At 44.5% G+C, this 288,358-nt stretch overlaps 2 protein-coding genes and 1 non-coding gene across 4 annotated transcripts; all 3 read left to right on the top strand.

Moving 5' to 3' along the window:
• Positions 1-94,183: 94,183 nt before the first annotated feature.
• LOC120049904 (pleckstrin homology domain-containing family A member 5-like) lies at positions 94,184-231,007 on the top strand. Its single transcript, XM_038996398.1, has 27 exons — positions 94,184-94,275; positions 94,387-94,463; positions 95,262-95,319; positions 178,865-178,948; positions 185,995-186,204; positions 189,049-189,187; positions 192,487-192,591; positions 197,194-197,266; positions 198,992-199,092; positions 200,493-200,608; positions 201,946-203,013; positions 214,435-214,610; positions 214,931-215,268; positions 215,494-215,577; positions 220,818-220,883; positions 221,123-221,203; positions 223,189-223,338; positions 223,513-223,614; positions 223,715-223,867; positions 225,017-225,161; positions 225,404-225,537; positions 225,808-226,008; positions 226,191-226,784; positions 227,751-227,902; positions 228,102-228,271; positions 229,211-229,333; positions 229,655-231,007. The coding sequence occupies exons 1-26, from the start codon at positions 94,184-94,186 to the stop codon at positions 229,291-229,293; spliced, it is 4,752 nt and encodes a 1,583-aa protein (XP_038852326.1). The 3' UTR covers positions 229,294-229,333; positions 229,655-231,007.
• Positions 231,008-231,336: 329 nt separating this feature from the next.
• LOC120049345 (zinc finger protein AEBP2-like) lies at positions 231,337-249,728 on the top strand. 2 transcript variants are annotated; one of them, XM_038995595.1, is made up of 8 exons: positions 231,337-231,564; positions 235,816-236,032; positions 236,559-236,666; positions 240,198-240,384; positions 240,860-240,984; positions 246,352-246,419; positions 248,227-248,340; positions 249,416-249,728. In XM_038995595.1, exons 1-8 carry the CDS (start codon positions 231,497-231,499, stop codon positions 249,426-249,428), a joined length of 900 nt encoding a protein of 299 aa, XP_038851523.1. In that variant the 5' UTR covers positions 231,337-231,496; the 3' UTR covers positions 249,429-249,728. The 2 variants fall into 2 exon arrangements, with proteins under 2 accessions (XP_038851523.1, XP_038851524.1); XM_038995596.1 differs by lacking the exon at positions 231,337-231,564 and adding an exon at positions 232,412-232,935.
• A 1,314-nt stretch (positions 249,729-251,042) lies between these two features.
• On the top strand, positions 251,043-251,169 carry LOC120050184. The gene has a single exon (XR_005477185.1).
• Positions 251,170-288,358: the final 37,189 nt, after the last annotated feature.

Raw genomic sequence — 288,358 nt, 5'->3', positions numbered from 1 at the left:
CCAGCCAATACCAAGAAGGAATATGTTTGTGTCTGTCCGTACATGCATATGTGCGTGTGTGTGTGTGCGTGCAGTTGGTGTGCATATGTGTGTTGTGTGGACTGATTAGAGTGCATTCGATAGAGCACACTATCCACATACATCCATGTGTGTGCGCACGTGCGTGTGTTTACTAGGGATTGAAGATAACTGGGCAGTGGAGATAACAAGGCTGATTAAGATGCGTAATCATTTAATTTCCATGTTTGTCTCCCAAGGCAACGTGTAGATGTCTTTATAGACGCCTAATCTCTAGAGATGAATAAAACATGGCATCTTAGAAGGTGTGAATCTGGTGTAATGTGAGTAATGGGCTACGAGTGTAGCTGTGGGCTGTATTGTCCCGGGTGGCAGTTGATGAGACACCACAGGAAACCACTGAGGCAGAACGTTCAACACTCTTCAAGACCCCTGGGTGAGAACAGAATATGGTGAAGCTAACCTGATGTTCCTAATTAGTTGCGAAAGCAATGCTATTTCTCAATGTTTAGAGGCAACTTCCACCTGAGATTAAGACCAGCCCACACAGTGTTCTCCAGTCCAAGGCCTTGTGTTGCTGCTAATTTGCATGCCCCTGAACTCCTGCCTTGACTTCCCTTTACCCTGCAATCCCTCTCCTACCCCCTCATGTACTGCTTTATATCTCTCCTTATCCGCCCTCCTATATCCCTTTCTCTCTCTCCCTGCTCTGTAAAGTAACATGTTGGATCAATGGGGCTTTTAGCCTGGGAGGCTGGAGAAGAAACGGTCCTGTTTTGCATGAGCCCATCTGTGAGAAGTGGAATAGGGCAGTTTAGCCCCTTCACAGGCCATAACACCCCCCCTCCACTCCTCTTCCATTTCTCCTAGCTTACTTTGGGGCCAGTCCCATGAAGCAGACTGGCAATTTACACCTCCCTGTTCATCTCCATCCCTCTCTCTATCCCTGTAACACATCTCCCTCCCTTCCTCCAGCCTCTATCTACAGTACACACACACACACACACACACACACACACACACACACACACACACACACACACACACACACACACACACACACACACACACACACACACACACACACACACACACACACACACACACACCACACACACACACCGATCCTGCCTCTGTTATTTGCATACAGCTTCGCCATGAGGTGAGAGTCAAACACTTCCTCAAACGGCCACGCCAGTATTTCAGCTTCACATTACACTGCTATACAGTCATATCTGAACTGACCAACGGTGGATGACTTGGGTGTTACAGGCATAGAATTAGAATGACTATGATTATAGAGCTATAGCTAGAGAGACGTAGAGTGCGTTTGTAATGTTCTTTGGCCATCTACTCTGATTTCAGAGCACTCTCGTCTGAGTGTGATAGAGTGCAGAATAACTGATGAATTTACGAACGCTCAACACCCGTTGAATATGGCCGGTGTCAGTAAATGTCGGCATGAAAGCTTAAATTGTTGCCAGCAGCACAGCACTGGATAACATGAAAACAGCCTAACCAGCTCTGCTAGGGAGAGTAAAATGGTCAGAGTGAGGTGTTCTCTCATTTGTGTCTGGAAGTAGCTAGCCAACGTTAGCCAGGTGCTTGGGTGCTTGACTGCCGTTGTGAGGTCAGAATGCTTGGATCAACCCTACTCCTCGGCCAGAGCGTCCGAGGCGAAACGCGAAACGCTCTGAACTTATGAAAGGACAATATGAGAACGCTCTGAATTTACGAACGCACGCGAATGCACTCTGAGCGCACTCCAGATTGAATTTTACGAACACACCCATAGATGATAACCTTGGTGTTCCCGTGTGTTGTCGTTCAATGCTAAAAAAGTAGTGTGCTTGAATACTAATGTAGGCTGATGAGGAAAACATTCCCACAGAAGGGTGAGTGAATGACAGCCCGAGAGGGAATATGTGTTGGGAATGTTGAATCACCTAAAAGACACTTTAACCTGTTCCCAATGGATTGTGAATTCCTTCGTGAATTCCTTGTCAACTCCTATACACACACGTTGTGCAGATCCATAACACCACGCACGCACGCACACGGACACACACCCCACACACACACTACTACTGCTAAGCCATTACTCCCTAATCAATCCGGTGGTATAGAGCATCTGGCTCTAACATGATTCATATCAGACAGAGCAGGCTGAACAGCTGCTGAGGAAAGCAGAGAACGAGAGAGAGAAACATTGCTAATCATTCTCACTGTAATTGGCTTTTCCTAATGGTGTTGTTGGTGGAAATATTTACAGCAGAAAAACACACTGCTGCAGTTTTAAATCAGCACTGATACACGTTAGCATGGATGTGTTTGTGTGGTTTGTATCAAATTAAATAAAATTGTATTTGTCACATGCGCCGAATACAACAGGTGTAGACCTTACAGTGAAATGTTCACTTACAATCCTTTAACCAACAATGCAGTTTTAAGAAAAATAAGTGAGTAATAACAAATAGTTAAAGAGCAGCAGTAAAATAACAGTAGCGAGGCTATATACAGTGCCTTGTAAAAGTATTCACCACCCTTGGCATTTTTCCTATTTTGTTGCATTACAACATGTCATTTAAATTGATTTTTATTTGGATTTCATGTAATGGACATACACAAATAGTCAAAATTGGTGAAGTGAAATTTAAAAAATAACTTGTTTCAAAAAATGTGAAAACACAAAAAACGGAAAAGTGCTATGAAGCCCCTAAATAAGATCTGGTGCAACCAATTACCTTCAGAAGTCACATAATTAGTTAAATAAAGTGTCACATGATCTGTCACGGGATCTCAGTATATATACACCTGATCTGAAAGGCCCCAGAGTCTGCAACACCACTAAGCAAGGGGCACCACCAAGCAAGCGGCACTATGAAGACCAAGGAGCTCTCCAAGCAGGTCAAGGACAAAGTTGTGGAGAAGTACAGACCAGGGTTGGGTTAAGAAAAAATATCAGAAACTTTGAACTTCGCAAAGAGCACCATTAAACCCATTATAAAAAAATTGAAAGAATATGGCACCACAACAAACCTGCCAAGAGAGGGCCGCCCACCAAAACTCACGGACCAGGCAAGGAGGGCATTCATCAGAGGCAACAAAGAGACCAAAGATAACCCTGAAGGAGCTGCAAAGCTGTCCATAGGACCACCTTAAGCCTTACACTCCACAGAGCTGGGGTTTATGGAAGAGTGGCCAGAAAAAAGGCATTGCTTAAAGAAAAAAATAAGCCAACACGTTTGGTGTTCGCCAAAAGGCATGTGGGAGACTCCCCAAACATATGGAAGAAGGCACTCTGGTCAGATGAGACTAAAATTTAGCTTTTTGGCCATCAAGGAAAATGCTACGTCTGGCGCAAACAGAACACCTCTCATCACCCCAAGCATCATGCTGTGGGTATGTTTTTCATCGGCAGGGACTGGGAAACTGGTCAGAATTGAAGGAATGATGGATGGCACTAAATACAGGGAAATTCTTGAGGGAAACCTGTTTCAGTCTTCCAGAGATTTGAGACTGGGACAGAGGTTCACCTTCTAGCAGGACAATGACCCTAAGCATACTGCTAAAGCAACACTCGAGTGGTTTAAGGGGAAACATTTAAATGTCTTGGAATGGCCTAGTCAAAGCCCAGACCTCAATCCAATTGAGAATCTGTGGTATGACCTAAAGATTGCTGTACACCAGCGGAACCCATCCAACTTGAAGGAGCTGGAGCAGTTTTGCCTGGAAGAATGGGCAAAAATCCCAGTGGTTAGATGTGCTAAGCTTATAGAGACATACCCCAAGAGACTTGCAGCTGTAATTGCTCTACAAAGTATTGACTTGGGGGGGGGGGGGGGGGGGGGGGTGAATAGTTATGCAATATTTTGCATCTTCAAAGTGGTAGGCATGTTGTGTAAATCAAATGATACAAACCCCCCAAAAATCCATTTTAATTCCAGGTTGTAAGCCAACAAAATAGAAAAAATGCCAAGGGGGGTGAATACTTTCGCAAGCCACTGTACAAGGGGTACCGGTACAGATTCAATGTGCAGGGGCAACGGTTAGTCAAGGTAATTGAGGTAATATGTACATGTAGGTACTAGAGTGGCTATGCATATGGTGCTGAAGAAGTAAACAAGTCTTGTTCTTTGTATCCAAGGAAACCGGTGTGGGTGTGTATGTGCTTGTGTGTGTTTGTACTGTATGACAGGCCATGTCAAATAGATCTGTCCATCACCACACATTGGTATGTTTGCTGTCCGCCTTTTGTTTGTGTTAAACACACAGTCTCGAAGAATGTACGCTCTCTGGTCGCACTCAAATAACCCCACTCTTTTCTTTGCATGACAAGATGGTGGAACTTCTGTAAGCCAAGCAGTAACGTTTCCACATCGAGGGGCGTGTGTGTGTCTCGGGAGAGACTTTGCGGTCACAGTAGTCACGTGTGGTCATGTAGACATGACAGACAGTGCCTCTAAGTGTCTAGACACCAAATATCAGGAACCTCTTTCTACAGAACTCCAGTCTTGACCCATTCCCGAGTGTGGGGGAGTTGCTTGTGCTTTGGCATAGGATACTTCATTTTAGAGTATGTTGTCATGAGCTTCAGGACAAATTACAAATGACACCCTATATTAAGTGCATGTCACGCCCTGACTTTAGTTATATTTGCTTTCTTTATTATTTGGTTAGGTCAGGGTGTGACAAGGGGTGGTTTGTTTAGTTTTTGTATTGTCTAGGGTTTTTGTCTTGTCTAGGGTTTTTTTGTTATCTATGGGGATTTGGTATTGTCTAGGGGTTGTAGGTTTATGGTGGCCTGAGTGGGTACCCAATCAGAGACAGCTGTTTATCGTTGTCTCTGATTGGGGAGCCTATTTAGGTTGCCATTTTCCATGTTGGTTTGGTGGGTAGTTGTCCATGTTTAGTTGCCTGTGAGCACTACGTTGGCGTCACGTTTAGTTTGTTAGTTAAGTGTTCTTCGTTGAATTAAAAGATGTATTCCAATCGCGCTGCACCTTGGTCCACTCCTTTAAACGGCCGTGACAGAACTACCCACCAAAAAAGGACCAAGCAGCGTGGAGGAGAGGACTGGACATGGGAGGACATCCTGGACGGCAAGGGATCCTACACATGGGAGGAGATCCTGGCTGGAAGGGATCGCCTCCCATGGGAACAGGTGGAGGCAGCCAGGAGAGCGGCAGCAGCTGGAAAGGGGAACCAGCAGTACGAGGGAACACGGCTGGCAAGGAAGCCTGAGAGGCAGCCCCCCCCCCCAAAAAAATGGGGGGGAACACGGGGAGTGTGGCAGAGTCAGGTTGGAGACCTGAGCCAACTCCCCGTGCTTACCGTGGCGAGCATGGGACTGGTCAGGCCCCGTGCTATGGGGTGATGCTCACGGTGTCGAGGCGGGGCATTCACAGGCCGGTGTGCTCGGTGCCAGCGTCATGCATTTGCCGGGTGGAAGCTGGCATCCAGCCAGAACGGGTGGGGCCAGCTCTGCGCTCGAGACCGCCGGTACGCCCTCACGGCCCAGTGTATCCGGTGCCTCGGCCAAGGACAAGGCCTCCTGCATGTCTCCCCATCCTGGTGAGTCCGGTGCCTTCTCCCAGAGCCAGGCCTCCTGTGTGTCTCTCTATTCCAGTGATGATCCATGGCAAGAAGCCTCCAGTGATGATCCATGGCACGAGGCCTCCAGCGACGCCCTTCAGTCTGGAGCCTCCAGCGACGCCCTCCTGTCTGGAGCTGCCGGAGTCTCCCTCCTGTCCGGAGCTGCCGGAGTCTCCCTCCTGTCCGGGGCCCGCTTCACGTTTAGTTTGTTAGTTAAGTTTTGTTCGTTGAATTAAAAGATGTATTCCAATCGCGCTGCACCTTGGTCCACTCCTTTAAACGGCCGTGACAGTGCACTACTTTTGGCAGCCACATAGGCTCAGTCAAAAGTAGTGTACTACATTTGGGCGACACTGAGTGACATTTAAGACGGAGTCGGAGACTCAACGTGGAGGTGATCTGTACAGATAAGCACTGCTTCTGGGCTCAACACCAGCCATATCCCCTCTCCTGTCTCTCCATAGAGAGATCCTGTTGTCAACAACATAACACTGCCTGTCAGTGTCATCACCTCTTAACCACAATGCAACAATACATGTCACTTCCCATTGCGCATGACAACAAGCTTTTGACTGCCAAGGGGTTGTGCAGGACTGGGACTACTGATCTGCTGTTACCGACTGATGATTCTTTTCATGTAGAGCTGAGAGACTTTAACCTGTATTACCAGGGAACAAACACAAGCACTCAAGGAGGATAAGAGAATGATCCCTTTTTCTTTGACTGATGAAGCAGCAACAATAGCGCTGGATTTAGTGTACTGTGAGGAATATATTGCCACAAATTCAGGTGGTAGCCCCTACTGGGACTTGAACCCAGGTCCAGCTACTATCAAGCCAACACCTTAACCATTACACCAAGAGGTCCAAACTTCTTGATAATGGCTCTAGCTTTAGACTTTACCGTGAAATGCTTGGTTACGAGCCCTTCCCAACGACGCAGAGTAAAATAAATAATAATAATAATAGTAACACATGAGGAATACACAAGAATGGAGCTTTACACCAGGGAGTACCAGATCAATGTGCAGAGGTACAAGGTATTTGAGGTAGATATGTACATTTAGGCAGGGTAAAGTGACTAGGCATCCGGATAGATAATAATAAGAGTGAAAAGAGAGTGTGGTTTTACACTACAAATGTAGTGTAAAAGTGTGTGTACATGTGTGTAATGTGTATGCATGTGTTGTGTGTTTGTGTTGTGTCAGTATGCGTGTTTGGGGTATGTTTTGTACACTACTGCTACTCTGTTATTTATCTATGCAAAGTCACTTCACCCCTACCTACATGTACAAATTACCTCTAACCTGTACCCCCGCACACTGACTCGGTACCGTTACCCCTTGTATATAGCCTCGTTATTGTTATGTTATTTTGTTACTTTTATTTTTTACTTTTGTTTATTTGGTCAATATTTTCTTAACTCTTCTTGAACTGCACTGTTGGTTAAGGGCTTGTAAGTAACCATTCACAGTAAGGTCTACACTTGTTGTATTCGGCACGTGACAAATACAGTTTGATTTATTTTGAATTGATTCATTAAAAATTATCCGTAATCATGGTAGCATCCACATTAATGTAGAAGTGTTTAAAATGATATTAATCATATTATTTACAAACATTTTTTTTCTTCTAATATATGTACGTATATGTCACGCCCTGATCTGTTTCACCTGTCCTTGTTATTGTCTCCACCCCCTCCAGGTGTCGCTTATTTTCCCCAGTGTATTTATCCCTGTGTTTCCAGTCTCTCTGTGCCAGTTCATCTGGTATGTTTAGTCAAGTCAACCAGTGTGTTTTTCCCCGTACTCCTTTTGCTATTCTCCTTTTTCTAGTCCTCCCAGTTTTGACCCTGGCCTGTTTCTGGACTCTGTACCTGCCTGCCTGACAATTCTGCCTGCATTGACCACGAGCCTGTCTGCCACTCTGTACCTCCTGGACTCTGATCTGGTTTTGACCTTTTCGCCTGTCCACGACCATTCTCTTGCCTACCCCTTTGGATTATTAAACATTGTAAGACTCCAACCATCTGCCTCCTGTGTCTGCATCTGGGTCTCGCCTTGTGCCTTGATAGTATATTTTTTACACCAAATACAAACATAAACATACAAACAAAAACTTACAGACGCACTTAAACAACAACTACTTCTCTCCTGGCCAGACCCGCATGCTGACACCCCCATCCCTAGTGTCTGCATTATTGTTTGCCACTTGACCTTAAATTGTACCAATTTGTTTTTCTCAGTCGCCCATGCAATTTCAATATTTCAATAATAAATATTTTCATTGTGCTAATGATTGCAGATTAGTTTATTTCCATGTTTTCAACATACGTTTGAATTTTAATATACATGGATTGTGTATGTGTGCCATTCAGAGGGTGAATGGGCAAGACAAAATATTTAAGTGCCTTTAAAAAAAAATGTTACCTATATTTAACCAGCCAACTTGACACAACTGTGGGAAGCATTGGAGTCAACATGGGCCAGCATCCCTGTGGAACTCTTTCAATTCCTTGTAGAGTCCATGCCCTCTCGAAATGAGGCTGTACTGAGGTCAAAAGAGGGGGGTGCAAATAAAAATGTAGGTGTTCTTAATGTTTTGTCGTAGTGGGCTTTCTTGTCTGCACTTATTGATGAAGCCTGTGACGCAGCGAGTGGTGCAGCGGTCTAAGGCACTGCATCTCAGTGCTAGAGGTGTCACTACATACACCCTGGTTCGAATCCAGGCTGTATCACAACCGGCCGTGATTGGGAGTCCCATAGGGTGGTGCACAATTGGCCCAGCGTCGTCCGGGTTTGGTCGGTGTAGGGCGTCATTGTAAATAAGAATTTGCTCTTAACTGACTTGCCTAGTTAAATAACAAATAGTTACGGATGAGAACTTTCTTAGTAGATAAAAGGGTCTGCAGTTTACCATGAGGTATTCTATATCGGGTGAGCAAAAGCTCCAGACGTTCTTCACACCAGAAGAAACACACTCTTCCTTCTTCCAAAGCCCCCGTCTGATCCTGGCGCTGTATGGCGAATTCACCTAGTACTACGTGCATAGCATCATCATCCAGCCACATTTCAGTAAGACATATCATATTTCAGCTTATCAAGTCTCTCTGATAGGAGACTCTCGAATTAAGCTCATCGATCTTATTCCCGAGTGACTGGACATTTGCAAATTAATAGGGTCCGGTATGAAAAGTGGAACAGCTGAGTCGGAGTTAAAGTCGTATTTGGAAGTCAAAATCAAGGTTAGTAACCTTCTGATGCCCAGAAGTGTTTGGCGGTCATATGGGATAATAGTATGAACTTTCTGGGCAGGAAAATAAAAAATGAACACGATAAAAGTCACTATATAGCTATATAAGTTGCGTTGGAACTCGTAAGATGTCACCCTTCTCTGTTGGCGCCATCTTGATTTTCACAAGCTTCCTTACTGCCACTCCATACTATTGACATCAAGTTCCTTAGCTTGACTAGCTAGCTTCACTCCATACCATTGACATCAAGTTCCATTCCTCACCTAGTTAGCTTCACTCATTGACATTATAGATGTGACGATAGTTGTGTCTATATACTGTAGGTATTGGTTGAATTCAAATCTGTTAAATTCAAATCTCCCTACTATCATATCTAAGCCAATATGACACCAATCTCGATGAAAATGAGCAAATCAACTTGAATGAAGATAAACAATACACTCCCGCCCCTCGTCATGAGCTGTCCGTCCGTCACCGAGAACCACATTCTGGATTTTTCTAACAGGGTCGTTCGCAATTGAGTTTTAAGAGTATTTCTTGTGGCTACCTAGCTCAAATTCTAGACGTTAGATTAAAACCAGACTTGAACGTCCATAAAGTGCACATTTCTGTCCATTAAGAAACAATGATGTGCTACCTTTTTGTAGCATTTCTGACAATGACTGTTTGAGAAGATTTGAATCCTAAGCAACCTGCCTACACATAATTTGAAGTACAATAGCAACATAGCTACTGTAGTAGGTCAAAGCTATGTGATGGAAAACCTTGGTAGAGCATGGGTAGAATAGGCAGTGTGGTACTTGTGAATTTCAAACCAAACCAATGCCTATGCTCACTTAAAAATATTTGTATTTAGCTTCACTCCATATCATCAACTAACTATAGGCTCAGTGCTTATTAGCCTGCTTAGCCCTGGCCTGTTTCCTCAGCAGTGTTATACAATAATGGTTCCTACAGGAAATATCCTGTCACCACAAATATTAATTAAATTGGGGGAAGATTAATGGAGTTGCGCGCCCATTATGACCCCTTATGTAAATAGAGAAATTACATAGACTAATTTTGCAGTGGTACTGAGTGGTACAAATGCCCTACACACGCTCCCTATTCTCTCCTCTTGTTAAGAGCTAATTTCCCCCTTTAACTAAAGCCTCTCTACACACCATGGCTAATCATAGCTCTCTCTTTTGTTATCATGCGTGAGATTCAAAGTGAAATTGGAGGGCAATTGACTGTCCGCGGTGGTCAAAGAGATGTTCTTAATCTTAACATGTTTTTGCCCACTGTCCAGGGACATTAAGAATGATTGTATTAAGACTTGGAGGGGAAACGCTATTGGAGTCAAGGATATTATTCAGCTCTGGGATTCTTCTTTGTTTGACATTTTCCTTTTATATTTTGTATGTACATGTACACTATATATACAAAAGTATGTGGACACCCCTTCAAATGAGTGGATTCGGCTTTTTCAGCCACACCCGTTGATGACAGGTGTATAAAATTGAGCACAAAGCCATGCAATCTCCATAGACAAACATTAGCAGTAGACTGGCCTTACAGGAGAGGCCAGTGACTTTCAACGTGGCACCGTCATAGGATGCCACCTTACCAACAAGTCAGTTCGTCAAATTTCTGCCCTGCTAGAGCTGCCCCTGTCAGCTGTAAGTGCTGCTATTGTGAAGTGGAAACGTCTAGGAGCAACAATGGCTCAGCCGCGAAGTGGTAGGCCACACAAGCTCACATGACGGGACAGCCGAGTGCTGAAAAAATCGTCTGTCCTCGGTTGCAACTCTCACTACCGAGTTCCAAACTGCCTCTGGAAGCAACATCAGCACAATAGCTGTTCGTCTGGAGCTTCATGAAATGGGTTCCCATGGCCAAGCAGCCGCACACAAGCCTAAGATCACCATGCGCAATTCAAAGCGTCAGCTCAAGCTGTGCAAAGCTTGCCGCCATTGGACTCTGGAACAGTGGAAAAATGTTCTCTGGAGTGGTGAATCACGCTTCACCATCTGGCAGTCCAACGGACGTATCTGGTTTTGGCGAATGCCAGGAGAACGCTACCTGCCTCAATGCATTGTGCCAATTTAGTTCCAGTTATGGGAAATCTTAATTCTACAGAATTCTAGATGATTCTGTGTTTCCAACTTTGTGGCAACAGTTTGGGGAAGGCCTTTTCCTGTTTCAGCAGGAACAAAGCGAGGTCCATACAGAAATGGTTTGTCGAGATCGGTGTGGAAGAACTTGACTGGCCTGCATAGAGCCCTGACCTCAACCCCATCGAACACCTTTGGGATGAATTGGAACACCGACTACGAGCCAGGCCTAATCGAACCAACATCCGTGCCCGACCTCACTAATGCACTTGTGGCTGAATGGTAGCAAGTCTCCACAGCAATGTTCCAACATCTAGTGGAAAGCCTTCCCAGAAGAGTGGAAGCTGTGGTACCAGCAAAGGCGGGACAAAATCTATATAAATGCCCATGATTTTGGAATAAGATGTTCGACGAGCAGGTGTCCACATATTTTTGGTCATGTAGTGTATGTATTTGGTGAGTTATTACTCTTGACAGGTTGTAGTTCGATGGATTGACTCATAAAGAGGAGGCAGGTTCTAGCCTGTGTCATAGTGTGGCGGCTCCGTTTTCCGATGGTTTGCATGCCATGTACCCAGACCTCACAGACCTGTTACAGACCGGTTCCCTCACACAGCTCCAACTATCTGGAGGGAGAACCTCTGGGATTAAAGCTGTTCCCCTGGGAAAGCTGTGTGTGTGTGTGTGTGTGTGTGTGTGTGTGTGTGTGTGTGTGTGTGTGTGTGTGTGTGTGTGTGTGTGTGTGTGTGTGTGTGTGTGTGTGTGTGTGTGTGTGTGTGTGTGTGTGTGGTGTGGTGTGGTGTGTAGTGTGTGTGTGCGTGCAGTGGTGGAAAAAGTACTCAATTCTCATACTTTATTAAAAGTAAAGATACCTTAATAGATAATGACTCAAGTAAAAGTGAAAGTCACCCAGTAAAATACTACTTGAATAAAAGTCTAAAAGTATTTGGTTTTAAATATACACAAATGTCAAAAGTAAATGTAGTTGCTAAAATATAGTTAAGTATCAAAAGTAAAGTACAAATAATTAAAAATTCCTTAAACTTAAGCAAACCAGACGGCACAATGAAATTTGTTTGTTTTATTCACAAGGTCACGCTCCAACCCTCAGACATAATTTACAAAGCATTTGTGTTTAGTGAGTCCGACAGATCAGAGGTAGTAGGGATGACCAGGGATGTTCTCTTGATAAGTGTGCGAATTGGAGCATTTTCTGTCCTGCTAAAATGTAATAAGTACTTTTGGGTGTCAAGGAAAATGTATGGAGTAAAAATTACATAATTTTCATTATGAATGTAGTGAAGTAAAAATAAAAGTAGTCAAAAATATAAATAGTCATTAAAGATACCCCAAAAAACAACTTAAGTAGTACTTTAAAGTATTTTTACTTAAGTACTTTATACCACTGTGTGTGTGTGTGTGTCTCTGGCTTCTCTGTGCTTCTGGGCCTCATAAGGTGAGGTGCTGGTGTGTGAGCAGGCCAGAAAGGAGCTGTCCTTTACACCCCACAGGGTAGAACCACCCTTTCATCTGCAATAGTTTGAAGCTTTTGCTATGACCTGAATTCTACCTGCAAGATGAAAGCTTGTTCATCAATACATCAATGCTTTCTGCATGTTCACAGTATATGATGTAGTTCTATACACATGCTGAAAGACTGCCTGTCTCACACAGCAACACACACAGAAAGATGGTTATATAACTACAGTGGAATTAGTTGTCCAGACATCCCTAAAGAAGACCTGTTCTCCTCTCCCCTCCCTCTCCTTTCCCCACTCTGTCTCTTCTCTGTCTGTGGTCTAGAGTGTAGTGTGTGTGTGTGTGTGTGTGTGTGTGTGTGTGTGTGTGTGTGTGTGTGTGTGTGTGTGTGTGTGTGTGTGTGTGTGTGTGTGTGTGTGTGTGTGTGTGTGTGTGTGTGTGTGTGTGTGTGTGTGTGTGTGTGGACTCCAGACCACTGCTTTAAATACAGACTCCAGCTTCCAGCTCAGCCAGGTCCTCAATCATCTCGTCATTTACAGATGTGTAAAACACATTTAATTCCAGAAGAAAAACGATTATTTCTCCCCCAGAGTATAATAACTGGGAAGCGATTAACTTTTTGTCCCAGCTAGAGGGAAGACATTAGAGAAGCTAAAATAGAAAATTAACCTAGTTGTCTGATTCTGCTATGTAATAAAAATCATATAGCGTTGCTGGTTTATTTTTGACATATTAATTTACCACTCCACCATTTAGTCATAATCTGTAGCTTTGCACAATCTCTCTCTCTCTCTCTCTCTCTCTCTCTCTCTCTCTCTCTCTCTCTCTCTCTCTCTCTCTCTCTCTCTCTCTCTCTCTCTCTCTCTCTCTCTCTCTCTCTCTCTCTCTCTCTCTCTCTCTCTCTCTCTCAACATCTTCCTCATGCTACATTGCATAGCAAAGACAGCGCTTCCTTGCTTTCTGTGGATCAAAACTGTTCTCCCACATAGAAATCCTCTGTCTCTCATGCATTTCAAAGCTCTATATGTAAGTCCCATGGAGATGGGGAAAGGGACAGAATCCTATTACCCGTACGATTGCCATACCATTTAAATTCATGACACGCACCCCATTCACAACCATGACTTTAACATTCAGTGGACGTTTGCCTCCAGCCTTTTAAGTGCTCTTTGATCTGCAGGATACAGCCAAGGCTTGTGTCAATAGAGAGAAAAATACTATAAAAGCTGAACGGACACACCTAAATACACGTAGACCTTCACAAACACACACACCATCACACAAACACACAGACCATCACACAAACACACACACCATCACACAAACACACACACCATCCCACAAACACACACACCATCCCACAAACACACACGTCGACATGCCAGTGTTGTCAGCATCTGGTTGCCATTCCAAGCCTGTGTGATGTGTCGAAATGTCATTGGCTGCTACCATGGAGGGCATTGAGTCAGCGAGCATTAGGTGTCATACGGGTTAGTACTTTCACATCCTTGCAGATGAAGGAGAGGAGACGAGGAGAAGAAACCACTTAAGAGTATTGTGATGCACCCGAGCTCACGGTGGGGGCCACATAGAGAAATGACCCCAGTGTTGTCTTGTCTACATGATGGGCACTTACCTTGAAAGTATGAAGAAAGCAGTAATGGTCACTTTCACCAGAGAAATTACTAATTTTCTGAGTACAGAGAGGTGACACACTCCTGCTGAGTGCTTTTAACCATCATCTGCTGTTTACTAAGGATCTGAAGAGGAAACCAGCCTAGGCCTCCATACCACTATTTACTTGGAACCAGTCAGTCCATCACACACTTTCCTTTTGGAAAGCTGTCTGAGCCTTCTGGGTTTCCTACAAAGCCACGCTGCACTGAGTCATAAATAATAAATCACTCTAGAGCCAAAGTTACGCTTCAAGAGAGAACCTGTGGTAGTGGTGCCACCGTTAACTACTGACGCGTTCCCACTCTGGCAAGACCAGGAGGACCAACGATGACGGCTCAATAATGAATGCTTCTCATTTAGTTGTTTTTCTTCTTGTCCTGTTACAATTGACTTATGAAAGCTCTCTAATAACACAATGAGTGAGTTAGGAAGATGGTCCCATGAGGTCAGCACAGATGCTCAGTGGATGGACAAACCGCCTGCTCTCTTCACACTACTCCTGACTGAGGAGGGAAGTGAGGGAGTCACAGAGTCTGCATCCCAAATGGCACACTAGTGGCTTTATAGTGCACTACTTTTAACCAGGGCCTACATATAGGCAATAGGGGTACCACTACCAGCCAACCATCAATGATGCTCGATTTGTAAGTAGAAAGTAAAGTGCTTGTGCTTTGACAACGGAGTGGGCAGAGTAAGCATGGTTATGTTGGATTATAGAGGTATAAGAGGGTGGGTGTAATTGACCTCTTAGAAGGGAAAGGAAAGGGGGATACCTAGTCAGTTGTACAACTGAATGCATTCAACTGAAATGTGTCTTCTGCATTTAACCCAACCCCTCTGAATCAGGGAGGTGTGAGGGGGGCTGCCTTAAAGGGACACTTTACCTGGTGGCTCTGTCAGTGAAGAGGGACATTTGTTTGCCAAAGCCTTTGACATCTAAGTATAATAAGAGTACAGTCAACTCCCGACAAACTCAATGGCGTGTCGCTGCTTTGAAGGTGTACACCAAACTGGAGAACGCAGCTATACAGAGATCTATTTCAGTGCAATGCACTTTACTGCACTTATCAGATGTCATCACTCTGCACTAAACTGTAAAATGAGAAGTCCCTTGGTAGTCTGACCATGCCAATTCTCCTCTTATAAAATGGTACATGTACATTCCCCCTGGTCTCCAGATACTGCAGATCCCCTCCATAAAATCATAAAATGATCAAGTTGCCCTTTTCACTGCAGTGGTCTCTTACATCATCTACGAGAGTTCCTCAGCTGTAAATAATTTATCTCATTGAAATACCAGTGTTCCATTTGCCCAAAGTTTGAGATGTTGTAAAACTCCTGTGAATACTTTGATGAATCAACGAGCAGGACCCGTAGGGAAATATAACATGTAAATGTACGACCTAGCCCTCTGATCTTAGATGACCAAAGAGATTCTGCCTCCCCAAACTGATCATTATGGCTACTGTATCCTACTAGACACTTTGTAAATGTCCCCTGCTTGTTCAATAATACATCAGCTAATATAAATGTATGACACTGGATTTCTACACACTATGATGGCAGGACTCCCCCGAGGTTAAGCTTGTCCTGAACACACATTATTTAGGTGTTATCTCACCTTGGACAGAAATTTAATAAGAAAATGATAAATCAGAGGATTTCAATCAATCGTCTCTGATGGAGAAAAAAATTGAGTTCACTGCCAAGGTGCATTTATAGGCTGACCGATCATCTGAGCTGGTCCCATGGTTACAAAGGTGTGGCCAATGTATACAATGCAATTAGAGTGACAAATCGAATGTAGAGGGGGTCAGCGTTCAGTGTGTGTGTGTGTGTGTGTGTGTGTGTGTGTGTGTGTGTGTGTGTGTGTGTGTGTGTGTGTGTGTGTGTGTGTGTGTGTGTGTGTGTGTGTGTGTGTGTGTGTGTGTGTGCGTGCGTGCGTGCGTGCGTGCATCTGTAACTTTAATAATATACATTTATTACATCCAATTTTTTATTATTAAAGTGGCTAGAGATTGAGTCAGTATGTTGGCAGCAGCATCTCTATGTTAGTCACGGCTGTTTAACAGTCTGATAGCCTTGAGATAGAAGCTGTTTTTCAGTCTCTCGGTCCCAGCTTTGATGCACCTGTACTGACCTCGCCTTCTGGATAATAGTGGGGTGAACAGGCAGTGGCTCGGGTGGTTGTTGTCCTTGATGATCTTTTTGGCCTTCCTGTAATATCGGGTGCTGTAGGTGTCCTGGAAGGCAGGTAGTTAGCCCCCGGTGATGCGTTGTGCAGACCTCACTACCCTCTGGAGAGCCTTACGGTTGTGGGCGGTGCAGTTGCCGTACCAGGCGGTGATACAGCCCGACAGGATGCTCTCAATTGTGCATCTGTAAATTTGTGAGTGTTTTCGGTGACAAGCCAAATTTCTTCAGCCTCCTGAGGTTGAAGAGGTGCTGTTGCACCTTCTTCACCACACTGTCTGTGTGGGTGGACCATTTCAGTTTGTCCGTGATGTGTACGCCGAGGAACTTAAAACTTTCCACCTTCTCCACTACTATCCCGTCGATGTGGATAGGGGGATGCTCCCTCTGCTGTTTCATGAAGTCCACAATCATCTTCTTTGTTTTGTTGACATTGAGTGTGAGGTTATTTTCCTGACACCACACTCCCAGGGCCCTCACCTCCTCCCTGTAGGCCGTCTCGTCATTGTTGGTAATCAGGCCTACCACTGTAGTGTCGTCTGCAAACTTGATGATTGAGTTGGAGGCGTGCATGGCCACGCAGTCATGGGTGAACAGGGAGTACAGGAGAGGGCTGAGCACGCACCCTTGTGGGGCCCCAATGTTGAGGATCAGTGGGGTGGAGGTGTTTTTTCCTACCCTCACTACCCTCACCTGCCCGTCAGAAAGTCCAGGACCCAGTTGCACAGTGCGGGGTTCAGACCCAGGATCTCGAGCTTAATGACGAGTTTGGAGGGTACTATGGTGTTAAATGCTGAGCTGTAATCAATGAACAGCATTCTTACATAGTTATTCCTCTTGTCCAGATGGGTTAGGGCAGTGTGATTGCGATTGCATCATCTGTGGACCTATTGGGGCGGTAAGCAAATTGGAGTGGGTCTAGGGTGTCAGGTAGGGTGGAGGTGATATGATCCTTGACTAGTCTCTCAAAGCACTTCATGATGATGGAAGTGAGTGCTACGGGGCGATAGTTGTTTAGCTCAGTTACCTTAGCTTTCTTGGGAACAGGAACAATGCTGGCCCTCTTGAAACATGTGGGAACAGCAGACTGGGATAGGGATTGATTGAATATGTCCGTAAACACACCAGCCAGCTGGTCTGTGCATGCTCTGAGGACGTGGCTAGGGATGCTGTCTGGGCAGCCTTGCGTGGGTTAACACGTTTAAATGTTTTACTCACGTTGGCCGCGGTGAAGGAGAGCCCGCAGGTTTTGGTAGTGGACTGTGTCAGTGGCCCTGTATTGTCCTCAAAGCGAGCAAAGAAGTTGTTTAATTTGTCTGGGAGCAAGATGTCGGTGTCTGCGATGGGGCTGCTTTTCTTTTTGTAATCCGTGATTGACTGTAAACCCTGCCACATATGTCTCGTGTCTGAGCCGTTGAATTGCGACTCTACTTTGTCTCTATACTGACGCTTAGCTTGTTTGATTGCCTTGCGGAGGGAATAGCTACACTGTTTGTATTCGGTCATGTTTCCGGTCGCCTTGCCATGATTGAAAGTAGTGGTTCGCACTTTCAGTTTTGCGCAAAAGCTGCCATCAATCCACGGTTTCTGGTTGGGGAAGGTTTTAATAGTCACCATGGTTACAACATCACCGATGCACTTGCTAATAAACTCGCTCAGCTAATCAGCATATACATCAATGTTGTTGTCTGAGGCTATCCGGAACATATCCCAGTCCACGTGATCGAAGCAATCTTGAAGTGTGGAATCCGAATGGTCGGACCAGCATTGAACAGACCTGAGCACGGGCGTTTCCTGTTTTAGTTTCTGTCTATAGGCTGGGAGCAACAAAATGGAGTCAAGGTCAGATTTGCCAAAAGGGGGGTGAGGGAAGGCTTTGTATGCGTTGCGGAAGTTAGAGTGGCAATGATCCAGAATACTGCCAGCCCGGGACACGCATTCGATATGCTGATACAATTTAGGGAGCCTTGTTTTCAGATTAGCTTTGTTAAAATCCCCAGCTACAATAAATGCAGCCTCAGGATATATGGTTTCCAGTTTACATCCCTGTGCCTTCTTCTCCCATCGCCTCAATGCCATGGATAAGAACTACGATGTGGGGAATCATGAGCTTCTTGTGGTGAAGATGGCGTTGGAGGAATGGAGGCACTGGCTGGAGGGGGCTGAACATCCGTTCATCGTGTGGACCAACCACAAGAACCTGGAGTATCTCCGCACTGCCAAGTGCCTTAATTCCAGGCAAGCTAGATGGGCCCTGCTGTTCACACGGTTCAACTTGTGAACCGTGTGTGAGTCCAATGAAGTTCTTTCAGGGCCTTCGAGGTGTCTGCTTGGGGGGGATATACACGGCTGTGATTATAATCGAAGAGAATTCTCTTGTAGATAATGCGATCGGCATTTGATTGTAAGGAATTCTAGGTCAGGTGAACAAAAGGACTTGAGTTCCTGTGTGTTGTTATGTTCACACCATGACTCGTTAATCATAAGGCATACACCCCCGCCCTTCTTCTTACCAGAGAGATGTTTGTTTCTGTTGGCGCGATGCATGAAGAAACCGGGTGGCTGTACCGACGCTGATAACATATCCCGAGTGAGCCATGTTTCCGTGAAACAGAGAATGTTACGATCTCTGATGTCTCTCTGGAAGGCAACCATTGCTCGAATTTCGTCTACCTTGTTGTCAAGAGACTGGACATTGGTGAGTAGTATACTCGGGAGCGGTGAGCGATGTGCCCGTCTCCGGAGCCTGACCAGAAGACCGCTCCGTCTGCCCCTTCTGCGGTGCAGTTGTTTTGGGTCAGCCTACTGGGATCTGATCCATTATCCTGGGTGGTGGTCCAAACAGAGGATCCGCTTCGGGAAAGTCGTATTCCTGGTCGTAATGTTGGTAAGTTAACGTTGCTCTTATATCCAATAGTTCTTCCCGGCTGTATGTAATAAGACTTAAGATTTACTGGGGTAACAATGTAAGAAATAATACATAAAAAAACTAAATACTGCATAGTTTCCTAAGAACGCGAAGTAAGGCGACCATCTCTGTCAGGCGCCATCTTCAAAGATTTGAATATGGCCGCAAGTCAATGGTTATACCTGTTGATAATTGTTTGTTCTGTCATATCTATTCTGCTCTCAAGAATGAAACTTTTAATTGCATTCAGTACCAACTCTAATATTCTTGTCTATTCACTTACGATTATATAACACACACACACTCCCTGAAGGCAAAGTGTTGGCTTTAAAGACTGTGCATTGATCTAGTTTCACATTTCAAGTTGTATGAGTGCTATGTACGGGATACACATGGTATACACCATCCAACAAAATGCTTACTTGCAGGTTCCTTCTATACAAATCAACAACAATAAGAAATAAGAAAAGATGAGAATAAGAACATAAAGTAAATAGCAGTAGAATAGAATAAAGATTTTAGCATAGGTATAATACAGGAAGGCACAATTTATAATACAATATCTACCAAGTCTTACCATGCCCACACCAGTAGAAATACACTTTGTGGAGCTGAAAGACGATGGCCAGAGCTTACCCACGATGTTGCACAACGATTTAAGTCAATAAATAAATGTTTTAGTCAAGGTATGATATTCATGTGTTTGAGCTTAAAGTGACAAATCTGAACTGCCCACTCTTTTCAGCCTATGTTTCTTTTCATGGCTTTATTTGAATGTTACCACCCACCAGCATGACATTGCTTAATAATCAGAAACAGCTGCAAAGTTATTCCACTTTGTGACTGAGATGAGCCAAACAGCCTTGTGTCCACTTGGTCGCCTGAGCCATGAAGCAAACAAGGATAGGGCTTTGCCGTATTTAGCAATCATATTAGTAGCAGCAGCTGTGATGTGTACTGTATGTAGCATGTATGTACGTTTGTGTGTGTGTGTCTATGTGTGGATGAGTGTACAGTATATCTATGTTTAGCACATTTCAGGTAAGAACCAGACGCAGACAACGTCGAAGTAACAGTAACAGTTTATTAATCGAACAGGGGCAGGCAAAAGGCACCTCAGGGGCAGGCAGAGGTTAGTAATCCAGATAGGTGGGGCGAAGGTACAGGACGGCAGGCAGGCTCAGGGTCAGGGCAGGCAAAGGTCAGTAATCCAGATAGGTGGGGCAAAGGTACAGGACGGCAGGCAGGCTCAGGGTCAGGGCAGGCAGAATGGTCAACGCCGGGAAAACTAGGAAACAGGAACAATGGGGAGACAGAAGCAGAGGGAAAAACGCTGGTAGGCTTGACGAAACAAAAAGAACTGGCAAAAGACAAAGAGAGAACACAGGTATAAATACACAGGGGATCATGGGGAAGATGAACGACACCTGGAGGGAGGTGGAGACAGGAGACAAAGGACTGTGAGACATGGATTTAACTCTGGACACATCAAAGGTAGGATGTACAGTTGAAGTCGGAGGTTTACATACACCTTAGCCAAAAACATTTAAACTCAGTTTTTCACAATTCCTGACATTTAATCCTAGTAAAAATTCCCTGTCTTAGGTCAGTTAGGATCACCATTTTATTTTAAGAATGTGAAATGTCAGAATAATATTAGAGAGAAGGATTTATTTCAGCTTTTATTTCTATCATCACATTCCCAGTGGGTCAGAAGTTTACATACACTTAATTCGTATTTGGTGGCATTGCCTTTAAATTGTTTAACTTGGGAAAAATGTTTCAGGTAGCCTTCCACAAACTTCCCACAATAAGTTGGGTGAATTTTGGCCCATTCTTCCTGACAGAGCTGGTGTAACTGAGTCAGGTTTGTAGGCCTCCTTGCTCGCACATGTTTTTTCAGTTCTGCCCACAAATGTTCTATAGGATTGAGGTCAGGACTTTGTGATGGCCACTCCAATACCTTGACTTTGTTGTTCTTAAGCCATTTTGCCACAACTTTGGAAGCATGCTTGGGGTCATTGTCCATTTGGAATATCCATTTGCGACCAAGCTTTAACTTCCTGTATGATGTCTTGAGATGTTGCGTCAATATATCCACATAATTTTCATTCCTCATGATGCCATTTATTTTGTGAAGTGCACCCTCCTGTAGCAAAGCACCCCCACAACATGATGCTGCCACCACTGTGCTTCACTGTTGGGATGGTGTTCTTTGGCTTGCAAGCCTCCCCCTTTTTCCTCCAAACATAACGATGGTCATTATGGCCAAACAGTTCTATTTTTGTTTCATCAGACCAGAGGACATTTATCTTAGTCTGGATTTTTTATGTCGGTTTTGGAGCAGTGGCTTCTTCTTTGCTGAGCGGCCTTTCAGGTTATGTCGATATAGGACTTGTTCTACTGTGGATATAGATACTTTTGTACCTGCTTCCTCCAGCATCTTCACAATGTCCTTTGCTGTTGTTCTGGGATTGAGTTGCACTTTTCGCACCAAAGTATGTTCATCTCTAGGAGACAGAACATGTCTCGTTCCTGAGTGGTATGATGGCGGTGTGGTCCAATGGTGTTTATACTTGCATACTATTGTTTGTACAGATGAGCGTGGTACCTTCAGGCGTTTGGAAATTGCTCCCAAGGATGAACCAGACTTGTGGAGGTCTAAAAAAAAAATCTGAGGTCTTGGCTGCTTTCTTTAGATTTTATCATGATGTCAAGCAAAGAGGCACTGAGTTTGAAGGCAGGCCTTGAAATACATCCACAGGTACACCTCCAATTAACTCAAATGATGTCAACTAGACTATCAGAAGCTTCTAAAGCCATGACATAATTTTCTGTAATTTTCCAAGCTGTTTAAAGGCCCAGTCAACTTAGTGTATGTAAACTTCTGACCCACTGGAATTGTGATACAGTGAATTATCAGTGAAATAATCTGTCTGTAAACAATTGTTGGAAAAATTACTTGTGTCATGCACAAAGTTGATGTCCTAACCAACTTGCCAAAACTATAGTTTGTTAACAAGAAATTTGTGGAGTGGTTGATAAACGAGTTTTAAAGACTCCAACCTAAGTGTACACTACCGGTCAAAAGTTTTAGAACACCTACTCATTCAAGGGTTTTGCTTTATTTTTTACCCCTTTGTACATTGTAGAAGTCCAGGGAGATGTGAGACCAAGGATGGTGAGGGACAGGCAGAGGTTGGAGGAGACCAGCCAGAGCATGCCGAGGAGTTTTGTTCTGTGCACAAACCGTGCAAGCAGCGATGAATGCGGACACGTCAGGGACAATGATATGCCACCAAAAGCGTTGCCGCACAAAGCCAGGGTCCGACAGGAGCCCGGGTGGCAGGCAAGCCTGGAGTAGGACCGCGGAGCGGACGGCGTCAGGAACGAACATCCGGTTATCAGGGCCCCCCCGGGGTTCGGCTGGGAATGCTGCGCCTCACAGACCTGCTTCTCTATTCCCCAGCTGAGTGCCATCACCAGGCACAAAGTGGAAAGGATGGTCTTGGGTTCCGAGGTAGTAGTCGTGGGGCTATAGCGGCATGACAGCGCATCCGGCTTGACATTCTTGGATCCTGGCCAGTACGAGAGGGAAAAGTTGAACCGTGTGAACAGCAGGGCCCATCTAGCTTGCCTGGAATTAAGGCACTTGGCAGTGCGGAGATACTCCAGGTTCTTGTGGTTGGTCCACACGATGAACGGATGTTCAGCCCCCTCCAGCCAGTGCCTCCATTCCTCCAACGCCATCTTCACCACAAGAAGCTTATGATTCCCCACATCGTAGTTCTTATCCATGGCATTGAGGCGATGGGAGAAGAAGGCACAGGGATGTAGCTTGAGGTCCAGGGCAGAACGCTGGGACAGGACAGCCCCCACCCCGACATCCGAAGCATCGGCCTCAACCATGAACTGACGGGATGGGGTCAGGATGAACCAAGATGGGAGCTGTGGTGAGGTAGGTCCCGTAACGCTCGGTCAGCAGCTGGAGACCACGTGAACGGAGCCTTGGGCGAGGTGAGTGCTGACAGGGGGGAAGCCAGGGTGCTGTAACCCCGGATAAAGCGGTGATAGAAGTTGGCGAACCCCAGGAAACTTTGCAGCTGCACCCTAGAAGTAGGCTGTGGCCAATCTACCACCGCTCTCACCTTCCCGGGATCCATGAGTGTGATAAGGTATGCTATCTTAGAGCAGTCTTAGGGGAAGGAGAAGGGCTGAAGCTCAAAAATTAGGGCACACTGAGCTAGAAACGCCCGACAATGGTCCCGGCTCTCCATTGGGGGAGGTAAGCGGGACTCCAGGGAAGGAGGAGCGACAGGTGAGGCAGCGCTGCTAACAGCCGAGTTACTGAGGGGTGTGAGGTTACCGGCTGCCTCCCAGCCAATCCGCAGAATTGCTCCAGCAAGATGTCCAACGCCCGGTCATGGCGTTCGGCCAAGGTGTGGACCCCCTCCATAAGGCCATGAAGAAACTCCTCATGCCTACCAATGGTGGCTCCTTGGGAGGAGATGGCGTTGCGCAACTGGTCAGAGTCTGCTGGGTCAGTCATGTTCAGTTCATACTATCACGTTTCAGGTAAGACCCAGATGCAGACAACGTCGAAGTAACAACAGTTTATTAATCAAACAGGGGCAGGCAAAAGGCAGGTTAAGGGCAGGCAGAGGTCAGTAATCCAGATAGGTGGGGCAAAGGTACAGGACGGCAGGCAGGCAGAATGTTCAATAATCCAGAAAGGTGGGGCAAAGGTACAGGACGGCAGGCAGGCTCAGGGTCAGGGCAGGAAGAATGGTCAATACCGGGAAAACTAGGAAACAGGAACAATCGAGAGACAGTAGCAGAGGGAACAACGCTGGTAGGCTTGATGAAACAAAAAGAACTGGCAACAGACAGAGAACACAGGTATAAATACACAGGGGATAATGGGGAAGATGGGCGACACCTGGAGGGGGGTGGAGACAATCACAAAGACAGATTAAACAGATCAGGGTGTGACAATGTTGGTGTGTGCGCAAGTGAGTGCATGTGTGCTAAGGTGTGGAGAGTCGGTGCAGGTGGTCAGTCCAGTTTTAGTGTTCAGCAGTCTGATGGCTTGTAGATAGAACATTTTCTGAGCCTGTTGGTATCATACCTCATGCTCCGATACCGTCTGCCCGATGGTAAGGGAGTGAACAGCTTGTGGCTGGGGTGTGTGTGAGGTCCTTGATGATGCTGCAGACATTCCTCAGGCACTGTGTCCTGGATGAGTGGGAGAACTGTCCCAGTGATGTACTAGGCAGTCTTCAATACCCACTGGAAGGCCATGCGGTCATGGACGGAGCAATTATTATACCAGGCCGTGATGCAACCGGTTAGGACACTCTCGATGGTGCAGTGGTAGTATTTGGAGAGGACCCGGGATGAAGTGGCAAATTTCTTCAGCCGCCTTTGGAAGTAGAGATGCTATTGCACCCTCTTGGCAAGAGTGGCGGTGTTGTTGGTCCATGTCAAATCCTCGGTGATGTGAGCACCGAGGAACTTAAAACTGCTGACTCTTTCTATAGCAGTCCTGTTGATGTGGATCGGAGCATGTTCTCTCCTCTTCTTCCTGAAGTCAACAATCAACTCCTTTGTTTTGCTGACTTTGAGGGTGAGGTTGTTGTCCTGGGACGACAATGCCAGTTCACTTACCTCCTCCCTATAGGCTGTTGTCATCAAAATGTGTTGAAGTTACCTCCGAGTACAGTTTGGTTGTTTTACACCAAATGGTTGAGGTTAGAATTTGGAGATGCTAATCTGATCCTAGATCTGTTAATATCATCAGCCATGTGTTTTTCCACCAGCAGACAATCTGTGGTTTTGAGGGAGACATGGTCACACTGTTTAACTCAACATCAGCTGTAGGCTACCATCTAGTAAAGACATACACTCCCCTCCCCCAACCCCCCCCCACACACCACACACACACACACACACACACACACACACACACACACACACACACACACACACACACACACACACACACACACACACACACACACACACACACACACACACACAGCCATTATACAACGTCATCATTAAAATACATGTCTACAGCATTATGTGAGCTCATCGTTCAAATAGTATTCACTGTATGTCATGAAGAGTGTACAGTCAACACTCTGTGTAAGCTCTCTGTCTGTCACTCTGATTACAACTCTCTCCAGCTGATCACTCTCTCAGCTCTAGCACTCCATCTCTCCATGTTAATCTAATGTTGTCCCTGTGAACTGCCTGTCTGTATGGGCTCTCCAGAGGGTGGTGCGGTCTGCCAAACGTATTACCGGAGGCACGCTGCCTGCCCTCCAGGACATCTACAGCACCCGGTGTCACAGGAAGGCCAAGAAGATCATCAAGGACCTCAGCCACCCGAGCCACGGCCTGTTCACCTCGCTACCATCCAGAAGGCGAGGTCAGTGCAGGTGTATCAAAGCTGGGACCGAGAGACTGAAGAACAGCTTCTATCTCAAGGCCATCAGACTGTTAAATATGTACATAGACATGGAACACTGGTCACTTTAATAATGGTTAGATACAGTTTTACCCATTTCATATGTACACTACCATTCAAAAGTTTGGGATCACTTAGAAATGTCCTTGTTTTTGAAAGAAAAGCACATTTTTTGTCCATTAAAATAACATCAAATTGATCAGAAATACAGTGTAGACATTGGTAATGTTGTAAATTACTATTTTAGCTGGAAACGGCTGATTTGTTATGTAGTATCTACATAGGTGTACAGAGGCCCATTATCAGCAACCATCACTCCTGTGGTCCAATGGCACGTTGTGTTAGTTAATCCAAGTTTATCATTTTAAAAGGCTAATTGATCATTAGAAAACCCTTTTGCAATTATGTTAGCACAGCTGGAAACTTGTGCTGATTAAAGAAGCAATAAAACTGGCCTTCTTTACACTAGTTGAGTATCTGGAGCATCAGCATTTGTGGGTTCGATTACAGGCTCAAAATGGCCAGAAACAAAGACCTTTCTTCTGAAACTCGTCAGTCTATTCTTATTCTGAGAAATGAAGGCTATTCCATGTGAGAAATTGCCAAGAAACTGAAGATCTCATACAACACTGTGTGCTACTCCCTTCACAGAACAGCGCAAACTCGCTCTAACCAGAATAGAAAGAGGAGTGGGATTGCTATCTAGAACCTAAAAGGGTTCTTTAGCTGTTCCCATAAGAGAACCCTTTGAAGAACCCTTTTTGGTTCCCCTTTCTACTGAGGGTTCTACATGGAAAACAAGAGGGTTCTACCTGGAACCAAAACTGGTTCTACCTGGAACCAAAAAGGGTTATCCTATGGGGACAGCTGAAGAAACCTTTTGGAACCCTTTTTTCTAAGAGTGTAGTTCACTACTATTGACCAGAGTCCTATGGAACCTGGTCAGAGGTAGCACTCTATATAATGAATAGGGTGCCATTCGGCACCAGCCCCTGTCTGAGTGAACTCATTATTAATGTAGCCTTGAACCGGCTCAGTCTGTGTGAACTCACTTTTTTGTCTTTGTGAAGGCCCTATATTCAATTACGCCTTTCAGTACTAAGAGGACTATTAGGAGCCAGATGAAACGCATGGTGAGGTGAAGAATCTATACGACACTAAAGGTTCACATAGTCTTACCACTGGAATACTTAATCTGTAGTTGAGAGCTACAGGTGTTGGATAGTCTGGCAGCCAGACCTGTTTCTCTCTGCTTTCTGTGTGTGTGTGTGTGTGTGTGTGTGTGTGTGTGTGTGTGTGTGTGTGTGTGTGTGTGTGTGTGTGTGTGTGTGTGTGTGTGTGTGTGTGTGTGTGTGTGTGTGTGTGTGTGTAATCAAATAAAATAGTATCTGTCACATGCTTTGTAATCAACAGGTGTAGACTAACAGTGAAATGATTGCAGGCCCTTCCCAACATTGCAGAAAGAAAAATAGAAAAATAATAGAAAGATAATAATACAAGGAATAAATAGACAATGCCTAACGGTAACTATTTAGCAGTCTTATTGCTTGGGGGTAGAAGCTGTTCAGGGTCCTATTGGTTCCAGACTTGGTGCATCGGTCCTGCTCCTCTGGCTGCTCCGGACAGGAGGGAGACTCTGGCTGCTCCGGACAGGAGGGAGACTCTGGCTGCTCCGGACAGGAGGGAGACTCTGGCTGCTCCGGACAGGAGGGAGACTGGCTGCTCCGGACAGGAGGGAGACTCTGGCTGCTCCGGACAGGAGGGAGACTCTGGCTGCTCCGGACAGGAGGGAGACTCTGGCTGCTCCGGACTGAAGCCCGTCGCTGGAGGCTCCGGACTAGAGGGCGTCGCTGGAGGCTCCGGACTAGAGGGCGTCGCTGGAGGCTCCGGACTAGAGGGCGTCGCTGGAGGCTCCGGACTAGAGGGCGTCGCTGGAGGCTCCGGACTAGAGGGCGTCGCTGGAGGCTCCGGACTAGAGGGCGTCGCTGGAGGCTCCGGACTAGAGGGCGACGCTGGAGGCTCCGGACTAGAGGGCGACACTGGAGGCTCCGGACTAGAGGGCGATGCTGGAGGCTCCGGACTAGAGGGCATCGCTGGAGGCTCCGGACTGAAGGGCATCGCTGGAGGCCTTGTGCCATAACTCCTCACTGGAGGCTTCGTGCCATGGATCATCACTGGAGGCTTCGTGCCATGGATCATCACTGGAGGCTTCTTACCATGGATCATCACTGGAGGCTTTGTGCCATGGATCATCACTGGAGGCTTTGTGCCATGGATCATCACTGGAGGCTTTGTGCCATGGATCATCACTGGAGGCTTCGTGCCATGGATCATCACTGGAGGCTTCTTACCATGGATCATCACTGGAGGCTTCGTGCCATGGATCATCACTGGAGGCTTCGTGCCATGGATCATCACTGGAGGCTTTGTGCCATGGATCACCACTGGAGGCTTCGTGCCATGGATCACCACTGGAGGCTTCGTGCCATGGATCATCACTGGAGGTTTCGTGCCATGGATTATCACTGGAGGCTTGGCTCTGGGAGAAGGCACAGGACTCACCAGGCTGGGGAGACATGCAGGAGGGTTAGGGCTTAGCACAGGCACAGGACTCACCAGACTGGGGAGACATGCAGGAGGCCTTGTCCTTGGCCGAGGCACCGGATACACTGGGCCGTGGAGGCGCACTAGAGGTCTCGAGCAAAGAGCCTGCACAACCCGTCCGGGCTGGATGGTGACTTTGGCCCTGCACGTGCGGGGCGCAGGCACAGGACGCACTGGGCTGTGCAGACGCACTGGAGACACAGTGCGCAGAGCCGGCGCAGGATATCCTTGGCCGTAGAGATGTACTGGAGGTCTGTAGAGCAAGGCTGGCACACTCCGTCCTGGCTCGATGCCCACTCTAGCCCGGCCGATGCGAGGAGCTGCGATGTAGCGCACCGGGCTATGAACACGTATTGGAGACACCGTGCGCTCCACCGCATAACACGGTGCCTGACCAGTAAGACGCTTGCCACGGTAAGCACGGGGAGTTGGCTCAGGTCTCCTACCTGACTCCGCCAATCTCCTCGTGTGCCCCCCCAAAACAATTTCTGGGGCTGCCTCTCGTGCACATTTCCTCGAGCCAACTCCTCGTAGCGTCGCCGCTCCGCTTTAGCTGCCTCCAGCTCCTCTTTAGGACGGCGATACTCTCCCGGCTGTGCCCAGGGTCCCTTGCCGTCCAAGATTTCCTCCCATGTCCAGGAGTCCATTCCACCACGCTGCTTGGTCCTTTGGTGGTGGGTAGTTCTGTCACGATCTTCTTCGTCTGATGATGAGGAATAAGAATCATCGGACCAACACGCAGCGTGGTAAGTGTTCATTGTAATTTAATTAAATAAACTGAACACTGAATGACAAAAACAACAAAGAGAGTGAACAACACGAAACAGTCCTGTAAGGTGAAAAAACACAAAACAGAAAACAACTACCCACAAACACAGGTGGGAAAAGGATACCTAAGTATGGTTCTCAATCAGAGACAATGATAGACAGCTGCCTCTGATTGAGAACCACACCCGGCCAAACACATAGAACTAGACAACATAGAACACAACATAGAATGCCCACCCCAACTCACGCCCTGACCAACCAACAGAGAGACATAAAAAGGATCTCTAAGGTCAGGGCGTGACAAGTTGGTTGTAATTTTGGGTAGAGCAGACCTTTCCATGTCTGTGTTAGCTGCATGTGTGACATAACTCACGCCAGTCCTATTTATGATTTCATCCATTAAAATTAAACCTTTTTTAAACATTTCTTCGAAAAATACGTTTTTTTTATCAATTAGTATATTTGAGTTTAACCACAATATTTGTTGTATTATTTGTTCTGTCTTTTCAGGTTGATTAAACTGAAATTGCAACCAACTTTCTAAGGCTTATTTAAAAAATAACTATATTTTGGAGATTATTTCCTTTTCAAACAACGAAAAGTGAGCAGGTGTAATCTGAATAAAGGGAAAAAGGCCATTCTTGAGCGTGTGTGTTTGGTCGTGTGTGTGTGTGTGTGTGTGTGTGTGGTCGTGTGTGTGTGTGAGAAGCTGCAGACTCTAATGATAGGTTGTGTTATCAATCGGAGCAGTACCCAATAACTAATAAGCACCTGACCTGTGAAGCATGACTAATTACAATGTGGCAGCATCCCTCAGCGGAGACGCCTATGGGTGTGTGTGTGTGTGTATAGAGAGATAGAGTGGAGAGGAAAGAGAAGAGAAGAGAAGAGAAGAGAAGAGAAGAGAAGAGAAGAGAAGAGAAGAGAAGAGAAGAGAAGAGAAGAGAAGAGAAGAGAAGAGAAGAGAAGAGAAGAGAAGAGAAGAGAAAGAGAAAGAGAAAGAGAGAGAGAGAGAGAGAGAGAGAGAGGTGTATGGCCTAATTGGTGCACTAGCTCTACTTAATCATGAATGAAACATTGACGCTGCAGTGCAGAGATCTTAATCAGCCCCCATGACCCCATGACCCCACACACTTCCTATATCTCTCTCTCCCCCCTCTCTCTCTCTCGCTCTCTCTTATCTCCCTCCTCTCTCTACCCCACAATCTCACTCTCTCTCCTCTCTCCCTACCCCCTATCTCAAGGCCGAATCTCCTCCCATGCTATAATAGCAGCCTTGAAGAGTCCCACCTACTGTATACAGTAGCCTCCCACTGAGTGTCACTACAGGTTAGCAGCATGCCTGGGCATCACAGCATTACAGACGTGGCATGCTAACCAAGCAGCAGTTGGGGAATGTTAATCACTGTGTGGGTGGGTGGGTTGGTGCTCAGTGAAGAAATTAACTTTGTTAATCACGGACGATCTGGTTGGTTACCCTCAGGTTCAATGGGCAAGTCATGTTTAACCACAGTGAACTGAAGTTCAATTCAAAAAGCTTCTTTAATATTCAATTACTGTACGTTAAATTATGAGGCTGTTCTCGACACAGTAACCTGCTACGTAGCTCTATATAGCTTTCTCCTCTTCAGATGACTGTGAGAGTGTTGCAGTGACTGGACACAGGCCAGGACCCATCTCTCTATGTCTCTCTTATCCAGCAGCTCTGCAGGCCCAGTAAACCCTCCCTTACTTTCTTTCTTTCTCCTTTTTAATGGTGAGCACTTCAGGCATCAGTCAAGTGCTGGAGAGAATGACCATTTGCGGTCACTTGTGTGCATGAACGTGCGTGTCTGTGTGTGTGTGTGTGTGTGTGTGTGTGTGTGTGTGTGTGTGTGTGTGTGTGTGTGTGTGTGTGTGTGTGTGTGTGTGTGTGTGTGTGTGTGTGTGTGTGTGTGTGTTGAGCAGTTCTGACAGCCCAGAAAAGACAGTGTGTGTAATGGACTCACAGTCTGAGAATTGACTATGGTCAAGGCTCTTCAGAGCCAGGTCAGTGATTTGATTCTTAGAACGTCTGTCAGTTGAGAAGAGGAGAGGAGATGAGATTGTCCTTCTTTGAGGGACTGAAGGGGATGTGAAAGTCACAGTCTCCCTAGAAAACAGAAGAGGAGAGAGAGCAGTCACATATAGGAGTATTTAACAGTCCTCACACACCATCTACTATGCAGCATTAAGGCTGGGGGGTAGAGAGAAGCCCTAGGGGATGCCTGTCTCTTATTCTACCTGTGTGACTGAGGTAACACATTAGTATTGTGCAGTGGAGCAGGCGGCTTGGTTAAAGTGAGGGAAAGCCCACTGAGTTAGTCCTTGAGGCAGTGTTTGGAGGACATCTCAGCTCCTTCAGAATCTCATGATACAGTTTGAGGACTATAGAGTCGGCAGAGTTCAGTGGCATCAATAGGGTATGACTAGGTTACAGATGGCTGTGTGTGTGTTTGTGCATGTGTATGAGCATATGTTTGTGTGTGTGTTTGTGTTTGTGTATTTGAGCTTTTATGTTGACATGCCTACCTGCGTTTGTTTCAAGACGTGAAATGGCGCTGTACTGGATGGCCGCCGTTTTGCCAGCTCCGACCCAACTTTGCTATTTTATGATTATTTTGTAGTTAAAGTAAAAATTATCTTCACAACATGTATCCACTATTATTTCTTACAACCTAAAATAACTTTTGAACATCAGATCGGCAGTTACTTACCCCAATTCCGGCTTCAACATCTGGGCTCTCTCTGTAATTCCGACGCAATTTCCGGGTTCCCCAAGAGGAAAAGCCGGCGTTACAGATGCAAAGGTGTGTGTGTGTGTGGGGGTCCTGTTGAGATTAAGGTGAAGGGAAAACTGGCCACCTATTCACTCCATATACTGGCCAATGTACAGTCACTTGATAATAAGTTGGATGACCTCTGATTGCGGATTTGCTACCAACGGGACTCTCGAATCAGCAATATTCTTCGCTTTTCTGAAACATGGCTCTCTCCCCAATGGCTATCAAACTCAATAGATTCTTCATGCACCGGACGGACAGGACAGTGGAGTCTGGGAAATCGAGGGGGGGAGGCGTTTGCCTCTACATCAACACCAACTGGTGTTCTATCTCCAGCGCGGCGGAAGTGTCGACCCACTGTTTACCTGTCTTGGAATACCTGATGGTCAAATGCCGACCGTTCTACCTCCCAAGGGAGTTTTCAGCTGTTATTGTGACTGTTGCTTACATTCCACCCCAGGACAAGAAAAATAATAAGCTGGCACTTAACACTGTACAAGGATATAAACAAGCAAGAAAATCTACATCCATAGGCTGGTTGCCGGCGATTTTAATTCTGCGTCACTAAGACACGTGATGACCAACGTTCATCAGCACGTCTCCAACGTCTCTAGCGTTGATAAAATACTAGACCACTGTTATTCTACCCAAAAGCAAGCGTACAAGGCACTCCCTCATCTGCCATTCAGCAAATCAGATCATGACTCCATACTCCTGCTTCCCCCTGCTTCCGTCCTCCTGATTATGCTACAGGACTACTTTGCTAGCGCTGATTGGATAATGTTTCGAGGCTCCGCCGATAACATTGACGAGCTAACCTCCTCCGTCACCGGCTTCATTGGAAAATGCATCGGCGATGTTATCCGCACGGTGAGGGTTCGCTGCTTCCCCAATTAAAAGCCCTGGATTAACACCGAAGTTGGCGCTAAACTAAAGGACAGGACTACCGCACACAGAGCTATCGTAGACAACCCTGAGGCTACTGCCGAGGACAGGAATAAGTACAAGAAGTCCCCCTTTGACCTCCACAGAGTCATCAAACAAGCAAGAGGACAAGACAGGAATAAAGTGGAATCATATCACACAGGCTCTGATGTATGCTACATGTGGCAGGAGCTACAGTCTAGGATTACAAAGGGAGACCCAACCGTGATCTGCCCAATGATGATCCTCTACCAGATGAACTCAATGCATTTTTATGCACGCTTTGACAACAACAACATCGTGCCAGGTGTGAGGGCCATCACCAACCCAGAGGATGGAGTGATCTCGCTCTCCGAGGCCGTGAGGAAGGTCTTAAGAAGGTTTTTAATCAGGTCAACACCCGCAAGGCCGCGGGGCCCGACAGTATTCCAGGGCGCATTCTCAGAACAGTTGGCAGGCAAATTCATAGTCATTTTCAACCTCTCCTTGTCCCACTCTGTAATCCCCACATGTTTTAAGATGACCACCATCATTCCTGTCCCCAAGAACTCTAAGGCTTCATGCCACAATGACTACCGCCGTTTAGCAATCACTTCTGTAATCATGAAGTAATTTGAGAGGCTGGTTATGGCACACATTAACTCCACCATCCCTGACACCCTAGATATACTCCAATTTGCATACCCGCCCCAACAGATCCATAGATGACGCAATCTCAATTGCTCTCCACACTGCACTCACCCACCTACAGTTGAAGTCGGAAGTTTACATACACCTTAGCCAAATACATTTAAACTCCGTTTTACACAATTCCTGACATTTAATCCTAGAGAGAATGATTTATTTCAGCTTTTATTTCTTTCATCACATTCCCAGTGGGTCAGAAGTTTACATACACTCAATGAGTATTTGGTAGCATTGCCTTTAAATTGCTTAACTTGGGTCAAACGTTTCGGGTAGCCTTCCACAAGCTTCCCACAATAAGTTGGGTGAATTTTGGCCCATTCCTCCTGACAGAGCTGGTGTAACTGAGTCAGGTTTGTAGGCCTCCGTGCTCGCACACACTTTTTCAGTTCTGCCCACAGATTTTCTATAGCATTGAGGTCAGGGCTTTGTGATGGCCACTCCAATACCTTGACTTTGTTGTTCTTAAGCCATTTTGCCACAACTTTGGATGTATGCTTGGGGTCATTGTTCATTTGGAAGACCCATTTGCGACCAAGCTTTAACTTCCTGATTGATGTCTTGAGATGTTGCTTCAATTTATCCACATCATTTTCCCCCCTCATGATTTTCCCCCTTTGTGAAGTGCACCAGTCCCCCCTTCAGCAAAGCACCCCCACAACATGATGTTGCCACCCCGTGCTTCACGATTGGGAGGGTGTTCTTCAGCTTGCAAGGCTCCCCCTTTTTCCTCCAAACATAACGATGGTCATTATGGCCAAAAAGTTATATTTTTGTTTCATCAGACCAGAGGACATTTCTCCAAAAAGTATGAACTTTGTCCCCATGTGCAGTTGCAAACCGTAGTCTGGCTTTTTTATGGCGGTTTTGGAGCAGTGGCTTCTTCCTTGCTGAGCGGCCTTTCAGGTTATGTTGATATAGGACTTGTTTTAATGTGGATATAGATAATTTTATACCTGTTTCCTCCAGCATCTTCACAATGTCCTTTGCTGTTGTTCTGGAATTGATTTGCACTTTTCGCACCAAAGTATGTTCATCTCTAGGAGACAGAACGTGTCTCGTTCCTGAGCAGTTTGACGGCTGCGTGGTCCCATGGTGTTTAAACTTGCATACTATTGTTTGTACAGATGAACGTGGTACCTTCAGGCATTTGGAAATTGCTCCAATTTTTTTCTGGGGTTTTGGCTGATTTCTTTAGATTTTCCCTTGATGTCAAGCAAAGAGGAGTTTGAAGGCAGGCCTTGAAATACATCCACAGATACACCTCCAATTGACTCAAATGATGTCAATTAGCCTATCAGAAGCTTGTAAAGCCATGACATCATTTTCTGGAATTTTCCTGTCACGCCCTGACCTTCAAGATCCTTTTTATGTCTCTATTTTTGGTTTGGTCAGGGTGTGAGTTGGGGTGGGTATTCTATGTTCTATGTTTTGTAGTTCTATGTTTTGGCCGGGTAGAGTTCTCAATCAGGGACAGCTGTCTATCGTTGTCTCTGATTGAGAACCATACTTAGGCTGCCCTTTTTCCCACCTGTGTTTGTGGGAGGTTGACTTTGTTTAGGGCACATAGCCTTTGAGCTTCACGGTTTGGTTTTGTAGTGTTTATTGTTTTGTTCGGCGTCATTTTGAGTTAATAAAGAAAATGTACGCTGCACGCTGCACCTTGGTCCTCATCTTTCAACAGCCGTGACATTTCCAAGCTTTTTGTGTTATGCTGGTGAATGAGGACCCAAAAGCGACTTAATAGAAACCGAGTCTTTATTCCAGTCTTTAACAAACAATGATACTCCTGGATATTATCTTAGGTAAATCCAAAACAGGAAACTGAAATCCTCTCGTCAGTAGAGAGGAACGACTGGAGACGCGACCACAGACTGCAGGTCGCTTCAGGAAGGCACAGGCCGTAGCTGACATAGACACCTGCTCACACGCAGCATCTGAAGAAGGCAAAAACACGACAGGGCGGAACAAGGACACAGAACAGCAAACATCAAACAAGAATCCGACAAGGACAGAAGCGGAAAACAGAGGGAGAAATAGGGACTCTAATCAGAGGGCAAAATAGGGGACAGGTGTGAAAGAGTAAATGAGGTAGTTAGGAGAATGAGAAACAGCTGGGAGCAGGAACGGAACGATAGAGAGAGAGAGCGAGAGAGGGAGAGAGGGAGGGGGAGAGAGAGGGATAGAAAGAGGGAAAGAACCTAATAAGACCAGCAGAGGGAAGCACAGGGACAAGACATGATGATCAAAGACAAAACATGACATTTTGAAGGCACAGTCAACTTAGTGTATGTAAACTTCTGACCCACTGGAATTGTGATACAGTGAATTATAAGTGAAATTATTATAAGTCTGTAAACAATTGTTGGAAAAATGACTTGTATCATGCACAAAGTAGATGTCCTAACCGACTTGCCAAAACTATAGTTTGTTAACAAGAAATTTGTGGAGTGGTTGAAAAACGAGTTTTAATGACTCCAACCTAAATGTGTGTAAAGGCAACATCACCTCTGCCACACTGACCCTCAACACATGGGTGTGTGCTTGGTCCGCTCCTGTACTCCCTGTTCACCCACGACTGCTTGGCCATGCACGACTCCAACACCATCATCAAGTTTGCTTACACCACGACAGTTGTAGGCCTGATCACCGGCGGCGATGAGTCAGCCTACAGGGAGGAGGTCCGTGACCTGGCAGTGTGGTACCAGAACAACAAACTCTCCCTCAACATCAGTAAGACCAAGGAGCTGATCGTGGACTACAGGAAACAGGGGGGCGAGCACATCCGCATCCACGCCGATCGGGCTGCAGTGGAGCAGGCCGAGAGCTGTGTCCAAATCACTAAAGACTTCAAATGGTCCAAACACACGTGCACAGTCGTGAAGAATGCACGACAGTGCCTCTTCCCCCTCAGGACGTTGAAAATGTTTGGCATGGGCCCTCAATTCCTCAAAATGTTCTACAGCTGTACCATTGAGAGCACCTTGACTGGCTGGTATGGCAATAGCACTGCCTTCGATTGCATGGGGCTACGGAGGGTAGGGCAGACAGCCCAGTACATCACTTGGGCCGAGCTACCTGCCATCCAGGACATCTATATCAGGCGGTGTGGAAGGAAGACCCTGAACATTTTAAAGACCCCAACCAGCCAAGCCATAGACTATTCTCTCTGCTTTCGTACGGCAAGTGTTACCGGTGCACAAAGTCTGACACCAACAGGCTCTTGAGCAGCTTCTACCACAAGCAATATCTAACAAAATAGCTATACAGACTATCTGAGTTAACTGTGTATCTTTATTGACCTTTTATTTATATTTTTGCACTGTCTCTATGCACACTCACAGGGCCCTACACACACACACACACACACACACACACACACACACACACACACACACACACACACACACACACACACACACACACACACACACACACACACACACACACACACACACACACTCCATCATCTGATTACTCACACACACACATACTCACACCCACTCACATACAAGCTGCTACTCTGTTTATCTTATATCCTGTTGCCTAGTAACCTTACCTCTACACATATCTGCCTCTATCTCTCCAGTATTTCTGTACATTGTATATATGATATTGGAACTTACCCTGTGTATAGTATGCTTACTTACTTATTGTGTTCTTCATATTTCTTGTTATTTCTTGTGCGTTTTTTCTAGTGTTACATTGTTATTGATTATTGCATTGTTGGGTTTTGACATTTCATTGTACTTGTGCATGTGACATTAAAACACGTGAAACTTGACTTGTGTGTGCATAGTGAATAAGAGGAAAGTGAAGAGCAAGAGAGAAGTGAACATGTTCACAGAGGCCGCTGCTACTGAACAGAACATGTGTGTTTTTGAACCTGTATGACCGAGATCTTTGAGTTGACTCACGGACTTCTCCATTCCCCTTGAAGAGAAGGCCTGAGCTGAACCGAGCTGCACTCAACTGAATGGAGGTCACCTCCAACTCACAAATTCACTCACAGACCACTTTCATTTTCTACTGAAATCCCTACAACATAACACAGACAGAATCTCTGCCCCAGAAAGCTATTTTCACAATGGAAGGATATTTCAGAGATCCGTGACGTACCTACACACACAAAGCTTCTTTGTTATCGCATCTCCTCCCCAATCCATTTATCTATCCCTCTCTTTCCTCCCTCTCTTTCCTCCCTCTCTTTCCTCCCTCTCCCCCTCGCAAAGGCAAAACTATAAATACATCAAGCTTGTTGCCAGAGGCTTCAGTAGGGGGGTCAAAACCTGAACTACTCTGTTTGCAAATATTGGAGGGGTCGACGTAGACTGCAACCTGCAACCAGTGTATTTTATAAAGACCAAGTCAAATTCACATGATATACTACCTAAATCCACGTTTGACAAGGAGCACTTATATGTAAAACCAGTCATTTGACCATGGGGTAACCAGTAATGATGATGGTCTACTTTAGTCATAACCTCTTCCTACCCGTGGTAAGTCTCAGGGGATGTTGTGTGGTGCTAGGTACTCTCCCTTCTCCTCAGGGCAACATTCCATTTCCGCCCTGCTTTGGATTCCTGTGATTGACTGTAGATCTGACAGACGGCAAACGACCACCCAGACACATTCTTTAGTTTACAACCACCCCTTACTCACCTCAAACCAACATCGTCATTCTCAGTGTACGTCATCATATCATGGATCATAACTCCATGGTCCCTAGACACAGCTATAAGGTGGGGTTGCTGTTTTACTCCCAATGGTCATAATATGGGAATTTATGAGACACATATCTAAGTTTATATCTTACAAATAGTACATTCAATATCCAGATGTGGCCTATGCAGGAATCTAACCCACAACTTTTTTTCCCAACCGCGTGAGAACTGCTCTGGCACCTGTTATAGCGAACTAATAAACACAGGTTTATTTCAAATGGTATACAACCCCCTGTATCTTTTAACAACCGCACTGAAGCAATTATGGAGAGCTGAGTATTAGGCTGCTTAGTGGAGGCAGTTTCAGACAGGAATAAAACAGGTCTGAAATATAAACAGCACGTCAACAACAATTAACCATAGCCTCTAATGTACAACATACCCTGTGTATGTGGCGGGCCTTACGATGGGAAAGAAATCCATATTTCACACAACACATTTTGGCACTTCCAATCTATAACTCCAACCCTGATTGCTTTTTCATAGTAAATCCTCATTAAGACCTCCAGACAGTTTCTGAGTACATAGGCTAGACCGAGGTTTGTACAACTTTATACTAAGGTTTCTACTGAGTTTCCCATAACTGTCTCCCTGCTTCATTTAGGCTAACCTGTTGGTGTCTTCTTAACTATTTCTCATTGTCATAACAGTCAAGTACTTAGACTACCCTACAGTAGATTGAGTTTTTTAAAATGATTATCCATGTGTTGTCCTGTGACTGTTACCTTTACCTTTTGGAGTCCTGAGGTGATTCATGGGGCCCACATCTCTCTACAAGTATACTGTAGTCAGGGTCACTCTCTGTGGCACAGATACACTTATTTTTATTTTTAAGTGTCCTTTTATTAACTGTACTTTGTTCTTTGTTTTTCCATACACGTGTACAGATGACGTAATAACTGATGCCAATAATGCATAGATAATGTCACGTATTATAGACGACAGCAAAGGAAATACTCTACCATGCATGACTATGGTTGTTTTTAGTGTCTCAAAACTCGATTTGAGGGTGTTTTTTAAATCTCTATTTTGTATTGTCTATTATTTATCATTGTGCAGTGACACTTTAATAAATGTAACTCTAACTCTACACACACCCAATCATAGAACTGCCAAGTGAATGTTGTGATGAGAAGCAGCCTGATAACATCTATGGGCCCATTAAAGCTACAATCTGGGATGGAACACATTCCCCAATCTGAGATTTCACCTTTAAAGACTGTCTTCTGGCTGAATAACTGAGACCTTCTAAAGGGCTGAAGCTTTAAGGCAAATCTACAATCGGTGTTATCGCTGTAGAAACCAAGTCCTGATTCCTAAGCTGGGTCTGGGTCTGGGTCTGGGAGATAGCTGTTCACGCCTGTTTAAATGTCATGGCCGATAAGGAAGGATTATCAGCTTGTGTAGTTAGAGCTATAGCTACAGAACATTGGGATGCTACAGTAGAGCAGTAAGACACTCATTAAGCAGTCTGTGTCCGCGATGCATATCTGTGTTGAAACTAATGGATCGATACAATATACGCTGAATGGATGGATGGTTGTATCTTGGCGAGTCTGACTGAGTTTCTGGCCCAAGAATTTGTTTTTGACTTTGAGTTCCAAAAAACAGAAATATACACAAAACCAAGACAACCATTGATCTGAAACGTATTGCATTCCATGTACTGAATCCAAGTAAAATCCAAAGCTTGCATACTGCATTGCATGGTTTGACCTTGATTTGCAAATATACCTTGATTTGAACAAGTCACCCGGTGTTCCTTCAATATCTTCAGGTAGAGGAGGATAGAAGCAGCAATGGGTGTCTGCATGTAAAGGAGTATAAATTCCCAATCGGTCAGATACCTGTATGGAAAAACAATATGGCAGTACTAAATATATTTGCCCTGCTCTTTACGTATATTCAATTCCTTCAGATCTACATAAGATCTCCACAGCTGCCTAGGGAGTATGGGCTAAGGGTCTATTCCCGAATTGATAGCAGTCTCTGTGTAACGTTCGTCTTGTGGTGCATGAACGGACCAAGGCGCAGCAGGTGAGGAATACATACTAATTTATTTAACAGAAAGACGAAAACACTGACAACACTAGAACAAACTACAAAACAATAAACGAAGGCAACAGACCTGAAACCAACGAACTTACATATAGACGAAGAACGCACGAACAGGAACAGACTACCTAAAACGAACGAACAAACGAAACAGTCCCATGTGGTAAACACAGACACAGGAACAATCACCCACAAACAAACAGTGAGAACAACCTACCTTAATATGGCTCTCAATCAGAGGAAACGACACACACCTGCCTCTAATTGAGAACCATACCAGGCCACACATTAACCCAACATAGAAAACACATAACATAGACTACCCACCCCAACTCACGCCCTGACCAACTAAACACATACAAAACAACAGAAAACAGGTCAGGAACGTGACACTCTGGGCCCCGAGGGGTCAACAAATACAAGGTGTTTGCTCACAAACATACGTATCCACTGTGCAACTCATTTACAGTACAGGATAGGTCAATACTATTGGCTGGAATATAACGCTGTGAGTCCATTCACGTCAGTGATAAGTCTCTACAAAAACAAACAAACAATCCCCCCCTGTTTGATATTCTGGCCTGCTCACGCACACAGATGGCAAATCACTTGTTAGCATGAGAATGGAGATGATGATGCACACACCCACATTCAAATGCTCTGAGGCGCGCGGACACACACACTGCCAAATAAGACTGGATATTAAAAATATTCATTCTGCCAGTTTAGACACCTAATTGGGGTGCTTTAGACGAGCAAAACAACTCAATCAATTGATTAAGCAGACTTAGCAATACCACGCACGCACGCACGCACGCACGCACGCACGCACGCACGCACACACACACACACACACACACACACAAACACACACACCACAACTGGTGTGTGATTGTAGTGCAGTCGAAGCCTTAATAATAATAACAATAATTTATTACATTTTCATCTAATTTTATTGTAGAATCTCAAGCAAAAAACCAAAGAAGCAATATATCATGACAGGTCAACCAATAGAGGCCATGTACAGTATTTAAAAGCTGCATCCTCTGAAGACGGGGTCAGTTCATGACTTGAGCGAAGGGAGCTGGACAGAGGATGCTATAGATGATGGTGATGGAGTCTGCAGGTGATCTTGTAGAGGGAAAGTCAGGGGACCAGCCAGGCACTTATAGCTACAGGACTTCTCCTCTTCCTCTCTGTGTAACACCCACATGGCTGACGCCTCAGCAGCTCTGGGCGCCAGAAAGCTCACCACACGCAGTTCAGAATAGTAGCCAGTCCTCCTCGCTACGAGCTCTCTGCCTCAGCATTGCTGTATTCCTCTGTCTCCCATTCCTCTCACGCTTCAGGCCAGTCCTGAAATGATGTTCTCAAAGGATCTGGAATTGGCGACGAGGTGAAACCAAAAAGATGGTACGGTATCCAGATGCATTTTTCAAACAAAAGCTAGTTAGCCAAGCCAAAAGGTGTTCACCTGTCAGTCAATCTGCAAATCTGTGCTTCAGAAACGGCAGATATATGCAACAAAAACTCAGTGTTATCAAAATCAAAAGAGCGGATTAAGAAACAACAATCAAAACCACCTAAAAATAACTAACTACTGTATGGTCAAATGTACAGCAGCTCCATGCTTAGGCTGCTACTAGGGTGTCATGGTAACTAGAGAAACGGCAGGATCCTAATGCTTCAGCATTATCCACACTTCCTTTCTTTTCAATTTCCTCCGGGAATTATAACTACACAACAGGAAAGACTTCTCAAGTGAAAAAGGAAGAACTCAAATTATTCAATCAAGGAGGATTTTTCTTTCGCGACGGCAATTCAGATTGAAAGCTATTTCCTGTCTGCAGAGAGGCTCCTTGCAGTGATATTTGTATATAATGGACAGAGGAATACTAAGCAGCAGAGTGCCAGCAGCATTGTTAAAGACTGTAGTTAGGGAAATGAAGCCTCCGTAGCCTCGTAGAGAAACTCAGGCATTCCAGACGAGCGTGACTCCCTGACACGCTGTTTCAAAAGGCCTGCGTGAGACGCATAGTGCTAGGAATTCAACGGTAGTAAATGGAGAGTGGGAGAGAGAGAGGTCCAGTTGTCGGTTTGATGCAGGCTGCATCTCTTTCTCAGGTCCCTGACTGGACAGAAAGGTCAGTGAAGACAAACACACACATGTACAAACACATACACGCCACAGCAGAGCTGGATCTCTGAAGTGACGAACGCACAAACACATACACACTGCAGCAGAAGACCAGCCTGTGTATTCTCTCCTTGGACACAAGGTCACTGCATTCACGTGTTGTTGTTTTGTTTTGTGTTTCTGTTGAATGAAAATGAGATTCAGACCCAGAATAGAACTACAGGGTGACAGGACAAATGACTATGTCTATGAAAGACAAAGAGAGGGACAGAGAGAGAGAGAGAGAGAGAGAGAGAGAGAGAGAGAGAGAGAGAGAGAGAGAGAGAGAGAGAGAGAGAGAGAGAGAGAGAGAGAATATGCCCTTCCCCTTCATATATAAATAGCAGTCTGGAGGAGGCTGCCTACAGTACTTGTCTGTTCACATAAATTAAATCAGCAACGTCCTTATCCCCGGTTCCCTGCTCAAACTTTCTGTACACACAGTCAGAGACGCTCAGCCTACCACGAAGCACTGCTCCACACTTAATGCAAACAAAACTTGTTCACTCAGTTGTGTCTATCCCTCCCCATGCATTTTAAGTGGAGTTGTCTTTCACTGGGTGGCCGCTGTCGTCAACACTCCATTACGGCTCCGGTAGGTGTAGAGTTTCCTGCCAACCTGTTGTTTTGCCAAGTACTGAGGGGACATTACAACTCTACCTGCCTGTCACCGCAGCTACTTTCCTTTTAATTACACGTGTCAGCAGCAGGACCTGCTAGCTCTTACAGAGGTCACATGTCCCCTCTATGATCACATTATTTTTATTTGTTTTCTCTTCCAGAGCAAGTCAGGGGTATTTTCAGTTCAATATTCCTGTCCATTTAGGAAGCCCTGCGGACCATATTTAATCAGGCAATAACGAGAATATGAGAATGTGCAGTGATTAGAAAACCCAATTAGTTGTGAGGGCAGGGGGTAAATGAATGTTCCTGCAGGATGCCTGTCTCTTGAGGACAGACTGGGGCAGCGTCCGTAGGGCTCTGGTCAAAAGTAATGAACTATATAGGGAATAGGGTGGCATTTGGGACGCACCTAGCAATTAAAAAGAGGGGATGATAGATAGTGTGCCACTGAAATCCCCACATGCTACAGGAACACATCAGCTAATGCATAAAAATGTACCCTTTAATCTGTATGTTTGATGTCATCATTTTCCACGTAGGACTCAAATTCAATTCCTTTCATGTGATTTGTATCTTTGCTCGCCAGTTATAGATGTCTCCTGGTGATATCTACAGAGCAAGAGTGTTCCCCATCCATTGCATTGAAAAGGATTATGAGGGCACAACGAGAGAGGGAGAGAGACATTAGAGGATTAATGTCATTTGATAACAGTCATCAAAAGGTCAAAAGGTGTCTTAATTGTCCTGATGTTTACGCGACAGTAAAAACATATGGCTTCAGTACATCAAAGAAACAAAAGCAACAACACAATGGTTCTCCAGAGGGATGGCAGCCTAACACTTGTGTCGTACAGTAATCCAAGAGATCCTCCTCAAGGGGAGAGAGAGAGGGGAGGGAGAAAGAGAAAGAGTGTATCTCATTTAGCCCACCCCAGCCTGGGTAATAGATACGCCACACAGAGAGCATAGACACACACACACACACACACTCATGCACAGAGAGAGAGAGAGAGAGAGAGAGAGAGAGACAGAGCAATATGAGGAAAGAGAGAGAGAAAGGAGGAAAGAGAAAGCAAAAGAGAGAGCGAGAGAGAGAGAGAGATAATGATAGAGAAATTAGAAAAAGATTAAGTGATTGAGAGATGGAGATGGGGAGAGGTGATTTTAGCATCTTGGCGTGCAAACGCAAAAAGAATTGGGGGATGCATGCCAGCAAAACCACTACACAACACAACACTAACTAATACATGAATTGCACTATAAAGGTGTCAAACGGTGCCCACAAACTGTTAGGACCTACATAAAGCTGTCCCAACAGCAGAGCTTTCTTTTCAGAACCATGGAGTGAATCCTTACCACCGCTACACCTGGCTATCAGAGGAGCCTTGTCTGGCAGCGAAACAGTTCATTCAGCCTTGTTTACTGACTTTTTTTTAAAACATAGCTGATATGGCTGACTTGTTTAAACAAATGTGGTTTCTACTGACAAACTATGGCATAAGGGAACGATGAGTGGACAAGAGAAAATCTGTCATTAGCGAGCTAAGATGTACGTCGTAAATATAACTATTTGTTCAGCCCTTTTGAAATGTACAGCGACAGCATTCAGAACATAGGCCATTCTACATTATTCTCCCTGTACACCAAGTCAGAACCGTAGGATAAATAAAGGGAGCATATAAGCAAACAATTAAAGCAAACAATTAAATACCTTACAATATTCGATGATGACATTTCTCTAAAACAGGCTATAGGCTACATGTGCACCACCAAGTCAGAACAGTAGGCTAAGTTAAGAGGGGGAAAGGGACCAAATTATTAGAGTGAGGGGCATGGACCACTAACAGCTTATGACATAACATACACTTATTATTACCACAGATGAGACAGTATAAATATGAAGCATCCGGTTGGCATTTCCACTCACTACCAAATATGGTAGATAGAGGAAGCCCTAAGGCCAGCAGTGGGAGACGATGGAATGAGATGGATTTTGGCCAACATTCTGATAATTTACTCATCGATGAAACATTTGATTTCAACACAGTTTTCTGTTCCCAAAACTACAATCTGTTACGAATAGAGTGGACTAAGTTTTGAGTTATTGCACACGCGCACTTCCCAGAGTAGTCGTTCCCCAACGGAAATATGCAAATGTGCTAAAATGCACCAATAGGTTCTCGCTAGCTCGTGCTTGGCTCTGCCCACCTCCTTGCTTGTTCTGTCCACTGTGGCTCATTTGTTCCCATTTGAAATGACAGGCTGTGGTCTTTTCTTGGTTTAGTTATAAAAATCTTTGGTATTACTTTCTTAGATACAGTATACATATCTCCCTGGCATATTACATAATCTATGCAGCAGCATACAAGACATTTTTGGACTCACCTTGTTGTGCTCATTTGAACAAGAAGGTGGCCCAGCGGTCCTTCTTATGGGCAAATTTTGTCATGAAACTTTGTCATCAATGTCTGGCATTCTATGGATTTATGGTGCTTTCAAGACAACTGGAAACTCGGCAAAAAACAAGGTTGAAGCTCTAGAAAGACGCCCGAGTTCCCAACTTGGAATTCCGAGTTGGATGACGGTTCAAACAAATTTTCTCCGCCCTTGTTTTTTTTGAGTCCCCTGTTGTCTTGAATCCACTGAAGTCTGAGATTTCCCAGTTCCGAGTTTCCAGTTGTTTTGAAAGTCGCAGAAGTCATGCTGATTGACAGCATGGCCAATGTATTCAACCTTTTCTGGCCCATGGGGTTGCATGTGAATGTTTATCCTTTTAAGCTTGGTAAATATATCCTTAAACTCAGACTTGGACCACACACCCTCTCCACTGAATAGCAGGCTAGTGATTGCTTTGCAACGCTTGCAGTTAGCCACGGATTCCTTCCAAACGACTCATTGTTGAATTTGTGATTTCCAACTTGTGTAATGTTTATGTCCAATGCTCTTCATATGACAAGGATTGAAAAGGATTTGCCAGTAGATTGTCGCCTTGATTCATGATGATGACTGCTTGTCTAGCTTGTTAGCGAAGATTTTGAAAGTATGATGTTGACATGATCAGTCCAATCAAAGCTACGGTAGATATAAGGTGATTTGACGTCATTTTATCTGTGGTCAATGACCTTGAGCCTTCTTGGATGGGCACTTCTAATGTAAATCTATGGCAGCACCCAATGGGCTTGAATTTTCGAGCTCTGCCCCACTTGCCCTGAATGACAGGTCACCACCGGAGATGGGGAGAGAGAGTTTGTTTGTGTGAGAGAGAGAGAGACAGGAAGAGAGAGAAGGAGCGAGAGAGAGAAGGAGCGAGAGGGGGAGAGGAACAGGGTGAGGAGAGAAGAACAGAGGAACAGAGGGCGGCAGAGCCTTTTGAACTCTTCACCTCAGATCGAGGATGTTTATCTGTCTCTAGCAGCAGAGGTGATATTAGCATTTCTGAACCATCTTCAAAGCTCTTCCACTGCTCTGCTGCTGCTCCGCGGGAACCGCCACAGGTGTGTGGGTGCTAGCAAAGAGAGCGTGTGTGTGGGCATGTGGGCATGGGGCCAGACGCGGGAGTGAGACGTGACCCCAGGGGGACAGTTTGTAGAGAAAGAGAAAGAGAGAGCGAGTCAGAAAGAAAGAAAGGGAGAAAAAGAAAGAGAAACAGCAGACAGCCAGGCATGATAAGTCTCTCTCTCTACACACTCCAAGGCCCTCTGTTCTCCGCCAGTTCTGTCCCTTGGCGCAAATAAATATATTAGCCACTGACCTCTTTCACTGTGCTGTGTATCTGAACACAGCATATATATTAGCCACTGACCTCTTTCACTGTGCTGTGCTCCTGACCTGATCTCGACCTTTGTGCTTTAGCAATGTGACTGATAACGCTCCTAATGTAACTTATTTTCTCCAGGCTGTGCGTATTGTCTCTAACCTTACTCATACAGAAGATGGTCAGGCTGAGAGCAGGGTTGTTGCTCCATGGCTGAGCCTGGCGCTGGTATTCTGCTCTAATCCAATCAATGCATTGACATTTCCGATATGACCCGGCCCAGTGGAGTCTAAACCAATCAGGATGCACTGGTCACCAACTGTGAGGGCGTTGTGAGAAGACGGGGTCAGACGGAGAGCGTGGATTTGTTTTTCTCCCTTTCAAAACTCAAAGCTGAACAGTCAGAGTACTTAATCTCTCTGATTGCTTCATAGAATTAGCCCTGTGAAGCATTGTTTGTTTTCATATAACTATTAGCCTGAAGTTCTAATACACAGTGGGATATGGGAGGGCAGACTAATGTTTGTGAGAATATACTGGATAGTGGCCCAGCTTCTTTTGTGCCCTGTAGTTTTTGTTTTTCTGTGTTGGAAAGAGAGCGAAAGTCTCCTGTGGGAACACTGCAGCACTGGCAGCTAGAACAGTAGCTCATATTGAGCTGTTGCAGAGTGTGAGTGTGTGTGTGTGTGTGTGTGTGTGTGTGTGTGTGTGTGTGTGTGTGTGTGTGTGTGTGTGTGTGTGTGTGTGTGTGTGTGTGTGTGTGTGTGTGTGTGTGTGTGTGTGTGTGTGTGTGTGTGTGTGTGCGTGTGCGTCACCCTATGCAGTAATGCCTACCTGCTCTGCTAGCCAGTCCCAGTTCAAGAATGACCTGAGCATTGCAGCAGTCAGGTTCTGCCTTACTGCACTCTCAATTATTTAATATCATGCCTTAAGCCTTGTGTCGATACATGCTAGTGTGTGTATGTTTATTTGAATTTTTTATTTTATTTCACCTTTTAGTTAGTTGAGAACAAGTTCTCATTTGCAACGGCGACCTGGCCAAGATAAAGCATAGCAATTCGACACATACAACAACACAGAGTTACACATGGAATAAACAAAATATACAGTCAATAATACAGTAGAAGAATAAGTCTATATACAATGTGAGCAAAGGAGGTGAGATAAGGGAGGTAAAGGCAAAAAAGGCCATGGTGGCGAGGTAAATACAATATAGCAAGTAAAACACTGGAATGGTAGATTTGCAGTGGAAGAATGTGCAAAGTAGAAATATAAATAATGGGGTGCAAAGGAGCAAAATAAATAAATAAATACAGTAGGGGAAGAGGTAGTTGTTTGGGCTAAATTATAGATGGGGTATGTACAGGTGCAGTAATCTGTGAGCTGCTCTGACAGCTGGTGCTTAAAGCTAATGAGGGAGATAAGTGTTTCCAGCTTCAGAGATTTTTGCAGTTCGTTCCAGTCATTGGCAGCAGAGAACTGGAAGGAGAGATGACCAAAGGAGGAATTGGCTTTGGGGGTGACCAGTGTGATATACCTGCTGGAGAGCGTGCTACCTACGAGTGGGTTCTGCTATGGTGACCAGTGAGCTGAGATAAGGCGGTGCTTTACCTAGCGGAGACTTGTAGATAACCTGTAGCCAGTGGGTTTGGTGACGAGTAAGAAGTGAGGGCCAACCAACGAGAGCGTACAGGTCGCAATGGTGGGTAGTGTATTGGGCTTTGGTGACAAAACGGATGGCACTGTGATAGACTGCATCCAGTTTGTTGAGTAGAGTGTTGGAGGCTATTTTATAGATGATATCACCGAAGTCGAGGATCGGTAGGATGGTCAGTTTTACGAGGGTATGTTTGGCAGCATGAGTGAAGGATGCTTTGTTGCGATATAGGAAGCCGATTCTAGATTTAATTTTGGATTGGAGATGCTTAATAATGTGAGTCTGGAAGGAGAGTTTACAGTCTAGCCAGACACCTATTTGTAGTTGTCCACGTATTCTAAGTCAGAGCCGTCCAGAGTAGTGATGCTGGACGGGCAAGCAGGTGCGGGCAGTGATCGGTTGAATAGCATGCATTTCGTTTTACTTGCGTTTAAGAGCAGTTGGAGGCCACGGAAGGAGAGTTGTATGGCATTGAAGCTCGTCTGGAGGTTAGTTAACACAGTGTCCAAAGAGGGGCCAGAAGTATACAGAATGGTGTCGTCTGCATAGAGGTGTATCAGAGAATCACCAGCAGCAAGAGCAACATCATTGACGTATACAGAGTAGAGAGTGGATTGAACCCTGTGGCACCCCCATAGAGACTACCAGAGGTCCGGACAACAGGCCCTCTGATTTGACACACTGAACTCTATCAGAGAAGTAGTTGGTAAATAGTTGGTGTGTCGATACATGTTTGTTAATGATGCTGTGGCATGTGAAAGCAGCAGCCTGTTATGGTGCCACACAGCTAGCTGAAGGATCATGGAGGTAAGACAAATAGCGAATAGCTACTGTATGAGATACACTCAATGCAAACACTGGTTCCCTCTATACAAACAAGACGCACAGTAACAGCCCCCAAGCTGAGGTTGTTTCCCACCAACACTATGGAGGGGACCTGTCACTGAAATTAGAAGGGAAAGTTTCAGTGCCGTCTAGTTTTCTGGGTCAGAGTGAAGGGAAAACATTACAATATATTACATATACAATATTACAATATATTTCTTGTTCTATCCCCTCAAGAAAAATGGGAGATACATGCATGTATGGAGTAAGTCGGGATATGTGTATGTGCGTGCATGTGTGCGCGTGTGTGTGTGTGTGTGTAGTGTGTGTGCCACACATTCAAACAATAGCATCGTTCTCCAAACACATAACTCCACAGCCCCTATCTGGAGCTCTCTCTCGTTAGTAACGCGGACAATCATGCCCTAATGATACGGCAAGAACCCAAATAGAAACCATGGGAACAAGGCATATTTCAACCCAATTAAGCACCAGCAAATACAATTGTCACGCAATCAGGCTGTAACAGAGAGAGAGCCTGTGTTTACTATTGACCTAATATGTGGAGAGATGGAGACGATGATGCAACCAACCACACAACCACTTTGCTTCTCTTCTCTGAGAGCTGCAGATTTCCCTGGCTGACACCCACACGGCGCTTGAAGTAAAGATACTGTCGAAATATAAACAGGATTTTTTTTATTCGAGGTTTAACTACCCACAGAAAAAGGTGTGAGTACCACAGACCTGACAAAAAGCCCCGTTCCTTCCTCACATTGTCCAACGCTGTGTTGTTTATCCGTGAATAAATGTCACACTTTGTGTCACGCTTCTCTCTGACTATTGCCCTTCCTATGAAGTCTGCTTCTCTCATTCAAACCACAATAATCAGCCTGTCGGTCTGTTCTCCAGGGGAGAGCGGCCGAAACCTTCTCACTGAAGCGCTGCAGTTCAAGGCCGACCGCGGTACTGCAGGCTGTTGTATCCAGAAAGCAGGATTACTCAATATAGTCAATAGGAAAATGGCAATGTTCCTGGTCAATATTTGTGTGAAAAATAAAGAAAATTGAAGACAATCATGGAACCAATAATTGCTTCTATTACACCAGATGTATGTCCTGATGATTTTAAAAGCAGAAGAAGTTGTAAGGATAATTTAGTTGCCACTGGCAGCCTGCGGTATCCTGGTCGACCTTCAACTTGAGATACTCAATGAGAGGGGGCAGTCGTTCTCCCCTGGTCGCAGCCTGCATTGTCTTCCTGGAGTAACTCAAACTGTGCATGTTATGTCTTGAGAATCCCCCCCCCCCATTGAGACACCATTTTAGTTAGCTAAAACCGACTTCCTGATCTTCTAATGCGCCAATGGGACTTTACATAGGAATGAATGATGTGACGTCATCGATGGCTTTGTCCATTTGTATATACTGCCTATGGCTGAGGCACACATGACCTCATAGAGCCATAGTGGCTCCACGCACCAGCAGTCAAACCCATAATTGTACGGGGAAGTTTACGATTCTAAAACCCAAAAACATCCAAACTGGCAATATTCAAATGATTACACATAACCTTCTTATGGTGGTCTGTGTTTGGTTTGTTGAACGGTATGAGTACAGCCACTCATCCTTGGCTGAAAGATACAGTACGACGGTGAACAAAACATTTTTGCGGAGGCTGATTACTTGAAGTGCTACTGCATCTAGTCTATTGTGTTTAAATGTTATGGAGAGCGAGCGAGAGAGAGAGAGAGAGAATGAGAGAAAGAGATAGAGAGAGAGAGAGCTGTCAGAGGTTAGGTAGTGTGGGGGAGTTAAACTGTGGCTGTGCTGCTACAGGGCCTGTCGTCTGGGTTTGTTTCCTACACTAATCACTGTGTGGGTACACACACACACACGCATGTGCATACACTCGCGCACACACATCTGTGGAGAGCAGATCGGTCATCGCGTGCTCACCCTCCTCTGCACTACTATTACTGTAGTGTGAGGTTCAGGTCGTTCTGGACAGAAACAAGAGGGTATGGTTTTAACCTCAGACATACTGACACACACACATTCCAATGAGTAGTTTGGTTCTGCTCCTCTCTCATGAATGATGCTGTCCTAGCTAAACCGAGGACAGTCAGGAAACACAACCAGAGAACATAGAAATGGAGCAGCAGGTGGGAGTAGACTACCAAAAGCATTGTGGAATTAGCTAGCTGATGCTGAAGCTATTTTGTGTGTAAATTCAGAATATCGGTACTGTATTAAAGGTCTTCAAGTCCCGAGGGTCAAAACATTGTCTATAAAGCACATGGGTGCAAAGATTGCAGTGTGCTATGTATTCCTTACCTTTTACAGGTTATGTAATCACTTGAATAGAGTCTTTGGCAGCAGTACATACACACACTTACACAATCCAACCGATTAATGGACTGCTGAATGTATATTTTTTTCTCTTGCTTTGTCTACTCTTCCAATATTATGTCTATCTCTGATAAGCTACCCAGGAAAGGGCTGAAAATAGCCCATATTAATATATGTAGCCTTAGAAATAAGGTTCATGAAATCAATAACTTGCTAACATCAGATACCACTCATATACACAGTATACAAATGATATCTGATGTTAGTAAGCTATTGATTTCATGAACCTTATTTCTAAGGCTACATATATTAATATGGGCTATTTTCAGCCCTTTCCTTTCCTATTAGTATCCATTTCTGAGACTCACTTAGATAATATAGCAGTAGCAATACATTTTTACGTTTGACATTTTTGTCATTTAGCAGACACTCTTATCCAGAGCAACTTACAGGAGCAATTAGGGCTAAGTGCCTTAGCTCAAGGGCACATTGACATATTTTTCACCTAGTTGGCTTGTGGATTCAACCCAGCATCCTTTTGATTACTGGCCCAATGCTCTTAACCACTAGGCTACCTGCCACAATACGAGTGGAGGACAGAGGAGCCTCTTAAAGAAGAAGTTACAGGTCTGTGAGAGCCAGAAATCTTGCTTGTTTGTAGGTGACCAAATACTTATTTTCCACCATAATTTGCAAATAAATTCATGAAAAATCCTACAATGTGATTTTCTGGATTTTTTTTCTCATTTTGTCTGTCATAGTTGAAGTGTACCTATGATGAAAATTACAGGCCTCTCTCATCTTTTTAAGTGGGAGAACTTGCACAATTGGTGGCTGACTAAATACTTTTTTGCCCCACTGTATGTACTGACATGTATGTGTAACTGATAGATGCACACATACACTACATGTTCATGTTTATTAATGTATGTAAATTGCAAAGTATTTTGTCTGTAATGTCTTTTTTTGTTATGTGTCGGACCCCAGTAAGACTAGCTGTCACCCTTGTCGTCGGCTAATGGGGATCCTAATAAATCAAAACCACCCCCAGGAGCCTGGCCTTTCTACCCTCCGCCCAGATCGAGACATGACCCGGCGTAATTGTTCCTCTCTAATTAAATCAAATGAACACAGCTCTTTCCTAGTTATCAGCATGTAGTTTTATCCACACTCACTACAATGGATAATCACTGTATGCTACAGGTACTAAGACGTAGGGTACAGCTCTATTATAGCCCTCTTTACACGACGGACAGACATACTTTTAGTGGTTCTCAAACCTCTCCCAGGGACCCCTATACGCTTCACAATTTTGTTGTATCCCTGAATTAGCTCACCTGATTCACCTAATGAATGGCTTGAAACTTAGTTGACAAGTTGAATCAGGTATGCTACCTCTGGAATAGATCAAATGCATGGAACGGCTGGGGGTCCCCGAGGAGAGGTTTGAAAAGCATTGCAAAGAGGAAGCATAAGGAATGAGGATCAATTGCTTTTACCTAGACAGACAGACAGACAGAGACACACACAGACAGACAGACTTTCAATTATTTCCACAGCACATCATACAAGCAGGATGAAGGTAACATCACTCAGACAAGAAGAACCAGACCTGATGCGCCTCTTAGTCTGTACCAGTTTAGATTCCCCAACGCTGTCTGGACGTCTAACAGAGATCCACAGCCTTTGTCTGTCTAAACTCTAGGTGAGGCCTGGGAATTTATACATCAGAGATTTGGACGGTTTGCTGTGATCGATGGATCTCTAATGGTGGAGCTGCGTGATTAATCATCAGGCTCATTACCGCATTGCCAGCCAGAAATCACAAGCTAACCATGCCAGAAGTAAAACGAAACTCTTATTTTGTGTGTGTGTGTGTGTGTGTGTGTGTGTGTGTGTGTGTGTGTGTGTGTGTGTGTGTGTGTGTGTGTGTGTGTGTGTGTGTGTGTGTGTGTGTGTGTGTGTGTGTGTGTGTGTGTGTGTGTGGTGTGTGTGTGTGTGTGTGTGTGTGTGCGTGTGAGATCGATCGTTTTCCACAAAGCCTTTGAAAAGAGATGCAAAGAGAGATGGCCCATGATTGGCCTTTGTGATGTGACGCTTTCCTTATTTGGGACAGGAGCCAACTGCAATCGTCTCAGTTGGGAATGAAGGCTTTTTAGCTTGTTGAAGGTCAGATGATAAGAGGTTGATTGAAAGTGCTAAATGCCGCTCTTTTAGGAGAGTCAAGACACACCATTCAAGTCATCCGTAATGTTATGTTTGCTTTACCAGCCACAGGTCAATCCTACTCTTTGTCATTTTGGCAACACATAATTGTGTGTCTGTGTGTGCGTGTGAGCGTGCGTGCCTGCGTAACGGCGTGCGTGTCTGCCATGGCCATTTCGGATACAAAATGGATGGTCAAATATAAAACTCCCTGTCATCGTAGAGTTGGCACCGCGTGAGATGATAATGTTATTCTGTTATTGATCACAGCAGAGATCCATTAGGCTCTCCCTCTAAGAGAAACAAAGTAGGGTGGAGAATGTGTGTGAATCCCAAATGGCACCCTACTCCCTATATAGTGCTGGGCACTGGTCAAAAGTAGTGCACTGTGTCGGGAATAGGGTGCCATTTGGGACGCATCCTGTGTCTGATACGATGCAATGTGGCGTCTTTATCGAGCTGTTGCTCTGTAGACAACTGATTAAGTATCCTATTTGGAGGGCCACAGACAAAACGCTTTACCCCTGGTAGTTATCAAAGGTGGTGTACATCAAGAGTAAATGGACCCGAGTAAAAACACTTGATCTCTAGAGCTGTAATAGAAGTCTGATAGTTTTGTTGAGGAATCTAGTGTCTATAGTTCGGACTTTGGTTTGCCCAATTAAGTTATCCAATATGTCTGGGGATAGGGACCTGATCTTTTAAAAGCTTCTGTGGCCTTGAAGAGAACATTACAGCAACTTTATTTTAGAAAAGGACTATTGTGGGGAATCAGTTAGTAAAGCAGAGGTTCACTTCACTCTAATTTCCTCACACACTCCCATTTCCTCGTAAGAAACCTTTCCTAACAGCTGACTTTGAGAGTTCCTAAGCTGTTGAAATAAACCATTCTGGCTCCATTTCTTATGACATATAATTTTTTCATAAGACTCTCATCAACTCCTGTGTTGGAGCAGAATGGCTCTGGGTGGAAGTGTGATGAATAGTCAAACAGGATGTTGAATGGGATGAATATTTGCAATATTTAGACTTCCTATAGAGCTGTGTATGAGGCAAGTGCAGCTGTGACGCATGCACACACACACACACACACACACACACACACACACACACACACACACACACACACACACACACACACACACACACACACACACACACACAAACATGCCCCCCCCCCCGCCCCAACCCACACACACACACACACACACACACACACACTGTTACGTCCGTTGTTGGAATGAGACCAAGGTGCAGCGTGGTAGGCGTTCATTTTTCTTTATTAAAAATGATACCGAAAAACAACAAAATACAAAAACGAACGTAAAGCTATATGCAGTGCAGTAAGCAACTACACACAAATAAAATCCCACAACTGAAGGTAGGAAAAAGGGCTGCCTAAGTATGATCCCCAATCAGAGACAACGATAAACAGCTGCCTCTGATTGGGAACCATACTAGGCCAACAAAGAAATAGAAACATAGATTTGCCCACCCAAGTCACACCCTGACCTAACCAAATAGAGAATAAAAAAGGTTCTCTAAGGTCAGGGTGTGACACACACACACACACACACACACACACACACCACACACACACACCACACACACACACACACACACACACACACACACACACACACACACACACACACACACACACACACACACACACACACACACACACACACACACACACACACCACACACACACTTGTAACAGGTAACCAGCAGGTTAACACGTTCAAGATGACATTTTAATTCCATCTGACTCTTAATATAAATACAATAGCTTAGATAATCTACACTCTTTCAATGAATACATTATGTTTAATTGGCTCCTATAGCCATGCCATGTGGTGGGTTAATAAATGTGACTGTTTGATTGCAGAGCAGAGGCTCCACTGCAAACAATGCCATGTGCTCAGAGTTAATGAGGTATGAAATCAAAACCATTTGAGCATGATTGTACCATTCAACCGAACCTGGCCATGCTTTATACTAAGTAACAATGTTCCTCACTGTGATCTTATTAAACTGGCCTATGGATGCCTTATATGAAACTATGCATAGATCTGGAATGAAACAAGCTGTCTGTGAGTGGGAGTGGGAGTGGGAGGAGAGAGAGAGGCGAGGAGGAGGGTGAGGAGACAGGGAAAGGTCATGTTGAGCGGAGCCTGCCAGGAACATCTAGGCCTATACTCCACAGGAAGAAACACATACATCTTGGAAGCAAATATTCGTCATTTGTTTACATGATGTTGGAGATCACTAAGGGAAATTCCAACCTGTCTCCAGCACATCATGTTGCTATGCACACTTCTTTCAAAATGTATTAAGAACCTGAAAATAACATAAGCATGTGATGTGATATGCCATGGTAGAGAGCCCTGTGGCAATGTAATATGCTGTATGTTATTTCCATCACCCCAATGATGGGATGAAACCTATGCCGACTGGTGTACTCAGTGAGGTATCTCACATCATCACTAAAGCCATCCATCTCAGCAGTGAGTGGTGTGGAACCTGCAGTGTTTCACTCAGATGGGGCTAAAGGATAGGTTCTTTCATGCTGTGCTGCTCTGTCTATAAATACATTCACTCAACCTCCTTGAGAAGGAAGGAGCACTCACTTTGCAGGTGCTGCCTCTCCTCTTCATACAGCTCCGAATACTGTTGACCAGGGCCCATAGCGCTGTGGTCAAACGCAGTGCACTATATAGGGAAGAGGGTGCCATTTGGGACACAACCCTTGTGTGGGTGCCAAGATAGTCACAGAATCTGGAGCAAATACAGTTTAAATTCGCGAAGGGGAGCACTGCGTTAGAAAAACCTAACCAAACCATACTCCTGCCACGGTGGGGTGTAAAAATAGCATTGTGCAAGTAAGTGATTCAGAAATGCGGTATGACATGATTCACAACAATGTATCATGTCACACTCCAATACGCAATGTAAAGGCTTATGTCTTCTTGACATTAACCATCTTGACTCACGTTTCTTCTACCAAACAGCAGAGTGAGTTTTGTTGTGGGGCATAGCTAGCTTTCACAACTCTAATATCCCCTCCAGGCATTTGCAAAATCGAAATGTTTCATTGCTCATAAAATATAAGCCTCTGCCGTCCCCATCATGGTATTTTTAACCAAGGCTAAAAATAATGAAAAATAAAAATTACTATAGTATATGATTGTATAAATACTATAGTATACATTTACTGTAGTGTTGCAGAGATGACAGTAGTGTTTTTGCGGACTGTAGTACAGTATATACAGTACTATAGTAATTACTGTAGTGTTTTTGCGGACTGTAGTACATTGTAGTATTTACTGTAGTATTTTTGCAGACATTACCTTAGTATTTACTAAAGCGTTTATGTTTTATCTTTGACATACAGTGCCTTTGGAAAGTATTCAGACCCCTTAACTTTTTCCACATTTTGTTACATTACAGCCTTATTCTAAAATGGATTAAATTGTTAAATTGTTTTTCCCCCACATCAATCTACACACAATACCCCATAATGACAAAGCAAACACAGCTTTTTAGAAATTTTTGCAAATGTATAAAAAATGTAAAACGGAAATATCATATTTCCGTACATAGTATTCAGACCATTTACTCAGTACTTTGTTGAAGCACCTTTGGCAAAGATTAAAGCCTCGAGTCTTCTTGGGTATGAAACTACAATCTTGGCACACCTGTATTTGGGGAGTTTCTCCCATTCTTCTCTGCAGATCCTCTCAAGCTCTGTCAGGTTGGATGGGAAGTGTCGCTGCACAGCTATTTTCAGGTCTCTCCAGAGTTGTTCGATCGGGTTCAAGTCCAGGCTCTGGTTGGACCACTCAAGTACATTTAGAGACTTGATCCGAAGCCACTCCTGCAGTCTTGAAGCCAGTCTTGGCTGTGTGCTTAGGGTCGCTGTCCTGTTGGAAGGTGAACCTTTGCCCCAGTCTGAGGTCCTGAGCGCTCTGGAGCAGGTTTTCACCAAGGATCTCTGTACTTTGCTCCGTTCATCTTGAAAAAGGGGGGGTCTGAATACTTTCCGAATGCACTGTAGCAGTGGGGGCTTTCAGAAATACTGAAAGGGCAAATTTTCCATAACCTGTACAATAGGTAGGTAGGACTGAGTTCTGAACAGATCGTTCAGAGCTTATGCTATTTTCTATAACCTGTAGAGAACACAAAATATGATCTACATTTCGCATGTAGGTTTCTCACTTATGGGTGGCAAAAATTGGGATATGGGGGAGGGGAATGGGCAGGGTAAGTGCAAATTAAATACTGTAGTATATACTATAGTGTATACTGTAGTGTTTTTGCGGCCTGTAGTATATTGTATTATTTACTATAGTATTCTACACTATACTACAACTTTTTATATTAAGTACTACACATTGAGGGATACTACAGTTTGTAGTATACTATTCTACAATATAATACAGTTACCTACATAATTCTATAGTAAGTTCTGTACTTTCTGTAGTAAATTGTCATATTTTTTTATGTGGGGGGAGTTGAACGCATCAGTCAAAACCAATTCATCTCAGACTGCTGTAACACTCTCCAAGTGCTGCTCTAGGTGGAATTATGATGAACCTACAGCATCTTGGTCATGAGGATTGAGTCTGTCATGTACACAAAGTCCAAACTGTTCCTGCCAACCCTCTTGTCATGTGCCTGTATGGCCTAGTGAAGAGTGTTCTCAACCATTATATAAAGATTGCTGCATAAACTCATACCTTCTGTCTTTTTTATGCTTCTGCTTTTATTGCATAATAAACAAACTACTTTTTCTGAGCCTTTTCCAATCTACAGCTTTGGGGTAGAAAGGCAGAGTGTTGAATTGTCTTTATTCATGCAGAATCCCATAGAAACACATATAAAGTGAAATACTTAAGCATTGATAAATCATGTGAGTAGAGCATTACAAGTGTTACGTACACTCTGGGACCATGGTCTACCTTAAGTGCACACCATCATTCACCAACGCTGGTCGTTCAGAGATAATCACCAATGATTTCCTTGATTAGTTGAATTAGGTGTTAGTGCAGGGTTGGAACAAAACCTGCACACCTTGTAGGTCTCCAGGACCACAGGCTGGTGACCACTGCTCTACTGTATCCTAGCACCAGGATACTGTTACAGAGCAGTGAAGGAAGTTATGTGACTGCTACATAGTTGGCAGACCAATGACACCAAAAGCGTAATATAAAATGCCTTGGCACTAGAAGCACACGTTGGGATGCTTCGACAGCTGTTGACCCTATGAAAATATATTAACTTGTTACTGTGCGGCACAGCTATGAAATAACATTACGATGTGTGTATGTTCATTAGATTTGAATTACCGCGTGTGTGAATGCATGTGTGCGTGCATGAGTGTGCGTGCGTGCGTGCGTGTGTGTGTGTGTGTACAGTATGCAAAAGCCCAGTCCCCGGCCAAGTCCCTCCTTGGCCTGAACAGAATGAGAGAGGGTAATCAAATTAGACCTCTATTTAATCCTCTCGCCCCCTTCCCTGTCCCTCCACTAACCCTATGAGGATAATTAGCGTTAGCTTGCTAAACCTACAACTTGCTGGAGATGTGTTACTCTGCTCGATGGAGGCGAGAGAGGAGGAGAGGGATAGAGAAGAGAAAAGGAGGAGTAAACAAGATAAATGACAAATGAAAGAGACAGAGATAGAGCGAGAGCGAGAGCGAGACAGAGACAGAGACAGAAAGACCAAAGTGAGAGAGAGAAATAGAGCGAGAGGGAGGGTTGTGAGAGGGTTCTGAAAAGGCTGACGACCGTGAGTCTGCTACCTCAGGGCTAAGGCTGCCAGCCATCACGTCTGGCGGTGAGCTATTTGTTTATTTGCTTTTCTTTGTTTGTTTCTGTTTGTTTTCCCAGATCCAATTGTACAGAGCGGGAGGGGGGCAGAGAGCGGGGGAGAGAACGAGGAAGAAAGAGAGATAGAGAGAGTTGGTTGCATGGGCTCAGGGACGATATCATTCACCTGAAAGATCGGGCACAAACATCCAAACAGCCTCAGCCTCTGCATGACTTCAGCTCACCAGGAGGAGCCATCTTCTGGCTGGCTGAAAGCAGATAAATAGATCAATAAAGAAATAAAAAACCATGCAACCAAAACCAGACAAAATACGCTTTACTTCAACCTTTCTGAAAATGATTTGTTTTCTTTTTTGATAGGGCACAGAATCCCTATCAAGTTCTCACCCTCCTGCTCTCTGGGCAGTGGGCATTGATCGTTGGCATAGCATGCGGTGCAGAGTCATCCAAAGATGGCAAGGGGCCTCTACTCTGTATGGGTGAGAGGGCCCTGGCCTCGCACATTCTTTTCCTTTCCTGGCTCTACTTCTGATTCGGTCCCTTTGTTGCCCCTGAGTGCCTCGATTACCTCCACTGTGTTCAGTCAGCGGGTGTTGAGTTATCGGAGCTGTTTCGTTTGCTCTACTGGTTCACAGCCCTGATAGCCTACGTCCCAAATCACAGTCTATTCCCTTTATAGTGCACTAGGGCTCTGGTCAAAAGTAGTCCACTATATAGGGAATCAGGTGCCATTTAGGACGCACCCAGTCTGCAGTCTCAGATGGATAGAGATGAAGCCTGCCAGCTGGGGACTTCCTGTTCATGCAGGCCATCTCCCGCTGAGCTCAAAGCCCAACTAGAGGTCCGTGGCCGGCGCAGAGTGCTGACAGACCCGACCCTGGGACGGCACTGCCCTGGAGCTTCACGCTGAGTAGGAGGTGTGGCGATCAGAGGGGGTCCTGTGGTTCAACATTAAATAGGCATGCCAGAAAGGACACCCCAGGAATATCATCAGAACTTTAGCATTCACATTATGAGCTATTCATTCCTAATCAATGCAAGGGTTAGGATCCTGGTTGAGGTGGCTAAGTTTAGGGTTGGTGGTTAAACAGTTCTATTCTACAGTTCTATTCAGTCCTTTCTACAATGGGCATAGTGCCAATGTTAGTACCAATGTACATTATGTGCTCTCTATCCAGATTAGTGATGACCATCCAGGGTCCTACTGGACCCCATGCGGAGAGGAGAGGGACACTGTGGGAGTGTGACAGACTGGATTTGTGATTTCCTGAAGCCTCACACCAGCTTGCTATACTGAGTCAGTATGGACAGTCTGCTATACTGACTTGGCATCTGGCAGCTCTACTCTTCAGCTGTGATGGTAAAGAGAGTGACAACATCCACACTGATAGCCGGGATGACATTATCTCTGATTGATGATCACAATTGTGCCTTTTGATTGAGCCATGTTTTTTTGGGGCAGCTTTGACATGGCAATGAAGCATTAAAGGGATACTTTGGTATTTTGGCCCTTTTGGCCCTTATTTATTTTCCCAGAGTCAGATGAACTTGTAGATATCATTTTTATATCTCGAAGTGCAGTTTGAAGGAAATTGCTAACTAGCGCTAGCACAATTGCTCGGTAGAGTTAACATAATGACTGGCATGCTAGCAGATACCCATAGCTAGCATGCTAGCAGATACCCATAGACTTCCAGTCATTGCGCTAATGCTAGTTAGCATTGGCTCGCAAAACTACCTCTAACTTCCTTCATAATGGACAGAGACATAAAAATGGTATCCATTTGGCATCATTGCCAAAATCCTGAAGTATCCCTTTAACCACTGGAAATTAATAGCTAAACTTTAATAGGCCATTCCAATGCTGAAAATTGTATTACAGTTCTATTTCTTCCCTCCGTCTTAACTTCAACCTTTGACCCCTGACTTCTCTCCTCCCTCTCTCCATCCTTCAATCCCTGGTAGAGCAGGACAATGAGTGGGTGTCAAGATGAAACAATAGTTAGTATTACTCCTAGTACAAAAGACAGGTCTTAATGAAGAGAAAAGGAAACTGAGGCTGATTTAGACCGAAAGAGCGGGCGAGAGATAGAGAGACAACGAAGAGAGAGAGATAGATGAGTTATGTCATCACCTCAGGAGTTGGCCATGTATTCTGAATCCTGATTCTGTCCTGTAAACACACGCAGTAGAGATTTCCCTATGGACATGCAGTAAAACTGTCTCCAACTCCTACGAGGCTATTCATTAGATACAGTATATAAGACACAATAAACAAAAAAATATTCCATATCGTCATAATATCTATTATTTGAATGTTTCTTCCGCATTCCGTTCATTCAGCTGCGTCTCTACAGACGCGACAACCGAACAGTGCTCTCTCTCCGTGCACCAAATGAATGCATTCAACATCTTCAAAGCATTTACTTTTTATGTTTAATACCTCGCCTTTTCACAGACGAGATCTAATTACGTTAATGGCTCGAGTGTACCTTCTTATTTAAGAGAAAAAACGAATGTCTAGCAGTTTCTCTACCGGTAACAAGAGTAATCACAGTCGTGTCACAAAAGTGGAAAATACGACCTAGGGAACCAGACAGAGAGATAGGGAAAGAGAGAGAGGCATTGCATTGAAGCTGTTCTGTGCCCTGCCAGACACACAAACGGGATTTTAGAGGGGAAGTGTGAAGGACTACACCATGCCGTGTGTCTGCGTGCATGTGCATGCCCGCGTGCTTGCTTGTGTGGCACGCATGTATATGTGTGTGCTGAAATAAATAGCAGCAAATGCCAAACACATCTCTGGTGAAATAAAGTGCAAATGCAGCCTCTCTCTCAGCTCTCTCATTACATTTCATGTCAGGTAATGGATCAGTGCTATTGATTCCTAATAACATGTAGGCTATCAGACATAAGTTATATAGTACCAGTCAAACGTTTGGACACACCTACTCTTTTAAGGGTTTTTCTTTATTTGTACTATTTTCTACATTGTACAATAATAGTGAAGACATCCAAACTATGAAACAACACATATGGAATCATGTAGTAACCAAAAAAGTGTTTTATAGTTTAGATTCTTCAAAGTAGCCACCCTTTTACTTGATGACAGCTCTGCACAATATTGGCATTCTCTCAACCAGCTTCACTTGGAATGCTTTACCAACAGTGTTGAATGAATTCCCATATATGCTGAGCACTTATTGGCTGCTTTTTCTTCACTCTGCTGTCCAACTCATCCCAAACCATCTCAATTTGTTAAGCGGAGCGACACAGGGGAACCCATTGCTCTTAAATTGCTCTTAAATACAAGTAAAACTAAATGCATGCTCTTCAACCGATCGCTGCCTGCACCTGCCCGCCTGTCCAACATCACTACTCTAGACGGCTTTGACTTAGAATATGTGGACAACTACAAATACCTAGGTGTCTGGTTAGACTGTAAACTCTCCTTCCAGACTCACATCAAACATCTCCAATCCAAAGTTAAATCTAGAATTGGCTTCCTATTCCACAACAAAGCATCCTTCACTCATGCTGCCAAACATACCCTTGTAAAACTGACCATCCTACCAATCCTCGACTTCGGTGATGTCATTTACAAAATAGCCTCCAATACCCTACTCAATAAATTGGATGCAGTCTATCACAGTGCCATCCGTTTTGTCACCAAAGCCCCTTACACTACCCACCACTGCGACCTGTACACTCTCGTTGGCTGGCCCTCGCTTCATACTCGTCGCCAAACCCACTGGCTCCAGGTCATCTACAAGACCCTGCTAGGTAAAGTCCCCCCTTATCTCAGCTCGCTGGTCACCATAGCAGCACCTACCTGTAGCACGCGCTCCAGCAGGTATATCTCTCTGGTCACCCCCAAAACCAATTCTTCCTTTGGCCGCCTCTCCTTCCAGTTCTCTGCTGCCAATGACTGGAACGAACTACAAAAATCTCTGAAATTGGAAACACTTATCTCCCTCACTAGCTTTAAGCACCAGCTGTCAGAGCAGCTCATAGATTACTGCACCTGTACATAGCCCATCTATAATTTAGCCCAAACAACTACCTCTTTACCTACTGTATTCATTTATTTATTTTTGCTCCTTTGCACCCCATTATTTCTATCTCTACTTTGCACTTTCTTCCACTGCAAACCAACCATTCCAGTGTTTTTTTTACTTGCTATATTGTATTTACTTCGCCACCATGGCCTTTTTATATTTTTATTTATTTTTATATATATTTTGTTTGCCTTCACCTCCCTTATCTCACCTCACTTGCTCACATTGTATATAGACTTATTTTTTCACTGTATTATTGACTGTATGTTTGTTCTACTCCATGTGTAACTATGTGTTGTTGTATGTATCGAACTGCTTTGCTTTATCTTGGCCAGGTCGCAATTGTAAATGAGAACGTGTTCTCAATTTGCCTACCTGGTTAAATAAAGGTGAAATAAATAAATAAAAGAGCAGACTCAGATGAGGAAACAGGGATGAATTAACCAAAATATGTATTGTACACAGGGAGATATGGAGTGCAGATCCGGGGAAGCTCGGATGAGTTGCAGAAAAAACAGATGTGGAGATTGAGGTTGGAGTTAGCTGAGTAGAACAGGGTAAACAGGTCCTAAAGGGAATCCAAGGCAGTGGTGGTGAGTAAAATTCAGCGCAAGGTAGTTGGGTGGTGAGATGTGGAATGGGAGACAGGAGCCAGAGACCGAGCGGTAAACTGCAATGAGAGGATAAACGGTGTCAGGCAGGGAAACAGGCACAGCAGAGTAACAGGATCTTGAATTATCATAAATGGCTAGAATCAGGAACTGACTGAGCAGAGATTACAATCTGGCAGAGTGGAAGTGGCAGGACTGAGTATTTGTAGAGGCCTTGATTATGGAACGAGTTGCAGCTGGTAGGGATCTGCTCTGACTCCAGCACATCTGTCTCCAACCACACAATCACACAGAGAGGGAGTGGGAGAGAGAGAGAGAGAGTGTACAGGGGGAGTAACTGCAGGTCAAGAAGACACCGGATGAACACCAGAGGGCATAGAAGGAGCAGATGTGACACAATTGGGTTGAGGTCAGGTGATTGTGGAGGGCAAGTCATCTGATGCAAAACCACATCACCCTCCTTCTTGGTCTAATAACCCTTACACAGCCCGGAGGTGTGTTGGGTCATTGTCCTGTTGAAAAACAAATGATAGTCCCACTAAGCGCAAACCAGATGGGATGGCATATCACTGCAGAATGCTGTGTTAGCCATGCTGGTTAAGTGTGCCTTGAATTCTAAATAAATCACTGACAGTGTCACCAGCAAAGCACCCCCGCACCATCACACCTCCTCCTCCATGCTTCAAGGTGGGAACCACACATGCAGAGAGCATCCATTCACCTACTCTGCGTCTCACAAAGACACAACGGTTGGAACCAAAAATCTCAAATTTGGACAGATCAGACCAAAGGACAGATTTCCTCCGGTCTAATGTCCATTGCTTGTGTTTCTTGGCCCAAGCAAGTCTCTTCTTATTGGTGTCCTTTAGTAGTGGTTTCTTTGCAGCAACTCGACCATGAAGGCCTGATTCACGCAGTCTCCTTTGAACATTTGAAGTTTCACATGTCTGTTACTTGAACTCTGTGAAGCATTTATTTGGGCTGCAATTTCTGAGGCTGGTAACTCTAATGAACTTATCCTCTGCAGCAGAGGTAACTCTGGATCTTCCTTTCCTGTGGCGGTTCTCATGAGAGCCAGTTTCATCATAGCGCTTGATGTATTCGGCTCATGCGACAAATACAATTTGATTTGATTTGCGACTGCACTTGAAGAAACTTTCAAAGTTCTTTAAATTTTCCAGATTGACTGACCTTCAAGTCTTAAAGTAATGATGGACTGTCGTTTCTTGGTCTTTTACAAAATAGGGCTATCTTCTGTATCCCACCCCTACCTTGTCACAACACAACTGATTGGCTCATACGCATTAAGAAGGAAAGAAATTCCACAAATTAACTTTTAACAAGGCACACCTGTTAATTGAAATGCATTCCCGGTGACTACCTCATGAAGCTGGTTGAGAGAATGCCAAGAGTGTGCAAAGCTGTCATCAAGGCAAAGGGTGGCTACTTTGAAGTATCTCAAATTTGATTTGTTTAACACTTTTTTGGTTACTACATGATTCCATATGTGTTATTTCATAGTTTTGATGTCTTTTCTATTATTCTACAATGTAGAAAATAGTAAAAAATAAAGAAAAACCCTTGAATGCGTAGGTATGTCCAAACCTTTGACTGGTACTGTATGTATGCACATGTTTGATAACAACATGTCTGTAGCTGATTAGATGGGATTGATTGTGTGTAACTTCCTGTTAAACTGTGTCCTTGGTGTGTGATGCGTGTTTGTGGAGAATACCTCCGGGTGCTGCATAATGGAATGACCTGTTGTGTCTGAGTGAGTGACAGCTCCCTCTCTGTCTGTCTCCCTCCCTCCGTCCGTACGTCCCTCTCTCTCGCTCTCTCTCTCGGTCTCTCTCTCTCTTCTCATCGACATGAAACATGGACCAGCAGATCTCCTTCATTTATTCAGACAGAGAGAAGGATAAAGACAGGGAAGGATAGAAAGAGAAAAAGGAAGGGAGCAAGGTTCCTGGGAGATTGAGTTGACAAGAGATTGAGACACAATCCTATGTGTGTGTGTGTGTGTGTGTGTGTGTGTGTGTGTGTGTGTGTGTGTGTGTGTGTGTGTGTGTGTGTGTGTGTGTGTGTGTGTGTGTGTGTGTGTGTGTGTGTGTGTGTGAGATAGAGAGAGAGAGAGAAAGAGACAGACAGACAGACAGAGAGAGAGAGAGAGAGAGAGAGAGAGAGAGAGAGAGAGAGAGAGAGAGAGAGAGAGAGAGAGAGAGAGAGAGAGAAAGAGAGAAAAAGAGAGACAGAAAGAGAGAGAGACAGAGAGGGAGAGAGCGAGAGAGAGAGAGATAGACTTTTGACTTTTTGTCTTTCTTTAATCATACATCCTCATTTCATTAAAACCTCACCACTACATACTCACCTTGCCCTCTACCCCATGATACAAAACAACACCACACATCACAATAACCAAAAAACCCACCACTTCTACAACCGTATATCTAACCCATCTTGCCCAGCTGTACAGACACACCATATCTACTGAAACACCTCCACACTTTTTATAAATTTATAGAACTAAAATTCCATCCTAAGGCGCGCAGAGACCATCCCATTAAATAATAGCAAAGGGTATGTTATCCCCCCACCTTTGATCCTGTTCCTCCTTGGTAGCCAAATTTCCAACTTTGCCTGAGCAAACAGCAAATTCAACAAAAAACATTTGGCCTTTTCCTTATTTGAATACCTGTACCCCATTATAAACATCCTGGCAGTAAACTCCACCCCCAACCTCTCACACAGACATTCCAACAAAGACATTAATGGCAATTTCCTGGCCATGATGCCATGATGCACAGTTTCACTCATAACACAGAAAGGACACCCTTGCCCGACTCCCGATTCAACCCGTGCCAACCAGCTGTTAGTGGTCAGGGCTCCATGTAGAACCCTCCACTGGAGGTCCCGTGACCTCTTTTTTGTAGTTTGTAGAGCCCTCTCCATCTAAAACCCACCATACTCTCTGCCCCACATACCCCCTGCCACTGATGTGCCTTCACTCCTGTTAGGCTCCTAATGTTCCTCACCTTAATGCAGAGGTTAAAGAGGGCTTTACCTCCCACCCCCTCAAACTCCCCCAGGCTCGGAGTGTTAAAATTGAATAAGTCCTCCAGACACCCTTGCCAGTCGCCAATCTCTGCCGTCACCTGCAATGGCGGAACCCCCCCCCCCCCCCCCTTACAGGCTCAGAGAGTGCCTCCTGGACCTGCCCCACGAATCTCTCCAGCAGCCTAAGAGATGTTAGTCCTGTTTGTTGTGCCAGGACTTCCGGGGTTTCCACCCCTCCTCCCCCAGCAGCCGCAGGTTACCCAGCCTTAGTAAACCTCTGCCATCAGTCGCATCTGCAGGGTGGCCGACTGAACCGATCTCAAAAGGATGGCTGGGTTGTGGAAGATCGGCTCCTCCCACACTCACAGCCCAGGCTCCACACCCCTTCTCGTGTGGGTCTTAGCAGCTGCCAGGCCCTCAGCACTGCAGAGTAAAAATCAGAGAGACCTGCTCTACTCAGCCTCTCCAGCCTCATGAGGAACAGCTGCCGGTCCAAACCTAATACGCCAGCTCTCCTCAGCAGCGCGCATGCTGGTTCCCTCCAGCTGACATCAGTAGAGTACAGCAGTCTCTGCGCCGCCTTTAGTCGGAATGCAGCCACCCTGCTCTCCAGTTCAACAAGGCCCTGTCCTCCTTTGAGTACGGACATATACAACACTACCACCCTCAGCCAGTGATGACCCGACCAGAAAAATTCCACCAGCCACCTGCAAGCAGAACGGCGGGGGGTGTTGAAGACAGCCAGTTTATGCCACAGGGAAGATTCTGCCAGGTTGTTGATTATCAGCACCCTCCCTCTATACGACACATGGGACAGGAGCCACCTCCACTTGGCCAGTATTGACACTACTGCCTGTGACAGCCTCTCCCAGTTCTTCCTGACCCACCTCTCCGAGCCCAGGTACACCCCCAAAATGTTAAGCCCTTTACAACCCACTGCAAACCATCTGGAAGCAGATCCCTCCATGTCCCACATAACAGAGCTTTGCTCTTGCCCCAGTTCACCTTAGCTGACGAAGCTCCCTCGTACACCTTCAGACTATTCTCTAGTGCATGCATATCCTGCCCATCCCTGACCATCACAGAAACGTAATCTGCATACGCTGACACTGCTATGCCTATCAACACACCCATGCCTGTCCAGCACACTCCCTGCAGTCTCCTGCGTAGCAGGCCCAAAAAAGGTTCAATGGCTAGTGTATATAACTTCCCCGATAGAGGGCATCCTTGTCTAATGCCCCGCCTCACCCAGACTGGCCTACTGAGCCCCCCTCCCTACTTGACCATACATGACGCCACAGCATACAACATCTTCACACAGGCCAAAAACCTTTCACCAAACCGAAACACATACATCACATTAAACAGATACTCATGGTCCACTCTATCAAAATCCTTCTCTTGGTCTAAAGAGACAAGTCCAAAGTTCACATTAGAAACTCTCGACAAGTCCAACATGTCCCTGATTAAGCACAAGTTGTTTGGGATTGAGCGTCCTGGTACACAATATGTCTGTTCCTTGTGTACAATAGAGTCCAGATAAGACTTCAGTCTGTTAGCGAGGACCTTGTCAAATATCTTGACGTCCACACAGCAATGCCACAGGCCTCCAGTTCTTAAGTTCACACAAGTCCCCTTTCTTGGGCAGGAGAGTCAGAGCCACCCGACCATAGCTCATCGGCAACTCTCCTACCCCGACGCACTCACGCAACATGCAAAGTAAGTCCAGTCCAATTATTCCCCAGAAGTTTTTATAAAACTCCATTGGGAGTCCATCGACCGCTGGTGCACGGCCGGGGGACATCTGAGTTCAAATTAAATCAAATTGTATTGGTCACATACACGTGTTTAGCAGATGTTATTGCGGATGTAGCAAAATGCTTGTGTTTCAAGCTACAATGGTGTAGTAATATCTAACAAGTAATATCTAACAATTTCACAACAATACACACAATAAACACAAATCTAAAGTAAAGGAATGGAATTAAGAATATATAAATATTTGGACAAGCAATGTCAGAGCGGCATAGACTAAGATAGAGTAAAATAGAATATAATACAGTATATACATATGAGATCAGTAATGTAAAATACGTTAACATTATTAAAGTGACTAATGTTCCGTTATTAAAGTGGACAGTGATTTCAAGTCTATCTATATAGGGCAGCAGCCTCTAATGTGCTAGTGATGGTTATTTTACAGTCTGATGGCCTTGAGATAGAATGCACCTGTACTGACCGCGCCTTCTGGATGATAGCGGGGTGAACAGGCAGTGGCTTGGGTGGTTGTTAACCTTGATGATCTTTTTGGCCTTCCTTTGACATCGGGTGCTGTAGGTGTCCTGGAGGGCAGGTAGTTTGCCCCCGGTGATGCGTTGGGCAGACCGCACCACCCTCTGGAAAGCCCTGCAGTTGTGGGTGGTGCAGTTGCCATACCAGGCAGAGATACAGCCCAACAGAATGCTCTCAATTGTGCATCTGTAAAAGTTTGTGAGGGTTTCAGGTGACAAGCCAAATTTCTTCAGCCTCCTGAGGTTGAACAGGTGCTGTTGTGTCTTCTTCACCACACTATCTGTGTGGGTGGACCATTTCAGTTTATCATTGATGTGTACACCGAGGAACTTGAAGATTTCCACCTTCTCCACTGTGGTCCTGTCGATGTGGATAGGGGTGCTCCCTCTGCTGTTTCCTGAAGTCCACGATCAGCTCCTTTGTTTTGTTGACATTGGGTGAGAGGTTATTTTCCTAGCACCACACTCCCAGGGCCCTCACCTCCTCCCTGTAGGGGGTCTCGTCATTGTTGGTAATCAGGCCTACTTTTGTGTCGTCTGCAAACTTGATGATTGAGTTGGAGGCGTGCGTGGCCACGCAGTCATTGGTGAACAGGGAGTACAGGAGAGGGCTGAGAACGCACCCTTGTGGGGCCCCAGTGTTGAGGATCAGTGAAGTGGAGGTGTTGTTTCCTACCTTCACCACCTGGGGTCAACCCGTCAGGAAGTCCAGGACCCAGTTGCACAGGGCGGGGTTCAGACCCAGGACCTGAAGCTTAATGATGAGCTCGGAGGGTACTATGGTGTTGAATGCTGTGCTATAGTCAATGAACAGCATTCTTTCATAGGTATTCCTCTTGTCCAGATGGGATACGGCAGTGTGCAGTGCAATGGCGATTGGCGATTGCATCGTCTGTGGATCTATTGGGGCGGTAAGCAAATTTAAGTGGGTATAGGGTGACAGGTAAGGTGGAGGTGATATGATCCTTGACTAGTCTCTCAAAGCACTTCATGATGACAAAAGTGAGTGCTACGGGGCGATAGTCATTTAGCTCAGTTACCTTTGCTTTCTTGGGTACAGGAACAATGGCAGACATCTTGAAGCATGTGGGGACAGCAGGCTGGGATGGGGAGAGATTGAATATGTCCGTAAACACTCCAGCCAGCTGGTCTGCGCATGCTCTGAGTACGCGGCTAGGGATGCCATCTGGGCCGGCAGCCTTGCGAGGGTTAACACGCTTAAATGTCTTACATCGGCCACGGAGAAGGAGAGTCCACAGTCCTTGGTAGTGGGCCACGTCGGTGGCAATGTGTTATCCTCAAAGCGGGCGAAGAAGGAGTTTAGCTTGTCCGGAAGCATGACATTGGTGTCCGCGACGTGTCTGGTTTTCCCTTTGTAGTCCTTGATTGTCTGTAGACCCTCCCTAATACGTCTCGTGTCTGAGCTGTTGAATTACGACTCCACTTTGTCTCTGTACTGACGTTTTGTCTGTTTGATTGCCTTACGGAGGGAAGAACTACACTGCTTGTATTCAGCCATCTTCCCAGTCACCTTTCCATGGTTAAATGCAATGGTTACGGCCTCTACCAGTTCATGGGATAACAAGGGAATGTCCATTTCATCCCTCTGTGCCAGAGAGAGCTTAGGGATTTCTGCGAACAAAACCAGAACACACACAGGATCACAACATTCTGCCCTATACAACTCAGTATAAAACTCCACAGTCCGCTCCCGTATCTCCCCCACCACAGATGTCACCCGCCCATCCGACAGCCGTAGACAACGCATACTTTGGGATTTTGGCAATGAGTTCCTTATCTACTTCCCCAGAGTCAGATGAGCTTGTGGATATCATTTTTAGATCTCTAAGTGCAGTTTGAAGGAAGTTGCTAACTAAGGCGAGCGCAATTGCTAACTAGAGTTAGCATAATGACTGGAAGATACCCATCGCTAGCATGCTAGCAGATAGTCATAGCTAGCATGCTAGCAGATACCCATAAACGTTCAGTCATTGCGCTAATAATAGTTAGCATTGGCTCGCGAAACCATCTCTAACTTCCTTCATACTGGACAGAGACATAAAAATGGTATCCACAAGTTCATTTGACTCTGGGGAAGTAGATAAATGGCATCATTGCCAAAATCCCGAAGTATCCCTTTAACCACTGGGAATTAATAGCTAAACTTTTAAAGGCCATTCCAATGCTAAAAATAATACAGTTCTATTTCTTCCCTCCTCTGTCTTAACTTCAACCCTTGACCTCTGACTTCTCTTCTCCCTCTCTCCATCCTTCAATCCCTGCAGCTGAGTCCCCTGGTAGAGCAGGACAATGAGACGGTGTCAAGATGAAATAACAGCTACAGTAGTATTACTCTCCTAGTACAAAAGACAGGTCTTAATGAAGAGAAAAGGAAGCGGAGGCTGATTTAGAGAGAGAGAGAGAGAGAGAGAGAGAGAGAGAGAGAGAGAGAGAGAGAGAGAGAGAGAGAGAGATGAGTTATGTAATCACCTCAGGATGCCAAGGCGAACATGAAGAAGAGATGGTCATGTATTCTGAATCCTGATTAACAAGAGTAATCACAGTCGTGTCACAAAAGTGGATTACGTTGAAGCTGTTCTGTGGCCTGGCTGACACACAAACAGGATTTTAGAGTGTGAACAACTACACCATGCCGTGTATCTGAACGCGCATGCATGCCTGCGTGCTTGCTCTTGTGGCATGCATGTATATGTGTGTGCTGATATATAAATAGCAGCAAATGCCAATCACCCCTCTCTGGTGAAATACAGTGCAAATGCATCCTCTCTCTCAGCTCCATCTCATTACATTTCATCTCAGGTAATGGATCAGGGCTATTGATTCATAATAACATGTAGACTATCAGACATAAACTATATGTATGTACGTTGGATGATAACATGTCTATAGCTGATTCGATGGGATCTGATTAATTAGATGAGATTGATTATGTGTAACTTCCTGTTAGCCTGTGTCCTTGGTGTGGGACGTATGTTTGGAGAATACCTCCGGGTGCTGCATAATGGAATGACCTGTTGTGTCTGAGTGAGTGATAGCTCCCTCCCTCTCTGTCTCTTTGTCTGTCTGTCTGTCTGTCTGTCTCTCTCTTCTCATCGACATGAAACAGGACCAGCAGATCTCCTTCATTTACTCAGACAGAGAGAAGGATAAAGACAGGGAAGGATAGAAAGAGAAAAAGAAAGGGAGCAAGGTTCCTGGGAAATTGAGTTGACAAGAGATTGAGACACAATCCTATGTGTGTGTGTGTCTGTGTGTGTGTGTGAGAGAGAGAGAGAGAGAGAGAGAGAGAGAAGCAAGCTGGTCCTGGGGCTCTGTTCACAAACACAAACAGACCCCACAGAGCTCCAGGACAGCAACACAATTAGACTCAACCAAATCATGAGAAAACAAAAAGATAATTACTTGACACATTGGAAAAAGTTCACAAAAAAATAAACAGAGCAAACTAGAATGCTATTTGGCCCTAAACAGAGAGTACACAGTGGCAGAATACCTGACCACTGTGACTGACCCAAAGTTAAGGAAAGCTTTGACTATGTACAGACTCAGTGAGCATAGCCTTGCTATTGAGAAAGACCGCCGTAGGCAGACCTGGCTCTCAAGAGAAGACAGGCTATGTGAACACTGCCCACAAAATGAGGTGGAAACTGAGCTGCACTTTCTAGCCTCCTGCCAAATGTTTGACCATATTGGAGACACATATTTCCCTCAGATTACACAGATCACAAAGAATTCAAAAACAAACCCAATTTTGAAAAACTCCCATATCTACTGGGTGAAATACCACAGTGTGCCATCACAGCAGCAAGGTTTGTGACCTGTTGTCACAAGAAAATGGCAACCAGTGAAGAACAAACACCATTGTCAATACAACCCATATTTATGTTAATTTATTTTCCCTTTTGTACTTTAACTATTTGCATGTCATTACAACACTGTATATATACATAATATGGCATTTGAAATGTCTTTATTCTTTTGGAACTTCTGTGAGTGTAATGTTTACTGTTTATTTCACTTTTGTTTATTATCTACTTCACTTGCTTTGGCAATGTTAGCATATGTTTCCCATGCCAATAAAGCCCCTTGAATTGAATTGAATTGAATTGAGACAGCGAGAGAGAGAAAGAGAGCGAGAGAGCGAGAGAGGGAGAGAGAGAGCGAGAGGGAGAGAGAGAGAGCGAGAGGGAGAGAGAGAGAGCGAGAGGGAGAGAGAGAGAGAGAGAGAGAGGGAGAGAGAGGCAGAGTGATGGTTCACATCAGACACGCTCTAACTCTACACTCTCTCAGCTCAATGCTCTAATGGAATAAGCACCGCCGGCATTACACCGCCCAGGTCACCACTGACACTGCAGCTCATTGGCTAATGCTGACCTTTGACCCCTTGTTAATGGTTACTACCATTGGTCACACATAACTGAACACCCGCTGTTCATGATTAGTAGGCTGGGTGTAATCTTTGGCGCAAAATCTTCTCATGCTATACCAAAGCTGCAAAGGTTAACAGAACATAGAAGATTATTATAATAATTACATTGAAAAAAAACTAAATTGACCTTCATTTTCCATCTGGCTCTATTTCAGAAAAAGAAACAAACAGTGATGTGATGTATCGTAGCTGTAGTGTAGCTCCCGTCCAATAGTAGACCCTATTGCCAGGCTCTGGCTTTGCTGCAACTCTGATTCATAGGCCCTTGTCTAAGCCTTTATCTGTGCTGGAGATAGTGTATCTGCACTCTGTAGATCCACAGATATATCATCTCCTGTAGAGCCACAGATATATCATATCCTGTAGATCCACAGATATATCATATCCTGTAGATCCACAGATATATCATATCCTGTAGATCCACAGATATATCATATCCTGTAGAGCCACAGATATATAATATCCTGTAGATCCACAGATATATCATATCCTGTAGAGCCACAGATATATCATCTCCTGTAGAGCCACAGATATATAATATCCTGTAGATCCACAGATATATCATATCCTGTAGAGCCACAGATATATCATATCCTGTAGAGCCACAGATATATAATATCCTGTAGAGCCACAGATATTGTAACGGTTTCTCTCCTCCTCTTCGTCTGAAGAGGAGGAGTAGGGATTGGACCAAAACGCAGCGTTGTATGCAGACATAATGAATTTATTTAAACAAGACGAAAACACGAAGAACACTTGAATAGATTACAAAACAACATAGACAGACCTGAACATGAGAACTTACAATATAACACGAAGAACGCACGAACAGGAACAGACTAACCAAACGAACGAAAACGAAACAGTCCCGTGTGGTGCGACAGACACAGACACAGGAACAATCACCCACAAACAAACAGTGAGAACAGCCTACCTAAATATGGTTCTCAATCAGAGGAAACGTAAAACACCTGTCCCTGATTGAGAACCATATCAGGCCAATAGACAAATAACCTAAACATAGAAACACATAACATAGAATGCCCACCCCAACTCACGCCCTGACCAACTAAACACATACAAAAACAAGGAAAACAGGTCAGGAACGTGACAGATATATCATATCCTGTAGAACCACAGATATATAATATTCTGTAGATCCACAGATACATAATATCCTGTAGATCTACAGATACATCATATCCTGTAGATCCACAGATACATCATATCCTGTAGATCAGCTGTACGCTTTGTTCCCCCTGCACTCCTTTCTGTACAGAATCCCTTTCAATTAGAGACATACTTGTACAAGACTCACAGCACCACTTGTTTCCCGGCTAAACCAAGCCGCGCTCTGTGTGCAGATTCACATTCTACAAGATCAGGAACTACAACCCATTATTACCCTGGAGACAGTGGACCAAAGCTCAAAGACAGTGTGTTGTGATGTGCTGCTGCAGCTTAATATGATATTCTAGCTGCACAGCAGATGACTTGGCACTCCGCTTTATTAGGCTCTCTATGAATTTTACATCATTGAGGTTTGGCCTCAGAAGCAGACCGAGTGACTGTGTGTGTGTTTGTGTGCGTGTGTGCGTGTGTGTGTGTGCATGTGAGTGAGAGCGTAGTGCAGATTTCTGCAAGCTCTATTGAAACTCACTGATTACAGTCTCTGTACTGACAGGCAGACGATAAGGGAGAAGGCGACCGAGCCTGCCTGTCACAAAGATAACAGGTGCAGCTAGACTCTAATAAACTGCCTCAGACTCTGAGAGGGAGTGCAATCATGTCTGCGTGCTCCACAGAATCCAACTCTCAGTCAGAAAGAGAATCGCAAAGTTAAAAATGGCCCATCGGGATGTTTTTTTGGGGGGGGGGAAGAAGCATAATTATGTTTTGATTGCAGGAGTTGTTTGATAAAAAGGCGGAGGGTGAAAAGGAGCATTATGTTTCCCTCGGTGGTATCTAGTTCCGCCTCTCGCCTCGGGAGGGTTCCTGCTGAGATTACCTCACTCACTAGACTGTCAGGCTGGGTCTCGTCTGATCTCTTTTACAGTTGTAGATCATAACTGGTTCTATCCGTAATACAGGCTCACAATGCAGACGGCAAGTTCCAGGGTCAGCCGTAGTAGTACGGCTCCCCTGGAGCAAATTAGGGTTAAGTGCCATGCTTAAGGGCAATTCCACAGATTTTCACCTTGTCCGCTCGGATATTCGAACCAGCGACCTTTCAGTTACTGGCCCAATGCTCTAACCACTAACTCTGAAGAGAGAGAGAAAGAGATTCGTGTGATTGTAATGGGCTACGTGCTAAAGGGAGTATGATCGAGTTCAAACTTTTATTTTGTCGTCTTGTGACATGACGACGGTCTGAACATCCTACTGGATCCTCACCACATAATGTACACATGTCGGAACACACACACTCACACATTCACACACACACTTCTCTGCCCACCATCTAATTACACAACCACAGGTGTTGATATCGATCCCTACACTAAAACCCCTTTTCCCCAGTCAGTATTTCTCCCCCATTCAATTAGCCTCGTAAAACAAAGGTTAAACAAAATGGCTCCAAGGCCCCAAAACATTCATCAAAACACTGGAATGTAATTTATTTTCATTTTAAACCGGACGTTGAGAAGGACTTGAACTTCGCCCCATAGTCCATCCAATTCTGATGTGTCCTCATAGCACTGAGTGTCTTACAGTACAGATGTCATTTAGATAGCTTTAGTCTGATGCAAACCCAGTTAAAGTACCTAGACTAGACAGTGGTCCACTGGCTTAAGACTAACGTACTATGCCACACACACACACACACACACACACACACACACACACACACACACACACACACACACACACACACACACACACACACACACACACACACAAACAACAGGCAGTAGACAATTGAGCTATCAATGCATGAACACAGACAACAGGCCTGGGCTCTTCATCCAATAATATAGCAGCAAAATGCCACCCAGATTTGCATGATCCCCGGCAGCGACAGCGCTTAGCGAGCATCAAAGGGTTTTAACCAAGGTCAGTGTGTGTGCGTGTATGTGTGTGTGTGTGTTCAGAGAAAAATAGAACTGTATCACTTGACACAGAAGCGAGCACGGGCTCATACACCTCATGACCTTCTGGAATAAAGTGGATCTGTTATAGCCGTCACAGGCCTTACACTGCTGACTGAATAGAGAGAGGGAGAAAAAAAGAGAGAGAGAGAGAGAGAGAGGTGGAGGGGAGGGAGGGAGAGAGAGAGGAGGGAGAGAAAGAGCAAGATAGAATGAGGCAGATAAAGAGAGGGGCAAAGAGAGAGAGAGAGAGAGAGAGAGAGAGAGAGAGAGAGAGAGAGAGAACCATGCTGAATGATGCTGAATAGTGTATCTCCACACAGCGAGGCAAAGCGATGTGAGGGAGAGGTCCGTTACAGCACCAGCTCCAGCTCCCGGCTTCAAGCTGGCTGCTCTTTTTAAAAGCTACTTGTTTTGGACTCATTAGCTTAGAAATCCAGTCCCACCGGAGAGCAGAGAAGTTTCCATAACAAAGCAAACATCATATGAAATAAGGTATAATGAAGCGGCAAAACCTAATGCCCTCATTAAAAACTGTCATTATGGAGCTGCCAGGAGAACAGACAATGCTACCTAAAACTCATCTAGGAGGGTATTCTCTCTTGCTCTCTCTCCCTTTCTTTCTCTCTCGATCTCTCTCGCAATGCTCATTATGAGGCTAATGAAGAGGAGGCAATGAGGAGAGGAGAGAGTATCGGGCCTAGTCTCATTGTGACTTCATGACTTAGGCCTAGTCCACAGAGAGAAGCAATGGAGCCAGAGGAGCATAGTGTACTTTCACTGTGACCCTATTTTTCAAAGAGACACACAATGACTAATTTTCTTGGTGTTTTGCAAGTGCACACACACACCAACAAAGAGGAACATAGCCTGCACATTATACAGCAAGCAGAAACAACACAACACAATGTTTGGGCTCTAGGGAGGATGTGGGCCACTACAGTATGTATGTGACTTAACATGTGGGGCTTACACAGATAGTCCCCAACTCAAAATACGATAAAGGGGTTCCTTAGAAGAGCTGGGAAAGATCAAAGCCTCTCTCTCTCTCTCTCTCTGAGCATTCTTTTTGATTTGGGCAATCAAAGGGGGCAATCAAAGTGCAATTCCGCCACTTTTCAACCTCATATTCACTATCTCCAGCACCAAACCAGCGTTAACATATGTGAAAACAGTTTCTATGATCTGTGGTTAAAAAAGATAAGAAGAAAGGTCCTAAAGAAATGCTTCTCTGTGACATCACAGGGTAGGATTAAAAGTGATTTACATGGTGATTTTCAAAACCTGCAACGAGTTTCTAGCCAGAGGGAAGGTATTTTCTTGCTCCCCGAATCTCAAAGTGTTGGAAAATCACTGTTTTAAAAATGTTTTTGAGGATGTCATCGGGTAGAACTTTTTTACTTTATATTTGTTTCTACAAAACGCAAAAATGCGCTGTTTTAAAATATGTATATATATGTATTGTGCTGGAGATAATGAAAACTAGGTTGAAAAGTTGTGGAATTGCCCTTTAATGCTGACTCCCCACAGCAGCAGCAGCAGCAGCCAACCCTCTCTGTGGGTTTTCTTCTCAGAGAGAGAGAGAGAGAGAGAGAGAGCGAGAGAGAGAAATGGAAGGAGATGGCGAGAGAGAGTAGAGACAGAGAGAGAGAGATAGAGAGATGGAGAGAGAGAGATAGAGGAAGGGAGGGAGGTATGGAGAGAGGGAGGGAGTCTGCACTGGAGGGTCCTCTGAGCTGGACCCAGAACAAAGAGCTCCAACAGCTGTTTGATATTACGGATCCATTAATTAAATGTTGATGCCTCAAGTCTGTACTGAGCCATGGTAAAATAAATCAATTAAATACAACCAAAACTGCTCTTTTGGAATCATGGCGGGATTGTGTAATGGCCCATTGTGCAATGTTTACCTACGAGGGCCTTCGTGAGAAATGATTCCCACTGTGTGTGTGTGAATGCGTGGGTGCATAACAGGAAGTAGTTACTGTGCCATGCTCTGCAATCAGTTACATTATAATTACTATTCTCCCTGGACGTAATGTGCCAGTGATGTAATCGGTTACATTATAAATACTATTCTCCCTGGATGTAATGTGCCAGTGATGTAATCAGTTACATTATAATTACTATTCTTCCTGGATGTAATGTGCCAGTGATGTAATCAGTTACATTATAAATACTATTCTCCCTGGATGTAATGTGCCAGTGATGTAATCGGTTACATTATAATTACTATTCTCCCTGGATGTAATGTGCCAGTGATGTAATCGGTTACATTATAATTACTATTCTCCCTGGATGTAATGTGCCAGTGATGTGCACCTGGGTGGCTGGGTGCACCTCCGCCACGCTCAAGGTCCTAAACGATATCTTAACTGCCATCGATAAGAAACAATACTGTGCAGCCGTATTAATTGACCTGGCCAAGGCTTTCGACTCTGTCAATCACCACATCCTCATCGGCAGACTCAATAGCCTTGGTTTCTCAAATGATTGCCTCGCCTGGTTCACCAACTACTTCTCTGATAGAGTTTAGTGTGTCAAATCGGAGGGCCTGTTGTCCGGGCCTCTGGCAGTCTCTATGGGGGTGCCACAGGGTTCAATTCTTGGGCCGACTCTCTTCTCTGTATACATCAATGATGTCGATCTTGCTGCTTGTGAGTCTCTGATACACCTCTACGCAGACGACACCATTCTGTATACTTCTGGCCGTTCTTTGGACACTGTGTTAACAACCCTCCAGACGAGCTTCAATGCCATACAACTCTCCTTCCGTGGCCTCCAACTGCTCTTAAATACAAGTAAAACTAAATGCATGCTCTTCAACCGATCGCTGCCTGCACCTGCCCGCCCGTCCAGCATCACTACTCTGGATGGTTCTGACTTAGAATACGTGGACAACTACAAATACCTAGGTGTCTGGTTAGACTGTAAACTCTCCTTCCAGACTCACATCAAACATCTCCAATCCAAAGTTAAATCTAGAATTGGCTTCCTATTTCGCAACAAAGCATCCTTCACTCATGCTGCCAAACATACCCACGTAAAACTAACCATCCTACCGATCCTCGACTTCGGCGATGTAATTTACAAAATAGCCTCCAATACCCTACTCAATAAATTGGATGCAGTCTATCACAGTGCCATCTGTTTTGTCACCAAAGCCCCATATACTACCCACCACTGCGACCTGTACGCTCTCGTTGGCTGGCCCTCGCTTCATACTCGTTGCCAAACCCACTGGCTCCAGGTCATCTACAAGACCCTGCTAGGTAAAGTCCCCCCTTATCTCAGCTCGCTGGCACCATAGCAGCACCCACCTGTAGCACGCGCTCCAGCAGGTATATCTCTCTGGTCAATCCCAAAGCCAATTCATCCTTTGGCCGCCTCTCCTTCCAGTTCTCTGCTGCCAATGACTGGAACGAACTGCAAAAATCTCTGAAGCTGGAAACACTTATCTCCCTCACTAGCTTTAAGCACCAGCTGTCAGAGCAGCTCACAGATTACTGCACCTGTACATAGCCCATCTATAATTTAGCCCAAACAACTCCCTCTTCCCCTACTGTATTTATTTATTTATTTTGCTCCTTTGCACCCCATTATTTCTATTTATACTTTGCACATTCTTCCACTGCAAATCTACCATTCCAGTGTTTTACTTGCTATATTGTATTTACTTCGCCACCATGGCCTTTTTTTGCCTTTACCTCCCTTATCTCACCTCATTTGCTCACATTGTATATAGACTTATTTTTTTACTGTATTATTGACTGTATGTTTGTTTTACTCCATGTGTAACTCTGTGTTGTTGTATGTGTCAAACTGCTTTGCTTTATCTTGGCCAGGTCGCAATTGTAAATGAGAACTTGTTCTCAACTAGCCTACCTGGTTTAAATAAAGGTCAAATAAAATAAAAATAAAAATGTAATGACAGAACCCAGAGATGGTTCCTAAAGCTTTGTAATTTTTATTCACATCAGCAGGCTTCATATACAGTTGACTGACTGACTCCGTACGCCCTATTCATGGCAGTTACTTCTGGGGCCGTATGTTTCAAGCATCTCAGAGTAGTTGTGCTGATTACGGATCAGTTTTGCCTATAAGGTCACAATAAATAAGACAGGGGTACCTGATCCTAGATCAGCATTCCTACTCTGTAAAACTTGATACAAACCTAATATAAAATACAATAGGAAACCAACTATGCCATCAACATATTGACGTGATATTGTGAATGCCTATCTAAGAAAACAACCAAAGTTTTGTTTATCTGTTCTGTGTGTCTTGTTGCTATGTTCTGCACGTTGCTACAGTAGTGAATGACCAATCCCTATTATATTGTACAAGCATCATGAATAAACAGACATTGCTTTAGTAGTTCTAAATAGTGCTTCTACTTCCTGCATGGTCAGTGAGCAAATGCTGGTTCAATAAGAAAGACCCCTGCAACATTTCTGAGAAGAAGGCGGCACTCCTCTTGGTAAACACTGAGGGACACCTTTTGGTCACAGCTGTGTTGCAGCGTGGAACTTCCTATTCGACATCTTGCGTCATTGTATTGCTTACTGTCAGGGGGAGGGAGAGACAGATCAGTAAGCTGAACTGATGAGATGTTCAAGCCACTGTAGGATGAACTATGTGTAACGGTTGATGTGATTCTCTCATGCCATTCAATCCAAAACTGAAAGTGAACAATACGCTTCTCTTCTTCTCTCCTCTCTTCATGCGTTGTTAGATCCGACAGTGGGTTGAGTAATTGTATCAAGGGGTTCCTTTTCAGTGTGACAGTGGATGGGCTGGGCGGCCCGGACCTCCCCGAGAAGAGTCTGAAGCCAGCAGGAGCGCATCCAGGAGTCTCTTTCTCTCTCCCTCCATCCCTCCATCTTTCTCTCCCTCATCATCTGCTGTGGTTCAGCTCGGCTGGGCTCCCTGATTGTCTCTCTTTGTGTGGCTGCTGCTATTGGCCCTGGAGACCATGAAGTATCATTGAAGAACGTAGACAGCAACTTTTTGTCTTTTACTAAAGTGAATAAGGTGGTTTTCCCCTTCACTTTTTTTAGAGTAAGATGGACTGGTGCAGTAGATGAGTTCATGTGTGTGTCTGTGAATGTGTGTCTGTGTTGGTGCGTGCATGTCTGTGTCTGTGGTGCCTGCCTGCCTGCCTGACTGTCTGACGCCTTAGTGCCTGTGTGTGTGTGTGTTTAGAGGTCTCTACGCAGCACAGAGGAAGGTGAAGCTGATGCCCTTCAAGCCCTAAGAGTGCCTCCTCTCCATCACCCCAGCTGCTTAAATCAACGTGTCTCTCCTGAGAGTCATCCCTCACCATGAGGAAGGGGCTTATTTTAACCTTGCCCTCTCTCAGGCGGCATCCCAAATGGCAGCCTATTCCCTTTATAGTGCACTACTTTTGACCAGGGCGCATAGGGCTCTGGTCAAACGTAGTGCACTGTATATGGAATAGGGCGCCATTTGGGACACATCCTCACTCTCCCCTGCTGCTGCCGGCTTCAACATTATGAGATCTCCAGAGGGGGTTCTATCATCTTCCCAAGACATGAGGACAACAAGAGTATTTATTAAATTACATCTCCAGTACTACAGGTCTTAGTACACAATCATTCCCACACTGAGGAGAGAGAATTTACATGCTCTGAATATTAGACAGCTGAGCAAAATAAATATAATTCAGACTGTGGAGTGAAGATGAGCCAGAGAGAGAGGGGGTGGTGGTGGTGGAGAGAGCAGCTTTATTTGGGTCCTTCCTACTTGGTTGCGAGAAATGGGGCAGAGAGAGTTTAAGCAAACAGAGAGGGTAAAGGGAGAAGAGAGAGAGAGAGAATATCCACAGTAAGGGGAGAGAAACGGGGAAACGGGGCCAAGCACAGACACACTATACTCCCTAGCAAAGCAGAGAGAGGGAGAGCAGGGGTTCTGTGAGTCCAGGCAACTGAGCTTCAGACCACAGAAATGCTGCAGGCCTCTGTAGTGAGGCAATATAGACTGCCTCCTAAATGGCCCCCTATTCCCTATGTATTGCACTACATTTGACCATGTCTCTGGTCAAAAGTAGTGCACTATATAGGGGATAGAGTTACGGTGCCATTTGGGACGCACACAGAGCCCATCCAGAGAGCTCGACCTTTCATTTTGTCAATATTGAGGCGTCTAAGAAAGAACAAGTAGTGCATCTCTATTGTTTCATCAACATGGTCGCAAAGCTCAGCAGTTGGCAGAGGCAAGACGAGGAAAACTAAATGAAAGAAGCCAACAGAGTAATGAATAGTGAAGAATGTGATGTTCATTTTGAAGGTACAAGATTCATGAATTCTTGAAAGGTGTTTCTTCCACTTTCCTCAAATGATCTACTGCATAATTGTAGAGTTTCCTCCATCTAAAAACAAAGTCATCTCTCTAAGAGCTATCTCTTTGGGCTCTGCAAAATTTAAATTGGGACCATTTCTCATCTTTGAAGTCTGATACGCTATATGCAGCAACATGGAAAATCATGGCATTCCATTTTTGAAAAAAGAGAAGAACATGTTATTCAGAAGGTTCCTTTGAGAAGGTAAAGGCAAAGAGGCAAGAGGAAGTGCAAAAACGTCATGTTTTGATATAATTTTTTTTATAAAGTTGCCCTCTATAGAGGTGGGGATGGGGCAGAAAAAAACATCTGAAAGAACTCAGTCTTCTGCTCAGCTTCCTGAGTAAACATCAGAGTTTGTATTCCTCACAGTTTCTCCATGAGAGGCAGTTTAAAGGCAGAAACACTGACAGGCAAAAGGCAGTGAGTGAGAGGAGTTCAAATCCTAAGTCTTCCACTCGGCTTCCTGTGTGACCGTTAGAGAAGTAACTGACTTTATTTAACCAGGAAAGTATTTGAGAACAATAACGACCTGACCAAGAGGGAGCAATGAAGCAGACAGGGAGCCTTGGTATTCCTGGTCTTCTTAAACGTGGACAGGGAGCCTTGGTATTCCTGGTCTTCTTAAACGTGGACAGGGAGCCTTGGTATTCCTGGTCTTCTTAAACATGGACAGGGAGCCTTGGTATTCCTGGTCTTCTTAAACGTGGACAGGGAGCCTTGGTATTCCTGGTCTTCTTAAACGTGGACAGGGAGCCTTGGTATTCCTGGTCTTCTTAAACGTGGACAGGGAGCCTTGGTATTCCTGGTCTTCTTAAACGTGGACAGGGAGCCTTGGTATTCCTGGTCTTCTTAAACATGGACAGGGAGCCTTGGTATTCCTGGTCTTCTTAAACGTGGACAGGGAGCCTTGGTATTCCTGGTCTTCTTAAACGTGGACAGGGAGCCTTGGTATTCCTGGTCTTCTTAAACGTGGACAGGGAGCCTTGGTATTCCTGGTCTTCTTAAACGTGGACAGGGAGCCTTGGTATTCCTGGTCTTCTTAAACATGGACAGGGAGCCTTGGTATTCCTGGTCTTCTTAAACGTGGACAGGGAGCCTTGGTATTCCTGGTCTTCTTAAACGTGGACAGGGAGCCTTGGTATTCCTGGTCTTCTTAAACGTGGACAGGGAGCCTTGGTATTCCTGGTCTTCTTAAACGTGGACAGGGAGCCTTGGTATTCCTGGTCTTCTTAAACGTGGACAGGGAGCCTTGGTATTCCTGGTCTTCTTAAACGTGGACAGGGAGCCTTGGTATTCCTGGTCTTCTTAAACGTGGACAGGGAGCCTTGGTATTCCTGGTCTTCTTAAACGTGGACAGGGAGCCTTGGTATTCCTGGTCTTCTTAAACGTGGACAGGGAGCCTTGGTATTCCTGGTCTTCTTAAACATGGACAGGGAGCCTTGGTATTCCTGGTCTTCTTTTTTATTTCTTTTTTTCACCTTTATTTAACCTTTATTTAATCACCTTTATCTTCTTAAATGCAGACAGGGAATGTTGGTATTCTGGTCTTATTAAATGAGTACAGGAAACGTTGGTATTCTGGTCTTATTAAATGAGGGCAGGGAACATTGGTATTCTGGTCTTATTAAATGAGTACAGGGAACATTGGTATTCTGGTCGTATTAAACGAGGACAGGAAACATTGGTATTCTGGTCTTAATAAACGAGGACAGGAAACGTTGGTATTCTGGTCTTATTAAATGAGGACAGGGAACGTTGGTATTCTGGTCTTATTAAATGAGGACAGGAAACGTTGGTATCCTGGTCTTATTAAATGAGGACAGGGAACGTTGGTATTCTGGTCTTATTAAATGAGGACAGGGAATGTTGGTATTCTGGTCTTAATAAACGAGGACAGGAAACGTTGGTATTCTGGTCTTAATAAACGAGGACAGGAAACGTTGGTATTCTGGTCTTAATAAACGAGGACAGGGAACGTTGGTATTCTGGTCTTATTAAATGAGGACAGGAAACGTTGGTATTCTGGTCTTATTAAACGAGGACAGGGAACATTAGTATTCTGGTCTTATTAAATGAGGACAGGGAACGTTGGTATTCTGGTCTTAATAAACGAGGACAGGGAACGTTGGTATTCTGGTCTTAATAAACAAGGACAGGGAACGTTGGTATTCTGGTCTTAATAAACGAGGACAGGGAACGTTGGTATTCTGGTCTTAATAAATGAGGACAGGGAACGTTGGTATTCTGGTCTTAATAAACGAGGACAGGAAACGTTGGTATTCTGGTCTTATTAAATGAGGACAGGAAACGTTGGTATTCTGGTCTTATTAAACGAGGACAGTGAACATTGGTGTTCTGGTCTTATTAAACGAGGACAGTGAACGTTGGTATTCTGGTCTTAATAAACGAGGACAGGGAACGTTGGTATTCTGGTCTTATTAAATGAGGACAGGAAACGTTGGTATTCTGGTCTTATTAAACGAGGACAGTGAACGTTGGTATTCTGGTCTTAATAAACGAGGACAGGGAACGTTGGTATTCTGGTCTTAATAAACGAGGACAGGGAACGTTGGTATTCTGGTCTTATTAAACGAGGACAGGAAACGTTGGTATTCTGGTCTTATTAAACGAGGACAGGAAACGTTGGTATTCTGGTCTTATTAAACGAGGACAGGAAACGTTGGTATTCTGGTCTTATTAAATGAGGACAGGAAACGTTGGTATTCTGGTCTTATTAAATGAGGACAGGAAACGTTGGTGTTCTGGTCTTATTAAACGAGGACAGGAAACGTTGGTGTTCTGGTCTTATTAAATGAGGACAGGAGACGTTGGTATTCTGGTCTTATTAAACGAGGACAGGAAACGTTGGTGTTCTGGTCTTATTAAACGAGGACAGGAAACGTTGGTGTTCTGGTCTTATTAAACGAGGACAGGGAACGTTGGTGTTCTGGTCTTATTAAACGAGGACAGGGAACGTTGGTGTTCTGGTCTTATTAAACGAGGACAGGGAACGTTGGTATTCTGGTCTTAATAAATGAGGACAGGAGACGTTGGTATTCTGGTCTTATTAAACGAGGACAGGAAACGTTGGTATTCTGGTCTTATTAAATGAGGACAGGGAACGTTGGTATTCTGGTCTTATTAAATGAGGACAGGAAACGTTGGTATTCTGGTCTTATTAAATGAGGACAGGGAACATTGGTATTCTGGTCTTATTAAATGAGGACAGGGAACGTTGGTATTCTGGTCTTATTAAATGAGGACAGGGAACGTTGGTATTCTGGTCTTATTAAATGAGGACAGGGAACGTTGGTATTCTGGTCGTATTAAATGAGGAAAGGGAGCCTCGAGTTCTCTGACTCTGATCCAACAATCACATATTGACCTTGATCACTGGCCGTGCTCTTGGGTTAACGGCAACAAAAGCGCTAAATGATGAGGGTGGGAACTGAAATAGACCAGGCTACTAAGGGATATACTGTAGAGGCTACATCCAACGGCACTCTAAACCCTACAGTATATAGTGCAATACTCAAAGGGCTCTGGCCAATAGAAGTGCACTATATAGGGAATAGGGTGCTATTTGGAATGAAGCCAGAGAGGAAAAGCTTCACTAGCTTCTTAGGCCAGACTGACACAGAACATAACTATTCTGTATTACTCTGGAAAATAGGTTTTAATATCCTAAATACATGGCCTACATTATATATTTTTTGCTTTAAACAGGCAGAACAATTAGGGAAATAAATAAACAAGAATGTTTTACATATTCTGTAAATAAACACTCTCCAAATGGTAAAAAATGTACACTACCCACTGGGCATAGTCGTCAAGTTCAACGTCTATTCCACGTTGGTTTAAGGTAATTTCATTGAAATGACGTGGAAACAAGGATGAGTCAACCAGTGTGTGCCCATATGGTAAATAGTCCTAAAAAAAGTATCCAGAGTGCCTGACAAATTCTCTTCTCGGCTAGACTCAGACAATTAAGTCATTACCAAACTGTTTGGAATGCAGCGAAATGTTTGTGTGGCTGTTCTGTATTAAAGGTCAGACAGGATTGTTGTTAATGTAGTTGGTTAAAGAGTGTCAGAATAATTTTCTATTTCTCGTTCTCTCTCTCACACACACAGATGCAAAATGCACGCACGCACGCACGCACGCACGCACGCACGCACGCACGCACGCACGCACGCACGCACGCACGCACGCACGCACACACACACACACACACACACACACACACACACACACACACACACACACACACACACACACACACACACACACACACACACACACACACACACACACACACACACAGCCATGTGTAATCACTTGGCTGGAGGCGGCAGAGTATTTTTGAAGCCTATTAGCAACAGGCCATTTCCCTGTGTCCTGCAATGCAGCGTATGACATCACCATCAATTTAAGGACAAGCTATGCATTACAGTACTGTATTACCGAAAAGGGCAAAAATAGCACTTTACTACCACTGCAAAAAACATGTACAGTCATCTCTACGAGTTATTTGTTGTAAAGGATCTTAGTTGAATCAGTTTGCATGATCTCAGCTTCGCCTCAGTGGTTCGGCAGTCCTTCAAGGCAGCCTCAGTATAAGAAAGCAGGTGCCAGGGTTAGCGCACACACACACACACACACACACACACACACACACACACACACACACACACACACACACACACACACACACACACACACACACACACACACACACACACACACACACACACACACACACAACACTAAAAGTTACTCAAGAGAGTTTTAATTGCTGTGTGATGAAGGAGCTACTGCTGTGAACCTGGCCGGTGCATCCTACTCAACAAACACAGACGAAGACCAGCGGAGAGAGTAAACACATTTAAATAGTAAATAGACCTTCACTATGAAATATTTACGACCACGCCATTTCTGTTTATTTCCCTTGGCAGAGTAACATCACCTTGAAGGTTGTGGTCATCAACAGGGTAAATGTTTCTCAATGCAAATGTGTTAGTTGGCAGGGGCTGCCAGCGTTTCAGACGTCTATAGAAGGTTTGTCGGTCTAATCTTTAACCAAAGAGCTGTGGTAAAAGGCTTCCATTGTGCACACACTGGTTGAATCAACATCGTTTCCACGTCATTTCAATGAATTGACGTTGAACCAACATGGAATAGACGTTAAATTGACGTCTCTGCCCAGTGGGTTAACTCTTACTGTACCTAAAGGGCCTTGATTGTACACAGCATTTAGATCGGACCAAGACTGAGTTGGTTTGATGAACCAAGCTAGTGTGACGAATAAAACGGACTGAAACTGATGTCTAGGCTTTAGCTTAGTGGGCTGATGTGGTCTTGAGCCGTGACACCATCCACATTCAAAAGTCTGTCAGTTAGTATTGACGTTGCAACGTACACACCTTGCCTTCCATCAAAACTAGAGAGCAGTACGATGAGGCAATCCACCTTTATGACCTCACACCTCTCCAGTCCAACAACAGAGGCTTAATGCCATCTCTCAATTGACACCCTATTTGCGTCCATTTGCGGCTTCACGCATTTACAGTGTATTTCCCCTGAGTCTCTGCATGACTCTGCAGCATAACATTAACTATGTCTCCCTCACCCTCTCTCTCTGTCTCCTCACCCTCTCTCTCTGTCTCCCTCACCCTCTCTCTCTGTCTCCTCACCCTCTCTCTGTCTCCCTCACCCTCTCTCTCTGTCTCCCTCACCCTCTCTCTCTGTCTCCCTCACCCTCTCTCTCTGTCTCCTCATCCTCTCTCTCTGTCTCCCTCACCCTCTCTCTCTGTCTCCTCATCCTCTCTCTCTGTCTCCCTCACCCTCTCTCTCTGTCTCCCTCACCCTCTCTCTCTGTCTCCCTCACCCTCTCTCTCTGTCTCCTCACCCTCTCTCTCTGTCTCCCTCACCCTCTCTCTCTGTCTCCTCACCCTCTCTCTGTCTCCCTCACCCTCTCTCTCTGTCTCCCTCACCCTCTCTCTCTGTCTCCCTCACCCTCTCTCTCTGTCTCCTCATCCTCTCTCTCTGTCTCCCTCACCCCTCTCTCTGTCTCCCTCACCCTCTCTCTCTGTCTCCCTCACCCTCTCTCTCTGCCTCCCTCACCCTCTCTCTCTGTCTCCTCACCCTCTCTCTCTGTCTCCTCACCCTCTCTCTCTGTCTCCTCACCCTCTCTCTCTGTCTCCCTCACCCTCTCTCTCTGTCTCCTCACCCTCTCTCTCTGTCTCCCTCACCCTCTCTCTCTGTCTCCTCACCCTCTCTCTCTGTCTCCCTCACCCTCTCTCTCTGTCTCCTCACCCTCTCTCTCTGTCTCCCTCACCCTCTCTCTCTGTCTCCCTCTCTCTCTCTCTCGGTCTCACTCTCGCTCTCTCCCTGATTTCAATGCTAGACAAGCACGATGATAACAGCGGGAGAGAGAGAGAGAGAGAGAGAGAGAGAGGGTGAGGGAGACAGAGAGAGAGGGTGAGGAGACAGAGAGAGAGGGTGAGGAGACAGAGAGAGAGGGTGAGGGAGACAGAGAGTCCCGTGTGGCTCAGTTGGTAGAGCATGGCGCTTGCAACGCCAGGGTTGTGGGTTCATTTCCCACGGGGGGACCAGGATGAATATGTATGAACTTTCCAATTTGTAAGTCGCTCTGGATAAGAGCGTCTGCTAAATGACTTAAATGTAAATGTAAATAACAAACTTGGTATTTAGCAGACATTGGCATTCTCCCTGCCCTCCGGCCTCCAGGGCTTAGCGTTCCCTTGTCTGACCAGTCCGTCTAACTCTCTCCCTGGCATCAGATGTCACGAAGACCTGCCTGCCCTGGGGATGTTGTGGTGGGTGCTACAGTACAGTACACATGGCGGATGGAGTCAACCTTACATAGAGTACAACGTAAAGCAGCAATCTGTTCCATTAAGTTCAAACCACCTTCTTCAACACTGGGCCATTTCCACAATAGACACCCATCTATAATAATAAAGAAGCATGTTCTATATAACTTCCTTTGTCTTCCTAGGGTGGTTGAATATCTCTCGCGCAGACAATAGACCCCCCCCCCCCCCCCCCACCCATAGACCCCGCCCCCCTGCTGCCTATAAGGAAACCAAATAGGCAGCAGAACCAGTGTGGTGTTGGTTAACTGGCCCTTGTGTTCAGTTTCTGATCTATAAGTTGGTCTTAGTCAAACACACACACACTGCATGGTCGTTTAAGGGACCCCTAACTGGGAAGGTAGCGAGCCAGCCAGCTCCAGCCACAAACCTACCTTTTAAAGCCGTGGTCATGTGGAGAGCACTTCAACCAGTGAAGCCCGATGTGTTTTCGAGCTTGTTTTATTCCTTCTGAAAGGTAAAGCTTTTACCCTAGCTGTGGAATTCCCACTGCAATGTACAACACCGTAGTGCCAAGCTGCAGCGCAGGTGTCTTGTTTTTGCTGAAATAGTCCTCGTCTCCTAAATTGAAAGTTTATAGCGACACAGAGCCCATGAGCCCATAGACCGAGGCTGAGTGGGCCTGACAGAAAGCTCCACAGAGGAATATGATATGCTGCAGTCGCTGATCCAGAGAGAGGGGACAGACATGACATGGAGGTCAGAGACTCTAGATAGGAAGGAGGACATGGTGAAAGAGGAGAGTATGGGGGAGAAAAATTATGGGGAGGATTGGGGGGTGGTGGGAGGAGAGGTGAGAATTGGGAGAGGGTTGGGGAGATTGAGGGGAGATTAACATTGGGAGAATAAGGTGGAGAGGAGGATGGCAGGGAGAATATAAGAGGCGTGATGGATGAGTGGATGGAATAGGAATGGAGTTGTTTGTTTTGATAAAGGGGGTTGAGGCCCTTCTATAGTAACAGTGGGGTACAGATTGGTCCCTAAGCAGGAAGTCATCTCTGTTTCTGAAGAGGCCATTGGCTTGGTTGGACCCTCTAATGATGACATCAGACGGACTGCTCTGCTCTGCGCTACGCGACTTCAAAAAGGCGGCAGGGGTAGTAGCTAAGCCGCAGTCTCATCAATAATCATTATGAGCCTAGTTTCCAGCCCCTCACAGTCCCTTTCATGACTGGGTGGAGAGACAGACCCTCGGGTCGGTGGGAAGTTTGATGGAGACCTTTTATGCATCCTGAATCACACCCAATTCCCTTTATATTGCACTTCGTTTGACCAGGGCCCATAGGGCTCTGGGTAAAAGTAGTACACTATATAGGGAGTATTGTCATTTGGGACGCAGTCCTTGAATAGTTAGTCAGAATGGGACTGGGAGAAAGGCCATATCTGTTCTCAGAGTGATTTTACTTTCGCCAAACTGAGACTCAGTCAGAAGCAGAGTATCAGACAGAGGCCATGTCCGAATAACCATACTTAAATTCTAAATAGTAGGTTTTTTGGGTAACTGAAAATAAAACATTTTATAGTATGTGAAATGTTGAAAATTCATTCCAGGATGTCATACTCATTTTGGCTTTTCATCTAGTAGAATTCGCTGCAATCTATTGAGGAAGAGAATTGGCTTTTACCTCCCACCTGTGTTTGACAACAGCTGATAATCAGAATAGGGGATGTGCTCTAAAATAATTTACGAATGGCGGGGAACAAGCGCTATTGCACATTTGATGACATCTTCTCAGTATGGATGAGTAGTATATTGATATTTGCTGCTTACAGCATACCTTTTAGTAAACAGTACGTTCTAAATAGTATGTAGCACGAGTAGTGCACAGTATGCTGTTTTAGTAAGTAGTAGATTTCCAGATTTCGGACAAGGCTGAACTCAAATCAAACATGTAGTGGCCTTCAGGGTTATTTGATGGGCATTTGACGAAGCCTCCCAGCCTCTGGTCTAAAGCTCCACAGTAAAACTGTCTGAGTCACAGTTAGACAGAATATTGTAAACCGTGACCGAATCCAAGACCACAGGCACTCTCGCACATAAGCACGTGTCACACACACACACACACACACACACACACACACACACACACACACACACACACACACACACACACACACACACACACACACACACACACACACACACACACACACACACACACACACACACACACACACACACACACACACAAAACCCCTCCCCTACACAAGCATACACACAGTACAGCCTGTGCTACATTTCCATCCTAATGACCGTTGACAGAAACCAGAGCAGCGTTTGAAACGTTTTCATCATGTTTGTTTTGCGGCTCCCTCCCTCACTCCCTGCAGCAGTTCCCCATATAGCCCCAGTCCCGCTTGGCTCTGGTGTCTGGTGTAGTCTAACATCTCGCTACCTTTGATATCCAGAGGAGAGGAGAAGGTAATCACTAGCACCACTGCATTCCATCCTCCTGTCCCACTGCCATATCTACACTGGAATGTAAACACACTGGGAGTTACATGATTTACAGATAATTGTAGTTACTAGCTAGTTAATGTATTTATTTACATGATTTACCCTTTACATCATACATTATTAGTCCATGTATTCATTGGATGGTTTGCATTTATTATTGTGCAAATCACTGTACTTAAGCAAATATTGCTTTCATTTGATGTGCTAAACAGTAGTCAACATTTGTTTTTATTAAGTAAGTCACAGTAGCTACTACGCTGTATGCTGTTGCACAAGTTACTCAACAGATATGTTTTGACTCCAACCTAGGTCTTATAACAGTCTCCTCTGACACACACACACACACACACACACACACACACACACACACACACACACACACACACACACACACACACACACACACACACACACACACACACACAAATCTGCTAAACCCCCTTGGACATAAGGCTTACTAATTGGGTGGATTTAGTGGTGAGTTCACAAGGCCAGGGGGCCTGAGGGGTGGATAGACGTTCCCCTTCTCAGACAACATATCCAGGATCAGCTTACCCTCCCCAAATTCTAACCTTAACCATTAGGGAAGTGGAGCAGCAAACTGACCCCAGATCAGTATCTAGTGGGTATCCTATGTTTGATTTTGGCTTGGACAGTGGACATGTATCTGAAGTGCTTTGTTTTCATTTATGTAGTTATGGTTTGTTGGATAAATCTCATATGTGTGGTGTTGGCATCCTGGCTAACCTGTCTGTATTGCGTTTTCACCATCTTTTTGTGCATGACCCCCCCCATGTGTGATAATACGGAACAGCACAGACTGACCATCCGCGTAAGCTATAGTACACTTGCGGGATGAGTATTCCATTGGTGAATTCAGTAGCCCTAGGCTACAAGGACATGCTGTATGGATTGATATTACTCAATGCTATATCTAATTGAATTTGACATCTTTAGTATGTAAATAACTGAGGTGGGCTATTTTTCTGAATCATAGGCTTGCTCTAGGCTATGCTTATATAGGCTACTGTTTATGCTCCTTAGTATGAACTTACAAACTATCATTTGTTTCAATAAAAGTTTGGAAAACAATGTAAAAACAGGAGGAGACCTCTCTTCCATGCAAGCACGCTCCCGCCCCACAGAGGTTCCCCGCGCCCAGTTGCTAAGGTTTTCCCGAGTACGCGCCGACGGCACGGATACGCGCACTCCAGATCCCGTCCTCTGCTAGACATGGCGGCGGATCTAAACCCAGACTGGCTCTCCTGCCTGCCTTCTTCTTGGAGTTATGGGGTTACTCGGGACGGAAGGATATTCTTCATCAAGTAAATATTCCCAGGATACAGCGCATGGAAGTGTATTGGCTTTGTTTCGACGCGTTTGATAATGTCTGTCTTATTTGCGTGTTCACCTTCTCCCCGTTTCTTACCCAACAGTGAAGAAGCCAAGAGTACGACCTGGCTGCATCCCGTCACCGGAGAGGCCGTCATAACGGGGCACAGAAAAACCCCAGGTAAAAACAGTTCTCATAGAACTCTTCCATTCGTCACATACCGCAAGAGTCTCGGTTTTAAAGGGGTTCAGAAACCACCGAGAAACGTTGAGCGAAGACTCCCTGCCGCAAGCAACAGCCGTCTCTCTCCTCTGCGCGAGGACCACCAAGTTGAGCCGCCAATTAACGTTAATGTTACCTAGGCATTGCGACAGACTTGTTGAAAGTTCCGTCACGTATGCATTCACATTTAATAAACGAATAAATTCGTTTTTTACATTATTGTTTGCCACTTGCTATGGTTGTAGCCTACACTAAGGCATACGCCCGTAGTCGAAGCAGTGGGCAGTTATTTTGTAACAATTGTAACACCAGTTGTTGATAACATTATAACTTGCAACACATGTTTGCATTGTTGTGAAAATGACTTGCGGATAAGGATGTTATTGTTACCATTCCATATCCACCGCGGGAAGACTTCGTGCGCGGAATGCATAGGTCCTCACACTGTAAAAGCCTGCTTCCTAAGCATTGCCTATCTCACATTTTAATTGGCTCCTATCAATACAATAGGTTGAATAACGGATACGAATGGAAATGACAATGAGGCTATTCTATCATCCGCACTAGGATATATCATTAATGGATAGCATAGTGGTAGGCTATAAATATTGCCAAAGGGGCTGGCGTGGGAAACTGTGTTTTCGGTCACGCGCAGATCTCTGCTCCTATCTCAACAGCGGCTTGTGTGTGTTGCGATTTATTTGTCTCGTAGCCTATTCATTACTCCCCCCTCTCCCCCCTCTCTTTCCCGCATAGATTTACCAACGGGATGGGAGGAGGGATATACGTTCGAAGGAGCCCGCTGCTTCATCAAGTGAGTTCGATTTTCAAAGCCACCGCGCTTTATGGAAACACTTGATATTTGTCCTCTCATACTGTCGCTGGCAGGCTGCTTTGTTTGACGGCACTTGAGATTTTCCCATTCTCACCCTCTGCCCTTATGGAGTATTCAGGAAATATCTCCTCCACATTCCCTCCTTATGAACACACACACACACACACACACACACACACACACACACACACACACACACACACACACAGAGAGTTCGAGGTCTAGTTTTTCCTCAGAACAAGTCATTACTGTCTGTGATGGAGTTTGACAAGCCAGTGTGAATCTCGGCTGAACAGGCTTTACTTGTTGGGGCCTCCTTCCCTCGGGACACTACACTGCTAGAACCTGTGTAAGTACTTGTGTGTACTCGCACCCGAGACACTGCGTTATAAAAAATTGGCTTGAGTTTGTTGAACATTCATATTTGGGTTGATAAGTCAGTGTTTGAAGAAACACGTGTATATAATGTTTTAAGCCCTCCAGTGCTATTCAGTTGGCTTTCCTTCACCGCTGTCTCTTCTGGTTCTCTGCTATGGCCATTTTGAGAGTAGCAACTGACACATACAGTGAGCTAATGGCATGTGTTTATAAATAGGTCCACTAACAGAAGTGTGTTTTGTATCTCAAGGCATACATACTGTATCGCTGTGCTGTGAATTAGTGGGTGTTTATTTTGTGTCACTGTCAGTGATTTCTCTCCTTCTTCCACTGGATTATTATTATGGCACACTGCTGATGGCATGGACTCAAGTTGGACCGTAGGCTGAAGGAATGGAATTGGCTGAATCACTGTCACACTTCTAGATTGGGATAACTTTCTGAAACACAAAAAGCAGCATTTTGTCCAGTTTATGTTTTGGACAGCATGGTGGGCTGTTTTGCCGTTTGCACTGCCCATGATTTAAAAAAAATTCTTCTCAAATTCCTTGCCGGTCAGCCCATGTATTGGTCCATTATGTGGGCCTTATGCCCTCCACGTCCCCTATGCTCTCCTACATCTCAAAAGGAACTCAATGCCCTTTGATAGTCCAATGCTAAGCCAAGAAGAGGGTTTAGAGAGATTGGACACAGAGATTTATGTCCCTCTCTTTCTCTCTGGTGTTGAAGTGGTCCCATGGGGCCCAGTCAGTGGGCCACTGGAGTGTGTGTGTCACGACCCAGCCGGTGTCCTCGTGACTCCCGTTAATACACAGGGATTCTCCTCTCTGTTCCCCTTTGTCCAAGTGTACCTGGAGACAGAACCAATCCAAGGAGAACTGTTACATGTTTCCTTCTCTGTTTCAGTGAACAGAGAAGAGTCAATGCCCTGCCTAGTGCACACTCCCTGAAGTACACTAGTTCACAGGCAGCTTGTGTAGCGTAACCCTGTATGCACTCTAAGCCCTTTGACTCAGACACTGAACGCACGACAGAGCTAAACCCACTGAAGACTATGGAAGTGTCTCCCTCACTCCTCCCACCAGACAAAAACATAGTCATTCAGGGTCCTCTACCTCCCACTAAGAGAAATGTACATTTTCTGGTAATTAAAAATACTTCCCATTTCTTTCAGTATCCAACCTGGCTGGCCATGACATAACATATAAGACGTCAGCATAACGTTGCTTCAACTAGCTACTATTGCCCACTGGGATATTGCTGCTGTGGTTGAGACCTTTAATGATCCCCCTAATGTGTCTGACCTCAGTGTGTCACGCTGGCTTCTACAGTATTACCTCAGCAGCAGGTGGAAGGCTGCCAGAGATGAGGAATGATACAGTGCATGTATTATTCCTGGGCTGTGTGGAGTTGTGGAGGGGCTCTCTAAAGGACACACACACACTTACTTTACAGATCCCATTCATTAACGGCCAGGGTTGTTTTCACCCAGCATCTTTAAATCACTTATCCCTCTTTCCTTTTAGCCTTCAGATACTTTCTTCACTGGCGCACGCAGTATGCCTGCACCCCAAATGGCCCCTATTTCCTATGTAGCACAGTACTTGTGACCAGGGCCCATAGGTCTCTGGTCAAAAGTGGTGCACTATATAGGGAAAAGGGTGCCATTTGGGACCTGAGGAGGGAGGGACCTGCTGGACGGGCAGATGTATACACTTAGAATAAAGGAAGAAAGCCGACACACAGCATATGCAGCTTCCAAGTGATTTGATATACCACTAACCACAATAGAGAACATTTCAGCTAGCTGCAATAGCCTTCATAAGGGTGTTTTGGATGTGAGTATTACTCACACACTGGACGATTTATGTAGTTCACACAGGTATGAGGTCCAAATGGCACCCTATTCCCTATGGGCCTTGGTCAAAAGTAGTGCACTCTATAGGGAATAGGTTGCCATTTGGGATGCAGCCCAGGAGTGGCAGAGAAAGCTGGATGAGGAGCCATGTTTAAGACATGCAGTGTGGATTCCTTTCACTCTCCCTCCCCTGCTTCCCACGCTGGTTTCTTGAAGTGAGAGAGGAGGGGGAAGGAGGAATGAATGTGAATTGGGAAATGGTTGGAGGATATGACCTGTAACTGACACTTGGAGTGTAGGTGGGTAGGCAAAGAGAGCTAGTCAGACCGCCTTGGTAGACAGACAAGGCTGTGTGAGTGTGTGTTTTGCTGCAGTCCTCTCCTGGCTTAGTTTGGCAGCTGGGGGAGTACTTAGGGAATACCACAAAATAAACAGTTAGAGAAACATGGCCTGCTCCCCTTCTCCTCCACGCCCACTGGTGAATACTGCTCTCCCATTGGAGGAGGATGAGAGGTGGAGGCTCTAGGCCTGGCTCAGATCAGGTTTTGGGGCTTAGGCCTGTGTGTGTGGAGCCTACAGGCGAGGCCACAAAGCAGAATTTAAGGAGAAGTGACATAGCTAGTGGTCTCAGCTTTACTGCAGCACTCGCCATAGTGGAATTCTCAATAGGCTGCGTTAATGAAACAAGCTGTGTTGTGAATCTAGATGCACCCTAAGGATTGGAGTTTCAATTTGAGAATGGTGCTGCAAAGGATTAATGGCGAGAAAGGTTTCTGTGTGTCAGGTTAAATAGAGCGATCTGATGGAGTTGAGTGGTGCGAGGGATGTAGAACGAGAGAGTGAGAAAACGAGTATCAAAAAAGAGACCTGATCAGATGGAGAGGGAGACATAGATGGATAGAGAGAGGTGTGTGTGAATAGGATAAGAGCTGGGAATAGGCTGTCAGGTTCTGCAGGTGTTTCCACCAGGATACAAGAGCCACTCAACTTTTCCTGGACATCTGTCAGCAGTGTACGTTTTGTGTACGTTTTGTGTCCACACACATTTCCACCTCTGGGATCATGTGAGCTGTGGTTGAAGTAGGAACAGATCTATAAGTGGGTCGCTGGCTGGGTGGAGCTGCTACACAGATGAAAAGCTTCCTGTCTCGTTCGCTCACTCTTGCTCTAGTTCGCTCTCAACAGCGGGAGACGAGAGTAAGAATGGCCTGTAACATTTCTATTGCTGATTGTTTTGACACTAGCATGTGATGACAGGCCCTTGTCAAAGCTGTTGTATGATTCACTAGAGACACTAAACTCTTATGGCTTTTCAGCAACTCTGTCCAATTGCTCTTCCACTCCTCCCTAAACACAACGCGCCTCTGGTTCCACGCCACAAGCCTCTAATGAACGGGGGAAAAAATCATTTTCTGCTTACAATAAGCAGCGAAAAGGCTGTTTAGTCAATCAATCTTATTTTGTAAAGCCATTTTTACATTGGCAGTTGTCACCAAGTGCTTATACCAGCTTAAAACCCCAAAGAACAAGCAATTCAGATCTAGAAGCACACAGTACAGTACATCCCAAATGGCATCCTATTCTCTATATATAGTGCACTACTTTTGATGAGCCCTGGTCAAAATTTAGTACACCGTATAGGGAATAGGATGCCATTTCAAATCAAATTGTATTTGTCACATACACATGGTTAGCAGATGTTAATGCGAGTGTAGCGAAATGCTTGTGCTTCTAGTTCCGACAATGCAGTAATAACCAAAGAGTAATCTAACCTAAAAATTCCACACAAGTGTAAAGGGATAAAGAATATGTACATAAAGATGTATGAATGAGTGATGGTACAGAACGGCATAGGCAAGATGCAGTAGATGGTATCGAGTACAGTATATACATATGAGATGAGTAATGTAGGGTATGTAAACATAAAAGTGCATAGTTTAAAGTGGCTAGTGATACATGTATTACATAAAGATGGCAAGATGCAGTAGATGATATAGAGTACAGTATATACATATACATTATATTAAGTGGCATTGTTTAAAGTGGCTAGTGATACATTTTTTATCAATTTCCATCAATTCCATTATTAAAGTGAGCTGGAGTTGAGTCAGTATGTTGGCAGCAGCCACTCGATGTTAGTGGTGGCTGTTTAACAGCCTGATGGCCTTGAGATAGAAGCTGTTTTTCAGTCTCTCGGTCCCTGCTTTGATGCACCTGTACTGACCTCGCCTTCTGGATGATAGCGGGGTGAACAGGTAGTGGCTCGGGTGGTTGTTGTCCTTGATGATCTTTATGGCCTTCCTGTGACATCGGGTGGTGTAGGTGTCCTGGAGGGCAGGTAGTTTGCCCCCAGTGATGCGTTGTGCAGACCTCACTCCCCTCTGGAGAGCCTTACGGTTGTGGGCGGAGCAGTTGCCGTACCAGGCGGTGATACAGCCCGACAGGATGCTCTCGATTGTGCATCTGTAGAAGTTTGTGAGTGCTTTTGGTGACAAGCCGAATTTCTTCAGCCTCCTGAGGTTGAAGAGGCGCTGCTGCGCCTTCTTCACAACGCTGTCTGTGATGGTGGACCAATTAAGTTTGTCCGTGATGTGTACGCCGAGGAACTTAACTTACTACCCTCTCCACTACTGCATTTGGGATGCAGACATTGTGTTTGGCTGTGCTGCAACTAGGGTTGCAAACGGTCGGAAATTTTCCTTGGGAAGTTAAGCCCGGGAATTTGGGAAATTTTGCTTAAATTCATCAAAAAAGTTAGCTATTAACAGTGAACCTTTTTTGTGGGATACACATAAGGCAATTCTAGGTCTTGTGGCATATTTTGGTTAAACTATCCCCAATTCAATGGAATTGCAACCCTCTGCTTGCACAGTGTATTCTTCCATCACATGTGCAGTGCAGTCTTCCATCACATGTACAGCTGATTCTCAAGATCTTGCACACTACTGAGATGATATTGAGCTCACACTACTACACTGTCTGAGCCAAGGACTACATGCTTTCTGGTAAGTTTTGACTACAATACTGGGTGGGGTGAATATATTTTATGACATACATGATTTTTGGTTAACTAGTAAATAGTAGCCTACAGAAAAGTGTGTTTAAATCATCTATAATTTGTTAACAATTTCTGATAGGTAGTTTTTGTTACCATGTGGGTTTTAGCTTGCTTAAGCCTGCTAACTGAGGAGTGTTAATTTACCTGTTTTCATACATACTAACTGCTTAACTATTTATCTGTACATGGAATTGTATTTTTTTTTAATATATATTTTTTTTACTCTTCTAATCTTTACAGGAAAATGCCACGGGCGCTATCTGATGTGTGGAGACAATGTAGAAAAAGCTGTGTACATTTGTAAATACTGTGCCAAATTATATGTAAAGAATGCAACAAAGATGCAGAATCATCTGGTCAAGTGCATAAAGTTCCCTCAGTGCTCACAACAAGCAACCTCTGACAAAGTCCCTCAACTTCTATTAGAGGTGAAAATGATGAATCAGACACCTTATCAATAGCAACAGCTCATGGTCCTCATGGAATCAGATGTTTTTTTTTTGACTCAATGGAGGAACGTAGTCAGAGAAATGCTGATGAATGTCTTGCTCGAGCTGTGTATGCAACTGGTTCACCTCTGATGCTCACAGGCAATGTGTATTGGAAGAGATTTCTGAATGTTCTTCACCCAGCATACACCCCTCCAACCAGACATGCTTGATCTACTCATTTGCTGTATGCAGAGTTCAAGTGAAGGTCAAGCAAATCATAGAGAAAGCAGACTGTATTGCAATCATCTCTGATGGGTGGTCGAATGTTCGTGGGCAAGGAATAATTAACTACATCTCCACCCCTCAACTAGTATTCTACAAGAGCACAGACACAAGGGACAACAGACACCGGTGTCTACATTGCAGATGAGCTGAATACAGTCATCAATGACCTTGGACCACAGAAGGTATTTGCACTGATGACAGACAATGCTGTGAACATGAAGGCTGCTTGGTCTAAAGTGGAGGAGTCCTACCCTCACATCACACCCATTGGCTGTGCTGCTCATGCATTGAATCTGCTCCTCAAGGACACCATGGCACTGAAAACAATGGATACACTCTACAAGAGAGCCAAGGAAATGGTTAGGTATGTGAAGGGTCATCAAGTTATAGCAGTAATCTACCTCATATGGTAAATATATCCAATGCAAAAAACATCTACATTTAACTGGTATTAATATTAATTTGCATATATTCCCATTCATTCCCGTTAATTCCCACGGAAAGTTTCCACCTCTGAATATTCCCCAAAATGTGCAACTCTAGCTGCTAAAGAGTCCTTATTGAGTCATTTTGCACTGCTTACCCTAGTCTGTGGTGGTACTATGATGGAGTACACATCTTTTCAACTTGAAATCTTGAGTTGTTACGACTGGCCATATCTATGAGTGAGTGATCTGACAGTATCTGAGATATCATTGACCTGATTTACCATTAACCTCCCACTCCTAGCCAGTGCTCATTGCAAAGCCTGAGTGTGTTCAATCCAATGCCTTTTTTTTTAATACTTATTGGAAATCTCATTACACTTTATTATACACATACCATGAATACACAATTCCAATATACTAATACAGACTTCAATACACACACATTTACTTGTAGCAGGACATGGACACATCTTACAGCAGAGGGAGGGGTGTGCTCTGCCCCCAGGCCCGATGCAGAAACGCAGGCAGGCCCACTTGATTAATGCCTGGCGCTAAAGAGGAGAATGTAATGGACAACATTTAATCCAATCACTCTCAGGTCAACGCTCGTCTGACTGGGACTGACTGGCAAATCATTAAGTGTTGGATTCAGGGTCAGTTGTCTGGGTGCAACTCAGAGTGGTGAATGTACTGCTAGTTAATTCTACAGCAATTGCTAGATTAATGGATGAGGATACGCCTTGTTTTTGAATTGCCCAATAGAGGGAGAGAGCATTGGTCGCAGTCGTGATTAATCAGACTATGGTAATCAGTAGTGTGTGTGTGAAGTGTGCACGTACCAAGGCTGTTGAAGATGTGAGGGGCTCTCCTGGTATGCCACTGCACTTATGCATACAGCTGGTGAGAGAGGGAGGAAGTTTGCAAGAGAGGGTAGGAGGAGGGTGAGAGCTCGAGGCCCTGACTGTCTCTCCACAGGCAGTAACTTTATTAAGTTAAAGCCGTTCCTCACTGCTCTGTTCTTTCCTCTGCAATGCTCTGTAGAATGGCCTTCCCTGCTGTGTCTGTCAATAGCAGGCTTAACGGTGTGTGCGTGCTCGCCTACCTGCGTGGGTGTGTTTGCATACTTTGCTCAATACTTTAGTCTGTTCACCTAGCTACCTTCCAATTTCATTGATGTGTCCCCTCTGCACTGTCCCCACTGCACTTGTAATGTCCTGAGTACTGCTGTCCGTTAGGACACTGAGGCTGTGTTGACACAGGCAGCCCAATTCAGCTTTTCTTTCCACTAATTGGTCTTTTGACCAATCACATCAGGTCTTTTCACATCAGATTTTTTCCAGAGCTGATCTGATTGGTCAAAATACCAATTAGTGAAAAAAAGATCAGAATTGGGCATCCTGTGTAAATGCTGCCAAAGTCTTGTTTACTTACCAGTGATCAGACTGGGAGCGATGTGAGCCAGTTGCCAGATACATGTTTACACTCCGTACTCAGAGGAGGATTGGCCTCAGGGACTCCGGTTTAGGTTAACCTATTGTAGCGCCAGGCTAGGATCTGGACAACTTCTCTGACCATGTGGAAACAAATACACTATGCTGTTGCTAGTGCTAATAGTGTTATTAAAAGCATAACATTTGGAAAGCATGCGAGCCTGTCCCGGCGACTTATTGGAAATGTAAAATGTTTAGCTGGATTCTAATACACTGTTTTACAGAATATAGCTTTGTGTTCTTTAAGAAGGGAATGAGGTCCCCTAATACGTGTTGATCTACTCCACCATCATTCTCCCTCTCTCTGCGACGACAGACACTTTAGTTTCTAAGGAGCGATGATAAGAAAGCTCTGGGGTACCTTGATCTCTCATCTACACAAAAAAAAGGTCATCTGCTCCTGAACAAATACCAGATAATGTTTGAATCCTTAGTTGTTGTGGAGAACCGACCTGTTCGTTCAGCTGCGTTCATTGATCCTCCATGATAACACGCCGCTGCTGTCTTAATCATGTGTTTCAGTAGAGGGGCATGAGTCTGAGGTTTGATCTGTTTAAAGGTCCCATGACTACAGACAAGGAGGTGAACTGAAGGTGAACACTTTGCTGTTGGAGTATTTTGATGCTGTTTGTTTCATCGTGTTATCTCAGGGTGAAGTCTCTGCTATTTGACTGTTTTTTATTTATGTAGGCCTAGTTTCATCTAATTTATTTCTGTGGTACACAGCAGGTAGAGCGTTGATTTGCCTGCGTTGATTTGTCTGGTGTTACTGCAGAGAGGAGCAGACCGTTATTTTACCTCTCCGCTCAGTCTGCAGCATTGGGAGGATGGAACACAGCTCAAAACACTTGATAATGGCCTCACTGCACCAAAAGCAACATGGGGATCGGATCATTAGCCCAATTTATCATCCAACTCTAGTCCTTGTCAATACAGATATTCTCGGGTGTAAGTGGTAACTGAAAAAACGGAACGAGTCCAAATTCCCGGTTGTGGCTCTATTAGATTAGGAAGGGCTTCAAAGGAGGAGTCTGGAGAAATGGTGGAGACCTGACCTTGTGTAGCGTCTCGTGGGAACCTCTATGTGGCGGTAGGGCAGCTTTTCTCCCACTCAGGAAAAACACTCACACTCTCACACAAAGACATAAGGCCTGTGGGATCAGGCCAATATTATGGTATTGGGTCATAATAATGGTGCCATTATATGATGGCCTGTTATTATGATATCATATCATTATTAGTGATACGCCGATATGACATTTTTGGCCGATACCGATATTTTCCTTGCCAAAAAAAAACGATACCGATAACTGATATTTAAAATGTTTGTGGCCTGTTAAGCATTCTAGTACATTTAAATAGTTAACACACACATGGATGCAGCAGTCTAAGGCACTGCATCTCAGTGCAAGAGGTGTCACTACAGTCCCTGGTTCGAATCCAGGCTGTATCATATCCGTCCATGATTGGGAGTCCCATAGGGCGGCGCACAATTGGCCCAGTGTCGTCCGGCTGGGGTAGGCCGTCATTGTAAATAAGAATTTGTTCTTAATTGACTTGCCTAGTTAAATAAAGGTTACACACACACACACACACACACACACACTGACCAAAAAGTTATTTTGTTGGCATTTACGTATGTCCCCATTACCAGTAAAACACAATCAAAACATATTTATTTTACTTACTTGCTGTGCTGTTTCATTGTTAATTTGTTCAGTTTCATTCTCAACCAGGATTTCTCATACTATGGAACGCCGTTTGGGTCTTTGCATGTCAAAAAAGATACACGGGTGTCAAATAACACTAAATAAGCTTGTTGACCAATCAGGACCTGAATATGACTGCACATCGCATAATAATTTAACACGTTAACCATTGATTACACTATCACTCGTATTTCATATGTCACAGCGATTAATCGATACGTATGCTATGATGCTGGTAAAGTTGTCTCGCTCACCTACAGTGCTGGTCATTAAAAAAAAACTAGGGAGCTCATGGATGCAAAAAATGTTCTTCCCCAAAAACATAGCAAAACGACATCTGTTTCAGTAGCTATAGTTAGCTAGCTAAAATAACCCTAATTTATAAGACAGTTATTTGATAAATGGTGGTCGGACCCATCTAAACTCAGGAAAAAAAGAAACGTCCCATTTTCAGGACCCTGTCTTTCAAAGATAATTAGTAAAAATCCAAATAACTTAACAGATCTTCATTGTAAAGGGTTTCAACACTGTTCCCCATGCTTGTTCAATGAACCATAAACAATTAATGAACATGCACATGTGGAACGGTCGTTAAGGCATTAACAGCTTACAGACGGTAGGCAATTAAGGTCACAGTTATGAAAACTTAGGACACTAAAAAGGCCTTTCTACTGACTCTGAAAACACCAAAAGAAAGATGCCCAGGGTCCCTGCTCATCTGTGTGAATGTGCCTTAGGCATGCTTCAAGGAGGTATGAGGACTGCAGATGTGGCCAGGGCAATAAATGGCAATGTCCGTATTGTGAGACGCCTAAGACAGCACTACAGGGAGACAGGACGGACAGCTGATCGTCCCGCAGTGGCAGGCCATGTGTAACAACACCTGCACAGGATCGGTACATCTGAACATCACACCTGCGGGACAAGTACAGGGTGGCAACAACAACTGCCCGAGTTACACCAGGAACGCACAATCCCTCCATCAGTGCTCAGACTGTCCGCAATAGGCTGAGAGAGGCTGGACTGAGGGCTTGTAGGCCTGTTGTAAAGCAGGTCCTCACCAGACATCACCGGCAGCAACATCGCCTATGGGCACAAACCCACCGTCGCTGGACAAAAAAGGACCTGCAAAAAGTGCTCTTCACTGACGAGTCGCGGTTTTGTCTCACCAGGGGTGATGGTCGGATTCGCGTTTATCGTCGAAGGATGAGTGTTACACCAATGCCTGTACTCTGGAGCGGGATTGATTTGGAGGTGGAGGGTACGTCATGGTCTGTGGCGGTGTGTCACAGCATCATCGGACTGAGCTTGTTGTCATTGCAGGTAATCTCAATGCTGTGCGTTACATCCTCCTCCCTCATGTGGTACCCTTCCTGCAGGCTCATCCTGACATGACCCTCCAGCTTGACAATGCCACCAGCCATACTGCTCGTTCTGTGCGTGATTTCCTGCAAGACAGGAATGCCAGTGTTCTGCCATGGCCAGTGAAGAGCCCTGATCTCAATCCCATTGAGCACGTCTGGGACCTGTTGGAACGGAGGGTGAGGGCTAGGGCCATTTCCCCCCCCCCCCAGAAATGTTTGGGAAATTGCAGGTGCCTTGGTGGAAGTGTGGGGTAACATCTCACAGCAAGAACTTGCAAATCTGGTGCAGTCCATGAGGAGGAGATTCACTGCAGTACTTAATGCAGCTGGTGGCCACGCCAGATACTGACTGTTACTTTTGATTTTTCCCCCCCCTTGTTCAGGGACACATTATTCAATTTCTGTTAGTCACATGTCAGTGGAATTTGTTCAGTTTGTCTCAGTTTTTGAGTCTTGTTATGTTCATACAAGTATTTACACATGTTGAGTTTGCTGAAAATAAATGCAGTTGACGGTGAGAGAACTAGAGGTCGACCGATTATGATTTTTCAACGCCGATACCGATTATTGGACGACCAAAAAAAGCCGATTTAATAAAAAAAAAATATATATATATATTTATTTGTAATAATGACAATTACAACAATACTGAATGAACTTTAACTTAATATAATATATCAATTTAGCCTCAAATAAATAATTTAACATGTTCAATTTGGTTTAAATAATGCAAAAACACAGTGTTGGAGAAGAAAGTAAAAGTGCAATAAGTGCCATGTAAAAAAGCTAACGTTTAAGTTCCTTGCTCAGAACATGAGATCATATGAAAGCTGGTGGTTCCTTTTAACATGAGTCTTCAATATTCCCAGGAAAGAAGTTTTAGGTTGTAGTTATTATAGGAATTATAGGACTATTTCTCTCTATACAATTTGTATTTCATTAACCTTTTACTATTTGATGTTCTTATAGGCACTTTAGTATTGCCAGTGTAACAGTATAGCTTCTCCTCGCTCCTACCTGGGTTCAAACCAGGAACACAACGACAACAGCCACCCTCAAAGCAGCGTTACCCATTTCTCCACAAAAGCCGCGGCCCATGCAGAGCAAGGGAAACAACCACTTCAAGTCTCAGAGCGAGTGACGTTTGAAACGCTATTAGCGCGCACCCCGCTAACTAGCTAGCCATTTCACCTCGGTTATACCATCCTCATCTCGGGAGTTGATAGGCTTGAAGTCATAAAATGCTTGACGCACAACGAAGAGCTGCTGGCAAAACGCACAATAGTGCTGTTTGAATGAAGCTGGTGCCTACCACCGCTCAGTCAGACTGCTCTATCAAATCATAGACTTAATTATATCATAACACACAGAAATACGAGCCTTAGGTCCGGAAACTATCATCTCGAAAACAAGACGTTATTCTTTCAGTGAAATACGGAACTGTTCTGTATTTTGTCTTCGGGGTGGCATCCCTAAGTCTAAATATTCCTGTTACATTGCACAACCTTCAATGTTATGTCATAATTATGTAAAATTCTGGCAAATTAGATGGCCCAAACTGTTGCATATACACTGACTCTGCGTGCAATGAACGCAAGAGAAGTGACACAATTTCACCTGGTTAATATTGCCTGCTAACCTGGATTTCTTTTAGCTAAATATGCAGGTTTAAAAATATATACTTCTGTGTATTGATTTTAAGAAAGGCATTGATGTTCATGGTTAGGTACACATTGGAGCAACGATACGCACCGCATCGATTATATGCAACGCAGGACACGCTAGATAAACTAGTAATATCATCAACCATGTGTAGTTAACTAGTGATTATGATTGATTGATTGTTTTTTATAAGATAAGTTTAACGCTAGCTAGAAACTTACCTTGGCTTACTGCATTCGCGTAACAGGCAGTCTCCTCGTGGAGTGCAATGAGAGGCAGTTAACCCACCGTGCCTAGGCCGTCATTGAAAATAAGAATGTGTTCTTAACTGACTTGCCTAGTTAAATAAAGATTAAATAAAGGTGTAAAAAAAAATAAAAAAAAATGCCAAATCGGTGTTTAAAAATACCGATTTCCGAATGTTATGAAAACTTGAAATCGGCCCTAATTAATCGGCCATTCCGATTAATCGGTCGATCTCTAAAGAGGACATTTATTTTTTTGCTGAGTTCATGTGAAGCTAGCCACAATAAGGATTATCCACAATGGTGGACTTTGCAGTTAGCCTTCAAAATAAAAGTATGTAATTGACAGCGATTTTAATGAATACAAATAGTGTAATTATGCCATAATTGAATAGATCATGCTAAATGAGGTTGGAATGTCTTATAAAATCAACAAAATCAACAGCCTCTTTGGGTTAGACTGGTTTTAGGAGACACATGTTGACCCACTCAGCAGACTCACTGTGGCTGAAGAGCCAGTTGGTTGAAGGTGTATTCAAATCCAACCCTACGATGGCCGGACTACTGCAAGTTTTGTCTTCTACCTGATAATGAATCGCACCCACCTGTTGTCCCAGGTCAAAATCTGTCCCCGATAAGAGGGGGAAAATGCATTGGAACTGGCTTTGAGGTCCATATTTGAGTGACAGCCTATGTTGGTAATGCTTTGAAGGTCTAGTTGATTGTATGAGAAGGCCTAGATCTCTGTATTGGGCAGTCAGGTCTCTCTGTGTTGTGGCTGATATTACATGGCATGTGGTCAGTTATCCCCTTTGTTTTGTGTTGTGGTCTGACATACTTGCCTGGCTACCCAGACACCTTGCTCCGGCTAAACACTACGCCATACCCATGGACGTTAGTTTCTTCTCTGCATTAAGTCTGGATCTGAGTACCTTCCCGACTTCCCGGGTCAGCTGATTGGTCCAGAAACCAATGGGTTGGGCCAGAGCCAGAACACACGTGGGTAAAGTGGCGGTTTGAAAATGTGTTAATGGCTTTGATCCCTTGATTAGAAACGATTCAATCGCTGATGTGGTACAACGCCCCTGGTCACCACAAACGACTTGAATATTGGCAGTCTCAGACTAAAGTATGTGGCGGACGACAGAGCAGCAGCAGAATCATTTTTTGTGTGTTGTCAGGCTACTGAAATGCAGAGTCTGTGTTTTGTTGTCGCTGAAATGATTTTCTGGTCTGTGGTTAGCCAGTGATTTACTGCCCCTCCCTAGATAAGCGGCCCTCCCTCTGATCCACGGGAAGTCAGGCCCACCGGCCGCAGGAAACAGACTAATCTACTTCCTATCCATGTGCGAACGCTGTCATGGTAACTGCAGCTCTTCTTCCCCCCTCTCTCTCTTTTGTGGTCACCAATTCATATCTGTTCAGTTTTTCTTCACGCCAACCAAGCTTTTAAAACATGATATGATATCCATTTGTCCTGTCTGTCATGCTTGTATGGAGCCGTGCCACAAGACAGGACGTACTGATAGTCCCCTAAGGTCAGTATAAACAGTCACTGTGAAATCAGACTGAACTGGACACAGATCCACAGCAGACAAGACTGTTGGTGCTTCACACAGAGACTGTTTACTGCAGTCCAAGTCACGCTATAATCAACTGTGTACCTTCAAACTGGATTGGCTCTGTCTACTGATACTGTGTGGGAATAAGCTTTAATACGGAGAGTGTGGTGTGTCTGTCATTGCGTCTGTGTGCGCTTGTGTGACTGCATTATCCAAGCATCAGATTTGTCTTTGGAAAGTGGAAATTAAAGTCTCCCAGAAGGAGCCAGAATGCCAGGCAAGCCATGGTGTTCAGCGGTGCAGTGGCTTGGGCTTTTCTCATCGGAGATTGGATGCTCTGTCACCCCTCCCTCTTCCTGTGAGACCCAGGGATCAACTGTAATTAACACCACTGTTTCAACAGGGTGATAGAGCTCAATGGCCAGACACACACACACACACACACACACACACACACACACACACACACACACACACACACACACACACACACACACACACTGCAGCTAAGCCTCACTCATATTTGAGGTATTACGAAGAGAAGCATCTGCTTTGGATTACTGTACGTGATGATTCACAACCCAATATCCTCCACCCTTTTATATTTTTTTTTGGGGGGGGGGGGAACACGTCTTTATATTCGGTTGGCTCTTAGTAATTCTGGTCAGGAAAAAAAAACAATCTAGCCTACTGTAACCAAAGGAGAGAAAACCCTGGAAAGTGCGCAAACTGTAATTTTAGGTTCAATTGTTCATACTCTCAGCTATTCTGTAACCTTCTTATTGACTCTATTGGTCAATAAGAATATACTATTGGTCAGATAGCCTCAATTGAAACGTAATTGGCTGCTCAGCTGTCTGTAGGTGTCATAGTAATACATCAAATCGTAGGTGTGATGCATTAAATCACCTCCTGGGAGCCTTAACAACGGCCGTTTGTGTTCGTATATTCACACATCTCTACCCCTCTCTGTGTTCCTCCGTCACCTTCAGCACAATCAATGTCCAAATGGTGGAATTACTGGTGTGAATAAGGGTAGAGATCCTATGCCATGCCCCGTAATGTCTGCTAATAAGATACATTGATTTGGAAAGGGAGAGAGGAAGAGAGAGAGAGCGCCGTTACAGTTTCTAACTTAGCCTCCTAGAGATGTGGAGTTTCTGTCTTCAGGCAAAAAATAACTGGCGGGGAGTTTGAAAGGAGAGAAGTTCATCCAGCTGTGTCTTGTCTGTTTTAATGAACAAAATAACAACTGATTTACATGGCATAGGCTGCACAGACCAGTAACATCAACTCAAAATATTCTATTATTTTGAAAATAAATTGTATTAGTCGTGTATAATGTTTCTTAGGGCCTGCATAAACAAATGAATAATGTATTTCTTTGTGATGGTGTATCCTTTGCCACACTTTAAATCAAGAACATTCTGTTGTTGTCCGACATCAAACGTGTCCTTGTCATTATAAAAAAAGTATAAACACATAAATGACTGGTGAAATAGCAACGTTACATGCTAACAAAAAACAAAAAGTAAAAAAATGTATTTAGGAGGTCAATCCATCAAGCCAGGCAAGTAAAAGAAAATTTCTAGACAATGTTTTGGTTCATTGCTTTCCATCTCATATAATTACCAGAACATATCTGACAACGTTTTACGTTTAACTCTAGTCAACCTTTTTTTATTCACCATACCAGGAAAATGAACACATTACAAGGTAATTACTTACAAGTATGATGAGCTGCTAACTTACTGTTGCGAATGTGACGAATGAAAGCGGGTCTGAATTTAAACAGAGGAATTTAGGACATGTTTCTGTCTCGTCGGGTTACCATGACAACGGGCGCATCAACCGGGTCAAAGTTGAATGTCTCTTGCTCCTTGCCGGGTATAGCGATGGCTATATAAAAGGCAAACGCTGACAAGAAAGATGTAAAAATGGGGCTATTTGAAAGAGGATCATATAAACATTGCCCAATTGTTTTTGACAGGCAACATACCATGAATCCTATGTGAAAGGAGCAGGAGAATGGCAACACACAGCAGGCAGTGTGTGTGTGGCCGTCTCTCCTGTGGTGAAGTGAGGGAAGAGGTCATCAGGGTTATCCAGGGGAATACACAAAACACAGAGGTGTGTGTGTGTGCCTGCCTGCCTGCCTGCCTGCCTGCCTGCCTGCCTGCCTGCCTGCCTGTGTTAGGCCAAACAAAAGACAGAATCTCGGGATAGGAAGAGCATGACTCTCCTCTCAGTGAATCTTAATGCCATTGTTTGTGGATCAGTCATATAATCTAGAAGACTAACATAAACAAAACATAAGCTTGCAGCTGCATTCTCCTCCAGTTCCATCCACACAGTGTTTGTCTTTCTATTCCTTCCCTTGTGTTTCCTGACCTTGTCTCTCGTTTGTGTGTGTGTGTGTGTGCGACTGTGTGTGATTCTAGTACATTATGTCCTGCTGGTCAGAGAGGGGTTAGTATAGGCGGCCCAGTGCCAAATAACAGCTGAAACTAACAAAGTCCTCTTGACCAGATACAACCAGGTCTAGGTTCCCCGTGGATCTCTGGGTCTCCTCTCTCGCGCTCCCAAATTGTTCTACTTCCAAGAATTCCCCCAAATTCCCACTTGGCTCTGTGTACAGTGCATAACCTCAGTGTTGAGTGTTCATGCTGTCATCTCTTCTTTACTGGGGTGGGGTTTATACACAACATTACCAAAAGTATGTATGCCAAGAGTGTGCAAATCTGTCAAGGCAAAGGGTGCCTACTTTGAAGAATCTAAAATATATTTTGATTTGTTCAACACTTTTTTTTCTCTTTTTGGGTTACTACATGATTCCATATGTGTTATTTCATAGTTTTGATGTCTTCACTATTATTCTACAACGTAGAGAATAGTAAAAATATAGAAAAACCCTTGAATGAGTAGGTGTCCAAACTTTTGACTGTGTGTGTGTAGTTTGTAAGCGAACTCTCAGCTGCAACATCATCCTGGTCCCCTTTGTGACTGTAAACGTTGATATGTAGGAAGAAAACGGAGGTGTGTGTATATACCAGCATGCTTTGTTTTATACCTGCAGTGTCCTGTATCATCCATTGTATGCCTCTCGGTTGTACAGGGCTCCCTTGTATAAAAACTATTTGCATCTCCCTGGGACTTATAATTTCAAGCAGCAATGATCAGGGTCCAATCTACAGTTGCAAGAAAACGTATGTGATCCCTTTAGAATTACCTGGATTTCTGCATAAATTGGTCAGAAAATGTCATCTGGTCTTCCTCTAAGTCACAACAATAGACAAACAACACAGTGTGCTTAAACTAATAACACACATTGTTGTATTTTTCTTGTCTATATTGAATTCATAATTTAAATTCATAGTCTAGTTTGTAAACCCCAAGGCTTCTCCAAAAGGTAATTGGAGTCAGGACTCAGCTAACCTGAAGTCCAATCAATGAGACGTTTGGAGATGTTGGTTAGAGCTGCCCTGCAATATAAAAAAAACACTCACAAAATGTGAGTTTGCTATTCGCATGAAGCATTGCCTGATGTGAACCATGCTTCGTACAAAAGATATCTCAGAAGACCTAAGATTAAGAATTGTTGACTTACATAAAGCTGGAAAGGGTTATACAATAATTTCTAAAAGCCTTGATGTTCTCATCAGTCCATGGTAAGAAAAATTGTCTATAAATGGAGAAAGTTCAGCACCGTTGCAACTCTCCCTAGGAGTGGCTGTCCTGCAAAGATGACTGCTAGAGCACAGCGCAGAATACTCAATGAGGTTAAGAAGAATCCTAGTGTCAACTAAAGACTTACAGAAATCTCTGGAACATGCTAACATTTCTGTTGGCGAGTCTACGATATGTAAAACACTAAACAAGAATGGTGTTCATGGGAGGACACCACGGAAGAAGCCACTGCTGTCCCAAAAAAACATTGCTGCACGTCTGAAGTTTGCAGAAGTGCACCTGGATGTTCTACAGCGCTACTGGAAAAATATATTCTGTGGACAGATGAAACTACAGTTGAGTTGATTGGAATGAACACAAAAAAAAAAGGCACACCACACCAACATCAAAACCTCATCCCAACTACTTTGCTGACTCAGGGCCTGGACAGCTTGCTATCATCGACGGAAAAATGAATTCCCATGTTAGCCTTACATTCTCCTGTAAAATGTTTTGATTATCTGTCCGACAATTGAAGCTCAACAGAAGTTGGGTGATGCAACAGGACAATGACCCAAAACACAGAACTAAATCAACAACCGAATGGCTTCAATAGAAGAAAATATGCCTTCTGGACTGGACCAGTCAGAGTTCTGACCTCAACCTGATTTGAGATGCTGTGTCTTGACCTCGAGAGCGGATTCCACCAGACATCCGAAGAATATTTCTGAACTGAAACCGTTTTGTAAAGTGGAATGGTCCAAAATTCCTCCTGACTGTTGTGCAGGTCTGGAACGGAACTACAGAAAATGTTTGGTTGAGGTTATTGCTGCCAAAGTAGAGTTAACCAGTTATTTAATCTAAGGGTTCACATACTTTTTCCACTGCACTGTGAATGTTTACATGGTGTGTTCAATAAAGACATGAAAACATATAATTGTTTGTATGTTATTAGTTTAAGCAGACTGTGTTTGTCTATTGTTGTGACTTAGATGAAGATCAAATTTTATGACCAATTTATGCAGAAAGGTTCACATGCTCTGTAATAGCTGGGCTGATGCCTCCAAAGTTGGAGAGCTTGGCTGTTTACTCTGTGTCCAGGCCCCATGCAGGCCTCCCAGAACAGGGCCTATACATTTCAGATGGTGGGTTTATAGTTCTGGCTATAGTCCTCCCAGTGAATGTACTAATCCAACTCAGTGTATCAGCCCCAGTCTTGGCCCGCTCACTACCCACCAGCAGCCTGACACCAGGTCCGAGCCCAGAGCTAGGGCACATGCTGAGGCTGAGAGGGATTTATTAAATAGGTAATTGACTACACTGCCTAGCTTTGTAATGATCAGGGGATCTGCATATGCTGCCTGCAAGGCTTTTGATGATTCTGAAAATTCCAATCTGTGTTGGCAACTGGTTTGGACTGTTTCTATGAGTGATTTTCAATATGGTAATGTTCTAAATCTGTTTTCTTTTTGTGGAAAAAATCCTCCCAAATACTCTCATGCAATCAGATGGATTGAATAGAGAAAAACAAGCGGAATGAGAGCAATAAAAGGGATTGTTGAGGTGAAGCTGAAGCTGGTCTCTGTAGCTAGAATCAATTGAAATGTTTCTGGCTCTGCATTAAAAAGGAGTTTGTTTATCGATAGGCAGTACAAAATACAGACGCTTGCCATTTCATAGTTCTATTTTGGGACGTTTTTCAGGAATATTTTTTATGGCTTTGAATGTGAAAAATCTTTTGTTTTAGAACTGCAATATAGCTTTGAGAATTCTTTGTCTATGCTGCCTTAGGGCCAAGCCAACGGATAAGTGAAGGATTGTTATCGCTAGGATTTCTCTCCAACAATCTGTGTGTGTGTGTGCATGTGCGCGCACATTCATTTTACTGTTCCTACAGATGTACCGTTGGTTGTGTGTGTGTGTGTGGCAGGGTCATTGGGTTTGGTGCTGAGCTGTGCCATCCAATGACACCCAAAGGTGAAACAAGCTACCCATCATCACATTTCTAAATGGCTGCCAAGCTTTCATGACAGTGTCTGTTTTTCTGCAGTGCTATATGCTGTGTACAACAACTGAACAATACACATTAGATCCTTCCACCACAAATGGGATGCCAATTAAGGGGAAGGTGGATGAGAGATGACTGACATTGGTGCTACATGGGTTGACCTATAGGCCTACAGTTCTGTTACTGTCGAGGGTAATATAGCCCCACAGTGGAGGTGTCATAATACCCATAGAACCTAGCGGTCAAACAGGGAAATGGTTCCAATCGTTGTCCCACCATTCATTTTTCACATGGGGGATTTTAGAAACACTTAAAATAAGGGCTGTGTTGTGTGTAGGCTTACCCTGGCGTGACGTTTTTGATAACTGTGTACATCTCTCTCGGACAAGGTGACTTATCAATCTATTCAGCTCTATTTACTCTAATTTGAAAATGCTAGAAATTCCTGCCAGCTCCTGCACGTCATCTTTAGCTGACACCTTTGCTAACAGGTATTGTGTCAATTTAAAACTTGCCCAAGACAGTTCCCAGAATGGTCCATTTAAATAAATGTAGCCAATTTATTAATTAGTTAATCCAGAGATTCTTACCTATGCCTCGATTCGGCAGTCTCATCCAGAGCATAATGGCATTTGTAGTTCTGTATGATAGCCACATTAGCATTTCATTTTTGGGGGTTAAATACAGGCAAATATATTGATAAAAGTCACCTTGTCCAAGAGAGATTTACACCGTTATCAAATTGTCACATCAGGGTAAACCTACACGAAACACAGCCCTTATTTTAAGGATTTCTATTGGGGAAAAATTAAAGGTAGAAAAACTATTGGACGTGTGTGTGTATAATGAGGTTAGCTGAAGTAATATGGTTCTAATCAGGGTTTCAATGGCACCTGGAGGAGATGCCTATGTATTAAGGCTGTTGATTTACAGTTGACAGCCTTCTAATTGCTGATTTCTCTCTTTTTTTTCTCTTTCGCTCCATTTTATCTCTTTCTTACTCTGTCTACTGGTCTCCTCCTCCTCTTTCACTATGAAAAGATAATGGTTGTTTTAATTAGACCACATTGGCTAAGTGAATTACTGTCAGTCAGGTTGAAATGGAAAAACAAATTGAATCTAATTGTGTATGCACATCCTCGTACATCTGGGATGGACCAGTGAGGCTTCAAGGTGATAGTTTATAGAGGACAGCTCTCGCTCTCAAACTGCTCAGAGGAAAAGAGAGGAGAGAAGGAGGAGAGGTGAATGGGAGAGGAGAGAAATACACTGCTCTAGCTGCCAGCTCAAAAAAGGAAGGAAAACTGGCTTTGGCCAGTGGATAGGATATTTATCTCACAGACATGATATTTTAATGGATTTGAAATGTACTACTACTGATTATGTACAGCTTGTACCTGCTCTGAGGGAACAGGCTGTATGTTTTTTCCTCCTCGGTCAGAATAGATTTAGCTTCACACACTTTCTGATTCAGTGGGAATCAGATAATGACATTTGCATTGAAAAACGCCTACGGTACACGCGCACATGCACACGTACACAGCTAGAATAACCTGCCCTGGTGATTCACTTGCCTCTAGGCACTCCTGAATGACCTCGGCCCCAGTTGAAATCAGCATTGTAGATACTGTAGAAATACAGCCTGTGTGCGTGTATCTGTGTGTGCGTGTATCTGTGTGTGCGTGTATCTGTGTGTGTGTCATGGAAATCCAGCAGCCTTAAATATTTCATTAAACTCATTAAACCAGATTAGGTCGCTCTGAATTCTGAATCAGAGACACAGAGTGGAGGGACTCTGCATAATAATCACAACACAGACACACACTTTGACCTGTGTCATTATGAGCCTGTCCCATATACATTTTAATGCAGGATTGATCCTTCTTTCCTCCCTTCCTTGAGCTGGCCTAATCACTGATCTGACACGACCCGGTTGATGAAACGAATGTAGTGAACCTGGATTACACCTAGAAGGGAATGGCACCCTATTCCTTGTGTGGTACACTTGGTGTCCTGGTCCTGGTCTATGGCAGGGGTGGGAAATCCGGCCCACGAGCCACAAGAGGTTTGAGTAAAAAAAAATATATATATGTAGAAATTATAATGGATCTACAGTTGAAGTCAGAAGTTTACATACACTTAGGTTGGAGTCATTAAAACTCGTTTTTCAACCACTCCACACATTCTTGTGAACAAACCTATAGTTTTGGCAAGTCAGTTAGGACATCTACTTTGTGCATGACACCAGTAATTTTCCCAACAATTGTTTACAGACATATTATTTCACTTATAATTCACTATCTCAATTCCAGTGGGTCAGAAGTTTACATACACTAAGTTGACTGTGCCTTTTAAACAGCTTGGGAAATTCCAGAAAATTATGTCATGGCTTTAGAAGCTTCTGATAGGCTAATTGACATAATTTGAGTCAATTGGAGGTGTACCTGTGGATGTATTTCAAGGCCTATTTTCAAACTCAGTGCCTCTTTGCTTGACATCCTGGGAAAATCAAAAGAAATCAGCCAAGACCTCAGAAAATAAATTGTAGACCTTCACAAGTCTGGTTCATCCTTGGGAGCAATTTCCAAATGCCTGAAGGTACCACGTTCATCTGTAGAAACAATAGTACACAAGTATAAACACCATGGACTACGCAGCCGCCATACCGCTCAGGAAGGAGACGTGTTCTGTCTCCTAGAGATGAACGTACTTTGGTGCGAAAAGTGCAAATCAATCCCAGAACAACAGCAAAGGACATTGTGAAGATGCTGGAGGAAACGGGTACAAAAGTATCTATATCCACAGTAAAACGAATCCTATATCGACATAACCTGAAAGGCCGCTCAGCAAGGAAGAAGCCATTGCTCCAAAACCGCCATAAAAAAGCCAGACTACGGTTTGCAACTGCACATGTGTTCAAAGATCGTACTTTTTGGAGAAATGTCCTCTGGTCTGATAAAACAAAAATAGAACTGTTTGGCTATAATGACCATCGTTATGTTTGGAGGAGAAAGGAAGAGGCTTGCAAGTCGAAGAACACCATCCCAACCGTGAAGCACGGGGGTGGCAGCATCATCATGTTGTCGCGGTGCTTTGCTGCAAGAAGGACTGGAACACTTCACAAAATGGATGGCATCATGAGAAAGGAAAATTGTGGATATATTGAAACAACATCTCAAGACATCAGTCAGGAAGTTAAAGCTTGGTCGCAAATGGGTGTTCCAAATGGACAATGACCCCAAGCATACTTCCAAAGTTGTGGGACAACGAAGTCAAGGTATTGGAGTGGCCATCACAAGTCCCTGACCTCAATCCTATAGAAAATTTGTGGGCAGAACTGAAAAAGCGTGTGCGAGCAAGGAGGTCTACAAACCTGACTCAGTTACACCAGCTCTGTCAGGAGGAATGAGCCAAAATTCACCCAACTTATTTTGGGAAGCTTGTGGAAGGCTACCCGAAACGTTTGACCCAAGTTATTCAATATAAAGGCAATGCTACCAAATACTAATTGAGTGTACGTAAACTTCTGACCCACTGGGAATGTGATGAAAGAAATAAAAGATTAAATAAATCATTCTCTCTACTATAATTCTGACATTTTACATTCTTAAAAGAAAGTGGTGATCCTAACTGACCTAAGACAGGGAATTTTACTTGGATTAAATGTCAGGAATTGTGAAAAACGGAGTTTAAATGTATTTGGCTAAGGTGTATGTAAATTTCCGACAAAATTTCCAGCTGTATATATTTTTAAATTACTGCCCTTTTTCTGGCCTGCAATTTGATTTTGGCAAACACATCGGTCCCAAAAAATTGTGGCCCTCCATTGAGTTTTGAAATCACGTGACCCTTTAGCCTAAAATTTTGCTCAATCCTGGTCTATGGTGAATAAAGTATAATTTGAGACGTTCTCTGAAGCCGTGAACATACAGTACTGTCTGTGCTGTGCTCTAGGTATAGAATGACAGTAAACACACGTGGGTGTGGCGGAGTAGGGACACGTGTTTAGTCAGTGAGTGCATCTTCTACTTAGGCTTAGTTACCAGCGTGTGGATCAGGGACAATATTGAATTACAGAGTCAATGTAAAGGGCCTTGGCTCACTGATTGACAGAGTCCCTCCACACAATGATGTTAGTGCCGTTGCTTTACTTGTAATCTGTAGCATGATCCCTGTGTGTGTGTGTATGTGTGTGTGTGTGTGTGTGTGTGTGTGTGTATGTATGTGTGTGTGTGTGTGCGTGCGCGTTTGAACTTTTTGTATTTGCCCTGACAAAAGACCTGTATAAATAGCACATTGTTCTGAACGCATGTCCTACCTTGTGACTGTAGCGTGCCAAAATACAACCACAAGTCCTCTGGATGTTTCACATCGGTTTGAGTCTCTACAGAACCAATTATAGACGCTCACATCAGGGCTACCCCTCTGCCCCGCCCTTCCCTCTATTCCTAGAGAATAACCTGCCAGGCTTTGATGTGATACTTCTCTCTCGGTGTGTGTGTGGGCTTCTTACTTGGGGTTCTATCCTCTGTTAAAGATTGCTTTTGTATTTTTAAGGAGCAGGCCCTTGATCTAAGGGTAACGGGCCCACACACAAACCCTTAACAAAGTCTTCTTCACACACTCTGAACAGTCTCATTAGCAGTACAGTCCCATGATGAGCTGTCTCCTCATTCGTCGTATCTGCTCTGCTCTGTGATCGACGCCCGTGGACCAGCAATCTAACCACAGATGTTTCTGGAGGCGTCATCACGACATACAGCTGTGAGCCACCAGTCTCTGGTAGTGGCATTGGTCTCAGAGCAGTGGGGACACTGTGTAGAGTGTTTCAGTAGGGTGATTGACGAGATGTGGGCTCACGTGCATATCACATATGCCAGTGTGTGTGTGTCTGCAGAAGCTAACAGTGTGGTGTTACCTAGGATCAAGCAGATGTACCAACTCCCTTCATCTCCTCTACAACATCTCCCTCATACGTCCTGCCTGACCAGACGGAGTAAGATTTCTTATTCGCTGATAAATAATTGGCCTGCCTGGCAGGCTGGCGAGGTGAACTCTGTGCTTTACAGGATCTCACTCATGGCTGCTGCTGGAATGGAATCATAAAAACGGCTTCATCACCAAGAGTAGTGATGTAAGTGTGGGATGGAGGATGACTCGGCTAAAAGCTGTGAAAAAGTTTTGACAACTTCTGCTTCTTGGCTGTGAGGGCAGGAGGGGATATTACATTGGTTTTCTAATGGAGATCATGAAAAGAAAAGAGAAGCTGGGTTTAGAGTGGCTTTGATATGAGAGGAGAGAAGGCGAGAGGAGAGGACACGTTCTAAGCTGAGGGGGAAGAGTTTGGCAGATGCTGTATGCCTCTGTAATGAGATGTGGTTGTTCTCTCTGTCATCTTAGTGTCAGAGCTGGGCCTTTCTGGCTTTCCCTCTCCGCCTCTTTCTCGCTCTCGCGCGCTCTCTCTCCCTCTTACCCTTTCCCATTCTCTTTCCTCTCTCCCCGCACTCAATCTCTCCATCTCCAGTCTCTCTCTCACCCTCTCTCTTTATTTCACCCCTCTCTCCCCGCCTATCGCCAAAGATCTCCACTGCGGCCAGTTGGGTGTGTCACTCTGGGAGATGCCGGTTGGTTTTATCCATGCTTAAGAGGGGGCCTCCTGAGCGTCTATGGTGGAATACACACCAATCCTGGAGAACACAGCGCTCAGCTGAAGAGAATAGCCCCTCTACTGCTAATGATGTTACGTAAGACAGGGTAAACCCGTTCAGTGTGAGGTAACAGAGGAGAGGAAGAGAGGAGGAATGAAGAAGGCTTAAAGGAGAGACTGAGGGAACGAGGCGGACAGCGAGAGCGTAGTTGTTCTGTGCTGTACTGCCAGTTTTTTAGAACAAGAGGGTCAAACTGGTGCCAGGGTTTCCTCCAATCCCATTCTAGAGAGGCGGGTGGTTAGTCCTCAAACCGCCTGAGAAGAGGTGCTGCTAAATGCAACCTACATCTATTATCAGTAGCCCTATTGTATTGTACCACTCACAGACAGATGCTGCACTATAGCTGCCTCTCTGTTAGTCTAAAGAGGCTTCAGTATGGATGCAACATGACTCGTAACGACAACCTAGTACTGGGGCTACTTAGTGGTGCTATGAAGAGACTTGGCTCCTGTTTCCTTCTGTTCCCCCTCTGTAGCTTCTGATGTGCCCACTACCACAGGTCTAACAGTAGTCTCAGAAAATGTCTATTGGCAGTGGATGCTGAAAAGTGTGTGTGACTTAAATAAAAACATCAGTCATATTACTCAGTCCTTCCCACACCCTCTGGTGATGGTGGGCTGTGACAGCTTTATACAGTTGTTTGGGGGACTAGAACCCACCTCTGTGATTCCTTCTGCTCAACAAGGTCTTTTGGTTGTTGTGCACGCCTGACGTGTGGGATGCACTTGTCTGACTGTGTTCATGTGCGGCTGCTCAGTTGCCTCTTGTTCCACATGTCTGTTCTCTGTTTGCGTTGTGTACCTTACCACCTGTAGCCTGGGTGGGTGACAGGTAGCCTAGCGGTCAGAGCGTTGGGCCAGTAACCGAAAGGTTGCTAGTTTGATTTCCCCAAGCCGACAAGGTGAAAAGTCAGTCGGTCTGCCACTTAACTCTAATGGCTCTAGGGTCGCCGTCAATCATGGCTGATCCCTGGCCGTGAGCCCATTCGCCGAGTTGTGATATGCAAAACAAAATACATTTCCATTTTTACCCCCCCCCCACCCACCATTTTTGACCTTTTGTGGGTAATGGAATGTTTCGAATGTCACTGGAGCTCTAAGGACAATCATCCAACACCTTCACCATCAAATTCATCTGTTCCACTCCACCACTCTAGAATCCTGACACTGTCTCCACCAGCTGGTAGAGGCAACCCAAATTAGTCCAAATGCAACAGAAACCACCTCAGAGGAGAGAACTGATGATTCTAATTACTAAACCTAACAGCAGAGAATGGAGCAGAACTAAATGTAGCTATAGTACAGTGGAGAGGAGAGAGAGTCACCTGACAGACTGGATCACTCAGGGGAGCTTAGTACACGGAAACAATAACAACATGTGAGCAGCGTGTTAGCAGTGTGGAGGATACATCAATACAAGCATCACACTATAGTTCTCCCAGGCAGCTTATATTGTAGGGAGAGTATATGGGTGGTTAAAGTTGGGGTCTTAGTGTCCTCCTCACTAACTTCCCTCACCAGGCCAACCCCTGATACAACCATGGTCACTGCCACCTAATCATCCCCAGCTTCCAGTTTGACTCTTGGAACTCTTCTCCGGGTTGTTGCCGTAGATGAGAAAAGTATTAAACTACCTGGTATGAAAAGGGTTGAACAACAACTTAAAAATGCATGCAGACAGAAAGACCAGTTAGTCCTGTAGAAGGATTCCCCTTGAGGATAGAAGAGCCTCTCTCTCTCTCTGCTCCACTGCACACGCTCTATGCTACACCGCTACGCTATCTGACCTGGATAATGGCACTGCGGTGTGTGTGTGAGGATCTGTTAGTGTTACCTCGTTGTGACACCTGACAACTTCACTTTACAGCAGAGTAGATGACACCTGAGAGGCTGGCTGGCTGGCTGACTGACTGGAAGACTAGACAGATTTAGGACAGTAATCCCCTCTCAAAGTCGTGACCTCACTCTCTCTTCCTTTCCTGTTTCTAAGCACTGGGCGAGATACTGGAAATGAGAGGTGCAGAAAAAGATGACTTCAGCGAGAGAAGTATTAAAAGCATTTGAAAGGTTTGCACCTTTTGCTTCAAGGAACTTGCTGGAGATCGTTGAGCTTCAATGATCCAACCGGTTTCACACCTCTCTCCCCCACTTAGTTTCCACTGTCCTGTTAGGTTTTCCACCAGAGCTCTGAGGTCTGCAGTGTAGTGCCAGCTCTCTGTGTGTCTTGCTCCTCACAGCTCTGTCACCGAGCTGCTCCCTATAGCCTTACATGGAGACACAACCACTGTTTACTAGAGAGTGAAAGCTAGAGAGGAGAGTTAGGAAAAGAGAGAGCGAGAGACACACAGAGCGACCGAGAGGAGGGAGAAAGAGGAATTGCTCATGAGTGTTTTTGGGTTATGGCCACATTCGCTCCTTCAGATCCAAACTAAGACGGTATGTTCCTCCTAGCTCAGCAACACAATCCCTGTTTGAACCTTGCTGCTCGTTAACAGAGAACCTTAAATGGCTTAACAGCTACTCTAACTAGGTCATGTGTAGTGTAGCTATATTGTTCAGTCTGGCTGTGTCCCAATTCCCTATGGGCCCAGGTCAGAAGTAGTGCACTACATAGGGAATAGGGTGCCATTTGGGACGTAGGTTAAGTTGTTCTGTCTGTCTTCACCCCCCTGGTCTAAGGGTGTGTAATTACTGGGCTATAAAGCCCATTAGACTGGCTGCCCTGCTCTCCATTGTAGAAGAACTCAAAGGGTTTGGGTCTCTGCAGAAAGCCTTCCTGTAATCTAGTGTAAGGAGATAAGCTGGGCCATTGATCTGAGAAGAGATCGATGGTAGATTCTACAGGCACTGCTGTGATTAAGGCAGAATTAAAAGAGAGAGCGGGGTAGACAGAGAGAGAGGGGAGAGACAGAGACTGTCACTAAGATCTTGGTGGACTGGTTTCGTCAACATCTTGACTTAACTTGACATGCTGACTTGTCAACAAGCGCACACTCCATGGTTCATCTGCTATCGAAACGTATAATCTCTCTGTGTGTGTGTGTGTGTGTGTGAGCGAGAGAGAGAGGGTGTGTTCATGTAAGCAAGATTCACAGTTGTGAGGTGTTGGCTTGTCATGCGATATCACTTGTCTTCATCAGCTGTGTGTGTGTAAGTAAACATTTCATTGTTGGTCTACACCTGTTTTTTTACGAAGCATGTGATGAATAACATGTGGTGTGTGTGTGTGTGTGGGTGGGTGGTTGGCTAGAGGTCCGTGCGATCCGGGATCCTTGGGACGTCCTGACCCCATTTGAAGTTGAAATTACAGAAATGTTTAGGGTAGGAACATCCCAAGGAATCCGAATAGCACTGACCATGGTGTGTGTGTGTGTGTGTGTGTGTGTGTTCAATATCAAAACAAAAGATTCACAGATGTGAGGTGTTGGCCACCGGTCATGTAATACACAGTCACCGCAGAGGTTATGTGTTTTCTGTGTATATAGTGTGTTTAGCAGCAGTGTGTGAACTGTGTTTTGTGTGGCGTGTATGGCTGGGCTGTTGAATTATATATCAGAGGATCTAGATCACTGCCTCCAGACAGATTACTACAGCACCACCTGAGATATATTGTTTGTGTTCCAAATTGCACCCTATTCTCTATTTAGTGCACTATTTTTTTTGTGTTACTTTTGCTTCTTTTCTCCCCAATCTCGTGGTATCCAATTGGTAGTTAGTCTTGTCTCATCGCTGCAACTCCCGTACGTACTCGGGAGAGGCGAAGGTCGAGAGCCGTGCATCCTCCGAAACACAACCCAACCAAGCCGCACTGCTACTTGACACCCAGAAGCCAGCCGCACCAATGTGTCGGAGGAAACACCGTACAACTGGCGACCGTGTCAGCATGCACTGCACCCAGCCCGCCACAGGAGTCGCTAGTGCACGACGGGACAAGGACATCCCCGCCGGCCAAACCCTCCCCTAACTCGGACGACGCTGGACCAATTGTGCACCGCATTGGTCTCCCAGTCGCGGCCGGCTGCGACAGAGCCTGGACTCGAACCCAGAATAGTGCACTACTTTTGACCAAGGCCCATAGTGTTCTGGTCAGAAGTAGTGCACTATGTCGGGAATAGGGTACCATTTGGAACGCAGACATAGACCTGAAGATCCATGCAGCCCTTTCTAGCCTCAACACTGAAGGCTGAGCTAGATTCTTGTCTTTGGTTTGTCACACTCTGTTTCACACAGATACACGGCCTCTCTGTCTGTTAGCTACTTGGGCTACTCCATAAAACATTTACCATCACATACACACCCCAAGCAACCTCCTCGCCTTCACCCTCCCCTCCCCTCCCCTCCCCCTCCCTCCCTCCCTCCCTCCCTCCCTCCCTCCCTCCCTCCCTCCCTCCCTCCCTCCCTCCCTCCCTCCCTCCCTCCCTCCCTCCCTCCCTCCCTCCCTCCCTGTCATTCCTCTGTCATCACAATGAGACTCTTATGAATGTTTTAGCATGTTAGTTTTCTCCCTACAGGGAGCTGATGGTGTGTACATCTCACTGTCCTGTTAAATCAACTAACAAGCTTGAAATCTACCATGTGTGAATTTTTGTGCAAGTATGTGTGTGTGTGAGAGAGAGCATGATTGTGTAGTGTGCTTGTAGACGTACGTGGATGTGTGTGTGTGCGTCCGATTGCGTGTGTGTCAGCTCAGTGTCTCACTCGGAGCGTACTCCCCCTCAGCAGTCTCAGACTTTTAGGCCACAGATGTGAGATGTCGACATGGTTCTGTTTCTTGTCATCACAGAACTATGTGTTTCTGTGCCTGGAGGGGAACCGTTATTAAATTCTCTCTTTTTATCGCTCTGTCTCAATGAGGTGACTGCATCAGGGACCTTACTGGAATAGAGTAGCAACAGCAGCAGGAAAAGGGATGGAATTTTAAAGGTCCCTGAGAGGAGAAACAGGACCTCCAATTCTGTCTCTGGCAGCTCACGTCTGTGGTATTATCAGCCTCTGCAGCAGTAACAGCCATAATAATAAAGCACAGATAATGAAAAGTGAGAGCCATACTAATCAAGCCCAGAGAATGAGGTGTGAGAGCCGTACTAGTCAAGCAGAGAGAATTGAGATGTGAGAGGCATTTCCTCATTACAGCAGCAGCTCAACCTGTTGTGGATCATTAAGCTGTGATGTTGGCTGTGACACTCAGGAGAAGTATCTCCATCTGGACCGAGACTCTCAAACTGCTCTCTCTCTCTCTCTCTCTCCTCTGTCGACTGAACACAGACTGCAGTTAATCACCCAATGGTGCCCAACACAGCTCCTCACAGCCAAGGGGCCAATATGCTTTTCTAGTTTTATTTTATCTCATTTTCTTAAAGAACTATCGGCAGCTGGAATTTCTTAGTTCACCTCGACTCATCTGCCTAAGACCTCAAATGAATCAGCGTTTTCCTGGATACACAAGTCACAAAGCTACAGTACCAGTTCCATTTGAACTGCAGAGACCATCCGTTATTGTGTGTGTCTGTAATGGGGTGTGTACAGATGAGATGTGGTGAGTTAAACAGAGTTCAAAGGGGTCATTTTTTATATGAGGCTGTGTCCAGTCATGGAGGATTTGGGATGTGGAGCAGCGTCGAGGCTTTAAGACTAGTTTTGCAGCGAGCCGTGCAGAACAGCCGTGCAGAACATTCAGGTTCAGATGGTCAGCCGCAGAGTTAATCCTGTCTGGGGTGGGGAGACGTCTTAACGCACACACTACACAGCACACACACACACACACACACACACACACACACACACACACACACACACACACTGCTTTCACTTTCAAAATAGTATCAGGGTAAAGTGCCTGCTGTGTGCTGCTGCCAAACTTGCACTGTTTAGCAGAAGTGGAAGATGTGTGTGTGAGTGTATTACCCCCAGTCCACCTCTGCAGATACTGATGTTGCTGACTCTGCCTCCAGATTGACAGACAGACAGAGGGAGAAGTATTTCTGATAACTTCTGAGCACATTGGATGTTGTTGGGACTGGAGTTACTGCTGGGAGTGTGGAGCTGGTTGTGATCATGTGTGTGCAGAACAGAAACATTCTGCCCGTAAGCAAAGCGATACAGCACTATACTCACTGACCCTCACATATCAAAACACCCCCTCTCTTTCTCGCTTTTCCTCGCTCTTTCTCGCTCTCTGTCTCTCTCCCTTCCTCTCTCTCTACAACAGGGTTCTCACCCCTCTCTGTGTTGTCTCAGATCTGTTTCCCAGGAGACCGAGAGTCTCCTGCTGAATAGTACTACAGTAGGCGCAGTGTACTGTAGTAACGTGACGCAGTAAGGGTACTCTGTGGGAACCGGGAGTGTTTGGAATTTTAGATGGTGTGTTTGGGCTTGCTGGTGTACATGCATGCCTGCATCAGTGGGGGTGTGGGGGTGTGTGATTTTGGGGGGTGGGGGTTATTTTCTATTCCTCCACCTCTGACCCAGACCTTGCCTTGAAGTGTGTGTGTCTGTTTAGTTCAAACGCTGTCCCTGTGTGTCAGTCCCAGTGTGTCTTCTTGGGCCAGCTTGCTCCAGACCATGTCCAGAGGTTAGACCAGGGCTAGAGGCTAGGAGGTAGGACCAGACCAGGACCTGTTGTTTTGAGTAGAAGTCACTCTGGCCTTCCTCCTCACACCTTCCTTACTGTATTTGTATTGATTATGGATCTCCATTAGCTGCTGCCAAGGCAAAATTAAGGCAGTAGTACATTTGAAAAACATTTACAATACATTCATGGCTTGGCACACGGTCAGGTAGGTAATGACCGGAAAGAGCTATTTGAGTCGCAAACTCTCTTTGATTGCACACACAGCCCCTTCCTCTACCAGAATAGTGTGTGTGTGTGTGTGTGTGTGTGTGTGTGTGTGTGTGTGTGTGTGTGTGTGTGTGTGTGTGTGTGTGTGTGTGTGTGTGTGAAGATAAGAGATAAAAGTGACTTGAGTAATAGGACAGACTCACCCCAAAAAACGTCCAGGACATTTATTTATTACATCAAATATCAGCCAGCATTTTAATGTCGTCTCCGAGAGATATGAGTTATTGCCTTTGAATAGAATGGACTGTTGTGATAAGATATTTCTTTCTGTTGTGAAACTATGTCTGAACCTGTGAACTCTGCTGTTCATTTGGGGAGTGTGTTTTTAGTATGCAGTCATCCTTTCTCTCTCTTCCTGTTGTTGTGTGGGCTTGACTCCCTGCCATGTTTTCTAGAAGTGCCTTCTTGGTGTGTGTGTGTGTGTGTGTGTGTTTGTCTATTCAGTGTGTGTATAGAGCTGAGTGACAGTGCCTTGTGGTTCTATGGCGGTTGAGCAACACTGTCATTACAAACCCTGAGACACTTTCCTCTTGTTCCCAGAGAGCCACAGGGCCTTCACACACACACACACACACACACACACACACACACACACACACACACACACACACCCGTATCCACCATATAGTGCACTACTTTTGTCGACTCCCCTTCACCATCTATATAGAACCCAATCCACACTCCCCATCTTCGCACACAGAGAATCTAGTCCACACTACAGCCTGCATACAGAGCCCACTCGCCTAGCTACACTAAGAATCTGGGTCTCCAACCCACTTAACATGTCCTCTCCTCTGCTGTATTTCTCCGTGCCTCGCTTCCTGGCCTTGTTGTAGTGAGTGAGTCACTCAGAGAGAACACTCATTCATTCTACTGGCTGGCCTTAATGACTTTACCCAGGAGGCCAGAGAGAAGCCCACTCAATGAACTGGCCTGGATAGATGAGACTGGCCCTGCTTACCATCACTTTAATATAATAGAATAGTCCTGGCCATGTGACTATAGGCCAAAGGGATAGACTGCTCTCTTCTCTGTTATACTATTTTCTTGTGTTTCCTATTTTTCTTTTGTTCGCTAATCTCTTCTGTTCTCATCTCTCCGGTTACAAGCACCCGCCCGTCCGTGTGTGAGGGGAGTTTTCTTTTAAGAGGAGTAATTGCATGGGTCCTTGTGTTGCCGGTGTACTCTCTGATTTTCTGGTGCGTCACTCAAAGCTTGTCCTCCTTGGCCAACGTCCTCCCAGCTCCACGGACAAGCGGGCGCACGCACACAAATGCATTGCCTCTGTAGCAGCTGCGTTGGCTGTATAGTTAATGGCTTTGTCCAGGAGCCGCAGGAGCTAGGAATGTGTGTGTGTGTGCTAATCATAATGTGTGACACTAGCCTGCTATGGTAATGAGACTGTTGCTGCTCCACCTGATAAGTAGCTGTGTCGTGCCTGGGGGTCCTCACAAGGATAGTAAAACATGGAAAATTCATGGACACTTGACCCACAAGGAAAAAGGCTATTTTATGCTTAGGGGTTAGGTTTAGGGTTACAGTTACAATTAGGGTTAGGGTTGTGCAGTATCCAGATTTTCATACCGTCATACTGTTTTATACCATACCGGCATATACGGTATTCCTGATTTGTGCACACAAGGAGCGCTATTTTTTTGTGGACGCACAAAACAATTTTGGCAAAGGGGATCTTGATCCAGGAGGGGATTGAATGTCTGCTGTAACTAAGAACTTTGATCTTGACACCTAGCCACTTAGCTAGCAAGTTTGCAAACCAAATGCGTAGCTAGAGCACTGAGCTGGATATCATGTTATATCTTAGATTTCTTATTGTTATACTTATAGTTAATAAGCAGTGGTGTAGCACGCACCAATGCAGCCCTTGCAAGGCGGGGGTGCCCCCAAACCCCCATTTATTTTTGTATATATTTTTTAATTTGAAACAGTATTGAAAATCATACTGTCTGTATTTCAAAATACCCCAGTATATGGTATAAACGGTATATCGCCCAAGACTAGTTAGGTGTTAGGGAAAATATGACTTTTGAATGGGAATTAATTGCTTGGTAAAACAAACGTGTGTGTGCATGCGCGCGCGCTGACTACACCATAACAACATGACACAGCATGCAACTGTGGCTGAGTAGCTTTGTTCTCATGAGTGTGTGAGGGAGAGTCTGTGTGTGTGACACGCTAGTGAGGCTTGTCCTCCCCATGCGTGGGGAGAAGGCCTCTAGAACAGTGTTGAGGGAGTGTGGGGTGGAACACTGAAACACAATAACGCAGAGAAGACATTGATCTCACCTGACAGGAAAAGCCTGTTTCCGAACCTCGGCTGAAGGATTGCCCTTTAGATTCTGTTGTGTTACTGGGTTTTATTTGATTGTATCCGAGCTGTGATTTGTTTCATGGGTCACTGCTTCCCCTCGATTCTGTTATACTGCTATTTGTCCAAGGCTAGGTTTCTCTGAATAGGCTGAGGATCATGCCAGAATGACTGAGAAATTTCCCCTAGGATCAGTTTACCCTCCCCAGTTTCTAACCGTAACCATTGGGAGGGGAAAACCAATACGTGACCTTAGATCAGTGTCCAGGTTAGAGGCGAGTTGATCTTACTCCTGGGAAACCACTCACATTTAATTACCATTAGGCACTGATCTAGGATCAACTTACCGTACCCAAATTCTATGTATATCTATGATGGTAAAACGCATAACTGACCTTAGATCAGTGTTATGTTTTAGGAGCAACTTGATCCTACTGCGGAGTCCTGCCTGAGAAACCACTCCGCTGCTCAACCTCATTTCATTACTGTTGATTTCCTGTCTGTTGTGTGTGTAATAACTGTGTCACTCTCTCCCTCAGTCATCACAGAATCCATCTGCCCTCCTATAACTAAGTGTTTCTCTGCCTCCACGGATTATAATGCATTAGAGCGCTCCACTGTTTCGTTCAGCCCTCTTTTTCTTTTCCTTAAAGATGTTGGACCCTGTAAAGTTTTCATTAGGATTTCAGGCCTCGTCTTTTCCGTTGGTCACGCCTCCTGTGGCTGGGTGCTACCGGTGTGACACGCGATGCTGCCAATCTTAGGCACAGATCTAGGATCAGCTTATTCCCCCCAATCTTGACCTTAACTATTAGGTTGAACAGTTCTAAGCTCTTCTTAGACCAGTGTCTAAGGAGGCAGCTTCGTCTAGCTCCCCTGAGGCACTCAGAGTAAACCTCTGGCTTCCTGTTAACACACCCAGTTAACGGTTGTTCATCAAAGACCTGGGCTGGGTCTCATTCCAAGAAGTTGGCCCCTCCCTTTTACTCCTCATTCTACTCTTTATTTATGCTCCTCGATTTCCCTTCTTGGGACTAATAGACTTCTACTATCCAGTGCTCCTATCGTATCTAAAATGAAAGATTGGAAAGGAGCTACATTTTGGGAATGAAACCCAGTCAGTGCCAGCCTTCATCTCTGTTCTCTGAAGTTTCCGTCAAAGCTTGGATTAGAGTTAAGATTAAACAAATGGCATAAGGGAATGGCGAAAAAGGAAAAAGTGTTTCTGATCTTCCTTCACAGCCTGTGGTGCATGTCTAATGTTATTTCATACAGCAGCCGCTTCAAATTCTGACTAGCAGTTATAGTGGCTGCAGATCAACTATGCTGGGGTTATTGGCCGTTAACTGAACCATTCCTCGTGTGTTTACATAGGCCTGGAGAGATGAAGTGTGTGTGTGTGTGTGTGTGTCCATAAATGTCAGATTCACTCATGACTGAAGCCAGATGGAATCTGTGCTGAACTTTTCTCATCAATGCCTTTATGCATTTATCACCAATTATTTGATTTCAATTACGTCCACAAGGGCCATCTTTCATTCCAAATAATCGATGAACGCCTATGAACATTTTGCCTGGATGAGTGGGTGTGTCTTAGTAGTGTCCTAGTATGAACTCTGATGTCACGCCTCCTTGTCGAAACCGAGTGCGGATGGAAGGAAGGCTAATGGCTGGGGAGCAGTAGGACTCTGTTATTGTTGGTGTTGAGTTAGCGTCTGTCCTCCCTCCATCTGGGCAACACGTCATGGTGCAACAGGAACATGTGTCTCCATGGGGAGTTGTCTGTGTGCTTGGGCTCCTCCTGTGTCAAAATCCTCTGTTTATTTTCCAGGAGGAACCTGATGGATTGTGTGTGTGTTCATCTGTCCGTGTGTTTGTGTGTGTGTGTCCATGCCTGTGCGCGTGTGTGTGAGAGAGAGTGTGTGTCCTGGCTCAGTTCCATTAGTGAGCTGCTGTCTAATTGAAACCTCTGAATGGCCCTCAGTAGGTGGAGGGGCAGTGATCCACCAGGCCATTCCCTGTGATGCTGTGTCATTACGGCCCATTGAGGAAAGCTCTGCTGTCTAACATGGGTTGTGTGGCCCCACGCAGCAACATCAAAGGCCCTTGAGTGTCTCTCCAGTCTCTTGCCTGATTCACCCCCCTGGTAGCACAGTAGCCTGGCTAACGCGACCCACGTGACCAAGAGCTGTGACTTACTGTTCTTGAAAGGAAGCCGTTTGTTAATGCAGTATTAGCTCAGAAATTGAGCGGACGCGTTGATTGGTTCTCTCAAATGTTTTATTTTTTGCTAGGGGGGGGGGGGGGGGGGGGGGGGGGGGGTTATTGGATTAGAAAATCCAACAGTTGTAATGGAAGGGAGCGGAGCTCAGGGGCTGTGGGTGGTTCAGTGAGAAAGACAGAGGAGAACCAATAGCACCCTTCATTAACAACGCATCGTGTCGACAACATCAGAACAGCCTTTTCCCGGACTTTGAGTTTGGTATCAGCCAGACTGGTAGCACAGGTCCTCTGTGTGTGACAATCACATGTGATTTACTATCTTTGGGAAGATTCGGGGTAGGATTTGATATGAACACATGAATGCAGTCACAACATCAGCGCTCTGCCGTGACTCTGTGGTGTGGAGTTTAAATCTGGATCAGTAATGGATTGTGAGACTAAGTTATTAGGATGTTTCTTGTGCGCTTTTGCTGAATCGTGTGTAATCTGTGGAGGCGTATGCACTCCAGTGTGTGTTTTCCTCCCAGTGCTGTAGTGCAAAAGGGTGTGTTTGTGTGTTCGCGCATGACTGCTGTAAGGCTGACATTAGAAGTAATGGGTCCTGTGCCAATCACATCAGCAATGTAGCAGCTAACCCCATCAGAGACCCAGCATGCTCAGACTTGGGACCTCACATACTCACACGGTTACTACACACACACACACACACACACACACACACACACACACACACACACACACACACAAGGTTACTACACACACACACGATTACGACACACACACACACACACACACACACACACACACACACACACACACGATTACGACACACAAACACACACACACACACGGTTACCACACACACACACACACACATACACACACATTGCTTCACAGGCTTAAGTGATTATTACCTTCTCGCCAGAGCTAATGCTAACTACCCAAGCTAAAATAATGAGTGTGTGTGTGTGTGTGTGTGTGTGTACACAACAAAAACTAACCTTTTGATGTGGGAGTGAAGATGGTGAACCTGTGTGGTCAAGGGCAGGGCAAGGGGCCTCAGACAAAATGGTTTTTAGCCTAGTATTACTGGAAGCCATCTAAAAGCCGGCCCCTGCTCCCCAATGCTGTCGTGTCACAGCTGCCTTGGTTTGGGCTTCAGAGCAGAGAGGCTGAGAAACGACAGCCTTGAGCATACACCTCTCCTGTCCTTGGCTTGTGTTTAGTCTCATCCGTCTGCCTCATCGCTGCCTGTGTAAAGTGACAGCTGTTGTTGTTGTTGCAGCCTTAACAGTGATTATTTTGTCATTCATGTGGATGAGACCGATTATGCAGCGCATTGTGTTTAATATTCATTACCACATTCAGCTGCCTACGCTACGAGTGCCTGTGTGTGAGAGAGAGAGGATGCGTGTGTGCGTGCTTTACTCCTCAGTGCATACCATGACAGCTATATGAACGCATGATTGCTCTGCTGTGTGTCTGTTTGTTTGGTGGTGTGTGTGTGTGTGTCTGCAGGGTTGGTTTATGTGTCATCCTCGCTCCAGCCCATTCTGTCAGCTGAAAGGGTGAGGTTGGGAGCCCTGCATGTCGTCCTCTTACCCTGTTGAAATCCTCTGCAGGTCCTGTGTTGTGTTCTTCTGGCCTTGGTCATGAGAGACCTTGAAGAGACATTGAGGCTTGCTCTTTTCACTCTCTCCGTGTGTGTGTGTGTGTGTGTCAGACTGCTAGGGAGGGAGGGAGTGTGTGAGTAGCAGAGATGCTTGAGAGGGAGAGAGTGCGTGTGTAGGGCGTGCCCGTGGCAGACTGCTTGAGAGGGAGGGAGTGTGTATGGCCCAGCTGTGTGTCACGGAACTGACTGTGTCAGTGTGTCTGTTCTGCTCTCTATGGAACAACAACAGCTGTGTACTATCAGGTCTCCAGTCTCTCTCTCTCTCTCTCACACACACACACACACACACACACACACACACACACACACACACACACAGTGTGTATTTTCCTGGAATGGAACAGAGTGACAGTCATGACAATGTCAGTATCTATCCTCCTACACAATTGACAACATTACTTATTACTACATTCAAATATGTTGGAATGGAAATGGAATGGACTGTTTCCACAGAGTGGATCCTCAACCAGCCTGGGAACTAGCTAGCTGAGAGGGATGAGCTCTCCTCTACTCTGAGGACTGCTGGAGCTGCTCTCAGCCTCTCTTTTGGGGATAGCCTGGCATTCTGCTGCCACATTCCCAATACGGAATGTCACTTTCCCATTGAGATGTTCCTGGAATTCCTCCACTGTATCCCTGCTAGACTAGTGCATGGCAAAGTTATGCCCAAGAGCAAAGAGCGGGAGAGAGGTAGAGGCTGTACTAAAGGATCTAATTGGTTGGCATTCTGCTGTCACATTCCCAGTCAGCCATTCCTAGAATGTTCCACTTGGTTGGGAATCTGGAGGGCTGGCTAGACTAACACCTTTGTGCCACTGAAAGGAATGTTCACTGTGCTGCTGTCTCTCTCTCACGTTTTATTCTTTCTCTCGTTCTCCCTTTAACTGGGCAGCAGGTAGTCTTGCGGTTAAGAGCGTTGGGCTAGTAAACTCAGCAAAAAAAGAAACTTTCCTTTTTCAGGACCCTGTCTTTCAAAGATAATTAGTAAAAATCCAAATAACTTCACAGATCTTCATTGTAAAGGGTTTTAACACTGTTTCCCATGCTTGTTCAATGAACCATAAACAATTAATGAACATGCACCTGTGGAACGGTCGTTAAGGCATTAACAGCTTACAGACGGTAGGCAATTAAGGTCACAGTTATGAAAACTTAGAATACTAAAGAAGCCTTTCTACTGACTCTGAGAAACACCAAAAGAAAGATGTCCCTGCTCATCTGTGTGAACGTGCCTTAGGCATGCTGCAGGGCAATAAATTGCAATGTCCGTACTGTGAGACGCCTAAGACAGCGCTACAGGGAGAAGGGACGGACAGCTGATCGTCCTCGCAGTGGCAGACCACGTGTAACACCTGTACAAGATCGGCACATCCGAACATCACACCTGCGGGACAGGTACAGGATGGCAACAACAACTGCCCGAGTTACACCAGGAACGCACAATCCCTCCATCAGTGCTCAGACTGTCCGCAATAGGCTGAGAGAGGTGGGACTGAGGGCTTGTAGGCCTGTTGTAAAGCAGGTCCTCACCAGACATCACCGGCAACAACGTCGCCTATGTGCACAAAACCACCGTCGCTGGACAAAACAGGACTGGCAAAAAGTGCTCTTCACTGACGAGTCGCGGTTTTGTTGCACCAGGGGTGATGGTTGGATTTATCGTCGAAGGAATGAGCGTTACACCGAGGCCTGTACTCTGGAGCGGGATCGATTTGGAGGTGGAGGGTCCGTCATTGTCTGGGGCGGTGTGTCACAGCATCATCAGACTGAGCTTGTTGTCATTGCAGGCAATCTCAACGCTGTGCGTTACAGGGAAGACATCCTCCTCCCTCATGTGGTACCCTTCCTGCAGGCTCATCCTGACATGACCCTCCAGCATGACAATGCCACCAGCCATACTGCTTGTTCTGTGTGTGATTTCCTGCAAGACAGGAATGTCAGTGTTCTGCCATGGCCAGCGAAGAGCCCGGATCTCAGTCCCATTGAGCACGTCTGGAACCTGTTGGATCGGAGGGTGAGTGCTAGGGCCATTCCCCCCCAGGAATGTCCGGGAACTTGCAGGTGCCTTGGTGGAAGAGTGGGGTAACATCTCACAGCAAGAACTGGCAAATCTGGTGCAGTCCATGAGGAGATGCACTGCAGTACTTAGTATCTGGTGTGGCCACCAACTGCATTGACTGTTACTTTTGATTTTGACCCCCCCCTTTGTTCAGGGACACATTATTACATTTCTGTTAGTCACATGTCTGTGGAACTTGTTCAGTTTGTCTCAGTTGTTGAATCTTATGTTCATACAAATATTTACACATGTAAAGTTTGCTGAAAATAAATGCAGCTGACAGTGAGAGGACGTTTCTTTTTTTGCTGAGTTTATATGAAAGGTCGCTGGTTCGAATGCCCGAGTCGACTAGGTGAAAATTTGTCTGTGCAAGGCACTTAACTGTAATTGCTCCTCTAAGTCGCTCTGGATAAGAGTGTCTGCTGAATGACTAAAATGTACATGTTAACTCGTTTTCTAACTGTGTATTCGTATCTGTGTGTGTTTTGTATGCCTGCTGTAGTGTACCCATGTCTATCAGTCCCAGCCTGGCTCATTACTGTGCCTCTGCCTTTGTGGCTCCCCATTCTGTCTCCACTCTCGGTCTGTCTCATTGTCCTGCAACAGAGACAGCCCGACTTCATTGCACATCACCATATTTCTGCAAACTTCAGCCACCCTTCACTCTATTTAAAAAATAATGACTGTGTTTCTGTGTTTACACTATGTGGGTCGAGACGTGTGTGTCTCCAAGGAATAGGAATCTCAGTGAAACTGGATCCATGCTGGTCTAAGTATAGACTGAACTCATAGAGGGTTGAGTTAAGGCTGTAGTGAAGGGATAGGCTGGCTGGCTGTGTTATGCAACTGCATGTCAACCCTAACAGCGGGAGAGTGTCACTTTGACAGCCTCTACCAGATGTAAGCCCAGCTTATAGTACACCCTCTATCGGTCTGTGTCTCTGTGGATATTTTATTCACAGCTCAATGGATTCTATTCTCATTTCTTTCAAAGTATTTTATCTGTGCACAATTAATATTTAACTTGTTCTGACCTCTAACTGACTGAGCATTTAAGCTTCTATATCTATACCGCTGTAGTCTTCTGGAGATGATTTAAAAGATGAAGGGTTGTACATATGCGTGAAAAGTCGCTAATTACCATGTGTCATAGAAAACGCATACATTGCAACCTAATTTCATCAGCCGCATGAATGCTAAGTCAAGATGATAATACGAGATTTATGAAACGCTTTTTGGTTTCTAAATAATTCACAATGGGACAACAGCTGAAATCTGTGTGCATCATTTGTCCTGAGATTTTCTCTCAGTGCCCTCTGCTGGACATGTTTGCCTCATACACTAGTTGATTATAGGAAGGACGGAAGGAAGGAAGGGAGAAAGGGAGGATTTATTTTCCAACAGGATCTTTAACTGTCCTACAGCTGTTGTCACATGCTGCACAGTGCACATTACAGCTACCATCACTCTCTCCGCCTCTGTCGATGTTTGAACATTCCATTCCTCTCTCTCTCTCTCTCTCTCTCTCTCCCCCTCCCGCCTTCCTCCAGGACAGACTGTGACAGACTCTGTCCAAACAGCCTCTAAGCTAGTTAGTTAGTTAGAGCAGTGGTTGGAGACAGATGCATCTGGTGTAAACTTCCGCCTGTTGACTGGTGTTGTCTCGCTCCCCCCCCCCCCCCCCCCCCCCCCTCTTGCTCTCGCTCTCCCAGCTCTCATCCCTGCAGGCTGTTGTCTTTAGACATTCCAGTGTTCTGGGAAATTCAGCTGTAGCTGGAGTGTCTGTCCTAACCGCAATCGATGCTCTTCTATAGCCTGGACATAGATGCAGGGCTCAGGGTTCAGAAAATGTGAGAGCACCCTTGGGCTATGGGACAGTGACTTGGATACTGGGTCTGGGGCTTCTCTCTCGCTCTCTCTGCCCTGGGGGTTATCACTGGCCAGTGGAACAGTCACTGGGGCTTGGACTGGAGATTGGGTTCCCTCTCTATTTCTCTGGATAACAGAGAGAGACACCCATCCACTCACCCAGCTGGGCAGAGGCATGCTGCAGAATGGAACATTTGTTCCCATCCTTTATTCATGAGGGAGCAGCAGCCCTCCGGTCACTCAGTCAGACAACGGGGATATTAATTCCCTGTTACATCTCCAGCTGACGACTCACGGATTAACCCAGGGCCCAGTGTCGAGTAAATAGGGAATAGATTGAACTCAAACTGTATCTAACTGTTGCCTGCTCACACCTGTACCCTGAGTCACAGTTCTAGGATCAGTTTAGCTTCCTCAAATCAGCATAAATAGGATTTGAGGCAGAATAGTAGATGCGTGCACGCTCGCTCACTCACCCAGACGTGTTGTGCTTTGTTCTCCGCTCTCTCTGGGACGAGAGACAGATGGGATGTTTTAATGTTTCAGACGAATCTGAAAACTGCCTCTGCTCTGGGTTTTAAGTATCTCCACACAGACACACGCACACCTCCTCTCGTCCTCTCCTACCAACACACGGCTATAGCCCTATATCTCTGCACCCCGAGGAAGGGTAAAGGCTCCATCCCAAATCCCTCCTAAAAACCTGGCTTCGGCCTTAACGGGCAGAGGAGAGGAGACCCTGAGGGTGGTGTTACGGGCATAGTGCTCCCTTAGCCTCCCTCCCTGACTCTGGGCTGTAGTAAATGCTAACGTTAGCCTCTCTACTATCCTCTAGTCTCCTCAGGACTGGATAGCTAGCTGTGTTATGGCACAAGGCTCTCAGACCACACATACATGTGCACAACACACATTCTCTGTACCAAATTGTCTACATTCTCTGTGTTAGTGAAATTAGCTTGTGTGTGTTTGTGCGCGTCCGTACGCGTGTCTCTCCATGTGTGTTGCATTATGGACAGGCATTTTTATAGGGTCCACACCCACTTTCATATAGGTGCCTCCCACTTTTCCTACTCAACGCTCCGATGAAGGCGATTCCTGCCGAAACGTAAGCCTATTGTTTTTTTTGTCCCATCAGATTTACGTAGCAAAAGTGGTCCTTTTTTCTTTATTCTCCCTGATAGTCACCAGTTGAAGTACTGTATCCTGCCGTAAGGAATGTTTTTAGGATTTTCAAGTCCTGCAGTCGAGCACCTGATTCCCCCCCATCTCGTTTGAAGGGTTCCAACCACTGCCAAATAGTGGACATTTTACTCTTACCAAAGTACTGTTTTCTCAAAGTGGACAGTTCTTTCTCCCCTCTTCCATTCTCCCTCCCTCGCTCTTTAAATCTGGTCTGTATGCACAGCGCTGAAAGTGATTCGTAGAATCTTTCTTTTTTCCTCAGTGCTTCCACGGAATTCTAATATCCGCTGTATTATTCATCAGACAAGCCCCTCTTGTCAGAACACACACACAGCTGCATCCCAAATGGCACCCTGTTCTGTGTTTAGGACACTACTTTTTACCAGGACTATGCCATTTTGAGGCGCAGACACAGCCTTGGTAAACCTCGGTAGAGAGTACAGGGTGGATCATCACTAAAAGGTAAATACCTTGATCCTACTGTCTGACGCTAGTTCACATATTGGTTCATTTTGAGGTTGAGCCTCTTCGTTGACAGAGACCTGAAGTGTCATTATTCACTCTCTCTTAGTCACACACTGACTGTCAATCAACTGAAAAACCCACTCGGTGAAACTAAGTGACGTGTTTTGAACACAATGCATTAATTCACATGTTTGAGTGTTGCGTTATGAGTGGAATTTGCCACTGGGAATGAGGTGTAGTACCAGTGTACTGTAACGAAAACAAATGTCAGAAAAGCAGCAGTTTTGATTTGATTGCATAATGTTTTCTCATAATTATTAGCAAATAGTTTTGGCCCCTGTTCATATTTACATGTTTTTTCATCACCTCACCTACCAGTGAAATTATAGTCTGGCTGATGATGCCCATTTCCTATGGTAAGAGGAAGTGTGTGTGTGTGTCAGAGTACATGTGGATGTTTGGAGGTTTCATCAGCCTTCTATAAGTGTGCATTTCTCCCTCTGACGCCTGGAAAAAGGAATCAGTTAAAGTTTATGGTAAAACCCACCACCCCTCTAAACACTGCATGGTTCTCTGGCTCGCTCTCTCGCTCTTTCTCCCTCATCTGTTCCCTCTCTTCTCCTCTTCCATCTCGCTCTCCTTCTCTCTCCCTAACGACTGGGAGTGAGTGAAGGGTAATTAAGATTTGCCCTGGTTTCTAATTGTGGTTGCCTTGTTCCCTCTCCCAGAGTGTGGTACAGTGGCTGATTGCGTCTACAGTTACTACTTGCTGACTCTCTACGTGTCTGTTGTTGCTTTAGAGGAACACCGAGCTGGAGAATTCCATCACCCCGAGAGCTTATTGCAATACTGCTCTCTCTGCTCTGTGGTAAATACAGATGGAGAGAATACTTCATTTCTGTTATCAGTTGAGAAGTTTATGGCCTTGCACCAGCCCTATTTTACCATCCGTCCATTGACCCATAGCCTAGATCTGGGTTCCCCAGCTGGCGGCCCGGTGGTTTTATTTGGCCCCCCAAGTTGTTTTGTTTTGTTTTTTTATGTTCATTGTTGGACATAAAACACTGTAGAAACACCAGCCAATCAGCTCCAAGTGTTTTAAAAAAATTTATTTTGGAAATCTGTCCCCAAGCTTTCCTACACATAGTAGAGAGACACGTGATTGTATACAAATGTAATCAATTTTTTCAATAATTATGTTTTAGTCAAATATCTCTGTTTGGGCTTCTTGCAGCGTACAAATGATGTGTAATTATGATCCGCCCGCGGCTGAATCGAGTCGTTGATCCCTGGCTTAGATCTGTCTCTGCTGGGGTTAGTCTCGGTCTTCATTGAGAAAGCTCAGACAGACGTTGTGGATCTGTTAGATAATAAACGTTGGGGTAAACAAACGCTGTTGGCGCTCAGTGTGTTTTTGGAGAAGAGTGGTTAGTAAAGCATCAGAACAGAAGACTGATCTTGCATGAAAGTGTCTTCTCACTGTGCAGAATAATCAACCCTATAAAGTCTCAACTAAGGAATCAATATGTGTGTCCATGAGTACAAGTGTGTGTGTATCCACAGGTCACCAGGCTTCACTCGATTCATTCATTATGTGTTGAGTAATGATTGTGTTGGACAGTCTCGTTATAGGATCTCATTACACTCTGTATTCATTTCGACACACTGATGGGAAAGAGATCAGCCATGTGGAAGCATTGGGCCTGTTGCTCTCTAGAGTGGTACTGCAATATACTCACTTTCATATTCATCAATGTAATTACAATGTATTGCCTGTTGACCCACCTACTCTTGATACCTCAGAGTAATGCCACACACACACACACACACACACACACACACACACACACACACACACACACACACACACACACACACACACACACACACACACACACACACACAGGGAATGACTCGAATTGGAGACATTACTCAGCATTCTGTAGCGATAGACATCATCTCTTCTCTTCCTCCATCCATCCTATTTTCTGATCTCTATGTGCTACATGGCCTCACTGCACCAGAGAACAGAAACACACAGAGCGACAGATCTCTTTGATCAACCTGTCACAGTCCTCCCAGAGGAGCAGGTTCTAATGGAACCATTTGGTCACCTTCTTCTGTATCTCTTTGTAATTATGACTCCCTAATGATGTTCCTGGTCTGTTGGAATACATCAGAGTTGCTATGCTTGAGGAGGCTCGGGGCACTTTCTCTGCTGTCATAGCATATGCATGTTTGTACAACTTTTGTCATTACTCTCCTTTTCTTCAGCTTCAATAAATGAAATATATCATTCTGGTGGGAAGTGCTAAGTGCTATTTTTATTTTTTACCCAATATCTATTTCCACTGTGTGGAAACTGTAATTTATGATAGAACTGTGGGCCATTCCTAACTATAATTACACAGTCTGAATGACTGAGTGCTCACTGAGACACCTGTTTCTGTACCGCCTGGAAAATGAAACAGATTCCTGATCAGTCAGTAGTGTGTGTGTGTGGAATGTGTATTCTTTATAACACGTAAGTGAGTTCTGCCCTCATTGCTATGTGTAGTATGGGTCATTCAATCACATGTTTCTTCAAGCTAGCCATCTCCATATTCAAATGACCCAGACTTCAAAAGCCACCCCCTAACACTTTGATATTTGATGTGTATTATAAGGCCCTTTCATGAATGTATTGATCTCATATTTGAAGAGGCAGGAATGGGAGAGATGAGAGGGAAAAGAGAGGGGGAGACTCCTGTTGAGTCAGATGTTCAGAGACCCTACTGTGGTGTCTGTATAGTTGATTAGTTAGCTACAGAACCATTCCCTTACGGAGGGAACTCATTGAAAGCCAAAGTCAGGAGTACCTGGCGTGTTCCATTCACTTCCAGAGAGCCCTGCTGTGTGAAGAGTTGATTGGGTAGGGCAGTGAAGGGCAGATGAGATGAGAGAGATGGTGAGGAGGAAAAGGAGGTGGGGCCTCACTGTAGCTCCCTGTGACCACTAGAGGGCACCAGCCCCCCCCCCTTCTGCTCCTCTCAGGCCATTACCCGTGTTATAATCTGAGGTTATCCGACCACTAGTCTAGCAGCAGCACTGTACTGTAAATGGTATTGTTGTCAACCACATCTGTCACTGTTTAATTTCACAGCTGACCCCTTGACTGTCACTTAGGTGGCTGTTCATATAACCTAGTGTATTTGTGTGTGTTACACTGTGAATGTGTGTGTGTGTGACTGTTTGTTTATGCACATCTGGATGTTTTTATCATTGTGCGTGCAGTGCACATTGCCTGGTTTTTGTGTGTGCATGTTTCTATTGTTTGGGCAGTGTAGTGAACCCAGAATGATCTCAGTGGGAGACTAATAGAATGTGTGTGTGAGACCAACAGGGATTTGAAGATGTGTGCTGCCTGGCTCTTGTCTTCTCTCTGCCTGGTCTCACCAGGGTGTGTGACCATATCTGTTCGTTCCTAACGTTTTATCTTGTTTTTCTACCGTTTTGCAAAAGCAAACCATTCCATTTGTTCTTCATAGTTTTTTGGTGTCCTTGGTGTACTTGTCATGTATATTATTGTTGGGGTTTGAATCTGTACTGAAAGCCAAAGCCACATTTCCATTTTACCTTGAAATGGACTAAAGTTTTAGAACTTTTTGTATTGACAGTTTATTTTCTGTGAGCGCAGTACTGATAAGCGGCTGAGTACAACACTTCATTGGAGTATTGCTGTGATAGAGGAATACACTTTAAGAAATCCTGACAACAAATATTCAAAACACAAGTGGCGCTTGTGATCGTAGAGCAGGCTTGTGAGCAGATGACATCGTCTGTATTTTAGAAGCTGTGCTGGTATAAGACACCCAATAGAGGGCAGTGTTGAGTTGGCTTGAGTTGTATTTGCCCTCTGTTGAAGTGGAGACCTCGAGCCTGATGAATGGACCCTCAATATACAATGAAGCTGTAACTGAACGGGAATCAAACGCAGGTCCTCTGCTTGGCTTAAAGACCATGTTGGCCCATTAAGCTAAAGCCTAGGCATTAGTTCTGACAGATAACATAAGTCTTTAATTCTCAAGCAAGGTTGTCTTCCGAATGTAGTTTACACCGCACACTTTACATACTGTATAACATTGCATGATCATTTATCATGCATTGTTATGTGTTAATATGTAGTTCAGTTCTCTACAATCTACAGTACCAGTCAAAAGTTTGGACACCTATTCATTCAAGGTTTTTTCTTTATTTTTACTATTTTTTACATTGTAGGGGAGATGTCAAAACTATGACATTTAAAAAATATATATATATTTTACCTTTTATTTAACTAGGCAAGTCGGTTAAGAACAAATTCTTATTTTCAATGACGGCCTAGGAACAGTGGGTTAACTGCCTTGTTCAGGGGCAGGACGACAGATTTTTACCAAGCTCGGGGATTCGATCTTGCAACCTTTTGGTTACTAGTCCAACACTCTAACCACTAGGCGACCTGCCGCCTCCAGAAATAACACATGGAGTCATGTAGTAACCAAGTGTTAAACAAATAAAAACATATTTCATATTTGATATTGTTCAAAGTAGCCACCCTTTACCTTGATGACAGCTTTGCACTCTTGGCATTCTCTCAACCAGCTTCATGAGGAATGCTTTTCCAAACAGTCTTGAAGGATTTCCCACATATGCTGAGCACTTGTTGGCTGCTTTTCCTTCACTCTGCGGTCCAACTCATCCCAAACCATCTCAATTGGGTTGAGGTCGGGTGATTGTGGAAGCCAGGTCATCTGATGCGGCACTCCATCATTCTCTTTCTTGGTCAAATAGCCCTTACACAGCCTTGAGGTAGTCACCTGGAATCCATTTCAATTAACAGGTGTGCCTTGTTAAAAGTTGTGGAATTTCTTTCCTTCTTAATGCGTTGAGAGTGCTCAGCATAAGTGCTCAGCATATGTGGGAACTCCTTCAAGACTGTTGGAAAAGCATTTCTTATGAAGCTGGTTGAGAGAATGCCAAGAGTGTGCAAAGCTGTCATCAAGGCAAAAGGTGGCTACTTTGAAGAATCTCAAATATAAAATATTTTGATTTGTTTAACCCTTTTAGTCACTACAGGATTCCATATGTGCTATTTCATAGTGTTGATGTCTTCACTATTATTCTACAATGTAGAAAATAGTAAAAATCAAGAAAAATCCTGGAATGAGTATGCGTGCCCAAACTTTTGACTGCTACTGTATATCTAATATCCATTGTGTTATTATTTATTATTCTGTATTCTCATTATGTGGATATGTAGACTGCAGAGAACCCTCATTAACACATTTCTCCCTTCTCTCTTTCTCCATGTCCTGCTGTGCCTCCACCATTACTTCTTAACAGGTAAGCCATTTGGTTTGAATAACAGCTGTTTTTCTCCAGAAATTGTTTGCGTCTTGGTTTAATGATGTTTGAAATTGGTTTTGCTATTCTTTGAATTTTAATATGTATTGTATATATGCATACACAATCTGTGAGTGCTTTTGGAAATGTGGTTCGATGCGTTCTGTGGCGAGAGTAATTGGTGTATAGGAAGAATACCTAATGGTGTGTTGATAGATTGGCGTGTGTGTCCATGCGTGTGGACATGTGTCTAACTAAAGGGATGTTCCTCTCTGCCTTCAGCATGTTGACTGGTTTATTCATGGACCCATATGGCTGTTTAGAGATGGCCAATCATTTCTCTCTCTGTCTCTCTGTGTAATCAATCTCATAGTTATTTGTGTAGCACGTTTTGTGTCTGCTGCTCCTGTTTGTTCTCTTGGTGCTCCATCCTTTAGGTAAAGGCTACACCAGTGACTACACCGGTGTTTTCCTATCTTTATGAATGACTGTGTATGTTAGGGGAAGGGGGCTGACATTTCAGGGTGTCAGAGTATGGGATGGATTATTGCGGCATGCAGTCTCTCCCTCTACCAACTCAAACACGATTTCAGTTACACACTCGCAGCTCAGTGTAGTGTTTGAAGTGTGTGCGCGCAGAATGGTAACCATGACAACGTAGACCCTGAAGTACTGCTGCTCACGGCAGTTGGACCATCTCTCTCTTTCTCCCTTCCTCTCTATCCCTCTTCCTCCCTGGGAGAAACTCAATTGCATACTTCTCGTGTCCTCTCTCCTAGCCTCCTTCTCAAAACCCATTGGAGGAGGGTCTCTTGACGACTTTCTCTCACTCTCTGGGTCTTTCACTCTGGGTTCTGCAGTAGTAGATTTTAGACCCCATATTTATGAACAGATGACGGTACTGTACTCATACCTTGTAGTTGGATCTGAATGAATCCCACAGGTGTTTGTTGATTTCAGGTCAGATCATTGCCATTTGTTATAGAGATGTTGGTCCCTCGTGGGGTCCATCTGTCTGTCCACTGAAGCTCACACATCGGGACTGGTCTATCAACACAGCTTGTGACTGACAGACAGCTGAGAGCTTCATCAACACAGAAAGACACACACACACACACACACACACACACACACACACACACACATTACACACACATATCAGCTGGCTGACAGACTCTGCTCGCTGAAATATGCCTATAGATGTTTGAATACTACTTACTTAAACCCTTTTACTTCTTGGGGGGCCTAGGTCATCCGCAAACGTCCTTCAGTGGGCTCTGTGTTGTTTTTTTCACAAATGAATAAGATGGGTGCCAACAAGGAGAATAGCTTGCTAACCAGTAGTATGAGTGTGGGTTTTTCTGTGCTCTGTTCTGTGATCTATCAGAATGTGACCCAGTTAGCATCTGTAGAACCAAGGGTCCTCTGGCTCCTGACTCTGATGAACTGTGTTCTGGCTCCAGTGGTAGGTACAGATGACTCTTCAGCAGTCTAGGCCAAGGTCCAGTGCCAGGGGTCAGATCATGGCAGAACTAGAGCAGGACAGTCTGGTCCGGTCCCCTCATTGCCCTAGTAGCTCCAGCTGTCCACATGCACCCCCTGTCCTCTGCACATCAGTACCAGTGGTTCCCCTAACGTAGCTCAGTGTCTAACCCAGGGATGGGCAACTTTGATGGGGGCCACAGAACTCATGAGGGGCCGCGGTTGCTCGCGGGTCTGCAAACCCACATCCATACCCACACATGCAGTCAGAGCTGGCCCTAGCCTTTTGTGGCCATAAGTAAAATGTGACATAGTCCATCAGAGCAGTCTGTCTGTGTGACTCAGTCATCACTCAGTGTTTGCAGAAATAAAGACATAAAGCTTTAGCTGTGTTGCTCAGTCAGTAGAGCATGGTGCTTGCAACACCCAAGGGTTGTGGGTTCAATTCCCTCTGGGGCCACCCGTACATACAAACGTATGCACGCATGACTGTAAGTCGCTTTGGATGAAAGCTTCTGTTAAATGGAGAGAGAGGGAGAGAATGTATTCAGCAGCAGTATCAGCGCCTCCCTTGTTTTCTCTCTTCCCTCACTCGCTGGTTCTCCCTTCGGTGACTCCAAATGTGTGCAGCTGTCACTAAACTCTGGAGGATAGAGGGAGACTGGGGGAGAGCAGGGAAGTAAGGGGGGAGAGAGAGAAGTCCTCCTTATCAGCAGTATTCTTCACATGTTCTCCGTATCGACCAGAAAGACTGTGTTCATGGTAAGCTCTGGAGGTTTTGTTTGAGTATGGATGTCTTGATATTATGTCTGTTGCCTGTTTTTGTGTCCAAAGCGCAGTCAGGGTTCAGTACATCCCAGTGTATAGTATTTATTTGCATTATGTACAGCAGGAGCATAACATACACTCAGTGTACAAAACATTAGGAACACCTGCTCTTTCCATGATCTAACCAGGTGAATCCAGGTGAAAGCTAGGATCCCTTATTGATGGCACTTGTTAAATCCACTTCAATCAGTAGATGAAGGGGAGGAGACTGGTTAAAGAAGGATTTTTGAGCTTTGAGACAATTGAGACATGGCTTGTATATGTGTGCCACCAGAGGGTTAATGGGCAAGACAAACGATTTAAGTGCCTTTGAACGGGGTATGGTAGTAGGTGCCAGGCACACCAGTTTGTGTCAAGAACTGCAACGCTGCTGGGTTTTTCACTCTCAACAGTAGCCCGGGTGTATCAAGAATGGTCCACCATCCAAAGGACATCCAGTCAACTTGACACAACTGTGGGAGGCATTGGAGTCAATATGGGCCCGCATCCCTGTAGAACACTTTCGAGTCCATGCCCTGAATTGAGGGCAAAAGAGGGGGTGCAACTCAATATTAGGAAGGTGTTCCTAATGTTTTGTACACTCAGTGTACAGCTGGTATGTGGACACCTGCTCGTCGAACATCTCATTCCAAAATCATGGGCTTTATTATAGAGTTCGTCTCCCTTTTGCTGCGGGGACTTGCTTCCATTCAGGCACAAGAGAATTAGTGAGGTCGGGCTCTGATGTTGGGCGATTACGCTTGGCTCGCAAGTCGGCGTTCCAATTAATCTGAATGGTGTTCGATGGGGTTGAGGTCAGGGCTCTGTGCAGGCCAGTCAAGTTTTTCCACACCGATCTCGACAAACCATTTCTGTATGGACCTCACTTTGTGCACGAGGGCATTGTCATGCTGAAACAGGAAAGGGCCTTTCCCAAACTGTTGCCACAAAGTTGGAAGCACAGAAGCACATCTAGAATGTCATTGTATGCTTTAGTGTTAAAATGTCCCTTCACTGGAACTAAGGAGCGTAGCCCGAACCATGAAAAACAGCCCCACCAAACTTTACAGTTGGCACTATGCATTTGGGCAGGTAGCATTCTCCTTGCATCCGCCAAAGTCCGTCGGACTGCCAGATGGTGAAGCTTGATTCATCACTCCAGAGAACTTGTTTCCACTGCTCCAGAGTCCAATGGCGGAGAGCTTTACACCACTCCAGCCAACGCTTGGCGTTGCGCATGGTGATCTTAGGCTTGTGTGCGGCTGCTCGGCCGTCGAAACCCATTTCATGAAGCTTCCGATGAACAGTTCGTGTGCTGACATTGCAGTTTGGTAGTGTGTATTGCAATCGAGGACAGACAAAAAAAAATTGTACATGCTTCAACACTCGGCGGTCCCGTTCTGTGAGCTTGTGTGGCTTCGTGACTGAGCTGTTGTTGCTCCTAGACGTTTCCACTTCACAATAGCAGCACACAGAAATTTGACGAACTGACTTGTTGGAAAGGTGGCATCCTATGACAGTGGCACGTTGAAAGTCACTGAGCTCTTAAGTACGGGCCAATCTACTGCCAATGTTTGTCTATGGAGATTGCATGGCTGTGTGCGCGATTTTATACACCTGTCAGCAACGGGTGTGGCTGAAAAAGCCGAATCCACTAATTTGAAGGGGTGTCCACATACTCTAGGCTGTGTAGTGTATTTTTAAGTGCTGTTAAATTCAGCACACGGGTGCGTTGACATCTGTAACTTACTATACAGTAATTATATAGAACCATTAAGATGAATGTGTTACAGAAATGTAGTTTTTGGGGAACTATTTTGACATTGCTATCAATTAAATACACCCATTAGTAAAAAAATAACTTCTTTGTCAGGGAATGACAGACCACTGATGCACCAAGGACAATACATGATGGGCTGAGTGTTTCATTTTTGCCATGAGCAATTTTAGACTAATGACAGCTGTTTTACATTTTTGCCTAATTACTGCATATTTGTGTGTGTGTGGAGAGGCGTTTCAGATAACACAGCCAGTCTCTCCCAATGCTGCCTGCCTGCCTCATCTGTAATGAGTCTGTAGAGACCTCTTACAGCCTGTCTACCTGTGTCTGCTGCCTACGGGCTACTCACTGATAGATGCTTTCTGGAGACCACAGCAGAGAACACACACAAACACACACCCGTGTACACACACACTGTGTCTGTCTGTCATTGGACAGAGATTGCTACGGGGAAAACACACACTGACAAATACGTACACTCCCAGGAGAGACTGAGAGAGAGAGGGGGAGCTGTCGAGCTGAGTGCAGTTAAGATGTGATTGTGTAACCATCTCTGTGCTGTGCGGCTACGTGAAACCCAGCCCCAAACCCCCCTCCACTCTGGCTCCAGTCCTTCATATCATATAATGGTCTTGTACGCCATTTTGGTTCCCCCAGGAACGCACCATTAACAGCAGCCCCCGTACTGTGTAATCAGGCTAGGGGTGAAAATAATCTCCTGCAGGCTACTGTATTGTTATTCCACACTGAGTCTTCTCTGATGTTGAGGGTTCATTTAGAGGATAATTTGGTGAGATCGTCTAAAACTCCTAACTATACAGTTGAAGTCGGAAGTTTACATACACCTTAGCCAAATACATTTAAACTCAGTTTTTCACAATTCCTGACATTTAATCCTTGTACAAATTCCCTGTTTTAGGTCAGTTAGGATCACCACTTTATTTTAATAATGTGAAATGTCAGAATAATAGTAGAGAGAACGATTTATTTCATCTTTTATGTCTTTCATCACATTCCCATTGGGTCAGAAGTTTACATACACTCAATTAGTATTTGGTAGCATTGCCTTTATTGTTTAACTTGGGTCAAACATTTCAGGTAGCCTTCCACAAGCTTCACACAATAAGTTCTGTGAATTTTGGCCCATTCCTCCTGACAGAGCTGATGTAACTGAGTCAGGTTTGTAGGCCTCCTTGCTCGCACGCGCTTTTTCAGTTCTGCCCACAAATTCTCTATAGGATTGAGGTCTGGGCTTTGTGATGGCCACTCTAATACCTTGACTTTGTTGTCCTTAAGCCATTTTGCCACAACTTTGGAAGTATGCTTGGAGTCATTGTCCATTTGGAAGACCCATTTGCGACCAAGCTTTAACTTCCTGACTGATGTCTTGAGATGTTGCTTCAATATATCCACATAATTTTCCATCCTCATGAGCCATCTATTTTGTGAAGTGCACCAGTCCCTCCTGCAGCAAAGCACTCCCACAACATGATGCTGCCACCCCCGTGCTTCGCAGTTAGGATGGTGTTCTTCGGCTTGCAAGCGTCCTTTTTCCTCCAAACATAACGATGGTCATTATGGCCAAACAGTTCTATTTTTGTTTCATCAGACCAGGGGACATTTCTCCAAAAAGTACAATCTACATACATCGACAGGTACACCGCCAATTGACTCAAATTATGTCAATTAGCCTACCCGAAGCTTCTAAAGCCATGACATAATTTTCTGGAATTTTCCAAGCTGTTTAAAGGCACAGTCAACTTAGTGTATGTAAACTTCTGACCTACTGGAATTGTGATACAGTGAATAAGTGAACTAATCTGTGTGTTAACAATTGTTGGAAAAATGACTTGTGTCATGCACAAAGTAGCCGAAACTATAGTTAACAAGAAATTTGTGGAGTGGTTGAAAAACGAGTTTTAATGACCTCAACTGTAGATGAGACGAGGCAACGTAGTTATGTTCCTCAATCTGTTATTGTTAAAAGCCTCTCTGACTTCCTACAGTGAGAGAAGAGAAGATATTTCAGACGACAGTTTAAATGCCTCTATAATCCCCACCCGTTGCCTAGGCAGCTTAATGATGATATTTATCAGGTAAACTGACAGACCGGACCACTGTGAATCCAACTGCTACCACAATAAAGATGTTTAGTATGAAGCATCGTCGTGGCACCTGAGTGAAATCACATTTGTGTTTGGGTAAGTGGAAACCAATGGACCCACTGGGAGAGGGGAAGGTAATGAAATGTAATTGTTACGGTCGATTCTCTTCTTTGCAGAAGAGCTGTTTGCTGATGCTAATGAGGTGCAGATGTGTGTGTGTGTGCGTGCCGTACGGAAATGTAATAATTTAATAAGGTTGATTTTACCTCTCGAGAGGAGATGGAAAGCTTCTGTTCTCTATGTGTTTATCGTCAAGTGTTTGAGTGAAGCTCTCAAGGTCTCATTTCTGTTCTTGGCTCAGCTTCTATCTTTAGTTGACGGGTGTTGTTGAAGTGTGATGTTAAAAGACAGATTCTTTCTCCAAGGCCAAAACTATAAAGTGATGCATTTTTGCAGAAGAAATCGTGTCTTCTGGTAGAATGTTGGCGTGTGCTTCCAGGTAGCTCATTCCCCACGCTAACCTATAGGGACTTAGCTCCTTGCTGAAATGTTCTGAAAACAGAGATTTAGCGGCCTACATTGCTATCCTGTAGATATACTCTGTTTCCCGAAAGGTCCATCGGCAATGATCTAACAAATCCTTCACTTCTTCATCGTAATACAATATCCCCTTTCACCCAGCCTAACCCCAGGCGGTGTGAATATGGTCTGTTATAGGCAGTGCTGATATTCACCACAGTTCCTCCTGGTGGTGTGAGCTGTAGGCCATCCAAAGCTCTTTTTCCTCCTCTCCCGTTTCTTTAGTTTCCTCTCTCATGTTTTCCTCCTCTCCTGTTTCTTTAGTTTCCTCATGTTTTCCTCCTCTCCTGTTTCTTTAGTTTCCTCTCATGTTTTCCTCCTCTCCCGTTTCTTTAGTTTCCTCATGTTTTCCTCCTCTCCTGTTTCTTTTGTTTCCTCTCATGTTTTCCTCCTCTCCCGTTTCTTTAGTTTCCTCATGTTTTCCTCCTCTCCCGTTTCTTTAGTTTCCTCTCATGGTTTCCTCCTCTCCTGTTTCTTTAGTTTCCTCTCTCAAGTTTGCCCACAGTTACACTGTATGGTATGTTTCAGAAGCGAGGGACCTGTGTCTCTGATGATCTGAGAGCTGCTCTTAGCTGCTGAGGAAGGAGACGGCTAGCTAAGCACACACACACACACACAGGTTCACAGATGTACGAACGCACACAGTGAGATCCCAGCTGTGATGTTATGGAAGGAAGATGACTGGGCTAGCCAATAAACACACACACACACACACACCTGAGTGGGCTGTCTAGGTGAACGCAGCATGGCTGCTAACTCCTGCATAATGATACGGCGGCATAGCGGTTCCTCTTTGAAACGTTATTTGCCTGGGATTTGTTTTAGCTAGAATTAAAGGTTCCGGGCCGTTCACTACCCTGTCTGATATATCCCCTGGGTCTAGGCGGGAAGGAAAAAATATCTCTGATTTTAGGAGAAGGAAAGTTGGTTGGCTGGCTGGCTCACAGTTATCTTTCTTCCACATCATAGTATGCAGTTGTCCTCATGTACGCATGTACTTGCGTGCGCATGCACACACGCACGCACACAGAAGAGAAAGAGACACACACACACAAACGAGACACACACAAACACGTGTTTGGTCCGTAGTCATGGGGACTTTAGGCAGGTCTGATTGTGGTTGATAATTGGCTGGAACATTTACATAATGAGAAACAAGTGGAAGGTTTCATTTTATTACCATAGTCTCTGTCTCAGTTCTCTCTTTGCCACGCCACGTCCTATTCTCATACTATCTGATTAACATTGTAGCCCGTACAATATAAAGCACTTTGAACACCTGGAAAATAACCATCTACATATTATCCATTATGCATTAGCATTATAATCCATCCAATACAATGCTAGACCGTGTATTACTATGATAATGTTATGCTATGATAATGCTATTTTTCCATTGCACTTGGATGTGTTAGTCACACACACACACACACACACACACACACACACACACACACACACACACACCTAAACACACACACACACCTAAACACACACCTAAACACACACCTAAACACACACCTAAACACACACACACACACACCTAAACACACACACACACACACCTAAACACACACACCTAAACATCATACAGTTATTATTAATTTGACAGTTGATCTGTCTGCGTGTGTGTGTGACTCCAGTGTGAGGAGAAAGGATATTACATTGGCTGATCTCACCAGATATAAAACAATAGGAACCAGAACCTGCTGTCACTTGGGGATGATTGATAGTCCCAACAGAGGGGTTTATTGCAGGACAGCTATTATATTGTGTGGTTTGGAGAGAGAGCCAGGCATTCAGTCGTAACTGCCTTAACAGAGCTGTGAATGTAATGCTGAGTTGCAGACACTTAAGATACACTTCTGTCTCTCATCCAGTCAACATTACTCACCACGACGAGGGAAGGCAATAGCCGTACCATTGTAGCGATTCAAGGGGAACGGCCGGAGAGGTGCTTGAACCAGCAAGCAGCAATATTCTCCTTTTGGCTGAGGTCGTTTACACTCAAATATAGGGAGGCTACGCCGTCTCTTCACCTTGAGCCTGGGTGTCAGCATGCTTTTAAACAGAACAGACAGGGAACATTTAAATGTTTTTCTTTAACAGACACGAGAGAGAATTATTCCAAGTGTCCTTTTTTCATGTCCGTACTCCTCCAGTCTCAAACCTATTCAGGCAACAGTAGAATGGCAAAAGAGAGTGGATTTTTAGCCCCACTACATGTTGGAGGATGACGGCTCGGAGTGGTTATTCCCATGGTCTTTCAGCCGTGCATACAGCCGGGAGGATCTCTAGTTATGCATACGCACACACACACACACACACACACTCGTGAGGATGTAGTTATGTAATCTAACCACTGGGCCTGATTCTGACTGACAGAGAGGCAGTTAGAGCATGCAAAATCTCATTGCCGTGTGTGTGTGTGTGTGTGTGTGTGTGTGTGTGTGTGTGTGTGTCTCCAGGCCAGCTGTGTGTATGAGGGGCATAAGGTCTCTGAAAGCTCTGTCAGGCAAGAGAGCTTTAACCGCTGCTGTCGGATTCACTTGACTGAAAGAGTTTTTTGAATTTCCCCATGTGCATTGTGACAGAGCCTGACAATCAGTAGAACTAGAATGTCTGTAGGAGAGAACCTAGAAGTTAGGTAGCAAGAATCAGTTGGGTAGAATCTCTACTCAGTCAGCTTGTCTGTCACCTTCATCTTATTGGATTTGGTAACGAAGCATCTCTCTCTCTCTTTGATGTCGTGCAGCTGAATCACAACATGCATCTAATCCCATACCTTCGTTACACGCACCACTATTCCTCTTCCCCCTCCCCTTGGCCCCTCCCCTCTCACCAGCATTTCTTCTCTTGTGGAATTCTAGAGGGGATCAGTTCAGCGTAGCATGACTGGCTGTAGAACCGAAATTCAGGATTCCAGTTGGAGCAGTATAGAGGTACTGCATGTAGAAGGGAAAATACACGGGAATGTCAAATGACATCCCCATATAGTTACCCACTTTTGAGTGCCTATTTCCCATATTAGTGCACTACTTTCGACTAGGACCATGTATCCCTACTTATCAAAGTAGTGCACTATACTACACCAAACTATCTGAGACGCAGACACTGAGCTTGAATGGCCTGGTTGCCCCTAGCAACATCTTACTCACCGCAAACTCACTGTTTACGATTAAGGTCAGACGACCCGTTTCTTAAACTCATAATGAGCTTCATCCCCTTCTCCTCCCTCATTATTTCATCCCGCTCTCCGTCGATGAACCTGTTCCCTATCCTTTCTCTCTGACATTTTAATGTGTGGGAGACTCAATTATAGGGAGGGTGTTTTTTAGTCCTCCCAGACAATTGTATTATACACTAGCACATTCACTGAAATTAGTCTAGACCCGTAATGCTCTCAGATCCATTTGTAAGGATGTGTCTGCTTCGACTCTTAGTGATATGCTCTATGGTTGGAAACTGGTATTGTCCCGTAGTCTCACTAAGAGGTGCTACAGACAGACAGACAGACAGGCAGGCAGGCAGGCAGACGGATAGATGTGCACACACACACACACACACACACACACACGGCACCAGTTCAGCAGCAGAGCAGTTATGTGGAAAACATATCTGCAAACAGTAGTTAGTGAGTGGCCATTGTATGACTGACATTGAATCTGATTTGTCATTCCTGGCCTTTTAGCTCACAAAGTCTCTCTCCCGAACAATGGTTATCACAATGTCTTAGTGACATGAGATTGCCTTCCATTTCAGGACACACTGGAGGCAGATTTGATAGTCATCCATGATCCATTACGACTTTATACATTTTACAGCCTATTCATTTACACATTAAATTGTCATATGTCTATACAGTGTTGTAACGATGCAAATAGTACAAAAAGGACAAAAAGGAAAATAATAAACATAAATATGGGTTGTATTTACAATGGTGTTTGTTCTTCACTGGTTGCCCTTTTCTTGTGGCACCAGGTCACAAATATTGCTGCTGTGATGGCACACTGTGATATTTCACCCAGTAGATATGGGAGTTTATCAAAATTGGATTTGTTTTCGAATTCTTCGTGGGTCTGTGTAATCTGAGGGAAATCTCTCTGTCTCTCTCCCTGTCTGTGCGCCTTTGGATATAGTGGTTAGTAGTGCATACATACACACACAACGTTCCGTGCCCCAGTTTCACTACAGAAATACTACATTCAAACGATCCCGTCTTCTCATGGCCTTCTACAGTATGGCAGGTGCATCTGTAGCAGACCAACATGTAGTGCTTGCCATTCCCAGCCATGTTTGGCACACTAACAACATCCATATACAGGTAACTGCCAAAATAAAGTAAACACCAAAAAAGTGTCTTCTAGAGCATTGGGGCACCACGAGCCAGAACAGCTTCAATGTGCCTTGGCATAGATTCTACAAGCGTCTGGAACTCTGTTGGTGGCATGCAACACCATTCACACACACACACACACACACACACACACACACACACACACACACACACACACACACACACACACACACACACACACACACACACACACACACACACACACACACACAGAGAGACACCCTTTAAACCCCCTATGGTCCTTTGAGACTCCTCTTTCAAAGTCACTGAGATCTCTTCTAGGTATTTTAGCCAAAGTAATGGGCAACTGGGCATAGGCATGGTGGGATGATAATTGCTTAATTAACAGGAAGCACCTGCTTTCAATATGTTTTGTATCCCTCATTTTGGCAGTTACCTGTACATCCCATCAATGAGCTCAAGTGTGACTGATAGAACAGTAGACGTATAACAAACTGTACCCCAGCCTATAGAAAAATGTTAACAATCATAACAATGTTATGATTCATGCTGTACTCTAGCTGGCACACTGTCCTCCTGCCTCATGCCAGCCCACTCAGCTGTCCCTCTCTACCTACACCTGGATGCCCACTCTGACAGGAAACAGGAAGTTACATCACAGAGAGACAGGGAGGAAGTGCAGACCCATGGTATTGACATGTTCAAAGCCCTTTACAGTGTATCATATCCCATTCCCCTCCCTTCCTCTTACAAATATTATGCTGTCTCTGCTGTTATTTTGAGGTCTGTATCAAATATTAATGTGTAATTTTGTTTAGTCCTGGGAGACCCACTGTTGATGTTTGTATTATCGGTGAAATCCTTAATGAATTATTCACACTAAAACGTACCGTTGGAGACAGTGAGAAGAAAAGTCCTGCTTTATTCTGGAAGTGTTTGCTTGGCTCTGGCAGAGTTTCACTAATGATATTCTGAAAGAAATGGCTGTTTTGACTCAGTGTTCCTTTGGGTGTGTTTCAGCACATATGGACTAGTCGTCAGTGAAATCTACTAAATTATATATATTTTTTAATATGCCACTGCTCACACTGATAGCGTTTTGGTGCAAGTCTTAACATATGGTGTCATTTTACAGCACGTCTTAGTCTTTCTGTCCCCTCCCAGTGCAGCTTATGCATGGGGATGCAGTACTCAGCGCTGGCTGAGAGTGTGTATGACAATAACTCTTCTGGACATGTTGGGTCTCGTTTCAGCTACACTGTGTTGTGCTGCTGTGACACGGGTGCCATTGAGGACCTATGGCTTTCTCTCCCCTTCCCTCCATCCCCCTCTGTTTCCAGGGATTTTCCTGCTATTGAAATCCTTGGGCGGATTTTAATAGCAGTGTACATTTCAGGATTGAAAAACGCTTTCAGTGTAAACTTAAACAACTAAAACCAGTTATAAAGTATGTAGAAGAGATAATGGACCTGTGTGTGTGTGTGTGTGTGTGTGTGTATGTATATATATATTTTAATAATATTTGAGACAAAAATAATTTTGCTGTATTGATTTTATTATGTTTGAGCAAAAGAACACAGCATTAGCCATGTCAAAATGCATAGAATTGCAGGTAATTAGATTTAAAACAAACAATTCCTCTCAGCTCCATGGAGAAATGTATAGAATTTCAGGAAATTGGCTTAAATATTCAAACATTTCTCTACACCGCAAAAATGGAGGCCTCAAATTGTCTCTATTCCACGCCCACTACCTAAACCCCTTTATGATCCAGAAAAAAACCTGCTTTCTCCCTCCAACTATCTTTCTCTCTCTCTCTCTCTCTTTTTTTTTTGTCTGACTACCACATCCACTGCTAGGCTCCAGTGGAGCAGAACAGCCAACCCTGCCTGCCTGCTATCCTTCCTCTCCTCCCTCCATCCACCCACCTGCCACCCTCAATCGTCTTATGGTCTCCCCCATCCTTTCCTCTGCTCCATTCCTCAATCCACCCCTCCCCGCTTCCCCATCTTCTCCCCCACTCCCTCCCCTCTTACTTCAACCATCCTCCCAAGTCATCCCTACTTCCTCCTTCCTACCATTCCTCTTCCTCCTCCCTACTTCCTCTCTTTCCTCTTTCTCTCCTCCCTCCCTCTGCTGAAGGACACAGTAAATGTCACACTGCTGCACTGTGGCCCTGCTCTCACCTGTTGCCCCGGCAACCTGCCTCAAACATGTGACCAAACAGGCAAGCCATGTTTGTGAAGAGCAGAGTAGTCTGACGTGTGTGTGTGTGGGGGGGGGAGGGTGTGTAACAGTGTGTATCTTATCAACCTCATACAGCCTCTCCTCGCAAGCCCTTTACCGTAACTCAGCCATTGCCTATCAGTGTTTACCCCTGCTGCTAATGCTAGTCCTCTACTGAACATACTGTTTATAATGGCTTCATTAAAGACCTCTGTCTGAGAGGGTAACAAGCAGGGTGTATGCTTCAGTGACTGACCCTTGTGTTGTTGCCCTCTCCTCTCCACTCCTCTACTAGCCTGTTAAAATTCCCTAGTAAGTATCACTATGACAGGAGAGTAACTCCCTGTGTGTCCAAATGGCACCCTATTCTCAACATAGTGCACTCATTGTGACCAGGGCCAGCATAGGGCTCAGGTCAAAAGTAGTGAACTAAATAGTGTACCATTTGGGACTGTAACCTGTTTCTCTGTCTGTCGGTCTGTCTCTGTCTGTCTGTGTCTCTCTCTCTCTGTCTGTGTCTCTCAATTCAATTCAATTCAATTCAAGGGGCTTTATTGGCATGGGAAACATGTGTTAACATTGCCAAACCAAGTGAGGTAGATAACATACAAAAGTGAAATAAACAATAAAAATGAACAGTAAACATTACACATACAGAAGTTTCAAAACAATAAAGACATTACAAATGGCCGATGACCTCAGGCCTTGGATATTCCAGGATGATATAGTGAAGGCTTTTTGTTCCATAAAGTGTCCAATGTTGTTGGTCGTGGTTTGGCCTCAGGCCAGTAAGTGTGAGCAGAGCCTGCTGAGCATCTGGTACATGCCGTTGGCTTGGGCGAGTGTAAGAGTGGGGGTTGGGCCTGTTTGCCCGCTCACTACCTGGGCGTATGTGTGACTTCCATGTTGATGCCCTCTTTGCGGGGGTGGGGTGCATGGGGTGGGCAGGAGTGGCATAGGTCTGATCTGAGGGGGCCTAAATGGGGTGTGGGCATGGTTGATGTGGGGGGGTGTTGATTGGTTGGGGTGGGGGTGTGAATGTGTCTGGGGGGTGCTGTGGTCTGGATGTAAGTCCTCTTGGCGTGGGTCCTCTATGTGTAGGTCCAGGGGGGGGGGGGGGGGGGGGGTCCTGCAGGTCTTGGAGGGTGTCTCGCTGGTCTGGGTGGGGTGTCTCTTGATATGTTGCTCCTGTGTGAAGTGTTGGGGCTGCGTTTGAGAGCGATGTCCTTTAGAGTCCGGGCAAAGGTGGGCACTGCTGCCTTGTAGAGGTGGACCTGGTCATAGAGGCTGTTCAAGTCCAGGGTGAAGTGGTGGGCCAGGAAAACATTTGGTTTTGAGGCACAGTCACGGGAAATGCTTGCGTTTACCCGCTGTATTGTAGCAGGGTGGAAGTCTTTTCGTGGTAGCAGGGTGGAGATAACCACTTGTGCGTTGGGGAAAGTAGAAGAAGCTTTTTCAATCACTCCCTTCAGTGCTGTGGCCACCCTTTCCTGCTGTGCTCTCAGGTTGTTTGTGCCTGTGTGTATTATTATGTGGCTAGGTGAGCCTAGTTTGTCCTCAGACAGAAGGTCTAGGGCGCACTGGGTGTTTGGACACCAGAGTTTAGACACACTGTGTTTGGGAAAAAGTTTTTTTTCTTCTATATATTTCCCATTTGAGTCCATAAGGAGAACAATCTGTGTCTTGTGTTTGTCCTCAGTGGGTGTGGGGGGGTTGTCAGGAGGGCTATCAGGGTGGCTGACAGGGGGGGTGCTCAGAGGGGGTGAGAGCTGCTGGGCTTGGGGTTTTTCTTTTGTCTGTTCTGCTGTGATGTCGACTCTATGGTCAGGGTCTGGTGTGGACTGTTCTGCTGTGGTGTCGAGACTTTTGTCGGGTGCTGAGGTGGGCTGTTCTGCTGGCTTCTCTGTGGGGATGGCCAGCTCTCTAGTGGGTTGTTCTCTGTCGCACGCCGTCCCCCTCAACCTCTCCTCCAGCAGTCTGATCCTCTCCTCCATCCCCCTCTCCCTCTCCTCCAGCAGTCTGATCCTCTCCTCTAGTGCTCTGTTCTGCTCCTGCTCCTGCTCTTTCTCCTGTTGAAGTTGTCTCACCACTGTCCAGAGTGCAGATATGTCTCTCTCCACCTCCAGCACTCCGGGTCTGGTTAAGGGGGTGTTGTTGTGCTGGACTGTTGTCTGGGTCTGTGCTGACTGGAGTGTAATCACCTGCTGTTCTAGCTCCACCTGCCTTACCTCCAGCTGGGTGAATTTATCCTTCATTTCAATGAGGAAGAAGTACTCTGTACTGGGAGGTTGACTGTCTGCTGAGGGTTGCTCGTCTGTGGGGTTATATGATGAAGAGGTCTGGTCTGACCCGCTTGGGGTGGGGGTATCTTTATCAAGGGAGAGCTTCTCCTGCTGGGCTAATTCTTTGATTAGGTGAAAGTCCAGCTGAAACTGTTTGGGGTTGCCCTGTACAATTACTGTTCCAGACTTATAGAGATTTATATTAGCTGACTCAGAGTCCTCGTTGTCAAGTATCCTGAGTTTCCACCCCTCGTTAACCCCCCCTCTCAACAAAGGGGTAGTGTGCTAATATAGCACTGTGCCATGCCAGGGGATGGTTTGTGTGGAAGATAAGGTTGCTGATGTTCCCATTTTTGTAATAGTCAGCAAAAAGTGTCTCTTGATTTTCCATAAGGAGCTTCATTTTGTGATCTTTTCTTGCCTTATCATTCTTTACATACACAGGGTACTGTATTTTAATTACCTCTGAACAGCGGGAGGCAGCTTCTAAGGCCTCTCCATTTGGTTGGGGTAGACTATTCGACTCTCCTGCCATTGTTGGGCTAATAGCTTTGACACCTCTCACTTGACACGTAAGTGCTAGTTGAAGCTGTATCAAGCTTGGCAGAATTATGTTACCATTCAGTCCTTATAGTAATGTCATGTATTTTTCTTCTTGGCTTTTGGAAATAAAATATAGTTTCAGACTAAACATTACTCACTCAGTTCCAGGTTGGGTGGTGTTCTCAGGTTTCTGTTGTTTTCCAGAGAATTTGCTGTATAGAATAATTAATCCTTGGTAGATGTGAACCTTCCAGGTGATTTCGTAATTCCGTCCAAAATCAGGTTGTAGGTTTTGAGTTTTGATTTGAAGTGAGGGTTATGTTGTAGAGGGTAGCATCCTGTATGTGTTCTTGACAAAAAATCCAAGTTTATCTAACTCTAAATCTATATTTTATTAAGAAAATGCTGAAAAATGCAGGAACTCATCTGATCATGACCTCTGCTCTGCTCCATCTCTAACTGTCTCTCTCTGTCTGTGTCTCTCTGTCTCTCTCTCTCTCTTTCTCTCTCTCTCTGTCTGTCTCTCTCTCTCTGTCTCTCTCTGTCTCTCTTGTCTGTGTCTGTCTGTGTCTCTGTCTCTCTGTCTCTCTCTGTCTGTCTCTCTGTCTTTCCCCCCCATGTTAAATACTGGCTCTGCTCTGCTCTAGCGTCTCACTCTAATGGATTCAGGTTGCCTACAGCAGTGTTTCCCAACCCTGGTCCTCCAGTAACCCCAACAGTACACAGTTTTGAGGTAGCCCTGGATAAACACACCTCATTCAGCTCATTAAGGGCTTGATGATTAGTTGACAATTGAATCAGGTGTGCTTGTCCAGGGTTACAATAAGCATGTGTACTGTTGGGGGTACTGGAGGACCAGGGTTGGGAAACACTGACCTACAGGACACACTAGCAGTAAGGTTAAGGGCATTGGGTTTTACAGGCTCAAACTCATCACATTAGATAAGAAGTTAAAGTACAACTTTTTTTTATGGAACTTTTCGAAAGCGTTGCAGTTTATCGCAGCGCCTTAAAAATGGAACAGGAAATGTGGTCGGCCCAAATATGAAACTATTTTGGGTTTTATAGGAAAACTTCCGTAATCTCTTTGTGACAGTTATAGTGGGGAGAGGAGAGAAGACAGCAGGATAGAAAAGGTCTTTGTTAACTCTGTCTGCTTTACCACTTGCTGACTGGCACACAGCAGCAGAGACCAGAGAGCCTAGATATGATAATACACATCTGGTCTGGAGAACACACACTTCATCTCCAACGCTCCATAGGCATTGATTCACTCCTTTATCTCCCCGTCACGGTGGGTGCACACGCATGCGTGGGTGAGTGCTTACGCCTGTCTGTCTGTTTGTGTGTGCGTGCGCACTTTTGCAAGTGTGTTGGTCTCTGCTTACTTGGTCTCTACATACAGATGGCTGCTTCCCAAAATATTCTGCTTAAAAGCTTGTTTCACTTATCAGCAGAGAGGGAGCAGGAGATTGCGGCGTTTCAGCTGTCGGCATTCACTTGATAAAATACTGCGGAGACGTTTTTCAAATCAAGTACCATACATCCGGTGGGCGCTGCCTCTGGGGTTGGAATACAGTTACTGTTCATTTAGAGTTTTAGGACAGGAGAGTTCCTTGTCTATCCAATACGAGCTCACATGCACTATGGAGCCTAACACCGCAGCTCTCTTCCCTGGGCCCATTTGACATTATCAGCTTTCCTCAGCTAGCCAGCTCTCAAAACCTTAACCCCTCTCTCCTTCTCTCTCTCTCGTTGATATTGTGGCTCACACTGGATTGGTTTGCGTTCCAAATGGCTCCCTATCTGCCCTGGTCAAAAGTAGTGCACTATATTGGAAATAGCATGCCGTTTGGGACGGACCCATGGATTTAGACTTCAAACGCATGCCCACTGTTGTTTCCTGGACAGTTGATGCAGGGTGGATCTAGTGGACTTTTCCATTCTCCTGACCTCATCTTACCTCTTCACCTCCAATGGGTATTCATCCTCCCACTTCCCTCCTTCCCTTGTATCTCCACCATGTTATGGGTAAATGGGATGGCGGGAGATTGGTTTTGAATGCAGCCTATTGCTGTTACAATTCACCTAGCTTCCACATAGGGGAGAAATTCTAGTTGTAGCACCAATTTGAGTTGTGCTACAATTCTAGTTGGTTTTTGAACCATGCCAGGTTGGTTGTTTTCCTCTGCTATTTAAACCTATTGAGGAGCCCCAGCAGGGTTCAAAACAGCTTTCTGTGTGGAGAGGATATGTAGTGATGAGCCTGGTTTAATCTGGCGTCCGGTCCCCCCCCACACACGTACACTAAAATGGTCCTCTCTCTCTGGAGCCATTGTGGCCTCTCCTCTCCTCCCCATCACCACTGCCCCTCTCCTCCAGGCCTGAATAACAGCACTAAGCTGGGGGAAGCAGATTAGCCCCTCGACAAACATTGTCCGCTTCCTATTAGAAAGAGCCCTGACTTGTGGTTGAACTTCAGGGTCTCTCCAGGCTCTTGTTGCCCATTTACACACGTGTGTGCTGTTCTACTACCACATATCACAGCCTGGTATAAATACATGTTGAATGGGAGTCTAGAGGAACATCAAGCATTAAGTTAATGATATAGGCCTAGCTTTGGAGAGGAACGTCCAAGCATTAAGTTAATGATATAGGCCTAGCTTTGGAGAGGAACGTCAAGCATTAAGTTAATGGTATACGCCTAGCTTTGGCGCAGAGGCTATAGGCTTCCCTTAATATGTGCACTCAGTAGACACCATGCACTAGATGTGATTTTGTTCCCATGTAATGTTCATGTAGCTCTAAACGTTTAGGCCTATAGTTTACATTGAGAGGAGCCTGTTAACTAGTATGTGTCTACTGTATTTTGCACGCCACCCGCGGTCACGCACATACAGCCTGAGCCTTGCAACTCATAGTATCTGTAGCCTATTCCTTGTTTTTCAACACACACGTGATGAGACATCTGCTTTGAAAAGCACTGCAAACCAAACGGAATCATATTTGAACGAGTCAACTCTGAAACGCAATGTAATGCACGAATAAATCAGGTTTCGAAGTCATAAGCGCACAGCACGGCAGATTTATTACAGCTCGGTCTGCGGCGCGCATTTAACAGAGCAAGCGAGTGAGAGCGCGCGCATTTAACAGAGCAGGCGAGTGGGAGCGCGCGCATTTAACAGAGCAGGCGAGTAGGAGCGCGCGCATTTAACAGCGCAGGCGAGTGGGAGCGCGCCAGTGAGTGAGCGGTCACTGAAGTGGGCTGCTCTCACCCAGTCCGCATCTGGAAAGACTGCTTTTATTTCACCAGTTTTACTGGCTTCTCCACCGCAGGCGTCCACTCGTAAGTAAACACTATCTGGAGATTATTTCGTCTTGTTCTGTAGTCATGCTTAGATGTTATTTATTTATTTATTATATAGGCTATTGAAATAATGTCATTGCTATTTACACGTGCAGTTCTGTGATGCCTTGTTGGTATGACAGGCTATATTTCACTGTAGCCCACGCGTTTTCATACATTATGCATATTTTATGAAGTACACACGGGATGCGCTGCTCAAAATAGTACAGGTGCTCAGATTCTTCCATATAGGGAACTCTACCATTTGTTGTGATATACTGGGTTGTGTTCGTTGCTGCGTTGTGTAACCATGACTATAGGACAGTAGGCTTACGGCAGCTTACAATGAGGCTTACAAGGCAGAGTTAAATTGTAAAACTGTAAATGCAGTCTGTAAAATAGTTATTGTTTTGATTTTGTTATATTTAGTATCATGCATTCAGCTCTATTTGCTTACTGTATCCTATAGCTGATGTTACTCAGCCTCTCCTGTTCTCCTCTCTATCTATCTTCAATCAACCTCCCATACCCCTGGGGACAATAGAATGGAAGCTTGTCTCTCTCTTTCTCTCATTCAAATTGTTGTTACTCCTTCTCATTCTAGACCCATGTTATCCCTCTCTTTCCTGTGGTGTACAGTAGAAATTCGTTATAGGTGTCAGACTGTTCTCTGCGTCCCGTTGTGAATCAGATGAAAGTTGTATTAACAAGCTGTGGTTCAGTGATGCCAAAGGGGCCATGTATTTCCCTCAGCCAGCTCCATGCATCTCATTGGTCAGCTCTCGTGAGTCCATGTTGATGAGTCTCCCTACTCCTTAGACTCCTCTGTCAGCGTTTCTTTGCTCTATTAATTAGGGAGTTTCTGTTTCTACCATTTTGAATTAGGCGAGACTCTATTAAGGAGCTATCAGTCTCACTATGCCAGTGTCCTTTTGGGGATACACGTAATTACTTTTGAGTTCAGACGTTTCCTCTGTGTGTGTGGGCTTATCATTTTCATTAAAGGGAGGTAGACTTTTAGGGGGCTTTCATACCAAATTGGTTTAGAGCTTGTTTTCACCCTTAGGTCCGTTAGTGTGTCCACAACAGTTCAAACTGTCTGCACTCGGGAGCACACTAAGCAACACACCGTGGTTCACTCAAAAAGGGTGGTATCGGTCCGATTCCATTTTTACCATGGCGCGGTTCGCTGCAGGTGAGAACGCAGTCCGAACCAAACACAGGAAAATAATCAGAGGTATGCAGTTTATTGGACTGGGAGCATTTTATGAACTGCACACAGTACCATAACTTGATATCTCAAACATTCTGTGAGTAGCAGTGCATTTAATTAAGAGTGCATCCTGTGCAGATTAGGCTGGGGCTATACCGGGATATAGGCTAAATGTAGTCTATTCACATCGCAGTTAGAGTGGCTATTGCACTATTGTTTCCTCCCGCATGTTGTTGGAACACCAAAGCCAATGTAATATGAAGATTGGGACCCAAGTTATGCTTCTTGGTAATCATAAATGGATTTAACATGAGCATTTTTCTCCAATAAACAAATGACTTGCATGAACACATGGTTTTGTTTATGCATTTTAGTTTGTTTTACATTTGGCAATGTGAAACCAACCGGACCAAAGGAAGTATATATATATATTTTTTTTTTTTTACAAATAATGGAACTACAGTATAGCTCAGAACTAAATGCCCTTAGAGTTGTCTTTCTGGTCAATAGTTTTCTGATAAAAACAGAGACTGGGAGTAATGGATGTTTTCACCTGATTTAATTCCCTATAGATCAACTTTACCAATTTAAGAAGGCTGAGAAATTAGAGCCCTCTAAGACTCAGAGCATCTCCATCACAAGGACAAGAGGCGCCAGCTGGCATGCACCCTATTACCTGTAAGTGCACGACTTTTGCCACAAACATATAGGGCTCTGTTCTGATCAAAAGTAGTGCACTATATTAGGGACCAAGGTGCCATTAGAGACACTGAAAGTGGTTGACAAGACGATGGATGGACTGACTGACAGAGGGCAACATGTGGCACTCTAATTCTACTGTCTCCATGGTGACCCTGACTGAAGCCCCTCGCCCCCTCTGGCCCAATCCAGACCTCATATTTCTTCCATCTGTTATTTTCCCCTGTCTTCTTTTGAACTGTCCTTCTATCTAGACATGGAAATCAAATAAGGTTGTTCTGAACCATTCACAGCCTGGCATTCCATTCCCCCTGCTGTAGAACTACATAACATCAGCCATCTGCCAGGGTTACTATTGGCAACACACTCAGTTTGACTTGTTTGGGTCAGTTTGAGCAGTGCTGTTTTCCTGACTGCATTATTTAATATTTAACTGTGGGTTATTTTCTGCTCTCTGAGGTGAATCGGAGTCCATATGCTGTTGCAGTACCTACAGTAGCTAGTCTATGGGTTGAGTGTATTCATAATTATCATCTATTTGTATGGATGGGTTATAGCAGACTGTTATTTACAGATTAGAAAAGGCTAAAGGAGATTGCCATGTATTTTATTTTAAACGCCACCTTGTTGATATATCATATCTAATCTGGGAACCCAGAACCAAATGCTGAATGCCCGGTGCGCTGGCTATAATTTGTTAAGTCTGTCATACTGTCACAGGAGACTAGGGATGTAACGAATGTAAAAAATGTTCTGCCAATTTTTAAAAATAGTTTAAACGAAAAAATGACGTGAATTCATAATGGGTATGACCGCTAGGGGGCAATGCAGTTCAATCTACCGGAGTCCTGCCTACCTACCAGACTGCGCTCACCTTACTGCTGCCCTTCACCCACTCAACAACGATGGTATTAATGCCATTCTAGGTTCTCTTTTGTGTGATTCTCCTCCATGTTCTCAGTTGTCAGTACCGGGGACTTCATGTCCCCCTTCCCATCAATGCGAGGGCTCATTTCAGTGATGTATAACAGCGTGTTCAAAAACGTCCAACAATCTGTTAAGACCACTAATGGTGTTTGACAACGCTCGCTTTGTACTTGAAGAGCAATCATTGTACAATTTCTCCACCAGGCCCGTCACGTTTTTTTTCCGACATGGCATTTTATCTGGTTCTAGATAAGTCATTAGGGTATTGAAGCCGACATCCTCTACCATTGACCGACAATGGCTGCATATCAACTGCAATCATTTCTGTAATCTGTGTTGTGATTTTCTGACTCTGTCCCTTATCGCACTCCTGCCAGCAACGGGTTGGGTCTCACTGTGCCTCCCTTTCAGCACCTGTACTGCCACTGTAGCTCAGTTCCACCTCGCAAAAGTTTGCATTTCATCACCTTCTCATTTAACTTCTCAAAGTATTGCCATACAGGGCTTCGCTGCTGTCACTTGGCTTTCTCACTCTTCTATTCCAACTGTTAACGACGATGACGTGAGGAGCGCTTTATATCTGTGGCAAATAATTGAAAGATTCATATCTCCACCTATTTAAAGCATTGTTGTGTCAGGTATTTGTTTAAAAAAAATGTTTTACCTTTGATTAAGGGGACCTATTAGTTGTAGTTTTGTGATAACTGCACTGTAGGTTAAAAAAAAATCATCAAACGTTAATGATCTCAAATTCGTTGAATTTATTTACATTTTTTATTTAACCAGGCAAGTCAGTTAAGAACAAATTCTTATTTACAATGACGGTCTGGATTCGAACCAGGGACTGTAGTGTCGCCTCTCACTGAGATGCAGTGCCTTAGACCACTGGGCCACTCGGGAGCCCAACATTTAAATGTCATAGCCATAGTAGCCATAGTCTCCTATAGGGTTATCTGAAATGGCACCCTATTCCCTACACAGTGCACTACTTTTGACCAAGGTCCATAGCGCTCTGGTCAAACTAGTGCACTATATAGGGAATAGGTGCCATTTGGAATGCAACCTATATCAAATCAGCTGGTATGTATTCTGTATGTAAACATTGGCCCTGGACTTGTCACACGACGTACCGTATTATCATTCCAAGCTCTTACTCTTAACCTGATTCTGAATTGTATGTGCAGGAATTACTTTTTGATTGAGCAACAAAGGAGATTTGTTCTCGTTCCCCTTCTTAAGAAAGGAGTTTTAGCATGTTGTCGGTGATGTGGAGGGCAGCTAGTGGGAATCAGCTTTGTATTAGCTATCTGCCTTAGCTTAGCTCACCCTGGATCTTGCTGTTATACAGTAGCTGTTTTAGTGCACTTCATGTTCAGTTCAAATGCTACAAGGTGTTTTGTCCCCTTGATAAGCTTTTCAGTTAATAGTGGTAGAGTATGGCATTCTCGAGTAACGGCACTAGCATTTCATTCTTACATCCATGTGTAGTTGTAATTTAATTGAAGTGCTTGTTGGAGTTTTTACTTACTGGCTCTTCTAACAGAAGGAAGTGTTGGAGAGACTGTCACCAAACCTCATTACAGCACAGTGGGTTGGCTCATTAACAGATACACTATATATACAAAAGTATGTCGACACCCCATCAAATTTGTGGATATGGCTAATTTAGCCACACCTTGTTGCTAAAGGGTAGAGCTGCTGCTTTCAACGAGCTGGACTCTAACCCGGAAGCGTGTAAGAAATTTGCATACCGCCCCAACAGATCCACAGATGATGCTATCTCTATTGCACTCCACACTGCCGTTTCACACCTGGACAAAAGGAACACCTATGTGAGAATGCTGTTCATTGGCTACAGCTCAGTGTTCAACACCATCGTGTCCTCAAAGCTCATCACTAAGCTAAGGACCCTGGGACTAAACACCTCCCTCTGCAACTGGATCCTGAACTTACTGATGGGCCGCCCCCAGGTGGTAAGGGTAGGTAACAACACATCCGCCATGCTGATCCTCAACACGGGGGCCCCTCGGGTGCGTGCCCAGTCCCCTCCTGTACTCCCTGTTCACTCATGACTGCACGGCCAGGCACGACTCCAACACCATCATTAAATTTGCCGATGACACAACAGTGGTAGGCCTGATCACCGACAACGACGAGACAGCCTATGGGGAGGAGGTCAGAGACCTGGCCATGTGGTGCCAAGACAACAACCTCTCCCTCCACGTGATCAAAACAAAGGAGATGAATGTGGACTACATGAAAAGGAGGACCGAGCACGCCCCCATTCTCATTGACAGGGCTGTAGTGGAGCAGGTTGAGAGCTTCAAGTTCCTTGGTGTCCACATCACCAACAAACTAACATGGTCCAAGCACACCGAGACATTCGTGAAGAGGGCACGACAAAACCTATTCCCCCTCAGGAGACTGAAAATGTTTGGCATGGGTCCTCAGATCCTCAAAAGGTTCTACAGCTGCACCATAGAGAGCATCCTGACTGGTTGCATCACAACCTGGTATGGCAACTGCTCGGCCTCCGACCGCGGGGCACTGCAGAGGGTGGTGCGTGCGGCCCAGTACATCACTTGGGTCAAGCTTCCTTCCATCCAGGACCTCTATACCAGGCGGTGTCAGAGGAGGGCCCTAGAAATTGTCAGACTCCAGCCACCCTAGTCATGGGCTGTTCTCTCTGCTACCGCACGGCAGGCGGTACTGGATCACCAAGTCTAGGTCTGAAAGGCTTCTTGACAGCTTCTACCCTCAAGCCATAAGACTCCTGAACATCTAATCAAAGGGCTACCCAGACGCCTCTTTTACGCTGCTGCTTTCTGTCTATGCATGGTCACTTTGACTCTGCCTACATGTTCATATTGCCTCGACTAACTGGTATCCGCGCACATATTACCTCAATTGTCTCTGTACCGGTACCCCCTGTATATATTTACTTAACACTTATTTTTCTTAACTTCTCAAAGCGTTGTTGGTTAAGGGCTTGTAAGTAAGCATTTTACTGTATTCGGCGATGTGACAAATTAAGATTTGATTTGAGTTCTCCAGTCGGCTTTGGACTCTGGAGCAGTGGAAACGCGTTCTCTGGAGTGCTGAATCGCACTTCACCATCTGGCAGTCTGACGGATTAATCTGGGTTTGGTGGATGCAAGGAGAATGCTACATGCCCGAATGCATAGTGCCAACTGTAAAGTTTGGTGGAGGAGGAATAATGGTCTGGGCTGTTTTTCATGGTTCTGGGCAGGCTAGGCCACTTAGTTCCAGTGAAGGGAAATCTTAACGCTACAGCATACAATGACATTCTAGACAATTCTGTGCTCCCAATTTTGTGGCAACAGTTTGGGAAATGTCCTTTCCTGTTTCAGCATGACAATGCCCCCCGTGCACAAAGCGAGGTCCATACAGAAATGGTTTGTCAAGATCGGTGTGGAAGAACACAGTGCGCTGACCTCAACCCCATTGAACATCATTCAGATTAATTGGAACTCCAACTGAGAGCCAGGCCTAATCGCCCAACCTCATTAATGCTCTTGTGGCAAGCAAGTTCCTGCAGCAGTGTTCCAACATCTAGTGGAAAGCCTTCCCAGAAGAGTGGAGGCTGTTATAGCAGCAAAGGGGGAACCAACTCCATATTAATGTCCATGATTTTGGATTGAGATGTTCAACGAGCAGGTGTCCACATACTTTTGGTCATGTAGTGTACATAGTGCCATGGAAGACGTCACATTAACACGAGGAACAGAGGAGAGGATGGCTTTCTGTAGGAGGACTGTTTATTTATAGATCTGCTAACAAGGACGAAAGCAAGGAAAGTTAAGATGGCGTCCGCTTGAAGGCAATTAGAAGTGCTTGTTGTTATTGTTTAGAATACTGCCAACCAAAGCCAAACTCTACAGTGATGTAGGTGGATTAGTTAGAGGTTGTGTGTGTTTGCTGCACCCTGGGTTGTTTGCAGTGGAGGCAGTATCTGACGTTTTAAAGAGCTTTTCTCCTCCCTAGGAAAGGTGTACAATACATGTCATGGGTGAGTCAGAGTGCTATTCTGAATGCTGAGAGAGAGAGCAGGATGCAGAGAGAGCGAGAGAATATTGAATAGAGAGAGAGAGCGAGAAGCATCGGGCGAGAGGGATAGAGAGAGAGTGCAAGGGAAATGAGGAAGGTCTGTCTGTGGCCTTTCTGAAAGGTTAACCAGTGGTGCCAGAGAGAGCAGTGTGAATGGCAGGGGGCTCTACAGGGAGCGGATTAGCAATTGTTGGCTGACCCTCAGCCTTTATAATAGCAGAATACTGAGACAAGGGTCTGAATATGGACACATTGTTCTCTCCATGCCGGGCCTGTACAGAACCGAACACCGAGACGTATTCACACTTTTCAACAAGGTCCCATCAGAAGACTTGTCATTCATCCACTGTGGATGAAGACATTTAGAAGGGCCCGGCCCTGGCCTGCGTTACAGCCATTTGACCAAGGCAACGTTACACTTGGCATTTAGAGCAGAGGGAATCATACAGACGGGAACAAACATGGTCTGACATTTTAAATGTGTTTTGTAATGTTTCTGACGTCTTATGGATTAGCTGTCATCATAAGATTGATGGGGCTCATCCTGCTCCTGACACCTTGTTGTGTCAGGGTTATGTAGGCCCTATGACAGTGTTGTGTATGTCTTATGATGAAGGGTTCAGCTAAAGTGTCCTCACACAGGGGCTTGTTAGAGGGGTTGGGTTGAATGCGGAAGACACATTTCAGTTGAAGGCATTCAGTTGTACAACTGACTAGGTACCCCCCTTTCCCTTTACCCACAACCCACTGGGGGGCGCTCATCAGAGAGCAGCACGAGTAGCAGACTCCCGCTGGCAACATGCCCTCTTCTCATCCTCCCTTCCTCCTCCACTCTCCACCTCATACTCCCTTCCTCTCATCTTCCACTCACCTCCTCCTCCCTTTTTTCTGTTTTTGGGTGATTACTTCTCCCACGCTCTTTCTCTGTTTAGTCTGTATCTTTCCCTCTCTCGCTTTCTATCTCTCTGGTCTGAATATCTTTCTCTCTCTCTCTGTCTCTCTCTCTCTCTGTTTTCTCTCCCAATCTCCCTCCATCATCGCTGGTGGCCGGCTTTTGAAAAATAGTTTACAGCAGATTATGGTGATTTGTAGTGTTGTGCTGCGTGTTAGCGGGCGGCAGGGAGGGATGGAGAGGTTGGACGAAGTGCCTGTTGATTTTCATCAGCGGTTTCCAATAAACACATTATTTCTCTCGATCCCTCAGAGTCCCTCCTACCAAGCACAATTAGCGTAACACAGAGAAGACTAATCAAAGTCCGTACTGAGACCTGGGTTGACTTCAGCGTGACGGCAAACAACATTCCCATACATAATTTTACTGTGAAGGAAACGTTCTGAAACGGGGAGAGTACCTGTACTTGTACAATAAGAACACAGATTCTCTGTTCCAAAACACGTTTCTACAGTATGCCCTACTGAACACGGGCTGTTTTAGTTTGAAGCCATATGTTATTGGTAGGGCCAGGAGTTTTTCTTTGAGATTAAATGCCCTTGAGTTTTTCCGGATTCCTGTTGGACAGCCAGTTGACAGGTGGTGTAATCCTCTCCGTATGTTCCTTATTGCCTACCTAACTTGACGGTCAAATAAGGGATACTTAAATTTGTTTAGTTTCACTGTGGTTCGAGTGTGAGGTGTGAGATAAGAATGTGATTATATATTTTTTTTTTGCATATCTCAATTCCCCCAGAGACACCCTTGGAGAGTGGGGATATTTCACCTAGTCGGCTCGGGGATTCGAACCAGCGACCTTTTCGGTTACTGGCCCAACGCTCTTAACTGCTAGGCTACCTGCCACCCTTACATACCTACCTAGAGCTGCAACAGACCATAGCCACCAGAGCAGAAACTATGACATTTCAGAAGAAAGTGGCGACGTACTGCTTTGGCATAAAATACTGCTCTCCAATTTATTTCCCTGTCTATTTACAATTTAGCTCCTGTCCTTGTTCTCAACGTTGCTTACATGTTAAAGAGAATATATCATCCTCTTTCTGGGGAGTAACAGAAAAGCTATTCAATAGAATTCACTACTTCATACCCTTTTAATGTTTCACCTTGCAATCGTCAGAAAATGAGTAAAACATACAGCCACTGTTGATAATCAGTTATGTGAAGAGGACACAAAGGTACTCTTAAGACTTATGTAATGGCTGTAATTCAAGGTGACCGTCATCTCTCTCTGCCTCAGCCTGTAGAAAATACTGGTACTGTAGTACCAGTCAAAAGTTTGGACACACCTACTCATTCAATGGTTTTTCTGTATTTTTACTGTTTTCTACATTATAGAATAATAGTGATGACATCAAAACTATGAAATGGCCCATATGGAATCATGTAGTAACCAAAAAAGGGTTAAACAAATCAAAATATATTTGAGATTCTTCAAAGTAGCCACCCTTTGCATTGATGACAGCTTTGCACACTCTTGGCATTCTCTCAACCAGCTTCACCTGGAATGCTTTTCCAACAGTCTTGAAGGAGTTCCCACATGCTGAGCACTTGTTGGCTGCTTTTCCTTCACTCTGCGGTCCAACTCATCCCAAACCATGTCAATTGTGTTGAGGTCAGGTGATTGTGGAAGCCAGGTCATCTGATGCAGCACTCCTTCTTGGTCAAATAGCCCTTATACAGCCTGGAGGTGTGTTGGGTCATTGTCCTGTTGAAAAACAAATGATAGTCCCACTAAGCCCAAACCAGATCGGGGCGGCAGGTAGCCTAGTAGTTAGGGTGTTGGGCCAGTAACCGAAAGGTTACTAGATCAAATCCCCGAGCTGACAAGGTAAACATCTGTCGTTCTGCCCCTGAATTTGTTCTTAACTGACTTGCCTAGTAAAATAACAAACAAAAAAGGCCAAACCAGATGGGATGACGTATCGCTGCAGAATGCTGTGGTAGCCATGATGGTTAAGTGTGCCTTGAATTCTAAATAAATCACTGACAGTGTCAGTTGGAACCAAACATGCGGAGATCATCCGTTCACCTATTCTGTGTCTCAAAGACACAGCGGTTGGAACCAAAAATCTGACCAAATGACAGATTTCCACCGGTCTAATGTCCATTGCTCGTGTTTCTTGGCCCAAGCAAGTCTCTTCTTATTATTGGTGTCCTTTAGTGGTGGTTTCTTTGCAGCAATTCGACCACGAAGGCCTGACTCACACAGTCACCTCCTGTGGCGGTCCTCATGAGAGCCAGTTTCATGAGAGCGCTTGAGAGTTTTTACAACTGTTCTTGAAGAAACTTTCAAAGTTCTTGAAATGTTCCGGATTGACTGACCTTCATGTCTTAAGGTAATGATGGTCTGTCGATTCTCTTTGCTTATTTGAGCTGTTCTTGCCATAATATGGAATTGGTATTTTACCAAATAGGGCTATCTTCTGTATACCACCCCTATAACACAACTGGTTTGCTCAAACGCATTAAGAAGGAAAGAAACTCCTCAAATTAACTTTTAACAAGGCACACCTGTTAATTGAAATGTATTCCAGGTGACTACCTCATGAAGCTGGTTGAGAGAATGCCAAGTGTGCAAAGCTGTCATCAAGGCAAAGGGTGTCTATTTGAAGAATCTCAAATATAAAATATATTTTGATTTGTTTAACACTTTTTGGTTACTACATGATTCCATATGTGTTATTTCATAGTATTGATGTCTTCACGATTATTCTACAATGTAGAAAATTGTCCAAATAAAGAAAAACCCTTGAATGAGTGGGTGTGTCCAAACTTTTGACTGCTCTACTGTATGTTCAGGTTTTGGCTCACAGGCTATGAAGTCTGTTGCTGCTTTGACAAGCCCCAGGTTGTAATTTCATGATATGTTATTACTTTTAGCATGACTGTGTCTGACAGTGAGTGTATATAAGTTGTCCTCAGAGGCTAGGAAGACATTATTGCTCTTCCTTTTAACCAGTGGAAATGAATGTTGCTCTCTGATACTGGAGATCAATGGAGGATGCAGTCACTCGATTCTCTGACTGATGATCATTGTCAGCCCCCCACTTTCATGTCGAACCAAAGAGGAAATACATCTTCCCTCTTTCATTGAGTTTTGTTTATCGTTTCCCACGTTGCCGTCTTGATTTCTCGTTACTCGCAGTGGGGGGGAAAAGGGCCAAGTGGAACCTCTTCTGAGACCCCCCGGTGAAGTCTCCGCAGCCTTGACGTACACACACATACACACACTCACTTACACACACATGCACTTGGGTAATCTCCAGGAAGTGATGAATAAAAGCAGATCCTGTCATGTCGTGGCTTTGAGTGATTGTGCTTTGTGATTCTATGTGACAGATGGGAGACATGGAGCGCAGTTAATAATAGACAGTACAGGTGACATGTCTCTCTGGCTCAGCTGTGACTGTGTCCTGGATGTCAGGGCTGGAACATCTCCAGCAGGGACACAGTCCAGAGACCAAGCCCACGAACACTGCTGCTTCACTGGGTAGATTTGCCCAGCAGACCCCCTGGCATGGCCTTAGTAGGATACAGATCCATAGAGAGACAGGAGCGTTTCCATCTGTGACTCCTGCAGGCCAGACTATTCTCTTGCTCCAGTGTTGAGTTAACTGAAGTGTGTTGTATTGCACAAGAGCTACAGCAGGCCCTACAGCAGTGGAGAATGCCAGTGTGTGCATGTGTGTTGCAGTGGTATTTTCGCAAGTGACAGATGAAACCAGGAGTTTCAGCTGCAAGCCTAGCTAACCACAGCCCAGCTGAGACACTTGGTACGCCTGCAGGGATATCATACAGTGTGTGTGCGTGTCCGAGCCCGCACTGCTACCTCCCAGAGAGATTCAATTGATAAACATACAGTACACTCTCTGTTTCAGATACCCGTCCATGTCCAGATAAGCATACATGGCTGTTATGCTTTCACCGGTGTTGTGCTGTGTGTACAATGTCTCATGACCCTCTCGGTTAATCCATCAGACAACCTTATTTTCTGTCTGTACATTCTGTCCTCCTACCCTCAGTGTGTTCGTGCATGCATGCATCTGTGTGTGTGCTCATCTTTGCGTGCGAGCAGAAAAGAGAGCTCTGTTCTCTCTAGTCTTTATCAGCATTAAGCGTTCCCCTGCCTCCCTCCACTCTGTGTGAAAAGCTGCTTGTGTCTTACAGAGGGCCGGCTACAGGGGTCTCTCTCTCTCTCTCTCTCTCTCTCTCTCTCTCTCTCTCTCTCTCTCTCTCTCTCTCTCTCTCTCTCTCTCTCTCTCTCTCTCTCTCTCTGTCTGTGTTCTCTCTGTCTGACTGGCTGTGGTGCTGTAATTGTATTTATAGATAAGTCACCACTTGCTGTGAAACAGCCTGTTAGCTGTGCTCTTGTGATCTAGGGCATATGACTGGAGCAGTTAGGGGCTTCTAGGGAGGGGTAGATCATTTGTATTCTGCAGCAGTGTTGAAGATCCACGGCTGGGCTGGATAGCTGTTTGTCACGCGAGAGAACAGAGGATAGTGTCAGTGGAAGAACTATGTTAGATGGTGCTGTATAGAACAGTGTTTGACCCAGGTCAGAAAACAGATGGGCTGCCATGCTGAAGTTTAGCACCACCCCCCACTCAAGGTGTGTGGGCATTGTGTCTGCTGTTCATTGCTCTTCAACAGGACATTGTGTAGTGTGGCGAGGGACACTAATCCTCATCTTCCTACTGCTCCTCAATTGGCTGGTTGACAATGGGTAATATGGTTACTATTGGCTGGTTGACACTGGATAATATGGTTACTATTGGTTGGTTGACAATGGGTAATTTGGTTACTATTGGTTGGTTGACAATGGGTAATATGGTTACTATTGGCTGGTTGACAATGGGTCATATGGTTACCATTGGCTGGTTGACAATGGGTCATATGGTTACCATTGGCTGGTTGACAATGGGTCATATGGTTACCATTGGCTGGTTGACAATGGGTCATATGGTTACTATTGGCTGGTTGACAATGGGTCATATGGTTACTATTGGCTGGTTGACAATGGGTCATATGGTTACTATTGGCTGGTTGACAATGGGTCATATGGTTACTATTGGCTGGTTGACAATGGGTCATATGGTTACTATTGGCTGGTTGACAATGGGTCATATGGTTACTATTGGCTGGTTGACAATGGGTCATATGGTTACTATTGGCTGGTTGACAATGGGTCATATGGTTACTACTGGCTGGGTGACAATGGGTAATATGGTTATGGGTCATATGCTTGATGATGGGTAATATGGTTACTATTGGCTGGGTGACAATGGGTCATATGGTTACTATTGGCTGGTTGACAATGGGTCATATGGTTACTACTGGCTGGGTGACAATGGGTAATATGGTTATGGGTCATATGCTTGATGATGGGTAATATGGTTACTATTGGCTGGGTGACAATGGGTCATATGGTTACTATTGGCTGGTTGACAATGGGTCATATGGTTACTATTGGCTGGTTGACAATGGGTAATATGGTTATGGGTCATATGCTTGATGATGGGTCATATGGTTACTATTGGCTGGTTGACAATGGGTCATATGGTTACTATTGGCTGGGTGACAATGGGTCATATGGTTACTATTGGCTGGTTGACAATGGGTCATATGGTTACTACTGGCTGGTTGACAATGGGTCATATGGTTACTATTGGCTGGTTGACAATGGGTCATATGGTTATTGGTCATATGCTTGATGATGGGTCATATGGTTACTATTGGCTGGTTGACAAAGGGTCATATGGTTACTATTGGCTGGTTGACAATGGGTCATATGGTTATGGGCCATATGCTTGATGATGGGTCATATGGTTAGTGTTGTGTGGAGGATGATGTTTAACAATGCTGTTATTAAGTCCACTCAATGTATGATTTTGGTGGTCTAATGTGCCCTCTCTCTCCCCCTCTTTATCCTTTCTCTCCCCCTACCTCTCTCTCTCTCTCCCTGCCCCCCTCTCTCCCCCTACCTCTCTCTCTCTCTCTCTCTCGCCCCACCTCTCTCTCTCTCGCCCCCCCTCTCTCTCTCTCGCCCCACCTCTCTCTCTCGCCCCACCTCTCTCTCTCTCTCGCCCCACCTCTCTCTCTCTCTCGCCCCACCTCTCTCTCTCTCTCGCCCCACCTCTCTCTCTCTCTCGCCCCACCTCTCTCTCTCTCTCGCCCCACCTCTCTCTCTCTCTCGACCCACCTCTCTCTCTCTCTCGACCCACCTCTCTCTCTCTCTCTCCCCCCACCTCTCTCTCTCTCTCTCCACCTCTCTCTCTCTCTCTCCACCTCTCTCTCTCTCTCTCTCTCTCTCTCTCTCTCTCTCCCCCTACCTCTCTCTCCCTCTCTCTCCAGTCACAATGAGCGGAAGGTGACCTGTAAGCATCCAGTCTCTGGTCTTCCTTCACAAGACAACTGCATCTTTGTCGTCAACGAACAGTAAGTCTCTTCTCTTCCACTCCCTGACCAGTGGGATGACTGGAACATACATGCCAGTGTAATGACATACCCTCAAGTGGACTTGCATGCACACATTAACCTATAATGCCGGGTTGGTCTCACCCCTGCATCGTGTGTCCATTCTTTATGGCACAAGATGTATGTCACAGTGTGAGTTGACATACAGGGAAGTTTTCAACGAATCACATTCATATGAAACTTATAAAACACACAACTTTGTCCTCCAGTAATGCTTCAGGGCCCACGTTACTGTCAGATTATGTCACCGTATATTACATATTAAATGATGTACTAAATTGGTAATGTGGTGTTTATGTAAATTAGATGTATTCAGTAGTTGAGCATATATTCACAATGGCATATATTCACAGTTTGAGCTTTTATGCCATTGTAAATTAACTGTCACGCTGTGAGAAGAGTGGCTTTTATGGAATATAGAGTGCATTGTACTCCTGGAGGTGTTGAAGAGTCTTGTGACGTCTGATCCAGGGTGCCAGACCTCCGCTTCACACAAAGCACCCTGCGGAAGATGGAGAAACTACGCCTCTGTCTCCCTTCTTCTAAAGAGACGTTATGAAATCACAGGGCAATGTGAGTTTGGTTTGGGTTTAACTGCTTGAAGTTCAGCGAGACCAGAGACTTTTGAAATGGAAGGCAGCGTTTGCTACTTCACCATTCACCTTCCCTGTCTTCGGCTCAACTTAATCTGAAGGAAAACGGGAGTGTGTTTGGTTCAACTGTGCCGTGGCTACAGCTGCAGAACTCTTGGAGAGGATTTGGAAATGGAAGGCAGCGTTGCTACTTCGCCAATCTTTCCTGCCGAGTTCTGATAAGGGCTCTCAGACAAAACACGTTCCAAAACACCCACGAGAGGTAGAGAGTGACACGTGCACACGCACACAGAGCCAGACGTACACAGAGACACACACAGAGACACACACACACGGAGAGACACACAGACACACACACACAGAGAGAGAGAGACACACACAGAGATAGATGGAGGAATTCCTTAAGCTTGGCAACCATTTCCTCAGTTTACCTCAAAAGCAAGGAAATTAGGCAATTATATGGTCCATCTCAGATGCAGTCATGACCACGTTTGAATCCTATTTTTCTGGATGGAACATTAGATTGTTGTGGAGATTTGTAGTCTGTTCCTTCCTTCCTGACTGTGCCGTTGAGTGACAACCCCCCTCCACTCTGCTCTGCACCCCATCTCAATTATCCCCTCCATCACATTCTTCTCCTCAGACCTGGATTCAAATACCATTTGAAATCTTTCTAATCTTTTAGCGTTTGCTTTAGCCTAACTGGAGTGCCAAGTGGAAATGGTTTGATCTTTTGTGAGCTTTCCATTGGTTCCATTTCGGCAGGCAAGCTCAATCAAACCCATTTACATTTTTTCAAATACTATTTGAACGCAGGTCTGCTCTTTCTATTAGCACCGCACTGAGGTGTCTGAGGGGAATATGCAAATATTCTCCTCAGTGTGTTAACTGTTAATTGGAAGTGAGGCGAGAAAGTCAAATATAACAGACAGGTGTGTTGGTGACAGACAAAAAGGTTTGTGTGAAACAAATGGAAAGAGGCTCTTACATCAGTCATATCAAGGAAATTCAACTTGTATAAAATATTTATTTCATCTCAAACACCAACTCGACACCACCACCTTCATTCGGGTTTTTGGGCTGACCAAGCCTTGACTGCCGGAATGTGTTGGTTTTTCATAATGAAGACGCACTTTCTATTCAACTCCTTGTAGGTTGCGAGAATGACAGGGCAGAATACTTGAAACAACAGAAAGCAAATTATGTGTTCGTTCTACCCAGGGGAAAAACGCAGCTTCACATCCTGATTATCCAGCGCGCGTCGGCCTATCCGTGAGCGGATAACAAAGCAATGTTAATTGGCTGGCCTTGTCACTCAGTCTCTCGCTCTGTCTGTCTGAAGACTGTATTATCAATCAATCAAACTTCATTTTTATAGCACTTTTCTTACAGCAAATGCATTTCAAGGTGCTTAACTAATAAAATATTAAAAAGGTGAGAAACGATAACACACAACATTTGTATGCAAATATAAAATCAAGATGGACTTGAATAAAATTCAGAGATAAATTAAAATGGTAAAAACAATAGTGGATATGAGAGACTAATGCAGCAATAAATAAAAGGTGATAAAATAACTAATATGCTGTATATAGAAGGGGATAAAATGGAGTATAACATCCTGTGCTTTATGACCATCACTGCATTTTGAAAGAAGTGTGTTCGTTGAACTGAACTGCTGTCCCTGAATCCTGGTCGACACTATCACCGTTCTCCCTGGTGATTGACACGTCAAAACTCCTTTTATAAAACTAGTATAAGAATCTTTCTAAATCTCTGAAAAGGAATGTCACCTCTCCCTCACACACCTCCACCTTCCCAACAGACCTAATAGCGGGTGTAACGTGGATTAATGGTGTTCTGAAGGAAGCACTCCTCATTGATAACCAGCTGACACTTCTTCAACCCACACATCCTCTCTCTCTCTATCTACCTCTCTCTCCATCTCTTTCCACATGTCGCCCACATTCCCCCTCTGCCTCTCCGACTCACCCATATACCCTCACCTTCTCTCCCTCTTTCACTCTCCTCCTCATGCGTCGTCTCTCCCTTTGTCCCTCCCACACACACGCTCCCTCTCTCTCCAACTTTCTTCTCTCTCTCTCTCTCCCGCTCTCGCTCTTTCTCAATAGGATCAGTGCTCCTGGTCCAGCCAGACCCTGTAATGAGTTAGTTACAGTGTGAAAAACCTCTGCTTTAATCTCTTTAGACCTCAGGCACAAACCACTGAGCTCCATATTATAGTGCAGAAATTTCACTTAGTGTGTGTGTGCCTAATATCCAGACAAAAGTATACAAAAGTTAACTCCTTGGCTCGTTAGTTTATACCCTTTCACCATTTTTCATATTTATTGTAATATTTTCAAGTTTCCTATATTTTCCCCAATGTTGATGTATTCCGCTCTTTAAAGCATCTTAAAGTGGCAATATGTCACTTTTTGGGCGACCTGTCCTAATTCACATAGAAATGTGAGTTATAGAGCTACCGTTCTACTTGAAAGAAAGTTTAAGAAGCAGTAGATTTGTTTTATGTGCGCTATTTCTGTGCTTCCCATTCTTAAGTTTTGTTTTCGTCTTTTACTTTCAGTTTTGTACACCAGCTTCAAACTGAAACAACAATATTTTTGGCTATGGAAAATATATTTCACAGTGGTTTAGATGGTACAATGATTCTCTACAATATACTAGCTTATTAGTTTTAGCAACCAGGAAATGGTGGAACGATTTATGCATATACACTTTTAATGGCCTTATTTCTTCTTTGTTTCTGCTGCTTTTTGTTCTATATTGCTCTGTTTGTATGCTACGTCTTGCTTGTCCTATGTTGCTCTGCGTGTGCTCACTGCTCAATGATTGTCTATATTGTAATTGTTTTTAATAACCTGCCCAGGGACTGCAGTTGAAAATTAGCCGGCTGGCTAAAACCGGCACGTTTACTGAAACGTTGATTAATGTGCACTGTCCCTGTAAAAATAAAATCAACTCAACATAACTTATTCAGCACTCAGAATTAGATTTCAAATGTACTCCACCTCTGCAATGACCCTGGGCCTAAAGGAGAGGCCTTGCTCTCATCATCCATTAAAGCAACATTTCCAGTGTCTTCAGAAACTGTTCCCCTTGGCTTTTCTACATTTTGTTGTGTTACAGCCTGAATTTAAAATGGATTACATTTAGATTTGTTGTCAGTGGCCTACACACAATAACCCATAATGTCAAAGTGAAATTATGTTTACAAATGAAAAGCTGAAATGTCTTGAGTCAGAAAGTATTCAACTCCTTGGTTATAGGAAGCCTAAATAAGTTAAGTAGTAAAAATGTGCTTAACAAGTCACATAAGTTGCATACACTATAATAGTGTGTAACATGATTTTGTAAGACTACCTCATCTCTGTACCCCGCACATACAATTATATGTAAGGTCCCTCAGTCGAGCAGATTCAACCACAAAGACCAGGGAGGTTTTCCAATGCCTCGCAAAGAAGGGCACCTATTGGTAGATGAGTAAAATTAAATTAAAAATCAGACATTGAATATCCATTTGAGCCTGGTGAAGTCATTAATTATACTTGAATGGTGTATCAATACACCCATTCACTACAAAGATACAGGCGTCCTTCCTAATTCAGTTGCCGGAGAGGAAGGAAACCGCTCAGTGATTTCACAATGAGGCCAATGGTAACTTTAAAACAGTAACAGATTTTAATCGCTGTGATAGGAGAAAACTGGAGATGGATCAACAACATTGTAGTAACTCCACAATACTAACCTAATTGACAGAGTGAAAGAAGGAAGCCTGTACAGAATAAAAATATTCCAAAACATGCATCTTGTTTGCAACAAGGCAATAAAGTAATACTGCAAAGAAATGTGGCAAAGCAATTTACTTTTTTTCCTGAATACAAACTGTTATGTTTGGGGCAAATCCAATACAACACATTACTGAGTACCACTCTCCATATTTCCAAGCATAGTGGAGGCTGCATCATGTTATGGGTATGCTTGTTATCGTTAAGCAAACTGGGGAGTTTTTCAGAATAAAAAATAAACTGAATTGAGCTAAGCAAAGGCAAAATCCTGAAGGAAAACCTAGTTCAGTCTGTTTTCCACCAGCCACCGGTGGTGAATGTTCCTGAGTGGCAAAACTAATTTGACAGAGCATGAAGAATTTTGAAAAGAATAATGGCCAAATGTTGCGCAATCCAGTAGTGGAAAGAGACTTAAAGACTGTCGTGGCAATTTCCTGTATTACCAAATGAGGAGAGTTACAAACCACACACCAGTCAGTTATACTTAAACTTCATCTTTAATTATATGAGCTTCACCATAGACCTTTGACTCTCAGATCAATTCAGTGTCAATAATTAATTCTGATAGTCCCTACAGTCGAATACAAATATATTTTATAGCCAAGATACACCCCTCTCAACTTACATGACGAACCACAGAACTCTTCACAAAGGGCCTTTTACTTGAGAAAGGAGTATCCCATAGCCAGATAGCATTAGCTATAAATTATCGTTCAGTTTGGTCTCTAAGACGAGGTTCTAATCTCGTTCCTGGTACTTCATAGTACCAAAACATTACCTCATCCAAGGCATAACTCAATTGTCAACTCTATATTCTCCCATCTCAAGTAAACCCCCTCTTCTCCCCACTCCTGGACAAGCTCACTGAGGGGAGTGACTTGCGCACAGACATTGTGGAGCCAAGAGATAATTGGGCCCCCCTTAATCACGCCATCCCTTCACATGGTTTAACAGATACATTCACATATGAAGACAATGTTCCATTCTGACCTCTCCCTTTCTGATATTCTGCATATTACCAGACATGTAAAAGACAAGCCTGACATCTCCCACTCTCTGGGCTCCAAGTGACTGAGGCCTAGCTGAGAAGGGAAAAGTGCAACTGCCAACAGTATAGTCCAAAGGGAGACATTCTTATGACAAGTATCTCACATAAGCATATTATGTAAATAAAACATCTTATTTATCTATGTTACCCAACTAATTCTGATTCATCCTCCACAAGACGTACCCAGAAAGACTCTCAGCTGTAATCGCTGCCAAAGGTGCTTCTACAAAGTATTGACTCGGGGGGTGAATACTTATGTAAATTAGCTATTTCTGTATTGCATTTTCAATAAATTATCATTAAGGAGTATTGTGTGTAGATGGGTTTTAAATTTAGGCTGTAATTGTGGAGGAAGTCAAGGGGTATGAATACTTTCTGAAGGCACTGTTCTACATTCCTCTTTTCACTCTACTTTCTCGCTCTTCCCTCTTCTCTACCCGCTTCTCTTCCCTCTTTCTTCTCTTGCTCCATTCCTGTCCATCATCCTCTCTTGCCTCCCTTTTATTTCTCCCCTATCTTCCCCCTCTGAAGTATATGAATTCATTCACAGAAAATGTTTAACCTTGCTACATTTTAATGCTAGACCAAACTGCAGTTAGGTTTGAGGGGGAGGAAGGGGCTGGACAGCAATCAGCTAGTTTTACTCTGGAGGGAAACTGATATTGATATCACAGCACCTAAGCTGCATGCTGAAGGAAGATGGCAGCCTGGGTTGGTATTAAACTGATGATGGTGTTGCCATCAAAGTTGTTGATATGAAACCTGTCTTGCTTCAAGACGAGATGAGTAAGGACCACTGTATTTGGTGCTAGATGGGAGTCAGCTTTCTGATGTGCAATTCTCCAGAATACTAGATGTGAGAACCTCATGAGCCACGTTCAGTATGTGTTAACTGTAAGTGGCTTTGGATAAAAGCATCTGCAAAATTACCATATTATGATGATATATTTGAATGCTGCCCGGCGTCCAGCTGTGCGCAAGCAAGGGAAGAAGCCCTAAAGCAAGGGGCGATGCAGGGGGCAGCCTTCATATGGCACAGGGAGAGAGAGACTGGTGGTAGAGAGTAGGAAGTAGGCAAGGAGAAGGGACTGTCCTCCCAACAAACCCCATCCCCTTAATTACAGTACAGAGCTACCAGTAGCCTAGAGGGGGACAGTCAATTAGCGCTAGGTAATGGGCTTATGTAGCTCAGTTGGTAGAGCACGATGCTTGCAACACCAGGATAGTGGGTTCGAGTCCCTGGAACACCCAAAACAATGTACGCATGACTGTAAGTTGCTTTGGATAAAAGTGTCAGCTAAATGGCATAAATTAATGCAATTGTAATGTTCTTTTCACAACGGATATTCAGTGAAAAGCATTTACAGAATGTGTGGCCTAAACACATCCCTGAAGACTACAATTATAATTTCATTTAAGTTTGATGTGAATGTTTATTTGTTAAATGTCATTATTACATATAATTAGTTTATCATGTGTTTGGTATTTTCAGGTTAGAATGTTTGATATTATTCTTTAATTCAGTTAATTTTGTTTCCTTCCCTTTTTGTTTTCTAGCGTGACTTCTGCAAAGCTTGTCCACCCCGTTACAGATCCTGGTACAGTCAACCCTGTTACAGTCAACCCTGTTACGGTCAACCCTGTTACGGTCAACCCTGTTACGGTCAACCCTGTTACGGTCAACCCTGTTACGGTCAACCCTGTTACAGCCAATCCGGTTACAGCCAATCCGGTTACAGACCCTATTACAGACCCTGTATCAAACAGGTAATATAGTATACATAGCTATGGGCTGGATGGATGCTTTGCTCTACCTAGCCTCTTCATCTGTCTCTCTGGAAGTCCTGCCTCTATCTCTGTCTCATTAAGTCAGTCCTACCACTAACCGTATGCAGCATCTGCCGTGTGTTGGATTGCCTGAAATCCTGCTATGCATTGCTAATGCTAAGACATGCACGATTTATTTGTGCCATCCGATTTGTCTTTAAGTATATTTAATAGAAAAAATTAAGCTTAGCTCCCATCATGAAACTACTATAGCTTGTGTATGTGTGTGATCGCAACGGGTAAAATACATTTGTTTCCAAGCCTGAATCAAATTATATAATTGTTCCTCGCAATGGGGTCTACCATTTACCTCTGTCCGTTTTGATTCTCCAGACAGAAACTAGTATTAGAAAGGAAACCAATGCTATTTGAGCCCAGGTCTTTCGGACAGTAACAAACTGCTCCAGTGTCTCACAACACGAACCACGTCACAACTACAATGAAGCTTTAAGAAATACTTCTTGTGCTTCACTTCTAAGGCATGTTCTGTAACCTTTATCTTCCTCTTCCTCTCTCATCCTCCCTGCTGACATACTAGCACACACATGGGCCATTGATCATGAGGAAGAGGCTGTGTGATCTGGGATGATCTAGGAGCATGGCTGTGTGGGTCGACAGCACTTCTCAGAGAGGTCATACACCGGTTTACTGCTAGGGATTTCTACCAGCAGCGGCAACAGAGACAGAGAGGGTGTGGGAGGGGAAGGTGGAGCCATACAGATGACGCGAGAGAGATAAAGACCTGGGGGAGATAAAGGGTGAAATAGAGGGTAGAGGGTGAAAAAGAGAAGCATTATTAGGGCAAGAGAGGAACAAAGAGATCTATAGAAAGGGAAAAAGAGAGAGAGAAAAGTGACAGAGTGAATGCCGTATAGAAAGACTGTATGATCTAAGCACGATTTGCATGAGTCACTCTTCAGTTCTATTGATGATGTCATCCATTGCCCCGCAATTCACAGACCTATTCACTGGACCTGCCTCTGACACACCTGGAAATGCTTGAAATGCGCACACACACACTTTAATGCTGGAAAGCCTTGATTGGAGACAAGCGTTGGAGTTGGAGACTTTTCAGCCTCAGCTGAGAAGTGTCATTTAATATCTGTTAATATCCCTCATTCCCTCAATCTCTCTCAAACGCTTGAATTAACTCGTGATAATCCGTGTGGCTTGGAAGGTCACGCGCGGTTCACCAGCCCACAGTAACATAATTTGACAAGCATTTAGGGAACGTAAAGCCACAATGGAGGTTGATCCAGTGAAATGGGCTGCGAAGACAATTATCCACTTTGAAGATAACGTCTATATATCTATCTAGCAGTTCACTATAAATAGGTTTTTAATGTTAATATACACTGAGTGTACAAAACATTAGGAATGCCTGTTCTTTCCATGACATAGAATGACCAGGGGAGGAGATGGGTTAAAGTAGGATTTTTAAGCCTTGAGACAGTTTAGACATGTATAGTGTATGTATACCATTCAGAGGGTGAATGAGCAAGGCGAAAGGGAGTGCAGTATTAGGAAGGTGTTCCTAATGTTTTGTACACTCAGTGTATTGTTAAGAATGTATGTGTCATTGTGTGTAAGTGAAGTGCAGTCATTGCTATCATATTTGAGGCCTGGCCTTAAGCTGAACTAATGTGTGTCTGTGAAGTAACCTTGCCCCTACGTTCACATGTCTAAGTCACATTGACATACCTGTCATAACAATCCTGTTATAACCTCATGTCCTGTCTGATCAGTCCTGCAACATCCCTGCATGCAAGCGTCATACACATGATCCAATCATGTCACAGGCTCTGTGACGGACAAACAGGCTGACCTGTTTATATGGTGGGTTGGAGAGGTGACGATTACAGTAGAGGAGAGGAATGGGGTAAGCGAAAATGTAGGATAATATTTGTCATACTTTAGGGGATGATAGCTGGCAGGAGAGGAGGGGAGAAGACGGTAAAGTGGATTTTCATACCTTATCTGTTACCAGAGCTGAAATCAGCGGTGTACACTCATGTACAAGGTGTTTGTTCCTGTGAGGTGGGGACCTAAAAACCCAGCTTTATTATCTCCCAGAAAGACCGATACAGATATTCTCTCTACCCCCCTCCACGCTCCAGATACTGTCATCTGCCCACACAGTCACATCAGCACTCCCCTTGGAACCACAGAATATAGGCCACTGCTCAGAGACTATACTGATCTGAATACAACTCTAGATGTAGCAACTTTGCAAATAGGAAGATTTATAGGCGAGTTTAGCTTATTTTTTGCTACCATTGTTATAAGCGTTAAAGCCTATGGTGCTGGGTAGTTTAGCCTAGGGGACCTTGAACTTTGCTGTATTTGAATTGGGAGGCCATTTAGTTTGTCAGGCAAGTTTGGCAGGCGATTTAAAGTGGTCTGACTTGGAGGAATGTATCGGAGGTGACACAGTGAGTAACTGGTTTGATTTATGGGGCCTGCCTCTCTATTTTTTTGCCTCTCTTTCTCTCCTCTTTCTCTAACGGCAGGGTTTGGCTCTAACAGAGATGGGCTCTCATTGTGGTTGCAGTTTAAACTGCCGAACCGAAGGAGCTAGACAGACTGGCCATTAGGCAGCGCATTCGCAGAGCAATCAGTGTCACACACACATACACACAGCTGCAACGCTTCGCCTCTTAACCCGCCCATTAATCCCACAGATTGAAGTTGAGTCCGAGCCTCATTTGTGTAGTCTTCATGTCGCTTTTCTCATTTTCTACTGCATTTTTCTCTCTCCCCCCCCCCCCCCCCCCCCCCCCCCAGGCCTAAGGCTCCAGAGCAGGCTCCATCAGAGGAGAGTGACAGAGTGAAGGAGCGCCCGATGAGCACCATGAGCGAGGCGTCTAACTTCACAGGAGGGTCAGACTATAGCACCTACCCTGGCAGCAGCCCCGCCACACGGGTGAGTGCTCCACGTCGGCCTGTACACCCAACCCCTAATAGACCACTAGACCCATTCCCTAGATCTGAGAGGATTTGTTGGGGGTTCCTAAAGAGCACATGGACGCCACTGTAATGGATGTCATGCAATTATGATGCATGTACAAGGACAGGGTGGGATTAATGTACTGTATCAAGAGTGACTTGGCTAATAGGGGCCTGTGAGAGGAGAGATAAAGGTCCCAGTTCTGGGATGTTAAGAGGAGTCTTGTGGGTCAGTGATCTCTCCCATTTTCTCCATTAAGTCAATGTTGTGAGAACTGTATTAGTCCACAGAGAGTATCAGAACAGGGACTCTACATGAGATAATATGTGCTGGATTATCCCAGTCCTGTCACAGATAGTTACAATTCTAGAATGGTCACCAAGTGATTTTATTGTACAGCGTGTCAGTTTATAAATGCTTAATAGACTAGTGTATAAATATGCATGCTTTATTCAAATGAAAAGCATGCTTTCATGAATTAATGATGTTTTACTTCGGCTTACACTGACTAAAAGTGTAGCTTAGTGGCATGTATTTATTAATGAGCTGTAATTATTGATGAGTTACCATAGAGGTGTCATAATACCCATAAAATCGAGCGGTCAAACAAGGAAATGGTTCCAGTTATTTTTTCACCATTCATTTTTCCCCATAGGGGATTTTAGTAACACTTAAAATAAGGGCTGTGTTTTGTATAGGCTTACCCTGGCGTGACATTTTGATAACCATGTAAATCTCTCTCGGACAAGGTGACTTTTAGCAATATATTCGCCTGTATTTACCCCCCCACCCCCCAAAAAATGTAATGCTAATTGCCTATCATAAAGACCTACAAATACCGTGATGATCTGGATTGGAACTATTTCCCTGTTTGACTGCTAGGTTGTATGGGTATTATTACATACTCTTGTGGGTCGAGCTACTGTAGCACTATGCTCAGCTGATGGATAGAAGGTTCTGCAATGCTGTAAATTAGTCTCTGTCTTGCTCTCTCTCTCTCTCTCTGTATCGGTCTCTCTCTGTATCTGTCTCTGTCTCTCCCTCTCTCAGCTCAGTAAAGCCCATTCTACAAAGATGTTCTTGTAGAATGGGCTAGTTTAATGAGGTGAATACTGTACATTTTCCTTCGGTTGCTTTTTAACTTTATTTGTTTATTAACACCAAAGAGCCAAATGCAGGTTAACGGTCTTCACCTATATTTACTAACGGAGGATGATAATTTGAATGAATTTGTAACTCTCCTCCTCTAACTATGCATCTTCAGAAATATGTTTGTGTATATATACTGAACAAAAATGGAAACGCAACAATTTCAACTATTTTACTGAGTTACAGTTTCTATAAGGAAATCAGTCAATTGAAATAAATTCAGTAGGCCCTAATCTATGAATTTCACATGACTGGGCAGGGGCGCGGCCATGGGTGGGTCTGGGAGGGCATAGGCCCACCCACTTGGGAGCCAGGCCCATCCACTGGGCAGTCAGGCCCAGCCTATCATGATTAGTTTTTCCCCACAAAAGGGCTTAATTACAGAAATACTTCAGGTTCATCAGCTGTCCGGGTGGCTGGTCTCAGACGATCCCGCAGGTGAAGAAGCTGGATATGGAGGTCCTGGGCTGGCGTGGTTACACGTGGTCTGCAGTTGTGAGGCTGGTTGGACGTACTGCCAAATTCTCTAAAACAGGGGTGGGCAACTCCAGTCCTCATCGGCCTGATTGGTGTCACAGTTTTGCCCCAGCTAACACGTTTATATTTTTGTTCAGTGTATATATACAGTGCCACGAACAAGTATTTGCCCCCTTTCTGATTTTCTGTTTTTTCATTTTGTTTTAATACTGAATGTTATCAGATCTTCAACTAAAACCTAATATTAGACAAAGGGAACCTGAGTTTACAAACAACCAAAAAAATGTATACTCATTTTATTTATTTAATTAACAAAGTTATGCAACACTGATTCCCCTGTGTTAAAAGGTAATTGCCCCCTTACACTCAATAACTGGTTGTGCCATATTTAGATGCAATGACTACAAACCAAATGCTTTGTAAAGTTTTTGATCAGGCTCTCACATCTTTGTGGAGGAATTTTGGCCCACTCTTGCATGCAGAACTGCTTTAACTCCGCGACATTTGTGGGTTTTCAAGTCCTGCCACAACATCGCAATTGGGATTAGGTCTGGAATTTGACTAAACCATTACAAAACTTCAAATTTGTTGCTTTTTAACCATTTTCATGTAGACTTGATTGTGTGTTTTGGATCATTGTCTTGCTGCATGACCCAGCTGTGCTTCAGGTTCAGCTCACAGACAGATGGCCTGACTTTCTCCTGTAGAATTCTCTGATACAGAGCAGAATTCATGGTGCCTTCCATTAAGACAAGTTGTCCAGGTCCTGAGGCAGCAAAGCATCCCCACCATCACACTACCACCACCATGCTTGACCGTTGGTATGAGGTTCTTACTGTGGAATGCAGTGTTTGGTTTTTGCCAGTCATAACGGGACCCATCTCATCCAAAAAGTTGATTAAAGTTTGCCAAAAAGCACCTGGAAGACTCTTGGAAGAATGTTCTATGGACAGATGAGTCAAAAATATAACTTTTTGACGACATGGGTCCCAATTATGCCTGGCGAAAACCAAACACTGCATTCCCACAGTAAGAACCATGGCGGTGGTAGTGTGATGGTTTGGGGATGATTTGACCTGAAGCTGAAGGGCAGCTGGGTCATGCAACAAGACAATGATCCAAAACACACAATCAAGCCCACATGAAAATGGCTAAAAACAAACAAATTAGAAGTTTTAGAATGGCCTAGTCAAATTCCTGACCTAATCCCAATTGAAATGTTGTGGCAGGACTTGAAACAAGCAGTTCATGCTTGAAAACCCACAAATGTTCCTGAGTTAAAGAAGTTCCGCAAAAATTCCTCCACAGCGATGTGAGAGACTGATCAACAATTACAGGAAGCATTTGCTTGCAGTCATTGCAGCTGAGGTGGCACAACCAGTTATTGAGTTTAAGGGGGCAATTCATTTTTCACACATGGGAATTGGGTGTTGCACTTTGTTCAGTAAATAAAATAAGTATACTTTTTTTGTTGTAAACAATGCTTCCCTTTATCTAATATTAGGTTTTGGTTGAAGATCTGATACCATTCAGTATCAAAAATATTTTTTTAAATAAGAGAATCAGGAAGGGGGAAAATACTTTCACGGCACTGTATATAACTGATTTTACATACAGTATACTGACAGTTTGTCTATTTACATTTTCAGCCTTCGAGGTCTTACAAAAAGGTCCATAACTTTGGCAAGAGGTCCAACTCTATTAAGAGGAACCCCAATGCCCCGGCGGTCAAGAGCAACTGGCTTTACAAACAGGTATTGGAAAGTTGTTCATCGTTTGTAGTTCCCAGTATAGAAGAACTTGACTAAATTACTTAATTGCAATTTACTCTCAAAATGGTCTAGAGAATTGCAGAACCTGTGCAAATCAAATGGCTGATTGCAGTATGTGTGATGATGAGTGGGTGTTGGTGGAAGTGTGCAGCCTACACAGTCTTCCTCAGTGGGTTGATGAGAGAGTCTGTGTGACAGGGCTTTGTGGGGATAGCCACCTGCACACACACATGTAAAATCAATTCTAAAATTGATTAAATAGTTATTTTTCCTCATAAATCTACACACAATACCCCATAATGACAAAGCAAAAACAAGTTTTTATACAAAAAATGGAAATATCACATTTACTGAGTACTTTGTTGAAGCACCTTTGGCAGTGATTACAGCATAGAGTCTTCTTGGGGATGACGCTACAAGCTTTGCACGCCAGTATTTGGGGAGTTTATCCCATTCTTCTCTGCAAATCCTCTCAAGCTCTGTCAGGTTGGATGTGGAACGTTGCTGCACCGTAGGGATGGTGCCACGTTTCCTACATATGTAACGCTTGGTATTCAGGCCAAAGAGTTCAATCTTGGTTTCATCAGACCAGAGAATCTTGATTCTCGTGGTCTGAGAGTCTAGAGATGCCTTTTGGCAAACTCCAAGTGGGCTGTCATGTGCCTTTTACTGAGGAGTGGCTTCTGTCTAGCCACTCTACCATAAAGGCCTGATTGGTAATGTGCTGCAGAGATGGTTGTCCTTCTGGAATGTTCTCCCATCTCCACAGAGGAACTCTAGAGCTCTGTCAGAGTGACCATCGGGTTCTTAGTCACCTCCCTGACCATGACCCTTCTCCCCCGATTGCTCAGTTTGACCAGGCAGCAAGCTCTAGGAAGAGTCTTGGTGGTTCCAAACTTCTTCCATTTAAGAATGATGGAGGGCACTGTATTCTTGGGGACCTTCAATGCTGCAGATATGTTTTGGTACCCTTCCCCAGATCTGTTGCTCGACCCAATCCTGTCTCGGAGCTCTACGGACAGTTCCTTCGACCTCGTGGCTTGGTTCTTGCTCTGACATGCACTGTCAACTGTGGGACCTTATATAGACAGGTGTGTGCCTTTCCAAATCATGTACAATCAATTGAATTTACAACAGGCAGATTCCAATCAAGCTGTAGAAACATCTCAAGATGATCAATGGAAACAGGATGCACCTGAGCTCAATTTCGAGTCTCATGGCAAAGGGTCTGAATACGTATGTAAATAAGGTATTTCTGTTTTCAATTTGTCATTATGGAGTATTGTGTGTAGATTGCTGAGGATTTTTATTTAATCCATTTTAGAATAAGGCTGTAACGTAACAAAATGTGGAAAAAGTCAAGGGGTCTGAATACTTTCCGAATGTACTGTAGCTACATACATACATACACACTGCTGTTCAAAAGTTTGGGTTCACTTAGAAATGTCCTTGTTTTTTAAAGAAAATTAAAAAAAATGTCCATTAAAATAACATAAAATTGATCTTAAATACAGTGTAGACATTGTTAATGTTGTAAATGACTGTTGTAGCTGGAAACGGCAGAACTTTTTTTTAATGGAATATCTACATAGGCGTACAGAGGCCCATTATCAGCAACCATCACTCCTGTGTTCCAATGGCACGATGTGTTAGCTAATCCAAGTTTATCATTTTAAAAGTATAATTGATCATTAGAAAACCCTTTTGCAATTATGTTAGCACAGCTGAAAACTGTTGTTCTGATTAAAGAAGCAATAAAACTGGCCTTTTAGACTAGTTGAGTATCCTGGAGAATCAGCATTTGTGGGTTCAATTACAAGCTCAAAATGGGCAGAAACAAAGCACTTTCTTCTGAAACTTGTCAGGCTTTTCTTGTTCTGAGAAATGAAGGCTATTCCATTCGAGAAATTGCCAAGAAACTGAAGATCTCATACAACGCTGTGTACTACTTCCTTCACAGAACAGCGCAAACTGGCTCTAACAGAATAGAAAGAGGAGTGGGAGGCCCCGGTGCACAACTGATTATGAGGACAAGTACATTAGTGTCTAGTTTGAGAAACAGACACCCCACAAGTCCTCAACTGGCAGCTTCATTAAATAGTACCTGCAAAACACCAGTCTCAACGGTTTACAGTGCTGGATGCTGGCCTTCTAGGTAGAGTTGCAAAGAAAAAGCCATATCTCTGACTGGCCAATAAAAATAAAATATTAAGATGTGCAAAAGAACACAGACACTGGAGAGGAAGATTGGAAAAAAGTGTTATGGACAGACAAATCTAAGTTTGTGTTCGAATCACAAAGAAGAACATTCGTGAGACTCAGAAAAAAATGAAAAGATGCTGGAGGAGTGCTTGACGCCATCTGTCAAGCATGGTGGAGGCAATGTGATGGTCTGGGGGTGCTTTGGTGGTGGTAAAGTGGGAGATTTGTACAGGATAAAAGGGATCTTGAAGAAGTAAGGCTATCACTCCATTTTGCAACGCCATGCCATACCCTGTGGACGGCTCTTAACTGGAGCCAATTTCCTCATACAACAGGACAATGACCCAAAGCACAGCTCCAAACTATGCAATAACTATTTAGGGAAGAATCAGTGAGTTGGTTTTCTGTCTATAATGGAGTGGCCAGCACAGTCACCAGATCTCAACCCTATTGAGTTGTTGTGGGAGTAGCTTGACTGTATGGTACGTAAGAAGTGCCTATCAAGCCAATCCAACTTGTGGGAGGTGCTTCAGGAAGCATGGGGTGAAATCTCTTCAGATCACCTCAACAAATTGACAACTAGAATGCCAAAGGTCTGAAAGGCTGTAATTGCTGCAAATGGAGGATTCTTTGACGAAAGCAAAGTTTGAAGGACACTATTATTTCAATTAAAAATCATTATTTATAACCTTGTCAACGTCTTGACTATATGTCCTATTCATTTTGCAACTCATTTCATGTATGTTTTCATGGAAAACAAGGACATTTCTAAGTGACCCCAAACTTTTTAATGGTAGTGTACACACACACACACACACACACACACACACACACACACACACACACACACACACACACACACACACACACACACACACACACACACAGACACTCAAAAGGAACATGACAATCTAAAATAGGTTTAATTACAGCTGCAATAATGGACACATGCAGATCTCTTCAGCAGCAGCGGTCAGCTGTGTAACATCCCACACACACACACACACTGTTGGGCTATCCAGTTATCTATCTAACAGGGACATCCTCATTCACATTCAGAAAGAGACACATTCACTTTGAATCTGTATTCCCAGACAGTGAATTTAAATCAGATTGGTTTGTGGGAGAGTTTGACCTCGTCTCCTTGTTATCTGGCAATTGTTTTCAATCTAAATGTTGATGCATCATTTTGTCATTCTCATTTAAATAGCCTGAGTCCTTTGTTTTAGTTAGTACTGATACGGTGGCCTGGTCCCTCAAGCAAAGTGACAACCATCCTTGATTGAATGTAACTTTCTCACTCTCTATCTCTCTCTCTCTCTCTCTCTCTCTCTCTCTGCCCCAATTAATCAGGTCACTTTACAGACTAGCTCGACCAACTTTGTGGTGGCTGAGCTATTTTGCTCATTATCTTTCAACCTGTACAATGCAACTTGAGCATTTCTTCTCCCTCACCAAGCTCTGACTGTAGGTCAATTTGTCAATGTGTCTCAACCGCCTGGCACACACAACACACTCGCACCCACACACACACTCACTCATTAAGAGCAATCAACATTAGCATCACTCAGTTTCCAACTAGCGTTGAGCTGTTGTCAATAACCGTTCTCTTATGCGCTTCCCTCTCTACCATGCTGAATTACCCTTTCAAAGCTGCGTTGATTCTCTCTCGCAAGACGTGCCTTTTCTCCTTCTCAAACCTGACAACCAAAGTCTTCTCTTAAAGGGGAAATATTTTATTGATGATGGGCTTTTCTTTTATGCGTTTGTACTCCTCCTCGTGCATCAAAAGAAAGCTGCGTATGAAGACGAGAAAAACAACAAAACCGTCTTGCATTATTTATGTTATGAATAGAAAATAAAGGCAACGTTAGACGAGAAGCCGTTATTTTTACAGAGAAAAGACACACAGCTATAAAAACAGTAAGGGGAAACTTGTCTGAGAGTTAAGAGATAAAAAGGGCCAATTTGTTTCAGTGGGAGGAGATAGCTATGGTTAATGAAACCGTCCGGGATCAGAGGGAGTGTGTACCTTGCTTCCTGAACTCCGTGACAGTCTTGGTGTTGGCCACTCAGATCCGGAGGGACAGCAGGGTGTGCAGGATTTGGTTCTAGCCTAGCTCTACTTACGCATCCAATTGAACAAATCAAGGTAGGTCTAGATGAAAAGCAAGGGCAGCCTATAGGTATTCATGACCAGGATTGAGGAACACTGCTCTATACACTAGATCTGATAGCAAATGCTTGAATAGATGGAAGCAATATGCCAATTATTGTCGAAAGGCTCGCCTAGCTTATCAGAGGGCAAGGAACAGCTTCTACCAAATGTTTTGCTCTGTCTCAGTATCTGACTGATGTCTCCTGTCTTCTGTTCCCCTGTAGGACAGCACGGGGATGAAGCTATGGAAGAAGAGGTGGTTTGTGCTGTCTGACATGTGCCTGTTTTACTACAGAGGTGAGACACACACACACACACTCAAAGCGCAACACACGGTCAAAGTTTGAGTATAGGTCATCCACCAGGTGCATCATAGCTAGCAGTAAAACGCAAACGTATTTGCTCCGGACGTAGACATACCACAATTCTCCCAGGTTTCAGAGATTTTAATTTCCATAAATTGTTCAATTAAACAGTCCCGGAGTGCAATCAGCCAGCTCTTTCATGACATGCCCAGAGGGGAATTTCCTGTTTATTGGTAAACCAAGAGACGAGAGAAGAGTTCTTAAAAGAGTGTTGACGTGCTATGCTTTCTGATAACAACATCTAGCTCTCTCTCGCGCTCTTATCTTCTTCACTCACTTCATTTTAACTTAAGTGCTGTCTGTCGATGAGTTTTCAGAGGTAAGGTTTTGACTAGGAATTGTGTCTATCTGAAGGCAAGAATGAGAGGTTGTTGGGGGAATATGAATGGCCATGTCTGATTGACTGATGGCTCTGCTCTGGTCAGGATCTCTGTCGCAACAGAATGATCAAATAGAATCATATCATCACATAGCTTAAAGGTTAAGGTCACCTTGCTTCTTCTTTGTAGAATCTAGTGAAAACCCCATTTTAAATCAAAACAAATGTTCACATCTGCCGAACACAACAGGTATAGTAGACTAAACAGCGCAATGCTTACTTACGAGCCCATTCCAAACAGTGCAGTTAAAGTGTTTGCTAAATAAAAAAGGAAATAGTAACACAATAGAAATGTAACGAGGCTATATAGAAGGAGTACCGGGACCGAGTCAATGTGCAGGGGTACGAGGTAGGTCATTGAGCTAATACAGTATGTACATATGGGTAGAGGTACTGCTTTCAGAAGGAGGAGGTGCTGTGTTCTCATTTCATCTTCTTGATCTCTCTCCCTCTCCTCTCCCCCTCGCCTCTCGGTTAATAATGCAGCAGCAGCAGCAGTAGAGAGAGCGGGGATGGAGTGCTGCAGGGAATTCTGCTGTACTTGCCAGTTTAAAGTAAACCCTGAAGCTGAGTTTGGGCTCTGTTGGTTTTGCTGCAGTCGTGCTGCACTCTACAGATGGTGTGTTACAACACAGTGTAGGCATTATACAACCCAGCTGTACGGAACGCTCTGAGCAGCCGACGGATTGATTCCGTCATTGTTTACTTGTCTGTCTTTGATGCGGTAGTAACACTGTTGTATGCTATCACACTCAAGTTAGTGTGTTTGTTTACCAAGTTGCGCTGTTAGGATTAAATTTGACTGTGAAATTATAGATGTTTGGCAAAGTGGCCCGAGGAGAAACGGTTTTGTTGTTCTATCTGGTTTGGGTACCCTACTGTGTAACATGCTGGAAGCCCGGGATTTGGGGGGGTCTTAGTGAAGAAAGAAAGTGAATATCTTGCCATGCTCAACCCTCCCTGCCATGCTCTGATAAACTCCAGCTTAAATGGTCCTTTCTGAGACGGGTAACACACCCAGACCGAAGATAAAGGTGCCTACGTAGTTCTGACACATTTTGTGTCCGATACATCCTGTGTCCTGTTAGCTGCTTACCTAGCCATCACACCCTGACCAAAGATAAAGGTGCCTACGAAGTTCTGACGCATTCTGTTTCCGGTACATCCTGTGTCCACTGTCCTGTTAGAATGCTGATAGTTCCCCTCCTCTGATCTCTCCCGACTTTCATCTACCAGATGGACCATAATGCACTATTCTTCTCGTCCTCTGTCCTGTAGATGAGAAGGAGGAGGGCATCCTGGGTAGTATCCTGCTGCCCAGCTTCCACATCTCCATGCTGTCTGTCGACGACCACATCAGCAGGAAATACGCCTTCAAGGTCAGTACTGTACACACACACAGACAAAGCCCCATAAAGGATGACGCGCTTCTGCGCGTGGACCTCCTAGGTGGTTGCAATGCGGAGCCTGAAAAATAACTTCTGAAAAATGGTTACGGCGGTACTTGTTTCCGAAAATCCTGTTACTGAAGGTAAATCTATAATCCGTAACTCCCTTGTCCGTCGGTCCGGATTGTATAATGTGTGGATATCTGTAAAGAAACTCACTTTATTTTGTGATAGACAGTGGTAGGCTACGCGGAAGCACGTCTTCCCGCTGTATACCACAGCAGAGTTATTGCTTTTGTACTGAGTTATTGTAGTGCTATGTATCAACAGCCATTGACAGACAATCCAGTAGGGGTAGGAAGCTATGGTGAGCTTCAATTGGTCACTCGCGTCGCGGATATCGTGGAGGATTTGAATAGAGTTCAGCTTTAGTCCCGCCCTGTTCAGCTCCCTCGCCCATGCTCGGCATTGCTCAACGGTCCCTCGCCCACTCCGCTTCTCTCTCTTTCCTTCCATTGAAAGTGAATGGCTTCTGATGTTTCACCGCACAAAGTGTAAACACACTGTAACACACACGCTTCTCTTCGCTTTTGGTCTTTCCTTTCAGAGAATCTCTGAAAATGCGTTTGTATACGGAGAGCTCTTTGTGCGTAGATCCATGATAAAAGTCAATAGATTTTCTAGTCTCAATATGCAAGAGGGTGATAGGAGCAAGATGGGCAGAGAGAAGATTTAAAAAAGTATGTACTGAAAGACAGACACTGCTATATCCACCTTTTTGAGCATGTTAGCCTCACATACCGTTCCACACAAGTCACCACTGTAAACACGTATTCACTCCTACACATTGACACCGTCTAACACACATAACACAGTAACAAGCCCATCCTTTCTCTACTCCCCCACATCCCTTACTATCTGTCCTCTCTTCTGCTGTGTATTAGGGTGTGTCACAAATGGCACCGTATTCCCTATATAGTACACTACCCCTGGTCTAAAGTAGTGCACTATAAAGGGAATAGGTTGCCAATTGGGACACTGACTTAGTGCCAGTCTCTGCCTCTGCAGCAGGAAACAAGAGTAACACTCAGCTTGGAGTGTCTCCCTCGCTCATATTTATGGTCCTAAGCCTGCTTAGCAGGTAATTAAAGTTAGCTACACAGCCTTGGAGCGGTAAGGATGCACACACACATTCACGCTCAAACACACAGGCGTGTGTGCAGAGACAGACCGACAGACCCATGCACGCACACACCTCTTCCAAAGAAGGTGATGTAACACTCCCTGCAGTCTTGCCAAGGTCACCCACTTACCTTCCTCACACTCCTCTGTCTTAGGAACTCTCCCTCTCTCCCTCCCTCGCTCTCTCTCTCTCTCTCTCTCCCTCCTAGGCGACCCACTCCAACATGAGGACATACTACTTCTGCACAGACACGGCCAAAGACATGGAGTCCTGGATGAAAGTGATGACGGACGCAGCCCTGGTCCACACAGAGCCAATCAGAAGGTGGGTAAACCCGGATAGAACTGCCCACAAACCCAAATCCTTCCTATAGCAGCCAGCCAGCCTTGATTGCCTGACCTATGGCAATGAAAGCTACCAGCTGAACCGTGCAATCTTTTGTTTTGTAAGCAAATGGACGGCCGTGAGAGACTGCGGTATTTCTTGCAGAAGCGAGAAATCGCATCAGTTTAGAAGACAATTACCAGATGTTGTGTTGAAGATGCATAGCTGGTAACAAGAAGCTAGAGCTTTAGGGCTATACAGCACAGCAATGGTATCCATCCTCACTGCCTCCAGTTAAACTTTCTTTTTTCTGTTGATGTGGCACATCAGAGGCAACTGCACTTCACACTCGATACAACAGAATACTTTTAGTGCTGTTGGTAATTGCAGTGTTTTAGCCATGAGCTGTTCGTGAAGGCTTTTCGACATGGGCATACAGTGCTTTATACTCTGGAGAGACTCGGATGGATAGTAACACCTACGCTTCACAGTCCTGTAAGTACAGCACACCAGCAGTCCTAGCTCCGTCATTGTGGCGTGATGTAGGCCGTGTGTGGAGGTTTGTTTGTATGTCTGCACACTTGCAAGTACTTCAGCACTGCTCTCATCTTAAAGGGATGCCGTGGGGCACAAACCCGCACTCAGGCCACTGCGTGCTTTAATTACACAGAACTATTGTGTCTGTAAACTCCACAGCCAAAGTCTGGCAATAGAAATTGGACATACTGCCGTTACTGTACCTTTACCTCACTGAGAAATACTAGGAAAGCCCCAGGTAGAAATACATAAAAGTACTTGACCATTAGATTAGCAGTCCCAAGTGGCTGTCACTGTGACTTGTCCCTGAGTGCAGTAGGCGGTAACAGACTGTGGCTAGCCTAGAATTGAGCTATTTCCCTCTGGAGTACCAGACCTGTTAATGGCCTTTCTGTAACAGACTGAAAGGTTGCAGCAGTGGATGGCTGCTCAGTCAAAGTAGCCACGTCTCACTGTGCCCTCGGAGTGCTGTGGGCGGACAGTGATGTTTTCAAAACCTCTCACTTCTCTTCCTCTTCTCCTCTCTGGTCCCCCGAGGCAGGCAGGCAGTCAGGCAGGTTGGAGGAGAGGTAGCAGTAGAGCCCAGCGCCTGACACCCACACAGCAAGAGGCCATTGTTGGAATGTGAAAATGTTTTTTCTGTGAACCTGCCTGGTAATGGCTTATTGGTGTATATTTATTGTAATCTTTATCATTCATCTGTCTTTTCTTTCTCTTACCGTTTCCAATCCCCCTCTCGTTCTCTCCCTCCTTTTCTCTCATCCATCGCTCTCTCTCCCTCCTCTCTCTCTCTGTCCCAGACTGGATAAGTTGAAGGTGGACCGCTGCTGTCCCCAGGAGGTGAACAACATCCTGAACCACAACCGGGTCTTGACCAGACCAGAAATCCAGAACAACGAGAGGAACCGTGAGCCGCGCCAGCCCTCCCTCACCTGCAGCATGGACCGCACGGACGGGGACAGGAAACACAACACCCTCCAGAGAGAGAGGGAACGCTACACGCTGCAGAAAGACGGAGAGAGATACTCCCTTCAGAAAGACGGGGTGAGCTACACGCTGCAGAGAGACGGAGAGAGGTACCTGTTGCAGAAAGACGGAGAGAGGTACGCCCTGCAAAAAGACGGGGGGCGGTATTCCTTGCAGAAAGATGGAGGCGAACGATATGCTGTGCAGAAAGATGTTCAAATGGAGAAATACGCACCTCAGAAAGATGGGGAGAAGTACTTGGTACAGAAAGATGTAGAGAGATATGCAATGCAAAAAGGAGAGAGATACACCCTCCAAAAAGATGGACAGACATACAACCACCAGAAAGGGGTAGAGAGACAAACGTCTATGACTGAGAAAGATCGGTCAGATCGTTATGGGACCCTTGATGAAAGACAGAAGTATAAAACCCTACGGGAAGGAAGTAAGTGTGGTACCCTGAGGGATGGAGATAAGTATGGGACGCTCGATAAGTATGGTACCCTTAGGGAAGTGGATAAGTATGGAACCCTCCGTGAAGGGAACAAGTATGGATTCCAGAGGGATGGCAGTGCTGAGAGGCCTCTGACTAAAATCAACAGCATCAAGCTCCAACCAGCCCAGGCAGCAGCCATCGCAGCAGCAGTTACAGCCTCCCGCCAGTTACAGGTCTCCCAGCACATGGCCCCACCACAGGTCAACGGCTCTGGGGAGCGGGCTGGTGACCACAGCCCAGGGGAGGTGGTAGGCACCCTGGGGAGAGGAGCAGGAAAGGCCCAGGAGCCGCCTCAGAACCAGCAGGCCCAGGAGCCAGAGAAGAGTCTGACCAGAACCAACTCCATGAGGCAGCTGGAGAACTGGGTTAGGACCCAGAGGACACAAGAGGATGACGATACCAGGAGGTAAGGGTGTGTGTGTGTGTGTCTTTCTGTCTGCATGCGTGCGTCTGTGTTTTGGGGTGGTGCGTGTGTGGGTTGGTTGCGTTTCTGTGTGTGTGTCTGTATGTCTGTCTTTATTGGTCTGCACGTACCCATGCCCCTCTGAAATCTGTTACTGTTCTCTCAGATAATAAAAACCACCACCTGTGTGTCTGCAGTGCACTCTGTCAGTGAGTCAGCCAGCCATCTAGACGTTAGGTTGTCTAAGAGCACCGGGCGGCCAGAGACAGAGAAATAAAAAAACAACCACATCCTCTTTGCCCGTGGCTATATCTCCCAGACCTCTTTATCTTCACCATATCCCTCTCTCTCTCTCCTTCCTTCCTCATTCTCTCTCCCTCCCTCCCTGTCTCTTTCACTGTCTCTGCTCAGTGCTCTATAGCATCCCTGGCCTGTGCTTGCCGGCGAGAGCTAAAAGCTTTTCATGTCACCGTTGTATGTCGCTGTCAGGGATCATACACTCATTTTGCTAGGCTTGTTTGAGAACAGGAGCGAGGGAATGTTTTCTCCCTGTCTCTTCACTCTCCTCCTCCCATTCCATTAGATTAATTAGTTATGGACCTGTGTCCCTGTTACAAGTAGAGCACAGCTCAATGATCCTACTGCATCATCATCAGTCCTCTATAACAGCCCAGGGAATAGGAGGGAAACTTCCTGATGGCATGTTTTTATCTGCGTCTCAAATGGCACCCTATGTAGTGCTCTCCTTTTGACCAGGGCCAAAAGGGCTTTGGTCAAAAGTAGTGCTCTACATAAAGTGCCATTTGAGATGTGTAAATACCGATTTCCTCTCTGGCGCCTCTGTGTTATCCCAACAATCAGGTGTTTTCACATTTCCAATTCCCTTTGACGGAGATAGTGTGTACATAGCCATAGCAGCGCAAAGCAAACGCTCAGGTCCCAAGCTTCTATTTGAACTGTGGGCAGCAGGGTGAGATATTAGAACTGTTGTACTGTGGAATATAGGTCAATGAAATCCATATGATTCCACCTAGTACTGGACTTTATTATTATGTATTTGAAGATGGCTGTCCAGTAAAGGTATTGGCTATAGCTCACTAGGCTCTGCGGAAGACCGTATGTGCCTGTGTTTGTAGAACATAAGCTATGGATGCATACTTTATTCCCCTGTGCCTGTATGACATTGGCTATTGGCTTGTGTTTGAGGTTCTATCCTCTATACCACTGAGCTCACTGTCCCTCCTCTCTGGCTGTGAATTTACTGTACTAAGCCCATATTAGGAGCCCAGACATTCAGCCTGCAGCCTCTACTATAGCCTAGTCTCAGAGCCAGCGAGAATACAGATTAGAGCCAGCGCCCTACTTTCCCTTTTCCCTCTCTACCATCCATTAAACTGCATTTGTTTACGGCAATTAAGCCTCTGAAAAGAGGAAGGACTCAGAGGAACTGATGCTAAACAGCACAAACAATGGACTGGTTCAATTGAGCCCCGTGTTCTTTTAATGTCCCCTGTCCCTTTTAGCTTACTGTTATAATGCCAAATGGACTCTTACCATGCAGTTGTAGTAGGCCTATATACTATCAGACACTCTGTCTCATCCTCAAGGGGATATGCTCTTATTTATCGTATACAAGCTAGTTTCTGGACACGATTTTTTAGACTTCATAAAGGCCGTTGGTGTCTTTGTGTCTGATACTTAGCCTTGTTAATAAGCTCAGAGTCACTCCACTGGCATGTATAGTGACTTGTTAGCTAGAAAGTACTGTACCTTCGGCGAATCAGTGACTCATATTAACACTAGTAGCCAATCACTTCTTACTGTAATGAGGTCATGACCTATCCATGCCCCTCCTTTCCTGATAAAGACCTGAGTGTGTCTGTGATATGGTAATGACCCAGCCATTAATTGTGTCTCCCAGGTATATAAAGGAAAGGTAAAGCAAACGCGGGGACTTATTAGCATAATGCTTTAATTAGATAAACACACAGGTAATAAGCAGCGGCAGGTAGCCTAGCGGTTAAGAGCATTGAGCCAGTAACCGAAAGGTCGCTGGTTCGTTTCCCTGAGCGGACTAGGTGAAAAATCAGCCGATGTGCCCTTGAGCAGAGCACTTAACCCTAATTGCTCCTGTAAGTCACTTTGGATAAGAGTGTCTGCTAAATGACTAAAATGTAAATGTAGATAATTTAATATTCTCAACCGGTGGGTAGAGCATGTTTTGCAAAACCGACCTAAATGTAGCATGCCGGTCCAAAAATCGACAAATGTTAAGAATCTCCGTTTCCCAAATTTTTTTATACTTTGTTTTTATTGTAGGAACACAAAGAAAGTACAAATAAAGTAAAAGAACAACAAAAAAGATCTGGCAGTTACAGTGATGATACCTTCATCATCATATCAGTTACATTGACATCTTTGAATTAGACCTTTTCCAAGTATGAAACCCGTTTTTCCCAGTATTCTTTACCTCCTGTTGAGTTCTTAAAGCAAAGGTAATACGCTCCATGTGGTGTATTTCTTCTACAATGTCTATCCATTGTGTCACTGTGGGAGGGTCTTTTTGTAGCCATTTCCTAGTGATAGCCTTTTTACTGGCTGCCAGTAGGACCTTCAAGAGGTACTTTTCTCTATTGTGTAAGTTATCAGGTATTTCACCCAAGTACAAAGAAATGAATGTTTGTTCTATGTCAAATTCCATAATTTTTCCAAAGTTAGATCTTATTTCTCCCCAGTAAGTTTAGTTTGCGGGGCAAGTCCAAAAGATATGAGAGTGGTCTGCCCTCAATAGGCTGCATTCTCTCCAACAAGGGTGTAGTGAGCCAGTCTGTTTTGATTTCAGCTTAGGTGTTATGAAGAAACGTATAACATTCTTCCAACAGAATTCTCTCCATGATCTTGAGTTGGTGGAGCTTTGTTGAGTCTCTAATATGTTCAACCATGTTTCATCAGTTATTTCAATGTTTATGTTCTTCCTCCCATTTCTTTTTAATATAGTTTGTAGAATGTTTCTTTGAGGTTTGAATACCCAAGTAGAGATTTGAAATCGTTTTTTTGTTACTCCCCAAGTTGTATGCGTTAGTGAATACTTGGATTAATTTTGGAGGTGCTCGAGGGTCACGTTTCCCAATTTTTTTTTATGCTCATATTACATTTTCTGCCTTCCGAAAATACCTAATCACAATGCAGATAGCCCGGTTAGCCAATGTGCGGGAGCACTGGTTGGTCGGCCCAATTGAGGTAGTATGTACATGAATGTATCTTTATTAGTTGAGTGACAACCTATGTCATTTCCTAGTTTATTTATTCGCTGTTGAAAATTGTGTAAAAGTTAACCGGAAACACAACTCTCATCTGGCTGTACCTGCGTAACGGGGCTTACAGTATATTTTTTATATTCACTATCGGCACTAGTTTTAAACGAACAGTGTATATGTTCATTTTTAGAGATACAGGATAAATCACTTTTGTGAGGCTCACTTCATGGCTGTACAGAGAGAAGAAGAGAAAATCACTCTAAGAACTGATGATAGTGAAATCCCAAATTGTGCTATATATTCATTGGCTATGTCACAGCTAATTTGTAAGCGATAAATATTGAAGCATTACTAGCTCAAACAAATCTGCTAAAATGACAAGTTAATTAGAGGGTGATGGTGATTTCAGAACCCCAAGTTGGGGGACAAAAAACATCGGCCCCTAATCTGATAGTGGTAGTGAAGTGGTAGATGCATAGTCTCCGTTATGGTTTAGCTCAGGGGCTTACATAGTACAAACGCACACACACACACACACACTATCTTGTGTAATTAATCTTGTGGGGACACACAATTCAGTTCCATTCCACTAACCCTAACCCGAAAACCTTAACCCTAAACCTAACCATAGCTCCTAACCTTAACCCTAAACTCCCTCGAAATAGCATTTGACCTTGTGGGGACTAACAAAATGTCCCCAGTTGGTCCAATTTTTTGTTTTTGCTATTCTTGTGGGAACTTTGAGTTAGTGTGTGGACGTGACACATGTCCACACACACACACACACACACACACACACACACACACACACACACACACACACACACACACACACACACACACACACACACACACACACACGTGTCAGCTCAGACAGATCCAGCTCAGAGAGGCCCAGCTCATGAGCTCCATCAGCAGCAGATTTTAATTTAGACTGGGAATGAATGCGTTTATGCAACAAATGTTAGTGCAGCAAACCATATCGAATCACATCGATTCATTCCCTGATCAAAACTAATGGATTCAAACTAAACGCATCACTTCTGTATCGTATCGGAGGACATGTATCTACCAGTGCAATCGGAAAGTATTCAGACCCCTTGACTTTTTCCACATTTTGTTACGTTACAGCCTTATTCTAAAATGGATTAAATAGTTTTTTATTTCCCTCCTCAATCTACACACAATACCCCATAATGTCAAAGCAAAAACTGTTTTTTTTGCAAATGTATTAAAAATTAAAAAGTGATGTTACATTTACATAAGTATTCAGACCGCTTACTCAGTACTTTGTTGAAGCACCTTTGGCAGCGATTACAGCATCGAGGCTTCTTGGGTATGACGCTACAAGCTTGGCACACCTGTATTTGGGAACGTTTCTGCAGAGCTATTTTCAGGCCTCACCAGAGATGTTCGATCGGGTTTATGTCCTGGCTCTGGCTGGGCCACTCAAGGACATTCAGAGACTTGTCCCGAAGCCACGCCTGTGTTGTCTTGGCTGCGTGCTTAGGGTTGTTGTCCTGTTGGAAGGTGAACATTCTCCCCAATCTGCCGCCGTTCATCTTTCCCTCTATCCTGACTTGTCTCCCAGTCCCTGCCGCTGAAAAACATTGCGACATTATGATGCTGCCACCACCATGCTTCACCGTAGGGATGGTGCCAGGTTTTCTCCCGACGTGACGCTTGGCATTCAAGCCAAAGAGTTCAGTCTTGGTTTCATCAGACCAGAGAATCTTGTTTCTGTTCCTAGGCCGTCATTGAATATAAGAATTTGTTCTTAACTGACTTGCCTAGTTAAATAAAGGTAAAATAGAAATTAAAAAAATACATTTTTTTTAATAGAGATTTTGTTTAACAAGTAAAATGTTTTTTTCTCAAAAGTAATGGTCAAAATTATTGACAACCCTAAAGATTCTTGGAAATATAATAGTCAAAAGTTTAGTAGTTGGTCCCATATTTCTAGCACTGATATTTTAGTGATCTTCTGAAATCTATCATGTTCAAACATATCCTTCATGTCAGTTGTCTTTTCTGAAAGATTGTCTCTCTCCTTGTCTAAGACAAGTGTTTCTGGGTTACTTGTGGGTTACTTGAACTAGCCACTAAGAGAACCTGTAATAAATCTGAATCTTGTATTCGGTGACATTCTGAGTCAGTTTACTCATTTGTACATTAGTTCAGGTATGAGGCCAATGCAGTTGATTATTGTCAGTAACATCACATCTAAACAGAACCTGAGTCTCCAACTCAAGGCCAGACAGTGTCATTTGAAGACTGTGACAGACCTTTCTTTCAGTCTGTAACACATCTTCACGCTGAAGAATTCCTTTGTGGATCTGAATTCATGGGAAAGTACTTCGGGTCTGTGGAGGCATTTGTGTACAGATCAAAGCTTTGAGCTAAAAGTGTGGATTTAACATCAATGAATCAGCTGATTCACCTGAAGAAACTGACTCTACGACAGGTGGATCTTTGAATACAGCGTTCTGCCGACATCATTTTTCACAACCTGACCAAACTGGAGGTTCTGAAACTTTCAAACTACAGGATTGACTCTTTGGAGGGTAGTTTAACTAAAGACTTTAAATCCTTGAAAACATATTTGCGTATCGAGAACATTTATCATGTTATCTACAGCTTTACTGAACCTCTCTCTTACCTAAAGTATTTGATACTAGACACATTACAGATTTTTTGCAGTTGTGACAATGCTTGGCTCATTGCATGGCCAAAGGGGTACAGGCCGGTTGAAGTGATCATGCTTAATCATGAAGTTATGTATAATTTAGAGGACTTGAAATGCTTGTCAGACAATGGACTAGACACACCTAACTTTGTCAAGTACACAGAAGCCAACTGCACAACAGAGGTGAGCTTTGTGCTCTTTGCTGCGACTGGCCTGGGAGTCCTGTTCTTCACGCTGGTGGTGTTGGTCCATAACCTGGCCAGTCCTTACCTCCTCCCCCTCTACCACATCACCCATGGCTGGCTGTCGGAGGCGATGCGATCAAACACCAAGGGGTGCTACCACTACGATGCATTTGTCTCCTTCCATCGGGAAGGATGCGCACTGGGTGGTGGAGGAGCTGCTACCCAACCTGGAGCAGAGGGTCCCCCTTTCCTGCACCTATGTCTGCACAGCAGGGACTTCCAGCTGGGGAAGGACATTGTGGAGAACATCAGACAGCCTCTACCGGAGCCGCCACACCCTCTGCCTGGTCAGTCGCCACTATCTGCACCGTAACTGGTGTTCCCTGGAGATGAAGCTGGCCACCTCCAGGCTGCAGTTGGAGCAAAGGGACATCTTCCTCCTGGTCTTCCTGGAGAAGACCCCCCCCCCCCTCACCAGCTGGCTGTCTCCCCACCACAGGCTGTCTCGCCTGGTCAAGACTAGGGCCTATCTGGACTGGCCCCAGGACCCCCATCAGCACCAGGAATTCTGGGACAGACTGTGGGCTAAACTGAAACCTCCGACTGAAGCCTGAGATCAGAGGGTTATGTAGGACCTTGTGTTAAGGCTGAGACAAATAATGTTGGCAGATTTGAGATATTGCATTTGCAGTTAAAAGTCCTCTGTACAAGGGCCTCCTGAGTGGCGTTGGGGTTTAAGGCACTGCATCGATCCCAGGCTGTGTCACAGCTGACCGTAACCCATGAGGCGGCGCACAATTGGCCCAGCGTCATCCGGGTTAGGGGAGGGTTTGACTGGACGGGATTTCCTTGTCCCATCGCGCCCTAGCGACTCCTTGTGGCGGGCCGGACACCTGCATGCTGACTGCGGTCGCCAGCTGGACGGTGTTTCCTCTGACACATTGGTGCGGCTGGCTTCCGGGTTAAGCGAGCAGTGTGTCAAGAAGCAGTGCAGCTTGGCAGGGTCGTGTTTCAGAGGATGCATGGCTCTCGACCTTCTCCTCTCCCGAGTCCGTAGGGGAGTTGCAGCGATGGGACAAGACTGTAACTACCAATTGGGCAGAAAAGGGGTTAAAAGTACAAATTCCTCTGTACAAAACGTCTACCGTTATTTGAGGTTTGTTTAGACAATTCTGATTAAGTCCCTTTTAATGCTCTGTCTGGAGTGTAATATTTCTGCTTCATCTGAATCCAATTTTTATCAGATCCTATTTCATTTTTTTCAACACCGTATCACTAACACATATCTTTGTTTGTATCTTTGTTGCTTAGAGGAACTGAAAAAGGCTGCATCAGTGGTTTTGTACTATTTTTGTTGTATATCAGGGTAAAACCAATGTGACCATCTGCTGTATAATGCTTTGAATGACAATACATGAATGACCATAGTTATTTTAATTTCAACATAGATCAGAGGTTTGTACATACATTCAGTTGCTAGTTTAATAAATAAAAAAAGTGTTGCTTGTATATTGTTTATTAGGTATGTCATTTAACAATTTGTTAACTTATGGGTGTGGAGAGGTGTCCCCCTTTCTGCCCAAATAAGTAATTTCTGCTCAATATTTGTGAGTAGGAGGGAACCTAATTTTATTGTACCATTTGATTATTGTTTATGCTCTTGATAAAGGCATCCAGCCGAAACGTTGGAAACTGGTTTTGTTTCTGTTTAAAGGTTAATTCTGCTGTTTTTATCTCAATATTATATAATTCATCATTTAAGTACCTTACTGTGATTGTTTTCAATTAAAATGGTCAAAAAGAGACAAAAAATTGCATTTTGGCAAATAGCAATTTCTCAAGCAAGAATTTCTCATGTTGCCAGGCAGGCAAAATTCCATCCCACCAAAACAGGCTGAAATTTCAGGTGATCTTTTCAAACAGCTCTTACTCTAAAAGGGCATTATCATAATTTTCACAAATTCACAGTATTATTCCAACCTCATTGTGTGTAAATATATATCAAACAGAGTTTTAAAGATATTCTAGAACGCCTCAATATTCCAGATTCTTATCTCTGGCACATGCAGCACAGAACTGTCCTCTCATCAGACCAGTTTTCAGCAGCTTGTCTAGACCAGCAATGCACTGACTATGGTAGGCCATAGAGTAGGCCTGACATGGCTGTTTAGCATCCATTTTTATGGTGTCTGATGGAGAGTATAGCCTTATCAGTAGAAGCCACAGAGAAGCATCATCCCTCAAGCTAAAGGTCAGGTCTTCCCCGGGAGTAACCTTGCCTAAGACCTGAAGAATTATGTTAGCTCCTTGAGGCTTGAGCTCTGTGGGCAAACACAAGTAAGAGACCCGGGTTCATACCCAGTTGGTCACAGAAGCATCTCTCTAGCCACAGGTTAAGCCCTCCCCAGTTCTTCCGAGCGATCGTCCAGGGTGAAAGTCATTATCAAGGTGACTATAGACTCCATGGAGAGTAGGGGACTACACACACATGACATTGTCACAGGGAAAGCTGTTAATGTAGGTGCTGCCTGGGTGGGTGGTTAGGGTTTCAGAAGGGGAGGGGGTGGCAGACGAATCTCAGGACTTCTGCTGTGTTTTCCGCAACACAATTTACCTCCATCATACTGTGCATTCCTATAGAGTCGCCCAGATACCTGTCAGTGAGTACAGTGTAATATCGACCTAGAGTGGAGTCTGTCGGCGAGCCAAGCATGCATCCTCCCAGTGTAATATGGTAATTATAAAGGCAGCAGGTTGGCATATATTGGGATGAATCTTGTTCTGGAGGCAGCTCTGCAGGGTGGTCACCAATGCTGGGGTAACGTGTTACGTAATCAGATTACCTTTATGAGTAACAGAGTAGAGTAACCCGTTACTTTTTCAAACTGGGTACTATATTAGTTATTTTGTCAAACAATGCGTGCATTACTTTCAGAATCATATCTCTACCGAGTATGTGTTTCCATGATCCGTTCTCGACTTGTTTCCTCATTTAGTTCTCGTGCGAGTGGAGAGAAGCTGTTTGGAGAAATGTCATGACAGCTGCTGTCTATAGAAATGTATAGAGGGTGCACCTCTGGTCTTTGCCAATGATAGCTTCTGTGATAAATAAGCCCATAGAGGGCTTTCCCGTCTAGTGGCAAGTGTGCCCTCTATACATCTCTATGGGTCCGTGTACAGTCTATAATGAGAACTGGCGGCTCGAGATAGATTTTGAATGGAAAGATAGGAAATCTGTACAGGTGTTTGGCTTACAGAATACTGTATATGGCTAATTAAGCAGCCCATATTATAGCGCAGCACTTGTAGACTAGCACAGGAAGCAGCGCCACAGATGAAAGGAGAAACTAGTGATCAAACCTGAGTTAGGAAGTAGCCTGACTTTGGTAGAGCGCGCATGGCTAGCCTTGCTCCCTCCGACAGTCAAACAGTGAGATTTTTTCATGAAGGTAAAGCAAATTAACATAAATAGTAATATAATGTGTTACTTTCCACACAAAGTAATATTGTAAAGTAACTTTTTACTTCAATGTATTGATTAATATGTACTTTTTCAAGTAACTAATCCCAACACTCTGGTGGTAACTAGTGGGAAATATATTACTTTTTCAAGTAACTATTCCCAACACTGGTGGTTACTAGCGGGCATAGCCACAGTCATAAAATCGGATTTTAAACCTAACCTTAACCACACTGCTAACTTTATGCCTAACCTTAAACTAAAACCTAAAAGCACATTTTAGTTTTCAAGCATTTTTTACTATATAGCCTATTTTGACTTTGCGGCTGGCCCATTTAATGCAAACCGCTCAACTCGGCCTCCAGGAGAAGATTCATCCCAATAAATGTCAACCTACATAAAGGCACGCTACAGGGCTCTGGAGAAGACTACAGTAGCAGATAATGGTGACATACTTCAAGTGAAATCCCAAGTTCAAGAACATTAGGAAATGGCGGCACTCCAAAATGGACAAAAATACTTTGTGGCAGGAAGACACATTGCTCTGTCTCCTCCTTTTCCACATGTGGTGTGTGTTCGTGTATATGGGTATGCGCGTGTAGCATTATTGCTGTGATCTTTATTGCTAAGATCATTTCCAAGAACTTCCTATTTTTACAGACGCCAGATAAGCTTTCATGGTGGAAAAACCTTGATCATTAGAAATGTGAGAACTATTTTAGGGACATTGCGCTATACAGCACCTAAAAATGCATCGATTTGGACACAAAGTGTCTTATACAGTAGATAGTAGGTACTGTACAGTACCTTTTACAGGAGGTAGTAGGTACTGTACAGCACCTTTTACAGGAGGTAGTAGGTACTGTACAGCACCTTTTACAGGAGGTAGTAGGTACTGTACAGCACCTTTTACAGGAGGTCGTAGGTACTGTACAGCACCTTTTACAGGAGGTCGTAGGTACTGTACAGCACCTTTTACAGGAGGTAGTAGGTACTGTACAGCACCTTTTACAGGAGGTAGTAGGTACTGTACAGCGTCTTTTACAGGAGGTAGTAGGTACTGTACAGCGTCTTTTACAGGAGGTAGTAGGTACTGTACAGTGCCTTTTACAGGAGGTAGTAGGTACGGTACAGTGCCTTTTACAGGAGGTAGTAGGTACGGTACAGTACCTTTTACAGGAGGTAGTAGGTACTGTACAGTACCTTTTACAGGAGGTAGTAGGTACGGTACAGTGCCTTTTACAGGAGGTAGTAGGTACGGTACAGTACCTTTTACAGGAGGTAGTAGGTACGGTACAGTACCTTTTACAGGAGGTAGTAGGTACGGTACTGTTAAGACTAACAGAGAGCGGCAGTGAGCGTGCTGTACTTACACTACTAAGTACCTATTATTGCTCTTTAGGGGTTAGGCTCAGGTTGTTCTCTAGAACTATATTTAAGCAATAAGACACGAGGTGGTGTGGTATATGGCCAATATACTATGGCTAAGGGCTGTTCTTATGCACGACGCATCGCCGAGTGCCTGGACACAACCCTTAGCTGTGGTATATTGGCCATATACCACAAACCCCTGAGGTGCCTTATTGCCATTATAAACTGGTTACCGACGTAATTAGAGCAGTAAAAATAAATGTTTTGTCATACCCGTGGTATACGGTCTGATATACCACGGCTGTCAGCCAATCAGCATTCAGGGCTTGAACCATCCAGTTTATAAAATGCTATATGTGTGGATTGATTGATTGATCAAAGTATTTGTAAATCATGCTATTGAAAATCATGTTTTATTAGCTGATTCATTGAATTGATTTCTCCCCCCCCCCTCCTGTCCTCCAGCATCACCTCCTACCAGACCTTGCCCCGCAACATGCCCAGCCACCGTGCCCAGATCGTTCCCCGCTACCCCGAGGGCTACCGTACCCTCCCCAGGAACATGCTGTCCCGACCTGAAAGCATCTGCAGCGTGGCCGGCTCCGTCTACGACCGCGCCCTGGCTCCCACATCCAACTCAGGTGATGGGTCTTAAACTTTACTGTTGTACTTGGCTGTGCCCCAAATGGCACCCCATTCCCTATGTAGTGCACTACTTTTGACCAGGGACAATAGGGGATAAGGTGCCGTTTGGGACGCAGTTGAAGACTTTGCTGTTATACTTGTCTTTCTTGCACTCACACTTTTCTTTCTGGCACTGATTTTGCAGATAGCCACTATCTTGAGGTTGTATGGTTTTACTTGTAACGACTGTGATATGTTGTGTTTGTTTTAACCTAGTTAAAGTCTGTGTGGATAAGAGCCTCTGCAAAATGACTGAAATGTAAAACTGTAAATGCAGACAAGAGGCGCTCCATGAGGGACGACACCATGTGGCAGTTGTATGAGTGGCAGCAGAGGCAGGCCTTCTCCAGGCAGGGCCCACCACCACCAGGCCACTACGGGACCCTGCCCAGCCCCAAGACCATGGGGAACATCTCTGTGCACCAGGGGGTGGCCCACTCCATCCCCACATCCCCCTCCCATGGATCCCTGGCCCTCTACCACACCTTCTCCCCTCTGGGCCAGCACCGCAGAGACAACCCACCAGGGTCAACCAGGTCTGAGGTGTCCTCACCCGTCTTCAGAGGGGACCAGACTATGACTATAGACCGCAGGCACAGGACTCACCTCACCAAGGTAACGGACAGGGAATGGACCACAATCATCTAAGCCAGTCTTACACAGCAAAATAATCACCAGGGGTTTCAAGCACAGAGAAATGACTAGAAATGCTCTGCATTGAGCGGTAGTTATTTTGTTTATTTGAAAGCATTAATTTTACTTGTCTGCCAGTTCAAATCAGTACATGAAACAGAGCATCCTGCCCTCTTCCTGTCCTCTCTCTCTCTCGCTCTCTCTCAGTATAACTACCCACCTGACCGCCGGTCCATGCCAGCAGGCATCCCAGTGCAGACCATTACCCCACAGTCACTACAGGGCAAGACGGTGAGTCACCTAACGAACCCTGACCTTCTTCTCCTCGTCTCTGCATTCTTCTTCTCCTGTCCTCTCCTCTCTACTGTCCTATTTTCTCTCAACAACAATGCATTGTGAATGATATATGCTATTGGTATGATTTCAGTGTGACGCAAATACAAATCTGTTTTTGTGACGGGAATAGAAACATGTTGATGAGGCACGCAATGTTTGACACGCAAGCTATCATGTATTACTGTCATTCTGTCATGCTACAATGGATAGCCTGTATGTGTACTGTATTTCTGTCAGAGTATGTGCCTTGTTACATTCTCTGCTGTCTTTTATTGCAAGCATTTGTTATTTCTGTCAGTAGCAGACACAATGTGATTTAAAATAATGGCATTGTCTTGGTGATGATACGGAAAGAGAGAGACAGTGGCACCAATGAAATTGCCTTCTAGCTGTGTCATCTCAAATTGAGTAGACTAGAATCAGCCGGAGAGATTGATAATCTGCACAGTTCATTTTGTAACTCTCTGAATATTATTGTGATAGCGTAACTTCAGTGGAATGCACGCCGGGGGGGGGGGGGGGGCTTCAGAATGCAGTCGATGAGAAATATTTGTCAAGTGATTTGAAATGATTGCTTTTCCTGAATATATTATCTCTTTTTCACCTCCATTTGATGGAGAGTTAGTCAGTTTGGAGTCAGGGGACAGAGGGAGTTTATTTCTGCCCGATCATCTGAAGGTATGGGTCCTATAGCCCAGCACAGGCCGAGACTCCAAACCAGTGTTTCCAAAGGCCTCTTGGGTTGTGCCTAAAGACTTGTCAGAGTCCTGGTTAGAATCATAGCTTTTGTAATCCCTGCCCTAACCTGTCACTGCTTTTCCTGTCACTCATTTCCAAACGGAAAATCAAGAGAGGTTTGTTTGGTTAATGTATTTGTTCATTGATCGACCGCTGGATGAATTGACTGTCTCGTTATCTCCTCTGTGTCTACGCTGTGTTGTGCAGCCAGAGGAGCTGACCCTGCTGTTAATAAAGCTGCGTCGGCAGCAGGCTGAGCTCAACAGCATCCGGGAGCACACTGTGGCTCAGCTAATGATCCTTAGCATGGAGGGGCCCAACGCCAAGGTTAGCACCAGGAGGGCGCACATGCACAGCATGCCATTGGTCATCTCCAGGGGTGGTGTTGATGTGCCAACTCCATGCAGCTCAAGGCTCTATGAGCAGGCCATGCATTCCAGTGAATGCATATTATGCGTTTGCTCCTACCTGTGTGTTTCAGTGGTGTATGGTTGAGTTTTGGTTTAGTTTTGAACTCATTTCAACCCTTTGGTGTGCTGCGTTTGTCTGGCCTTGATTTCATCTTTTGAACTGTTGACGTGCAGAGGACAGCGTGGTATGAGTATCATGTGATTGCCTGCTTGTTGTCTGCTGTGGTTTCCCATTATATTTTTATGAGGAAAGTGTAAGTAGTTTGATTTGATGTGTGGTGAAAAAATCCTCTTGCAACTTCGGGTTTTGCATGGTTTGATTTAGTTCAGTAATCAACAGTAAATGGCTGTGGTGCTTTATGCTTCCGATTAATGCCAAAGCCACGGTAGCAACTTCCTCTTTCATCTCCATCTTTCACTATCAGCTTGTACCAGTTCTACTTCTATTTCCTGCTGTTTCCCTTACTCAATCTCCCTCTCCCTTCTCTCTTTCTCTCCTGTCTGACTCTTCTCTCTTCCCTCTTTTCTACTACCTTCTGATGTTAGAGTGAGGTCCTGTCTCATCACCTTCAGAGGAACCTCATGTATCTGGACAGCCAGGTGAGGAGTACTGTTTTATCTCTGGTCTTTCTCTCGCTCTCTCTCTGTCTCTCTCTCTCTGTCTCTGCGTGTGTCTCTGTCTCTGTCTGTCTCTGTGTGTGTGTGTGTTTCTCAGGGTTAGGCACTCCTCAGGGTTGGTCATACACCCAGCTGCTCTCACTCTGCCCAGGGTTATTAGTGACTCAAATGCCAGGGCCGCCTCCTTTTTGTCTTTTCTATACTTTCTCTCTCCTTTTCACTCTTTTCTCTCCGGCCCTCCTGAAGCATATACCGTTCACTGCAGAATAGGAGCTGCGCAAATCTACATTCCCACGGGAGGATATATTGTCTAGCTCAGTACATGGAAAGTAAAAAATACTTTTAAACTTTTAAAACGACTTTACTTGGCCTGGCAATGCTGCCCTAAGCTAATAAGCTTACTCATATGTTTTTTTGCTGTATAGTTCGTACAGTCCCTGGAGAACATTCTTTATTTAAAAAAAAATTGAATTCACGCTTGAGAAAGCACGAGAGCAAACTTAAACTTTTGAGGATGAAGGGAACCTTAAGGCATGTTGTGTTTTCTCATTACGTTTTTAACTTGATGTGTACCTGTAGTAAGTCAGTCATGTCATTGTCATAATGTAATTAAGACTGTATAGAAACAACCTCCGGGGTTTCAGGTAAAGTGGCTAGGCCTAGCGACTGACGTTCTGACTAACGCTCACTCAGGCATCGGTAATCAGGGCAGACGTCTAAAGCGGGCGTTTATTTTGGGGGTTTAGAACTGGGTTTCCACGATAGATAAATAATTGAGTTCCTGTTTCTGAAAAGGTCATGTGCAGCAGGAGAAACCACTCTACCATGTGGGACCTCACTTAGCGACTTCACTGAGTCTGATTGTGACCCCTCTAACCAATTGTGAAATGATTTGATCTGCCATTTCAAAGACTTTCACCTCTAATGGCAGACAATTTCACAGCGGTTATGAATGAACTTTAACTCTCATTCCCCTGGTCCACAGGCTCCAATGCATGCAATTGTTTTGCTATTTTGTTGGTAGATATTGGTCGGGGATGATGTAAACAATGACAGTAAGAAAAGCAGGACGTTACGTCTCTCCTCCGTCTGCTGAGCGGGACTGGCAATATTGTCTTTGGACCAAACTGTGGCCTCCTTGTATCTACTGTAAATGTACTAGGACTTCTCCCAGAAGGTCTGAGTCTTTATGGTACAGGTGGTAGCTATAACCCCAGGGTTGTTGGCTCAAGCCCCTGGTCTCCCTCAATCACTAGTACCTTATGACAACAATGTGTTCTTTATTTCTATGGATCCTTTCTAGGCTCTGCTGTTGTGTTCACTAACTAACACCTATATTATGCTGTTGTGTATTGTTGCTCCCTTCCACCCTACCTAACTTCGATCTCCCACTAGACGAAGGACAATGAGCCGTTAATCTTCATGATTCACACTATGATTGAGAACTCTGCTCCAAGGCCTCAACTGTACCAGCAAGTAAGGTCTTATTGGCAAACCAATGACTCTTCTCCCGCACTCCTCTCCTCCCTTCATCATCGATCCCTCCTGTTTTTGTTCACATTGGATGCAGTCAGTCAGTCGTCGGTTCCCCCTCTTCCTGGTGTCATGATCCCAACATTGTTTGCTACTTACCCTTCATGTGTTGATTTGACTACAGCACTTCCTCTTCATCCATTTTTGCTTTTTTCGTCAGTCCGAGGTTGGACTGATGTTAGCATGGCTTATGGTGGATGCTACATAGCCATGCCCATCCTACCTCATTGTAACTTGATGGTATTGTTGCTGTTGGTTATTATGGTGGATGCTACCTTAGAGCCGTACCCCGTCTTCCTGCAATGCCAATGCTGTTGATGATGGATCTTATGTTGGCTAGGCACTGTACGATCACAGTCAAATCAGCACCTCTCTTCTCCGTAATATTATTTTCAGTCTGTCCATATATGGGTATGATAAGAGCTCAATGCAAAACATTTTGTTTATGTACTCAATAGAATAACGTCCTTTTTCGGGTGGTGGCCCGATAGTGTAACAGTGATTGAAAGAGGGCAGGGGTATTTTATTTTTAGCTGGGGAAATTGTCCTTGAGGGAGTACTGTGTGAGGTCCATAGTCTGGCCTTTCCACTGTGCTATGTTATCACTTTATTACAGGCTTTTAATGGTATGATTTCAGCCCTGCTCTCTTAAACCTCCCCCTCTTTAGCCGTCCTGGGGTTGAAAATCACCTGTGTGAGGATGGCTGGTTTTCCCAGCTGTGTGTGTGTGTGTGCGTTAATGTGTGTGCCTCCGTGAGGGCCAGATTTAGCCCAGGTCTTTTAGAGGTTTTCATTAGTCAAGCTCCAGCCATGACAGAGTGTACCGGGGGACAGTAATGAAGAGCGCACCGAGGGGACGGTAATTAGTGTGGCACAGGGCAGAGCTGCCAGCACAGAGGACTATACATCCAGCCTAGCCAACCACTGCAGCAGCCCTCTAGCCTCTCTTAAAGGGTGTGTGTGTGTGTGTGTGTGTGTGTGTGTGTGTGTGTGTGTGTGTGTGTGTGTGTGTGTGTGTGTGTGTGTGTGTGTGTGTGTGTGTGTGTGTGTGTGTGTGTGTGTGTGTGTGTGTGTGTGTGAGAACATCCTCCTCTAGTCTCTGGTGACGACCTGATGCCAGCTTCCTGTCCTCTTCATAGCTTCTTCACACCCCTGGAGCCTCCATCAGTAGGACTGTTATCAGTGATGCTACTGAGGTGGAAAACACAGTCTGATTTCCCAGCTGAGGGTGCTGACACTCCTTATTATGAAATGGAAATTTGGGCTGAGAAGTTGTATCCGAAGTGTTGTAAAGTCATAAGTTATGAGAAGAGAAGGTCATTGAAATTGCATGAAGAGCACCATCACTTCACCCTCTCTCTCTTGCTCTCTCTCTCTCACTCTCTCTCTCGCTCTCTCTCTCTGGGCTTCATTGACCCTGTGGACAACTCCTTGTAAGGACGCAGATATTTACCATGAAAACCACATCACAATGAATAACCAGACCATGGGTGCATCTCAATACTCTAGTGGCCTTCCCTCCTCTAGTGTCTTCTCCTTCATCTGCACTGATCGGAAGATACGGGACGGCTGTAAGCAATATGGTGGATACCTACTAGAAATGGGCTTTCACCAGTCCAGTTCTTTAACAAGGAGACAAGTAGACTATTGAGAAGCACCCCATGTCATGGGTCTGTATTACAGGTTGTTTTTCCGTCCCCTGTCTGTGGCTGTCTTCCCACAGGCAGCCCAATTCTGATATTTTTTCAACAAATTGGTCTTTTGACCAATCACATCAGATCTTTTCAAATCAGAGCAGATCTGATTGGTCAAAAGACCATTTTAGTGAAAAGAAGATCACAATTGGGCTGCCTGTGTAAACACAGCATGTGTCTCTAAGGCTGTCTGGTGTTTCAGATCAGCCCTGAGGACTACAAAGACAACTCCTACAGCCACCAGAGGCCAGAAGACATCGACATAGACGTAAGACCAAGTCCTTTTATTATTGTCTTGTCTAGATAGAGGGGAAAGTATTCCTTTCCCTTTGCACGTATCCTCTAGTCTAGACACACAGCAGTTGGCTTCCTAGACATAGATTGAAAGATTCAATTAAGTTAATAGAATACCACACAGCTCAGCTCGCTGGAAAAATCCTAATTCAATGCCGAATTCTTACCAACTACTGTGTGTGTGTGTGTTAACAACCACTTTGTGTGTTTCAGACTAAGCTGAGCAGACTATGTGAGCAGGACCAAGTGGTGAGAACACAGGAGGAGAAACTACAGCAACTACACAGAGAGAAGGTAACTACTGTACTCACTCTTTCAACTGACAACTTGCTTCACACACACAAACACACACTGGGCTGTCTGAGGCTGGAGTAGACCTTTATTACACAGAGGGAGAGAAGGATAGAGAGAGAGAGAGAGTGTGCCGAGACGGGAGGAGATACAGTGCCTTCAGAAAGTATACACACCCCTTGACATTTTCCACATTTTGTCAGTCTCAATTTAAAATTGATTAAATGGAGATTTTTTTTGTCATTGGATTACACACAATACCCCCATAATTTCAAAGTGGAATTATGATTTTAAACATTTTTACAAATTAATAAAAAATCAATAAGTATTCAACCCATTTGTTATGGCAAGCCTAAATAAGTTCAAGAGTAAACATCTGCTTAACAAGTCACATAATAAGTTGCATGGACTCAATAATAATAGTGTGCAATAATAGTGTTTAACATGATTTTTTTAATGACTACCTCATCTCTGTACCACACACACACAATTAACGGTAAGGTCCCTCAGTCGAGCAGTGAATTTCAAACATAGATTCAACCACAAAGACCAGGGAGGGATTCCAATGACTCGCAAAGAAGGACACCTATTGGTAGATGGGTTAAAATAAAAAAATCCGACATTGAATATCCCTTTGAACATGGTGAAGTTATTAATTACACTTTGGATGGTGTATCAATACACCATCACTACAAAGATACAGGCGTCCTTCCTAACTCAGTTGCCGAAGAGGAAGGAAATGGTTTGGGGATTTCACCATGAGGCAAATTGTGACTTTAAAACAGTAATATAGTTTAATGGCTGTGATTCGAGAAAACTGAGGATGGTTGAACAACATTGCAGTTAATCCACAATACCAACCTAATTGACAGACTGAAAAGAAGGGAGCCTGAACAGAATAAAATATTCCAAAACATGCATCCTGTTTACAAGTCATACTGCAAAAAATGTGGCAAGGCAATTTACTTATTGTTCTAATACAAAGTGTTATGTTTGGCAAAAATCCAATACATCACATTACTGAGTACCCCTCTCCATATTTCCAAGCATAGTGGTGGCTGCATCATGTTATGGGTATGCTTGTAATCATTAAGGACTGGGGAGTTTTTCCAGGATAAAAAAGAAACTGAATGGAGCTAAGAAAAGGCAAAGTCCTAGAGGAAAACCTGGTTGTCTGATTTCCACAAGACACTGGGAGATGGATTCACCTTTCAGAAGGACAATAACCTAAAACACAAGGCCAAATCTACACTGAAGTTGCTTACCAAGAAGACTGTGATTGTTCCTGAGTGGCCGAGTTACAGTTTTGACTTTAATCTGCTTGAAAATCTATTGCAAGATCTGAAAATGGTTGTCTAGCAATGATCAACAACCAATTTGACAGAGCTTGAAGAATTTTGAAGAGAGACTTAGAGACCCAGAAAGACTCACTGCTGTAATCGCTGCCAAAGGTGCTTGACTCAGGTGTGAATACTTATGTAAATGAGATTTCTGTATTTAATTTTCAATAAATTTGCAAACATTTCTAAAAACATGTTTTCACTTTGTCATTATGGGGTGTTGTGTGTAGACAAATGAGTTATTATTATTATTTTATTCAGGCTATAACAAAATAAAATGTGGAATAAGGTGGTATGAATACTTTCTCATGGTCACTCCAAGACTACCATCCCTCCTCTGCCAGGCTTGTACCACAGGTACACAGTGTATAGACTTGCTAGCAGACTCACCGCTGGGAACTGAGACTCTCCCTCTCAGACAGCAGCCCTAGCCTGCCCCCTAGAGTCCTGGGAGTGGTGGTACACCCTTTTGATGGTGGAGATGCTTTGATAATGTTTGGTTGGTTCTTTGCCTGTGGTTCTGTTTGTGTATCTGTGTGTAGTTGTCAGACAAATGTTAGCTGTAGATGTTGTGCTGACCTGTGTCGTTGTCGTCTTCTCCTTTCTTCTTTTCTTTCTTTCTTCCTTCTTCTTCCTATCTCTCTGCAGCACACCCTGGAGACGGCTTTGCTGTCTGCCAGTCAGGAGATAGAGCAGAGCTCTGACAACCCAGCAGCCGTACAGAGCCTTATACAGCAGAGAGACGTACTGCAGAATGGACTGCTCAGTACCTGTAGAGAACTGGCACGGGTCAACACTGTGCGTTCATATGTATACACACACACACTGTACATGCAGATGTCAACACAAACACACACACTGATCAGCACCTGTCAAGATCTCTCCAGGGTCAATGCTGTAAGTCAGTGCACACACACAAAAACAAGCGCACACACACAGGCTGTCGAGTAGTGACACCCTCTCGTCTCTCAGGAGTTGGAGCGGTCGTGGAGGGAGTATGATAAAATGGAGTCTGGCGTCTCTCTGGCCAAAACCAACCTGTTGGAACAGCTAGAGACCCTGGGCAGCCCACAGGTAAGTCTCTCTCACTCTGTCTCAACCACTCACTCACATGCAATCACACATTTGCAAGATGGAGAGTGTTTTTAATCATTTTCTGTCACTGTGTGAGCAGACAGAACCTCCCAGCCAGCAGCATGTCCAGATCCAGAAGGAGCTGTGGAGGATCCAGGATGTGATGGAGGCTCTGGCCAAGAACAAACCCCAGAGGACCACTGACACTGGTTTCCTTGGTTCCAAACCCATCTCAAACCTACAGAAGAACGAGGTGAGTCTCACTTCTACTTTGTGGATAACAGGAAAACATCAGAATATGTCAACACCAGATAAATAGAATCTGTGCATGGAGTCTTTGTGAACTGATTTAGAGCTGTCCGTAGCCTACATGTGAGACGGATAGCTCCACTCAATGCCACAGGAGGCTGTGCTGATCTGTCTAAGCAGGGTCTGGTGTGGCATGCTGTTGTCCCAAGAGTGTCTCAACAACAACAACTTTCTATCTATCCTCTCCTCATGCGGCAGCCGGTGACCTTGTTCCGGTCACTCTGTCCTCTCACGGAGGGTGACCGTCAGCCCCCCCGCCCACCCCTGCCCCAGTCCTACGGCTCAACAGAGCGCCCTCCCGCTGTACCCCCCCTTCCCTCCCCCTCGGGCACCCGTCCGCCACCACACACAAGCAAGCACGGCCAGAGGAACGGAACACACAGCAGTGTAAGACACGCTGACCCCTCACGCCTGACCCTTCATCCCTGTCCTTGTGCTTCATCATCACTACTTGCCCTTAAGCACAGATCTCGGATCTGTTTAACTTCACCAAATATATTCTAATCTTAACTGTTAGGGCGAGGTAATACTAAACTGATCTTAGGTCGGTGTCTAGGGGCAACTTTATCTTACACTGTACAAGACCAGTACACGTTGACCCCAGACCCTCCACCTTTACCCTCACCATACATGGTTCATCTCTCATCGCCAACTTGGGTCACCGTTGTGACTCTTTTCATTTGCGCTGAATCATTTGTCATTTGTTTTAACATTTGTCGACATTTGGTTTTTCCCTGCCTCTTACCCTGGAGTGTTGAGTTTGACGTATTCATTCCTTGGGTTTGTCATCTGTTTGCTCTTCGGTTTGGCTTGTTCTTGTTTCCATGGAAGCATGTGTGATTGTGTGATTCCACCCCAGTTGTCATTCTGACTGTGTCTGAGTGCTGTGCTGCGGTGTGCCTACTCTTAGTGTTTGGGCTGCCAGTTAACAGTTTTCTGCTCTTTGCGGCGCCTTTTTAAATTTGTCTCGACTATCCATCGGTCACATCCACCATGACCACTTTGTGACCTGCGTGTGTGCGTGCGGGCATGCGCACGTGCCTGTTTCCTATGTGTGTACCTCTCAGTATGCTGACTCTCTGTCCCTCTACAGCAAGGCCCAGACTACCGTCTGTATAAGAGTGAGCCAGAGCTGACCACTGTAGCCGAGGAGGTGGACGATAACAACGGAGAGGACAATGACAAGGACAGACTACAGACAGGGCTGACCACAGACAAGGAGCCTGCGGCCACTAAAGGTCAGTCACTGTCTGTCAACAATGTCCAGTTTGGTTACGCTGCTGCCGCTGTTTCAAGGTGGATACGGGCTAGGGTCAAAACTATTGTAATTCAGTGAATTCAAGTTGTAATTAGAAATTCCATACAAAGTAAACTTATAGAGTATTATAAGTATGATTCATAAGTACTCTATTAACTGAATATAAAAAAATGTAACACCCCAAATGGCTTTGTAACTGACTTAGTCCCACTCCCCTCCCAGTCCCATTAGGAGTACCAGTCTACCCAGTGGGTATTGTGCCATCCAGGACCAAATCCCCCATGAGCCCCCCAGAGTCCTGCACCATCGCCTCCTACGTCACCCTGAGGAAGAGCAAGAAGCCTGACCCCAGGACTGTAAGTCTGACTCAGCACTTTAGGGAATAGCAGGGGAACTGAACTATATACTGACCCTAGAAAACATATTCGAAACAGTTTTTTTGATAGACAGGACAGCACTGATTTTGGATTTGGAGGTGCTACTGTTGCTATTCATTCCCTGCCATGTTTACCACTACAAAAGCTGGAGATGGATATAATATGTCACCAATAGACAGGCAGATAAAGCATTCTCGGTGTAATAATAATCCAACATGACTGATCCCTGCTCCACTGCTCCCCCTGTAGGACCGTCCTCACAGTGCGGTGGAGCAGACATGCGGACCGGGGGAGCGGGAGAGCGGCAGAGCCAGGATGAGTGTAGAGGAGCAGCTGGAGAGGATCAGGCGACACCAGCAGGCCTCGCTCAAGGAGAAGAAGAGAAGTAGCAGCAGTATTTCCCCCTCACGCTCGCCATCCTTCTCCAAGGAGAACCCCTTCATTACACAGGTAAGTCCTCCTCTGTTTGGTGTGTGTGTGTTTTGATAGGACTTGATGTGTACCTGACAACAGAGACAGCTGGGGTGGGGGGGTGTCTGTGCGCGAGTGTGTGTGTGTTGACTAACCTTGTTTCTCAGCGTTGTGTACACTGTAAAACTGAGTTATTCATTTGGCATGTGTGTCTACCACAGGTCAGGCGAGAGGTGGTGTTCTCCACAGACACCCAGGAGCTGGAGGCAGCACTGCAAGACCTGGAGGAGGTCAGAGACCGAGTTACAGAGCAGCTGGAGAGGGACAGGACTGCAGCCGTGGAGCTGGAGAGAGACCGAGGTGCAGAACTGGAGCTGGAGAGAGACAGGGCTGCAGCAGCTGCTGAAGAAGAAATGGAGAGGGGTCGAGCTGCAATAGAAAAGCTGGAGCGAGACATGACTGAGGTGGCTGCAGTGGTGGAGCAGGAGATGGCCAGAACTGCTGTGGCTGTAGAAGAGGAGATGGACAGGGCTGCAGAATTGGAGCTGGAGAGAGACCGGGCCGCAGTAGCAGCAGCTGCAGAAGAATTGGAGAGAGCTAGAGCTGCAGCTGAAGAACTAGTCAGAGAGAGGACTACAGTGTCTTCAGAAGAGGCGCTAGATATTGACAAGGCTGCAGTGGTGGAGCTGGAGATGGATATCACTGTGGTGGAAGAGATCAGCTACAGAGCTGAGGAGGTGGATGTCATCCCTGTCCCCAGGCTGAGTGGGGAGGAGCCACAGCCCCAGACGGAGAGCTCCAACATGGACACAGAGGTACGGGAGTGTCCCTACTCACACAGACCACCAGAGAGCAGAATATGTATGGCAGACTATCATTTGATACGTATGTTGATGACTAGTAGGAGTGGTGACTGAGTCAGCATGGTGTACTGTAACTCTCTGTGTGAATAAGAAAGATCCATACCAAGGATTCACAGAACACTGTATTCCTTTACTGAAAAATTTACGTTTTCAAAGAGGGTATTCAGAGATAAAGGAAATACTTGAAACATATTCCCCGTTCAAGGACAAATGTATATCTAATCCAATAACGTTGAGCTAAGATTAATGGCTGTGTTGTGTTGGCAGCAGCCTGGTCTCCGTGTTAATGTCCTTTAATCTGATCTGGGAGGCTAATGGAGGCTTTCTGGGCGTGAGTAGGATCCAGCCTGGATTTAGGGGTTTATCTCTGGGCCTCAGCCCAGCCGTGGTGACTCACACTGGGCTACAGAGAGAGACACACCTCCCTGAGTTGGCCTGAGCTCCATGGAATCTCATGATCTGATGATGATGTTGGATCAATTAATGCCCTCTAATATAGTTGCCCAGTTTTAAAATAATATTTGCGAAAGCTGCTTAAGATCATTGGTTATCACCATGCGCTTTATACCAGTGTGTCTCAACTCCAGATCATCAACAGTACACATGTTTGTTGTAGCCCCGGGACAAACGTAGCTGATTCATCTCATGGAGGGCCTGATGATTAGTTGACAAGTTGAATCAGGTGTGCTTGTCAGGGGCTAGAATAAAAATGTGTACTGCTGGTGTTACTCAGGGACTGGAGTTTCTTCAGATCCCCAAATACCGAAGAGGTAACCTCTAGGGGTTGACATTAGACGACCAAGATCGTGTTCAGTAGGGCATGTGAAAATAAGAGCTCCGTTTCAAACATATTTTCCTGTTTGGTACCTCCTGAACACAGCCCAGACTACAGTCTATCTCACTGTCCATGTGTTGCAGGTGTCAGAGACCCAGATGATGGTGATATCAGATCAGGGTGTGAAGCCCCTGTATGTACAGTACCTGATCCCTGGACAACATCAACAGCACGGGGAGAGGGAGACAAAGAGGAGAAACACCCACACTCCCAACACCCTCATTCCCCACAACAGGTGAGACTAGCTGGGCCTCACCAGGACTTATCTTAGCCTCTCTGGATCGATAGCAACTTTGACCCTTTTTGAATACTTTAAAACCCTTCCTTCATCCAACTGTATTTAGATCAGTGACTACCTCATTAAAGGCAGAAAAGAAGGATGCATTTTGTAAGTATTGGAATAAGGCCTGAATGTGAAGGTGTGACTGTGCCAGTTTGCCAGCTGCTGTGTCAGAAGCACGGACTCCTGAACCTGAGGAGGATGTGATGCAGAGTGAGGCGATGCGAGGGGAGGCCCCGGAGCATGAGACCCAGGGGAACAACATTGACATATCCTATGAACTACCAGCAGAGGGAGCTAAACTCAACAACAACCTGATGGCAGGTTTGAGAACAGTCAGAAATCGCTTTGTTAATGATGATTGGTTGATGGATTGATTGATAGACAACTGATAAATGTCAAAGCACTTACGTACAGTACCAGTCAAAAGTTTGGACACCTACTCATTCAAGGGTTTTTCTTTATTTGTACTATTTTTCTACATTGTAGAATAATAGTGAAGACATCAAAACTATGAAATAACACATATGGAATCATGTAGTAACCAAAAAAGTGTTAAACAAATCAAAATATATGAGATTATTCAAAGTAGCCACCCTTTGCCTTGATGACAGCTTCGCACACTCTTGGCATTCTCTCAACCAGCTTCATAAGAAATGCTTTTCCAACAGTCTTGCTGAGCAGTTATTGGCTGCTTTTCTTTCAATCTGCGGTCCAACTCATCCCAAACCATCTCAATTGTATTGAGGTTGGGTGATTGTGGAGGCCAGGTCATCTGATGCAGCACTTCATCACTCTCCTTCTTGGTCAAATAGCCCTTACACAGCCTGGAGGTGTGTTTTTGATCACTGTCTTGTTGAAAAACAGGTGATAGTCCCACTAAGTGCAAACCAGATGGGATGGTGTATCATTGCAGAATGCTGTGGTAGCCATGCTGGTTAAGTGTGCCTTGAATTCTAAATAGATCATAGACCGTGTCACCAGCAAAGCACCACCTCCTCCATGCTTCACGGTGGGAACCACACATGTGGAGACATCCGTTCACCTACTCTGCGTCTCACAAAGACACGGCGGTTGGAACCAACAATCTCAAATTTGGACTAATCAAACCAAAGGACAGATTTCCACCGGTCTAATGTCCATAGCTCGTGTTTCTTGGTCCAATCAAGTCTCTTCTTATTGGTGTCCTTGAATGAGTAGGTGTCCAAACTTTTGACTGGTACTGTATGTGTTGTGGGTTTGCCCCGTGTGTGTTGTTTGCAGTGAAAAGCCTGCCCTATCCGCCCCAGTCCTCCAGTCCTTCTCCTCCTCAACTCACTGACGGATCCCACTTCATGTGTGTGTAGACGTGTCGAGGAGGTGGTTATGTGAACTGAACTACACTCAGTAAGAGACTTCTCTGTCCTTACCTACAACCTTTGACCTTTACTCATCTCTACCCATCAACCCCTAAACTCCATGGCCCAAAGCTCAGCCCTCAGTGATTTACCCTCCAATCGACACAGATCTTACCAGCAGGCAATATCACACCAGCCATTTAAACACAGCCATAATTTATCATCTAATCAAAAAGCACTCTCTAGCCATATCAGCGTACACATTTTCTCAGATTTATTTTAGACATTTTGGCTTGTGACATCAGCAATTTTTGTATCTTCACCTCTTTCCTCTTCTTTCTCTTCCCTCTCTTTCCACTCATCCCTGCAGCCCAGACATTGACCTTTGTGAGCAGTGACTCATAAGCGATGCCAGTCTGAAGATCCAAGATGGCATCCTACAGAGCCAAGATGGCACCAGCCAGCCTGCACAGAGCATGCCCAGTAGCTCTCTGTGTGTATACAGTAGAAACGACTGTAGCCAGACAGACAGAAAGAGTAGATGCACAGGCCTGCTCGTATTACTTACTGCCTGCCTACACAATAACTGCGATACAAAACTCTCTCATTCACACAGAGATCTCAGAGGACAAGATAGTATTACAGAGTGATAATTGATTATTATTATTACAGGTATTATGATGGTCTGTTATTTTGGACATGTTCTGTGAGGATGCGTTGAGTGTCTGACCTGAGCACTGCTGTAACGAGGAGAGGACTGTACAGTTGTAAATAAGAACACTAGAAGAGTCTCACACTGGGAAGATCTCAATTGCATACTCCTCGCGTCCTGTCTCCTCGTCTCTTTCTCAAAACCCACTGGAGGAGAAGGTCAGAGGGGAGGGACCTCTGGCTTTCTCATCCAATGGATTTTGAGAAGGAGACGAGGACCTGAGGACTTGAGGAGTATGCATTTGAGATCGTCACACACTATGGAGAGGGCCAAGCACCAAATCTACACACACGAAGGCAGTGCTTTGCTTTAACCACACGGAGGCGCCATATTCTCTTGCGGTTTGAAAAAAAAACTGGTTTTACTCCCATTTAAGTTTTTAACGTGAGGCCCTAAAAGTTTAATTTTCCACATATTTTACACTGCACATTCCCCCATTGTTCATACAAGTTGTTAATATATAAATATATAAAACATATAGAATGAACTATCTATACAATGGGTTTATACTTCAATAAGGTGCCACCCTATTGCTGCTGATGGACAGAGTTTAAATATTTTATTAAGGTTGTGTTTATTTATGTCGGGAGGATCGGGATCTGGTCGCCGCCGACAACCACATGTGAATGTCCTGGGTTAGAATCGATCTGCTTCTCTGTTTTTTTTCTATGGCTGAGATATATTTAAAGTAAAATATAGATGAAAGATAAAATAGTTTTATGAGATTAGGGTTGTGTGTTAGATTCTGTCTGGTTGTGTGTTAGATTCTGTCTGGTTGTGTGGAGTCCTGGACAGAGAGAAGAGAATAGCACATGTATAAGCAATAAGCAGGCATTTTGTTCCTCTAGGACTTCAAATATAATGTACATAAATGTAAAGTTTCATTGTGTAAATGATGTACACCATAGAAAGAGCAGAGCAGAAATTGTAACTGAGGTTATTATTATTAGTTAATATTCAAAATGTTCATCATCTGTTTTATATCATGTGAAATAAATGTTGATGTTTTTATCTGCTGTGGTTGGAGTATGTTATGTTGTTAGGACATATACTAAGTGTTTACATTTTTTTACCGTTATTTAACTAGGCAAGTCAGTTAAGAACAAATTCTTATTTTTAATGACAGCCTAGGAACCGTGGGTTAACTGCCTTGTTCAGGGGCAGAACGACAGATTTTTACCTTGTCAGCTCGGGGATTCGATCTTGCTACCTTCCGGTTACTAGTCCAACGCTGTAACCACTAGGCTACCTGCCACCCCACATTAAAAAAAAATTGGGAGAAGGAATTCAATTTCCAATGCTTCCTGCTGTTTTGGTTTTATGTTACAGATATGATTTGCTGATCACTGATGAGATAGAAGCTCTGATGGTTCTGAAGAGGAGACATTGACAAACTTTTTAAAGGTCAAGAAACTCCATTCTGCATTGTTGAGGGACTGGGACTCTGGCCTTCAACTGGAAGTGTATCCTAAAGGCCAATAGCTCATCTCCACTTGGTAAATGAATGATCTCTGCTCTGGACAATGCCACTGTCACACTAGACGCAGCCCGGTCATCGACACAATAAGGTCAGTTACCTCCATTCACACCCTCTTGCCCCATCCTTCAACCTTCTTCCCTTCCCCCTCCCTCCTCCTTTCATGCTATGCCCATTTGCCAAACTTTGACAGACATTAGTAGGGATACTTCCATTATGTTAATGAGGCTCTGAATCTTTTGTGGTCCCTGTCTGTAGCACTCTGTGGATATGTGGGCCTGGTTCCATTCCACTCCTTCCACTAGTTCCAACCCTTTCCATGCCTCCTACCCTATAGTTCCTAATCCCTACCACCTTACGTATTTAGTATTTTATTAGGATCCCCGTTAGATACTCTTCTTGGGGTCCACTGACTATCAGTCAGTGCAGACATTCCATCAAGTTCCAGCAATGGAGTCCAACTTGCACTGGACACTGGAATGGCAATGCCTGTACTTGAATAATCCATCACATGTGGTCATGGTCTCCATACTTTTACAGCAGAGTAAGACCTGGAGGTCATGAAGAAAATAAAATATATCCGCTTTGATGAATTTGCATAAGTCTAGGCTTTATGCAAAAATGAAATTACACATAGGCTAGGCTTACTAATGGTAAGAATTGTTTAGATTTATGACTGAAATGTGTTAATGGGTGATGATTGACTTAAATTAAAGGGAAATATTAGGGCCAACGTTCTGTTTCTGGAACACTTGTTTTTATATATATAAACCAATATAACAATAGTTCTCTGAAACACGTGGAACGGTCCACAATGTGGGGGACTACGTCATGGTTATGCCTCCTCCCCTAGCGTCCCCGTTGAACACCCGTGGTGAAGCAGCGCATGCGATTGGGAGAAAGAACCAACTTTGTGGGGCAGCCTACAACACAAAAAAAGCTTACTAGGCGCTGTGAACATGGCTGCAGTTACAACCAACGGTACCGAACAAGACTCCACATCGACAAACGAGCAAAATGGAACATTGGACAAAGGAGAAAACGGGAAAAAGAAGCAGGGCCCCACAGACTCGAAACAGGAACCGGGTGACAACGAGGACGGAACAGAAATGGACGTGAGCAACGGAGACAGCAACGAGAAGGCTTCAGTCGCACTAGAAGTCGCAAAAGAATCGGTTTTGTCCACGGAAAATGGTAACAAAGAAGAACCGGCCTGTGAACTGTCTGAACCGGTTAAAAGTCCCGTGGAGGGAATGCCTGCGAGCAGCACCGAAACCGGGGAGAGCATCGTGGAGCTGAATCAAGAACAAAGAGAGGAGAGCGTGTCCTCGCCTCCCAGCTCCGACAAGACCAAAAGCGAGGAATCCACGGAGAAAACCGACCGCGGTATCAAAAGACTGGCCAGTGTCGAGATATCATCCTCGGATGGAGAACCTCTCAGTCGAATGGATTCGGAAGACAGGTCTGTGGATTACTAATACCCGACCAAATGTTGAATACAACGCAGCGCAGCAATGTTGCCAGCCCACTCCAACAATGATTCAATTTTAATAAGATGTTTACGTTTGATCAAGCTACATTGTTACAAGTTGCACTCACTATCCTTGCAATTATGTAGCGTGGTGTGATATCTCCGTACTTTGTCTTTTGCCAAACAGCAGTTTAGCACAACAATCGGGTTTGTTTTGCTACAATGCATCAGCACCCTATGCGTTATGTGCAGTTGACAACAGAGAACATGCATAGTTTTAACCGATAGTTGAATAGGCCTAAGTTTGCCTTTAGTTTACAATGGAATGGTTCCACGCTGCACGTACACGCGCATCTGGACATGATGTCCATGTATGGCCAGCATTGCCACCACGATGCTCATTGTGTAATAACGTCGCTACTATGAAACCACGGTCAAAAAGAGACACACCAGCAATATGAACATTTCAGACTTGATTTTATCTTAATAGCAAATTCAGTGAGTTAAGTAAGATTTTCCAAGTTGGCATCTATCCTTGAAAACCGTTTGGTGAAAGTCCCATGAGTAATTTCACAAGTGGAGCGCTGAGACAAAGAAACGAATCACTCACTAACAAGCCAACCAACAGGCCCCAGCTTTCATATGAAGGGTGGTGTTTAGGCACTGAGCTACTTCTAACATATCTATACACACACACACACACACACTTACAGATGTGTCAACTGGCTCACTGTGGTCACAACACTTCATCGCCTTCTAGTTGGTTTGGCCGTGTGGCTGGGTGACTAGTTACAGGATGTCTGTGTTGAGATGAGTCCTTTACACACACACACACACACACACACACAGGATCTCACCCTCATGCACACAAACGAGTGAATCATATACACACGTCTTTCTGAGATATTTAGATGTGTACCCAGAATTCCCCATTACAATATGTGAAATGGCCAAGATGGAGCTTCCACTGCATCATAAACTAGTGCAGAAGAGAGAGAGAGAGAGAGAGAGAGAGAGAGAATCAGATCAAAGGTGTTAAAACTGAGTAATGCTGTATGCAACTCACTGCTCAATTATGTTACAATGCAACTTCAAATAATTTACTCTGGGTTATTGCGGCCCCTCCAAAGCAGTGAGTTTGCAGATCTGATTGTCCTAACTCTATGGCGAACTCCAGTTACGTGTGTATGTAATTGAACCTGACTCTATGTGCATGTAACAATAGAACACACAGACATAAACTATAGCATGAAGCCTGTATGCAAAAGTCCAGTGTAGATATAGGGTCCAATCAGCCATATACTAATAATACACACAGATCTGCCCCTGCACACGCTGTCTGAATATCACTGGACGAGCCAACGGATAAGAACGATATACACATACATTTCTTATTCAAATGGAAGCAGAGAAATCAACGATTTCACACACCCACGATGTCCACCCATCGCCTTTTGCTGCTAGAATAGTGGAATAATTCCCCTTTCTGGATCCCGGTAGATTGCCTCAGTCTGTAGTCATGCGATGACCTGTCGAGGGTAGCTAACAAAAGGAAACCCAGTTAGCACAAAGGCTGAAGTCCCTGTGTTGCTTCAGGGACTGAAGTGTAGTATCTGAAGGAGAGAGGATCCAATTTCCCCTCCCCCCTTCTCTCTTTCCCCCTCGACCCTCTCCCGTCATGGCGCGTTGCTTTGTCTGGCCGGGGCAGAATGGCCTGTGGTAAGAAAGGAGTGAATGGAGGAGAGAGCTCTGCTGTTTGGGCAGCTGCATGGTCTCAATGTAACTTTTGTTCCCCTGCTGGCACTGAGGACCTCAGGAACAGAGCAGGGGAGCAGCTGGAGGCAGGCAGCCTTACGAGGTGTGTGTCACCTCTTCATTCAGTCCAACGTGGTAAAATTACTGAGTCACTAATGCTCTCTGAGAAGCTTTGTGTGGGTGTGAGGGCGGAGAGGGATACTTCTACATCTATAATGGCATGAGATTCAAATCCGCCATGACACCCTCACATCCCTCCTTGTAGACCATGCATACTAAACCTCATATGCCCCAGAGAAGTCAACACACGGACATAAACTATACTAATGGTGTGTTTATACCATGTGCCGACACTGCTCAGAGCTGTGTTGGCACATGCTATAAACACACTAAATCACCATGATTTAGTGACTGAGGCTGTCCAAACCTATGACTAGAACAGACCGCAAGGCGCTACAGAGGGTAATGCGTACGGCCCAGTACATCACCGGGGCCAAGCGTCCTGCCATCCAGGACCTCTAAATCAGGTGGTGTCAGAGGAAGGCCCTAAAAATTGCCAGTGACTCCAGCAACCCTAGTCAGACTGTTCTCTCTGCTACCGCACGGCAGGCGGTACCGGAGCTCTAGGTCCAAAAGGCTTCTTAACAGCTTATACCCCCGAGCCTTAAGACTGCTGAACAGCTAATTAAATGGCTTTATTGACCCCCCCCCCCCATTACGCTGCTGCTACTCGCTGTTAGGCGTAGTCACTTTACCCCTACCTACATGTACATATAACCTCAATGGCCTCGATTAACCTGTACCCCCGCACATTGACTCGGTACCGGTACCCAATGTATATAGCCTCGTTATTTTATTGTTGCTCTTATTTTTTTACTTTTTAGTAAATATTTTCTCAACTTTATTTTTCTTAACTGCATTGTTGGTTAAGGGCTTGTAAGTAAGCATTTCACGGTAAGGTCTATCTATACCTGTTGTATTCGGCGCATGTGAAGAATAACATTTTGATTTGTTTTGTAGTACAGCAGATCTCTGTGCTGACCCCATCTCTCACTGTCCCTCCTCCTCTCACTGTCCCTCTCACTGTCCCTCCCCCTCTCACTGTCCCTCCCTCAGTATCAGCAGTACTCTGATGGACATGGAGAGCACAGCGTCCAGCGGGCGCTCCACACCTGCCATGATGAACGGGCACGGCCCTGCCACCGCCACCCCGTCGGTGGGTAAGGGCGTGGCATACACCTGCTGCTGGGACCAATGCCAGCTCCTCTTTACCACCAGCCCAGACCTGGCTGAGCACATCAGGGGCGTGCACGTGGACGGACAACGAGGAGGGGTATGTAGTGTAGGAAATCAACTTCCTAAATCATCTTCTCTGTCCTCCTGCCTGCTCACCCTCTTCTATCCTCTTCTTTCTACACCTCCTAGTTTTATGCCTCCACCCCTCTTCTCCACCACCACAACCCTGTCTTCAAAATATCAATCCCCTCCACTTCTCCATCTTGAAGATAATCCAAACATCCTGTGTTAAATTAACTCCAGATGAAAAGTACTGCGGTACATTATAGACTCTGGCTGTATAAAAGACAGCTTGATGTTTTATCTCTCTTGGAACTTTAGGTTCAGAGAGGGGGCGGGGGTCAGTTTATGGAGGGATTGGGTTTCTAGGTGCTTCAGTTAAAAATGGTCTGTCATTGAATTTACATATGACATGCCCTTCTGCCAACTACTACAGTTCTCTAGGATAGTAGAATTTAGGACATTTAGTCTCTTACATTGCATCTTGGGTAACTCATAAGAGCTAGGTGGCGAGTGACCAGTGAAGCTATGTGTGTGTCACCGTGTTGCTGTCCTCTCGCCAGGTGTTTGTGTGTCTGTGGAAGGGCTGCAAGGTGTATAACACCCCGTCGACCAGTCAGAGCTGGCTTCAAAGACACATGGTCTCACACAGCGGAGACAAACCATTCAAGGTGAGAAACCGCCCTCCTTTCTTCCATTTCACTGTCACACACACATGACACTGACTCTGCAAACCACATCCTCGTGTCCGTGTCTTCACAACGTTATTGATACCCCTTGACTTATTCCACATTTAGTGTTACAACCTGAATTCAAAATGGATTAAATTGTTTTTTCTCACCAATCTACACACTACCCCATAATGACAAAGTGAAAACATGTTTTTATTTATTTTTGCTAATTTATTGAAAATGAAATACAGAAATATCTAATTTACAGAAGTATTCACACCCCTGAGTTAATACATGTTAGAATCCGCTTTGGCAGCGACTATAGCTGTAAGTCTTTCTGGGTGAGTCTCTAAGAGCTTTTCACACCTGGATTGTACAATGTTTTTACATTATTCTTTTGTTTTATTCTTCAAGCTCTGTCAAGTTGGTTGTTGATCATTGCTAGACAGCCATTTTCAAGTCTTGCCCGAGATTTTCAAGCCAATTTATGTCAAAACTGTAACTAGGCCACTCCGGAACATTCAATGTCGTCTTGGTAAGCAACTCCTGTGTATATTTGGCCTTGTTTTTTAGCTTATTGTCCTGCTGAAAGGTGAATTTGTCTCCCACGGAACCTGGTTTTCCTCTATCAGCCTGTGCTTAGCTCTGTTTTGTTTATTTTTATCCTAAAGAAAAGTCCTAGTCGATGACAAGCATTCCCATAACATGATGCAGCCACCACCATGCTTGAAAATGTGATGTGGTACTCAATGATGTGTTGTGTTGGATTTGCCCTAAACGTAACGCTTTGTATTCGACATAAAGTTAATTTCTTTCCCACATTCTTTGCAGTTTTACTTTAGTGCCTTATTGCAAACAGGATGCGTGTTTTGGAATATTCTGTACAGGCTTCCCTTTTCAGTCTGTCAATTAGGTTAGTATTGTGGAGTAACTACAATGTTGTTGATCCATCCTCAGTGTTCTCCTATCACAGCCATTAAACGCTGTACCAGTTTTAAAGTCACCATGGGCCGGCCTCCTGGTGAATGCCTGAGCGGTTTCCTTCCTCTCCAGTAACTGAGTTTGTTAGGAATGATGCCTGTATCTTTGTAGTGACTGGGTGTATTGATACACCATCCAAAGTGTAATGAATAACTTCACAATGCTCAAAGGGATATTCCCCCCCACACACACACACATCTACCAATAAGTGCCCTTTGCGAGGCATTGGAAAACCTCCCTGGTCTTTGTGGTTGAATCAGTGTTTGAAATTCACTGCTCGACATTAAAGATAATTGTATGTGTGGAATACAGAGATGAGGTGGTCATTCAAAAATCATGTTATTAAACACTTAGGCCATGCAACTTAAGTGATGTAAGCACATTTTTATTCCTGAATTTATTTAAGCTTGCCATAACAAAGGGGTTGAATACTTATTGATGCAAGACATTTCCGCTTTCATTTTAAATGAATGAATTAGTAAACATTTAAATAAAAAATAAAAAAAACATAATTCCACTTGGACATTATGGGGTATTGTGTGTCGGCCAGTAACACCAAATCTCAAATGAAGCCATTTTGAAATTCAGGCTGTAGCACAACAAAATGTGGGAAAAGTCGAGGGGTGAATACTTTCTGAAGGCCCCGTACATGTATGTACATGTCATGTGCTATAGATTATTCTAGTCTTGGAGAGCATAACAATCATTCTAACACAAGATACATCTGTCACACACTATCCTGTGTAAAGCTAATGCATGATATTATTCTGAATGCTTCCATTGAACAGTGGTTCTATACTCAGGTCTACAGTTTCCTCTGTATTATAACCTTTTGAACTTTTATTGAAAAGGAAATCACCTAGATTACATCAAATAGAAAGACCAATACTATTATTATATAAAGTTGATGTCGTAAGTTTACGTACACTTAGGTTGGAGTCATTAAAACTCGTTTTTCAACCACTCCACACATTTCTTGTTACAAACTATAGTTTTGGCAAGTCGGTTAGGACATCTACTTTGCATGACACAAGTAATTTTTCCAACAATTGTTTACAGACAGATTATTTCACTTATAATTCACTGTATCACAATTCCAGTGGGTCAGAAGTTTACATACACTAATGACTGTGCCTTTAAACAGCTTGGGAAATTCCAGAAAATGTCATGGCTTTAGAAGCTTCTGATAGGCAAATTGACATCATTTGAGTCAATTGTACGTTTACCTGTGGATGTATTTCAAGGCCTACCTTCAAACTCAGTTGCTTGACATCATGGGAAAATCAAAAGAAATCAGCCAAGACCTCAGAATTTTCTTTGTTGATCTCCACAAGTCTGGTTCATCCTTTGGAGCAATTTCCAAACGCCTGAAGGTACCAAGTTCATTTGTACAAACAATAGTACGCAAGTATAAACACCATGGGACCACGCAGCTGTCATAGCGCTCAGGAAGGAGATGCATTCTGTCTCCTAGAGATGAACGTACTTTGGTGCGAAAAGTGCAAATCAATCCTAGAACAACAGCAAAGGACCCTGTGAAGATGCTGGAGGAAATAGGCACCAAAGTATCTATATCCACAGTAAAACGAGTCCTATATCGACATAACCTGACAGGCCGCTCAGCAAGGAAGAAGCCACTGCTCCAAAACTGCCATAAAAAAAGCCAGACTACGGTTTGCAACTGCACATGGGGACAAAGATTGTACTTTTTGGAGAAATGTCCTCTGGTTTGATGATACAAAAATAGAACTGTTTGGCCATAATGACCATTGTTATGTGTGGAGGAAAAAGTGGGAGGCTTGCAATCCGAAGAACACCATCCCAACCGTGAAGCACGGGGGTGGCAGCATCATGTTGTTGGGGTGCTTTGCTGCAGGAGGGACTGGTGCACTTCACAAAATAGATGGCATCATGAGCGAGGAAAAATATATGTATATATTGAAGCAACATCTCAAGACAAGTGTCAGGAAGTTAAAGCTTGGTAGCAAATGGACAATTACCCCAAGCATACTTCCAAAGTTGTGGCAAAATGGCTTAATGACAACAAAGTCAAGGTATTGGAATGGCCATCACAAAGCCCTAACCTCATTCCTATATAAAATGTGCAGAACTGAAATGGGCAGAACTGAAAACGCGTGTGCGAGCAAGGAGGTCTACAAACCTGACTCAGTTACACCAGCTCTTGTGGGAAGCTTGTGGAAAGCTACCCAAAACATTTGACCCAAGTTAAACAATTTAAAGGCAATGCTACAAAATACTAATTGAGTGTATGTAAACTCCTGACCCACTGGGAATGTGATAAAGGAAATAAAAGCTGAAATAAATCACTCTCTATTATTCTGACATTTCACAATCTTAATGAAGTGGTGATCCTAACTGACCTAAAACAGGGAATTTTTACTTGGATTTAATGTTAGGAATTGTGAAAAAACTGAATTTAAATGTATTTGGCTAAGGTGTATGTAAACTTCCGACTTCAACTGTATGTAAGTGCTCTTGTATAAGCTATCTACTAGTCTGTATTCTCACCGGTGTTGTCTCTATCTCCAGTGTGTGGTGGGGGGTTGCAATGCCACGTTTGCCTCCCAGGGGGGGCTGGCGCGCCACGTACCTACCCACTTTAGCTCCCAGAACTCCAACAAGCTGGCCAATCAGGCCAAGATAAAGGAGGATTCACCTTCGAAGGCGGGGCTAAACAAGAGGCGGAAACTCAAGAATAAACGCAGGAGGTCTTTACGTACGTATCCGAGAAACACGCACATATAAACACACGCAATACACACACAGCATATGTTTTATTATCCTTATGGGGACCTAAAATGGATTTCCATTAAATCCTATTTTCCCTAATTGTTACCCTAATTTGAACCGTAAACCTAACCCCTAATTCTAAAATAGTCTTTGTCCTCTGGGACTATTTGGAATTTCTGGTACCCACGAGGATGGTAATACAAGCGCACGCACACAAATGCAAGCATGTGTACACATACACAGATATGCACGCACACACTCAATCATACAACAATCAATCATGTACTCGCTGATCAGGTTGCCTGGCTTTCAAACCAAGCGTCTTAACCAATCAGGTGGTGGGAAACGTTTTGATGAATATCTACGAGGGTCAGATCCATCTGATTGGCTAATCACCTCTGACCTATGAACCTCAGTTTAACGCTCCCCCTCTCTCACCCCAGTGTGTTCTGTCCCTCCAGCACGACCTCACGACTTCTTTGATGCCCAGACCATGGATGCTATCAGACACCGGGCCATCTGCCTCAACCTGGCTACACATATAGAGAGCCTGGGCAACGGGCACAGTGTGGTGTTTCACAGCACGGTTAGTAGTAGTACACACACACCATCACCATCGTCTTCCACAGCATGGTCAGGGATCCAGCGGCAGCAGACCATGCATGGTCCTGCACACACACACTGTACTTCACTGTTCAGACAGCAGAGGGCACGACAGACCTACAGTATTACGGTCTCAGCTGCACAGAGGAGTTTTTGTCTTTTTTTTAAACCTTTATTTAAGCTGGGAGTCATGCTGAGACCACGGTCTCTTTCGCAGATGAGGCCTTACATGAACACATCAATACACAACCATTACACTATTAAACACATCTTTACACACATCAATTACACAATACATGAAAAGTAAACACGAAAAGCAAAACACAAGCATATGAAACAAACACATTCTTCAGTAAAAAGGCTCTCGAACATCTACCTGAATTTCTCTAGAGGCACCAACTCTAACTTTAAGGACTTTTGGAGATTATTCCACATGAGGCGCAATAAACTAAAAGCAGATTTACCTAATTCGGTGGAGATTGAAGGGCTCTCCAGGGTTAGCCATCCCTGAGTCTGGGTCTGGTAACTTGTATGTCTGAAGTTTAACAATGAGCTAAGGTATGATGGAAGTTTATGCAAGAGGGCTTTATAGACAAAAAAAGAGCGCAATGCATCGATCTACGAGACTTCACGGCGGGCCAGCCTACTTTCTGATACAAAATGCAGTGATGTGTACGGAACCTGTCGCCTGTAATAATGCACTGTGATCAACTGTGTCCAATGGCTTCAGTACCGTGGCAGCAGCGTTCATATAGACGATATCGCCACAGTCAATAACCGGAATGAATGTTGACAGGACGATTTGTTTCTCTGCTATTTAACGAAAGACGGGGAGCCTGGCCCTATAGAAGAAGCCTATTTTAATTCTTAATTTCTTACCTTATTCATCAACATGCTTTTTGAAAGAGAGCTTTTCGTTAATCCAGATGCTCAGATATTTGTAAGAGGGGACACGATCAATGAGGGCACCATCCAAAGTATTAGGGGTGTAACAGTTCATCAAACCCACGGTTCGGTAGGTTTTGGGGTCACGGTTCAGTTTCAGTACAGCGAGGGAAAATGAAGTTCCATTCACAATGTTTAGCATTCACAATATTCCTGTCATTCTGTTGTGGCAGGATTGTTATGTTGGTCCTCTCAAGTTTCCACTCTGATGCTGCATTGGTCACCTTTTGGGAGGTGGGAATTTCCGAGCTGTTTAGTCATAAATAGCAGTTGGACACATTCATGTGATTTGAACTCGTTGAGAAACGCCAGTGGCTAATGGCCTACAAGCTGTATCAACCATAAACTAAAAGTGCTTGTAAAAAATGTTTTTGTTCAGCAAACCACAATAGATTGCTTTTTATAACTGTTTTGTTCCATTTAAATGCCAAATGCTGTTCGAGGCCATTTCCTTAGCAGGTGACGTCCGTGGTAATCATGTGGGAGAAGTGTGTGCTTCAGATCATTGACAAGTTTCCCACAAGTAAGTACCAGTTGGAGGGCCATTCAAGTGGGTTTTGCCCAGTCTTATGTGGTAAATTCCCACTTGGTTGCGAACACACCATGACACTGTCTCCTTCTTCAGTGCCAGATGCGCAGTTGTGACGCTCATAAAGGCACGGTAGCACGGTACATCTCCTATGCGTGGGTAATGTGATGAGCTGTCACTGTGAAGTAAGCGCAACACAGGGTGCGTTGGTCAATTCATTCTGAACTTCGTTTTTGGCTTGCTTATATAGAGCGGGTACAACCTGGTTGCTTAAATTGTGCAGGAGGGAAGTTCGTAACGTGGCTAAAGCACTTTCACAAGGCGCTGAAACCCTCTATTCTCAATCACCGTGAATCGGTGCATAGCCGTGGTTATAAAGCAAAGACTGTAAAAAATATAAACATAGCCTACCTATCGCTCTTGTAATTTCTTTGGCCCGGTCAGAATCAGCTGCCAGGAATGCTGGAATGCAGAGGTGAGACTGTGTTTCTTTGCGTTTCTGTCTTGCTCCGGTGTACTCGGGTGATGTCAGAGTAAATGTGTCAACAAAATTTGAGGTGTTGGCAGCTGCATAGGCTATTCCTGTTGAGCGTGGCGACATACTGTTAACATTTGATCCACAACGTTCTGTCCATCTCTGTTGAATCTGCTGGGAAGCCTAAATGTTCCCAAACTGGAGATTTAAACGATTGTTGATGATCCTCCAATTCTGATTCCGTCTGCATAGGTGCTCGTTTTAACGGGAATAGTCTGAAATGTTTGTTTTAGCTCAGATACGGCATAGGCCTACTACGCAGCGTATGCATAGCCTAAAGACGTAGTATTTTTATTTTATAATAATTGTTGTTTTTATGTAGTCATTCGGGTTCAGTGCGACCGAATCGAGGTCCCTGGACCAAATGGTTCGGTACCATTACACCCCTACAAAGTACGTATGCATAAATCTTCAGATATTTATGTGATTTGGAAAAGAACATGTCCTTGGTTTTACCTGCATTAAGTACCAATGTCAAGTTCATCAAAGGCTTTCTGCAGGGCAATAGAGGCAGATTGACACTGACAGAGCCTGGTCAGCTATGGGGTCAATGGCATACACCACAGTGTCATCTGTATACAGGTGAATGTATTTTTTAACAGATAAATTATATTGTTCATGTGAAAATAACCAGAGCAAGAATCCATCCCTGTAGGACTCCCTTTGTTATGTGGAGAGAACCTGATTTAACACTATCAGTAAATACACACGGTATACTTTTTAAAGCAGTAATATGTAACTTTTTAGGTGACCCAAACCAAATTCACATAGAAATGTGAGTTGTAGATCTGTCATTCTCGTTGAAAGCAAGTCGACGAAGTGGTACATATATGTGCTTTATTTCTATGCTTTCCGCAAAGTTTCGTTTTTTGCATCTTACTTTAGGTTTTGTACAAGTGCATCAAACAACTGAAAATACAATATTTTTGGGTATGGAAAATATATTTGCCAGTGGTTTAGATGGTACAATGATTCTCTACACTTTGGTTCATTGCCCCTTTAATTAAACTGCTAATAAAGGACCTGAAATTAGGCAAAAATTATTTTCAAACCAGCTACACGCAGCCTGGTCCAGGCCAATTGATGAAAACCTCTGAATAAGTAATGCGTGAAACACACTGTCGAAGGCTTTAGACAGGTCAACAAAAAGGGCCACACAGTGTTACTTCTTATCCAAACAATTAAGAACATAATTTAAAACCAAAGGAGTCGCAGAGATGGTGCTATAACCTGGTCTGAAACATGACTGATTTACTTTTAAGTGATGATGCCAGAGAAGCCGGTGTTTGGAGGATATATTGGCACGAGGACCGAGACATATTTTCATTAACTTTATTTTGATGAATGTATTCATACTATTTCATCCTTCCACGAGATATAGTCCTGACACTAATACTAGTAAAGGCAAAGTGCACTACTTTTGTGTATTATTATAATATATTTTTTACATTTTCAGATTTTTTTCAGGGGGTGCTGCAGCACCCTCAGCACCCCTACTTCTGGCAGCTATGCCTGGCTGGGCTGATTGCACAGAGAAAATAGGCATTTCAATGTCATAGCTTTAGCTATGGTAACTTGTGGAATAGCCACCGACTGGAATGCGGTTTTAACCAATCAGCATCCAGGATTAGACCCACCCGTTGTATAATTGAAATACATTTTGTGGTTGAAAAGGATCTAAGTTGAGTATTTACCAAGGCAAGAGTTTGGAAATGGGGCGCTAATTATTTAGGTCACACGCGTCACCATCTTTTGAAGGGGAGTATGTGGGGCCACTTTCCAGACCCTGGGGATGGCACCAGAAATAATTGTAAGGTAAAACGTGTTAAAGATTCTACAATCAGAAAGCTGCAGCAAGAAAGGATCAAGCGAATCAGCCTGTGTTTTTTTATTTTTATTATTATTTTTATTTTTTTACAGCGATCTTCCTCGTGGCGTCTAGCACATCACAAGTAGAAAGTTGTTGAAATGAAAACAAAGATTCACTAGAAGTTGACGGAACTTCCATTGAGCCAACTAGAGGCTGGGAGAATGGCAGGCAGTCGACTGGCTCCCCGGGGTCAATTAAACCACCATTTATTTCAAATAAAAAGCCTGCTGAGATTAAATGCTGATTTTAAAAGCATCACCATCTCATTTTTCTCAATAATAATACGAGAGTCTGACACAACTTGTTTTCCAAAATTGATGTATTACCAGCAGTCTGGTTTAACTCTCATGAGTTAATGTGTGCAGTATTGAGGCCTGTGGAAAATGAAGGGCCTAGCCAGGGAATAACACTGACTCCCATGCCCCTTTTAATTAAACTGCTAATAAGGGAATTGCCAGCAACCCTCCCACGAAACACACGCACTGCTCTGACGTACATGCCAGACCCAGCCAGGCCTGTTGTTGGAGCCGCTTAAAAAACACCCCTACGCCGCTCTCCTCCCTCACCCCTCCACCCTCCATCTCTCCCCTACACATGCAGTTGGAGTGCTTCTACCAGTATTTTCACAGAGAGATCAAGAGAGAGAGAGACAGCGTAGGAACCCAGCAGTTGCCTGACGACTCCAACTGAATTCTTCCGCTGCTCTGTTCACTTCTTCCGCCATTGAAGTCGTTTGTGGTGATGTCAAAATGAGGGCTGTTACAAAACAGTCGTCAGCAATATGGATTGTCTCTAATCAGAGTATCAAAGCCAATTCCATTTTCAAAACACTGCTTTACCCACCCCATCAGTTTCTGGGACCAATCAGAATGGTTAGAATGTGTTGGCGTTCTAGAAATTGTTGGGGACGTATTCTGATCCAGACTCATTGCGGAGAAGAAATTGACGACTGTGGCGTAGCATTTGGCTGAAGCAAGGACTTTGGGTAGCTCGGCAAACCCAGCAGGCCTTGTCTACGCCTAAACTATAAGCAAATAAAACCCTAAGAGAGTCTAGTGTAGCGTCTTTTCACGCTGTAACTAGCTACTTGCTGTGTGTGTTTCTAAAGATAAATAGCATTCCTAGTCTTCACCTTGGTCCAGGGTCACACTCACGAACTGTGGAATGCACTAACGTCAGTCAGGGGGCAGTATTGTTCCTACCACACGGGATGTGTGTATATGTTTAGCGGCTGGACTGGCGTCTTCAGGCCAGTGAGGTAACAGTGTTAGTCTGCAGAGTGGGAGGGAGGACAGATTGACTCTGGCTCAATTAGACTGGAACCAGGTGTCTCATTCCTTTACTGACTTGCCATCAGCATCAGACCTTTGGTTAGGGATGGTGTGTGTCTCCAGTATGACCTCAACAACAATGTTGTTTTCCAATGTCTCTGTTACTGGGTGGTGTCTTGACTCTCTTCTTCTGTCTCTAGGTAATAGCGAGGAGGAAGGAAGATTCTGGGAAGGTTAAAGTCCTCCTCCACTGGACTCCTGAGGACATGTAAGTTGCCCTCTTCTCCACCCTCCTCTCTTCCCCACATCCTGCTCTTCATCTCTCTCCTGTTGGCAGACACAAGGCCACAGTCCTCTTCTCTCCCCTCGCTCCCTTTTCTCTCCTGTACTACTGGCAAGCAGAGGGTTACCCTCCTCCCCTCCTATCTTCCTATCCTTCTCCTCCCCTGCTCTGTAAATGTCAGCAGGCGTTTAGTGGTGGTTAGACAGTTTGTCCTGTGGCTGGGGGCAGGAGGCAGGCAATCACATGTCACCGCACCCCCCACACACACAGGATGATACCTAGGTTAGCGTCTCCTCCATCCAGAAGGGTCAGTGATCTGGATGAGTTCACTCATCTCGTGGGAGCTACCCTGTGGTCTCTCTCTCCATCCATCCTTCCCTTCATCTCTTTCTCTAAGTCTTTCACTGTTCCTTTAGCCCGCATCAGTGGCCCAGTTTAGAGCATTAAGGACCAAGAGCTCGCCTGTCTCTTTCCCCCTGACTAGCATACCAGCTTTCCAAACCAGCTATGTGCGTTTCAGACTGGAATATTGTAAGTTAGCTATGTAGTTAGCATAGTATATTATCAGAAAACTTATTGAAGGTAAGGAGACAAGGAGAGGAAGCCACTTCAGACTATTGAGCCGCAGCCCTGTGTAGCCCTACTACTCAGACCTCAGCCATTAGTCTCTCAGCCAGAGGAGAGGAAGTCACTTCAGACTGAGACACAGCCCTGTGCAGCCCTCCTCGTCTCTAGCCATTAGTCTGTCAGCCGGAGGAACGGGCTGTCAGCTCCGTCTAAAACCCCTCTCCCCGAGAGCTCATCTCCGATAGAAACAACTTTCTCGGTCAGAAAACAGGCTAAAAGCCAAAACGACGCTCGCTGTCGTTTTGTCCAAAATAAACCTCTCTTTGGAATTTTTGGATGGAGGGAGGAGGAGGAGTAGGAGCGAGACGTATTGCTGCACTCGTTTCAGAACCTGTGAGGGGTTAAGAGTTGGATATGTCCCTCTAAGGACCATGTTGCTGTAAAAGCAACCGTCACCCACACTACCATGGAGAATGTCTAACAGATGTTGTAGTCACTCCTACTGTAGCTCTCAGCTACAGAGTTGCAGCAGCACCCTATGTACACAGTCCTCTGTGCAGCGAGCATTGTATTTGCTGTGATTTTAAACCGTAACAGGAGACAGCTGAGGCCTTGCCCTCTCTGTCTCCTACCATGTTATTGGGTGCTTTTCTGCTGTTTTTGTTTCGGCTCTGTCCACTTGTGTTCGTCCCTTTGCAAGGGTATGGTCCCCTCTCGCCTCTCCATTTCTTTATCACCACTCTCTCTTCTCCTTTCATCCGCTATCCAACCCTCTTTCTTCCTTTCCTCCACCTGGGGCTTTCATCTGCCCCTCTCTGAATCTGTGATCTATAGCCAAGCAGTCTGCTAATGATGAACCAAGCACCGCTCATTCACATCTCCCCAACACTCTCCCCCGCGCTCTCCCCCGGGGTGCTTTCCTGGTGACGCACACACTGTCAGGAGTAGAGGAGCCCAGTACTGGTATTGATCCTCTCCCATTGTTTCCCACGGATAACACCTAAACACAACGTTTAGTTAGACAAGCGCTTTAGGAAGCATGCATATGTACCACTGTAATCTCCTCTTAACCCGTTTCTAAGCTGATGCCAGTCAGACACCAGCTTAGAGGCCACGGAACCAATTGCAAGACTGGATTTGTACTGACTCATCTCTTCCACCTCTCTCTCTGTCTCTCTCCTCCTTCCCTCTCACTTTCTCTCAATATCTCTCTCCCTCTCGCCAGACTACCTGATGTGTGGGTGAATGAGAGTGACCGGCCGCAGCAGAAGACCAAGGTGGTCCATCTCTCCCAGCTGCCCCAGGACACACACGTACTGCTGGACCCCAACATATACAGGTGTGTATGCGTGCATGCACTGGAGGGGGCGGGGGCAAATCTTGAGGCAGAGACCATTAGGGCTAATCATTAACTCTCCAAATAGTGTGCGTGCCTGTGGACGTGCACATAACTCATACTTGGGTTGACTCACAACAGCAGCAATGTGAGCATAGCTACCACAGCCGGTGTGTTTTCCTAGACTCAGTACTGGCCCAGTGATCCCTGAGGGCCAGTGCTACTCTGTTTACACAGCTTGTGAATGAGGGCTACATTCTGCCTGTAATAGATGGCCATGCAGCACAGAGCTAAATATGAACGCCCAATGGCTGTGGAGAGATGTGATCCTGAACCCCACGTCGACCTTGCATGCTGCTTTGACTTTGTATCACCTAGAAACAAAATCTCTCAAGTCTTTCCTCACTTTTATTCTTACAAGCAGTGTTGTAGATGCTTTATAGGCAAAGTGAAGAAGGTAGGTATATGGTTCCCTGAAGAATGCCCCCCCCCCTTGTGGTGTAAAGTACTACTTAAGTTGTTTTTTGGGGTACGGGATGGTGAGAGGAGGAATCCTGACATGCCTGACATTCAGTAGGGTCATGTTATGGTGTGTTGTCGTTATGATTTCAGTGTCAGGAGTAATCTGAGAAGTACAGCTTTCAAGATTCAGGAATGATGTGACTGCTATTTATTTCCCCACCAGGTGGCGCCAGTCACTGTTGTCAGCCAGTAGAAAATACTACGCTGTAGACGAAGCATTCCACCCCTTTTCTTGCATCTTGAGTGTCATCCCCTGCTTTGGACCTTTCTGACCACTACAATACCTCTCATCACCACTCCCTTGATAAATAAGACATTCTTTTTTAAGTTGTGCACCGGGCCTTTATTATGCCTGTATGATCATTTACAAGGTTACAGACTGCCTTTGTTTTTGATGTAGTGTTCGGCATCCTCCCATAAAACATTCTGTGTATGTAAAGGAATGCTTACATTACACGAATAACTGTGGGTGGAGGTGGACCGTGTTAGAAGTCATGATATGCATACACATAATGCATAACTGTAAACTAATGTAAAGTGCTGCCTGTTGTTACAGGATGTTCTTCTAGAGACTAAGAACAACCAATCAAGAGACTCCGAAGGAGCCTGAGGATGTCGCCTCTCATAGGAAGTCCCTATGTCATGTCTTGTCTTGTCTGGACAGGAGTGAAAACCAGAGATTTCAATACCTCTTATTTCCCCCTTTTTTCTTTGTTCACTTTCTGCTCTTTTCACTTTCTTTTCAATGTCAAATTCCTCCAAATGATGAAGTGAATTTAGTATTTGTTTTTAATGGTTTCTGAAAATACACTATATATACACAGTAGTGTGTGGACACCCCTTCAAATGAGTGGATTTGGCTATTTCAGCCACACCCATTGCTGACAGGTGTATTAAATTGAGCACACAGCCATGCAATCTCCATAGACAAACATTGGCAGTAGAATGGCCTTACTGAAGAGCTCAGTGACTTTCAACATGGCACCGTCAGGCACCGTCATAGGATGCCACCTTTCCAACAAGTCAGTTTTCTGCCCTGCTAGAGCTGTCCTGGTCAGCTGTAAGTGCTTTTATTGTGAAGTGGAAATGTCTAGGATCAACAACGGCTCAGCCGCGAAGTGGTAGGCCACACAAGCTCACAGAATGGGATGGCTGAAGAACATAGTGTGTAAAAATCGTCTGTCCTCAGTTTCAGCACTCACTACAAAGTTCCAAACTGCCTCTTGACGCAACATCAGCACAAGAACTGTTTGTCGGGAGTTTCATTAAGTGGGTTTCCATGACTGAGCAGCTGCACACAAGCCTAAGGTCACCATGCGCCAAGCCAAGCGTTGGCTGGTGTAAAGCTCGCTGCCATTGGACTCTGGAGCAGTGGAAACGCGTTCTCTGGAGTGATGAATCAGTGTCCACATACTTTTGGTCATGTAGTGTAGGCCAAATGTATTATATACTAGGTGCTAAACATTTGAGCCATTTTGGAGGTGCTTTTGTAAGTTTTAGTTAATAGAATTAGACTATGAGTTTAACAGCACAGTTACTTGATGTTGTAGAGACCTAGTTGCATTTTGTAGAGAAACTTGTCTTTGTAAATACTCCTGGAGATTGGTAATTTATTTTTATACCTTGAAATTGTACTGTAGATGTTTTATTATTTCTGCTCCAATGTTTTAAACTGTAATAATTGTACATAATGCAATAGGAAAATAGTTTTGATGGACGATATCAATTCCTTATTATTTCTTTAAAGGCTGTTAAGTACACCCGGCTTCTGTCTGACACTAGCTAGGTCAATTTTACCGTCGCAGCTTCTGATTGGTCATGATGATGAGGAAGTTGTAAGGTGTATGTGTTTGTTATCTTTGTGCTGCTGGCAATAGACAGGAACAGTATTAACCCCTCTCCAGTCTTCTGTCAGACTGGCTAACTAACCTCTGCATGTTAGTGTCCACAGGGATTAGAGACAATCATGTTGAACTATACAGTAGGACTGTTCACGGTCTGTCTGAACATCCTATAGGGGTCCATTTATAACGTGGCATCACAGGTCTTTTGGAATAAAATGTTTAAATAAAACCTGTTATCTCTTATTTTTGCCTCTGACATTAGGCAGTGGCTTGGTGGACCCGTGGTTAAGACACTGCGCTATATTCAAAAGGGTTGTTGGTTCGAATCCGGCGGAGATTGTGGTTGTTCAGTTAAAACAGTACTGAGCAGTGTACTGTTGACCATGACACCACAGATAGTGATACTGGTGCTCACCGACAGGACCTAGCAAGCTATTGGGCTCCCTGTGCGATGGTTCCATACACATTCTATGGCTTAGTTGGTAGAGCATGGTTTGCTGTCTCTCTGGCCTAGTTTGTGAGTGCTGTTCTGGGGTTATTCTTTAGCTGGTTCAGGTTGTGTACCAGGCCTGTGTGTTGATCCAGAGCAGGGCTGTTGTGGTGTTTGGGAGGCTGTGTAACAGGCTTGTTTGGGATGCGGTGGCAGTAGGGGCATCTGGGACTGATTTGCTGAGCAGATTCGTGAGCATAGTGCGGACGGACCTACGACACACCCAATAAAAGTCATCCCACAGCATCGGCTGTGTGCGTTGTTGAATGCATTTCATTTGGACAGGGATGTGACACATGTCCAACACACATGACCGTCCACAGTGAACTGAGAAGTCAGATAAGAGAATGTTATTTACATCTAGGTTAAGTGCAACTGATAATTGAAGTGATCAATGACCGCTGACATCACCGCTGGAATATTGAGGTATGGAACAACAAAACATTGATCAAAAACAATATTAGCAATATCAGTCCACTCTGGGCCTTACAATAACATCATGAAGCCTCTAGGCTAGCGCTAAATCTATCGATCATTTGTCACCAACTGACAAGATCTGGCATTAGGTTTGTTAGTGTTACATGATAAAAAAGTCATCTGGTGGTGACTGAAATCCGTAGACATGAATAGAAAACAAACATTTGAATGCGGGTTATGCTTCTGCCAACGTGCCAGATTCCTACTGAGAATGTATTGGATCAATCACTTCTTTATGAACCAGTATATTACTTGCTAGTTATCCAACAACTTTGACTTGTCGGGTGCAAGTTGGGAAGGAAGAAAAATGTTTAAAAAATATCCCTTTCCAGATTTTTGGCTATGACTAGTACCGTCGAGATCAAGAATTTAGGTCTTATATCAAGAGCAAAGGCAATAACGTAGAACCCTAAAATCAGTTCTGGGATCTTTTTCTCGGCCTCCATTCCAAATGGTTTCAAAATATGAATGCTGGCAGAAAGCATTCAGGGTAGTTGGTCTGAAACAGTTTCTTCTCTCTCCCTAGAAATATCCTAGTCATTTCATTATTCCGTAACTATGGCTGTGGTGATAAGGTCAGCTGTGGTTTGCAGTATCCTGCAATTCTAGAATAGTTATTGGGGGAAAAGCAGGAGCCACATAATCCAGAGTGGTTTCGGGTGAGGGACAGTGGTCACGGTAGAGGATCTAGGCTAACGCAGACGCCTGCACATTGTGACATGCTGTAACCTCTTGTAAGCAAAGTGGGCCAAACGTGTGGCTCATTCTGTGTGGGTGTCACTGTATTCATCGTCAAGATCATAATCCGACTAATTTCATCAACACTCATTGAGAATCTCTTTGGCTTGCAAACCTCCCCTGTTTTCCTCCAAACATAATGATGGTCATTATGGCCAAACAGTTCTATTTTTGTTTCATCAGACCAGAGGTAATTTCTCCAAAAAGTACGATCTTTGTCCCCATGTGCAGTTGCAAACCATAGTCTGGCTCTTTTATGGCGGTTTTGGAGCAGTGGCTTCTTCCTTGCTGAGCGGCCTTTCGGGTTATGTCAATATAGGACTCATTTTACTGTGGATATAGATACTTTTGTACCCGTTTCCTCCAGCATCTTCACAGGGTCCTTTGCTCTTGTTCTGGGATTGATTTCCACTTTTTGCACAAAAGTACGTTCATCTCTAGGAGACAGAACGCATCTCCTTCCTGAGCGGTATGACGTCTGCGTGGTCCCATGGTGTTTATACTTGTGTTCTATTGTTTGTACAGATGAACGTGGTACCTTCAGGTATTTGGAAATTGCTCCCAAGGATGAACCAGACTTGTGGAGGTCATAATTTGATTTCTGAGGTCTTGGCTGATTTCTTTTTGATTTTTCCCATGATGTCAAGCAAAGAGGCACTGAGTTTGAAGGTACACCTTGAAATACACTGCTCAAAAAAATAAAGGGAACACTTAAACAACACAATGTAACTCCAAGTCAATCACACTTCTGTGAAATCAAACTGTCCACTTAGGAAGCAACACTGATTGACAATAAATTTCACATGCTGTTGTGCAAATGGAATAGACAACAGGTGGAAATTATAGGCAATTAGCAAGACACCCCCAATAAAGGAGTGGTGACCACAGACCACTTCTCAGTTCCTATGCTTCCTGACTGATGTTTTGGTCACTTTTGAATGCTGGCGGTGCTTTCACTCTAGTGGTAGCATGAGACGGAGTCTACAACCCACACAAGTGGCTCAGGTAGTGCAGCTCATCCAGGATGGCCCATCAATGCGAGCTGTGGCAAAAAGGTTTGCTGTGTCTGTCAGCGTAGTGTCCAGAGCATGGAGGCGCTACCAGGAGACAGGCCAGTACATCAGGAGACGTGGAGGAGGCCGTAGGAGGGCAACAACCCAGCAGCAGGACCGCTACCTCCGCCTTTGTGCAAGGAGGAGCAGGTGGAGCACTGCCAGAGCCCTGCAAAATGACCTCCAGCAGGCCACAAATGTGCATGTGTCTGCTCAAACGGTCAGAAACAGACTCCATGAGGGTGGTATGAGGGCCCGACGTCCACAGGTGGGGGTTGTGCTTACAGCCCAACACCGTGCAGGACGTTTGGCATTTGCCAGAGAACACCAAGATTGGCAAATTCGCCACTGGCGCCCTGTGCTCTTCACAGATGAAAGCAGGTTCACACTGAGCACATGTGACAGACGTGACAGAGTCTGGAGACGCCGTGGAGAACGTTCTGCTGCCTGCAACATCCTCCAGCATGACCGGTTTGGCGGTGGGTCAGTCATGGTGTGGGGTGGCATTTCTTTGGGGGGCCGCACAGCCCTCCATGTGCTCGCCAGAGGTAGCCTGACTGCCATTAGGTACCGAGATGAGATCCTCAGACCCCTTGTGAGACCATATGCTGGTGCGGTTGGCCCTGGGTTCCTCCTAATGCAAGACAATGCTAGACCTCATGTGGCTGGAGTGTGTCAGCAGTTCCTGCAAGAGGAAGGCATTGATGCTATGGACTGGCCCGCCCGTTCCCCAGACCTGAATCCAATTGAGCACATCTGGGACATCATGTCTCACTCCATCCACCAACGCCACGTTGCACCACAGACTGTCCAGGAGTTGGCGGATGCTTTAGTCCAGGTCTGGGAGGAGATCCCTCAGGAGACCATCCGCCACCTCATCAGGAGCATGCCCGGGCGTTGTAGGGAGGTCATACAGGCACGTGGAAGCCACACACACTACTGAGCCTCATTTTGACTTGTTTTAAGGACATTACATCAAAGTTGGATTAGCCTGTAGTGTGGTTTTCCACTTTAATTTTGAGTGTGACTCCAAATCCAGACCTCCATGGGTTGATAAATTTGATTTCCATTGATCATTTTTGTGTGATTTTGTTGTCAGCACATTCAACTATGTAAAGAAAAAAGTATTTAATAAGAATATTTCATTCATTCAGATCTAGGATGTGTTATTTTAGTGTTCCCTTTATTTTTTTGAGCAGTGTACATCCACAGGTACACCTCCAATTGACTCAAATGATGTCAGCCTATCAGAAGCTTTTAAAGCCATGACATTTTCTGGAATTTTCCAAGCTGTTTAAAGGCACAGTCATCTTAGTGTATGTAAACTTCTGACACACTGGAATTGTGATACAGTGAAATAATCTGTCTGTAAACAATTGTTGGGAAAATGACTTGTGTCATGCACAAAGCAGATCTCCTAACCGACTTCCCAAAACTATAGTTTGTTAACAAGAAATGTGTGGAGTGGTTGAAACACTTAGGTTGGAGTAATTAAAACTGGTTTATGTAAACTTCCGACTTCAACTGTACATGCATACACACGCATGTTGCACGCGCACACACACAAATTCATTATCTTTGGGATTTGATCGTTAGGGGGTATTTTTTTTACATAAGATTCACAAGCTCTGATTTATCAAGCAGATTGGATCTTATTAGCCAGCTGCTCGTAAATCATGATTTTGGATAGGCTGCTAATTTGGATTTGGCCATCTTAACGCAATACAGTCCAAGAACATTGTGTCGTTTAGCGATTGTGTTAAAATAAATCTCATAAAAACGTTCTCCCTTTAAATCAGATTCTCTCAAACTACTATTGGAAGGCGGACTGTTTGTAACTCTCCCATAGTTAAAAAAAAAAAACTTTGAGAAAGTGGCTCTATAGCTGTTATCCACTCCAAATAAACCGAGTGAATGTTTGTGGCAGGGTTAACATGGGAAACAACACCACAGGGTTTCACTTATAGCTTGAACACGTCTTATAACTGCATCTTCCCAGGGGACCTCACAGATTATAGCTAGCTGTCCTCCAACAATGAGAATGTGGTCTTCTGTGAGAAAATGGTGGTCATGAATGACATCATGGATTTCCCACAATTCCCAGAGGTGGCTCTATACTGGGGTTGTGAGTTTCTCGCATCACTTGACTCATAATAAACATACAGAAAATTAGAATGTTTTCTGTCTTGTGAGTTTGCCAACGCCCCTTATACGCCCATGTTGTGCATCTTTTTACAGTAAAAGAAATTCATGTACAACAAACATAACCGGCTCCACCGTTGCATGAAGTTGGAGATATGGATTGATGCTTGTTTGGACAGGATTTGGAAGATGTATAATATACACTGAGTGTACAAAACATTAGGAACACCTGCTCTTTCCATGACAGACTGCCCAGGTGTCAGGTGAAAGCTATGATCCCTTATTGATGTCACTTATTAAATCCACTTCAACCAGTGTAGATGAAGGGTAGGAGACCGGTTAAAGAAGGATTTTTAATCCTTGATACAATTGAGACATGGATTGTGTATGTGAGCCATTCAGTGGGTGAATGGGCATTACAAAAGATTGAAATGCTTTTGAACGGGGTGCCAGACGCCCCGGATTGTGTCAAGAACCGCAACGCTGCTGGGTTTTTCACACTCAACAGTTTCCTGTGTGTATCAAGAATTGTCCACCACCCAAAGGACATCCAGCCAACGTGACACAACTGTGGGAAGCATTGGAGTCATGGGCCAGCATCCCTGTGGAACACTTTAGACACCTTGTTGATTCCATGCCCCGGCGAATTGAGGCTGTTCTGAGGACAAAAGCGAGTGGGGGCTGCAACACAATATTAGGGAGTTGTTCTTAATGTTTTGTACACTCAGTGTATGTACACATGTAAACTCAGCATAAAAAGAAAAATCCCTTTTTCAGGACCCTGTCTTTCAAAGATTATTTGTAAAAATCCAAATAACTTCACAGATCTTCATTGTAAAGGGTTTAAAAACCGTTTCCCATGCTTGTTCAATGAACCATAAACAATTAATGAACATGCACCTGTGGAACGGTCGTTAGGACACTAACAGCTTACAGACGGTAGGCAATTAAGGTCACAGTTACGAAAACTTAGAACACTAAAGAGGCCTTTCTACTGACTGATAAACACCAAAAGAAAGATGCCCAGGGTCCCAGCTCACCTGCGTGAACGTGCCTGCAGCAAGGAGGCATGAGGACTGCAGATGTGGCCAGGGCAATGAATTGCGTGTCTGTACTGTGAGACGCCTAAGACAGCGCTACAGGGAGAAGGGACGGACAGCTGATCGTACTTGCAGTGGCAGACCACGTGTAACAACACCTGCACAGGATTGGTACATCTGAAAATCACAGGTGCAGGATGGCAACAACAACAACTGCCCGAGTTACACCAGGAAGCACAATCCCTACATCAGTCCTCCCGCTGTCCGCAATAGGCTGAGAGAGGCTGGACTGAGGGCTTGTAGGCCTGTTGTAAGGCAGGTCCCCACCAGACATCACCGGCAACAACGTCGCCTATGGGCACAAACCCACGATCGCTGGACCAGACTGGCAAAAAGTGCTCTTCACTGACGAGTCGAGGTTTTGTCTCACCAGGGGTGATGGTCGGATTCACGTTTATCATCGAAGGAATGAGCGTTACACCGAGGCCTGTACTCTGGAGCGGGATTGATTTGGAGGTGGAGGGTCCGTCGTGGTCTGGGGCGGTGTGTCGCAGCATCATCCGACTGAGCTTGTCATTGCAGGCAATCTCAACGCTGTGCGTTACAGGGAAGACATCCTCCTCCCTCATGTGGTACCCTTCCTGCAGGCTCATCCTGACATGACCCTCCAGCATGACAATGCCACCAGCCATACTGCTCGTCCTGTGCGCGATTTCCTGCAAGACCGGAAAGTCAGTGTTCTGCCTTGGCCAACGAAGAGCCCGGATCTCAATCCCATTGAGCACGTCTGGAACCTGTTGGATCGGAGGGTGAGGGCTAGGGCCATTCCCCCCAGAAATGTGTGGAAACTTGCAGGTGCCTTGGTGGAAGAGTGGGGTAACATCTCACAGCAAGAACTGGCAAATCTGGTGCAGCCCATGAGGAGATACACTGCAGTACTTAATGCAGCTGGTGGCCACACCAGATACTGACTGTTACTGTTGATTTTGACCCCCCTTTGTTCAGGGACACATTATTCCATTTCTGTTAGTCACATGTCTGTGGAACTTGTTCAGTTTATGTCTCAGTTGTTGTATCTTATATTCATACAAATATTTACACATGTTAAGTTCGCTGAAAAAAAAGGCAGTTGACAGTGAAAGGACATTTCTTTTTCTGCTGAGTTTATATGTTGCTAGCTGTGCACATGCCCAGCATTTCTTATCTCTACCATAATAAGCTACATGGATATTATGTGGCCTTATGTGGTTCACAGACCTGGGATCATATACTATTTGTTTTCAAATACATTAGCTAGGTTTGACTGAACTTGCCTTGCACAATGAAAGCAATAGAATAGTCCTAAAAGTTCAAACCCCACCTGTAAGAAAGAGACCTAGGGCCTCAGTCTTGAAAGGATAGCACTGACGACTACGAGATTCCATTCAATTATTTATTCCGTATAAAAAGGCTGAGCATAATATTTTATCTCTGGCAGAATAATTTCTAAAGCAAAAAGATAGTACCCCTCTCCAAAGACAGAGTAACGCGTAAAAATGTGCTCACTCAGGCACACACATTTGCTCTGCATCGGCCCTACATCCTGCAGCTCTTCATCGTCCCTACCTCCTGTAGCTCTTCATCGTCCCTACCTCCTGTAGCTCTTCATCGGCCCTACCTCCTGCAGCTCTTCATCGGCCCTACCTCCTGCAGCTCTTCATCGGCCCTACCTCCTGCAGCTCTTCATCGGCCCTACCTCCTGCAGCTCTTCATTGGCCCTACCTCCTGCAGCTCTTCATTGGCCCTACCTCCTGCAGCTCTTCATCGGCCCCTACCTCCTGCAGCTCGCTGTACTCCACCACTCTGTCCCGAAGAGAGAAGCTCAAACAACACAGACAAGATGCTAGTTCATGATAGACAATATCTTTGAAACAGTACTACATGTCTAGAGTTGATCAGACTTTGTGTGTGTCATTTATTGATAAGATGTTTTTAACTTTTGACCAAACAAAACAACCGGTCTTTACCGCAGCTACCGCGATTTTAGCCTATAGGCCGAGATCTATGGAAGGTGTAATGTGAACTGTATTGTCAGTAGAGGAGCGATGGGTGCTTCTCCTCCACACCACCCTGCTCATATGCGTTCCAGGCATACTCAATCAAACGGTCAGAAAGTATTTCAAAGAAAGCAAATACTACTTGAACCCAGGTCTGCGGTGGTCCAGTCTGTTCACCAGGCTGGTTCCCCACTGATTATCCCCTCTCTCGTCCTGTGTGGTCATTCCTACCATGACTCAGTCTGTCTGCTAGGAATTACCGTTCCCTCCGTGTGGAGTGGAGCAGATTTAGAGGTGACTACACATTGATTAATGACTTGTTGTCTTCAGTACAATCCCCCAGCCTCCCAGGAGAAATTCTGCTGAGAGTTCTTCTCTCACAGGGACATCATCACCATTGTGAGAGCTAGCCTGATGTCACACACAGTCTAACCTTAACCCTAAACCCCCTGACCTCGTGGGGACTAACAAAATGTCCCCAGTTGGTCAAATATTTGTTCAAGTCCCCACAAGAATATTTAAACACCACACTGAACCGTTGGTTAACCACACTAAACTATTGGTTAACCACACTGAACCGTAGGTTAACCACACTGAACACTGCTTGTTATTAGCCCTCAGTATAAGGGCTTGTTAGCAGCCTTCAGTATAAGGGCTTGTTAGCATCCCTCAGCATAAGGGCTTGTTAGCAGCCCTCAGCATAAGGGCTTGTTAGCATCCCTCAGCACAAGGGCTTGTTAGCAGCCCTCAGCACAAGGGCTTGTTAGCAGCCCTCAGCATAAGGGCTTGTTAGCAGCCCTCAGTATAAGGGCATTTGGATACAACCAAGTCAGACCTTATATTTCTGCTTATTGCATATCCATGTTATGTGGATAATATTCCAGTCTATTCTATTTTTCCCAACAAAAGGTCTCACACAGACAGAGCCACAGAAGAGTATAATATGGACAGAGAGAGGGTGAAATGGTTACTTGGCATAATCTGTTTGTTCCCCAAGTTATCTCATGTTTTCTCTTGGTAATTCAACCCCATCTCATTCTGTTATTTGCTATCTAAAGTTATTGAAATGTTAATTATTGACAATATTGGAAAAAGTACTCAATTGTCATACTTGAGTAAAAGTAAAGATACCTTAATAGAAAATTACTCAAGTGAAAGTCACCCAGTAAAGTATTACTTGAGTAAAAGTCTAAAAGTATTTGGTTTTAAATGTACTTAAGTATCAAAAGTAAATGGAACTGCTAAAATGTACTCAAGTATCAAAAGTTAAGGTATAAACCATTTCAAATTCTGTATATTAAGCAAACCAGACGGCACAATTATTATATATTTTTTTATTGACGGATAGCCAGGGACACACTCCAACACTCAGACATAATTTACAAATAAAGCATTTGTGTTTAGTGAGTCCACCAGATCAGAGGCAGTAGGAATGACCAGGGATGTTCTCTTGATAAGTGTGTGAATTGGACCATTTCCCTGTTAAAATGTAATAAGTAATTTTGGGTGTCAGGGAAAATGTATGGAGTTAAAGGTACATTATTTTCTTTCGGAATGTAGTGAAGTAAAAGTTGGCAAAAAAGTAAAGTACAGATACCCCAAAAAACGACTTAAGCAGTACTTTAAAGTATTTTTACTCAAGTACTTTACACCACTGCGAGTAATCTTTTCATCCTTGTACTCCACATTCCTGCTCCTCGCCCCAGTCCCAGACAGTCACTGCTGCATAACAAATGGCACCCTATTCCTTATATAGTCCACTACCTTTGACCACAGCCTATAGGGCTCTGATGTATTTAATAGGGTGCCATTTGGGACACACACACTGTCACACAACAAATTACCTGAATAAAAGGAGACTAATTGAAAATGGAGTGGTTGAAAAGCAGAGAGAGGGTTCTCCCCAGCCAGAGGAGGTACAGGCAGGCTTGACAGATTGTTACATATTCAATAGCTTCTCCAAATAGCGGATAATTTTCTGTGCCCCCTTTACTTTGTGGATTAAATCAGAGTTGCTCACTCGCGACTCATGTCCCTGCGTTCAGTTCGTAGTCTAGTAAGCACATATTTCCGAGTGTGCATTACAAATCTTCGGGGATACACACACATACAGCTGATTAGTAAATGGTTGGCTCCCGAACAAGGATTTTCTCCATCAGTCAAATGACTAATACCCCATAATTTTATTATATAAAGATGATCGATTGTCAGCAATATTTGGCATGAAGCATTGCCTGCTTACCCTTCCAACTTCAATGTTTGATTTTCTCTATCCTGGTATAAAGCATTTGGCTGGATATTCTGGGATATCAGTTCTAGTCGTTTAGTTCATTTCAGGCTCTGGCACTGCAGATCACCAAATCCCTTCTGGTCCACGGATGAGGGGTCAAAGTGATGTGCAAACTGTATGTCATTAACTGGTTTAGTGGAGTCTGATTCCTTCCTCTGAGTCTGTCTTCTGAATCCTTGCCCTTTTCTCCATCCAATGATGTGTCTGCTTCTTATTGCTCATCCAAACAGATGAGCTGCTTGTCATTTTCTGGTTTCTTATAGTATGAATAACCTGTATACTATCCTGCTGATGATGATATCACTTAGGAGCGTTTGGAGGCATTAACTTCATTATCCTCTACTTTGCCAAAGCATGCTGTTGATTACTATGGTGGCACACTGCCTGTACAGTACACTCCTGCTGACTTGGTAGTGTTGTGTTTATAGCTTTGAGAGAATAGAGAACAACAGGAACAGGTGAAGTTGATTTGGACATGTGGGAGACATTTCCTCATCCAGCTGAGGGCCCCAGGCTTCTGGACCAGTGTTACTCACTTGCGTGTTTGTGAGAGAGTGTGTGCTCTTTTTCTCCATCCGTCTTGCTCCCCAGTTGCCCTTAGGGGAATGAAGACCTTTCAGAATTTAGTATTTACATTTGTACGCCTGTGGCGCGCCAGAGAGTGATCAGAGCAATCGAACCCTGAACTATTCGGTGGGACCGAGGCCTTGTACACAAACACACAAGCACGTTTGGGACGGCCTTTACAGGCCACAATGTCAACGGTAGACCAAGTAGTCTCCTGAAATATAGATGAAAACTCTCTTGGTAAATAGTGTGGTGTACAGAGTATCTCATGAAAAGCTGTAGACCACACTATTTCAAGAGAGTTTTCATCTATTTTCTTCGTAGCTGTCTGTCTACCACCACAAACCGATGCTGGCACAAAGTCCGCACTCAATGAGCAGTATAAGGCCATAAGCAAACAGGAAAACGTTCATCCAGAGGTGGCACTCCTAGTGGCCGGGGACTTTAATGCAGGGAAACTTAAATTTGTTTTACCTCATTTCTACCAGTATGTTAAATGTGCAACCAGAGGGAAAAAAACTCTAGACCAGCTAAACTCCACACACAGAGACGTGTACAAAGCTCTCCCTCGCCCTCCATCTGGCAAATATCACCATAATTCTATCCTCCTGATTCCTGCTTACAAGCAATAACTAATGCAGGAAGCATCAGTGACTCGATCAATGGAGAAGTGGTCAGATGAAGCAGATGCTAAGCTACGTTTTGCTACTAAGTTTTGCTAGCACAGAATGGAATATGTTCCAGGGATTCTTCTGATGGCATTGAGGAGTACACCATATCAGTCACTGGCTTCATCAATAAGTTCATCGATGACGTCGTCCCCACAATGACCGTATGTACATACCCCAACCAGAAGCTATGGATTAGAGGCAACATCTACACTGAGCTAAAGGGTAGAGCTGCAGCTTTCAAGGAGCGGGACTTTAACCCGGACGCTAAGAAATCCTGCTATGCCCTCAGACAAACCATCAAACAGGCAAAGCGTCAATACAGGACTAAGATTGAATTGTACTACACTGGCTCCGAAGCTCGTCGGATGTGGCAGGGCTTGCAAACTATTACAGACTACAGACTACAAAGGGAAGCACAGCCATGAGCTTCCCAGTGACATGACCCTACCAGACTAGCTAAATTACTTCTTTACTTGCTTCGAGACAAGCAACACTTAAGCATGCATGAGGGCATCAGCTGTTCCGGACGGCTGTGTGATCACGCTCTCCGTAGCCGATGTGAGTAAGACCCTATAAAAGGTCAACATTCACAAGGCCGCGGGGCCAGACGGATTACCAGGACGTGTACTCCGAGCATGCGCTGATCAACTGGCAAGCGTCTTCACATCCATTTTCAACCTGTCCCTGACTGAGTCTGTAATACCAGCATGTTTCAAGTAGACCACTATAGTACCTGTGCCCAAGAAAGTGAAGGTAACCTGCCTAAATGAGTACCGACCCGTAACACTTACTGTCTGTAGCCATGAAGTGCCTTGAAAGGCAGGTAATGGCTCACATCAACACCATCATCCCAGAAACCCTAGACCCACTCCAATTTGCATACCGCCCCAATAGTTCCACAGATGGTGCAATCTCTATTGCACTCCACACTGCCCTTTCCCACCTGGACAAAAGGAACACCTACGTGTGAGAATCCTATTCCTTGAATACGGCTCAGCGTTCAACACCATAGTGCCCTCAAAGCTCATCACTAAACTAAGGACCCTGGGAGTAAACACCTCCCTCTGCAGTTGGATTCTGGACTTCCTGACGGGCCGCCCCCAGGTGGTAAGGGTAGATAATAACACATCTGACACACTGATCCTCAACACGGGGGCCCCACACTGGTGCATGCTCAGTCCCCTCCTGTACTCCTTGTTCACCTATGACTGCATGGCCAGGCACAACTCCAACACCATCATTAAGTTTGCCGACGACACAACAGTGGTACTATGTAGGCCTATTCACTGACAACGATGAGACAGCCTATAGGGAGGAGGACAGAGACCTGGCCGTGTGGTGCCAGGATAACAACCTCTCCCTCAACGTGATCAAGACATAGGAGAGATGATTGTTGACTACAAGAAAAGTAGGACCGAGCACGCCTCCATTCTCATCGACAGGGCTGTAGTGGAGCAGGTTGAGAACGTCAAGTTCCTTGGTGTCCACATCACCAACATACTATCATGATCCAAACACACCAAGACAGTCGTGAAGAGGGCACGACAAAGCCTATTACCCCTCAGGAGACTAAAAGGATTTTGCACGGGCCCTCAGATCCTCAAAAAGTTCTACAGCTACACCATTGAGAGCATCCTGACCGGTTGCATCACTCCCTGGTATGGCAACTACTTAGCCTCCGACCGCAAGGAACTACAGAGGGTGGTGCGTACGGCCCTGTACATCACTGGGGCTAAGCTTCCTGCCATCCAGGACCTCTATACCAGGCCATATGAAAGGAAGGCCCTAAAAATTGTCAAAGACTCCAGCCACCCTAGTCATAGACTGTTCTCTCTGCTACCGCACGGCAAGCGATATCGGAGCGCCAAGTCTAGGTCCAAAAGGCTTCTTAATAGCTTCTACCCCCAAGCTAGCTATACGACTTCTGAACAGCTATTCAAATGTCTACCCAGACTATTTGCATTGCCCCCCCCCCACCCCCTCTTTTACGCTGCTGCTACTCTCTGGTTATAATCTATGCATAGTCACTTTAATAACTCTACCTACAAGTACATATTACCTCAATTATCTCGACTAACCGGTGCCCCCGCACGTTGACTCTGTACCGGTACTCCCTGTATGTAGCCTCGCTACTGGTATTTTACTGCTGCTCTCTAACTATTTGTTATTTTTTACTTCTCTTTTTTTACTTAAACAAATATTTTTCTTAATAAACTGCATTGTTGGTTAAGGTCTTGTAAGTAAGCATTTCACTGTAAGATCTACACCTGCTGTATTTGGCGCATGTGACAAATACATTTGATTTTATATGTTCCCAAACCATGGTAATCTAATGACTAATGATCGTAATGTGTCATGTTTATTCTAACATGTACAATATCCATGGAGTTATAGCTACAAAACTAAACATATGACAAATGTATAGGACATCAACAGACAACCTACCACCCACCACCGGCGTTCTCTAAGACAAATGTAGGACTTAAAAGTTCCCATCACCAAAGCCCACTACTTGTTCCCTATATAGTGCTGGTGGTGAAAGCTCTATAGCTTGGTAGCCTACAGCAGGGGCACAACTTTCACTGGGGACATGTCCCCCCCAATTTGCCCCCCCCCCCCCCCCCCCCCCTCAGTTTTATCATTGGAATGTGATACAAAATGAGGCAACGGTGTGCTTTAGGACCATGCGGACGCCTCCGAGCGGTCGGGTAGGCTGTTTGGATTGTTTATCTAACTGGATTTTTAAGAAATTGTAATAATAGGTCCCCCCCACTTCTAAAACCATAGTTGCGCCCCTGGCTACAGTGAAGATAAACATGTATAGGTGTCATGTACTAGAAAACACCTATGTTATTAGAAAGGTGTTTCCTTCATTTTCAGAAGTGAAGTGAACCACTAATACTATACATTCACTAGGTGTCTGAGTGTTGATGTAACTCCTGTCCTCCGTCAGAACACAGAACATTGTTCAAATAGGGTCACTCCTTCACAGTGTCTTGAAGCATACTGGATAAATGGGCGTAAAGGTAGAATTTAGAAATGTCAAAGGAAGAGAAGAACCAGTTCAGAGAGGTGTGCCCAACCAAAACATTAAACAACGCTGCAGAGACACAGAGGTTCCAACACTGGTCCAGGAAACACATGTGAGACGTGGCCCACGTCCACCTCGTCTGAGAGGAAGATCTAGGGTCGCGCTCAGGAGCTTTGCAAAATTACAGGATGTTACAGAACGGAACAGAACAGTCCGATATATTATGTAGAATAGAAATGCATGTCCATCATGCTCCCGGGGTTGGGGAAAAGGCAGAAGACATATTTCTGTTCTAATTAAATGGAAAATAAATGACCCATTGTATTCTTTGAACAGTAGGGAATTGTGTGAGCTCTATACAAGAGGAACATGAGCTACTACGTTCTAGGAAGTTCAGGGTTCTAAGGATTTGTCATATTATAATGTGAATCCGAGAAGTGGATGATTGCAGAAAGAGAAAATTGTCATCTGGGGTTGGCACGGTAAATGTTGTTAACAGAAGGAGTCTCATATGACCCCTAAACTCTTTAAACTCTTCTCATTAATAAACCCATTTATTCAGGTTCTGAATATCTGCTTCAGTATGTCGTGCGTTCGCCCCATCCAAATGGTATGGCTCTAGTGATTTATTAAAACAGTAAACCACTGCCTTTAGAAGAAGATAGGCCTTGGTATCATGCATAGCTCTCTCTCGCAGTGTGTGTGTTATTAAGCCCACAATCCAAGGAATGTGTGAAGTAAGCTTTTGGATGCAAAGGGAAAACCGGTCAGCCAGTTAGGACGGGGAGACGACCGCAGAGTGAATATATTAAGGCAGCTGTCAGATAAATAATTGGGAATGTATGTCACTTTGAATGAGTCCAACTGCTGACAGGACATTCCGCTTGGTGCATCTCCATAACACACCATCATTATTATTAGATGCATCAGGAAAAACAGATGTGGTGGGAAGAAAGTGTGTGTGTGTGTGTGTGCGTGCCTATGTGAATGCATGCCTATATGCGTGTGTCTGAGTCAGTGAGTGAAAGCGTTCACGTGTGTGTCTGATGCTTTGAAAGGGCATAAGGGATCTACACAATTTCAAAGATTTTACTGAGGAAATCAGTCAATTGAAATAAATTCATTAGGCCCTAATCTATGGATTTCATATGACTGGGAATACAGATATGCATCTGTTGGTCACAGATACCTTAAAAATCAAACGATCAGAAAACCAGTCAGTATCTGGTGTGACCACCATTTGCCTCATGCAGCACAACACATCTCGTTCGCATAGAGTTGATCAGGCTGTTGATTGTGGCTTGTGGAATGTTGTCCCACTCCTCTTCAATGGCTGTGTGAAGTTTATGGATATTGGCGGGAACTGGAACATGCTGTCGTACACATGTGGAGGTCCTGGGCTGGCGTGGTTACATGTGGTCTGCGATTATGAGGCCGGTTGGAAGTACGGCCAAATTCTCTAACGTTGTTGGAGGCGGCTTATGGTGGAAACATTTTACATTCAATTCTCTGGCAACAGCTCTGGTGGACATTCCTGCAGTCAGCATGCCAATTGCACGCTGCCTCAAAACTTGAGGCAAAACTTAAGACATCTGTGGCATTGTGTTGTGTGACAAAACGGCACATTTTAGAGTGGCCTTTTATTGTTCCCAGCACAAGTTGCATCTATGTAATGATCATGCTGTTTAATCAGCTTCTTGATATGCCACACCTGTCAGGTGGATGGATTATCTTGGCAAAGGAGAAATGCTCACTACAACTTGGCACACAAAATGTTAACTAAATAAGCTTTTTGTGCATATGGAACATTTCAGAGATCTTTTGCGCATGAATCATGGGACCAACACTACATGTTGAGTTTATATTTTTGTTCAGTGTATCTCAGACACATAAAGCCCTGAAGGGTTGTTGCTGGATGGTATCTGAGTGTTGCCTGTGGCAGTGTATGTACTGTACATAGACTTTATCCAAAGTTTATTTTTATTGTAGATCATTAGCGTAATGCTCTTTAACTAAGTCTCCCCTGTAGACATGAATGTCTGCCTGCTCTTTTCCCTTCAGATACTGCTAATAACATCCCTTTGGTTTGACTGACTCACTCATAATATCATAGGTGAATTTAATAATTTGCCTATCATTTTGTGTGTTTGTGTGTGTCTGCCTGTGTGTGCGTCACATGATGATAGGGGAATTCTGCCTGCTGAGTACTCTATACGTATACGCTCAGTGAGTCTCCTGCATGTTGATTGGCTGAGACTGCCAGTGATGCTGATAGGACCATGGGACTGAAGGGAGGGAGGAGAGAGCGAGGAAGGCATTTTTATACAGGTGTGTGAGTGTGTGAGTGAGTACATCACAGATGACAGGCGTTGCCAGTGATTGTCTGCCAGCGATGCTGAGTTTATGTTAAGAAGTGCTCACCTCAGTTCCTGCCCATGTAAGCATCTATCTACTGTCTCCTGGGCTATTTTTGACCTGTGCTTTATCTCTGATTAGTTTTTATATTCAGCAGGTCATTGGTGCATTCGCTCTCGCTCTCGTTCTCGCTCTTCTTGTTTAGTCTGAAAGGAAAGTCACTACAGTGCAGGAATAAAGTTGACAGAAGGGGACACATAGAACTACACTGCTCAAAAAAATAAAGGGAACACTTAAACAACACAAATGTGCATGTGTCTGCTCAAACGGTCAGAAACAGACTCCATGAGGGTGGTATGAGGGCCCGGCGTCCACAGGTGGGGGTTGTGCTTACAGCCCAACACCGTGCAGGACGTTTGGCATTTGCCAGAGAACACCAAGATTGGCAAATTCGCCACTGGCGCCCTGTGCTCTTCACAGATGAAAGCAGGTTCACACTGAGCACATGTGCACATGTGACAGACGTGACAGAGTCTGGAGACGCCATGGAGAACGTTCTGCTGCCTGCAACATCCTCCAGCATGACCGGTTTGGCGATGGGTCAGTCATGGTGTGGGGTGGCATTTCTTTGTGGGGCCGCACAGCCCTCCATGTGCTCGCCAGAGGTAGCCTGACTGCCAATAGGTACCGAGATGAGATCCTCAGACCCCTTGTGAGACCATATGCTGACACATGCACATTTGTGGCCTGCTGGAGGTCATTTTGCAGGGCTCTGGCAGTGCACCTCCTTGCACAAAGGCGGAGGTAGCGGTCCTGCTGCTGGGTTGTTGCCCTCCTACGGCCTCCTCCACGTCTCCTGATGTACTGGCCTGTCTCCTGGTAGCGCCTCCATACTCTGGACACTACGCTGACAGACACAGCAAACCTTTTTGCCACAGCTCGCATTGATGTGCCATCCTGGATGAACTGCACTACCTGAGCCACTTGTGTGGGTTGTAGACTCCGTCTCATGCTACCACTAGAGTGAGAGCACCGCCAGCATTCAAAAGTGACCAAAACATCAGCCAGGAAGCATAGGAACTGAGAAGTGGTCTGTGGTCACCACCTGCAGAATCACTCCTTTTTTGGGGGTGTCTTGCTAATTGCCTATAATTTCCACCTTTTGTCTATTCCATTTGCACAACAGCATGTGAAATTTATTGTCAATCAGTGTTGCTTCCTAAGTGGACAGTTTGATTTCACAGAAGTGTGATTGACTTGGAGTTACATTATGTTGTTTAAGTGTTCCCTTTATTTTTTGAGCAGTGTATAATGAGTAGAAAGGACGTTCCCATTACCTCAGTTGACAGTTTGTCCTAGGTTGACAGATCCATAAGCAATCCTGATTGATGGGTGTGAACCACTGGATGGCTGCATCCTCAGACGAACTCAACTTGTCCTGGAAACGAGTGAGAGAAACATCGCATACTGCATCCTCCCTGGGCTATGAACGAATGCCAAGTGCCCATGCAACACTCATCACACACACCTGCCAGTATACCCCAGCGGCACACATCACCACACACACACACAGACATGCCAGTCTGTTCCAGTGACAAACACGTCACCAAACATACGCCAGTCCACCCTAGTGACACACACACGTCAGGTCTCACCCTGGACCCAGACAACCCTCTGTGTTCCACTGGTGTGATATGTTCACAATAATATGACAAATGGCTTAATGTCAATATTTGTGTGTGTGTGTTTGGCATTTTGCATGCTCCTCCCTCTGAGATCAGTGTCTTGTGACAGTGACCAAGCCTGCGTGTGCGCGTGACACTGCTCTGTGCCTACGTCTAGCTAACCCCCAGCCAGCCCTGTGGTTAGATAAGGAATTGATGTACGTGGTCTGTGAGCTGCCTTATCCCAGGGGCCCAGCCTTTCCATAGAGAGAGAAGGGAGCCGAGAGCAGTGTGTTATAAAACACATCATCTGGCCGTGGTCCACAGGCTCCGGAGCACATTTCCTGTCCCTACATACGATTCTGATTGGCCCATTTTCTGCCAGTATACTGTACATACGATTCTGATTGGCCTATTGACTCCTAATCCAGTCCATATTGCCATTCAAAGAAACCTTCCATGGTGGGCACACCTGCAAACATATTTGGTACATCATTTGTAATGTTGGTTTTGCCAATACATGAGTATTGAATCACCTAGTAGAATAGCTGTCAATGACACTAAAGTGTTTTGAATAACATGCCAGTTGAAGCTTATTCTGTTTTGACATACAGCAGAGAGTAGACCCACAGTCTTAGTCATGTATAAAACTATGAAGAAGCGGTTCCTCACGAAACTCGAAAAAAAAAAAAAATCATGACATTTAATCAATAAAAGGGTCCTTTGGAGGAAGGATTGTGGACATATATTTGACATTAGTAACTGTATCTTTAAAGCATAATTGAAGTTGGACTATTTGTGACATTTTGGCCATACTCAGGCGTCCTTTAATACTCCATAACGTTTCATCTGTAGGTGCTACAAAGCAAAAATGTATGTCATATGAAGCTTTACCGCATGAAAATGGATTCAAAATGGTCGCCTTCTGCTGTTGATTAGCAGGATGTGCAATGATACAAGTAAAAGGAGGGCTGTGATTCATTACATTGCCTACTATGCCAATTTCTCTGTATAAAATGGGCCTTAACTTTAAAACTAGAAGAGATCCTACTCTGTAGAGTATATTATGTTCAACAATATATTGAAACATTTGCAACACCAAATGTTTATATTTTCAATATTCATGTTTACATTTTTCAAAATGTATAAATGAATGTAAGAAAAGTGTTATTGAAATCAAAATCGTACTCATATTACAGAGCAAGTGGTAAAGCTTCACGACACCAAATTCTGCTTTGTAGCATCTACAGATGAAACATTATGAAGTCTTAAAGGAGGCCTGGCTAAAGCCAAAATGTCACAAATATTCCAACTTTGATTCATTATTTCTCAATTATGCTTTACGATACAAATGTTAAATATATGTCAACAATCCTCCCTCCAAAGCTCTTTTTTTGTTCTAGTTTGGTGAGGAATCACCCAAAGTGTGTGTGTGTGTGTGTGATGTATGTGTGTGTGATGTACAGTAACAGTGCAGCTGAAAGGGGAGAGTGCAGTAACGTGCTCTATTATGCAGTGTGTTTGTTTGGTGGTTCACATGTGTGACGTGTGTGTTTCTGTGCGACCACTCATGCAAATGACACGAGCGGTGTGTGCATGAACCGTTGTGTGCGTGTGAGGTGTATGTGTTCTGTACAATAATCTTTCAAGAGGTGAAATGCTTTCTAAGCATATGCTTTCATGTGCGGAAGTTGAAACACCCTATGCACACAACATAACACTATACAGAATATCATAGTGAATCTCCCCGTTGCTTTTCACTACCCAGTCAGCCATTCACTGCATGCCTTCCACCCTGAATGTCTGACTTGAGAAAATGTAGCATGGACATTCTTTCAGCTTTACTATCGTTCCCATCAGGCTGTGTAACATTGGCATAACCCTCTCAGTGTTGGTACAGGGCTTGGTCCACATCGTGCCCGCTGCCCAGACCATCAGACCGCTGCCACACAGGAAACAGCAGGACAGACATGTTTCCAATTACATACTATAAACCGACCTGCGCTGCAGCCATCTATGGCAATGTGCTGCTGATAAACGTCGAACAGCAGATTCTTTGAATTATTAATGGTGAGGAGGGAGCAGCGAGTGACGACAATCCATAGATGAAGCTGTAATTTAGGCACGACCTCGTAAGCACTCCGCTCACTCACTCAGCAAAGAGGGGAGTGCACACACACCGCTTTTTTCCATTAGCTTTTGCAAAAGCCGGTAAGCTTGAAGTATGGCTGCTGGTACTTGTATGTTAGTGTGTGTGATTTTAATCTATTTGGTGCCAAACAGTTCAGCCCAGTAGGCTCATTTGAAACTCTTTTGTGTGTGTTTACATCGTTATGGAATAGGTTAGGCAGTTTAGACAGCACACTACCACTTCCACACTCCATTCCCCCAGGGGGCAGCAGCAACCTTGTCCAGATGCTGAGCCTGGTTGATAAGGAGACAGGTGCTGCCAATTTAAGGAGGTTGTCAGTCAGAGTGCCAGCTTGTAAAGCCGCGAAGGTGCTGGTTGGTTTGGTGGCCATGAGGCCTTTCAATTGGTTTTGAATCTTTAGTTTAGGCATGCCTGTTTTGTAGTTTCCTTATTGTATATATTTATGTTTAGTCACCATCTGAACAAACAATAATCTGCTTGGAATGGCCAACCAAGAGGTCGAGAGAGACAGAGCTGGTCCTGGAACAAGGTAAGGTTGTGGTCTCCCAGGGCCCATGTACATTCAACGCATTCGCTGATTGTTCACATACAGTGATGTGAAAAAGTATTTGCCCCCTTTCTAATTTTCTCTACTTTTGCACATTTTTTATGCTGAATGTTATCAGATCTTTCACCAAAACCTAATAATTAGATAAAGAAAACCTGAGTGAACAAATAACAACACTTACATACTTATTTTATAAACAGTTATGCAACATCCAATGCCCCTGTGTGAAAAAGTAATTGTAGTGTTTGGTTTTCGCCAGACATAATGGGACACATGTCGTCCAAAAAGTGAATTTATTTTGCTCATCTGTCCATAGAACATTCTTCCAAGAGTCTTGATGATCATCCAGGTGCTTCCACATGCTTTTTGGCAAACTTGAATCAACTTTTGGATGAGATGGGTCCCAATATGTCTGACGAAAACCAAACACTGCATTCCACAGTAAGAACCTCATACCAACGGTCAAGCATGGTGGTAGTAGTGTGATGGTTTGGGGATGCTTTACTGCCGCAGGACCTGGATGACTTGTCTTAAACCTCTTGGAAATAGGGGGCGCCATTTCCACTTTGGGAAAAAATCATGCCCAAATTAAACGGCCTCGTACTCTGTTCTAGATCATACGATATGCATATTATTATTACTATTGGATAGAAAACACTCTGAAGTTTCTAAAACTGTTTGAATTATATCTGTGAGTAAAACAGAACTCATTTGGCAGCAAACTTCCAAACAGGAAGTGAAAATTCTGAAAATGGGTGTCTGTGTAAGGCCTTGCCTATTCAATTGCCTTGTATTTATGGATCTGTATGCACTTCATACGCCTTCCACTAGATGTCAACAGGCAGTAGAATTTTGAATGGGGTGTCTAGCTTGATGTGAGACTGAATGAGAGCTTTTGGAGTGACAGGTCCACCATATTGGCAGTATTTTGCTGCGCACCAGAGAGCACCATATTGTTTTCTGCAATGCGTTAGGTAGACACGACGAAATGCTCCGTCTTGGACGTTATTGGATACATATGAGAAAAACATCCTAAAGATGGATTTTCAACTGAGTTTGACCAGTTTATTCAACGTTTATTGTGACTTTTGGAATTTTTCGTTCCATGCGCCAAGAGTTCATGGACATGTGCACTCCACCATGCTAGCCAAAGTTGCTAAATGGACATTCTAAAACAAAACAACGATTTATTGTGGAACTAGGACTCCTTGCACTACATTCTGATGGAAGATCATCAAAGGTAAGATAATATTTATGATGTTCGTATTTTTGTGGAATATGTTGGCTCCAACATGGCGGAGAATGGCTGGGCGCTGTCTCAGATTATTGCATGCTGTACTTTGTACTAAAGTTATTTTTTTTAAATCTAACACAGCGGTTGCATTAAGAACCAGTGTATCTTTCATTTGCTGTACAACATGTATTTTTTAGCAAAGTTTATGATGAGTTTTTTGGTTAGATTACGTGACTGTCCAAAATTCAAAATCCGGACAATTTGGTGCATTTTGGCGCCATATTCACAATGTAAAACCAGGATTTGTAGCTATAAATATGCACATTTTCGAACAAAACATAAATGTATTGTATAACATGATGTTATAAGACTGTCATCTGATGAAGTTGTTCAAAGGTTAGTGATTAATTTTATCTCTATTTGTGGGTTTTGTGAAAGCTACCTTTGCGGTGGAAAAATGGCGGTGTGTTTTTGGATATTGTGGTGAGCTAACATAAATATATGTTGTGTTTTTGCTGTAAAACACTTAAAAAATCTGAAATTTTGGCTGGATTCACAAGATGTTTATCTTTCATTTGCTGTACAACATGTATTTTTCATAAATGTTTTATGATGAGTATTTATGTATTTCACGTTGCTCTCTGTAATTATTCTGGCTGTTTTGGTGCTATTTGTGACGATGGCTGCAATGTAAAACTACGATTTATACCTATAAATATACACATTTTCGAACAAAACATAAATGTATTGTATAACATGATGTTATAAGACTGTCATCTGATGAAGTTGTTCAAAGGTTAGTGATTCATTTTCTCTCTCTTTGTGGGTTTTGTGAAAGCTATGTTTGCGGTGAAAAAATGGCGTTGTGTGTTTGGCTATTGTGGTGAGCTAAGATAAATATATATTGTCTTTGCGCTGTAAAACATTTTAAATATCGGAAATGTTGGCTGGATTCACAACATGTTTATCTTTCATTTGCTGTATTGGACTTGTGATTTCATGAAATTATATTATATGATATCCCTGTGGCGCTAGGCTAGGCTAGTCAGCTTTTTTGATGAGGATGATCCCGGATCCGGGAGGGGGGGTCCGTAGAGGTTAACCTCTTGACTCTAGGGGTCAGATTTGTATTTATTTTTAAAATAACGTTCCCAAGGTAAACAGACTATTTCTCAGGTCCAGATCGTAGAATATGCATATAATTTACAGATTAGGATAGAAAACACTCCAAAGTTTCCAAAACTGTCAAAATATTGTCTGTGAGTATAACAAACCTGATTCTGCAGGGGGAAACCTGAGAAAATCTAACCCGGAAGTTTAATAAAAATCTGTGTTTCCTGGCCCGTCTTTCTTCCATTTAAATGGGTATCAACCAGATTCCTTTTCCACTGGCTTCCTCAGACTGTGACCAGGCTTTAGACATAGTTTCAGGCTTTTATTTTGAAAAATGAGCGAGATTTTTCAAAAGTAGTCAGGTGTCCTCAGATTAGTTCCTGCCCGCGAGAGGGGTAGCGCTCCATTTCCTTTCTCTCTTTTATTGAGTAGGTTACGGTCCGGTTGAAATATTATCGATTATGTTTGTTAAAAACAACCTGAGGATTGAATATAAAAAACATTTGAAATGTTTCTACAACCATTACGGATACTTTTTGGGATTTACGTCGAACGGAACGAGGCTTTGGTTTTCTGAACATAACGCGTAACCCAAATGGCGTTTTTTTGTTATAAAAGTAATATTTATCGAACAAAAAGAACATTTGTTGTGTAACTGGGAGTCTCGTGAGTGCAAACATCCGAAGATTATCAAAGGTAAGCGATTCATTTTATTGCTTTTCTGACTTTCGTGACCATGCTAATTTGGGGCTAGCTGTTCTAGCATTGATTGATACACTCACAAAAGCTTGGATTTCTTTCTCTGTAAAGCATATTTTCAAAATCTGACACGATAGGTGGATTAACAACAAGTTACGCTGTGTTTTGGTATATTTCACTTGTGATTGCATGATTATAAATATTTTTTGTAATATTTTGCACCCTGCAATTCAGCGGTTGTTTAGTAAAATGATCCCGTAAAAGGGATCCGTAGCGCAGAGAAGTGAAAGTGTTTTGTTTTTTTGGACATTACTGTAGTATTTACTAGAGGTCGACCGATTAATCGGAATGGTCGATTAATCGGGGCCGATTTCAAGTTTTCATAATCGGAAATCGGTATTTTTGGGCGCCGCTTTGCCGTTTTTTTTTTTTTTTTACACCTTTATTTAATCTTTATTTAACTAGGCAAGTCAGTTAAGATCACATTCTTATTTTCAATGACGGCCTAGGAACGTTCTGCCTCGTTCAGGGGCAGAACGACAGATTTTTAACCTTGTCAGCTCGGGGGATCCAATCTTGCAACCTTACAGTTAACTAGTCCAATGCTCTAACACCTGATTACATTGCACTCCATGAGGAGCCTGCCTGTTACGCGAATGCAGTAAGCCAAGGTAAATTGCTAGCTAGCATTAAACTTATCTTATAAAAAACAATCAATGACTGTCATTGCTCCAATGTGTACTTAACCATAAACATCAATGCCTTTCTTAAAATCAATACACAAGTATATATTTTTAAACCTGCATATTTAGCTAAAAGAAATCCAGGTTAGCAGGCAATATTAATCAGGTGAAATTGTGTCATTTCTCTTGCGTTCATTGCACGCAGAGTCAGGGTATATGCAACAGTTTGGGCCGCCTGGCTCTTTGCGAACTAATTTGCCAGAATTTTACGTAACAGGAATATTTAGACTCATGGATGCCACCCGTTAGATAAAGTATGGAACGGAATAAACGTTTAGTTTTTGAGGTGATAGTTTCCGGATTAGTCAAAGGTATATGGTTTAGAGAGAAATAGTCGACGCGTTATAATTCCTGTAATAACTTGCGGCTGAACTTGAAAGGGGTTCCTTCGTTATTTTACCGTTCATGTCTTCCATAGAGAATGTCTTGATCTACTTCAAATAAGGTCTGTGTTTCGTGCAGGCTTAAACCGCCTCAACGTTTTGATACCCGTGTAAATCTCACTAGGATAAGGTAACGTTTGTCAACATATTTTCATAAATCCACTCTACAAAAAAAATGATCTTCGCTTATATTTAGCCAATATTGATCAGAGTTACCTTGTCCTATGGATATCTACACAGTTATAAAATTGGCAAGGTGGTGTAAGCCTACACGAAACACAGACCTTATTTTAAGTGAATCTAAAAATATCCTATGGAATAAATGAAGGAACCGCTTTTCAGATTTTGCTAGAAGGTGTCATGGGAATTATGACTCGCACTTTGGTCGTCAATTCTTACCATGCCCATTATTAAAATAGGATTTCCTGCATATAGAAATGACAGTTTTTGTTTTCAACATTCATCACAGGTAACTTAAACAATTTTTATTCAAACAGTTGAGAGTATTTGTCTCCTAAGCAGACTCTTCAGTATCATTGTCACTTCAGAGCTGTGTGTGTGTATTTATGTATTATATTAAGTTAAAATAAAAGTGTTCATTGTTCATTCAGTATTGTTGCAATAGTCATTTTAACAAAAATGTGTGTGTGTGTGTATGATAAATATATATATATATATAAAACATTATTTTTTTTCTTAAAATAAATCGGCCGATTAATCAGTATCGGCTTTTTTTGTCCTCCAATAATCGGTATCGGTATCGGAGTTGAAAAATCATAATCGGTCAACCTCTAATATTTACTATGGTGTTTTTTGTCTTCTGGATAATACTGTAGTACTTACTAGCTCAAGCTTTGGTGCCTACAGTTTGGACTTCTCCCCCGGGTAATGTGGCCACTCACCGTCTATGAGGTCCCAATAACAACAGTGGAGAAGATAGAGCGAACCATTACCTCATACGTGAAGAAATGGCTGGGTGTCCCACGATGCCTGAGTAACATCGGCTTCTATGGCAAAGGGGTCCTTGAACTACCTCTTAAAGTCTAACGGAGGAGTACAAGTGTTCTAAAGTAAGACTTCAGATGACATTGAAGGACTCCAAAGACCAGACCATTAGCAAGGCTGCACCTCCCCTACAAACTGGATGGAAATGGACATCATCCAAGGCTGTGCAGCAAGCAACATCAGCCCTGAGACACCAATACATTGTGGGGAATATCCAGCATGGAAGAGGAAGCTTTGGCCTGGCAGCAAGCAAACCAACGTTCCATAAGGCAACAACATTTGAACGCAGGAAGCTGGTGGTCGAGGAGGTGCGCAGACAGGAGGAGACTGCAAGAAGTGCAAAGGCTGTCTCTCTTGCTAAACAAGGGCAATGGACGTGGTGGGAAGGCCTGGAGAGGAGAAAGATCAACTGGAGTGAGCTTTGGCAAATGGAGGCAAGCAACATCAGCTTCATCATAAGAGCTGTTTATGATGTGCTTCCATCACCAAAAAACCTACATCAATGGTATGGCGAGGACCCGACCTGCCCCCTCTGCCCAGCTCCAGCGACTCTCAGCCATATAATGACAGGTTGCAAGACCAGCCTCTCACAAGGCCGCTACACCTGGAGGCACAATCAGGTCCTCAAGAGCCTGGCTGCAGCACTTGAGACCAAGAGGAGTGCAACCAATTCATTACCTTCAAAAACAAGCAATCCCGTCAAAACAACAACATTCATCCGGGAGGGACAGAAAAGGCCCAAGCATCCTCCTACGAAGCCAGAAACTGGACACCTAGCCATGGCCCGGGACTGGAAGATGCTTGCCGATATTAGCCAGCAACTCATTTTTCCACCTGAGATTGCTTCTACCAACCTTAGGCCAGACATGGTACTCTGGTCCCCTTCACGAAAGGCTGTGTACATCTTAGAGCTCACAGTCCCGTGGGAAAACTCTGTTTAAGAGGCCTACGAGCGTAAGAAACTGCGTTACACAGAGTTGGCAGCATGGCTGGAATGCAAAAGTCTGGCCAGTTGAAGTGGGATGCAGAGGATTCGTGGCTTCTTCCACCATTAGGTTGCTGAAAGAACTTGGAATCCATGGACAGGCTCTGCGGCAGACCGTCAGAGCAGTTTCTCAAGCAGCTGAAAGAGGCAGCCAGTGGATCTGGATCAAACGGAAGGACCCTTGCTGGGCTATAACTTCATGACCCACCACCCCCACCTGAGAACCCAATTCAGATCCCTCCAACTTGAGGGCATATGAGGTATGCGGTCAAATGTAGGGCTGGCTCAGGGAAGAGGACGCCCCTGCCTAGCATAGTCCCGTGGGAAATCTTAATTGGGCATGGGACACAAGCTAAGGCTTGATCACCCTTTAGCTGGCCACCTTTTATGAGGGTGTTTAGTGATTAAAGGCCGAAACACCCACTGAATCGAAGGCACACTACTGAGGATGTGTCCCAAAATTGACATCTTAACCCAGTCTAAGAAATAAACCTCCCATGCCACTGTCAACATCACGGCAAATCTCATGTGAGTGCATACCATCTATTGGCACAATGGACAGTTTTAACATCTCGTTCCGTGTTTTATGATTCTATAGTATTGTATAGTATACTACAACATTCCATTCTATAGAAAGTACTATACATGATCAAGGGATACTACAGTGTGTAGTATAGTATTCTAAAGTATACTACAGTTTACTATAGAATTCTATAGTAAGTACTGTAGTATTATATAGTAAACTGTAGTATTTTCATGTCGGATGGTAGCCGCCATCTTGTTTCCCCCTATTAGTGCCATGTTAGGGTGAAGAAGAACAACAACAGTAACATGAGGGGACAGAGCATATTACTGACTGTGGAGAACGTTAAAAAAAACACACAGCGTTCAGAAGACAATGACCTCAGGTCTGGGCCAACTGGCTCTGACAGCATACTTAACTGTCTGAATTAAAAGAGCAGTAGGTGAGTTCTGATCCACACTGACTGGTTTTATGTATCCACTTAATGTCTCATCATGGGGTTTGAATAATGAGGCAGGTTAAGAAACACACACCACCTCGATCCCTCCAACATCATTTGGCAGTGCACTCTGCTTTCCAGAGCAGGGCTGTGAAACCGGGAGGCCCCCAAGCTCATAAAAGCAGATTTGTGAATTTGCCGTGAGCCAGAATCTGCAGCCACAGTTAAAAAGAGAGGAAAGAAGAGCTTTTATTGTCTGAAGCATTAGAGAGCCGGACCTCGACCAAAATGAAAACAATTATAGTCCCACTCCCTCCCTCAGTACTGACAAACACTCTTTCTGCTCTGTGAAATGGCTCCTGGACAATACAGTGGAAACAGAGAAATAAACATTCCTCACCAGAGCGGGTTTATGAGAAAATGTTAACCAGTCGGTACCTAGTAATACGGCTCCCAAATAACAACTACAACTAGAAATAGTGGAAAGAAGTTGTGTTTTTTTAAGGTGGTTGACAAAAAACAAAGGAAGAGCACTTTTACTGTGTTCTTCAATATTAACAAGCTACCTCAGAATGTGAAGTCTGTGTGTCTGTGGGTACGTGCGTTTTGGGAATTGCACTCAAACCCCAGGAGACTGCAGACAAGCTGTTTTCATTTACATGGAATCGGCCCCTGAAGAGAGCTGTGATGGGGCCAAAATATGTTCCATAACCTCCTCGTCTCCTCCTGTTATTCCTCCAGGGGAAAAATACAGCATGCTTAACTAAGCCCCATCATACACACAGAGTAGAGAACTGTATGACACACAAAGCAGACTCATCACAGCCCAGTCATTACACACTCCCAGTAGAGCATGATCCGGTGCTGGGGTCAGCTTCAACGACGTGAGAAAATAATTAACACACTGTCCATGGCATCCATCTGTTCTGTTCAAGCTAAGACTCTGCTTTTAGAATGTATAAAAGTCCACACGAATTTCAAAGCATGCCTGTCATCCAAGGGATATTATTGAGAGGATGAAAGAGGGAACGAGAGGGAGGGGAAACAGGGAAGGAGAGGGAATATCTGATGAAATAAGAGGACATGTCCCGAGAATGGTACTGCAAGCCCAACCAGGGCCAGAGAGCAAGAGAGAGTATCAGTGGAGTTTTACGAAACATCTGGGAGTCATCAGGAATAAAGAGAGTAGAAACACTGGACTCAGCTGTTTCACCATATTCCTCTTTCTCCCTTCCTCCCTCGCTCTCTGTCTTCATCGTCTTCACCCTCGATCCTCCCTCTCGCTCTCTCTCCTCACTCTTCTCCTTTCCTCCCTGCTTCATATCGACCCAACACCTTCCCATGGGGACTGGGGGCTTACAGTGACCTTACAGAGTCCGACAGGAAAGGGAAAGAGAGAGAGGAAGAAAAGTGAGAGAGAGAGAGGAAGAGAGAATGTGAGAGGGGAAGAAGAGAGAGAGGCCCTGGTATCTCCCAATCCCATTGACCTACACTGAAAGTGTCAAATAGCAGGCCATGTTGTTACCAAACCAATAACTAGCCTGCTAATATTGTTGCATTCGCTAAGTCTAGGGGTCTTTGGCCTAGTTAACGGGTCTATAACTTGATTATAGACTTGATTGTGATTGTGTGTTTTGGATCATTGTCCTGCTGCATGACCCAGTTGCACTTCAGCTTCAGCTCACAGACAGATGACCTGACATTCTCCTGTAGAATTCTCTGATACAGAGCAGAATTCATGGTTCCTTCTATTAATTTAACTATAGTAAATACTACAGTATTTCATTAGCATATACCCTTCCCATTCCCCTCCACCATATCGCAATTTGTGCCACCCATAAGAGATAAACCTACATGCCAAGTATATACCATATATTGTGTTCCCTACAGGTTATAGAAAAGAGCAAGCTCCGAGTTATCTGTTCAGACCAAGTCATACCTACAGGTTATGGAAAATGTGTTCTTTTAGTATTTCTCCAGTAGATTTCCTGAAGGAGAAAGCCCCCCACTTCTATGTCAAAGATAATAAAACAGAAACACTACAGTAATGTCTGCAAAAACACTACTGTAAATACTACAGTCTGCAAAACTACTACAGTAAAGTCTGCAAAAACACTACATTGAATACTATAGGTTTATACCATAGTATAATATAGTATTTTTTCAAGTGGGATGCAGCTGCACTTATCAAGCAAAAGAGACACACTGATCATGTTGGACTGACTGACTGACTGACTTACTGTCTGTCTGTTTGACTGACTGACTGATTGCCATACGCTCCAATTATTTTTCATTGTCTCATCACATAATGCAACTGATGTAACATAACATACAAATACAAAAACCACCTACTCAACATCCATCAGGATTATATTAGAAGCTCAATGACAACCCTATTACCTATGGATAGAGCTACTTAGAGCCTCATATTTGGATATTCTATATATAATGCTACCCTGTATGAATCCTGTCCACACACCCTGTCCCATTAAATGAGCTCTTACAGATCCAGAATAATCCCTGGAACTGCTGGGGACTTAGTTCGGTGAAAAGCCCCAAGGCTTTTATCCAGGACATGGTGATCACTGCTGGGTCCATCCAGTACGAATCAAGGCCATTTGATCGGTTTCACCTGGTTCGGCACGGTCTGTGTCCCAAATGGCACCCTATTCCCCACATAGTGCACTACTTTTTAAAAACGTGTGCTATATAGGGAATGGGGTGGCATTTTGGTGGCAGCAAGAGACGGTGTTCTGGGTGGAGTGTGGCAGTAATGGCTGTGTCACAGATTCGCTCGATAAGGATGATGACTAAATGGACCAGGCTTTTCCTATCCTCCTGCCCGCTGTGCCGTGTGTGTCAGAGTGGGGTGGCATTTTGGAACAGGGTATGGTGTCTCTCTTCCAGCTGTGTCCTTGTAGTATTTATGGTACTCCAACAGAACCTCATCCACCTTTCCCTCGATTTCCATCTCCTTCACCATCCCTGACTCCTCCTTCTCCTCACACCTGCACCTCTCCATAGCCGCGGGAAGTAAGGGGAACAAGGGTGCATCCCCTAAAAAAAAATATATACATACAGTGGAGCAAAAAAGTATTTAGTCAGCCACCAATTGTGCAAGTTCTCCCACTTAAAAAGATGAGAGAGGCCTGTAATTTTCATCATAGGTACACTTCAACTATGACAGACAAAATGAGAAAAAAAAATCCAGAAAATCACATTGTAGGATTTTTAATGAATTTATTAGCAAATTATGGTTGAAAATAAGTATTTGGTCACCTACAAACAAGCAAGATTTCTGGCTCTCACAGACCTGTAACTTCTTCTTTAAGAGGCTCCTCTGTCCTCCACTCGTTACCTGTATTAATGGCACCTGTTTGAACTTGTTATCAGTATAAAAGACACCTGTCCACAACCTCAAACAGTCACACTCCAAACTCCACTATGGCCAAGACCAAAGAGCTGTCAAAGGACACCAGAAACAAAATTGTAGACCTGCACCAGGCTGGGAAGACTGAATCTGCAATAGGTAAGCAGCTTGGTTTGAAGAAATCAACTGTGGGAGCAATTATTAGGAAATGGAAGACATACAAGACCACTGATAATCTCCCTCGATCTGGGGCTCCACGCAAGATCTCACCCCGTGGGGTCAAAATGATCACAAGAACGGTGAGCAAAAATCCCAGAACCACACGGGGGGACCTAGTGAATGACCTGCAGAGAGCTGGGACCAAAGTAACAAAGCCTACCATCAGCAAGGACATTGAAGATGAAACGTGGCTGGGTCTTTCAGCATGACAATGATCCCAAACACACCGCCCGGGCAACGAAGGAGTGGCTTCGTAAGAAGCATTTCAAGGTCCTGGAGTGGCCTAGCCAGTCTCCAGATCTCAACCCCATAAATCTTTGGAGGGAGTTGAAAGTCCGTGTTGCCCAGCAACAGCCCCAAAACATCACTGCTCTAGAGGAGATCTGCATGGAGGAATGGGCCAAAATACCAGCAACAGTGTGTGAAAACCTTGTGAAGACTTACAGAAAACATTTGACCTCTGTCATTGCCAACAAAGGGTATATAACAAAGTATTGAGAAACTTTTGTTATTGACCAAATACTTATTTTCCACCATAATTTGCAAATAAATTCATTAAAAATCCTACAATGTGATTTTCTGGATTTTTTTTTCTCATTTTGTCTGTCATAGTTGAAGTGTACCTATGATGAAAATTACAGGCCTCTCATCTTTTTAAGTGGGAGAACTTGCACAATTGGTGGCTGACTAAATACTTTTTTGCCCCACTGTATATATATATATATATATATATATATACACTGCTCAAAAAAATAAAGGGAACACTTAAACAACACAATGTAACTCCAAGTCAATCACACTTCTGTGAAATCAAACTGTCCACTTAGGAAGCAACACTGATTGACAATAAATTTCACATGCTGTTGTGCAAATGGAATAGACAAAAGGTGGAAATTATAGGCAATTAGCAAGACACCCCCAATAAAGGAGTGATTCTGCAGGTGGTGACCACAGACCACTTCTCAGTTCCTATGCTTCCTGACTGATGTTTTGGTCACTTTTGAATGCTGGCGGTGCTTTCACTCTAGTGGTAGCATGAGACGGAGTCTACAACCCACACAAGTGGCTCAGGTAGTGCAGCTCATCCGGGATGGCACATCAATGCGAGCTGTGGCAAGAAGGTTTGCTGTGTCTGTCAGCGTAGTGTCCAGAGCATGGAGGCGCTACCAGGAGACAGGCCAGTACACCAGGAGACGTGGAGGAGGCCGTAGGAGGGTAACAACCCAGCAGCAGGACCGCTACCTCCGCCTTTGTGCAAGGAGGAGCACTGCCAGAGCCCTGCAAAATGACCTCCAGCAGGGGGCACAAAAGTGACCAAAACATCAGCCACTACAACTTGATTGGAGTCCACCTGTGGTAGATTCAATTGATTGGACATGATTTGGTAAGGCACGCACCTGTCTATACAAGGTCCCACAGTTGACAGTGCTATCATCTCTGCAACACTAATCAGGCCTTTATGGAAGAGTGGCCAGACGGAAGCCACTATTCAGCGGCAGGGACTGGGAGACTAGTCAGGATTGAGGGAAAGATGAACGGAGCTAAGTACAGAGATACTTGATGAAAACCTGCTCCAGAGTGCTCAGGACCTCAGACTGGGGTGAAGCTTCACCTTCCAACAGAACAACGACCCTAAGCACACACCAAGACAACACAGGAGTGGCTTCGGATCAAGTCTCTAAATGTACTTGAGTGGTCCAACCAGAGCCTGGACTTGAACCCGATCGAACATCTCTGGAGAGACCTGAAAATATCTGTGCAGTAACACTCCCCATCCAACCTGACAGAGCTTGAGATGATCTGCAGAGAAGAATGGGAGTAACTCCCCAAATACAGGTGTGCCAAGCTTATAGCGTCATACCCAATAAGACTCAAGGCTGTAATCGCTGCCAAAGGTGCTTCAACAAAGTACTGAGTAAATGGTCTGAATACTTATGTAAATATGATATTTATTTCTTATTTGTAATGAATTTGCAAAAATGGGGTAACGTGTGTAGGTTGAGGGGGGGAAAAAACGATTTAATGAATTTTAGAATAAGGCTGTAACGTAATCAAATTTGGAGAAGTCGAGGGGTCTGAATACTTTCTGAAAGTGTTGTATATATTAATAAATAAAAGTTTACTAGTCCTGTGTTAGCAGACCGATATAGCCATCTGTAGCGCGGGCAAAACATTTTTTGCTACCCACAGTGGAAAAAAAGACCTAATATTTCTCCTTCCTCCACCACTTCCTCTTCCTCCTTCTCTTCATCTTCATCCTCCTTCGCTCTCATGAGTTATGTAAATGCTTCAGGTCCTCCGTCAAAGATTTGTGGAGGGCTCAACTCATGAGATGGGTGTTGAAATTGTTGTGTGATTGTGATCCCTGAAGATCCCTCCAGGGAGAACGAGTTCTGCTGACAGAGAAGAGAGGCAGTCACACGCAAGCAGTGTTACATTATAATGCAGTAGTCTAATCCTCATGCAACCGGTGTACACGTGACACAGAGACCGAGTACTTATATTTAGAAGACATTATGAATAACATACAGATAGACCTTTAAGTATATAATGGTGTGTTGATAATGAAGGATGAGTGGTATGGCTCGTTGTACTGTAAATGGGAATAATTTAAGTTTAGATAATTGCATTTTTACGTCACATTTAAGAGAACAGTTCATTTAAGGTTGTCCTGCTGTTGTAGAGTCGATAACTATGTTAAGTGTCTGTTAAGTATACGTTTATGGCTATAATTATGTATGAGGAGGTTGAGGAGGTAGGGGGTGGTTTAGAGTGATGCTGGAGAGGTCTTTGTCAGGACCACTCAGGTAGAAAAGTGCTCCAAGGCTCACACACACACACACACACACACACACTGGGCAGCGCTAAGAGCTGAGATGAAAACTTTTCCCCTCTACCCCCCCCCCCTCTCTCTATATATCACTCTCCTCTCTCTTTCTCTCCCCCTCTCTCCCATCTCTATCGATCAGTCCATCTCTTTTAGTTACGTAATAACTATGAGTCAGGATTATTATTGTGGATCTGGACTAGAAGAGGAGAGGCCTGACCTTATCTCTTCTTAGTCAGATGTCATTTCTAACCTGGGAGGAGAGTGAGGGAAACCAGCCCTGGCACTCTTGGATCTTAGGTTGTGTGTTTTGTGTCCACATAGTGACTCCAACTTAAAGGAGAAAGTATTTTCTGTTTTATTATTATCCGTCCTTCATCTAATCAGGAGATTCCCGTTGTGATAATATTTTGATTTGCAGGGGAGCAATGACCATTGCGTCACGTCTCGTAGCCCTCGCAGGTTAAGATGACACCAGGCAAACCGCAGACCTTACATGCCTGTCTGTATCCCAGGGCTCCGAACTCTAACCCCTGATTACCGCCATTGATTAGGAAATTCAATTCGCATAAAAACAATGCGGTGTTACAGTCAATATGTTCCCCCAAGGGACCGGAGCTTTCATACTTCATTTCCACTTTTGGCTGCGTCACAGATGCATTTGGCTAGGGAACAGAGGCCGGACAGTTTGCAGTGTTGTTTACCTTGTGTTAAGAGCAGTCACCCAGGACTGATTTAGCCCAGAGAGCCCACACCAAAGACAGAGTGATACTAAGGACCCTTACAGCAGCGTATAAGACTGTGTGTGCTGTAGGACCTACTGTTAGGACTCCCTCCTGTGCTGAATGTTTTTAAAGAAGGCACCCAGGGAAATAGGGGGAGGGAGGGAGGGAGAGAAGTGTGTCAACCAGAGGAGGCTGGTGGAATGAACTATAGGAGGATGGGCTCATTGTAATGGCTGAAATGGAATGAATGGAACCGTATCAAATATCAAGTATACGGAAACCATGTTTGACTGCGTTCCGTTAATTCTATTCCAGCCATTATAATGAGCCTATCCTCCTATAGCTTCTCCCACCAAAACAAGTTGAGTGTGTGTGTGTGTGTATGTGTGTGTGTGTCCGCGTCCATGCATACATTAGTGCTGGGTAAGGTCAGTCAGGGACAGGAGGGGAAGTGAGGGAGCAGCTGTCAGCAGAGCTGTGATGTCTGGGGAACATGCTCCCCTTCAATAACGATGAGTGTCAAAGACAGCCGTTTACTGTCCTCTGCTCTGCCTGCCTCTTTTCCCCTCTCCTCCCATCCACATACGGGAGCTACTGCCTGGGGGCTACACTGACCTAATAACAAGAGCCAGGAGGATTCTGCATTCCTTTTTGTTATGCTGTGTGTGTGTGTGTGTGTGTGTGTGTGTGTGTGTGTGTGTGTGATGCATGCTCTGTGTGTTCTACAAATGCTAGAACAACCTTGTTTTAAACATGAATGGTGAACAGCAGCCAGCTGATAGGTTTACTCAATCAGTTGTTAAGCCATTTATCATCATTGGAGTGAATGACAAGGTTTAAACTCAGTCCAAATCTATAGCTAATTAATTAGCTTGTAATATTGTTGCTCACTCTCCCCCCCCACTGTCACTGTTCGGCCCAAAGCTTTCCGGTTCTATTCTAGTGAAGCTGGGAGTACCGGTACTGGATGACTTTGTGTCGGTAGCAGCTTTGATTAGTGCCATGGTTTATTGGGCTTTTGTGTTTTATATGATTCTCCGAGTGATCACTGTACACAGAGAGGTGATATATGGCAGGTGCAGAGAGAGAGGTCCTATGTGGGAAGCAACTTAATACTGTCTTGAGACAGAGCTTTGACTGTTGCTGTATGACTGGCGGCGATGAGCTGGGTTTGATGTTAATCATATCTGGCACAGTTATATTGACTCGTTTGCTTTTTCTCTCTCTCTCGCGCACTCTCTCTCTCTCTCTCTCTCTCTCTCTTGCTCTCTCTCTCTCGTTGTCTCCCTCTTTCTCGCTCTCTCTTGTCTCCCTCTTTCTCACTCTCTCTCTCGCTCTTGTTGTCTTCCTCTTTCTCGCTCTCTCTCACTCTTGCGCCCGCTCTTTCTCTTGTCTCTCTCAGGTATAAACTCCTCTGAGTTGATTCATACAAGGACTCTGAGTTTTGCCAGTTCATTAACCTAGTTCCAGGTGAATATTGTGCATGTTTTTTCTTTAATCAAACTCTTTGCCTCAGAGCCAATCCCAGCCCTGTAGAGTGATGTGTATGTCTAGAGGTTAATGAGTACCCTGGGTGGACAGGCTGTCCACTAGGTATGAAGTCTTTACGGCTTCATAACAGCCTGTAAATGTCCTGGGGGCTGTTATAAACTTTACCAACTCATTACTACTGCCATCCAGGCCAGAGACTGGACTTTCTCACAGTGTTGGACTGTGGCTGAAATGGCAACCTATTTCATATACAGTGCATTACTTTTGGCCAGAGTTCTGGCCAAAAGTAGTACATTATATAGAGATGTAGGATCTTAATTTGATCACACTTTTGTGGCTGAGAATTTTCCAGCACTGCAGGAAATGCAAACTTGTAGTGTATTCTAAGTTTAAAAAGGCTTCTAAAGTTTGTAATTTCCACTTATATTTTTATTTTATTTTATCATCCCCTACAAACATGTCCATTTAATTATAATTAATTATATCCAAATAATAATTCACATTTCCTGTTGCTGCAGGATTATTTTCCTGCTTTAACAAACTGGCTCAAGTTAAGATCTTACATCTATAGGTTATAGGATGACATTTCAGACATCCTATTTGAAGATTACTGAGATAGTAAATGAGGCTTTTGCTTTTGGATAATG

The sequence above is a fragment of the Salvelinus namaycush genome, chromosome 6, assembly GCF_016432855.1.
Source record: "Salvelinus namaycush isolate Seneca chromosome 6, SaNama_1.0, whole genome shotgun sequence".
NCBI classification, from domain to species: Eukaryota; Metazoa; Chordata; class Actinopteri; order Salmoniformes; family Salmonidae; genus Salvelinus; species Salvelinus namaycush.
The sequence above is the reverse complement of the archived record's forward strand: the minus strand, read 5'-3'. Positions and strand labels throughout refer to the sequence as shown.

Coding starts and splice junctions, on each gene's coding strand:
- LOC120049345 (XM_038995596.1), top strand. CDS start 232,433: ATGGCTGCAGTTACAACCAACGGTACCGAACAAGACTCCACATCGACA. Junction 240,385..240,859: donor TAAACGCAGGAGGTCTTTAC/GTACGTATCCGA, acceptor CTGTCCCTCCAG/CACGACCTCACGACTTCTTT. Junction 246,420..248,226: donor CACTGGACTCCTGAGGACAT/GTAAGTTGCCCT, acceptor CCCTCTCGCCAG/ACTACCTGATGTGTGGGTGA.
- LOC120049904 (XM_038996398.1), top strand. CDS start 94,184: ATGGCGGCGGATCTAAACCCAGACTGGCTCTCCTGCCTGCCTTCTTCT. Junction 221,204..223,188: donor AGCAACTACACAGAGAGAAG/GTAACTACTGTA, acceptor ATCTCTCTGCAG/CACACCCTGGAGACGGCTTT. Junction 223,868..225,016: donor CAAACCTACAGAAGAACGAG/GTGAGTCTCACT, acceptor GTCCCTCTACAG/CAAGGCCCAGACTACCGTCT.